The sequence below is a fragment of the Metopolophium dirhodum genome, chromosome 5 (genome assembly GCF_019925205.1).
Source record: "Metopolophium dirhodum isolate CAU chromosome 5, ASM1992520v1, whole genome shotgun sequence".
NCBI lineage: Eukaryota > Metazoa > Arthropoda > Insecta > Hemiptera > Aphididae > Metopolophium > Metopolophium dirhodum.
This window is the reverse complement of record NC_083564.1, coordinates 11,886,379-12,174,736: the sequence shown is the minus strand read 5'-3', so window position 1 is coordinate 12,174,736 and position 288,358 is coordinate 11,886,379. Positions and strand designations below refer to the sequence as shown.

At 30.7% G+C, this 288,358-nt stretch overlaps 3 protein-coding genes across 7 annotated transcripts; 2 read left to right on the top strand and 1 right to left on the bottom strand.

Annotated features, from left to right (window-relative positions):
- Positions 1-51,933: 51,933 nt before the first annotated feature.
- Positions 51,934-57,183, top strand: LOC132944821 (uncharacterized). Its single transcript, XM_061014334.1, has one exon. The coding sequence runs from the start codon at positions 51,934-51,936 to the stop codon at positions 57,181-57,183; it is 5,250 nt and encodes a 1,749-aa protein (XP_060870317.1).
- Positions 57,184-98,841: 41,658 nt separating this feature from the next.
- On the top strand, positions 98,842-118,339 carry LOC132944089 (cilia- and flagella-associated protein 161). 2 transcript variants are annotated; one of them, XM_061013260.1, is made up of 5 exons: positions 98,842-98,918; positions 100,542-100,620; positions 105,606-105,767; positions 106,998-107,087; positions 118,121-118,339. In XM_061013260.1, the coding sequence occupies exons 1-5, from the start codon at positions 98,863-98,865 to the stop codon at positions 118,265-118,267; spliced, it is 534 nt and encodes a 177-aa protein (XP_060869243.1). In that variant the 5' UTR covers positions 98,842-98,862; the 3' UTR covers positions 118,268-118,339. The 2 variants fall into 2 exon arrangements, 1 of the variants encoding a protein (XP_060869243.1); XR_009664414.1 differs by lacking the exons at positions 98,842-98,918; positions 100,542-100,620; positions 105,606-105,767 and adding an exon at positions 106,588-106,850 and having other exon boundaries at positions 118,121-118,170.
- LOC132944088 (band 4.1-like protein 4) lies at positions 118,263-280,422 on the bottom strand. Of its 4 annotated transcripts, none has more exons than XM_061013257.1 (22): positions 280,039-280,421; positions 276,873-277,132; positions 261,750-261,868; positions 210,300-210,404; positions 208,646-208,688; positions 205,628-205,706; positions 181,638-181,735; positions 157,191-157,311; positions 156,969-157,056; positions 144,931-145,019; positions 144,781-144,844; positions 143,734-143,879; positions 140,690-140,808; positions 136,180-136,300; positions 135,872-136,075; positions 132,824-133,150; positions 131,158-131,376; positions 129,362-129,493; positions 122,640-122,825; positions 121,471-121,569; positions 120,357-121,041; positions 118,263-119,929 (listed from the first exon to the last, which is right to left on the bottom strand). In XM_061013257.1, the coding sequence occupies exons 3-22, from the start codon at positions 261,831-261,833 to the stop codon at positions 119,771-119,773; spliced, it is 3,168 nt and encodes a 1,055-aa protein (XP_060869240.1). In that variant the 5' UTR covers positions 261,834-261,868; positions 276,873-277,132; positions 280,039-280,421; the 3' UTR covers positions 118,263-119,770. The 4 variants fall into 4 exon arrangements, with proteins under 4 accessions (XP_060869240.1, XP_060869241.1, XP_060869239.1 ...); XM_061013258.1 differs by lacking the exon at positions 276,873-277,132 and having other exon boundaries at positions 118,263-119,717; positions 119,842-119,929; XM_061013256.1 differs by lacking the exon at positions 276,873-277,132.
- Positions 280,423-288,358: the final 7,936 nt, after the last annotated feature.

Here is a 288,358-nt window from a genome sequence, read left to right as displayed (position 1 = left end):
TAAACTATAATTTATCAATCAGCTTTTCTTTACTTACTTTTTTTTTCTGAACCCTATGGGTTGGAGACAATTAATAATAACAAAAACGAGTCCAATGAGTTTGAAGACCATGACTGGTCACCGTAAACGGAAATCGCAACCACATCGCCACAAAAAAGTATACAAACTGAAGCGAAAAATTGAAATGCTACATTGGCTATTAAATATATAGAAAATTGATAATCAATGGTGGTATATCAAAAATCCGTCGTCTCTGGGGTCTGCATTGAAATCGCAAAAAAAAAACCGACCGATTCGCATGCTATCACCTCTTAAAAGGATTGATTTCTGAGAGTAAACCATGGACGCAGCGGATATCGGACGTATAGATTATTTTTTTACTCGATATATGAAGGGACTGGTCAAATGTGCATATTATTATTGTGACCTATCGTTGAATATTTGTGTTCATACCAATTCATGACCTAACTAAAAAATTTGACATATCCATATTATAATAATCAAATAGTTACCCGCTATAACATTAAATATTTGGTTACACAGCTAAAATAGCAAAATATAATAATATATTAAGTTATAACTCATCTTATATATTAACACGTTACCTGCAACAAGCCAATGGTTGAATTAATTAACAAGTAATACATTTATTTATTAGTTCGGTCGTTGTAAATTTATCAATGTGACACTGTAATGTACACGTATAAATAGGGCGTTCACCAACCATGTTTAACCCATTTAATCATAAATGTATTCAAATTTTTGGAATTATTAAAACGTATATACGTCTTGAAGACCATAATTTCGAATTTTCGATATATTTTATACTACTTATAAAGAATGTCATGTGGTGATACAATTAATATACATTTCTATTTTTCAAAATGAGAACCTTCCTTTATAACTGTAAATTATTTAGTGTATCATTTTTTTTTAAATATTGATGTAGGTAATTATGTAGAGTGTAACGCCTAGTTCGAAATTTAAACAAATAGGTAGTTGTTCTTTAATTTAAATATTTTTATTTAGGATAATTTATAGTCCTTAAAAATGGACTTAAAATAATATAAAATATTATATGTACCTAATATCGAGTTAGTATTTATTATACTTGGACCAGTTTCATACAATATAAATATTGATGGATTAATGTTAATTACTAAATTTTTCCAAATAATATAGCTCCGTATCTTCCAAGCCCCATTATAATGAACCTATTATTCTTAGTAGCTACATTAAGAAACATAACTCAAACACCACTCACTCAAATTTTGATTTTGATGCGTAAACATGTTCAGAAAGTTTATCAAACAAATAATTTGCAGTAAAAAGGAGATGTTATCATTTGAAAAATAGAAGTTTGTATCTCCATATGGCACTCTTTAAGTAATGCAAATAATCATTAAATATAGGTCAGAGTTTGAATAACTGCAGTTACGCATGCACTATCGAAGAACATAATTATGAAATAATTATTTTAGTAATGATTTGTAAATCAGAAACAATACTTTATGTGTTATTTTTTTTTATAATGATTGATACGTATATTTAATTTTATACTTTAAATGTCTGTATAATAATGTATATAATGTAATATAATAACTTGGAAAAAATTGGTGAATGGTGTTAGTTTGCTTATTGGGGCTGGAAGTAGCCAGTAGGTAAAATTTAAAGGTAGGTCACTTTTTGGACCAGCATCGAAATTATGTAATTTACTTCCTAAAATTGTATAGTATTAAGACAATTTTAAAATTTCTAAAATCAAAATCCTACATAAACGAATTTTATTTTAGTGAGACATAGTTGGATAGTTATAAAATATCTACCAAGTAAATACGTAAAATTAAATTTCTGTGGCGTGGTTTGGAAAATTTTTATTTTAATATGCACCAGTTTACTCTATCATAACAATAATACACAATGTAAAACCGTTGTTAACAAAGTAGAATAATTAAGATAACAGTACCGCTAAATTCACGTTGCTTATAATATTGTATAATCCAATTTTCTTTAAATATTTAAAATTATTGTAGTCGTTTCCGCAAACGAAAATACTCCCGTAAATATATTAATATTTAACGTTAACTCGCAGTTAACATTCGTGGCGTTTTAAGTAGAACTTTGTATAAAATTTAAATATAAAAAGATGTAAAAAAAAACTTTTTCCGGCGCGACGGGGAGTCTATTTGAATAATAAATTATGTGGCGTTTTTTTTCCCCTTCGCCTTACATTTCATTTGAGCGACGTCGATTTAATCGTAGGCGCGTTCTGTTTACACCGATGACGAACATTTATATTATATACAACCTAACCTGAGCGGTAGGTAGTTAAGGTACACGTAGAATTTTATTTAACCGTCTGGTAAACTCGTTCGGACGTCAGCAACGGCCATTTAATTTCATTGTTTTTACGTTGAACTGTCGCTTATTGAATTGTAATTATTATTTTATTATTGCTCTTTATCGACAATATAGCTCCCCCCAGTATCTACAATCCGGCGCTATGAGGTTAAACAATATAAAACGTCCGCGATTCATTGGGAATTCTAAAATAGTCTTTGGAATAATAATAACAATATTATGAGTGAAGTAAAACTGCGTCTGTTCGAACATTGCTAATTTTACTGCGTCTTGTAAAATCTGTAAGCGGAGGTGGTTGTCCGTTCTAGTTTTATATTTTACTGCGATGGATTTGACGTAGGTATACAACAATGATAATAATTACGTTATTATTGTTATTGCATGTGCTGCGCCAATTGAGCGTTCCACTCTCTCGAGTCCGCCGTGAACTAAAGGGATTGTTATTACGCGTACGAGAATTGATTCGGAAGAGTCGCGGAGTCAAGCTTACGTGGGTAGGTACTTGTGCGAATCCTTTTGGAGTTGGCAATGCACGTATGGCGATAAATTATTGTTTTAATAATACGAGTAAATAATAATGATGATCGACAGTGGTCATAACCGCACACTTTCAAAACCAAATCGTCGTCGTTCAAATCCGCACACGGCTAAAGTCGAATTTCGCTTATTTTTGATCGTCAGAGTGCACTCTGGATACAATAACGGTAATTGCAATAGTTCTGAGCAGTACATAAGACCTTATAACGGTGTGAAATACCATGACAGAATTTATATTTTGTTATTATAATATACACAAATCACAGATGCGTGTTTTATCATTCATTCATTCTGTAATATCGCGGAGTCCTGACATAATATTATATATGTTAACTATTTTGGTTAATCGACAAAATGTATGGTAATTAAATAATCGCTCAGTCTATACAATAAAACCTTATGTCGATGATAATAATATTATAGTTATCACGAGTGTCCTTAATCCTTATGACGCAAAAAAAGTTTTCGATTGCACTCGTACTGGCATGTGGCCATTCTCAAAATCTGTACGGAAAACCCGGAAACTCCACGTGACACATATAATATTAATAATAATACAACGCCCGTATAATAAGACGTTTATACACAATGCACTGTAGTTGTAGTTGTCACTTGTCGCGTATATATATTATATTATATTATTATCAGCAACTTTACTATTGCGGACGTCGGTGGCGGAGCTCGCAATCAGGAACAAACGTTTTCGAGATAAAATAATAAGAACGGAGGGCGGCGGCGGAAGAGTCGCATAGATAAGATATTTAATGATTTATATGCTTGCACCTATATAAACATATTACTATATGCAGATAACCGACGACACACGAACACGCAGGCGAACGTCACGACGTCTTAGAGGCCGAATAGATTTTACGACAGAGTGAGTTACACCCATTGCGCATTGTACGCGGTAATGATATTATTATATCGAACAAAACGTTTTGACATTTCGACACGACCAGTGGCAACAAAGAGGGGATTTAGAATCGCGATGCGACGTCGATAGAATAAAAACAAAAAAAGGGACACTTATATTATGCAAAACGTTCCCTGGAAGAAACAACATTTCGTTACTCACCGTCAACAACGAAAAAAATCGTGACTGAGATTGGAAACTTTTGCATTATAATATTATATGAGTTAATGTCTCTCTGTATGATACAATTTAAAATGCGAAGAATCGTAACAGACCTTGTTGGCCAAAATGACTTTTGTGTATAAATAAGAAAAGTATACAGATACATTTTGTCAACATAAAACTGCGTGAGCCAATATTCTCAAATTTAAACGGGGTCGCGTGAAGTTGAGGTTACAAGTTCTAAAAACTTGGTTACAAAAATTATTGTTACAAATTAATGGATTTAGGTTACAAGTTACAACCATTTTCAAAGCAGTGTTATGACGTGGGGGGGAGGGTTGAGTTCAGGCTGGCTTTCGTTATTTCCAAGAAAGCCTAATAGCCTAAAAGCCAAGAGTTAAATTCGTTGAAAGCGTAACTAAATAATTTGTAAGTAACATCATGACGTGGTCAGTAGCGTAAGTGGATATCTCTGATCACTGTATAATAAACAGCACCAGTATATAGAAGTGGGGATTTGTTATAAGGCCGGAAGTGAATCTCCTCAGTCTCGCCGCGGTATTAGCGTGACTCTGCAGAGATCGATTTAATAACAATATTGGCAATTGAAAAATTGCATTTGACGGCATTCGACGGCATTACATAATATTATATTATGATTATTGTCAACGATTGCGTAGTTTGTCTTGTTCCCGGAAATTGGCCGGTATTTCCGGACTCGCGGCGTCGGTGTTTCAACCCTGCATGATTAGCTCGACCGTCAGTTTAATAAGTTATTGGTGTAGTCATAGCAGAATCGACCGGAAACGCGTTGTATATGCACTACGCCGGAAAATTTGAATTTAAATTGCATCAGAGTGTCAGACAAGACGAGCCTGGAGTCTAACTTGACACCCAAAGCAACGAAATATTCTACTTAACTAAGTCGTATAGTCTCATCGCGCTAATCGATGTTATCTATAATATAAAAATGAATCGCTGAATGTGTTGCTAAGCGCAAATCTCGAGAGCAGCTGAACCGATTTCGATAATTATTTTTTCATAATATTCCTTAAAGTACGAGGATGGTTCTTAAGGAGAGAAAAATTTAAAATTTTTTAAAAAAAAGTCTAAAAAACTAAATACAAAAACGATAATATATAAGTAATTAACCAATAACTATATTATCATGAAGAAAAAAATATCTACGTCATAACAAATAACTATAGCATTAATAATAATAATCACTTATTTAATTTTACTCAAAAACAATGGTATGTTGTATAATATGGTCTATGGTAAAATGTAAAGACTATTATAGTATTAATATATTATATTATATTAAAATACAACAGTGGCGCAACACCGTATTATATATTGGTTGCTATTGGTTAATCGGGCGTGTTTGTTGATTTGTGTTATTATTTTTTGTAAATATATATAATATTATATATATATATATAAATGAATGTTTGTGTGTAAATTAGACCTCTAGGAAGAAGACATTCTAATTTAAAAATGGTTAAATTTGGTTTTTTTTATTCATCTGATATTAGTACGGTTAGTTTATGTTAGGATTTTGTATTAATTGATTATATTAATCCACCATAGATGGAATACGACAAACTTAGTATATAATTTTGATACTTTAGAGTTAAATCATACATTTACATACAAACAGCACGGGGTCCACGATCTACCGCAGATAGATTGCCTACCTGATAATATACTGCTTGGAATCAGAATTTTTATTCCAGGCAACGGAAAAGTTAAGATAAATTTTGAACACCATACACCAAATATTATATAACGAATCGAACAGAGTTTGAGTCATATATAGTTGGTACATTTAACGGGAAATGAAGTGCATGGGGATCAGCTTGTAATATTATAGTTATAATAAAAAATAAAAATATTAATATCGTTCCAAATTTTACGGAATTTTATGCACGTATTGCGCACTGTGAATATTTTGTTTAGGGTTGGCCGCAAAAACTAGAAAATGTAAACATTTTTTGATTTTGAAATTTATCAATAATAATTATATTTATTAAACCAACTTTCTATTTTCACACTAAACTTTGAACGCTTTTTGTCACAAGGGTGATTTTTATTATGTAATTTTTCAACTTTCTTTGAGCTACAGCCAAACCGATATTTTTACATTTAATTTTGTGAAGTAAAATATTGTGGTTATTTTGAAATGTTCAAACATTGATTACTAAACCAAATATTTTTATTATGTAACTGCTGCAGGAGTAGGATTATATTTCCTCTGATTTTTAGTGCACGAACTCAGCTTGTTCAAACTTGAAGTGATTACAAAACTAATTAACTATATATTATATAGGTTATTTACATATACATAAATATATTTCGATTTAGAGAAAATTGGGATTAAAAAAATCAAAACATCAAAGTAAAATGCCATCATGAATCATGATAGGTTAAAAAAACAATCGGTAAAACGTTGTTTTTAACATCGAAAAAATATATCCTCGACTTCTGTGGGCATAGGATTTTACAACAGATTGGTGCATGCACTGCAATAATGAATGAGAAAAGCTTTTGAAAATAAAGTGCATAGTAATAGGTAATAAACAAGTTCACCGTTTTCATGAACGAATACATCAAACCAAATTAGAGTTTAAGTATAATATACAACCGGCGATCGTATTTAATTTATTAACAAACGACCAACGGAAATATTAATAACATAATTACTATACGTTAAATTTGAAAAGGTGTAGCGGATTACTAATGTTTATAATTGCCTAGGTATTATAATATTGGTGCAAAGTAATAAGTTTGTAAGCTTAGCGGCGGATGTGTAGCAGATACCGTTTAAACTTATCCAACATATTTGATGGTACCATCATGTTTTGTATTTAGGTTTGTTAGAATATATCGTAGCAAATGCCTCACATAATTTTTGGAACTTGGTTTTTTTTTACACCAAAATTAAACACCTTTAATAAAAAAAAACTTACAAACTTACAAAAAATTGTATAAAAACCAAGTTCCAATATGATGGACTCTTTCAACAATGACCAATAAATTTAAACTTGTACAAATCGTTGGATACTTTACTTTTGTGCGGTCTTTTGAAATTGTGGCCGTCCACGTTTTTAAATAAGTTTTCTATCTTTTTAACGAGAGTCCTAAACCATGATATAATTTTAAATAAATGTGTGTTTGTTATTAATACATATTATGAGTGAGTTTGGGAGAGGGGGGTAAGTGGTCATTTTATACGTGTGGAGTAGATTGTCAGACTGCACTATATAATAATATCCTTACCACCTAAATGTTTGAATTCCACTCGGGTTGAAAACAAGTAATGTTCTCGAACATTGCACTCTATCCGATTATTCCATAAAACATATAAATATTCATTTTAGTTGACAATTTATTTCATTTTGTGCATTGCTTCCATTGATTTAAAACTAAAATGACATTATTATCCAGAACGCAACTAATTTAGAAATAAACTTAAATACATATTTTAATATTATTATTTATAAATTATAGCTGTATGTAAATATTATAATAAAAACAATAAAATAAATAAAAAAAACTATTTTACCATAATGAAAAATACAAATTATTCTTTCGGTCATCGACTGGTTAATAAATTTTACAGTAAATATACTTCACAACCTAACCTAACCTTTTGTTTTTTCATGGTATCGAGGACCGGAGAAGGAACCATGGTACTTCTCCTCCGGCCCCCATCGTTTATTGAATAAACAATTACAACCACAATTAATTAGCAGAGTTGGCCCAGTCTCCCACTCACTACTATTATAATGCAAAATTTACAATTATATATTATAACTTTACAAAAATGGAGACTCTACTCTTCAAAGTTTCCTTCGGCTACTATACAAAATTACTTAACCAAGTATTATTAATCTTCAGGTTCCAGGATCCGGCGGTCAGTCAGGTCAGTCAGGCTGGCTTCTGCGGCCTGCCGAGCTGTTTCTTCCTCTTCGTTGGCCGAGATAGGATGTTCTCCATCATCCCGTAGAACAGCCTGAAGACTTTCTCGGCATCCCTCAGCAACGTAGTCTTCTCATTGGGTTCCACAGGGAGTATCTCGAACGCTGGACCACAGATGATGTCTGGGAGATCAGTGGCACTCGGTCGACGTCGGGTGCTCAATGGTCTGCAGAATCCTTCCCAGTAGGCGCACACAAACAGAGTGTTCACAGCTTCACCTGAACACTGCCAGCAGCGAGGACTAGCGGCCCTGGACATCCAGTGCAGATACCACTAGAAGCATTCGTGGCCCGTCAGTGCCCGAGTCATATGGAACGTCAGAGGCACCCACGGGACGGTTCTCCCTAACCATCTTCCTACATCGGGGATGATGCGACGCCTCGCCTGTCAGCAGCACTCTGTCCGCGGAAAGCCAGGATCGAAGCGTGGCCGAAATTTTGTAATTTATTATTTTCACGTATTATTACACCAATTATTATGATACCAGACGCGAGCCGTGAGCTTAGCCCAGCTTCATCGACAATGTTATCGATTAATAAATTAGTTCCGGAGCAATAAAGTTCCGACGTTTTAAACATTTAAAATCGGGGGAAAGTATATAAGATAATAAATTAAGATACAATTCCAAAATGATTATAGAAATAATATCAGTGTTCGATCACTCATACTCTGTAGTATTCTTGACTTATAAACCATGCAGTATTTTTTTTTAATTCGTACCATATTTTAATTTTATTATTTTCATAACTATTATTATTAATATTATTATTATCATCATCATCATCATCATTATTATTATTATTATCAAACAGATTTATGAAATGTGACTATTTTATTCACTATGAAATCAAGTTTTTTTTTTGATATGTTATATTTTGAATTATCATAATTATTTAAGTAAATATGTTTGTATCATATAGCTTAAAATGGAAAATAGCAACGTTTCAGAGTTTTTTTATGCTCAATCGTGTAAGTTTTCTTTTGTATTCCGATTTTCTTTTGTACGCCGACAATTTGGCTCAATTGTGTCACGAAAAAAGGTGTTTTATGCTCATTCATGTCACAGCTGCTAAAAGGTAATTTTTATGAAAAATGTATAGGGTTCGCAGGGACCTTAATAACTATTTAGAATCAATGGTATTTGATTTTATTATTTTAGTCGCATGGTTTACAAAATAATAGCTTACTGCTTGCGATTTACAACTAGAACGTTTGTAGCAGTTTATATTTTTTGAAAGTTTTTGGCTTTTGAAGATACAATCCACAATCTTCGTGTTGCTAATAATTTAATAACTCGTTATATCAATCAAAATGTACCTACGATAAACTGAGCATTTTTTAATTCCAAATCAAAAACGGTTAAATATTGATTAAAATGCGACAATTTGCTAGCTTTAAGTTTTTCTGAAAAATGAAAACTTTTAATGCATTAACAAAATACACGAGATGATTTATCGTCGTCTCACAAAAGTACAAAACCCGCTTTTTTTTATATGGCTCGCGTAAAAGTCTTTTATAAAAATAAGTTTTTCATTCTGACTACAATATTAAGGAATTAGGACTTATCAATTGAGCTGTGCGATTAAAACCACGGCAAGTGGCTTAAAATAAAACTTGAAATTACAAAATGCAAAAATACTGATGTTACATCGATTGTTTTGTCATTTCCCTGCGTTATCCGAGATTATTGATTGTATCGATGATAACGAAATAATAATAATAATAATTGTAATTGACGGAAATAATTCCATTTACGGAAAAAAAAACATAGTTGGACAATAGTTAAAACTCAAAAGAAAGAATTATATTATCTACTTAAAATAATTGTATGTCACTTTTTTTTTGAACTTAAAATTGTTGTGCATTCAAAAATATGATCAGCTCGTAAAATGCCAAATATTGTTACGTACAATACGTTCTTTGAATAATTGTTGACACTTGATATTTGGCAGAATTGTAAAGAACATAGAGTTTCTTGATTGGATAAATAAAACCAATTTTGGAAAAAATGGATATATTATATTTGGCTTTTAAGCCATCGATATATTATTAGTTAAGCATTTAAGTACAGAATCAAAAAAAAAAATACTATTTTGTATTATATTATTATAATTGCATGATTTACAAATAAATATTAATCACTGCTTGCAATTTAATACAACAAGTCAACAACATTCGTAGTAATATTTAATTGTTGATAGTTTTTGATGTTCATTATTAGTCCAGTGCTCAGAACTTAATGTATTTTAATAGTAAAATAGTACTGTACATGCACATGTTTTGTGCGCTTAAAAAGTACAGATATTTATTATTTTAGATCATTTTTTTAACTCACAATTTTTATAAATATAAATATTTTTATATTTTATGATTATTTTGTTTGTTAATAAAAACGGGAAATTGTATGTCAAGTAGGGATTAGGAAAACTCAATACAATAAAACCTAGTGAAAATTCTCGAAATATTTGGGTACATTATAGTGTATTTATTTTTTTTATTGCCAAATTTCAATTTGTATTATGAACTTAATATCATTAATCATCAAACATGCTCTAAAAAATTGTAAAGTTAAGAAATATTTGCTCTTTGAACTATAAAATCACTTAGCATGCAAAAATATGCCCTATAAACATATACGCATACTATATGTTTCCAACTATAGACCCATTACCAACCTACCTTTCCTTGATAAGTTGTTAGAGTCCATCGTACTTAAACAAATTCAATATAATTTTTCATAAATTATAACGATTGACCAGCACAGGTTTGTTTCCGGTCGCTCGACTGCGACCAGTTGATTGTTGATTTTGTCCCTTTCCTACACAGAGCGTTTGAACTAGGTAATCAAGTTGATGTAATACCGACTTTTCCAAAGTATTCGACTCTATTGATCATCTTTATTATGTTCTTGACAGGCTGGGTGTTGGTGAGCCACTCTTATCATGGATTATAATATAGTTCCTATTTTAATGAGCAGCACCAATTTGCAAGTCTCTTAGTCAAGTCATCCGATATTTTTCGAACATCATTCGGAGTTCCACAAAGTAGCCACCTAGGAACCTTATTATTTAATATTTTTACTAACACCGCGTGCTTAGTCATTTCTTCTATAAGCCAATGATTCTAAGATTTTTCATATTATATCCTCGTACAATGATTGCCTCACTCTTTAAAGCACCCCTTATAATTTTGCCACCATGTGTAATACTTTTAATTTGTCTCCTAATATCGCCAAATGTAAAGTATTTTCATCGTTCTAGGTCATTAATACCTTTTGACTACAAACTAAGCCGACTACCTGTTCAATGCGTCAACCAAGTCCAGGACTTGGGCATAGTGTTTATGCATTCACTCAATTGTAGTCCTCATATCGATTTTATTATGACTGGCAAAGTTTTTCGCGTCTTGGGTTTTATAAGGAAACGCTCAGTTAATTTAAGTTCCCCTAATTGCCTACTGGCTCTCTATTATAATGCCTTAGTCCGTTCGGTTCTTGAATATGGATCCATACACCGCCACTGACATTCGCCGGGTTGATAGGGCGCAAAACTATTTTATGAGCTTTGCTGGTTGTTGTCTCAATAGTGTTCTTTTTATCACCTAACAATAATTCTAGCTTCGCCAGAAATGCTCCAATCTCAAAAATATGCGCAATGCGAACTTCCTTTAATACCTTAGTACGGAGGCACTCATTTTTGTTTGTTGATTGTTGTTTTTTTTTACATTCTCATCTTAATACGTTTCACATTATCAGGTTATTTTTATTATACTTGGTTACTTTAAGTTTAGTCGTATGTAAACAATATTGTTATTATGTTTATCATTGTATTTACATTAAATCTATTATGCTATTTTGTAAAACGCTGACAGGCGTTAATTCTAAAAAATAAATAAACTTTTAATATTATTTTCAGTGTCGAGAAAACAATATAAAACTTATTTAGAAATAAGCCTGATATAAAAAAAAACAAATGCAAATGCAACAACGTCCTAGCTCTACTGATTACAATACAGTCAAACTTGGTTAACTCAAACTGTATTAATTTTAAATCAGTGACACTTCAAACATTTTTCCCGGTTCCTATAGTTATTCCTATTCAGACATTGTAAAAAAAAAAATATTTCGAATAACGAACGACATGATGACGTGAGGCTACAGTTTTATTGAAATGAACTATGTATATGGGTTTAGGGCTAGATATATTAGAGATCTTAGTCAGGTATTATTGTAATATGGTATAAAAAAAAGTTATTAATGTTATTGTTAAAGTCTACAGATAAGTAATTTACCACTCATTAACAACTCGTTATCCACACACACACACATACACACACACACACACACACACACACACACACACACACACACACAAACACATATATATGTATAATATATGAGACTTAAGCGCTACGTATCGACGATTTGTGTGTATAAGATTTTATTTCCACGGGGTGCCTTTCCCCTCCCGTCAATCAAATCTTATTAAATTTACTTGTTATATAACATGTAAATACAGATTATAAATATATAAATTTTTGTTCAATCAAAAAAAAAAAGATTTTATTTTATTTTTTTGTCCTTTTGTGATATATGTTTCTAATTTTGACATTAAAACGCGTGCAATGTACTTAAACAACTCTGAATATCGGTGCACCGAACGACACACATATTATTTTTTTTTTGATATATAATAATTATTATTGACCATCATAATATTATACTTGTAAGCACTTAGCAGTTTGCTCCACTTCAACAATAACATTACAGGGAAATATATTCAAGTTCTTATTGCAACGAGAAACGATCTCAATTTTTTTTTCTGTTTGGTGTGACGTGAAGGATACAATTTTCCACTCGTGCGTTCGTTTAACAACCAATGACGTCAAACAAAGAACCTCTCGTCTGATCGAGAGCATATAACATTTATTTCGTTCAAACATGTGACGGCCGTGTTTATTTGCGCACACCTGCAAGTAAAATATTATAATAATATACTGGGCAATATTATTATTCGTTTAACAATGAAAACTCATAGTCTCGAAACATTTTTGGAATTATTTATTTTTATATAACTTAAATTCGCACTATGAGTAATGATTATAGGGCTAGGGACTTATAAGAGTTTGCATATTTTCTATTACTCATTTAAACATAGCTTACCCAATGATATAAAAATTTGCTCCAGTGTTTTATAGTACCCTGGACTTTGCAGTATTTTTTTTCACGCGTTAGTGAGTATTTCGGTATATTCTCATTTCAAGTGCATATTTTCGTTTATTTGTTAAATTAGAAATCAATTTTTCTTTAAATTGGTAAAAAAAATTTAATGTTAGTACCTATACCTAAAAGAATAATCAAAGAAATTAGTATGAGTTGCGTTTTCCTCGTCTGCGGCACGCTGTGGCATTTATTATTGAAAAAATGAACCACTGAAATGCTTTTAGGTAATAATTAATATTTATTAAATTAATTATAGAAAAATAAACAGAAAATTGATAAATGGAATTTTCGTTATTTTTTTAGACAAGTTTAAAATGACCAAAGTCTGAAAATATTATTACTGATTTACATAGATTTAATAAATTAATTTAATTTTTATACAATGTACATTTATGTATATTTTTTACAACATAAATTAATAATATTATTAAGTTTAAGTACCAATAAAAATATTTTTCTGATATTATAAAACGTAATCAAAACGTGTCAATATGTAAAGAGCACATTTAAGTGATTGAGCATATTTGAAGGGTATATTGAGTGATTTTTAGGGCATAATTAAATGCATATTCTAAGTTTTGAAGGGCATATAGTCTGTAGCCTTACTATAATGACAAATGTTTTACTATAAATTCTGAATCATAATAGGAATACATATTTTTAGTTTTATATTCAAAAGAAGAATACATTTTTGATGAATATTTCAATTTATGGAAATCAAATTTTAAACAAGTATTTAATATTTTGGTATGTTATAGTGTTATCCACTCTCCCGCAACTTTCTATGAGTTCATATGAAATCATTTTGTATTTCATTTATGAAATTTCAAGTTAAATATGTATGAAACCCTTCAAAACGTTAAAAAATAATTTAGCTGCCCAAAAAATAGTGAAAAATAAAAAATATTATTCAAACAATTGTTTAAAAAAAATCATAGATTACGAGTGATTGTACTGTCAAAAGACTCACCCTATGCAATATATGTATACACGTAGTCAGTTTTATGAAATAAAATACGCACAATCAATACACCGCTCACTACTTACACTAATGACAGTCCAAGCATTTCGAAAACAAATAAAATATGTTTTGTCGGCACTGATCATTAGACCGGCTTTCAAGTGGCGCGTATTTATTATCGTCCCGATAACAAGTAAATAAAAACACGGCATTTAAGCGATTGGAATTATTGTGTGTTTGTTTGAATAAAAAAAATATATTACGCATTAGTTACGCCACTCTCTGTATGACGTATTATTGTTACAATTTACCAGTAAATCGGTTTTGACGGACGTTTCGAGTTTATACATGCGTTCAGAAATTGTTTTGTTATTCGCCAAATTAAATAATATTGTTTAGGTAACATGATTTCACTATAGTCATTAATAATCACATTTAAATAATAACCACATGAACCATGGTGTAGTGGTTAAATATTTTCAAATATTTGGTATATTGTGGTAACGGGTTAACGCGGAAGATGGAGACAGTGTAATAGTACCTCAACCGTAAATAAATAGGTAGTAAAAATGTTCATATTTTGAGATTATTAGCTTAATGAAAAGCAAATCTATTTTATATTTTATGTATTATATCATGAGGTGACCCCACTTTTTAGCTGGTATACTGAAGTATCATAATTTTTAGTTCATAAGGGGATGAGCCAACTAATGCATCAATGCTAGTGACGGAAATTACGAATGTGGAGCCGTACTATTTTACGCATCAGGTTATCACTTATCAAATATAATATAATATTTATTATCAGTATATTATGATATTATAGTCTATACTGAATATAGATAAATGATAATTAAAAATTTCGTAAATTTTAAATATTTAAACGAAATATATAGAAGTTTAGGTACAAATGTATAAAAAAAAAAGTGGCCTGATCGATCTCAAGTAGATTTATTAACGAATTCAAATCAGTTTTCAGAAGTCTTATCGTGTTATCAGGTCCGTCGGTTTGATTGACAAAATATTGGTACATTTTGGTTGAAATAATAATTGTCCGTTGGCGATCCCCATAACTTATAAGTAGGATTCTCTACTTATCTGAATGCATTTCAAGTATATTGCGACAGAATCAAAGTTTTGCGTTTGTCGGATAAAAATTTTAATCCAAAAATGAAGAACGAACCTGTGATTACCTATTAAATTTTTTTTAAAAATAAAAATGGTTTCATAACTTTGAATAATAGTTATAAAACGAAATTTTGAGTTTTTGCCACACATATAATATGTATTGATTTATCGACTTCGCTGCCCATCTAAATTATCTGTTACCGATCGTCGGACTCGACGAATTTCAATCACTTTTATATTATCATCTCTCTCTCTATATATAATATTATGTATACGATATACCAACGTTCTGTGTTATAAAAAATGATCGGAATGCAATAATCGTACCGATTGTTGTAACAAGGAATGTTTCAAAGTAACGATTCGTGTTTTTTTCGTCTAAAACATATTCAAAATAGTTCGACTTTTTCAAAACGTCGGTTTTTTATCGAACCAACTGCGTGAATGTTACCGAAAAACTTTTTCGTGTTCATATTAATATTGCCGTTGATAAATTTTTATATATTTTTTTTGTTACTTTATAATATATTCGTTCGTTAAAATTTAATTAGGTTGTCTAAATCGTAATCAACATTTAAACAAACAGGTATTTAAACATTTTTTCGCTGACAGTTAAATTACATTTTTTTAATTTTTTTTTTTTTTTTTTTGATTGCATATTTGGTGCGAAATTAACGCACGTTATCCCTTTTTCATAGCATATTTAACGATATCGTCGCACATTTTGTTGTTATTGTTGCATATTATATAATTAAAAGGAAAATCCGGTGTTTTTAACGCATATTATATAAACGCACATATCACACTGTCCTCCGAGCCACGCTAACTTGTATAATAATAATATGATTATCGTATATTCACAATATGTTTACGATGTCGGCCACATCACATGAGCCACGCACTCCAATATTAAACTATTTATACAATTTTTGCTTGATTAAAAACAATTACGAAATGTTAAGTACATAATTTATGTATATTTTAGTCTTGAGATGAAACGAAACGATAAAAATACCGTTACTTTATTTAAATTAACAACTTTTAATTAATACGACTTATATAGTATATATATATTATTGTTATATATATAGATTTAAAGTTCGTTTGATTTATGAAAATATCATTTGTTTTGGGGCACTCGAACATTTTCCATACAATTTAATTCCGCTTAATAGTAGTGTAATAATTTATTTTTAACGTAATAAATTTTTCTAACGATTTGACGGATTTGAAAGGTAAAACATCAGTCATACACTGTAATTTCACTGTCGTTTTGATATTTCATTATAAATTGTTTTTATTGAAAAAATGTGTAAGAGATTTTTCGTTACCATTAATGATTTTAAAATACAGGCAATTTATCGTTTTAATTTTAATTATAATTTATATCATACTGTAAAAAATATATTAACTATTATTATTATACTGTAAAACCTCTATATGGCGGATAACATAGGGTAATTATAACATATTTGCTGTTATAAGGGATAAATTCACCCTATCACGATAAACAGAGCTTTGCACCCGAATCATTTATTTAGGTTACGAGTTTCTGGTGGTGGATGTGCAGGCTATAGGTATGTGTTTAGGGTGTTGGATTTTATATGGATTTAAAGGGGTGTAACGAGTTCCAGTTAACTTGGGTGCATTTCCCAGACGATGAACTAGTTAGAAATAATGTAAAATATTCATGTAAAAGTATTCAAATACATTTCTTAAGAACATTTTATACAAATATGTATTTAATGTAATGATTCCTCAAAGTATCTTGAACTATTTCAATTCAAATAATAATCATTTTCAAACATACTTTTCATTTTAGTTTATATATTTTATATTTTCAATTCAACCACGTAAAATAAAATAAAAAAATTAAAAACGGGAGCGTGCATTCGAAGCAGAAAATATAATATTATGTTACAAATTTGTCAGAAGTTTCATTTTTATTTATACATTGTAAATCAATTATAGTATGATTTTACAAAGCCCGTCGCTGGTCCTGCTGTTGAATATTATCACAGTCAACTGTAGTTATAATATAATATAATAATGATAATTTTAAACATTTAAATAGTATATATTTAAAAACAATTAAAAATGTATTTCTATATAAGCTATTAACGATAGTAATATACTCGTTTTGGTGTAAAATTCTGTAAATAACTAATTTAAAATAAAGAAATTCTTAAAAAAAAGATTCTGTTGATTTATAAAAAGGTAAAAAAATATCTTAACACTGACATTGACTTGGATGTATTTGAAATTATCTATAAATACTTTTTAAAGTATCTGCACTTTTACTCAAAGTGGCTTTTGCAATAATGTTTATTAGACTGTATAGAACATGAATGTATGTAATGACTGCAATACGTATCAATATGTTTATTGCAGGACATCTGATTTAAGCTGCAATGATATGGAAATCATAACATTAATAGGACATTTATAATCATATTGTCCTACCTAATTGAAAGTTGTACGCAAGACACTCGCGGTAAAAAGTGTTGAGTAAATTTTTAACAATAATTATTAAAGCTTCAAATGTATCCATTATTATTCTTTATACAAAAATTAAATAATATACTGATCCACGGGAATCGTTATGACTTTATTTTTTGGTTTCAGACAAACCACGTCGTATACCCCCCTTACACTCAGACATTTTGGTTTTAATTTAAATTTCAAGGTTTCAACGCTTAAGGTTTTTATTATCAACCAACAACTACTGCAGAACGTATAAATGAGTAAAACAATTTCGGTATACAAGTAATTTCAGTTTACAATTAAAATTTTAAAACGTATTAAGGAGACACGTGAGCTATGCAGTTAAAAGAGATAAAAGTAATTATTTTGGTGGCACGATCCTTCGTTGATCGTTTCTTTTATATAATTTCGAATTCTAATAATTTCATCACGTAACACAAAAATTAAACAAAAAACGAAATAAGAAATGCGTGGCCACCGTCGAATAGGCGTTAATATATTATTATTATAGAACGCGAAAACGCAGTCGTTAACGGCGGGACACTTCCTGAACACAATTTCGTGGAGTAGTTTGCGATTAGGTTGTAGTTTTTGCTGTCGTTGTTTATTTTTTTTTTAATAATCTCATCGACAAAAAAAGCTTTCGATAATTCACGTTTCCATCGCCTCACACCTGCACCGTCGCTAGTCGGATTACTATTTCGATCCCACCATTAATTACGAGTTGGGTTTTTTTTTTGTTCGTTTTCGAATCCAGATCCTCTTCAAACGCTGTTCGTACGATAACTACGTGGGTATATATTCTTTTACCATTGCGTTTACCATTTTTACGGTTACTGCACACTTGTACGTGGTCAAAATAATTTGATGTGCAGTGCAACGGCTTATTTTGAACCTTGAGAAAAAAATTCACGGGTAATTACAGTAAAATAAATTTAGTGATGACTTGACAGTTCCTCGAAAAAATCCGTAAAATATAAATTATTTTATGAATAAGCAACATGTTACGTTTCAATTCAAAACTCGTTTTTATTGTTTGAAATTAAAGTGAATAATTAGAATTAACGAATTTGCATACTTTATAATAATAAATGTTATAATTTTGTTTTAGATTCTGAGTGAAACGATGAATGTATTGATTTTACAATGATGTGTGTTTTTTTTTTTATTTTTTTTTTTTTATTTTTTTTTTTCATTTTTTTTTTTATTTTTTTATTTTTGTGTCTGTGTACACGATAAGTAGTCGAAATAATGCTTCGATTTTCGACTTCAGTATCTTGTTCGATGGGAAAGTGAATATCGTTGGTGCATTGGGGAGGTCAAAATTTTAATTTCCCAGTAGTTTTCAAAAGCGATGTGAAAAACAAAAGAAAAATTAAGGAAAAACGGGAATTTTTACGCAAAATCGATTTTTAACAAAATCGATTTTGGTTATTGGTGTAACTCTAAAACAAATGACCGTAGATGCATGAAATTTTCACTGGTTGTTTATATTTGCATTTTCTATACACAATACAATTTTGAAAATAATTTGACTTTTTTTGAACTGTTTACGGACATTGTCAGTTTTCAGTTTTTTTAAATTTTTTTTCTATAAATATCAATAAAATTTTATTTGTTGGGTAAAAAAGCTTGAAAATTTAATAGAAGGCTCCTAGGTTATTGTTTCAAAGGCAGATGAAAAAAATTAAAAATCCTTAGTCACAGTTTTTTTTTATACACGTTTAAAGTTCAAATTTTGACAAAATACGGAAAAATCACGAAAAATAGCAAATTATTTTGATGAGAATTCATAAAAATTTTTCTTTTTAAATCTAAGATTTGAAAATGTAATATAAGATTACTCATAAGTTTGTCTACCTTTATCAAAAAAAAAATGTCTAGAAGAAACTTAATTTAAATTTTTATGAGCGTCTGAAATTTATATTTTTACAACATTTGATATTTACTCGATTTCTCATGTAACTATTTTCTTATTTTATTGTAATTAAAAAACGAATGACTGTAGATATTTGAAAATTTCACTGAATGTTTATATTAGCATTTTCTATACACCATAAAATGTTGAAAATATTTTGACTCTTTTTGAGCTGTTTACGGACATTGTCAGTTTTCAATTTTTTTAGTTTTTTTTTCTATAAATATCAATAAATTTTTATTTGTTGGGTAAAAAAGCGTGAAAATTTGATATAAGGCTCCTGATATATCTTTCTAATAGCAGTTGAAAAATATTAAAAATACATAGGCACAATTTTTTTTTATAAGCATTTAAAGTTCAAATTTTGACAACATTTATCAAATTTATAATTTATTTATTATTTTGTGGTTAAAAATGTATAAAATGTTTAACTTTTATGGCTAAAGATTGAAAATTTAAAACAAGGCTCCGAGTAAATAGGTTATATATAAATTACTTTATTCACAATAATATCATCAAATATACTTGGTAAAATCATAGGCTGACTGACCGTTTTCGCTCAGAATCGTTTTTCTTATACAATGATATTATATCATTGAATTCAAATTTAACACCATCCATTACAGTGACCCACTTGTAACCTACTGTACAGCAGAGCGACATCCACTTATCCACCTTTTTGTTTTATTATATTAATGATACAAAATCAGTTCGTTGAATGGAATTAATATCTTTGAATGAGTATTGAGTATTTCAACGGAAGATAACCTAAAAACAAAAATCATTATGTGGAGGAGTTTTGTTGAACTGATATCTGTACACTGGTAACTGATCAATCGTTTAAGTCAATTAGTTGGTTGCATAAAATTGGTAGCAGTATACAAAATATAAGTGGTATACTTTAGGTTGATAGATCGCAGTCCCTTTTCAAATAAATGGTTTAAGAACGGAATGTACAAGTGTTAAATAATAAATCTTATTATAATATTATAAACAATATGTTGCGATTTAATTTAATACATGAACCTTTTATGAGTATTATTAAATGTCAGTGATAACTCATAATTAATAAATATAAATATTATATTCTCATAATCGACGACCGAACAAAAAAAACAACATAATTTCTTAGTAAATAGTAATTACTATATTTTTTAATAATGTCAAGCACCCACAGTGAAAACGGTCCATTAACCAATAACGTTCAAACATCTTACGAGCCGAAAACATGTATAAATAGTAAAGTTTGTTTTCAACAAAATTAAATGTATGTAATTTAAATTATATAGGATCAAATTTAAATAATAAATACCTAATAAAAACTTAAAGAAAAACGAAAAAATTGTTTATTTTTATATTAATTACAACTTAGATTATTACATGGCTATTATAGTAATAATTAATTAATGTTTATAATTTAAAATACAGATACAATTATTACTGCAGTTCATATTCATTATTATCAAAATAATGTTCGTTTCAAGAATTGGTTGTAATGGATATTATAAGTTATAAGTTTATAAATATTAACTAATAGTATTGTACTCATGTATTATTATAAATTTAATGTAATCATTAACCATCCGAAAATTTTTTTAAGACATAATATATAATATATTATTATTATTTTCATATATTAGAAGCTGTGTCTTATTAGTATGATTTTTATAATTTGCTTGAATAATATTTTCATTTTAATATGAATATAGTATAATATTTATAAAAATTCCATCATATTTATGAAGTTTATGCATTGTAATTGTAACTTTTTTTTATTATTTTAATATTTGAATTAATATTTAATTTAAAAAATGTATTACCTATTAATTTATTCTTACCAATTACAGGTTTCTGAAATTACATATACCTATTAAAAAATTAATTTGTATTTGTAATCCCAACGCGGACCAATACCATATCATTTTTAAGCAGACTTGCGATACCATATATTTGTTATTAAATTTTAAAATCATATCTGCATATTCGTTTATCTAAAAACTTCTATTTAAATATAAGTGCATATACATATTATTAAAATGAACGATATAGTATCTAGTATAATATTTTTAAAGTCAAACAATTTGTTCGAACATTTAATTTTTTTATATCGTAATATTTATTTTTATTTAATTTACGGTTTTTAACAATATAATAATAAAATATGTAATAATACAGGCAACATATTAATAGATGTATACCTATATGTATATATTATTGTCTTATGCACATTTTACAAAATGCAAAAACAAAACTTTGGTTATCGATACATATTCTTATACATTATTATGAAATGAATAAACTTTATTATTACAGTTTAATATTAATTATAGTTTGTAGAATGTAATGTTAATAATATAATTAATAATTATACCATTCAATTACAATAACCAACTTCAGTCTATATTATACTTGGTACACGCTGCTGATAGATAATACTTTTATATTCTTCGTAACAACGTAGGTTTTGTTCGTGAATTTCAAATATTACGCTGCAACAATAATATAATTATGGTGACACGGCGTCTTGGATATGCAATTTCGCTACACACATTTTGACACTGATTATAATATTAGTATATTACCAATCAGTTACGTCATCGTCACAGTCGTGCTGTTTTTTAAAACCCACCAGATGAGTACGACTCAAGTGAGGTGACATTTTATTAATGAGTAATAATAATAATAATAGGTACAGTCGTCTCTTTATAACTCGTATGCAGTAGCGAGGCGTGAGGTTTTTGGTTGGAGAGACACTGAAAAAAAAATGGCACTAATATGCCTAAACTCCCCCCCCCCCCCATTTTTATTTTATCTATATGATAAAAAATAAATGTTCAAAACCTAAAAAAGAACTGAAATATTATATTAAAAAAATTAAAAACGTTACAACTTCCTTAAAATGATAATTTAATATAATAACAAATCCAAATGTGCACATTTTTTTTCGTATATGAGTAGTTAATAACTCCATCGTTGGAAATGGCATTAATTAAATCGTCAGCACATGATGACCCATGATGGCCCATGATGGCCAATGATGACAAATTACAATATAAAACAATAAATATTAAGAAACACGTACGACGTACCTATCACGATAGCGTGACAATGCGACGGCGACATCGAGAATAAATATTGAGGACTGAGGTAATTACGAACAGCAAGACGTGTCTCGTAGCGTACATAGTAAACCCCACTCACATTAAAATTTCCCCTGTACCCACGTGCCCTTATTTGCGAGACATTGCGTCGCAACGTCTATTAAATTTAGATATAATACCATATTTGTAATGACCCGTACCGCACGGCCGTATCGCGCTTCTAATCTATTTTAAAAATTCTATAACTGTACAACATTAGATACAACGAAAAACCGGTTTTAACAAATACTGAAATATACATCATATATTTTATAATATAAAATAAAACTGACATTTTAAAATCTTTTATAAAACAAAATAATAATTATTTATTTGTGCCGTGTTCTAGTTTCTAAGTGGGGAGACGTTGTCCCTTTGTCTCCTATGATGCTTTGCTACTGATCGTATGTCAACGGGATTACAAATAAATTTGAATTATCGAGGTTTTTGAGTTATCAATGGGTTCAAATTTTCGATACTAGAAAGGTTTTAACGGACATTTACAATTGCAGGTTAATGGCAAGGACGAATCAATATATAGCAATATCATGATAATAATTATCGATGAGCCCTTAGCGACAACCGTTTTTATTATTTCTGCCAAAACAAGTCGGTGCTGGTTGTTTAACTTGTGGAATTTTATAGTGTGATAAATTTGAATAGATCGATTAGGCTGTAAGTATAGATATATTTTCCAAATTCCTCAGTTATCGCAAAAGATCGAATCACAGTGATGTGATGTCAACAATTTACCGGTTATAATTCTCTATGCTGATAGGCACATATAATTAGGTATCTATAATTATTTAACATTATACGTTTGCCGTAAAAAAGATTATTTTTAAGTGCATGGGTTAATCGATTCGCCTCATACGTACGCAGTTGCGGATTATATTATGGAATACCTCACTCTATGATGGTGTGTTTGTCGAGGAAATAAAATTTTGTTTTATAAAAAAAATCTAAAATCTTTAATATTATAGTGCACACATTATGTCATATTATAATATGTACGTAAAAAATTGTATATCCCCTCCCTCTTTTTCTCATGAAAAAAACCTAAATGTGAAAATGTAAGCACAGTACAGGTTGAACGGGAAAAAATAACGTTAAAAATAGTTCACGAAAATATGAAATAAAATAAAATAAATTTATATATTTATTGCTCGTTGTAAAGATTAAATCTTCCTCGTTCCGGTAAAATATATAAAATGTAATTTTTTTTTGTACCGTAAAAAATAAACTACAATAGATTGTAAAAAGTTGGAAAGAATTCGAGTAATAATAATAGTAGTAGTAATAATATATTATATTGAATGGAGGAATTTTTTCTTAAATTATGAATGATCACCGTATAATACATATGTTTTGAAATTGTTGAAAAGAAGGTACACAGGAAAATGTCATGACATCGAAGTAATTCCAAAATGAAATTCCTTTATGCGATATGGTCGAGCCGAAATCGGCAACCGCTGAAGTAAGTGGACGCGTACTGGGAAACGACGTTTTGGAAATAACATTGTTATTAAATATTATATTATCTCCCGTTACAATCTCATAACCTATTATTATGAAATATTTTGTATTCAATTTATTTTTCAGAATATTATATTATTATCTGTTAGAATAGGTTTAGCAATAAATCGACTCTATGATATAAAGCCACGTGGTTACCTTACTAAAAAATTATGGACAAAAACCTTCGGTTTCTTTGAACTGGAAAAATTCTAGAAAGCTTCACTCATTGATCAATATTATGCCTCAATCAGTGTCTGGGCCCTTTTTGAAATAAAATGAATAGCTTAGGAGATTTTGGAACGTACTTCACTTTTGGTTACTGTGGCCAATGTTAATGTAGGTACATATGAACATGACCTAACCTAACCTAACCTAACCTAACATAACCTACATATGAACACGATCGAGTAACGAAATTATATCACCACAAAAGTTATAATATATTGATAAACGTTGCTTCGATAAACGAAGTCAGACAATAAATTTATAGTGAAAATTATTCGACTCATGAAATCATTATAATCATACAATACGATATCGTATATACTTCAAAAAGTGATTACTCAGGCATGCTCACTCACATTGTTTCTTTTATTAATGAATGTATTAATTTGGTTCTGATTTTTAAAATTGTTGATGTATACTATGGGCACGTCTTAAAGACTATGTTTTCAAATACTTGGATTTACTATAGACCATTTAAGAAGTTTACTATGATTTATGGCGATACTAGATTCTTTATTAAAATGAGAATTTCTTTTTTTCTATAGATTGTTAACGAAAGAGTTATTTCATTGTGTACTAAATATATTATTATATGTCCATTATAATAAGTTTGGTATACATTTGAGATAATATAAGGTTATTGTTTGAAAATGTTCTTAGTATCGATCTGCTCATATTGTACAATATTTGTACAAATATCCCTAGTATAATAAGTACCTATTAAAATAAAATATTAAATTACATTTATTTTCAATTCTTTTTATTTGAAACCACTTTAAAGCATAATAATTCCTTAGTAAATAAAATGTAATAACTCAGAAGACATATAACCTAACCTAACCTAACCTAATATTACTCGTTACATTTGGTTTTAGATACAATAATATCATCATTCTAAAATAAAAATTTGTCTTAAAGGTACATGTACACTTTAATAAAAGGTTACTTTTCATTTGAAAAAAAAAATCTGAACGGTAACTATAAAAAAGTATAGTTTTGGAAATGTATTATTAAGTATTGTTAAAATTTCAAAAAACAGAATTTGAATACATAGATTATTAAAGGAAAAAATATGAACGACAGTGCCATAGGTGAATCACGTTGTATGTGACTCGGATACAATGGGTAGATCTCACGTGTATAATATTATACGAAGTCACGTGTGCTGAACAATATTATTTTGATTTTGCGTAAGTACTTTTGTGAGTACTAACATTTTTGTCTCAAAAGGATAAAGAATCTTGCATAGGTACATAATAGGTATTATTATACGAGTTGTACAAATATTGGTGTTGTCTATAACTGTTTATCGAACTACGATTTCATCGAGTTAAAAGCTATATACGGCCCGAAACCACTCAAAGGTCAAACCAGAAGGAATTCGAAAAGTAATGCAGTCTTATATTTATACATAATAAAAAGACGGTACGCGGTCTACGTTTGTCTGGAGACAGTATAAAATGTCTGTACAGTTTATTCTTAATGTTTAATGTACTTGTACAACACAACGGAATGTGATATTGTGTACAAGACCACAGCGGTCAAATCTTTACAAAGGCATTGATATCGATTTAAAAACTACGTACTCAAATTGGTTTACGATTTATTTCAATTTGTATTATTGTCATTATTGTCGCTTACTTTCGATATAAAAATAATAATGTAATATTTCGTCACGATTGCTAGAACAATAAATTATTATATGTATTCTAGACTTTTGATGTTCAATTCTATACACAGGTACCTAATAATTAGTTCGTAGTAGATTTTTGTATAATTTGAATACGATTAAGGTTATTTTTTTTCAAAACATATATTTTATTAAAAACTTAAATGTTGCCCAGTCCAGTTTGATTTTTTTTTTTTGGCCTTTTGTAACATTTGCGAGATAGGGAATTTCCGCATTTAGCCACCGATATTAATTCTTTACGTTTTGAAAAGCTATAGTTAGGTACGTCGCAATATTACGCATTGCTGGTGCGAGTTCATGCGGATCGGCGCTCGTCGTTAATTCGCAGAGAACTTAATTATTTTCAAACTTCCGATAAGTAATGGGCTTACTGGAAAATTGTATTATTTTGACTAATAACGTCAAAAGTTGAGAAACTGTCGCGGTGTAATAATGAGCCATAGCTTGAGTATTTTAAATTAATATATATACGTAATATAAAGTAATATTTTATTATTATAATAATATACACTCGACGAGATATCATATTACCTGTCTGAGGGTACGTCATCGATACAATATAAACATGCATATTATTATTATTATTATTAAAATAACAATGTGGCTATAGATGTCTTTCTTCCTTGACGTCTGCGCCGACGTTGGATTTACAACACGAAATTCATCATCTCGCAACAATGTAATACTATTGTACGTAAATAATATTAAATTACCATATTATTTTCACGCCTTACAACATAATCCACAAATCACATTCAGCATAAAAATGTACGTGCGTGCGTGTGTGTTCATTTTTAAATACGAATCGCTTATAATTTAGTAAGTTATCGTAATTGGTATGATTTTTTTGTGGTTTTCCCACCAACTTGTATGACAAAATAAAACTTGTATAGTTTATAATTATTATGCTTGCTGGTTAACAGTGTACCTATTTTAATTTCAATATTAATTTTGTAAGAATAATTCTTTCCCGAAAAATGTTTAATATGTATAAGATAATAACATATCGGGCTTAAGATTTAATTTGTTTATATCACGCTCAGGTGTGTATGTTATACACAATTCTATAATCATATAAGGTTTTAATTCAAGGAATAGACAACATTATATCTATTATGTCCTATATTATATCTTTTTTAATATTTACTAATTTTCATTTCAACGTGATAAACGAAAAATGACAACTGAAAACAACTCGGCACTCATAATTATACACCGTAAATCGTTGTTTATCATTACCTATAATATTAACGATTGAGCAATTTACATAAATTAAACATTCAAAACATTTCGAAAAAGAAAAATAATAACGATCATTGTAATGTTATCATTATGCACTACAAAAACGGATGAACACGAAAATAATTAAACGTTTTGTTACGCACAATAAATAATGATACAATTTGTAATATTGGGACATTAATAATGATACTGTAGTCATGCAAACGGCAAAACCCTAACCAAAGCACTGAAAATCTCGAATAAAAATTATTACCATCGCAGTTTATTGTTTTTAGTCCAATTTTTAATTGTGACTTTTAAAACATTATTCGGAAATATCTTATAATATTAAATTTACCATTAATAGTTTAAAAAAATATCCCAACAGAAATTGATATTAATATTATTAACAGCGGTCTTAACTTAAAACAACAATCGCCAGTGCATTTTTTTTATTGCATATTCGCATCGTTGTCGATACTATAATTATTATAGTGCCTCCTACATCACATCATATTATTATAAGTCAGTTCTGAAATTTCTTTTTAAATGATTGGAATTATCAAAGGTGCAAAATACAAATTAACACGTCGTATAATAATAATATAATGCACATAACTGCATTCAATTTATTATCACTATTATTATTAATTCCGACTACACTCCATGTAGTAACGCGTCGTACTTTCTTCTCGGTATAACGATTTATCACTGCTTTCTAATTTAATATCACAAGTCACCACACAACGCCACACTATCCCATCCGGTTTTTTAAGTCTACGAGTACGTATTGTATTTATATTACTCAAACGCTTCATAAAGGTTATTTATTTGTTTGTTTATATAAATGTCATTTTTTCGGAAATTCATATTTTATATTATATATAGTACACGCATTTGATGTAGCAAAAAAAAACAATTTTCAATTTTTTTTTTTTTTATTATTTATTTATCCATCTTGTTTAAACACATCTCGTGATGCAGATGGTGAGCTATACATTATTGTATACATATTTGCACGAATAAACGAATTGTTTATATAATACAACAGAGAAAATACAATGAAAGAGAAATAAAAATATAAAATATGGTTTTTTTTTGCACATTTAAGAACTAACAACGTTATAAAAGTGTATCATATTAAGACAAATTTAAACGTATATCGTAACTATAATAAGACTTACCGTATTTCATTTTATATTTTCTAATTTTTTTAGTTATTAAAAACTGTACTTATAGGTGCTTATATATTTTTTTTTTTTTAGTTTTCATAGGTACCTATATTATTTTAGATGTAATGAATATGATCAAGATTATCCAAACATATTTGACTAAATGGTAATAATATATTTCTATTTCTATTTCTATTCTACAAATATTATTTTTCATATCAAAATGTATTCCAATTTGATTAGATATAATTAAAAGATCTATATAAAATCTTTGGTATAAAATTGTCTTTTTATATAAAGTTACATGGTGATATTTAAAATTATCTCCCTTGTAATAACAGTATTTATTTAATTTATATTATTGTGATAATAATATAAATTATATGTATTAGGTTCCATATCTGAAAGCACTAAGCAGCATGGTATTTCTTTTCGCTAATTAAAAATAATTAATATAATAACACTAATACAAAGGGAAAAAACTGCAGTGATTATATCCCATATATTATACGTAAAATGATATTATAATATACATGTATTTTTATTATGTATATAATTTATTACATCTCTTTAACTCCAAAATATGTATTACATAATATTTATATAAAATATTAAAATCAATAATATTATAATATGTTATTATTATTTTCAATATTGTTTCTAATGTCATATTTCGTTATTCTATACGCGTTTGGTATGGATACACTTACTATATACATTATAGTTTTTAACCCATATGAGGGTGACTTAGATTTTTTCGTGACATACTTAAGATGTGATAACAGGAACCCTGAAACATACTGTATCTCAGCCCACAGAGATCGCCTGCGATAAGAGAGTCGCGAACCGCAAAATATAAGGACAAATAACCTTTGAAGAGCTGGAAAAGCAGTTATAGGTACCAATTAAAAATGGTAAGACGCAGGTACAAAGCAACCTCTACAATTTACTGTCATCATAGCCAGTAGTCATGAATATAATATGTTTATGCCACATAATATGCATAGTATAATATATTATTTTATTATTAACTATGTTAATTCGGATATTATGAACATGGTGTGTCGTGTTTACATAAACATATTATAATTATACAAGACGTGATGCTTAATATTATATATTGTATAATATTATAATAAGTCGATAAATAATTATAATTTGATATCGAGTTTAATCGGGGTGATATAACGTTTAATTAATACTGTTAAATATTTCATGTCAGACTCATAAATCACGTATAATAATAATAATAATAATACATAGTGGAAAGCATAGGCATCGTAGCATAGGTGGCCTTACTCGTTTATAATCTGTAAATACAGGGTGATTTTTTTAATGTAGGACACTCATGATTTTCAAATTAAGCGTGTCCGTTTTTTTATTCTGCTTCAGAATATGAAAAAAAAAAATGGAATTCCTAAGTGTTGTCTTTTGAAAAAGTAAAAAACATTCAAAGACGGTTTAAAAATGGTATAAAGTAGTAAAACAAAATTTGTATTCAGAAATCTTCTTTTGTACAGTAACTTTAAAAACGTGTGTGAAAAATAATCTGTTGATAGTTAATATTGTTTTTGAAATAACTACGTTGTGTCTCATATTATAAAATATATCACCCTGTATAGTATATAGTATATAATATTATAATACGCTATATAGGTACACGCATTAACATAACGCGTGTAATATATTATCGTATTATCATCGTGCTGTGTACTATGCATAATTACTAATGAGATATCGTGTGTTGTCGACTTTAATTAATATTCTAATACTTTTAAAGCTCGTAATATCGCACTTGTACTCGTAAGTATATAAGGTATAACATACGTCGATGAAACGTACTTTGAACCATATTGAACTAACAGTCTGTGTATTCTGGCATATCCGCCGAAGTCACTCCTATAGATTAACTTCGAAGTCTCTATAAAGAATTTTATACACATTTAGCAGATATTCAGCGTGATTTTAGGACTAGTTTTGAAAATTTGATTTGTGAAAAGTCAAAAGTCAAAAACCAGTACGCGAGGTAAAGCACAATACCAGCTAAATTAGTATGGACATTTGAAAAAGTATCATTTACGACTTGACGAGTGTAAAAATAGAAACTTTATAATATGTATTTATTATTATCATAATATATAGGTGGAAAAAGTGCTATTTTAAATTCATTTTTCAATTATATGGATTTTACATACATAAATACTATTAGTGTTATTTATATAAAATTCAATGAATCATATGTTATCTTACATACATAACTTATAGGTTATTTTCGTACAACACCGAACACCTATATTATATACCACTGCACCATACTGCAGCACATAACTAAATAACGGTATGTGTGAGCTAAGGTATGTCATGTGCATGGTGGACGGTTCAGTAAACATTTTAAATTTTAGAATTAACAAATTGGTCACGGGAAAATCCAGAAAAATGTTAAGAAATATTATTATATTATCGAATCCACGTCTATCGGACGGATGATATACTCGACCTCTGTGCTTTCGCGTCAAACGACAAACGAAATCGTTTTTCCGACCAAACCGACGACAAGGCTTCGTCGGTTTTAGATTATTTATAGTCCATAAAAATGCTATGACAATACACTTTTCATGCGTGGCGAATGACTGGATGAAGCGGGCAAGCGGCCGATGAAACCCTGCTCTGAGCGTGTGGGAATCGGTCATTTGGATTTTGTTTTTTACTCTCGTCGTATCGACGTATAATTTTATAATATTGTGTTATTGTTTTCATATATTATCATAATACTCAGGGGTGATGGTCGGTGGGATGAGCATAAATTATTTGCCGCCTCGTGTCATTACGAGTGTCCGAAACGGGTCGTACCGCAATGACGACCCTTTTAATTGTGACCGATGGCGAGCCGACCGATGATGATTCGAGTGTTGGAGGCGAGAATACCAAAAAAAAAAATATTAAAACAATAACTAATGGCGACTACACCCACATATTATAGTCCCCGGAACCGATGAGCTGCTCTCTACCTATCACACGACGCCAATAAAATATTAAAATAAAATATGACCGATTGCAGACACTGACCTCGCAAATCATTATACTAATATTGGTTAGGCATATTTTACGTCCTTCTCGTCGGTTTAAAACCATCTATAACATTGCCACACCAAGCGAACTGAAAAAAAAGTAAAAAACATCGTAATTATTCATAAGTTGTAGGCCAAAGTATAAACAATCGAAAATCGACAAAATAAATTATGTGTAGGTACCTACATGAAAATAAAACAAAATCTTTACGTTTTTATAGTAAATGTTATTTCATAGATTATTTTTGTTTTTATTTTTAATAGCTTTTAACAAGTTATTTATCCACTCCTGTATATTATATCGATGGCTCAGTTTATAAATGTGAGGAGTACAAAATCATTTAGTAAAAAAAGCTTGGAAATTTAATGCAAGCTTCCTTATAAGTTTATAATTAATGGGAATTAAATAATATTCAAAATACATAGCCACAATTATTTTTTATATGAATTTAAAGTCCAAATTTTGACAAGATTCTGAAAATGTTCAAACTATTTTGACTTAGAAATTCATAAGTTTAGTTGGATACCTTTTATCGACTCGTTAACCGCAGACGATTTATCCCATAATTACACAACTAATAGTCTATAAGTATAATACGCATAACAACTATAGGGCGTCCCATAAAGTGCGCAACTTTTAAATGTGCCACCATTTTTTAAATATTTTGATTGCAGCCCTGTTTTTATAATTACTTATCAACAACCATAGACCTATAAACTAATGGACAGCGCATACCACACTACCATGTCAACAGTTCATGAGGACGACATTATGGTTTTTTGCCATGTGTTTTACATGTATTCCATATCTATATCGTGGCTATAATATTGAAAATACGTATGGATGAAAAAACTTTATGTAAATGGTCCTCCATGATATTCACAAACGCATAGTTCTTTCTCTTTCGTATCTCGTCCACTGGTCTCTCTCTCTAAGCGCTGTCCATTAGTTAATATGTCTATATTTCAACAACTACTAATTAAATCGGAGTAATAGTAGATAATAGAAATTATAAAAACAGGACTGCCAACAAAATTTTAAAAAAATGGCGGCAGATTTGAAAGTTGGCACTTTATGGAACATCCTATATTTAAATATAGAAAAAATTATCTATGATAAAATTAACTTTAATAAGTTAAACAAATTAATCACGCGTATAAACTGAAATTGCATAATAACTGATAGTAACAATGTAAATTATAATCTAAATGTAATAACAACTTGCCTAAAAAACTCACTAAAAAAGTCTTTAATTATGAAACCATTAAAAAAACAATTCATGGAAACAACTAGGTATAATAAACACTTTATAAAAAAGAGATAACTTACACAAGTTATCTGTACAGGAACTGTTTACCCCTTTCACTGCTCCAGATATACTATTACAATCTTCTATTTTATAATATTATCATTTGACGGTACCCGTAAACCTTGGCTAACATTGTTTTAAACTTAAAGAATTAGATAATATTACAGATTTCAAAATTAAGAATTAAAAAAAAAAATTATTTTACGTATCACAAACAGGTTGCAGTGCATACATAGTGTAACAGTTAAAGGCTTAACAAATTATTAAAAAATACAGAAATTAACCGACTGAGATTATTGCAAAAGAAAAATACTGTTTTTTTTAACAAAGAAGATCATTTTGTTGTTCACTGAAAATTTTAATCATTTCTCAAAGAACGCCAAAAACCGGTACGTTACCAATTTTTTGTATCATTAATTTTTATATTGTTTTCTATATAACTTAGTTTTTTTCATACATAACACACTTATTTTTATTTAGATAAGAATTTTTGATCCATATTTACTGTAAGAATTGTTAAAATTTTAATATAAAATTCATGTTAACATTTTTTTTTGATGAAACACATTATGTATACGTATAACATTTTAAAGTAATATTATTCTAATAAATAAAAATAATTTTGTATAAGTAAATATTTATTTTTTTATTATTATTATATTTAAATAAAACGTTATAATATAATATGATTATAAATATTTACTTTATCATTTACAGTCAACTATAATATTATATAGGTACAATTTATAAAAAAATTGCGGTTTACGTGACGTATCATTGACGGGGTAGCCCCATAGATAATATAATAATGGATAAGAGTATAGGACATAAGAACTTATCACTAGAAAATTTAGTGATGCGTTTTTAATGTTATATGGGGCCAATATTGATATGATAATTGATAAATAACATTAATGATAAGTTAGTAATAATTAACGATCTATATTATTCTATATTATAATTACAATTAATTATGACGTATCCAAAGTTTAGAGTAATTTGAGTATTCCATTTTCCATTTTCAGGCATAACAATCAAAATACAAATTTGAAATTGACAAATATTGTAAACAGTTTTTGGACATAACCTTAAAAAAAACCCCATATCGTCTTTCTTTCTTTACGTTCTCTCATCCCCCAAAAAGCACACGGCCCCATATGAAACTGATATAGGCAAGTCCTATCCATTATTATATTATCTATGGGTAGCCCACAATGAAAATGGTGTTTGAGAGCTGAGAGCTTAAAGTTTGATCCATCGCGTTCACATCGATCGCCTGAGACAAAAAAAAAAAAATAATATACTAATCTATGAACGAGACCGTCTTTGGAATTACGAAACCTCAAAATGTCATAATTTCGAGTGTGTACAGACGTCGTCGTGGCCGACGATATATCATCATAATGAATATTATCATCATGGGCGTAAATACCTACGTCGAAACTCGCGAAAACGAAACCGCGACCGCCGCCGCCTCACATATTATCTGACTATGAAGACGACGTGTCAAATGACGTTGGCGTTTTAATTATTTCGTTTACGATGGCGTTCACCCGTCGTGTGCTGCAGCTGCAGTGGGTAGGTACATTACCGGCGGCGTCGCAATATATTATAATATTATATAGAGACGCGAAAAGTACCGTTAAATTCCCAGCGAAAGAATTCGTTTGTGAAACGTGATGCTCGCGATTTTGCCGCTGCCGCGTTCGCGCGTGTGTATACATATTATAATATTATTATTTTTTTTTTTTATCTCGTTTAATCGCACGCCCGTTATTTATTTGTTCGCTCCTCTCTTTTGCAGCGACAACGAAAAGTCGGCGGATAAAAAATATGTACGTTTTCACCTCGCCACCATGCCGTAGGTGTATGGTCGCATAGCAGTTTCGGGTCGTTAAAAGTAAAGTTGAAAACATCGCGCATTAGTTAGGCTAAAAGATTTTTCCCTCCGCGCGGGCGTCCTCGTCTCGTCATTCCGCACGGAGAACGAAAACGCTCGCACGCACACGCACACGCTGACTATATAAATGTGTGAAATTGCATTTCCAAAAGTACGCGTGTGTGTATAAGAGATTCGTTATAACATTATAGCCCCGTTTCGGAACAGAGTACGTGCGACTGTATATATAACTAAAATGTAAAGTTACTGACGGATATAGAGACAGCAACAAAAATCGATAGAAGTGTGATGTTGAATGATAAATAATATACTTGGGTTGTATGGTAATCAAATAATATTCTATTTTCCCCCAGGTATAACAATAATATTTTCATAATAATAATACTGAGTGTCTACAACTAACCAGTACTTATAATAACAATAATAATAAGTAAAAACAATCTAGACTACTGGTACAAAATAATGGAGAAGGATGGGTCTAAAGTACTGAATTTGACTTGAACTAACAATGTGTTGGTAGTGTTTAAGGTCAGATCATTGAAGTTGGATCCTAACAACTAGTTGGTGACTAAAATGGTTATAAATAAATGTACTGTGTATACCTATTAGCAGTACGTATTTACAAATATATCATTATGAGATTTTTGCAGATGCAGATAATTTTTAGCTGTGAACCACCATATCGAGATAAGTCAGAGTGAGTCATGTGCGAATATGAAAAATCGTCTAGGACTGCACAGAATTTCTCGTTGTGAGTTAATTATATGATATTATACAAAATATACATTGAGAACCTTATACTAGAATGATGTATGTCCATGCGATATAGCGTATTATACATTTATACATCTATACTATATAAATATACATCATAGAGAGTGATTTTATTTATAGTCAACATTAATTAATTTTTCTGATAAGTAGGTAGGTATTAATGTTTTTTTAAATATATTTTTTTTAGACATAACTTAAAGCAATTGTATTATAAACAAATTAATCGGATATAAATAATAATTTGTATATTGTTATATTCTTTCAATTTACAAAACTATGGACGTGATGAACTGCTGAATGTAGATTTTCCTAGTTGCACGCTTGTTCTATAACGAAGACGTCAAATTATGACGTTCTTAGATATAATATCGATAATAACGTGAACTGCTGGGCTGCAGGCGGAAGAAGCAAAGACGAAAAACGGGTATGTGTGTTCTAAATTTGTTTCTGGAATCCTTTTGGGACGCGTCGTCGAGAGAATACGAGACCGAAGTCTGTGCGAGCCAAAGCGAATGTGAATTCGCACGGTACACACGCCAGATCAAAGATGACTTACGGAGTAGGAAGAGGTGGAAATTGCGAGAAATGTTTTTCCTTAAAGGTACGTTATATACCTATACGTGCCAAATCTCAAGACAGGATTTAATATTTAATGATACCGCAACTATTTTTTTTATATTTTTTATCATCTTACAAATCAAATCTATACGAATCGGACTAATAAGCACTGCAGTCTTCTTGTTTGATTCTATATGCAGCATTTTTGTGAAATTGTTTCGTTTTCAATGAGCGTATTACGCGTTAAGTCAGGTCATGTGGCGTTTTAGTCTATTACATATTATCTCAAAGAACGCGTAATACACAATAATATCAAGGTAAATGAGAGGATATTTAGAAGGGTAAAACACCGTTTACGAGTTACGACTGTCAAAATCAAACTGAGGCCGTTTACCTGTACCGTACGTCCATACCTATTACCTACCTACCGATTATCTACCGAAAATTGATGATATTTTCTTTTGCGAACGTTTTGATGTGAACGCATTTAACAACACTATATAGAGAATAATAATATTATGATGGAGCATATTATTGTTATTATTATTTTAGTGATTTTAACGTTTCAATAAACATAAATTATTATTATTATGTCCAGACAATTTTTTTTTTTTAATAATTCGCATAAGTATCGAACACAATAACGGGCGTTTGCCGACAAAGACGTGCAAATAATATAGCATGCACATGTATAATAATAATATTAAACTCGTTACGCTTTTTGCAAAATACACGGTTTCCAAATAAAATAATAAAAAACATTTTTTTCTGTTCTTTTTTAATCCCTTTGGGTTTTAATTTTTTTCGGCGGCCGCCGTGTTGTGTACGCATATACTATATATAATAAGTACGACGCGCATGCAATATAATATATAACGTTATTATATGGTTTGTGTTTTGTTAAGTTCTCGGTAACCACAACCAACTACCACGTCATATTTTGTTTGTTTGCAAGAATCCAAATCATTCCCAACGACGTGCTTTTTGCAACAATATAACATATTCCGGCTATTTTCGACGCTTTAGTAAAATATTGTAAAAATATTGTGCGTGAAAGTTTATTAATGCTAGAAATATCATTATTTCGAGCTGTGTGTCTTATTTTCCAAAAAATCAAATTTATCGCGATTAGACGTATGATAAGTATACGTGTATAAGTATTATTTTCTTCTGTAAGACACACGTCAACTTACAACGTGGTTGGAAATACTTCAGTAGTAGGTATACAGTAAGAATGTATATGATTTCGTCGAGTAGAACATTTTAATTCTATTAATCTTTAAAATAATTTTTATTAGAGGAATTCATTCCAATTCAAGTACTTGCATTTGTAGCTGCATTGCCAGTGAACTGTGTATATAGTTATGGCAAGTGACTTAGAATTATATAAGAAATCACTCATATAAAATACTATAATGTTAGGCATTCATTAATACCTAGGACTCAACGGTAGGATCAAAATTACTAGTATTCATAAAAAGTTAAAATATGTTATAAATAATTAGTTATATACTTATATATCACCAGTAAAATAGGCATATTGTTCACCAACAGATATTGTCAGGAGAAAACTGCACACTGTCATTAAATAAAACTCTTTTTCAAATATATTATATTATAATCTTGCTTGGATTAGCTCAAACAACTGACTTTTTAAGTATAAAATAATTAACTAAATTTAATATACTAATTATAGCTACACATAATAGTAATAAACAATAATATCATATAATTATTGTTTATTACGGAAAACCTAAGTACCTATATATGCTTTAGATTTTTCAATTTACACTGTATTAATTTATATTTTATTAATTATCCCTATATTCGCTAGGTGCCGATACTAATACTATGGTATTAATTTCTGAAACACCCTGCCTGTTGTGTATCATACGATATTGTTGTTTTGCGTCGTTAAACAATTGTGATTTTGTCTTAATATTGTACACATTGTTATTAGAGACACTGTGGAGGTTAATAAATGAGAATTATGGCGTAGAAATCATTTATTACACTGACACACCGATGACACCTTTGATCGATTGTCTGGAAAACAGTCATCTACAAATTGAACTTTTTTTCGTAGCACTGCCACAGACGTCAGAAAAATTAATAAATAAGCGTTACGGGCGTTGTGCGCGTCTATGAAATTCGTATCATTGTCTTCAAATAGAAGACAACTGTAATGAACATTTTTATTTCGTAAGTATAATATAAAGTATACCCACTACGAAAATTAATTTGATCTGAGATAACTAGAAAATCCATAACAGCTGCAGTCCTTTGCAACGGCATCGTTTCATTTCAATATTATTATAACATTATAAAAATCTTTTAATAAGATACTTTTAATTTGAAAATAAATGGAGACACAAATTAATCAACTTAAAAAGTATTTAAAGAGTATTTCAAATAATTTTGTCAATACACGTGTATATGAACTAATAGGTAAGTATTTTAATGTGAGTGGGCATGGTTGGTGAATCAACCTGTGTTAAAGTAAATTTACATTTTATTATAATTAATACCATGTTTGGGTAAAAAAAATTTCCACGAAGGAGATAAATTTATACAATTTAAACGTTCGGTGACCATACGCATAGAAATAACATTTTATTAAACTCGGATTATTGAGATAATTTCATAATTTTTTTTTGTTTTCAGTATTATAATTTATTATTAGGTAAAAACGTATTTATAAAACGGCAAAATTGACCTTTTGTAAAGAATTAACTATAATACAATATCATATATATATTATTATATGAAAATATTTAAGCGACTACAATCGTCAGCGTTTCCCATATTTATTATTATATAATATTATTATTCTGTTCGAATCTAACGTACAATATTTAATATTGAACTCGTTCATACTTCATTGTACGAATTTTGGCTGTTTATAATTGTGAGAATAACATTTTTAAATTTCACATCAAACGTCGAAATTTACATATTATTTCCATATTACTGCTTTAATTTATAATTATATTATTATCATTAATATAATAATATGTACGTGCTATTATGTGTCATATTTACCATATTATAATTATCATGATATTATATCGTATATATTCGTATTCGTATATGTTGTATACATTATTTTATTAAAAAATAAAGATCATTAACTTTTATCATTTTATGTATCGTTTTATCGGCGAACGGCCGATCTTGAAATTGCACGTACATTATAGAACTCAGTGAGCGTGACTATTTCCGCTAAATCAAAATTCTTTCCATTTTTATCCGCATCATGTTTTGGATTGAATCATATCTATTTTCTTCCAAAATATATTAAAATTATATATTATGTACTTTTTTACATTCCGAACGGAGCGATGAATGTACTGATTTTACAATGATAGGTATTTATATTTTTTTTTTTTGTGTCTGTCATCATGGTTTGGGGCAGTAAAACTACTTTGATTTTCTTCAATGGTGTCTTGTTTGATGGGAAAGTGAATCTAGTTGGTGCATTCGGGAGGTCGAATTTTAAAATTCTCAATAGTCTTCAAAAGTGCCGAGAAAAACCACATAAAAATTAAGGAAAAACAGGAATTTTTACCCGAAATTGGTTTTAGTTTTTGGTGTAATTTTAAAACAAATGAACATTTTCAAAATATTTTGATTTGTTTTGAACTGTTTAGGAACATCTTCTTTTTCCAATTCGATTAGTCTTTTTTTCTATGGATGTCAATAAAACTTTATTTGTGTGGTAAAATACCTGAAAATAATATACAAGGCTCCTACTATATTGTTACAATGACTTTTGAAAAATATTAAAAATCCTTAGTCACAGTTTTTATTTATAAGCATTTAAAGTTCAAATATTGACAAAAAATGGGAAAAACTATGAAAATTAGCAAATTATTTTGAGATGAGAAAAATTCTTCTTTTTAAATTTAAGATTTCAAAATGTAATACAAGATTCCTCATAAGTTTGTCTACCTTTATCAAAAAAAAAAAAAATGTCTACAAGCAAATCAAATTAAATTTTTATGAGCGTTTGAAATTCATATTTTTACAATGTTAGATATTTACTCGATTTCTCATGTAGCACAATAAATTGTGAAATGACAGGTATTCATTATGTTCAATTATTTTCAAATACAAATTATTGAGAAGCAAATTTATGAATTAAATTGTTTTGCTTGTGCACAATTTCATTTGGCTACGCAAAATTTAACTTAATAAAAAAAGAATTAATTTTAGTACAATTCAATGGCCCAGCTGCCGAGACCTATTCTCAATAAAAATAAAAGTAAATTATTATTATCTGTTAATAGTGCCTACGAAATATATTTTCACGTAAATTTGGTTTACTACATACCCACATTAAAAATAATTAAATAAAGAGACCGATTTTCAACTGTATTTATCACACTTAGTTGCATATAAAATGAATTGCCGTAGAATGGACTAAATTTGTATAGCTATATTACAATATTATTGTCTAACCAGCGAATATGAGCTATGGTTCATAATATTATAATGTTGTATAGCAATTTTTTTTGTGACTGATTTCTTTGGCCAGACTAATATATTTTAACAATTGTAATATAACCATTAATAGTTATTATGGTCATTACTAATTCTATTATTATTATTACAATTATTACAAATTACAATACATATTGGCTATTTAAAATGCTAAAAGTTAAAATATAGTACATGATGTAAGTCGTTGACAATAACAAGGTGGTTGTAATTTATTTTTTTACCGCACTTTTTTCGTGAATTTTGGTGCCCGATGAAAGTTTGGGTTGATCATCCATCAATTGGAATATTGACCACCAGAAATTTCAACATTATAAACAAATAATCTAATTTAACCGTTACATTTTGATTTTATCAGTATTTAGTATAATTAGATAAATAATTGAAATTGCTCAGTTAGAATGGACTGGTAAAATAATATACATATATACATATGTATTTGGGTCACTTAATTTTTTACGCTGCATCTGGTATATACAGTTATTGAGTCAGCGCGTGTTAAATACGGTTTACAATGTTTTAGTTCAATATTTACGATATCATCTGGTTCACAATAAATAAGACTTACTCTGTACATCAAACATAAAGTGTCTATATACTAGTACCTATATGATTATACGAAAAGTATCTAGGTTCATACTGCAGGTATAAAATATAATTTAAAACTATATTTTTTTCGGACGTAGAGCCGATAATATCGCACATGCCTCTCCAGTCCGTACGACAAAATGCGTTAGGTAAAGTCTATGCTCCGGTCTACATAATATTATAATAATTCGTAAATGTATTATATTATATAATATTATGTACGCACACATACCGCTTACACGCAGAGCCGTGTCGTTAAGATTTGGCACCCAGGGCAAAATTAAAAATATTCGCCCACTATTTGATTTATCATTATTTCATTCCTATTTAATAGATTTTTTTTTACAACGTATTTTGAACATTTATTTGACAAAAAACTAAAGATGATTGTAATAGTAATTATAAAACAAAATAGTTAGGTATAAAATAATTAAAAATTAATACAAATCACAAATTATATTATATAATTTATTATAATTATATATTTAGAAACGTATCATATACCTACCTTTTCCCCCCCGACTGTTTTCGGTCTAGTAGGACATTTTCCTCCCATTTTATAATTAATATGAATTAATTAATATTATTAGTCAGTAATAAACTTATATATAATAATATTATTATTAATGAAATCCTAATAGAAGTAAAATCCTAATATTAATAAATTTCTAATATTAATAAAATCCTAATATTAGTAAATTCCTAATATTAATAAAATCCTAATATTAGTAAATTCCTAATATTAATAAATTCATAATATTAATAAATGCCTAATATTAATAAATTCCTAATATTAATAAAATCCTAATATTAGTAAATTCCTAATATTAATAAATTCCTAATATTAGTAAATTCCTAATATTAATAAAATCCTAATATTAATAAAATCCTAATATTAATAAATTCCTAATATTAATAAAATCCTAATATTAGTAAATTCCTAATATTATTAAATTCCTAATATTAATAAATTCCTAATATTAATAAAATCCTAATATTAGTAATATATTAATATTAATAAATTCCTAATATTAATAAAATCTTAATATTAATAAAATCCTAATATTAATGAAATCCTAATATTAATAAATCCTAATATTAGTAATATATTAATATTAATTAAATTTTTATATTAATAAATACAACTTTATTAATAATATATTTATACTTATATATGTTATTTGTAATTACTAAAACATTTAGATGTCTTACCACTCGTGTTAGGTATCTTCATATTTCTTTACGTATACCTACTTTAGTCAAATATATTTTCGATTATTTTTATTATGTATTAATACAAATAACTAAGTTTTAAAGATTTATTTTTTGTTTAAATGGTTTAAATTATAAATATAAATCGTATAAGCATTAATTATTAATTAGTAATTTTAGCTAACCTAACAATATTATAAGTAAACTGTTCACAAATTATTTGTTTTATAATTCATAATTAGGTAAAAAAAAAAAAATTAAGATTTTTTTTTAAGTAAATTCTTCAAAATCAATGTTTTTCGTTAAATACATAGGTACAATTTTTTATTTATAATTATTTATAGTTCGAATTTTGACAACATTTGTCAAATTTAAAATTTAATAATTATTTTGTAGTTAATAACTTATCAAATGTTCAACTTTTATAGCTAAAGATTGAAAATTTAAAACAAGGTTTTACGTAAATAGGACATTATATAAATTACTTAATACACAATAATATCATCAAATATACTTAGTAATATTATAGTCTGACTGATTGTTTTCGCTCAGAATCGTTTTTCTTACAAAATTATATTATATCATTGAATTCAAATTTAACGCCATCCATTACAGTTGCTTACATTACCCGCTTGTAACATACTGTGCAGCAGAGCGACATCCACTTACCCACTTTTTTAACATCAAAATAATTTATTTGATTTATACTCGTATAAATAATTATTATTCTATACATTTACAATAATTCCTGTATTATATTTTAATTTGAAGTTATTATTGTTCTAAAATCTAAATTATTATTTTACTATATTCCATAGAAATAATAATTATATTATGCCTGTGCTATATTCTATAAAATCGATTTTAAATTTAAAATAATGTATTTCTTATTTAATGTTTATCTATAGAATATAAAATAATGAACAATACATGCGTATCCAGAAAATGAAAAGTACACATAAATCGAAAATGTCAATCATACACACAATATCTTGAACTTCTCGAACATTATGTTCAGCCGTAGGGCTGTTCGATTATTTCGATTAATCGATTATTACAATGATTATTTTTTTTCATCAATTATTTTACAGTTTTTATAAAATGTGATTAATCGCTAAATAATCGAAATCCGATTAATCAATTAATTTTATTTTCAATTAATATCCGATTTATCAGATAATAATAATATAAATAGTAAGTATATTATATTTATATAATATAAAAGTGGACATCTATAATATCTACATGTCATCCTGCAAATCTTTTTTAAAATTGTGTAGAAGTTAAAGAATTAATTTACCCTTGGTAAAAAAAAATCGATTAATCGGTTATTCAGTCAGTAAAAAAATCGGTTATCGATTAATCGGTCGTTAAATAATCGATTTTCGGTTTGATTATTAACTTTCAATTAATCGAAATAATCGATTAAAACGTGAAATTAATAACAAGTGGTAAAAAAAATAATCGAACCACCCTATGTTCAGGTACTACACACACAGAGTTATTTTCAAAGTGGAATAATATTTTTTAAACATTTTGGGTTGGGGGCATATTGCTCCTGTGCAACCCCCCCCCCACCATCACCCTCAACATGAGCTATACCACCGTAACAATGTAACTCGTAATATGTAAATATAAAGTATAAATAATCGTATCGTCCAATGATATTCTGTTGTTGATGCCAGAAGTATTATGTAAATTATGGTTTACTAATTGCAGTACGGCAGTACGCTGTTTGATAATAATATATTATAGGTAGTAACTACGATATTTGTGTTCCTCGAGGCGAAACTCGCGTATAAACACACAACAATATTATTATGCGATAAAACCGTTTAATTTTTAACAATAACGTTTTAAATACGTGTGCGCATATACTACTCGCGTGTTATCGCGTACAAACATACGATTTTGAACAATATATTATAATATTATATTGTTATTAATGGCGAAAACTTAACATATTATACGACTTTATATCGTTTCGATAAGCACGCGTGCATATATCATACGTAATAATAATAATAATACATAATACCATGACTATACTATGCGTCCAAACGGTTTTTATTCCATAATCGAACGCCAAAAAGGGGGAAAAAAACAAAAACGAAACTTTTCTCTCGACTAGAATTTCTCACACGCGTTTATGTGTACGTGTCGTTAAGAGCGCTGCAACAAAATATAATATTGTTACTATCTTATCGCCACGCACATAACAACGCATAATACGCGACTCGGCGACTGTATAATATTATTATTATTGTTATTATATGTGTGTGCATGTGTGCATCGGTCGACAAACTTTGTGTCGCGTTATAAATATAAATTCGCATAACATTATCCGAGTTTCGGCGAAAGCAAGCATATCACACGACATCAGCTGCTCGGGGATATTATATTAGAATATAGTACGAGTCACGAGCGTACATTATTATCATTTCACTAGCTCGAAAATGGCATCTCAAGAGCACGTTGGGCTGCAGTAACAGTTATAATATATTATTATAATATTATATTATGTTATACTTAATAGTACATAATAGTATAATAATAATAAGTACACGACGGACCGTATCGGATTCGTTTACGACCGAGCGATATAATAATATACGAATTGGCCGCATTCGATTTTACGTCGTTACCGCCGTTAAGTATCTGGTACTCTTATTCTTATACATCTGGTATTCTGGTATATAACTGGTCATGTTATTATTCTACCAATGATCAAAAGTGCAGACGCGGCGGCGCGCACATAATGTCATGGAGTGTTGTAGTATGCCAGTCTATTCGTACTTGGCCGTCAAACATTTAAACTATCGTAACGAGAATATAATATACGACAACAGTACAACACCAATGCTCGAACGTTTATATATTGACAGATATCGCATAATAATTACTATCATAATATTATAATATGGTGGCTAAATTTGTCTCTGAAATTATCCATGCAAAAACAGTGCATCCGTCAAAGGGTTAAGTCGCAAGATATGCACACGGAAGTTTTGGAAAAAACTCGAATACAATATTAAATACACAATTGCGGCAAACGAACAATTGCCAATATCTAATACTATTTGTTTTTTACAACTACATATATAATATTCTAATATATTATTGTATAGTATTTTTTTTTGTATAAATAATTATTTTCGTTTGTAAATTCAAAGAATCTAGTGGAAGAACTACATACAGTTGAACACCTGTCTGCAACCACCGATCATCTCGAGCCACTACCGGTCTGTAAGATACCTTATCGAAATCACATTATAGCGGTAATATCATTATACATATATGTATTATTTATTTCGATCGAAACCTATAATGAAACTCGTAAATTCTGACTCTCATAATAAATCTATATTATTATTGTCCCGGCAGTGGCGAATGGCGATCTGTAACAACGCCTAACGAGTTTCCGATATATTTCCATACCATGTATATATAGGTATATTTTAATAATATACTAATAATATTCACTATTTTAAAGTGGCAGGAGCAGTAATGGAGATTCCATTACACAACCACTTTAATTTATTAAATCCTCGTGGGACGTCTTGTATTCCGAGTGCGTATAATGGCCGATATTATACATCGATTCGGCTGCACACCTGCAGGGCGACCATTATACTTTTGCCTCGCACAAGACGACAAGCTCTCGGAATTTTTCAAGATTTCCCTGTAACACAATGATATAAATAGATAATATGAATATAATATTCAGGTAAATTAGACACTCAACATCAGCTCCTCCGTTGCATCACATTTTTAAAGGTCCGTATTTTTTCTTCACCCAATAACATTATTATTTTTTTTCGTTCCAATATGCACCACAAACTATACATATTGCCAATATAGAACCATCTTTATCTTCACCTGGACCTACCACTTCGAATTTTTCCAATATTGTTTTTGTTAAATTTAACGTTACATAATACAATATTGAAATATATTATAAAGAAAATAATACAATATACTGAAGAAAATAATGGGAGTGCGCATGCTTAGTAAATTATCGAGTAGTCAGTACATAACGATATTTATCTAAAACAGTACGTTCGTGCGTGCGGGTGCAAGAGAGTTTATAAATGCACGAAAACTATTATAATAATAATGTAATAATATATTGAACTATTCGAACTCGTGTTTGGAATAAAAATATAAAGAAACGCGTTTAGTGTATAATTAAATTTCCTGAGGGTTCTATTAAATTTTCACCGGAATTGCGGTTGGCTCTTTTTCGTATTTAAACGTTTCGCGAAAATTAATTCACGCGCGGACGAGCGGATAACCACGAAACCGAGCGTCGTGTATAATACGTATATATTAAATACGCGAACGAACATCGAGCGAATATTATTATATATTATAATTGCAAATACCGTTGTTTTCCACCCTTGTCGCTGACAAATAAATAAACGCATTCAATCCAGACCGCGAAGATGTATAAGAAAGAATAGCTGGAAAAAACGAACGACCGAGCAATAGCGTCGTATAAATTATACACACATATCATAATAATATTATAATATTCTATATAAGTGTGTGTGTGTGTGTGTGTGTGTGTGTGTGTGCGCGTGCGTGTGTGTGTGTGTGTAGGTACAACCGTTATAATAAAATTGTATGATATTACGACCTAACCTTTTGTAGCAAAAACTTGGAATATTCCGACGTGTCCTCCCACGATATAGAGTATAGGTATATATTATTATATAACATATTTGCGGCAAAACCTCTGATCCATTACGCGATTAAAATCACCACCGCATTCACTGTAGATATTTTCTTTTTACTTCTATTTTACAAATGAAAATCATCCTACTATTTTATTCTTACAAATTGGAAGATAATTCGTTATAGACGTCCAATACGTTTGGTCGTTTCACGTATGATGGTTATATTATGCGGGGGTTTTATTTGAAAATTATAGTAATTTATATTGATCAATCAAAATTTTAGAATTTATAAAAAGTTCAAAAGTGCCCAAGTTTAGGTAACAATAATTAATACAATATCCAATATTATATTATATTATATTTAATATGTTAATACTAAATTTTATAATTTTATAAAACCATTTTTAGGGACTTTTATCCTTAGTACCTATATAATCATGGGTATAATCGTTGGTATTCTGATACTTGGATATACCTACATTAAAATATTAATAAAATCATAATTTTATATAAAAATCTCGTGTCACGTGTTTGTCCGGGATAAACTGCGAAACTACTGGACCGATCTTGATATGTGTAATTTGGTCCAACTTAAAAGATAGGCTAATTTAAAAAGGCAGAGGGCCAACCCCGGGAGGTGCTCAAACGGGAATTTTGAGATTTCAGATGGACATTTTTGTTTATAAATGGTTGCCATGAGTGACGTCGTATAAAATGATTCGTTTTAGAAATTTCAATCCAGAATTATAGTGAATCGTTTTAATTCGTTGCCACGAGAACAAACAAACCGTTTATTATATAGATCGACGATTTGTTATTGTACATATACATATTCAATCAATATTATTACTATGCGTCTATAAGTAATGATGGGTTTTTAAGCTATACAATAATAATAACAGTAAAAAAAAATCTATTTACTTTACTTTTTAAATATAAATTATAATATAATATCGAACTATAAAAATGTGAAATGAAAATCTCTGTACAGGCTAAACTCTGGAACTACTTATCAGATCTTGATTTTTTTTTTTAACGAAAGAATATTTTACGAAAAAGGCTTATATGAAAGAAAATTTTAGGAAAATCCACCGGTGTATAATATATTGGTTGCTATTGGTTAATCATGTTTATTGATTTGTATTATTATCTTTTGTCAATATACATATATATATATAATATATATACAAGAAGATCTGATAAGTAGTTCCAGAATTTAGTCTGTATAGTTATAGTCTGTGTATTTATATAGTTATATATATATATAAATTAATGTTTGTGGGTAGATTAGACCTCTGGGAAGAAGATAGGTTAATTTACAACGGGTTAAATTTGTTTTTTTTTTTAATCAAAGGATTTTAGTACGGTTCGGTTAAGATAGGTTTTGTTTGAATTGATTATATTAATCCACCGTAGGTGGAATAAACTAAAAACGACAAACTTGGTGTAACTTTGATACTTTGGAGTTAAATCATACACTTACGTACAAACAGCACGGGGTCCACGATCTACCGCAGGTTAGGTTATGTACTGCTGCGAATCAGAATTTTTATTCCAGGCAACGAAAAAGTTAAGATAAATTTTGAACACCATACATCGAATATTAAATAACAAATTGAACTAAGTTTGAGTCATAACGAGTTGGTATATTTAACGAGCAACGAAGTCCTCCTGAGGGATCAACGTAGCGCCCAAACCACAGGGCGGATTTGGTTGAAATTTTCAGGATGGATTAATATTATAATTTCACCGTGCTTTAAGAAAGGATTTTTGGAAATTAAACCACTAAAGGGGAAATTAAGTGGTCGTAAGTATACAACAGTGGCGCCATCATCTTTATTCTATATTTATGTATTTATATTATTAAATTATTACCATTACCATTACCAATTACCATTACCATTACCATTGCTACTACAATTACCAATAACCAATCACCAATTACCAATTGGCAGTTGCCGTGCTAGATGTACAGATAGACCTCGAACCAACAGCCAAGGAAGCTTAAAATAAAAAACCAAGAAAACCATTTTTCGGTCTGAAAATCAATTGCGCAAATGGAAAATCGTTAAATTAACTGGTCTTGCATATGATACTACAATTGATTATAAAAACTACATTGGTACTATGAACCAAAATTGTAATATATGATATAATTTTTTAAACAATCTTATTTAGATTATATTGAACTAGACAATATTTAATCTTACCAGAAAACAACTATACATAAACCTAGCAAAAGCTGGTAATTCAGCTAGTATTGTATAATATTACAATAATGCTGTTTACAATTTTGACTGATAAATTATTAATATTATAACAAAATACAAATTATAAAACAACAGTAAACTTAACTCCGTCACGGAAAATATAATACAATACCTACACTTCTGTACAGAGGTGGGCAAATTATTTTTCAGGGGGGGGGGGGATATTGCTGATTTTTTAATATGCACATTTGATTATTAAAAATATAATTTATGGTTATCACTTATCACTTATCAGATCTAAAACATCGAAAAGAAAGTGATGGAGGCGAGATATATCCTCATAATCATCACTCCCGTTTGACCACCACTGCAGGTGTTATACGACGATCTCTACCCCCAGAAACGTGCAGTTAACAAAAAATTATTATTATATATACATGAATGTATAAAGCAAACATAATTATAAATATAAAACCGTCGCGTTTACTTTTACCGTCAATATATAAACGAAATCTATGTATATTTTGTAAAACGAAATTTGGTCGCTGTAACTTATTATTAAAGTCTTCCTGACGGCGTTTTTCTCTGGTTCATGATGTTTTGTGGTTTCTACGTACTTACACCTACGAGTCTACGACGCATAATATTTGACAATAAATATGTACCGAGTGGTATACATCACAATATGATAAACTTACTCGACATATATAGTATAAAATATCTAAACAAACAAGAACAATAACAAAATTATCACTTATCCATAAACAAAAATCTACAACCCTCCGTCAATCGTATTTTCATTATTAGAAGTTTTCATAGCTAGTTAATTAAATAACATTCAGGACCTACAATAATACTTGTACGACATATTTATGTTTTTAATTGTTAGATACTTTCATAGTTTTAATGAGTGCACTAACTATGAAGTTTTTTTCTGATAAATATAATTGGTAATTTACAGTGACGGGTATCTATCCTAACAGCAGGCAATGAAAAAAAAATATTCTACTAGAATAACTTTTTCGTCATGTAAGGTAATAACTTAAAAGTTTATTTAAAAATAAAATTTAATTTAGTAATAATGTTGCCGCCGCAACAGTTTTATAGATTAGGTAATTAAGAAAAATCGGTCACGGGAGGAACAGCTGGTCTCACACATATTACTATTCGTATTGTTTATTTTTGTTTTAGTTATTATTGAATTTGTAGATGTATCGTGTGAGTTATATAATATGTAGATTACACCGTGTTATCGTACGCCGCCGCCGTGCGTCTGCTGGAATATATTAGCACGGCCGCCGATTATATTGTTGTTCTGTACCGTAAGCCGTAGAGTCAGGACCATTATTATTAATTATATTGAAGTATTAAACAGTTTTTTTGTATGTGATTATTACTTATTAGCAAAAAGTGCTTAAGTGTGAATTATATTTATTATTTGTGAGCCATAAGGGCTAAGTCTAATTTATTTTATTATTATATTGTTCTTTTTTACGTGTACCTAAAATCACATATATATATATTTTGCATATACATAATATATTATACTTTGCTGTGCAATACTCGCGGGTTATCAACCGTGTCACCGTGATATCCTTTTGTATTATATTTTATCGTTAATTATTATTACTAGATGTAGGACCAGCTGGCCAGTCTGAGCTCCACAAAACTGTGAGTTATTATTGTTATTTTTGTTATTATTTATTATTGAGCCAGAAGGGCTACATATTATATTTATTATTGTGCCAGAAGGGCCATACATTATTATTATATTTATTATTGTGCCAGAAGGGCCATACATTATTATTATATTTATTATTGTGCCAGAAGGGCCATACATTATTAATTATACTTTTGTTGGGCCAAAAGGGCCACACCCTAATATATTAATATTGTAATTTTATTCGTCTATAAGAGACGTACATATATATATTAATTAATATTGTTTATTCTGTTTGGTCATAAGGGCCGTGTTATTCATTATATTATATTTTATTACCATTCAAATCATTTTTGTTACCATTATTTCAACTTAGTTACCTTCTTGTGAGTTTTTAATTATTGTAAACACACCACATACAAATACACAAATACACATTTAACACAACACGCACTACATAGCTCAACAGTATTTGCCCGGCAATTCCGACCACTATTGTTTGAGCTATTACCCCATTACACACCCAGCTACTTCTCCACACTTTTAAGACCTAGGTGTTAGTGGGGCACAATATAAATTGGTGACCGGGCACGCGTATTATTACTATACGCTCCCGGCCCGTTCATTTTGGTGACCTCGACGTGATTTTTTGCTATTATTCTTGTTGTGTTTTATTATTTGTGAGTGTTAGAGTCGAACATGCACGAGTTTGTTTTAATTATTTTGTTTAGCTATCGGATCTACGTTACATCAGTTGCAATCGAATTTTATTATTATTATCAATTATACTTGTAATTTCTATAATAATAATTTAAAAAAAAAAAAAATAATCATTTATAATGGGGTTAGATGAAATTATGCAAGCTCAGGTTAAGGAGCTTAGGAAAAAGCGTGGTATTATTAAGGCGTCGCTAACGCGTATGAAAAACTTTCTTGAGGGATTCGATCTAACAACTGACGCTATATCGCTATTGGAATTCCGTCAAGAAGAGTTGCCACGACTAAATCAAAAGTTTGACGACATACAGACACAGTTGGAATTGATTGTTGTTGATGATTGCGAAAAGGAAGAAGAGGAGCGTAATAAGTTTGAATTTGACTATTTTAGTATCCGTTCTCGAATTCAGGAAATAGTGAATGCTAGGAAGATTAACAACAGCAGTTCTCACAACTCAACTTTCAATACGTCAGTAGGCCACAGTCGTGCTCAATTGCCTATCATTACGCTACCAGTATTTGCCGGTGATATCCAAGATTGGGAATCTTTTTTCGATTGTTTTCGTGCAATGATACACGATGATGGTGGATTTACACCAGCTCAAAAATTCTACTATTTACGGTCAAGTGTTAGTGGCCAGGCGTTAGACCTTATCAAGTCGGTTCCAATGACAGATACAAATTATGAGGTGGCAATAGAACGCCTGAAACAACGGTATGATAATCGCAGTCTTGTCATTCAGTCACATATTCGATCTCTCCTGGAATCTCCATATGTAGAACAGCCGAGGGCTAAAGACCTGCAAGCTCTACATGCCCATGTAAGCACCCATGTTGCAGCTTTAAAGGCGCTTGATCAGCCAACGGAGCACTGGGATGCGTGGCTAGTAACGATAATCGTCAGTCGTTTGGATTCTGCTACTAGTCATGGCTGGCAATTAAGACAACACAACACCCAACTTCCTAAGTATTGTGACCTTGAGCAATTTTTAGCCAGTCGATGTATAGCTTTCGAGTCTTCCGAAGCAACTTCTGGACCAATAAGAGACATCAGAACTACATTGGCCGGTGAAACAGCAAAAAAGAGCAATGCCAAAAATGTATTTCCTGAGACAAGGCGATCTTTAGTGGCATCATCCAATACAGTCTCCTGTCAATACTGCACTGATGCTCATAAATTGTATCACTGCGAGAAGTTCAAGGCCGCTACTATAAACACACGTCTCTCATTTGTTCAGGAAAAACGAATGTGTTTCAACTGTTTGACTCCTGGGCATATGGCAAATGTTTGCAGATCCACTTATAGTTGTCGGACGTGCAACCGCAAACATCATTCGTTATTACATCAAGAAAGGCAGCAACAAATACCAGAGAAGGAGCAGCTTGAAAATAAGCAACCTGATATAAGTCAGCAGCTATCTACCTCCGGAGTCGTAGTATCTGCACCAGTACCAGTGAATACCACCGCAGAAAATTCACACGTATTTCTTGCTACAGCATTAGTCATGGTTCAGGACAAAAATGGTGGACATCGACAGTGCAGAGCCATCTTGGATAGTGGCTCTCAAGTCAACTTTGTTTCAAAGAGATATGCAAACTTACTGCAGCTAGCATGTAAAACGTCTTCATTGCCAATAAGTGGTATTGGAGACAATCGTTTAAAGGCAAGGTCGTGCAGCGAGTTAAAAATCGAATCCAGAACTAGTGATTTTAGTATCAAGATTTCTTGTTATGTATTGCCTAATATCGTGGGGAATCTAGCGTCCTGTCCAGAGCCTGCAGATGGATGGAAAATACCAGGTACTGTGTCTTCAAACTTGGCTGATCTAGACTTTCACCGTCCTCAAAGTGTTGACCTACTTATTGGAGGTGGCTCGTTCTTCGACATTTTGGGAACAACAAAAATACCATTGAATATAGGTTCAGTCACGCTTTATGAGAGTAACTTTGGATGGCTTGTAACGGGAGAACTGCCTAAACGTCAAACACCAACACTTTTGTCAATTGGACAGACGATAGAGGAGGATTGGAAGGTTCTCGGAATCGTTGAGGATACAAGCTATGGTCGAACATCAAGGGCGAATAAGAGAAGTCAAGAAGAGCTAGAAACAGTGCAACATTTTAAGCAATACACAATACGTGATGAGGAAGGGCGTTTTGTTGTACGACTTCCCATCAAGGAGACAATCAGTGAAATAGGCGAAACCTTACCTATGGCGATCGCACGATTCTTAAATGTAGAGAAAAGATTGCAGCATGACGAACACCTGAAGAAAGAATACATACGATTTATGAATGAATATATTAAGATGGGGCATATGGTTGAAGTACTGGAAAATTCAGTTCAAACGCAGAAACACTTCTATCTGCCGCACCATTCAGTAATAAAGGCATCAAGTTTAACGACAAAGGTTCGAGTGGTTTTCGATGCTTCCGCCAAGAGCGCATCTGGTGTCTCTCTTAACGACGTTCTGAAATGCGGTCCTACTGTTCAGCAAGATTTATTTTCTATACTTGTTCGCTTCCGTAAGCATCAATTCGTCTTAACTTCCGATATAGAGAAAATGTTTCGGCAAATCAAAATCGCAAGAGAAGACTGGGACCTACAAAGAATTGTTTGGAGATCCAGTCCTAAGGAATTACTTCGTTTATATCAACTCACTACAGTAACATACGGAATGACTCCTGCTTCATTTCTATCTACCTATTGTCTAATAGAACTCGCGAAAAGTGCCGAAAAGCAATTCCCGTGCGCTTCAAAAGTGATTGCCGAAGATTTCTATATGGATGATTTAATGACGGGAGCCGACACCGAGGATGACTGCTGTCAATTACAAAGAGAAGTAAGCACAGTGCTAGATTCAGCAAAGCTACCGTTAAGGAAATGGTGTTCCAATTCCGAGTTTGTACTGCAAAACATGTCTAAGTGTGTTAACGATCCCTTGTTCGTGTTGGATATCGGAGACGATGACACTGTCAAGTCATTGGGACTGCAGTGGAAACCAATTGCCGACCTATTTCAATTTGAAATCGTATCAAGATCCATGGAAGGTACATTGACAAAAAGAGCTATACTCTCAGACCTAAACAGAATTTTTGATCCACTCGGTTTCCTGTCACCGGTTCTAGTGAAGGGAAAAATATTTCTACAACAGCTCTGGTCCATGAAGATAGATTGGGATGCAAGGCTTCCGTTAAATATACAGGAAAGATGGGGTAAATTTTACGAAGATCTGGAGCGACTGAAATATTTATCCATTCCCAGAAAGGCTATACCTGAACGAACTGATATCATAGATGTACACGGGTTTTGTGACGCATCCGAAGAAGCGTATGCGGCCTGTATCTACATTCGTTCTCAGAGCAGCGATGGAAAATGGCATTCCAGACTTCTTTGTGCAAAAACTCGAGTGGCCCCGTTAAAAGGAAATACAATACCCCGACTTGAATTGAATGGTGCCTTGTTATTAACTGAATTGGCTCAACGGGTCGCTGATTCATGGCAAATCAATATTCATCAGTTCAAACTATGGACGGATTCAACTATAGTTTTAGGGTGGTTGAATAGCCAAAGCAGCCGGCTAAAAATCTATGTTGCCAATCGAGTAGCTCAAATTATGGATATTACAGAGGTCAGCCAGTGGAACCATATAGGCACGCAGGAAAACCCAGCAGATATCCCTTCAAGAGGTTTAAGACCACGGGAACTGTTAGCGGCAAGATTGTGGTGGAACGGACCTACCTGGTTGGAAAGTGATGAGAAGGATTGGATCTTGAATCCGATAACCCATGATGATGAGCTACCCGAAGTACGCAAAGTGAAGCTAGTGCTATTAGTGATCAAACCGTTGAATAGTATATTAGAACACTACTCTGAATGGAATTGTATGCTACGAGGAGTTGCTTGGTTAACGGTCTATTCGAAGTACATGCGTAAGAAAATCAATGGGCCTCAATCCCTAACAATATCAGATTTGGACGAAGCGAGGAAATCAATTTTAAGAATGGTCCAAGCTGAGTGTTTCAGTAAAGAGATCTCGTCACTAGAAAGGGGACTAGAAGTACCAAGAAATAGCAAGTTGCGTAGTTTGAATCCCTTCCAACGCGATGGGTTAATACTTGTTGGTGGAAGACTCGAGAATTCAGACATAGCCGATGGACAAAAACACCCTATAGTATTGCCTGCTAGTCATAAAATAACCAGGCTAATATTTGAAGCATACCATCTCGAGCTACTTCATGGAGGACCTCAGCTCATGTTATCTGAAGTTAGACGTCTTTACTGGCCACTGCTAGGTCGAGTAACCGCGAGATCAGTGGTATGGCATTGTGTCAAATGTACAAAGGCACGTCCACGTTTCAATCATCCAATTATGGCACCACTCCCAAGAGACCGAGTTCAGTGTACTAGACCTTTCACTGTCACAGGTGTAGATTTTGCTGGACCCATATATATTCGCAGTGGTTTGAGGCGTGTAGCTGCTAAGAAGGCTTGGATTGCTATATTTGTTTGCTTCTCAACGAAGGCCATACATTTGGAGTTGGCTGACGATCTTTCAAGTAAGTCTTTCATGGCGACATTTCGTTGTTTTATGGCTAGAAGAGGAAAATGTGCTAAGGTTTTTAGTGACAATGGCACAAACTTTGTTGGGGCTCAAAAGGAGTTAATTTCAATGATGAAAAAAGCCAGTGTTGATCTTGAGAAAGAAGGTATTGAGTGGCATTTCAACCCGCCTTCTGCTCCACATTTTGGTGGTATATGGGAGAGTGCCGTGAAGAGTATGAAACACCACATGAAGAGAGTTATATCTGATCACAAGCTTACGAATACAGAAATGCGAACTCTCTTGTGCCAAATCGAGGCTTGTCTCAATTCCAGACCGATGACTCCACTAAATAGTGATCCTTCTGACTTGGCAGTCCTTACTCCATCTCACTTCTTGATTGGAGGAGCTATGTTGTTACCAGATGAACCAGACATATCTAAGGAAGAGCCCAATGGTCTACGTAGATGGCAACTAGTGCAAAATTTGATGCAGACCTTTTGGAAGCGGTGGTCGAGAGAGTATCTACCACAGACTCAAATTCGTGGCAAGTGGACAAGCAAGAGCGCACAGCTAGCAAAGAACGATGTCGTTATTATCAAAGATGATTGTATGCCTCCAGCCAGATGGAAGTTAGGATTGGTTATGGAATTGCATCCTGGCTCTGATGGTGTAGTCCGGGTTGTCACCATAAGAACAGCAAACGGAACGCTCATGCGTCGGCCAGTAATCAAATTATGTCGACTACCGACTGAAAAGGACAACAGCTCAGTTGAAAACCAGGATTTTCAACGGGGGGAGAATGTTGCCGCCGCAACAGTTTTATAGATTAGGTAATTAAGAAAAATCGGTCACGGGAGGAACAGCTGGTCTCACACATATCACTATTCGTATTGTTTATTTTTGTTTTAGTTATTATTGAATTTGTAGATGTATCGTGTGAGTTATATAATATGTAGATTACACCGTGTTATCGTACGCCGCCGCCGTGCGTCTGCTGGAATATATTAGCACGGCCGCCGATTATATTGTTGTTCTGTACCGTAAGCCGTAGAGTCAGGACCATTATTATTAATTATATTGAAGTATTAAACAGTTTTTTTGTATGTGATTATTACTTATTAGCAAAAAGTGCTTAAGTGTGAATTATATTTATTATTTGTGAGCCATAAGGGCTAAGTCTAATTTATTTTATTATTATATTGTTCTTTTTTACGTGTACCTAAAATCACATATATATATATTTTGCATATACATAATATATTATACTTTGCTGTGCAATACTCGCGGGTTATCAACCGTGTCACCGTGATATCCTTTTGTATTATATTTTATCGTTAATTATTATTACTAGATGTAGGACCAGCTGGCCAGTCTGAGCTCCACAAAACTGTGAGTTATTATTGTTATTTTTGTTATTATTTATTATTGAGCCAGAAGGGCTACATATTATATTTATTATTGTGCCAGAAGGGCCATACATTATTATTATATTTATTATTGTGCCAGAAGGGCCATACATTATTATTATATTTATTATTGTGCCAGAAGGGCCATACATTATTATTATATTTATTATTGTGCCAGAAGGGCCATACATTATTAATTATACTTTTGTTGGGCCAAAAGGGCCACACCCTAATATATTAATATTGTAATTTTATTCGTCTATAAGAGACGTACATATATATATTAATTAATATTGTTTATTCTGTTTGGTCATAAGGGCCGTGTTATTCATTATATTATATTTTATTACCATTCAAATCATTTTTGTTACCATTATTTCAACTTAGTTACCTTCTTGTGAGTTTTTAATTATTGTAAACACACCACATACAAATACACAAATACACATTTAACACAACACGCACTACATAGCTCAACAGTATTTGCCCGGCAATTCCGACCACTATTGTTTGAGCTATTACCCCATTACACACCCAGCTACTTCTCCACACTTTTAAGACCTAGGTGTTAGTGGGGCACAATATAAATTGGTGACCGGGCACGCGTATTATTACTATACGCTCCCGGCCCGTTCAAATAATAAATCTTCATAAATAAGAAATTGGTTTATTTTTCCTGCAGATAAAATACGATTTAAATTTAAAAAACAATTAATGAAGAATTATTATGAAAACAAAATATGTGGGTTTAGACGTGAATGAACTGAATATGATTGATGAACTATATATTTTTTTCATTAAAACTGGAAAATATTTTGTATAGTTAATAAGCAAATATTTGTTAAAAGAATACACAATAAGTGACCACACTTGAAAGAAGGGAACGTCCAGTTGGCAGCGAACCTACTTCAAAACTATAACTCAGCTAGGGTTGGATTTTAATTTTTTTTTCTTTAATTACGTATTGATTTTAACGGTAGAGTTTAACACATTTCTTTCAGGTAAACATAATATTGACCCAGGACATTTTACCATTGGGAGAGTTTGCTAGTTTTAAAAATCGGTAGAGTTTACCATACAATCGGAATAACTTACCACCGCTCGAGATCATGTGGCCTCACATATTTTATAGATTATAATAATTATGATATCTATTGTTCAGCATAAAAACAAGTACGTTTAAAATTTGTCATGAATTCTATTTATTTAATATGATATTTTATATTTTCTTAGGTTTTTATATTTTTAAGTTTGAATGAATATTTCTTATTCGTATTTTTTACAATATTTAAGACCGTTCAACTGTACAATTTCAAAAGTGACCATATTCTATACATAGATATGAATTTTATATAACGTATGATTGTATGAATTTTATTAAATTGTGTGACAATGGAAATATATTTAGATGTATTATAGTGTATACACTCTTATAAGAAAAAAATATGGTGTTTCATTAAATTTCGTTTTTAATTATTTCATAACTATAATAAGAACAACAATATCATTTAAATGACAACTTGAAACGTTATTTTTTTCCATTAATAAGGACAAAACAATAGGTGCACAATAACTTTCGTCAAAATCACAAACAATTTACTATTAATTATTATTAAGTTTATTATTGCACTGGAAAAACAGATTTTTTTTAAAATTAAAATTCTTGAAATAAAGAAAAATTACTTCTAGAATCCGTTCGAAATAATAGACGTAAATATTTCAAAAGAAAATTAAGTTGATTTAATTCTTAGCACAAAACATTTAGTGTTAAAAACATTTTAAAGTTATATAAAACAAATCTCCCGTCAAAAACAAGCTTATTAGTTACGAAACAGGGGCACAACATACACATCCTATACCTACCTATACTATCCGTATTGATTTAAATCCAATTAGTGTTTATTTAACGTATAAAAATAAAACCATTAACAATATTAGGTACCTACCAACGATACGAACGACTTATTTAATGGCTACCGTTCGAAAGCAACACGTTTTAAGTGCACTCGTCGTTTGGCGTTTCGCTACCGAGACAATAACGTAAAGTTTAGATGCTAAAAAAAAGAAAACGATTTCGAGATTAAATTTGTATACAATCAAAAACGACCGAATAGACTACATTGAGTTCGTAATAATACATACATATATTAAAATTATATAAAACAAAATTACGTAGGTAATTGCTGGTATTAGAATTTAAAAGTATTTCATTCGTATGTTTAATATGTGATAAGTGCATATCACAAAATAAACATTGAAGTTTTTGATTCAATTAAACAGCGAAATGGGGAGAGGGGAGAATAAGGTAACTGCTATAATATGGTGCTAAATGGTATACTATACAGTGTAGGTGTTGAGTATACCTCATCATTAAGTAAGTCACTGCAAATTATTATGAATTATAATACAAAATCAATAGTTTATATTTTCTATATAATAATATATATTATAGACTACTACAAAAAAAAAAAATCATTTTTATTATTTTAAATGTATAAGCAATTTATTCAAGAATTCCAATTCATCGATACGTCTTGTACCTTAGCTAATCATAATCAATCAAATATTTTTTCTCATTGTCATTAAGTATAAATAATATACTTTTCAAGACCGTATCCGAGGAAGACCCCCCCCCCCCCCCCGAAAAAAAAATACCTAACCAAATATCAAAACATAAATTCAATAAAATTACAATATACATGTTTTGATCCCCACCCCCCGAAAAAAATTTCTGGATACGGCCTTGATACTTTTAAGTTTTCACACTTCCACCAGGAACTTTATAAAACACTTACGAACAAAATAAGGTATAACGATACATTTGTAACATGTATATTTAGGCTAATCAATAATCATAGGCACTCAACGAATTAGGTATATGCATAAACACAAAAATAATTTTCTTTTACGTTATCCGGGACTTCTGAGGTTCCAAGAACACTTTTTGGTACCCTAAAACAGGTTTCGGTCCAATGTTTTCAATCATATTTGACATTACTTTAGAGTAAAAACTAAAACAAAAAATTAAAATTTAGAATGTCTGCACTTGAATAGTTCATAAATTTCAAACAAAGCCTCTTCTGCTGTCAAACAAGGAAAAATAAGATGGGTAAGTGGATGTCGTTCTGCTGTACAGTAGGTTACAAGTGGGTCACTGTAATGGGTGGTGTTAAATTTGAATTCAATGATATAATATCATTGCATAAGAAAAACGATTCTGAGCGAAAACGGTCAGTTAGCCTATGATATTACGAAGTATATTTGATGATATTATTGTGAATAAAGTAATTTATATATAACCTATTGAAGCCTTGTTTTAAATTTTCAATCGTAAGCTATAAAACTTGAACATTTTATAAATTTTTAACTACAAAATAATTAACATATTTTAAATTTGATAAATTTTGTCAAAATTTGAACTTTAAATGCTTATAAAAAAAAATTGTGCCTATGTATTTTTAATATTTTTCAACTGCTATCGTTATATGATATCAGGAGCCTTGCATTAAATTTTCACGCTTTTTTACCCAACAAATAAAATTTTATTGATATTTATAGAAAAAAAAAACTAAGAAAATTGAAAACTGACAATGTCCGTAAACAGCTCAAAACGAGTCAAATTATTTTCGAAATTTTATCGTGTATAGAAAATGCTAATATAAACATTCAGTGAAATTTTCAAGTATCTACAATCATACGTTTTTTAATTACAACAAAATAAGAAAATCAATATTCTCGAAAACAGATTTTGCGTAAAAATTCCCGTTTTTCCTTAATTTTTCTTTTGTTTTTCACGTCGCTTTTGAAAACTACTGGAAATTTTAAAATTTTACCTCCTGAATGCATCAACTAGATTCACTTTTCCATCGAACAAGATACCGTTGAAGAAAATCGAAGCAGTTTTACTGCCCCAAACCATGATGACAGACACAAAAAAAAAACACACATCATTATAAAATCAATAAATTCATCGCTTCGCTCAGAATCTAAAAAAATAACGTGTTTTGAAATATGAATATATATTTTATATATTTTTTTACATAATCTTAGAATTTATAAATCAATATTATTGAAAAAAAATATTATTTTTTAGCGTTAATATGTCAATTAAGTAGTTCATTTTTCAAGTCACCCCTGAGGCTCTGTGCCACTCTACCAGTCACTCATATAAACTTTAAATACTTTTAAACTAATTTAATACTCGTTCTAAATTCGATTTTTATAATATTATATAATATATATATTATATAATATTATATATTATATCCAGCGATATACTCCGAAAACTTTTTCAGAATATGCAGTTAAAAACGACGTGTCATTCAAACCCAGTATAGCACTTTAAAAAAATTGATACGATAGAAGACGGTTTAAAAATAAAATATTTTTTTTTTATAAATATAATATGAACTATAATAAAAAAAAAATACAAGAGTGGGTGTATGGGAATACGCGCAGATGAAGTGAAAAGGTCAAACCAAAAGCCAACCATTGAGGGGAGTGAGGTCATTTGCGATATGCTCAATCGATTTTGGCTTTAAAGAGGTGGGAGTAGCCAAAATCTGGTCGCTAAGATGCCAATATTTGTTAATATTGTTAGTATATTAATTTTATATTTAAAAATATAATTTACTGTTAGATATAACTGCATTCTTTAATTTAAACCTATTTATAGTCTTTATCGAACTATTTATCTACTGCTAGTTGTATAGTACATTAGGATTGGTACCATGACTTAAGATATTCATTTACTCTAAACTTATTCTCGTGTTATTTTTGTTTTTTAAATGTTTTCTGTAATTATTGAGGCATATTTTAAATTGGCCATAACTCATTACTCATCAGTTATATAACCAGTGTTCAATTGCTGATAAAAGTTTTATACCATGCGTATATAATACAATCCAAAAATAAAATACTGTATTTTAACAACTCATATTACATCATTAGGAGCCACCATTAAAATCACGCAAACTACCATAAATTCTTATATAGTTATTAAAATTTCAATAAAATGATATAAATTATATAACTATTATTATTTATTTGAGTCAGTCTTAGACTTAAACATTGTTAATGTATTATGTACCTAATTATTACGCTAATTGTGATAACCGAGTGACAAACAAGATTGTACAATTTATTAATAATATTATATGAAAAGTACAAGTATGAGTGTATGGCATTATCGTAAACGGTTCACACAATTTTCTGATATTTTCACAAAGAAGGTACTGATATTTTTCGATGATTATAGTTTGTTTGTTATAGAACTTACTGTGACGACTATTTGATAACAACTGAATGACCTTCACATAACCGTCGGTCTACAAAATAAAAAAAACAACAATGATTAATTTAGTAAAAATTACAAAAAAAAAGTCTTGATTACAAGTGCGTGTGGTGTAGTTGTGTTATCGTGACTGGTAAGTAGTACGCATTAATTAAAATATGTTTTATGATTAAATTCACGTTTTTATCCAAACTAATTAAACATATGTATTCTATTTGTGAACTGACATCTCATACTTTCTAAAACCGTATAAATTAATACCGACTCGATGGTATGCAATAATTATATTAAGTATAGTACCTATCTATTCTAAAAGATATTTTCCCGTCTCGACAGACATAAAAGCACATCAAACGATTTTAGAAGAAACCGTAAAAGTGTGTTAGGACGTTTAGGTACTTAGGTACGACTTTTGTTCATATTATAATGTACATATAATACATACAGACAATTGAGATAGAGTTATAAGCAAAGAGAGTGGAAATCAATTTTAAAAACCATTACGGTAAAACCAATTCGACTTGGTATTATCCTTAGTATATTATGCATTTTAATAACTTAGAAACTACGTTCGTTCGAATTTTGATACATAAAGACTTTCAAAAAATTGATCGGCTTAACAATTTACAATAAAAAAGGTTGGTTCTCGTTAGAATATAGAAACTTGTATCACCACAGGAAACTCCCTAAATGGTAAAATGAATAATGATCTCAATAATTGAAAATGTGGAATTAAAGTATACTTAAAAATTAAAAATTTATTTTAATTATTAACGGGAAAAAAGTGGAATAGCGTATCAATGGATCACCCTGTATCAAATATATTAACGAGTTCACAGATAAATCGATATTTCGACGGTTAGACTTTTACATAATTTAAACTGTTAATTTTTAAACTATAGAGTTATATTATAATATTGTTTGCACTGCCGGTGAGGGTAAATTAATTACCGTATAATGGAAATTAATTTCACAAACGGACAAAGAACGTTGTTAAATATTTGAGTTGTTCTGTATTCGGATGTACAGGGTGTTTCTGGGCTAAATACGGTCTCATGGGTACTAGCTGGTGCAGACGTGCAGTGCAATTCATTACTATATTATTATGACGTCCATAAATTGTTGTTCTAACAATAAATGGATTCATCTAACAGACTTTTTGACCTCCGAAAAACGGGGATTGCAGGGCGACAACAATTCTCGTGGTGTACCTACAAGTTACAACTAGTATTGCAATATTGAACGTTCAAAATTTACAAAAAGTATTAAATTAAAATATATCAACGGGCCTGTACCGTGTTTGCAAGACGTTTCAAAATAAGTTTTCACAACGACACGAGACCCGTTGTCAGAGCTCGTATGGATAACCACAAAATACCCTGTATACACACAATTTTAAACGTCATAAAATAGACAACGTGTCACTCTAACTGAAACATATCAATATACATATACGTTTGGCAATACCCATTAAATGCGTGTTTGTTTTATACATTGTGCATCGCCGTCGTGCGATTTAATTAACCGGATGGGGAGGATGTGTTTTTAAATTAATTTTATGTCGTAACGATCGTAAAAATAAATAAATAAAATAATCGTGATGCGCGGACACATAACAACCGATATGTACGAAGAGGCTGCCAAAGACGTTTCAATACAAATTCATTAGAAAACAATATAATATTTTAGGTAATCGAATAATATAATAAATCGCCTTATGAGTGGCAGTCAGGGGTTCCATTTTATGAGTGGGGATTGTTTCCTCGCACCTCAATGCAATTTGTATACATAATTTATACCTAAAATAGTTGGCCTAGGTGCTCATCGATACTTTGGCCACAGAATTCAGTTTTTTTTTTTTAATTTTTAAACATTGTGTGACCCCATTATAATATTTCCTAAGAATTTAGTTCAAGAAAATATTACAGTTATTATAATCGAAAATGACGACGTGTCTCCGTAGACTGGCCCGGTGAGTAATTACTGTAAGTATTGTCATTTGTCAGAATAAATAATTTGGTACTTCGAACTGTCATGGATGAATTTGAGTTTTGTGCTTCGATTTGTTTGTTTGAATTCTGCAAGCTGCAGCTATAACAATATACAAAATTGAGATTTACGTATTGTTTTTTTTTATCGCACGTAAAATGGTGTCGATTCACTATTAATATTTTGTAACTGCGATAGTTTATTCCAGGAATACGTTGCAATACATCAATTTACTATTACAGACCATGACCCAGATAAAATGTTTTTTGTTAAAATTTTAAGTTTGTTTGAATTTTTCTTTTTAAGTATAAACGAACATTATTAACAGAAATATTTTTATTTTATAACAACATACATTTTTTTTTCAATAAAAACAATGAATACAAATGAGAAAACGTTACGCATGACAGACTACGATTGTTATTATCCGAAACTTATTCATAAAATAAAGAAAATCCCAATAAAATATATTACATTACTTGCCTTTCAATATCACTCGTCCGCACGGTTTTATGGTGACAACTTATCCGTATTATACTGTCTTGTAAATTATATTGAAAACGAGCAAGTGTTGTAATAAAATACATTGATTGTAAAAACAACATGGAATTGTGTACGATATAAAAATACTTGTAATTTTCAAGTGATAAGTTTTAAAAATCCAAAATGATTTAAAGTAACTATAAATTCTCATGACATATTATAGTATAATTATTTTTATAATATAAGATATTCAATAAGTTTTAAGTTATTATATTTTATTATCATAACAAAAGGTAATATATTTAACGTAACAATTCAGTAAAAACTATTTACGTTTTGAAAATAATTTTTTTTTTAATAAATTAAGTCGTTAAAAAATAACATTATTTTTAAAATTATACTTTTTACTATTTCTCATTGTTACTCATTTTTAATTTCTTACTTTTTTATTGACAATAAGTATTTTTGATTCCTTACTCAAAAACTGATTGTTTTATGGATTATATTATACAATGAATACAATTTAAATTTTGGACGAGTAGTTCGTGAGTTTAGATGAGTACCTATACTTGAATGATACAGTAGTACTCCGCAAAATATTGGTTCACTTCTCAGCACAACCAAATTTTATATACCTTTAAACTTATGACGCACAACTAATAAACTACTTGTCCGAAATTTGATTTTTATAGATCCAAACAGTCCAAAAGTTAGCTTGCTTCAGAATGTAAAATATATGTTCAATATTCTTAGATTTAATCCACTGAGACGGAACTAAAAAACTAAATGTACTAATAATGAAAACTTTGAAAAAAATGCAAATAAACGTTTGTATTAAATATACATTTGGATCAATATTGATTTTAACGTAAAATGTTATAAAAGTATTTTTTTCTTGTAAAAATTACCAATTTTATTTGTTTTTGTTGTTTATTTTTCTCTGCTATTTTATTAATATTGACTTTAACAAACAGGTATAGAATACAATTAGCGTATTAATTACATAAAATTTATATGTGCTTGCAATTATGGTCTTTATTAACCAACTCACTATCTTTAACACAAGTTTTGCTCAAATGAGATAGATACATCAGAAAAAATATATATATAATATTAGTTTAATATATTATACTTTAATATATAAGGTACCTAAATATCCGATTTCCATGAAATTGCCTTTATATAATAAGTTGACTATAATTAGAGGAAGTTGTGAGCAAAATATTATTTAAAAATAAGATTTTATAAATAGTATCTGTATAATTATTATTTTTAGAAAATATTTCATAAAATACCCAAAAATCGTATATTTCTACGAAATTAATATTATTGTTTAATTTTGTTTGCCTTTAATAAAAATATTTTGGAAATACTAAAATATTTTGTTAAATATCCCAGGCTGTTTACAAGTATATAAGCATCCACAAAAAAACTCGGTATAATTTCACCTGAATATAGCCGAATGAGAGAATTGAAAATAATATTAGCCATTAGGTATGAAATAAAAAATCGTATGTACCATATATTGCATACCCGACACGCCGCGTAACAAAATTCGTCAAAAACAAAAATTTAATAAATTAATAATTATATTATGTATTACGTGGTTCACACTACTACGAGTATAATATCTCAACAGACGTACGAAATTATAATACTTATTGACTATTGTCTAACCTCTATATGTATACGAATCGTAATAATAAAAAGTATCAAGTATTATATAATTCAAATAATTTTGCATATTTATATTATTAAATATTAAAATTTTTATTTGTATGTGTCATTGTAAAAGAATATGTAAACCCTGTTTATTATTGTAACTATTGGAATAAAAAATTCCAATAATTAATAAATATTATATATTATAATGGATAATATAATTCATCTATACATAGTGTGGATTGGATGATTTTTTGTTTAAATCATTATATTTGACGATCGAAATCATGTAGATACGTAGAATGCATAATAGTATATATTTATAACAAACTCGTCGCATATCACCACTATATAAGTTCGATCATCACCCCCAAGTAAGTGTTAGATATATTAATATCTGCCGTGAATTGACGTGCTGAGGGCGTGATTAAAAAACGGTTTCAAAATAAATAGGACTACGGATATCGACGACTGTTGATTATAATATATACGGTCGTTTTCGTTTTTTTTATTACGAGTCAAAGATCAAAGAAAACGATATAATATTATCATCACGCACCGTGTCGTTGAGACGACTACATACTTGTCTAGTCTTTATAGAATATTATTTTTTATTAATTATACAAATTAAATTAAATTAAAATCTTTAGGAAAACCTCGTATAATTACTGTACCATAATATTCATAACGTAAAATAATTGTACATAGTGATTCACCAAGCATGCTCACCCCCCTGTTTCTTCAATAATACTTCAATAGTCTGATAATTGTAATTTTAAAATATACTTAGAGACTATATTTTCAAACTCTTAAAATGTTGTGTACTACTTAAGGAGTGTCCTATAGAGTTATACCTATACAAACTTCGTTTTTTTCAAATGAGGACCTTCCCCTCAACTTCTTTCTACAGTAAATTTTTTAGCAGGTAATTTTTCTGAAAATTACAACATTTCAAAATAAAAATTCGAACAAGTCGTTACTCGATTTTAAGTTGTTCAACTTTGAGTACTAAGAATAATAGTTCTATTATAATGGGTTAAAAGATATAAGGACTATTGTGAATTGCAAATTTGTATTATTAATTATTAATATAAATCTAACAGCAATTACATTTTTGTAATAATGGTCCATGAATGTAAAATATCCTGTAAAATATCTTTATTATAAAACATTTTAATCGCTGAGAAATTACTCATTAGACTTTTGAAATAGCTACATAAACATATCCACTTATTAATTTAAATTAATAAAAAGGGTTCTCATTCAAAAAATAGAATTTTGTATCCGACAGGAAATTTTTAAAGTTGAATTTTTCAATCTCGTGTATTTTAATCAATTTACTATAAAAGGAAAAAAAGTATGGGAGAGCATGCTAGAGAACCACTCTGTATAAAGTACAAATTTGTATCGCTAAATTATCAACGTTTTAAGTGTAATTAACATTACATTATAAGTTTTGTTGAAAAATCGATGTTTCGAACACGTTATCGAGTGTTTCTGTTTATTAAGAGTGGTCATGATTCTGCCGTTATTTTCTGAAATGTTCAACTTCCTGTGTGCGTAGACAAGATCTTCATAATGTATTAATGTACAATCGCGAAGGAGATTTATTTCAATTTTTTAAACATTTTTGAATATCCATACGTCAGTTACATAATAAATATGTAATGAGACCGTATAAATCTGAATCTCAGAAACGAAATTAAACTTTATGAAGACTTCATAATATTAGATGCTATACTCTGCTGAAATCTTCAGTGAACAATTTCGTTCCTGATTATCAAAACATAAAAATCACTTAATATCCGCTTTTGGCTCTGACTCTATTCCAGGAAATCCTTCGACGAGATTAACGAGAGTAAGTTGTGCAAATATTTAAATCTCAACCAACAAATGTTTTGTGATAAAAACTCTAGACGTCTTATCAGTTTATACGTGAGTGAATGTTTTTTTTATGTACATCAAGTCATACCACATTATCACTAGAAATTGAAGAGGTAGATATAATGTAATTGAAATAATACATTATGATTTATGAGATATTTTTATGCCTGTGATTTCGACCATTGAGGACCAATAGAGGAACTTCTATCATCTCGAGTGCAACACTGACTTGGATCAGGTCACTTGAGAGTTGAGACTTGACCTTCAAATATAGAAAACATGACGATTTTTTTAGACATTATTGTGCTATGTTTATTCTACTTATAATTTTATCTAATTTTGATTTTATTATAATTAAATATATAAATGTATATTGACTATGTTGTGGTATAGGTAATTTAATAATACATTTTTGTAAACCATTTTTAAAGACTATTATCCTTATTATATATGAATATAATATTCATAAATATTTATAACTATCTAAAATTACACGTTTGACTTAAATATAGAAGTAGGTAGTAACATTTTTCAAAAAAAACAACATTTGCTTAAAAATATACAGTAAAAAAACGTTTATCGTTTGAAAAAAAAAAATTTGTATTACTACAGAGTACTTTTTAAATTATATAACAAACGACATATTTTAAAATAAGACGCTTAAGCATACTTCATAAATCAAAATAACCAAACATGAATAAACTCTTTATAAAAAGCAAAATGATTGGTGAAATCACCCTTTACACATGTATAATGCACAAGTTGAAGTATTTGAAGTATTAGACTTAATAAATTCTGAAGACGTCAGTTTTTAATTTCATACTTACCTAATCTAATCGTATATTTTAAAATATGATTACGTAGGTACTAAATATCATATTTATCATATGCCAACAAACGATACACAAACGTGGAATTCCGCTAAATACGTGTGAATATAGTTTTGATATGTATACGGTAGTTTTTATGGTCGGCACCCTTACATAATTGTACTGTTAGAAAGACTTCGGCTTTTCTGAACAAAAGTAAACCGATTTCACAAACTTTTCATCCCTGGTGGACTTTTTTTTCTTATTTCGCTCGAGTGATGTCATCAGAAATGTAAACGATAAAATACAATTATATTTATATTTAATATAAATATATTACTATAATGTTTTAGTAGATTTGCACCCTCCACTCGGTGGCACGACCACATCGGGGGTATACACACATACACACACGTACACACACACACACACACACATATATATATACGATTATACCTGCGGCGTCCATAACTTCCACTCTTGCATTATACATTTACTGCGTGCCATTTGCGCGGGTCATTTCGGATTTCAGACGTCCTTCCTTCCATCGGCGTCGGTACTGAAACTTAACGATAAGTACTGTCATAACGTCCAACTTTACAAGTTTCCAGGAAACTGACGCCAGACAACAATAATTTCGCAACAATACTGGTATAAAATATTAAAACGCACAAATATTTTAATGATGGTAATACTAGGTATAGCGATAAGGATTGGTCTGCATTATTGTGAATAGATCTTCGCACGTACAGCACAACAATATAATATGACGATAATACGATCGTTGATGTCCAAAAATGTTATGATTGCGATGAATATGTTGAGACGAAGATTTTATTATGATGTAAGACTACGCGTTATGCTTAAAATGGCGAATCATTATTATAAAGTACAAGTATGGACAGGTAAGAGAACAAAAAAGAAAAGATCGTAAACAAAAAAATAAACATAGGTACGTCGTACTTGGATAAAATACTTTTGATATATTGTGATGAACGTTCGATTCATTAAAAAAAATGTTAAAATATATATTAAGTTAATTTAATATAAAATATGTAATATTTAGTCGTTGGTAAATTCTAATCGCATTATAATTTTAATTCAATAACGTTTTAATGTATTTATATAACACTATTATACCTATAGGTAGGTATTTAAAATGCAACTTTTATATCCTCATACCCATTTAAGTAATACTTATTCATGTAATTTATATGAAAACGAAACTACCAAAAATAAATTTTCCATAAATATATAATAGCTACTGGGTAATTTAAGTCTCAAAGTGTAATTTATTATTCTTCATTAATAATAATATAACTTAATGCGATTAAATTTAAATTGTTTATATTTTAAACTAAAAAATAAGGTTACCAAGCATGGCGAATTTTGTAATAAATGTGTCATTTAACTGCAATGGTAATACAATAATATTAATAATATATATTAGATATACAGAGTGATTCAACAAGCAAGCTCACCCGCCGCTCTCAATTGTTTTCTTTTATAATAATAGATTATTCATATTCTTATTTTTGGAATTTTTAAATATATTTAAGGACAATATTTTCAAACTCTTCAAATGTCTTTGTTTTACTTAAGGTGTGTCATGTGGTGACACTTCTGTTTTTCAGATGATAACTACTCTTTTTTACTGTGAATTATTTTGCGGCATATTTTATCAAAACTGTTGGTGTACCTAATTTGAAATTCAAATGTATAGCTTCTCTGTTGTTAAAATATTTATACTAAGGATAATAGTCCTTAAAAACGGTTTTACAAAAATATAGAGTAGATTTAATATTGGATCTAGTATTTATTATACTTGTTCCATATATTTACTAATAATTAATCTTGATGGTATATATATATATTAATATATATATTTATTAATATATTAATGACTAAAATATTCAAATCATCATAGCTCACATATTTTATGTACCCATTAATAATGGAGCTATTTCCTTCGTACACAAGGTTAAATAACTCAAAAACCTCTGATTAAAATTTTGATTCTGATACGTTAAAATGTTAAATGTTAAATAATTTAAAGTAAAAAAGGAGGGTTTTTATTTGAAAAACTGAAGTTTTTATCACCACAGGACACTCAACATAGTCCTAATAGAACCCTTAGGAAATATTTTCTTACTCTTAAGTTTAGTGCAGGTACATAACAAATTTTATAATTTTAAAGTATCTAATGGTATTTAATAATATTTAAATTTCCAAAAATCATAACTTAAATTACTTCACGATTGGAGAACAAAAATGGGGTTGGCATACTTGGTGAATCGCCCTGTATATTATGATAATGTTTCTAAGGGACGTTGTATTACATTTTCCAGCTTAAACTATAAAAATTTAAAATGTTATGAATTTTTAAGTGTTTGTTAAATTTGAACATCAAACACGTAAAAAAAGAATGTTGTGTTTATGTATTTTTTATATTTTAAATCTCTGTAAAGTGTAAATACAACTAACGTAAATCCTTGCGGTTTGTATTATATTTCCAAACTTTTTGACCTAATATATAACATTTTATCAAAAAAACTAAAAAAAAAACGTTAAAAATTACAAATGTATTCAATATAAAATTTAAAAGGTCAAAAAGAGCGCCTAAATATTTTTAAAATTTAACGCATGCAAGTTCAATTCTAATATAAATATTTGATAGAAATTTCAAGTATCTATAACTATTTGTTTTAAAAATATGTAAAACAAACAACACAATAGATGTTTTCGAAAAATTGTTGTTTTTTTTTAGTTTTTTGCTATTATTATTCTCGGTAAATTGTTTACTTTTTGACCACACAATTATAATTTTCTCTAAACTAAAGATCAAAGCCTTTTTTCTACTATAAAAGTGTCTTGGGGCAAGAAAAAAAATACATCACTGTAAAACCAAAACATTTATCTACTCAGAATCTTAAAGTATTGGGAACATTATCTGCAGAGTAGAGAATGTCTACATTATTTTATCGTACCGGAATGGATCGATAGCGCACTGAGGTCTCGGGAAATTAAATTAAGATATACTGTATGGCTTTGTTTATAACGCGTGCATTGTTTTCATCGACTATAATAATAATAATAAAAATAAAAATAATAGTAATAATATAAAGTCCGAGAAGAAAATTCTTATTTGTTCGTCGATACTTTAAACAAAATATTTTTATTTCAAATAACTATTTCGCTGTTTACCGAGTTTAAAATTTAACAAAATAACCGAACGACATGTTTACTTTTTTTATTTAACTTTGAACTACTGATGGTTAATGTTATATTATTCGATATTATGTATAAACATCATTACCTGCAGTTAAGCTTTTCATACAACATTGCACGTATATTATTACATATTTACTGTTTATAATATTTAATGGTCGAGGGATTATATTACACTTATTAAATAATAATCATCAAAAATATTATATAAATCTTTGTCGTTGGTTAGGAAAACACGAATTATTTTCCAACTCGTTCTTGTCGCTGCAGTCTGTGAAAAACGTGGCTTGAAAACATATAATAATATTTTCGTCTACATATGAGAACATTTTTAATCTTACAGAGAACGCGATGTCTGTTTGCCGAATGGCATCATCTTCCATCGAGTCATAAAATAATGATAATGATAATTGTTTGTGACGCAGAGATTATTTTTTCATAAGGCGCTGGACCTTATGTTCAAATTTTTAATACATTATTTGAATCTCGGTCGACCGTGCCAATTGTTGTTTTCAGTTTTTTTTTTTTTTCGAGACATTTCTATCGGTCTGCTAATATTTAATATTTCATGATTATTTGTGGCATCCGTTTTTCCGTAATAAACCTCATGTTGAATTCTATTGATACTCATATTAATCATTGCTTGTTGAGTTGTATAAAATAATAGCGTTCGTCACGATATTCACACTGGATTTGGTAAATTTTAGATTTGGCTGTCACGTTTCAATAAATAATTGTTGTGCATTCCTGCAGACATATTAAACTGTCCTCTCTTGAAGACACCATAATAGGCTGCTTATGAAGTATATGTACAATATTTTGTAATTTGTTCAAGACACATTTTAATTTATGGAAAATTATAAACGACGAGTCCTCGAAAGATAAATATACAATTCAACTCTGATCAAACAAATGAATTTGTATTAAACGAATAAGTCAAGATATGATATTATTTTTTTTTTTCAATATCATTGAAATACTACAAATCTCTAAGTAGGTACATACAATGATGTATAATATTTAGTTTTCCTAAATACATTAGAAATGTACAAGACTTTGAAATATATGAATAGGAAGTCCACCGATTCCACATCGGAGATTACCACAAATCCTCGCCGTGTTTTCTGTAAGGTTTCTCGAGGCGATCTCTACAACAAGTGGACTGTCGTAGTAGTAGAGTTTGTTGTGAAATATGTTGTACAACAGTATCGTGGTTTCGACAATTGGTTTGGGTCAGGATACAGTGAAAATGTTGTGACCGATGAAGACTTTGTTATGGTTTTCAGGGTCATTGGTTAGATCGATTGTATAGTTTTTTTTTTTATGCTAGAAGTGGTGTTTGCGCTGGCCCCACATGGCGATTCCAATGGTTCAAATAGGTTTTAATAAAATGTTTTGTATAGGGGAGAAGTTTACTATTTAATGACTGGTTCGAGTGAAGGAAAAGCTTTAGCATGTGAAGCCACGTATTGATTTTTTTTCAGTTTACCTCTAAAATACACCGATCAGGTAAGGGGCTTGTCAAAAATCAGACCTAAGTTCTAAATCTAGAGAATCGTTAACACTTAACATTTTTAGCGAAACTAGAGGACAGATTCAACGGGAAACGTTGAAAGTTATGCGACACTCATTAACTATTATTTTCCAACAGTTGAACCGATCCAAAAGTTAGTTACTGATTTTAGATATGTACACTCGCCTTAACCGGATCTGCGCCATATTTTTTCCAGGAGAACTACCTCATCTTTGTATATACTAATCGGAGTGTAAGGATAAATGACCATGTGGAAGTCACGAAATTTAGGAATGGTATAGTTCATTAATTAATTACGTTCGCTTTTAAGATGGCCGTGTTCCAGAATAAAAAAGTCGATTTTTTACCATAATTATCATAACGATTCAATAAATTAAAATACAATTTATTATACAAACAGTAATAGTGAAAACTATTAAGTATATTATAATTTATATTCAGCTGTACCAACAGCAGAGTGAAACATAACAAAGCATCAACCTAATAATTTAAATAAAAAAAAATTGAATTGAAATAAAATTCACGGTTGAAGTTAGATTGCGAGTTTTTGATGGATAGTTTTTGAATTTTTTGTTACTGCTTCTCAGATGAATGTTAGGTAATTAGAGCGGTGGGTGATGACATTTTATACGAACCGTGGGGAGCCAATTTTCGTGCGTTGTTTTAGTTGGAAATTCCACTGAAATATTTTACAACTCTATCGCCGGCAAAAACAGTAACAATAGTGTAGCTAAATATATTTAGCTATGATACTATATGCACAATCTCATAATGTTATAATTTTATTAAAATAATAATAATATCTTGACGATGAAAGTCGGTAGGTATTCGTATAAATACGTTCAACAATTTAGTAACTACACGGCATGTCAATATATTAAAATATTTATATTAATTAATCAACAACAACAAATTTAATATAATATCATATTATATGTTTTTAAGCAGTTGTTATTTTATGGTGTTTTCTCGTAACGTTTAACTCATATACAAATAATAAGTTCAAGTACATACTAACAGAAATTATTACAAACAAAATTACTTATGCAAAGTTGGTTAATTAATTTTGGTTAAAACGCCTCGTTATTAAAAACCATAATAATATTATAAAACTGTAGGAACTTATCCGGAAAAAACTTAGTACCTACTCACAGTTACTATATTTATTATAGTTAATATATTATAGTTTATTTAACAAAAAAAAAAAAAACTATTAAAAAAATCTTCACTGGCGATTATTATTAAACATTTGTATATTTTACATACTTTCTTGTATTATGAAAAATGATACGCACATTCTAATATTTTTTATGGTTGGAGTAAGTAGCAAAAATAGTTAATATTTTCAAGTGTTATCAATTTGGTCTTTAATTGTTAGTTATTATAAATAATCAATAAACTCTATTCAACGACTTAAATCAGTAATTTTATATGACATATAAAGACCGAGAACCAACAAATCATCAGAAGACTCCGGACCATATTGGATTTAACTAAACGGAAATTTTACGATTCAATTTTTTTAATTAACATAATATCTCATTAGTAATTTTATATTATTTTATAATATATCATATATCATCTAATAATCTTTATTATACTTTTTGTATATTTTTTGTACATTAATATTGTATTAATAAAATTATACTATATAATAGGTGTTCATAAATTATTTCATATTCATTTTTCTAAATTATGTGTATTGGTTTATAGCAGGGGCCGAAAACAAGCCCATGAAGAGGAAATAAAAATATTTTACTTAAAAACTGGTTTTTTTTTCATTATTTGTCTTTTTGTAGACCTAAAATAACTGGATGAATAAAAAATGGAATTTCACTGGATCTCGAATATTATTTTTCATAACAACCGGACTGCCTTCAAAACTAATTGTCAACCCCTGGTCCATACACTATAGAGTACCTATTTTAGGAAATAAATAAATGAAAAAAGAATATCAGAGGAAGCGTAGGTATATTCCATAAAGTACCCATGACCTAATCCAAATTAAAATGATGTAAGTAAAAAGTATGAATTAGGAACTAAAAAGTGGTTTTTAATGAAAGACAAAATCAGAAGGATTACGCGTTTGAAGTGAATGAAACACAAAATCAAAAAACTAAACTTTTTTGTATAATAAATGCATTAATTGTTTAAAGAACAAAATCAAATATCAAAAATAGTTTTATTAAGAGCATACAAAATGCGCCTAGAGACCGCGGACGTATCAACTATCGAGACCGTTCAACTACCGATTTCTAGACAATCAAACTTAACTTTCAAACATTCTCGCTTTCAAAACGAGACCGCCAAAGCGCCCATCGATATTAAAGAATGGATAGGCCATTTGTGTTTGTACGGGAATTAACATAAAAATATTTGGAGGTTATAGTGGTCTTAACACAAATAGGTTTATTTGATATAATTATTATGATAAGATCTCTGCCAGAATGAGTGGCAATGTAAAATTCAGTCTTTCTCTCTTCCCCATTCCGATCAGCACACTTATACATTCTTTAATACCTATCTGGTTATCTATGAAAGCGCCAAGCCTTATCACAAATAACTATCACCAAATTACAATCCTTATATTATTCTCCTCCTCTAACTTTTTAGTTTTTACCGACCTCGGACATACATGTGCCATTTATATAATTCCAACGACTCTGTCTTCGAAATCAGTACTCACGCTCAGCTAACACGGAATCTCTTAATCTAGTTGAAAGCTAGTTAAAATCATAAAATATTATGTTTAGTAAAATGTATGACCATTTTCAATTTAGTCGTTAAAATATGAATTATGTAATAAATCAAAAACAAATAATCTCATAAATATCATCCAAAATATTTAAAAAAAATAACTAATAACATCAATAATAATAATTTATATTTTTGAGGGAGACTACTTCTCTACACCAATGACTACGCCACATGACTTGAACAGAGTATAACTTTGTATAAATCACGACGGCTGCGGCCGTGTTAAATAATTATAATCACGTAACGGGTTGATAACGCGTCATGTATATTCGGTATATCTATATATTATATTATAAGTACCTACTTATATTATAATTTATAACTCACAAAAGAGACAAATTAATTACAAAACTAAAACAATATACAAATATGGATAATGTGCGTGCGACCAGCTACTAATATATTGCTTAATTGTAATTATTACATTTTTTTTTTTCGTAATTATTCCGTTGCGGTGGCAATTAAATTCTGTAAAAATTATTATAAGTGCACAGTGGTGTATCAAAAGTCCAATAAAATTTACAAACTGTAAGTTGTGATAAATAACCCTAATTATAAATATTTAAAAACATTGAAATATCATCACTAATACCATATAAAAGTTATATTAAATATATTTATTTTCTGTTAAACAAAAATGTATCAATAGTTATGTGTAGTCAAAAATGTAGAATCTTGATATTTGTCGAGCGATAAATACATAATGCTTCACAAAAAAAATACACCTGGAAAAATGCATAGAGCATAGTAGGTAGGTACTTGTACTACTTATATCGAAAATGAAATGAACAGAAAGTTTCTCTGAATTGTCATAATGTTCCACAGGACTAAAGTAACTCGTAGGACTGTCATTCATAGTCAATACTAATAAAGATCCCAATGATATGTTTTTTCACTGACTGTCATACGTGGCATAACTACATCAAATCCAACTATCATTATCTTCAAACACGTTAGTAAAAGTAATAACGAATTGAATTTGTTTACTCGAATACTCAATATAACAATATTATAGGAACAGCAATATTCAGCCTAGAAGTTTTCAATTAGGAACTGGTTAGTAATAAGTTGTACAGCAAATTTGTGTGAATGCAGACAAACTATTCTGCACTTGCACGTTATTTAAAGGATTAAAAACCCATGGAGGAAAAAAATACTTAAACAGTAAGTAAAATTGTGCTACTTCGGATGTAACTGAAATTAAATGTTTGTAATAATTAATACATTTTATTAGATATCATGCTTTCTTGGGGTTATATTTAAAAATGAAAACGGTTCAAATTAAATTATAAAAGATAAATAATAAAATAATATTGTAAAACCATATTAAATGATTATAAAAATGATATTATGAAATAGGGTTATAAAGTTAACTAAGTTAATTTGATATTTAATGCATCACTTGTATCACTTACCTTATAGAATCTGATATTACATTTATTTTTTTTGTGGGGGATTAGGTTAGGTTAGGTTACCTAATAAGAAGTGTTTTAGAAAATATAATATATTAAATTAATACTGTTTATATTCGAAAAGATTGTAGTGAGTGTCATTTATTTTATTTTTTGTCGTTTTATTTTTTTAATATCAGTCCTTGATATTTATATGCATATTCAGTACACGAGTTTACAATATTACCTACTTACACGAAACTTATATTGAGCAGACAAAAATAATAATACAAACCACGGAAGTATTAGTAAAAAAGATAGAGGGTATCACCAAGCTAGTATGTCGAATGAAATTATTGAACATAGATGGACAACCCTACTTTGTAGTGCGGTATGGATGATCAATGATTATGACCTACCGACGTCGTATTAGTCTTAAAGTTTTAGTCATTCTATGATTTGGCTTTGAATTTTAGTGTTTATATTTAAATGCAGTGGCGGATCTAGGATTTTTAGTATGGTAGATTCTATTTGATTGAAGCGACACGACACACGGCGTAGCTGTGAATTCGGCTTAAGTATATGTCTACATCTGTAGTATTCAATGAATACGTTAAAAGTTTAGTTCTACGTGATAAATAATATCTAAGTAATTTATAATAATACAAAAAAATGCAATATGCAGAACGCTGGATGCTTCAGCTCTCGAGCACCCATATTATAATATTATCGTGCAGAAATGTACAGCTGAAATGTGATCACGACGATAATCGCTGATATTGATCTAAAATCCGACGTACCTATAGTGGTTATAAATAAGAACGAATTCTAAACGATGATCGCCGAGGTGTCGTCTTGGAAATGTCATGCGTAATCCCGTTCCCGAGTCGTAGACGTGCACGACAACAGCGATCGAGTCGAGCGCGAACAATATATTATTAATAATTATTATAATACTTCAGCAGGGTTGTTTGAAAAGTCTTGACAGTTTCGTCTGACGAGCCCCTCGTCTCAGACCCGTCACGACTATACATGTAAACAATGTCAATCCATTGCTAACGGGATACGACAAATACGCACAATATTATTATAATATCATATTATACCTAATAATACCGGGTGATTCATTTATTGAGGAACACTCATTATTTCAAATTTTTTTTTGTTAATAATTTTTCATTTCATAATATTAGGTCGTAAAAAACCAAATTTTTGAAAAAATTAATTAACATAATATTCTACCATTTTTAAGCTTATTTTTTTTTTTAAAACAACATACATTTTTAATCTCATATTTCAAAGTAGAATATTTTACGCAGTCCCTACTTCGATACATACAAAATGAATTTAGGAAGATTATATCATGAGTTTTAAGGATTTAAAGTTTCAATGCTCGGAGGGATGTAGCAAAGAGATTAAAATTGTATGTTGTCATTCTAAAAAGTAAATTATAAGCAATGATTACAATAAAAAAAATTAATTTTTAATATTTTTAACTTGTGGTAACAACCACTGCAGATGTTGTGAAAAAACTATCAACTTTTTTGAAACGATGAGTGTTCTCACCAACGATGGTTTAATATTACTTATACAATGAATAAATACGCTTATATTATAATTGTCTACACTTGGACGAGTTAATTTTTACCACAAAATGTTATAATATCATTCTAACGAGCTTACCCCAAAAATAATAAACTGATGATTATACATACAAAATACTTTAATACAATATAAAGTCATACAATAATTTGCAATTTATTAATTCTTCGGTTGATAGCATTCGTCGTTGAGATATTATAATGCCTAAGATTTTTAAAAATACACGTGTACGTATAATATCTGTTGGACGGTATGATGTTATTTAAATATGCACGCGATACGACCTAAGTATAAAATACATTTTTGATTTAATACCTATAATATTGTTTTTAAAAATAGAGTTGATTTGATAAACAAAATAAATAAACTGTAATTATTTTGTCTTGTGAACGTTGGTGAAATTCACATAATATTATAATAAATAAGTGAAACAATTTTATACAGTACCTATACCTACCGTATAATATAAACTTAATATTATCATACCTATTGTAAATAAGTTATAATGTTTTAGGTCAAAATTCCAAACGTTAAATTTTGGTTTTCACCACATTCGTTGTATTGAGTACAAAGTTTCAAACATTTAACAGACATTAACCTTTTAGTCATTATAATATTACCTTTGTGTCAATATGACCATATATATGTATTTAGCCATACCTATTGTGTTTGAGACCTTTGTCGTAACATATTACGAACAAAGTAATTTGAATTACTATGGATAAATTATCATAATGATAATATTATATTCGTTGAAATTATAGTAAATCCATCGATTATTGTAATATATCGATCGAAATTAATATAATGTCGAAACGAAAAAAAAAGATATATATAACACAGTAAAATGACAATTTTTTTTCTCGTCAATCGAAACTTGTATTATAATATCTTTATGAATTATGTTAATTAAATATTTGAAATTTATAGACAAAAAAAGAACATTACAATGAAACGACATTTTTTTTTATATTGTATAACATTATTTATTTACAATTTCACATTGAATCGTCTATGGCGTGGCGTAATGAATACAATAACAGTTACCGACTGGTACTGGTTGAAACCACTCATCCGGTTACTACAATATTGTTTTCGGGTAGGTGAAAACCAGAGAATTATAGCTACGCCGCTCCGCTGATAACTATAATGAGCTTTTAAATTTACAAACTTCGAGGTAAATAATAAAAACAATTATGTTGAATATCACGTTTACAGCGGACTACATGAATGTCTGTATAATTTAAATAAAATAGTCACAGGTAAGCATTATAAATAATGAAGATTTAAGCGGTTTTTTTTATATATATAAGTACCGAGCAAAACGTAACACATGGCAGAGTTAAAATAAATCATTAGGTACTTATTATATAATAATAATTATTATTATTATTAAAGATCATAACTAGAATTTAGATTTTGTAAATATTTATTTGTTCCTTTTCTATGGGTTCAACATGGAGCCATAATTCGATATTCGATGCAATAAATACTACGTAGGTACATAGATCAAAATAAATTAAATTATATTTTTGATTTTTAGCTACATTTAATTTGTCATTTTGTTTTTTAAGGGTCGTTTGTCTTAAATAATGTCAGGGTATCAGCTTTTTTTACACAAAATATTATGTTATAAACCAATGATGCGTATTTGAAATATTTGAAAAATAGGTACATCATAATAATATAATGCGGACACCAACAATATATTATTATTTAATATTTTTCCATTTTTTACCGATATTTTTATTTATTATGCATAATTTAAATGTTATATAATTTAATATTTTTAACTAACAGTAAGTATATAACCCATTGGCTTCAATATAGTGATAAACCATATTTATATTTTACTGTAGAATAAAACAAAATTAAAAGGTATGTCTTAAAATTATTTATTTTTTTTTAAATTTATCTATACTTATTTTTCCTGCTTGTTTGTTTTTTTAAAAGTTCTTCTAGTATTGCATAGAGCTCTATCATAAGAAATAAATCTTATCTTATCTGGTATGAAATAAAAAACTAAAATCTACATAATGTTAGGTATGTACCTAAATTGCTCACAGGTCCCATGAGTTAAGAATAGAATTATTGAAACTTGGTTCTCTGTTCAATCGTCTGAAAAAAATTGTTCGCATTAATCGGCAGATAAATGAACATGCTGCAATTTCCACAGAAGTCTGTACATCATCACCAGCATCTTATTATATATTTTTGACTGGACTTTGTTCAAACAAACAAAACAACAATTAACCTAGGTATAACGGTTTTATTGAGACAGTAAGACGTTGACGAAACGTGTAATATTCTAATGTTATAATAACTATAAATGTATAATTATTACAATGTTATTATTGTAAGGTCTAACGTTCGTACTTTCCAGAAAGCGTCGACATTTTTAGTAATATATTTTCTCCTAATTTTGAGTAAGTAGGTAGATAGTAGATACCTAATTAGAAAAATATATTTACAATTTTTAACTTTTTGAATGACTGTATAACTGCTGTTCCTAATTTCAAATTTGAAGCAGAAAAATGCCCCTGCATTTCAAGCCAATACATTAAAATGTAATTTAGAACAAGTAGGTAGTTAATTAGTTGCAACTATTTAAAATGTACAAGGTATCAACATATTTGTGCCACACTGCAATCATCAAAACTATAAATACTTGTGTCTACTAATTGTTTATACATTTCAATTCTCAAAAAAATACTTTGCTGCTTCGAAATATAGAAAAAAAAATTTATTAGATTAAAAAAAAAATTAAAAAACCTAAACTTAGTTTTATAATGATTTAAAATTATGTAAAAAAAAAAAAATTTAAAAAATTTAAAGTTGTACTAGGTTATCCAGAAAACAAGTGTTTAATTTTGAAGCATTTTCTAATAATATAGGTACGTAACGAAAAGCCGCGGAGTCATTACCATAATAATAATATCTTTTGTTCCTCGGTAAATCGTTATTCGCGGATATATTATAATGTTATTAAGACGTGGTAATATAATATTATAAGATGGTTAAAAACGTTAATACCACAATATTATTTATCTCGAGTTTCACCGTCACAGGTCTGTACGGATAGTCTATACTCTATAATATAGAGTCTATAGCAACACTCGACACCTTTGCACAAATTGTCATCGTTGTTATAATAACAAAGCCAGTACCTACGCCATATTTCAATAATGCAACAAATACAAAAACCATTATTTTGGTTACGTTTTAAAATGTATGATATTCTTATATTTTTGTAAATAATTGAAAAATTGAGATAGAATGACCAAATTTCGTATGCATTGTTGACTTAATGTTCTGTATTTAATTCTACCTTGCTTTTTATTTTATTAAAAAAATAAGCTAAATTTAAGTAAATATTGCAGTTTTGAATTGAAATATCGCAAACATTTACATAATAACTATACTTAGTTCACTATTGAACTGATATATTCAAAGTAAGTACGCAACAAATATATCATAGTGGCTCGGCACGACGCAGTGGCTGAAATCTAGCACGCAACGTGATTGAGAGTAAGCAACAGTACTTGGCAAAGTAATTGAATAAAAAATGAAAATGCACATTATGTATCAGTGGATTAAAAAATAAATAATCAGAAATAAACACGAATAAAACTGAACTTGTTAAAACAAAAACTAAAAAATATTCATAATATACCTACCTAAGAAATATTATGTTCATTTTTTTTTTCATTTTTTTTTCCCATTAATACTATATAATTATAACTTATAACTTATAAGTAATATTGATGGAAAAGAACAAATTCAATAGAAAATATCCTACAAAAATCATTCGTTTGTATTCATAGTTCAAATTGCCCTTAACATAATATTTTAAAGTGTATATAGTATGCACCCACGACGTGAACGTGGAAATTATTACCTCATCCCAGACGTTTCTTTACAATACGAATAATACATATTATTATATTATAAATTATTATTATGTAGGTATTTATAATAATATATTGTGCGTATGTTTAATGTTATACCTTCGCGATAGTATAGTAATCTAGCTCCAATTATTTCTACTGCCACCGAAAGCATTCCATAAACCCAATCTCGAGTTTTCTATATACCTACCTTTGTGCTTTTCCGAGACTCGTCGACATAATATTATAATAATGTGTACATTGCTATAATATTATAATATAATACACGACGTGCGAAAATAGCGTTCGCCTTCTAATCGATAGTTGACGGATCGTTGCAAATATCACATACGATACTACCACGTATACTTTCGAGATCCGAATCTGTAGACCTATACTCAGATTATTTACGGATTTAAAAAATGCGGCATACGTCTGAAATTCTATCTGTAAACTTCAACTTCATTATTCTAGACTACATTTTGCAAAAGATACGATTTCGATAAAATATAATATTGTAATATTACAAGGTACGTGTCGTAAACGCAATAGATTTGTATTTCGACGGCCCCCCATTCATTACGTTGAAAATTGACAAAAATTGACACGCGACGGTGGCGTCAAAGAATAAATTACCATCGGAAATCGACAAACCACCGGGCAAAGCACGACGTTTAATATATATTTTACTATCGGTCCGCGACGCGTAATACACTTACAGTCCGAGAATGTGATAAACGAGCAAATTATATCACATATATAAATTCGGTGATCGCTGGAAAATGTGTGCGGCCGACATCCGACGACGTGTATACGACCACAGCGCCGCTCGGAGTGATAAAACTGTGGTAAATCAACACAATCGTGTCGTTTGTACGTTGAACGCCTGTCGTATTTTTTTTTTTATTTTTTTTTTTAGTTTTTTCGATCATCCCTTTTGCCCATACAGACAGCGGCAAGTGAGAGGGCGCGAGCGTGAGAGCGAGAGAGATATAGAATGAAAAGCAGAAGAAAAGCATTAAGAACTCGCGAAGGAAGGAGAAGGGAGCAGAAAAAATCAAAAACTATTTCGAAATTGAAAAGCTTTTGCGGCGTAAGCGTAGGTGGCGGTGGCGGTGATGGCGGTCGACGGTCGTGACGAACGACGAGGACTGGAATGACTCTAATAAATGATAAGAATCGCGTAACGCGCCAAACACGATTTATTCGATCCGACGAACGCGGGTCGGTCATCTGTTTTCCGGGGAAACGGTGTTTATTTTTTTTTTTTCATTCATATTATACGTTTGAGACGAAAAAAGAACTTCCCCCCCATATGCCCACCTATTATAAAATGGTACACCACACAGTAGTATTGTTATTGTATTGAATTCCTTTTCATTTAGTCGTGTTGTAGCCATAGGAGGCGTCAGAAGTTGTGTGTGCATAGTATACGCTAGTGTGTTCTTATAAGAGTATGTTGAATCTGAAAATAAAACTTCATATATTATTGGTTTAAGTTATATTGTCTGTTATTATAATCTCCAGAAACTTCAAATTTAAAAAACATCTTGAGCTTCTTGTAGGAAAATCTATAATTTATCTATTACCTGATAATAATACATAATAATTATAGGCCTGTGAAATGAATGCACTATATAAAAGTATAAACATAATATGGGTATTAAATTTAAAAATAATACAGTAAAATATTATACACTTAGAAATCTAATAGTTTGCTGAGATAACAAGCATTTAACATTTTTATAAACTAATTAAAAAATAAAAATGCAAAAAATCAAAAAAATCATATTTTTATACCAGCTTACTCATATTCAGTTTGAGAAAAATTTAGTTGGGCTTTGTGCCCATTATCCTTAATTTAAAGTTTTGCTCTTTTATTGGATATTAAGCCGTGCAGCAGCAGCATGCATGCCCCGTGACTCTGTCCATGAGTGTAGCCGGGCCCAAGTCGGCGAAATGGTATTGTCCACAGTGACATTATTATAATAATAATATCATGAACGAATTTCGAAAACCGTTTATCATTATGATGAACGCATTTGGACTTACCAACAGCGTGTTCGGGGTTTCGTGCGCCGTCGTGCTCCTCAACTATTAGTTATACTGAGGGTCTACGACGTCAACTGCGACATCGTCTGAAAACCGCTTATCGAATCCGTCCACCGACTACCGAAACGAAAAGCTCAGTGTTGTTACCTGCGTGTTCGAATTGCGTGAAATCGCTAACAGAAAACCGTGTACGACAACTAATATATTATTATTATTGCGATATTATCGTCGTCACGAGTGTTGAAACCGTAACGAAAGTTTAGGCGAGCAACCCGCGTGTATTATACGCAACGCGTCTCAATTTAATGACTATACGATAAAACATGTACAAGTACACGGCATACAAGGGGCGGCGTCCTAGTTCTTAAATGTTCATTTTTTTTTTAATAGTCTATTCGCCAGTTATAATTATTATTGTTATAGTCTTCGGGGAAGAGGATAATAATTTGCTAAGGTTTGATAGTGGTCGGCTGAAAAAAAAATTAATGTTTGACTGACAGGGTTAAGAGTAGAACCACTTTATAAAGCGGTATTTTTGTAGTTTTAAACAAATCATAAGATACACTATAATAATTACGTAAGAATGTATGAAAACATGGCATAACAAATATTATAAAAATGTGTACATTTCATGACATTTAAGATTATTTTTTAGTAAAACAAATTGATTATACCTAGCACACGTTTTTAATTTTGTGTCAATATTTATTTTATTTAACTAAAATCACGTAGCGCACGTTATTACAAAAGTTGAACGAAGCTATAGTAACCAAATTTAGGTATACGATTTCAGATAATAAATATTTTGTTCCAATTGTTCGCAATCATAATTTATTGCAATAAACGTGTCATAGCGATATCGGTATGTATAATGAATAAATGGAAATAAAGTTTCTAGCAAATTTGCATTATTTTAAATAGATATTAGATTGAGTTTTATGATTTATGTTTTTATGAACGTATTCTCGAACGTATCCATTGATATATATAATATATTTTTTTTAAATGATTAAATTTAAAATATTAAATATAAAAAAGAAGAAAAAACTATTTGATTTTAAATGCAGATACTTTGACAAAGTATTTTAAATACTTCGATCAAATACATTTTTCATTTTATTTTTGAATAAGTTAGATTTCAAAATATCATTGAATTTTTAATTTTTTTAAACATCCAAAAAATGTTTGTTATTATGCTGACACTGCTACATTCTGAGCATTGTAATTCGATTAATTTTTATGCTGGTGACTTTTTTCCAACTACCGTTTGGCATAACGTTTAGTAACGAGTTACTACAAAATATTTTCATCTTTACTTTGTTCTGTTTGACGGTGAAATGATAGCAAGCCACGAAAAGTATGGCAAAAGGTTTTAATTTTTTTTCTCACCCGACTATAATATACAACGTATAAAACAAAAATATTACACAAACACAAGACTGCGATGTAATTGAGCTCACTCTGCGAAAATCAGAAAACAGCTGCAGGGAAGCTGACCCTCGCCCTCTATTACCCGTCATGCGAATGGCTCTGTGGTTTGATCGAGTGGCAAAGCAATTTATTTTCGCCGACGACCCAAAAGTTTTAAGCGATCGATATCTGTTCGCTGCAAAACTACAATAATAATAATTATTATCATAATATATTATCGTTTTAATAAATATCATTACGTCCGATTGAATGGCACGACTGTAGGTACGTCGTCACGCGTATAACTTCATAGCAGACTATAATAATTTAAAATATTATACCTACAATATCGTAACGGTCACTTTCGCGTTCGTCCTCGCGACCTGCACGGGCGCACGGCAGACGAAAAACAAGTGTTTGCGGTTTTTTTCGTACGGTCACACAGACACATAAATGTTATTTAATAATATTTTATTAGCCTATTCCGACTGTCTTCGGCAGTGCCACGACACGGTTATATAAATAGCGAATAAAAAAATAAGAAAACGGACAAGCAAAAGATAACCGTTCTGCTCTAGATTACGCGATGTCTGTTGCACCTCAATATTGAGTAGATTGTTGTAAAGATAATATGTTGAATTTTAAATCAATGATAAATCATTGTATACATTAGGTATACGACGAGAAATGGTTCTAAAACTAAAACTAAAACTAAAAAAAAATCGAAAATGTAATATGTCTGCAGAACAGCACAAAAGAAACAAAATTCAAAATTATAATATGAATATTTAGTGAGCATAATAGTATTTGAGTATTTTTACACTGCGATGAATGCGTTTTCGGGTGATCAATAAAATACGTGCTTGAAATTCTCGGCTACGTCTGAGCTCGTTCGTCGTTATCATAATATTGTTATATATCCCCCCCCACCGCCGAAAAGCCGAAAACCTATGTTTTTCTCTGTAAATGTGCGTTTTTATGGAGGAAAACATAATCTGGTGAATTCGCCGTTCTCGGTCAGCGAGATGATCGAGTGAAAAATGCAAATGACGCGAGCGGTGCTGCAGATACGATCTTTGAAAATGTGCAAATCCTTCAGGTGTGGAATGTTTTAAAACGAAAACGGTTTTAAATTATACGAACCGCGAAGTGTGCCTATGAAAAACAGGAATCGCAACAATTACACGGAAAGCGGTGCAGTAGATAATATAATATACACAGAAACGTAGCCGAAATTCAATGTGTAAGAATGTGCACGAATTCGAGAAGCGGCCAAAATGGCACGTTGGTAATGCGAGAAGGGAATTTAATTAAAAACTTGTAATCACCGAGGGGCGGAAAGAGAGAAAAAAACGGAGAAGAAAAAAAGCCGTCAGACGATGATGAATCGAAAATATCCTACGGAAAATTCGTGTACGAGTGAGCTTCAAACCCACATCGTCCGCGAAACGATTTAATTCAATTTTGAATACGACGCTGGTAATATATTATACTGAAAAAAAAAATGAATTACTATACCTACAACTACTGTTATATTATTATGTGGAAAAAAATTGTTTATTGTAAATAAGGTAATTAGAATTTATAATTCACAAACAACACTTTGGTAATTATTTGAGAGAACTTTTTTACATTTTCACTTTTACCCATTCTGATTTCGTGAGCTCGTCTGTTTTATTGTCTGTTACTTGTTAGTTAATTACCGTTAATGATCCATTAATTTTACTTATAAAATGTTTATTTTTCATTGTTAAGTAACCTGAAAGTCCTAACTTCCAGTTAGAAAGTTAGCAATAGAGTTTTTAACAATACTATTTATTGGCTGATCCTGTTTGTACGTTTTAAACCGTTATAAGAAAATGTTTGCAATAAATATTTTTTTTAGATTCCGAGCTACTTGACAGGTTGATTTTCTTCTTTATGAGTTGTTCAAGTTTATATATTAATATTATACAAGAAGAGGATATTGTTCAATATTTAAGATTACCAACAACTGTTCGTTGTGGAACGCGACGACATAATAATATTAAACCTATTAGATAGTTGTATATTGTATTATATAATCGACCAAAAGGTCCATTTTTTGTTACCACTTTACACTTACCAGCCGTTATTGTGTAAGTACTAAATATACTAAAAATTATCACAAAATCTGAATATGAATTAATACCGTTGGTTATCGATTAATGATACCTAATGACATATCACTAACCTGTGTCAGGGTAGGTATGTGATACGACACAATAACCCTAGTCGTAGACCACAGTCAAAGCCAGTACCAGATCACTGCGGATTACCATCATAGATTCCAACTGTAAACATTAAATACACAATAAATGAAACACGAAAATGAATGATAAAAACATGGTGAAACCTTTGGAAATCCTACATGACAAAATCAATCTGAGGGGTATTAAAAAAAAAACAATAATAATATTGTCAAACCGGCTTATCCAAATAACTCAACTAGGAGACATCAGATAGTCATAATTAATGGTTCCAGAATAAGACAATGGGCATCTTATCCACTCATGTATAGGCCTGATCAGCAATAAACCCGGAACATCCCTTGTACTTGAAGATATAATTATTATTACATGATGTCCAAAATTTAACGAACACAACACAGAGAATATATTATTTAAGTTTTTTTTTTTAATATATAGACTGATAAAAAAAAGAAATATTTTTATATAATTCAAACCTTTTGTATAATGTATTACTGTATTAGCCTAACATTATATTTTGCTAAATAGTTAAATATAATATGATTAAGATAAAATTACGTTAAGTCGAACAAACCGAACACTTAACGTGTCAAAAACATACCATAAGTGCGCTCTTGTGGAATTCAGTGATACCATATAAATTTGCTATTCTATTCACTACAAACAGTATAAACTGGTGTCCAGTATATAACTTTTACTTATAAAATGATTTAATTAGTACTGTAAGTCTATCATATCTTTTTTCCAACTATTAAATATATTATTTACATTACTTGAATTAATCAAATTGTTATTTGAGAATTCCTGACGTATCCTGTCTAGTGGAGTATTTGGTTTATTCTGTTTTATTCGCAAGAATAAAGATCAGTTTAAAACTATTTTGTTTTTATTTCAATTTAGGTGTACTAGTATATAATTAACGATTGTTAATTTATCGTTATAAACATTATAATAAATTAATGTTTTTAAAATCTAAGTGATTCGTATTAAAAATTATTTTTAAGTTTGTTATATAATATATTGTAATATAATATTATTTATTTAACAAAAAAATAATAATTACACAGTTACCAATATATATATAATAATAGTATTATAATAATAACATGTTTGCAACTTCTCTTTAAGCATTAAAGAGGGGGTTATAATATTATTATGTTCCTGTTTAAAATCTGGTTTTTCCAAGTTTCCTGAAAAAATTTAATCTTTCTTATAGTGAAAACTGTAAGTATAATTTTTTTTAATCTTTAAGCTCTATACCTATGTAAGGTACCATTACGAGAACTTTTTTGTTTATTACATTTTATAGTCACATAAGAAATATGTGGTTTAATTAAAAAACTTTTTTATAGAAACAAAATTAAAATACTCACCTATATTAAACAACATCCTTATTAGTTTAAAATGAACCTAAAATTATGTTATTGGATTATTGGATTAATTGTCAAACTCGTATCTGTCCCACTACAAGTGTGTCTACACAGCTTACAACGAACATGTCCCCTGGTCCTTGAACGATATCCATCATGTACAAGTGTACAACTGCGATGAATATGCAATTCTTCGCGGACCAAGGAACAGTCCGGTAAGACATGGAAGACCTGAAGAACTATCACGTCCGATCATGCACGCAGACAGGATATACTCGGTATACTACCAAAATTAGGTTGTTCTGAAGGCACAGGTATTTTCGAATAGAATATGAAAATGCATGCTAATAAATGATAACATATTGTTGTCTCCATCGGAGGCGAGAACAACCGCACTGCAGTAATGTAGGTAACAATAAAAACGGATTAATTGTTTCGGGTAAGCTTTTAAAAGATTTTTCTGAGTTTTAATAGGTAATTACGTTTTAAGCTTATACAAGTTAAAAAATATAAAGGTACTCGGATAAAAATAAAACGGGTTTTCCAATTTTACCTATATTGTTATTCACTTATTCTTTTAGTGTTTTGAAGCTGAAAAGTTTCAAAAATGTTCAACTGAAACTTTTTGCTATTAAGAATTACATTTCAAAGACGATGAAAATTGATCAATATCATAATTATTATGGTCCGTGGTCCCTGGTGTCTTCTGTTATCGTAATACTTAATGAATATAATATTATAATATACTATAGTACTATAATAGCATAAGCCATAATTAATACTTTACAGTTTACTCTAAATTTACAAATGTTTTATTTGAGTTGTATATGCAATACTACTGACCAGTGACCATAATTTATGGTATTTTGGTACCAATTGAATATATAAATAATATATAAATAAAATATACCAATACAAATATCAATACAAATTGAGCATTTGATATAATATTATAGTAGACATCAGTTAAATAATTCAATAAATTGTATTATTTTAATAATATTAACATACATTGCACAATGATATTATAATAAGCAATTATTAAGTGTACGTAAACGATCATTGTTGCATTACTACAGAATATATATTAAACAAATAATATTATTAAAGAGCTAAATCAAAAGTTTTAACGGGTTGTCGAAAACCCGAGATTTTAAATTTCTACTTGTTCACATATTATTATGCGTAAATTTGACCTAAAACGAAGTGGTGACCATAATTAAAATACTCGGCCACACGTAGGTACAAACAAAAATTATAACTGTTCGTCGTCTGCGCGACGTATTCACCGGCAGTATAATTCAATATGAACGTCTGCAGCTGTGACGACCACAGAGAGTCATCGTATTGAATATTGACATTATATTATATTATTATATCATCGATCGTTCGCAGTCATAGGTACAGAGTGAGAAAATCTACATAGAACTACGCCGCGTTTTATATCAGCTACCTATATACCGCGGTAATTCATAATATTTTACCCGATATAAAATACAATAATATTATTCCTGCACCACATCTTCATCGTCGTCATCATCATGGACCACCGAAACGCGCAACTGTACAGCGTTAACGTTCGGATGGGCAATTGGTTGGAAGAGACTTGTTTGCAATCCGTGAGTCGTGCAGTGTAACAATATCGATTTCAGCAGCTACCTAAATAATATTATTATAAAAATAATAAAATAACAATACGTAATACTCCCTCTCCCGGAAGAAAACGTCCGAATGTGTAAAAACAATATTTATATAAAGTCTGGTCGTAAATTCATCAACCCTGCTATAACGCAATAACCCGGTGACGTGGCTCTCGGGGATTGAAAAGTCGATCCTCGCACGGGTTTGTTATACTGCGATGTTATTTTGTATTAAAATTTATTGAATTCGGTATCAAGTATACGTATACTCGAAACGCGAAAAATCCATATTTTGAAATCCGTACGAAATTCCACGCAGTCGTCCCCATTGTTATTATTATAATATCGCATTATATTATGCTATTATATTATATGATTGTGTAATCGCGATAAATTGTCATGCTTTTAGGAAAAAATCAAGTTGTTCCTGGCGAAAAGAGCCCGAGGGGAATTGCTCTCACAGAAATCTCAGAGAATGTACGCAAGCCTTTTGCGGCCGGTAAGTCTATAATGTTATAAGTGCGTTTTGAATATTATACCTCGTAATATGATTTATAGTATTCTCACGGGAGCACAACAATACGCAAATGGTTGTAAATAAATTGAAGAACATAATTTTTTTTATTTAGATAATTATATAATATAATCTGTGCGTAATATAATATGGTACAATAATCGTAAGGGAATACATGATATTGTGGCTTATAGACGTGTAGGGAAGAATCATCCAGTGATGGCACTTTGACAATTGTAGAACAAAATATTACAATATCCATTCCAAGGCTGTTTACAATGTTTACATTATATACAGTTTTGTATCCAAGTACGACGGATTTCTATCGACCAGAAACTAAAATTAAAAAATTAAACAGCATTATTGATTTAATTATGAGGATTTCGTACCTATTTTAAAGACTAAAGAGATATTATCGCCATAAAACAGTAATTAATTCGTTTCGATATATATTTTCCTGACATTTTATACTTGACGAATCGGTCGTTTCGTTTGGAATATTGTTTTCATTTATAAGTGCCGAGGACCTGAGAAAAAAACGCCACATTTTGTTAGCGTGTATCGTCTGATAATAACGAACCTGTCAAATATATTTCGAATTCTAAAGGAGGTACATAGTTTTATATTACATTCAGCCCCATGCAGAGGTAATCACTGATCACACTTCTAACTACATAGGATGTGCTGCAAAGTATTTACAAAGCTATCCGCAAGCGCTGGAAAACTAATCAGTCAAAAGTCAAAAGATCACATTCTTAATGGAAAAAACACATGGTTGTATCCTTTCTCGTCCTTTGTCTTTTTCCTTCGTCTCGTCCAGATTAAACCATATATTATAGTATGCCTTCGTTGCTTTTGACTCAAATAATATACAAACTGATTATAGTAGGTATCTAAATGTCTTTCAAGTCTTATCGCGTTAATTATTGATCTCTTCCTTGCCTCCTTACCATAGGCGGCACTTGGCTAATATTCTATAGATAAGAAGGAGGAGGAAATTAAATTTTTCAAAAATCATCAACTGGCATCGAAAAACGAATCGCATTCAAATACAGTGTATACAGTCACCAGCCATTTTTCTTTTGTCTTTTGCAACACGATCGGTTTACTAGTGTTGGGATGGACAAAAGTATCGTTTTGCCTCCTATAATAATATAAAAGGACAATTTCACAAGTTTTAATAAAGAAAATAAGACAAACTATATTAAATTTAAATTTAGGATATCTGGATTTCGTGTGTTAAACTTGTAAAACATTGAAAAGAATTCAAAGCTTGTAATAAACTCATTCGGTAAATTTGTCATTCCGAGTTGTTGACGTCACTGAAATTAAAACGAAAGTTAATTATTATGATTACCTATTTTAACAGTAATCACGTTGAACACGCATAGTTGCGAAACAATTTTTTTTTTTAACTCGTGAGCAATTGTAAGTATTTCCATTAGGAACTTCTTTTAAGAGTACTTAATTTTATTACTTACCTAGTAAAAATATTTTTGGGTCCCGCGAAATCATTATAATATACTCAATAACGTCATTTTGCTATGTCTCGGCTGCAGTACGGAATTAATGTCAAAGCATTTTGAACGTCACGTTGAATAAAGAGAAGTAATATTAGAGAAAAAAATTAATATAATGTTTTAAATCTATTTCTTAGCGCCATCTATCTCCAGTGGCGTAGTCAGCTCACTTTGTTCGGTGAATTTCGCTAGATAGCGTTCAAATATTCGACTTGAACACTATTCGACACATTTGAGGAAAATAAATTCTGATTTTTTTGTATTCAATTCGATTGTCATTTAAACGCGGTAGATTTTATTTTTGGCTTGAGATTTAACATTTTATCCAGAACTTGGGTTAATAAGCAATCAAATGATGTCACGAGATTGGATATTAAATTAACGTAAAATATAATTTTTTTGAAACCCGTCAGCGTAATAATGTTTTATAAAACCCGAATGTTTAATGGTCTCGCCAATAGACGATATTATGGTCCGACCACTCCGACGTCATGCTATTAAAATTTATTAAAGTTCGGTAAAAATTTTGCTCGTTGACATTTCAAAAACAAAACGCCTTGTCAGACTTTTCGGTACCGATGTTTATACCTAGTGTTTTCGTAGGCTCTTATAGATAAAACTACACCGAAAAAAAAAAACTATTTATTTGAACCAATATTCAGACTCATCATCCGATATTTAAAGATATTCTTGATAATAATTTGATCACATCTGTAACTATATTTGTTTGTTTTATTTTATTTTAATAACAACTTTTTGCGAAAGAGAAGTCTAAAACCGGTCGCTGCGGACAGGGAATGCGCATTATCGCGATTGCAAGCAACAACAATTTATTGCGTCTCCATCATTCGAGTGGTTCGCAAAATTTTCCAAATTTCAAACAGTAGGACTGCCTACCGATGAAGATTCGAGATTCCATGATATAAACCGTGATAAAGATTTCGACAATATTCTATCTTGACGTCGTCAATTTATTATCTAAACTATCCGCATAATGACGTCATAATAATATGTAAAATTATATGATTTATGTACCTGCCTATCTCGATTGTTCATTTATGATAAAAATAACGTTTGATGAATAATAATATTATTATCATTTTTGCATATTGTAATTAAAATTTAAAGAGTCGCTGCAGTGTTCTGGGGTACCTATTATAATAGGTGGTAACCCACCTGTTCGATAGGAATCACAAACTCGTTCCGTCGCGTCGTCACGGGCCGATAGCACACGACGGCGACGATGATGATGATGATGATGATGACCCGTGACCGGCCAAGCATATATTATTTTTACGGCTTCGGTCACTCCGAGTGCACTTAAACAGACGACCGCTGAAGATATCGTCGAGCTATGAAATTGCGTTAATTTAGGTTAGTTAAGGTTACACGCAATAAAAAAAAAAATAATAATATCTGACCGGACTTGTCTGCGACCACTGCGGTAATCCGACCTGTAGATACAATACTATAGTAACATAATATAGTAACTCCGGCGATGTCGTTTCGAATAAAAAAAATATTGAATTTAATGTTTGCACGCACGTTAATTTACAAGTATGATAATACTATGTGAAAACAATCTCAGTGCGCCCAAATTTCACGACCATTTTAAACAATATATTGTTTTGCACGTGGCTTTGGGACGATCGAATTTTTCAAGCATACTAAATATTTTAATGATACTACTAGAACAAATAAAAGACTTTGAAATATTAGAGATTCTGATAGATTTGACGAGAAACCTAATTATATGTCATTATACGACGACGCCATTGTACACTAATTTTTAGACGACAGACATATTACTATTTTTGCCAACTGCTTATTATAAATTGTGATTAGGTAAAAAATATGAACTCACGAAACTGAACTTTGCTGCGCTGAAGTGAATATATTTTATTTATTCGTTTCGGTTGATTTAACGAGTTCCAATTTGTTTTTAAAAACGATATAAAATTCCAAGTCCATACTTCAATCGTAAACGATCATACATAGATATATACACCTGTATATTAATATATTATACACAACTATGTAATAATCCAAGAACGTAAACACAGTCAGAATTTTAACTTTAAATTAATCGACACGCGAAATATTTTGTGTTATAATAATAATCAGGGCCTTGGACTCGAATGAACCAAAAATCATTCTGGTTAAGCCAAAACGGCGATACAATTTTTATTTTATAAAATTGTATGGGATAATATGTCATTTTTTATTTATTTTTGCGGTTAATTCTATTCTGTACCTAGTACATATCTTTGTAAATTAATTCATAATCGTTATTGACAGGAATAATTAAGCAATCAATTGATTTTATTTAGGTATAGTGTGTTTAGAAAGAAAAACTTCTAAATCATTTTTATGAAATTGTCTTGGAGAGTAATGTTTAGGTTTGAGTTCAAATATTTTACTCCTCGCACAACATATTTTAGTTTTATAAAAATTGTCATTAATAATGTTCGTATAATCGTGAGATGCACATTTGCATTCTAAAGCCATTTCTGTTAAAAAATAACTTTTGAAAAAAAGTGATTTAGAACCTTTTCATCTTGGACCCACAAATTAATTTAATTATTTATTTAAATTAATATTTCTCCTTATGCGTTATGATTCGCATTATGATTCTATTAATTCAGTAATATCGTCTACCAGTAAAATTTTATGAAATAAATTAATATTCTTAGGAATATCGAGTAGAATCTAAAAATTGTAATTGGTAAAATTCCTGCATAGTTTTTGAATCAAATTTTTTTTCCGAACTACTTACTACAGCATTCGTATCAAAATATATTAACGCGAATAATAACGGTTATGAGACCATAAATATTGGAAAGTATTTGAAACCCGAATAAATAATTTAGTTACAAAGCCCCGATAACGTACAACATAGGTTTTCTGAGTTTGGCCAGTTATCGCCCCAATATTACCCAGTCACCCCACGACTAGGTATACCTATAGTCAGTCATATCAGCGATATTTTCCGTTTTAAATAATTCTTCAAACGCCGTAATATCTCCAGTTGTCGTTTTATTAATGCGGACTAATTGAAGGAACTATTGATGCACCATGTTTGTTAGAACGACTTGACATTGGTGTTCCTGGTTGCACTAGGTTTAAGGGATTAGTTTACCTACCTGCTAGTAAATCGTACTAATTTTGTAAAAATCTTCCTTCTCCTCTAATTAGGATGATGTCGATAGCCGATCACTGCAATGTTTATTATTTACGTACCTTGGCCAAATGCTATATCTCATAATCTCATATTATAATTTTAAATATATGTTGGTATATATTCTATGTTCAACTGATTGTAATGTTAATTTTATTTTATCTTGTTTCTGTCATTTAATTTACAACTTGTCATACCTATAAGATCTGTTAATTTTGTATTGTTCTCAAAAGCCGCGTGGTTATGCATCTATTGGTCTATTCCAATAAATAAAATAAAAAATAAAATACATAATACATTATCATATTATATTGTTAAGTCGCGTTCACACTAGTTGTGCGTCACGTAAGATTTGGTGTGCGGCACGTACGCTATCCGTTAGCCTATGGATCGCTTGCACCGCAAGAACTATTTGCGGCGCAAATTTTTAAACAATGTCATTTTGCTCAAGTGTGGACCCAGCTTTATAATAATAAAACGTTTTTATAATACTCCACAGGTGGTTTTGGACTCGACCTCTGAGTTCCTGAGGTACGGCGAAGACGCACAGCTCGTGTGCCCGGACGTCCGTTTCCCGGGCTGGTGCGACGGTTCCGGCGGCGTGGCACTGTCGTGTTCGACCAGCGACCACCACTCGGAACTGGACGGGCTGGGACCAGGCTGCACCATGACCGCTTCCCCGTTGACCGAGAGCTGCGTCCGGAACTGCTTCAAGATTTGCGGGTAACTCGAATCGATGGCTATGCTATTGTAGACTGTTTTAGTCGTATGGGTGTCCTAGGTATACCCAAATTTTTTTTTTGGCGGATTTTGCGAAAATCACCCTCGAAAACCCCACTAGGAAAATATACCAATTTATTTTTTTTTTAATAATTCGTCTGTGGTAATGACATTCTATCATCTCAGATTTTGAAAACGGTTGTTTAACGATTTATTTGAGCGATTAGTTAGAAACGAAAATAACGAATAATTCTTCAACTTATTTATCTACAAACGATGACATTATACCGAACCGTACACAGGTATAAATTGTATTTAGACAGTTATAAATTCTTTAAACAAATCGGACAGAAATTCATTCGAACTCAAATTGTTGTGTGTGTTACTATACATAATATACAACTAGGGTGTTTCAATCAACAAGCTAACCATCCTTTAATAATGCATATTATATTTTATACAAATTCTGGATTTTGGAATTTTTAAATATACCAAAAGTCTAAAATATTTTAAAATATAATGTGATTAGATTTTTTATTCAAATTTTTTACTTATAGAAGACCATCCTATTTATTTCGTTAATTTTTAAACAGATGATTTATATTTTATACTCTAACATCGAAATTCGAATAAATAGTTTTTGAGTTATTGAGGAGAATAAAATTATAATTAATTCATATTATTTAGTATAATATTCAAATCGTCTTTGTCCCGATCTTAAATAATTACCTATTATCATAAACTACTATTAATCTTAGAACTTAAAGTTTAATAGATCATAAACTATTTTAAGGACTATTATCCCTAATATAATATTATACATTTTAATAATTCAGAATCTGTTCATTCTAATTGCAATGTGTATAATATTATACATAATAGCATATTTCCAACATCGACAGTTTAAAAAAAAATCAACTTTTTAACAATTTACAATAAAAATGTTTGGTGAGTCATACGTGATACGTCGTGTGTCATACCTAAAGATCCACCAGACATCGAGTCCCAACACACGAATCTCGACACGTCTTAGGTCAAAGAGTTTTTGTAAACGAGTTACTGACTACGACGACGAGCCTGTGACGCGGTGAAATGGAATACAAAGTGTTCTTTTACCGTTTTCCCAAACGGTCGGTCATCACTAGGATATGGGTATAATATAAAATCACCGAGGTGTTACGACCCGCCAGGAAAATTTACCGAGCCGTCCAATCTCAGCGATACAGACGAAATAGAACGATGGCGAGTCCATTATTTCGACAAGGAAAAATATTCAAGTGATATTATAATATTCAACTCGATTACTGCGTAAAAGTCTACGATTCGTACAATTTTCCGTATGGAAATGCGCTGAAAAACTACTCTCGTAGCGGATCGAAAAAACTTAAACCTAAAATATGTCTCACGCGCGGCCATCTGAAACCTGACTGTAGTTCTCATATTTTACTTATTTACATATTTAACTTAATATCATTATCATCATCGTTGTCGTCATCGTCATCATCATCAACGTCGTAGTCTGTAAGTCTCAAGTGTAATGTGTTTAACGTTTGATCTGCGGAGAAAAAAAGATTATTTTATTTCTACAGCCCTTAATCTAGCCGCCGTGTAATTCATTTGTTTTAGAATAGGAAGCAGCTGCGAAAAAGGCGAACCTTTGAAGTTTGGAGATACGTTTGCCATTAGTCCGTGCGTCTCTTCCAAGGTATATAAGTAATCTATTACGTAATAATAATAATAATAATGTCTTACTATACGAACGTATATAATAATATTATACAAACGAAATAGTTTTTGACTTAGTGAATTTGAGACTCGCTACTCTATAATTACGCAGTAGAACCGTAATAATAATAATAATAATAATAATAATATTATAACCTGAACATTAAGCCATCAAATATAATTCGGTGCAACGAGGTATAAACTCAAATAATATGACGCGACGACTTGTATAATTAACGTATCCAAGTAGATTCGCTGTTTGGTTTTAATTTTCTCCTGGAATAAAAAAAAGCTATTGTTAACGTAGATAGATAAATAAAAAAACAATATTTCAGGTAAAAATAAAATATTATGTGCTACTTATTTCAGATCATTTAGAACGAAATCAAATTCATCGTTGTTCGATTTTTAAACCTTAAGTAGGTACGCTACAGGCTCTAAATTTTACGATGTACCTACAACCTACCTACATTTACTTTTCACGCAGTTTAAACGTATTCGTTTATATCCATTTGTACTAGTATAATAGCTCGATGAATTTATCAATGATTATTATAAATTTTGATTTGTAAACATTCTTGTATTTTCTGACCTACATTTTTTATTTTTTCATAATTTATTATTCTAAGTTTTTAGACTGTGTTTTGTAGATTGTATTGGTAGGTAAAAACGAAGCCAAATATAAACTTACCTAACTGACCAGTGTCGGTTCGAAAGGAGTATAATATTTAAATCACATGAACCCCTATTGTTATATCAATATATCTGCATAGTAAAATAGTTGTTGACAGTTGGTTGATTATGATAATAAACAGTATAGTTATAGATGACTGTTGTAGACTACACTGAATAAAATATAATAATAGGTGATTAGTGAACAAATAATGATTAACATAAATTAGGCAAAAATTAGGCATGAATTAAGAACTCATTATCTAGATGAAAAATAACTTATCTTCTGTAAATTGCATTACTTTAATATTATTTTGGACCTAAATCTAATTAACTATTATGCCGTCTGTCTAGAGGGTCTGTCCCATGAATTTATAATGAATAAAATTATATTTAAAAAATTAAAGTATAAAATCTCATTTAAAAAACCCAATACCATTATACGGTTATCATATTTACTGTATTTTTCAATGTATTAAATAACAATACTGTTTCAATTTTCAAGCATCTTTAACAATTTTAACAACATAAAGCATGATGACAAATAATACAACTGATTTTAAAAAATGAGGAAAAGTATTTTAGTTTTAATCATACCTTCCACAATTACATAATATTATGATGTTATCAATTAAATATCTTATTATTTGAAATTTGAAATGACTTGCGAAATCATATAAAAATGTCTCCTTTTATTGGCTTGTTCTACAAAGAAACTCTTTGTTCCATTGTGGTATTAATTATTACGAATTTCGGCTTTGCAAAACAATTTACAAGTTTTCACCGATAAGTGAAGAAAAAAATGCTCTGGTGTGTGATATTATAACAATGTGAGGATCTATGCAAAAAATATCGACCCACCACTCACCAGTGACTTTATTCAACTCCATTTAAAGCTTATAGAATAACATAATATATCTGTGAAATTTAACGACCCGGACATACCATATTATATAAACTGTACTTACGTTTTCCGAATAATAGCAGGGTCGTACGCGTGCCCGTTGAAAACTTTCGTTAATAATCAAATTCTAGTTGTTAATGTGTACTTATAAAATAGCTAAACTCAAAACAGACGTGCAACCATTACACAAATTAACCGCGTACAAAATAACTTCATATTCAAATCGCCACCGAATATTCGAATACCTTTTCCTTTTGGTATTAATATTTTTTTTTTACATACATATATAATTTAGACAAAGTACGTCGTAAATTTGTGATGAACTTACTATTATACTAAATAAATATAGGTACTCCAGCAATATATATAAACTTAAAATACCCGTAATCAATGAAAATAAACTTAAAGTTGGCGCAATATTGTTGTTATAAACTCAAATACGGTTTTCGGTTTTGTTCATTGATATTTTTTTACATAAAAATTTAATAAAAAATATATGCTTATTCTGCCCTCCGCCATATGAAATTAAAATTATTAAAAATACATTATCTCACTAAGAAAAAATAATAGCAATAAAATATATGTTCATTTTTTATTAATTAAAGTTTCCGGTCATTTTTTTAAACGTAGTTAGACATTTTTGAAACTGTAGAGAACATTATGATTTATAACATATTATAATATATTATATAACATTGTATTCCAGCTTTTTTTTAAAAAAAAACTCACAAATATTAATCAAGTACCTACTTTAATTGGATTAATCTACGTGCAAGGGTTTTTTTTAAATTCTTAGTAAATATTTACTATAGTCTATAGTAATTTTATTTTCAACTATATATTTACCGTCGTTATATTGTGCAGGTTTTTTTTAGTGTATACCTCTGTCATGCCTACACAATATTATATTAATTTAACGTATCTTAACTCTCAAGGTAGAAAGCTTAAAGTGGAAAAAATAATTTTCATACGGATTGACATTATATAAATCCAATTTGTTATATTCTTTAAAGTATAATGTGTTATTTGAATACATGTAAGAATAAAATAAGGACAGTGGGTAACTATAAATATTGTAAAAGATATTCTTTTTTTTAGTTTTTTTTAAAAAAAAAATGCATACGTTTTTAAATATATCGAATATTTAGCTTAACTACTTCTCAGTGTTCTATATAATCTCATCTAATTACTATCGATAGGGTATCACTCGTTAATTCGTAACAAAAATAATGAAGTAAATATCGTATAACAACTGTTCAAAAATCACGATATATTAAATATTGTATATTTAAATTATTAAATTATTAATATTTGACTGAGAAAATCAAACGCATCTTCTCTAAAAATAAATAACAATGTTATATCTTTGACGAGTATATATTGTGAGAGTGATAGGGGAAGGGGGAGAGAGAAAACTTTCGAGATGATAATGATAACGAAAATTGTGCACCTATTGTACATATAGCTATTGACCGCCCCGCCGGGGCGTATGTGTGAATTATTAAATATAGTTTACAAGAATTCGATTAGGTACAACTCGACTGAACGAATATTAAATTAATACGCATCAGCGCTACGATATAGTATAATATTCATGCGTGTATAAATAAATGAATTTTTCTTGGAATCAAACCTTAAAACCAACCCTGCGGAGACGAAATGCAAAAATAAATACCTCGCATTACGAACTGCGCGTATTATTGGTGTTCTAAATTAGAAAACCGCCGAAACGATTCCGAACGGAATTTAACCATGGCTTAAATTTACACGAAATGGCAAAAGGAACAACTGTGATTTTTATTTTATTTTAAAAACACTTTCCGCGTGGAAGTATTGTTCCGTACCTATGAAAAAACATTATGTTGGGATTTAAGGAATGGGTTATTCATTAATTAGTTTTCCTCGCTTCGCTAGAAAACTAAAATGATTTCTATAATATCAGAAATATATTTATATATTATAAATTATCAACATACCTAATAGTTGCATTGGTTATATTATTTTCCATAGTACTTGATTGCACTGAACAGCTTAATATTAACGCTTAAACTAAAATATTATTTCACGGAGTGTTGCTCAACAGCTATAATTATTTATATATCAATATTTGTTTTTTATTAATTTAAAATATAAAAATAATAAATAATAAATACCCACTGATTAATCTAAAATTATAAGATAATATTATAGAAAATAAATAATTACATATTTTGAACGGAGGACAAATTACTCAGATTTGACTCTAAGACCTCGGTGTACCAGTGTAACTTTTCAAGATTAAGTTAAAGGGGACGCCTTTTAAACGTTGTCAGAGTCAAGGGGGGCATAGTCCCTTAGCATCACCGCCCACACTTTAACCCCTGCCAACGACCTGAGTTGGTATAACATGGTTGCCCATTGACCTACGGTGAGATCGTTGTAAATTACAGGCAGTCAAAATAAATCACCATAACAACAACTGGATGGGTCCTTGATTACTGAAGTACTTATGATAATGTGCGAGAGCACGATTTAAGCAATTTAAGATTCCCAAGAGATAATGTAAATAACACTTTTCGTAACAAACATCTGCAGCTTAGTAAAATCACATTTAGCTCGACCAGTCGACATTTTAGGTTCGGTAAGATCACTGAGATGTATGAAAATATAGATAACTATAATATAAAATATAGTATTTCCATGAGTTTGATAGGCATCGAAAAACTTAAAACGCCCGTAATCAATGAAAATAAACTTAAAGTTGGCGCAATATTGTTGTTATAAACTCAAATACGGTTTTCGGTTTTGTTTATTGATATTTTTTACATCAAAATTTAAAAAAAATATATATGCTTATTCTTTTTGATTTTACCTAGTATTTTAGTTCGGTGATATATAAGTATCTTAAATCGTGGGTACACCCGGTGATAATTATACACACTCGTGGTCACGGAGATTGTTGAACTCCGTGTTCATATGCACTAGAACGACCATTCCATAGAACTCATAAATATTAATAAATGTAAGTTGACAGTTGCACGTTGTGTATGTGCATCTCTATGTAGTATTACAAGAATGTTATTACTGCACTACTCAACCAATTTACAAACAAACGCAAATATGTATATACTTTTAAACTGTACCCATATAGCCTATATAATAATATTATGTAATTATTTTGATAAATACTTTTGAGTTTAAATATTAAAAATACGAATTATTCTTTGGACAGTCGACTGATTATCGTTAATAAATAGGGGGCTTATGCAATGATAGAAACTAGTGCAATTTTACCTTACTCGTGATCACACTTACAACACACTAAATCGATGAACCCACATCATTATTATCGGGACGATAAAAATAATGGATATTATTATCATGTTAATGTTTTGACGGTGTTTCCGCAGCCACTGTTCGTCGCTGCCGTCATGCCTCGTCTATACGCCGAACGAGGGGTGTCTGGTCACCCGGCGCTGAAGCTTGTCGACGCGCAGGACCCCTATTGCCGGTGGACGGTCGCCTACTGGCGTACGGCGATGCGCGAGGAAGCCGAAGGACTTCCGGTTCCGGTGAGAAAAACAACACCCTTTAAAAATACAAAATCCACGACCTTTCCACCCTCACATATCCCTTTCCTTTCCGCTCGTCTATAGGCCGCGCAACTATAAAGTGTTGTAAACAATAGGCCAACAATTATCCGGATAAGATAAAATTATAATTGTTAAGATATTTACCTAAAGATAATAATACATAAGTGATACCAAATAATTTATCTAGATAAAAAAAAATATTCATTATTTGTAGGTAAGTTAAAATGTTTACGTTTGTTTACGAATTTCCATCAATATTATTTTATAGAGAAAAAATAAAATACTATAAAATAACTACATTAATTGTACTTTAGTGTCCAACTAGCTAAGTTATTATACAAAATATAATGAAATTAACTGGAAGACTCTAATAGTGAGTTGATACAACGAAAACATTAACTAGTTAAGTCATCAAGATAATTATATATATAAACTATAACAAGTTAATAAGTTATAAACAAATTAATTTTTTAACTAGTTCATGCACACCTTTGATCAATATTATTACTATGATTTATCACCGTATCCATCCTTAACAATATACATATACTACAGCGGAAAGGAGGTCGTTTTAAAAGAGAGAAAAACATAAACAACATAAATATAATATTACACAGCCGGTTTCACCGTTATCCATGGGGCTGCTCCTCCAAAGTCGGACGTTAATTCCAAAACTGCGACGGGTTGTGTGCGTGTGTATGTGACCGGAACAGCAGAGCGGAAAGGATGCGCGTGGGAATACGTACACACAAACATGCACACACACACACACCACACAATAATATAATAATGCGATTGTTTCCTCCGACGTAATTACTATATATATATATAGCACGTTTGTCCTTGAGAGATTTCGACGCGCGCTACCCACCGCACGCTGCGAGAGAAACGAGTAAACTCGTAAACCCGCGGACGAGTCGCAGTCGACGACAAGACCAGTTGTGTTAGTGTTTCTCGACTCTCGAGTAGGTATTATACCTACGTATATAGCGTACGACTCCGCAGAACCGTTTTGACGACGCTTTATTATATTATATTATATTGTACTGTGTGTTATTTGTTGTAAGTCCGAGCAATCATTATTGATTGTTTATATGTTTATAATTTCCGCACGCAACCCGTGGGTGAATCGAAAACGCGCTAAAACCAAAAATACGACATTTCCTGATCCGGGATTAATTTTTTTTTACCCTTGTGTAACCGTTTCAGAACGGAGCCAGAGTGGTCCTGAAGCACAACGCGACGAATCTGAACGCCGCGGTGGAGACGGACTTTCGGATTGCGACGTTCTTCGGCGACGTAAGTTTATACATTTTTCATTAATTTATGTAAATCCGCATAATATTATAGGGCAATGTCCGAGTCAATTGGTCATAAAGTGGATTCCGCTTAATGTGGACACATTGCGGGATTTTACCCATATAAAGCGGTTGATCATATAAACCGAAATCAGTTAGTTAGTATACATTGAAATTGGGATCAGACCATATTAACAGGTGCCCACATTAGGTGGAATCCACTGTATTATCATGGTTTATTTGGGTCCCCACAAGAGTCTTCTCAATGGGGCCCAGTATTCATATATAAATAGGTGTGGTGTAGGTATTGTGTAGGTATATGAAATTAAATGAAATAAATATATAGAGAAAATCGTTAGGTCAAACGCTAATAATAATACGTTGTTACGTCTTGTTGATCTTGTAGTAAATAGTATATTTAAATATTTAATATAATATTTGGTACTGCAGGCGCATTAATAGTAATTCCTGACACTAATTTAACAACATTATTGATCACGATCGGCAAAGTTCTTATAAATATTGCTTTTCGTTCGCGACAATCTCGTTTCGACAATCTACGATTGTTTTCTTATGCGGTAGCTCGTAAAATGCATACGTAACGTGTGACAATATTCCTATAGTGTTTCGGACGAGTGATAAAAGACAATCGTATACCGTGGGATAAAATCGTATAAAATAATATAATAACAATAATATATACGACGTATGTACAGTCGGTATACGTCGCGGGTTAGCGTTGATCCCCGTTAAAGTCTCTCGCGTCGAGGTCAGCGCGAAGTTTATTATTATTATTATTATTATTGTAATATTAACATCATACGTGGAGATTCCATTAAAAAAACGACGACTATTGCATTATTATTACTCGAGTTATTTATTATTATTATTGATACGTCGAGAACGCAACGGCGACCGCGCTCGTTCCGATTGATATTACACGCATTTACTCGGCAGCTGCACGCGTGCGTTCTAAATCTATCATTAACGGAACTAGTTTCTATATTATACGCTACTCGTTGAGACTAGTAATAATTATATTTATATATTTATTTAATGTACCTGTACACCAGCTGTAAGTACTTGTATTATACCCCGAGTACCCGACGGTACGCGCGCTAAGGTCATCGGTACACGCGAGTCTGCCGCAAAATCTCGTCTGAATATTATTATAATTATTATCGCGTTCGCAGTAAAATCGGTGAAACTTTATCTCATCATTAATTAAATACCAATATAATATTGAAAGGCGCGGGCTTGTTTCGGTCGCGTCCGCTCGGTTCGTGCATTCGAACATAAAATATATTTACGAAAATAAAATGTTTTGAGGTTTTAACCGCGTATAACCTGCACGACCAAGATCAAGTTCAAAATTAATAACGTATGATATAATGTAATGTTATTATTGGTTTCAATGGCACCGTGCGTAGGACTACGTTACCTACAGTTACCTACGTTACCTAAAGTCGAGTGGAACTTTTTCAATCACGTCGACAGCCAAAGTTTATAGAAATATTCTGCTTATACATCGATCGAATACCAAGCCAACAACGTGTGTAGGTACCAGGTGGTTCATGTAACACGTAAAATACTCGTTATTTTAAATATTTTTTTTACATAATTTCAAGTTGTTACAAAACAACAATTTTAAAAGAAAATTTAATTTTTTACAATTTTTTATCGTTATTATTTCTTAAGTTTTTACTTTATTGAGTGAAAACATACATATTTGTTTCAAAGCAAAGTATTTTGAGATATTTGGGATTTCGGCCGAGTAGTTAAATACTTGTAAAGTATTCGTCCAAAATTCGATTTTTATATTCCATTGAAATACTCCGGTAATTATATAATACTCTGCTTCAGATTAAGGAATTAAAACAATTTTAAATGTGTGGACAATTTTAACTTCAAAAATATAATTTGTTTTCTATATTGCTGATTGCAATGATTCTAAATTCTGTAAAAAAATATTTTCAAAAAAGTTTATATTTTTTGAAATAATAAGTGTCTTCGATAAAATAATAACTCAATATTATACTGAATTTAGGCTGCATCTAACCCCTAGACTTCATATTTTTCATCGTCCATAGCAGCTATTGCAATCAAATTGTGTAGCCTTTAAAAAAATATGCAGATCAACGTTATTATAATATATTATTGTTAATTATCTTAAAAAAAAACTATGGGGCAGCACTATATGTTTATATCGTACCAGTATTATAATATTATTATGTTTACCGACGACAAACGAGATGGAAGAAAAACGTTGAGCTATATTGTATACTTACTACAAAATATTCTCAAAATAACATCATCATTCCGTTCATCATTGAATTTCTCCATCGTGCATAATACCTGATAATATTAATTGTATTATTACATAACATAAAATCTCGTCTACGTACATTTTTTTTTTTCACAAAGAATATTATATTGTTTTGCTTACGCGGTTCTCGGGGACAACAAAAATGTAACAAAAACCGCTACTCGGTTAGTATAAATTGGTAATGCGCACAATATATTTATTATAATAGGTACGTAACGACTTCCGATGAGATAAAAAAAAAGATGTTTAAAGTGCGCACAATTATTATTATTGTATGCCATAATGCGATACTGTCGTTGCGAATTTAGAGTGATTTGTGAAGGCAATCTGTTGTAGGTCGGTTCGCGCACGGAAACGACGGCGACGAGAATTTTATTATACTTATATTATAATTGTACGATTTGTACTTCATAATAATACGATATAATAATATGATATGCATGACTGGAGTACGTCATTAAAGTTACCTAATTTTTGTCGTTTCAAAAAATATTGTACATTTTACAAGATGATTCAGTTTCCTTTAATTCGTTCAAATTTTTGAAAATTGAAATTTTTCAATATACCTACCATGAGATCACATTTTCAGTTATTTAATTTCTAGTGTACTGTTATCTTAAATAAGTTTTATTTTTTGAAAATGTCGTTGAATGTAAATCAATATTCGAACTGGTATTTTCTGAGTTATTAAAATGTGATAAATGATAAGGATAATAGTAGGTAATTAAAAATGGTTTTACAAAACTATAAATTATAGATGTGGTATTGAATTTAATATTTGTTATATTCTGACAATTCTTACAAACAATACAATTTTGAATTTAGATAAACCAATATAAATTCAAATAATCATACCCCCCTCCCCCACCATATCTTCCAACCCTATTATCATGGCTATCATTCTTAGTACACCAAGTTTAATAAATTCAAAATTATCTACTCGTTTGAATTTACATTTACATAAATTCAAATTTTTTAAACAAAGTCATCTGTTTAAAGATTTACAGAAAAACAGGCGATTCTCTTGTTTGAAAAAAAGTTGTTTAGGCACACCTTCAAATTTAAACGGTATAAAAAATCTAAACAATTGAAAATATGGACCTTAAGTGTATACTTGAAAATTCCAAAGATCAGGATTCGAATAAATCTATTATATTATACGAAAAAATGGGGGTGAGCATGCTTGGTGAATGACCCTGTATAGAAACACGTACTCGGAGTGTTCGTGTTTTTATTTTATTTTCCGAGTATGAATTTTTTTTTTTTTTAATGATCACAAATTACGTTTACCGAGTGCGAGAGACGTTTTGCGCGCTGTAGCTATAATATGATGTAAGTAATAATTATTAACACCAAGGGGAACGGCCTCAGAATTTTTTCTCGCAGAGTGATGAGCGAATTTGTCGGGTGTAGGTGAGTGGTATATGTATATCGGTGGCCACGACATCGGGGCGTGGTGATCGGCGCGATTAAAAATTTTTTATCCTCGAAAACCTGACGCCGAGAAATTATAAAAAACAATTAACCGCGGCTGGCGGCAGTATAATATTATGTACAAAAACGTCGAATACGTGGGTACACGTCATATTATATTATTGTGTTATACCCATATAGGTGCGTTAATTATTTTATGCGTTTTTACAGGTGTAACAGAAAGGACTGCATACAAATGTAATTAACAAACTACATACATATATATATAATATGTACTACATTATGTAATCACTTTTGTTGTAATAATCGATATTTAAATTTGTTTTTTTCCTCTTTTGTTCAATCATCAATCGTTCTGGTAAAATAAAAAAAACGTTCGAACGCCCCTGGTCACAAGCCAAAGTCACTAATCGTTACACAATTATTTAATTATGCATTTGTATGCAGTCCTGTGCACACTTTAGTGATTTAATATGCGAAAACGATGGATGCAGCTGACACTGCTAGAAAATATATTTTAAATACGCATAAACAATATATAAACGGCTGATATTATTTGATTGGTATACAATTTTACTAAAGACTTGAGTCGAGTTAAATTTCGGTACAGACTGGCAATAATAATTTCTGCACTTAACTGACCATGATTCGATTAAGAGTGCCTAAATATAGAACTCCGTTGTAAAACAAACCGTCTGAATTATAATAGGTAACTACGTTATTATTAACTTATATCGGTTTTTAACTTTTTAAACAGCCGTTTTTACATAGGTGGGTCCCTGTAAGTTCATCAGTAGGTACGTACCTGCATGGTATCAACGGCTGTTTTTTAGCCGATTTACTTAAGTTTAAAACCGACATAGGTTAATAATAACGTAGGTATTATAATTCAGACGGTTTCAAGATTTCCAGAATATAATATTTTTTAATGTGTAACGGTATAACGGATTTGCATCTCTCTGATGAAATAATAAAACTAATAGGCAATGATTTTTCTGAGCCTGAATTCATCACGCGAATTAAATTATTTCAGAAAAAAATTCAGACTGCATTCACACACGTGGGCAACAGCAATAATAATGTTAACGTTCAAACATAATATTATTTGGGCGGGTCACTGTGGGTCTATATTATAATGTAAAGATAATAATGTGCTATCATATAATATATGATATGGGAAACGCAACAGCTAGTGTTCATAATATATAGGTGCTCATTGTAATTAATAGTAATTAGTAATTACTAATTTATATTATAGAATCCGATCAGCGAGTTATAGTCAACCGATCAGTGAGTAGTAAGAACTCAAGTCAAACGAGTATATTATATATAGTTACACACATTAAAATCTAGTATCTTATTACTTACGTTATACATTGGGTATAATGTAGGGCTGTGAATTGAATGCATTAAATACCTAACCTTGCCTAATCTAACCTTAAAAAAACTTCAAATCTCAACAAATGCATTATAAATCCCGAAAACTTATTAAAAACCCATACAAATGGGTTAAATTCTAAAAAATGCACTTTTAATGCACAACATATTTTATTTAAGTGCAAAATATTTTTAATTAAAAATACTATTAATCGAGTATGACTGTATGCCGTAACGTTATGACATGTAAAACATGTGTAAGACGAACATTAAACAATGATTCATAAAACGTGTGTAAAACATTTTATTCGACGAAAATTATAATTATAAAAAATATCAAAAATAATATTAAAAAAAAAACCATAAAAAATCCAAAATGTCAAATATTAGTGAGCTCTGCCCTCTTGCACCCACGACTACCACTAATACAAAGTCAATAGCATTATACTAGCATTACTATAAAAAATTCTATACTCAGCTAAAATTTTATGATTTTAAATATTTTCGTACATGGTGGACCTTTTAGAGGATTCTTGACATTTGACTGGACCTTTTTGTAGGCAAGTACCGAACAATCTATTATGGACATTTAAGTTGAATGTTATCTTTGCGTATTTTACCATTCGAAACCTTAAAATCAGCGACGTTTGTATCTAATAAAATATTACGTTAAAATAAGAAATTGTATAATTTATCGTATTATTATAAATTTATAATATATTTATTTGTATTATTATGTAGTATATTTATTTATTATCTATCAAAAACTTAAACTTTACCGCCGCTCAATCGGCCTTTAATATGCTTATGGACGTCGCTTCGTGGCAGGCGAGGGCCTCGTAGATCCTTTTATCCTGAATAATAATATTATCTGCTACGTTCGCGCGCTCCCTAAGTCCTACGCGACGACTGATTATATAATGTGTCAAATTGAAACCAAATATAAAGTGGCCGACGAATCAAAAAAAAAATAAAAAAAACAATAATATTCACTCGGACCGTTAAGGACTTGGGTTGTATACATATACCTAATCTGTGATTATTTTTTTTCTTCTCGACGATCCTGCGCCAGGACCGACGACTGTAGCGTATTCTTACGATCTGATTTCCCGAAAACGCATAAATCTCCGGGCCCGTCGTTTTCGCGTCCCCAGGCAGAGAGGCTATATTTTCTTTTATCGATCATCACCACCGACGACGACCATTATAATATATCGCGTCGATTAAATGCACGAGGCATCGAGTCGAAATAAATTACATTTCACAGCCATCCGCGCCGACAGGCCGCCGCCGCCGTAATAATACATTATCGTACACCATAATGTATAATACGCGTATATACTCGTGGACTTTTCTACCGCGCGATGAGAACCTCATCTTCTCGATTCATTATTTTGCCGAAAACATCGAACCATCCGTTGGCTAGTATGATACGTATGCAGTAAAATCTTCTGACAACGGAAACTAACAACAGTCCTGAGTATAACATATAACCGGTATATTTTAGTCTTCTTATAATGAACACTCTTTCGGAAAAATCATTTGGTAACGAGTGATTCCGTTATAAGGAGGTTTCACTGTACCTATATCGTTTGTTGAGAGACAGTATGAAACGAATTTCGAGGTGACGAACCCGCAGAGATAAGTATAATAATTCGGTACGTTGTTAGCGGGCTTTCTGTGACGAAACGTTGTAAATTAATAATTATACAATAAATTGCACAGTAAATGCACCTACAACTCTTTTTTGTTGTGTGTAACGTCACACAGTATAGAATGTTTTCATACAAATCTGGCAAAAATCAATATTTTTAAAATACATTCATCAAAACGACAGTCCATTAACGATATAAACATTAACTACTATTCTCACGCACAGCTACAAATAAGGTGGGCAGAATATACGAATCAAAATCAATCTAAACAAAAAGCCATTGGAAAATGTTTGGTGGAAAATGGTTTTTAGCACTTTGATGGAAGATAGAACACAACATGCACTAAAAGCCAAATATAAAAGTTTAGGCTTTTAAGAATTGATCATAAAAATAACAGTTTATGTTTATATATTTTATGTTTTAGTTAAAGCTGCATTTTAGGTTGGGAAATCTTATAACATTCCCAAAAATTAAATATTACATTGACCTATACATGTAATATTATATGCGGACCTCCGAGTAATGGATACCATTTTTTTTTATTTCTTACTAACATTTGTAAATAAAATACTAACAAATTAACAAAATACTTCCAATACATGGTTTGTGTCAGTATATTATTATTATAAATTCAAGACAAAAGAATATTTACATTATCAATATTAAATCATATACAGTAGATAGGTAAATAATCGATTTTGCAATAAGTTCTTCAGATGATATTATTTATTATTCACCGTATTGTACCTAATAACCTATATAATAACAATATGTCGATTTAAATGATTTTTTCTAAATGTTGTTTAGTTTTTAATGGAAATATAAAAAAAACAATCCATAGTCGTAGTTTTTAGTCATAGATATCGATTGAAAAGAGGTGGTATTGGCCACGTCTACAGTTCACACAGTGGCGTATATTATTGTGCTGAACGGATTTAAAACTTAATCCCCAAAGAAACACTCCATATAGGCACTTATACTGTAAAGGCACTTAGACACGTAAAGTGGATTTTGGAACGATGTCGGTATTATTAGACGGTACACCCTGTAAGAAAGCACAATGAGGCCTTAAACTATGTATATACATTATACAAGGTATGAATGTGTTTGCCGATCATTCTCATCACCATGATCGGTGTTCATAACGCATAACATATAAAATTCTGATTTTTGGCATTTTTAAACATATATTTCTCAAAGATACTTAATAGGAGTATCTCGCGACGGTAGAAATTACGAATTTTTTTTAAAATGAGAACCGTCACCTTTTACTACGACAGTTTTAATTAATAAATTGTTTAGCAGATGCAGTGTTACTGAAAATAACTAATATCTATAATAAATATCTATCTAACCGAACCGAAATTTGAACAAATTTTTTACAGAGTTATGAATCTTTGCAATAAGAATAATAGCCCTTGAGAATATTTTTACATATACCTAGTACAACAATATATATACCTACCTACATATACCAACCTAAGTGCAATATAAAATACATTTAATATTAGGTAATGAGTCACTAAAAAAAAAAAAAATTACAAAACTGTAATAATAAATGTATACTAATTCTTTAAGTATTCAAATTGTCGACGTTAATCGTTATACAATTTTAATGAATTAATATAAATTACTATCATGATTTCGTGGACTATTTTATCCTTATTTCTTATAGTACTTTGAGTTAAATAATTGAGGAATACTATTATGCTCGTCGAAATTTCGATTTATATATATCGACATTTTCTAAAAAATTACCCCTACCAACCTTTCACCAACCACTTGAATGACAAACGACAAGAGAGCGTGATGGATATTTAAAGAAAAAAAAATAGTTCATATCGCCGCAGGACGACACTCCTCAAACGGGTGTTAAAAGTCCGAGTATTTGAAAACACGTGGTCCTCATATACCCATCTACCTAATATAATATCATATCGTTGGTAACGCCTAATAAAAAAAGTTGAAAAAAATCAGAATTCGAATGATTTCATAGCCATCATGGTGGAAACGAATTGGGGCGAACGCGCCCTGCGAATCACCCTGTACAACTATGTCGTATGATGTTTAATGCTCGGCACAAAACTGCGGCTCGTTAGCGATCATAATAGTCGTCTATTATTATGACCGCGCCGACGCGTATTAGTCGGCTGCTCCCCATCGGCGCGACGGTCGTCCGACACAATGCGAGAGACCTTTTTAACCCCGCGAACCTACCCGTTTTGTTATAGCCCACGTACACACACACACGACTGCAACTCGTAGCTACTTTTTATGAAATATGACAGAATAGCAAGCGCGTCACACTACAAAATATAATATATTATTATATTCTATGTGTGTACGTGTTATAATATATTTGCTTCGCTCATTTAATAGCATTAATGTATGTAGTTGTTATTCGGTCGTAAAATCTGACAACAACGTGAAATATTGTGATTTACTATGCGGACAAAATATTATGTAATATACGATCGGGTCGGAGTGGTGGACAACGTCACAAAGACATCGACAAATCGATTTTCGGACACGCATCGATATCGAGAAATCGGTACGACCGTACGTCGATATCGTGGCAAACGTTCGACACCGATATCGTCTTGTCATTCGCGATATAGGTGAAATATAAAAATATAATATAGTCACCGCATTTGGACACTTTGGGACCAGATAATATTGGAGTCCACCAACCCAATGAGTCAATGTGAGTCGAAAGACTCTAGAACAAAAATGTATATGAAGAAATGTAATAATAATAAGATGTCCTAAAATCTCTAAAAATGTATGAAATATGCATAAAAAATATCAAAGTATGCCCTTAAAATAATTAAATACTATGACATAGAAAGCGACGTTATTCTTGGGTTTTGTCTGTAGCGAATCAATAATGAACACGTACTCGGTAATATATTATGAGATGAAAAAAAAAGATTTTTAAAAATGTTCTTTGAAATTTAAAAAGAAAATTAACTTACAAATGATAGTAAATAAAAATTCCTAAAAATTTTGTTTTAAATTACATTCTAAAAATACTTAAATATGAAAAATAATATATCTGATTTTTCGTCATACTAACTTGATTTATATTTTGGCCTGCAAAGTGTAAAAATAAAAGTCATAATAAATATCCTCACCTTACGTCTTAAGTATTATTCATTATATTCACTAAATTTTACATGATATGTATTTTTGAACCAGAGTTGAATCGATGGGAATATTACTATTATCCAAATAGATGGCTAATAACTTACTTACCCAATTTTGTATTTACCTCAGTAACCGGTGTATAGGTAATTTATTTCCATACCTACGTTGGTAGTTGGTACAATACGTGTTACATGTTAATCGGGGTCAGACTGTTTGAGTCCAATTATATACACGAAAATGAAAATATTCACTGTTTAACTGGAGTAACTGTATCGAAGCAGATCACTGTCGACGGTTTCCCAACGTTTGTTATCCAATAAGAACGTGCGAAATTTTAATTCGGATTTAATTTAAACTATACTCCAAACAAATCCATAGAACGGTGCGCAGGGACTTAAAAAAAATAATGACATAGGTCAAAGTATATTATCATAAATTGAACGGACAACAGACTTAGCTTTTAACGATATTTGGAATTATTTCGCGTTGGCCATCATTGCAGACACTCGGCTTAGTCGGAGGATGTATTTTGTGGTGCAATATTATCGATGAAAAAATAGTGTGTCGTGGTGGAACTTCTTTCAAAAAAATCAAATTGACAACAAAAAAATACGATACTTCAAATTTGAATAAGTACTCATAAAAGGCAGACGAAAATTATAAAAGTGTTATTCATCGTATAGTGAATAATAATAAAAATAATTAATATTGTCATTATTTCTTCTTAAATTAAGGCACAGAGTATAGGTATAGGTTGATTAAATGCAACCGGACAAAATTTCCTTTGATACCTGCATGGTAACATATTATAATATTACATTATTACATTTACCTTAAATTTTATTATTTTATGGGGCGAGAAACCTGACTAGGCGGTACATTTGGTATGGTCTACCCTCCGTAGTGTAGTTACACTTTGAAAAAATGAAATGTAGTGTAATATTGTAATGAAATCAAATTACTGAATCGTTTACAGTGATTAATATTGTGATATTACAACTGTTATTGTGACAATAGTTTGGTCTTTTTGAATTTCACGTTCTCAATTTTGAAAACGAGCTGAATTTTTAAACTTTATTTGTTGTCTTTTCGCAGGAATACGAAGTGAGCGCACACTCGATCAAGGACTCCGGAGGCCGCGAAAAGGCGCAGAATATTTGGGAGTTTATCACGTCCAGCAAACGTCTGGGATCCGACGATGCCGGGACGAACGAAGACACAAAAAACGAACAAATAATATAATATAATATTATTTTATTATATTTCCGTAGCATATCATATAATATAATACAATAATAATATGTCATTATCCAACTTATTTACGGATTTCACTGCAAACAGATAAAACAACACAACAAACGTTACGGTTAATACAAAAGTGCAAATATTTTTCTCTCCGCTATATTATAATATAGAGACCGCAAAAAAAGTGTTTTCATTTTAAACGGTATACATAAAACAAAAACAAACAAACAAATAAAAAAAAGTAGTATTTGATTATCAGTACAAATATTATAATTAGTTTTTTTGTAGAAAATAAAAACAATAAATAAAACGAGATAATTTCGACATCACGATCGGAAAAAAAAATAATTCGTTTGAATTTCGATTTAATTGTTGAGTGCCTGTATATATATTATATTATAATATTACCATTTGTTATTGGATAATCGTTTTTAATTTCGTAAACAAAATGTTGATGAACAAAAATAAATAGAGAGGTACCTACTGCCTCACGCGTGAAAACACACAGTTTATCAATATAATAATGTACAATATGATAGGTAATAATAATAATATTATGTAATATAAAAAAAAATAATGTACACATTGTCGTTAAATTATATTAAACGTACTTACAAGACACGCGTCTTACACAACTAATAATAGGTAGTAATAATAATTTATAATAATAATAATGTATATATAATAATATGCGCGGAACACATGTGTTGATCATAATATTGAGCTTTGGTATACTATACTTTTATTAACCCGACGAGCGCGACGGAGACACGATAAACGATTATAATAATAATAATAATAATAATAATATATATATATATTATATAATACGAGTGGGAAACGAGAGAAAACGACCAGAGTATCAAGAAAAGAAAAAGGGAAGGATAAGAAAATAGGGATCATAAAAAAAAAATAAAAATATTTAATAAAAACTCAGACTTATCGACGCCCTTTGACGCTTTCTCTCAAAAGTGAAAAGAATAAATAATAATAATAATAATAATAATAAAAACGGTGAAGAAGAAAACTCGCGCTCGTGTATACAGACATAATATTATATTCTCGAAAAGGTTTCCCTATAATATGTGTAGAATGTAGATTATATATGTATAATGTAAGTATATGCGTACGGTAGGTATATACGTAGTGATGAGATGAATCGTTTTCTTTTTACACTGTACACGTTCGTATAATATAAATGTAATATAATATGGCTTATGCGTGCGTGCGTGCGTGCGCGCTCGCGTCATATAAATGAAAAATTATGATAAATGATATATTATGTACACATAAAAAGTAGCCGGCGCGGCCTGTTTCGCTCGTCATCGTCCAAGTCACGGCCGTAATCATCGATTTCCTCTCGTCAATCGATCGCAATTCATATTACGATGGTAATATATAAATCGTATCGATGCACCGCCATATGGCTTAAGTCCCCGCAAGATTTCTGCCCAGAAACAAAAAAAAATCGTTCGATTATTATTACTGCTTTAGGTAATATTATATTATAAAATATAATATAATACTGTCTCGGTATTGCGTTTTTCGTATTCGCGTATAGTTATACTCACACGTGGTCAGTTTGCTCTGCAGGATCGGCGAAAGGATCTCCTCTAGGCTGGCCGACGACCTCAGTTCGGAGTTCGACAGTCTGTCCACCTAAAATCATATGGTTTCATATTATATAAAACGAATATATTATAACTGTACACTTAACAACAATTATTGGTGTAAAAAAGTTAATAGGAACTCTTGTAAAAAAAAAAGTTTGCATGATTATAATATATTATATTCATTGGAGGACAGTTTTCTAAATTCCGATATCGGTTATTGAAATGCCTGAAAATGCGTTCCCAAAGTACCTATACATAATATTGTAAATCATGATTTAAACGAATCCACGATTTCGTGATAAAAACTAAGTGAGCGTGCTCAAACCACTCTGTAAATTGTGTACCGTGTGTTTAAGGACAAAAGGTATTCTAAGCTGGGAAATTCCAAACGCCAATAAGTCAAAAAGATGAAGTTAAGTCTGAATGAAAAATTAATTCTGATTAATCGAGATTCGATTGCAGTTAACACTCACGTGGTTGTGTTGTGGCGAAAAGTACGTCGGACCACCCCTGGAAGAAGTGCGCACCCCCGAGGACCTGTTGCCCAGGTACAAGATATCACCACCACCGCCGCCGACCCCGTACGAGGACGACCCGTTGTGCTGCTGTTGTGTGTGATTCTGCTGCTGTTGGTGCTGCTGCTGTTGATGGAGGTGGTGCTGCTGCTGCTGATGGTGGAGGTGATGATGTGGCGACGACGATGACGACGTACCGTTATGGTGGTCCCACTGGTGCGACGGTCTGGGTTTTCCTCTGTCACCCGGCCACGGTATGACACCGTTGGGTGTGTTGGCGTGCTGCCCCAACACGCCGCTCTCGAAAGACTTGCTGGACTTGATCGACTGCCCTACCGCAGCCGAAGTGGCGGCTGTGGACTTGACGTCGTCGATTGTCGTCGTCATCGCGATCATCGCGCTGTTCCGATTTGTGTCGACCGAATCCGACGTCGCGCACGTTTCCGGATTGTTGTTGCTCCGGTTCTGGTACGCCGCCTGGTTGATATTTTTGGGTGGGCCGTAACCGCTAACCGGGTATACGCGGTCCGGGACGCACTGCCATGGAACGCCACCGCCACCCAGTGTGCCACGAATTTCTTGACTAGACCACGGCGGCGGTGTCGACTTTGCCGCGTTCGTAGAGGGTCGTTCGGCGCTGTTCCTATGGAAAATGGAAAAACACGATCAGACAGAGTTGGGCAAAAGTGTATAAACGTCGAAATTACGTTACGAAGCTTTCGTTTCGTTTTACTATCACTTAGTGAAGTGTCCGAGTGAAAAGGTAATGTATGTTGGATCGTTGGAATTATTAAAAAAATAAAAATCATAATGATGATAAACGATCATAAACATGCCCAACTTGTTAAGCGTCTTAATGACTTAACATCGATATATTTCAGTAGGTATTTTAATAATCGTTTTCAATTTTGTTGGCATCTTCAGTTACAGATTCATTCAGTATTATTTATTATCCACAATATAGTCATTGTTAAAGCAAAAAAATAAAAATGCAGGGACGTAGATGGATTACAGAGACTGCTAGCTGTATCATAATTATTAATAAAAAAAAAAAGAAAAAATATTAGCTCACCCATTTGCCGACGACCTGGCTGAATTGTAAGGGAAGTCTCGCATCATGTTTTCTGTCCTCCTGTTGTTCGCGTTGTCTTTCTGCTCGAGATCGTGTAACCTACAAGATACATCATTAAACAGCGTTTTTAAAAATGTTTATTCTAGTTTTTAACGTCATCTATTCTGCAAAACGTATCTCGATGTATGAATACAGACAGTTTTTAAAAATAATAACGTTCCCAAGTCTTGATTCGGTTGTACTACCCATATCTAAAAATTTACACGCGGCTCGGCGCGTAAATACTGAAAGAGGTTTGTTTGTGTTAAATAGTGAGTTAATAAGCAACCAACAATACTATTCCATAGACGGATTGTTTTGTCGTAAATATGAAAAATAAAAACCACTATTCGTTCTCGGAAATAGAAAAACTATTACTCATCGTTAGGGCGTATTTACCAAACAAGCTAAATAGCTATACTAATACCACTCTCAAAACGTTCTCATTTTCCTGTTTACCATACATTTTTTGAAATAGTTACTTTATTTAATTATCTTATTATTACATATTGTGTGAGGTATATTATTTTTTTAAGTAATAAAAGTTTTATTTGTCATAAAATAATCATCAAACACTAATGGATTTCGAAAGAATTGTGTTTTTAATGGTTTATTGTAAATAACTCATGTAGGTTAGGGTAGTAGGTACATTATAGGTTGTACAACAAGCGATGAGTGATTATAAAAACACCATCAAATCTATGGTCAGAATAATAAAAAAACGTAAAAAAACCATTTTAATCACATTAAAATTAGCTAATCATTTATAGTTTATAAATTTACTGCAATAATAGTGACCTAGGTATACCTAAGTACTGTTTAAAATATCTAAACAAAAAAATATGTTTTTAGTTTTTAAAAAATGAATCAATAATCACATTATCAATTGCCAACTGGGTATACCATTATTAAAAAAAAATTAAATCGAATGGACGAATAACACAATATAAAATACAGCTTATTTGAAGAGTTATCCACATAACTGTGAATGTTTTTCATAATTCCTTAACCCTAACTCCATATTGAAAGTACGATATTATTGTTTTTATTAATATTATTATTATTAAACTTATTATTATATTATTATATTATTAATATTATTATAATTATCATTATTATGTTGTACTCACCACCGGGAATGGTTCATAAGGTTCCGTTGGTCGTGACTAGAATGATGATAGCTGTTCGCTGAGCCCATAATATGCAACGCCGACGGGTTGGCGTACAGCGCGGAGCAAGTGGCCCTGTAATTTTGGTCAGCAGACGTCCTCGTCGTCGTCGTCGCCGTCGGTCCGCTTTGGTTGGGTTGCTGCGTCCTACGACCAAAAACAACGAGGTTAGTGACTGAAAAATTATTCACTGTCGTCGAGGCGACCCTAAACCAGCACGTCGTTTCCGTCTTACAAACGTACAACATTGCAAATTTGAAATTTGGTATCAGCCGAAACGACTTCGTGTCGTTATATTTAATATTGCACGAGTGACCAATTATCAGACTTACAATATTATTAGTGAGAACGTTATTTGTATTTATACGTAGGTTTTTACAATATAATATTTAAATTTCCAAGTTAGTCATGAATGTGTGCGTTATTGTAGTATTTTAAAAATGCTCGAAACTTACTTAATAAAAATTATTAAAATATCGCAAAAAACCAACGTGCAAATCATTTTACTCTAACGATAAGGCTCTCAACACGAAATCGGTTCTGTGAGACGAAAGTTTTCAACATTGTACGTTTGTAAGACGGAAATAATATAGATGGTCTTAGGTCTTAACAACAAATTTTCACGACAATTTTGTTTCAGGCGGACTCGACGGGAGAGCTGGAGAGCACGTGGCATGGCAGTAAAAAACGTACGAATACTACCTACGCCATAAATAATATTAAATTATTTATGTATATGATGATAGATTTACAATATTATTATAATCACTGGTGTACGGTTTTTTTTTTTTTTTTGAATGTCCTTGCAGACTCTTCCGCCTAATAAACTTACGCGGATCGTTTTGTGTTTTTATTTCCAACCCTTTTCGCCTTACCCGTTAATTCAGCAATCAGCCAAAGTGGTTAAGAAAACAAATTTTGGTTTTTTTTTAACCGAAAGCAATCTCGTGATAAACAACCTAAACTTCACCTTTAAGTGTAAGCTTACTGAAAATCATTCTGGAAAATCGTGAATAATCGTTGAAGCTACAACTTAGATATACCTGCAATCTATGAAATGTCTCAAATGTTTTATAAAAATCGCGAGAAAGTTATTGTTTTTATTTATTTTCCTAAAAAAAATGTAATATCGATATTTCAATTCCAAAATGTTGGAGCCAGTGGATTTAAAGAGAGTACGGTTATTCTAACTTCCTTCGAAAATTATCGTTTTTTCACTTATTTCAGCGATAACGGACCTGACAAGACACGCGTGAAAAATGTCTAATCGAAACTAATGCGATGTACCACGTACTGACCAATTTATTTTTTAATCAATTTCAAAAATAGAACAAATATTGATATTTTTTTGCAGACTGAGTATTTTGAAACTAAACCGTTTACTGATACTTTTCTCTATCATATGCACTTCAAATAAAATTGTCTGTCACACGCGTTGAATTTAAAACTCGGGAAGACATTTCGAGACTATAAAACCTTAAAATGAATTTAGCATTAATGTATGGACATTAATTATTACAATACATAATATTATATAGGCACAATATAATAAAGTATATAGACTGAATAAAAAGTCATCGTTATGATTGACGATTAACTGACTTCATAAGTTTCTGTCGAGCCATGAAAAAAAAATCAATACGATATTAAAAGTTTCTTTTAAGTATTTTTAGGGTGAGAAAGTATTTAAGCGTAAAAAATAAAACGTGTCTCGTCTTTACGAGAGGGTACTTAATAATGCACACAGAATACGTATTAATTATATTATACAAAAGAGGGATTTTATACCACCGCATATATTAATACAATATCGATACTGCCACAGAAGCCCCAATGATTAATTTTAAGTCCAAAAAAACAAACAAAACCTGACGGTTATATAAAGTGACAAGTTATATTATTTTAAACAGGGAAAAAAAGTTTCTCAAGTTTTAATGCTTCGCGTGCTGCTGTACGAAAAAGTTTGTTTTCTTGCCGTTTATATACTGTACGAAGAGAAAAAAAAACGTTAAAAGTTTATTTTCTACAAGTATAATCTATTGCAGTAATTAAAATTAAAAAAACGATTTGCATACTTAAGTCCTTAGTTGTAACCTTATAATCGATTGCTGTTTGCTATCGTTGACTTTATAAAACTTGAGAATTTTATCGTTTTTTTTTTAAAGCCAAAAAAATAATTTTTGTTCGTTTATCAGTTTTACTGTCGATAAAGTCCGATCAGTAATGAATATTCACAGCCTACAGGTAATAGGTATATATTATTTTAGGATACAGATAAACCGTTAGATTCTAGATAATTAAATTTTATAAGGTGCGTTCGTTGAATTTATCAATGCCCATACATTTTAAACATATTTTAAAATGTACGACTAAGTTAATAAATCACAAAAAATTATTGAATTTAACCTAGACCTTGTATTGAGAGATTAAAGTTTATGGAATTTAACTACATATTTACAGGTTAGGGTTTCATATCCAAATTGCATATGTGTTAGTAACACAATAAAGAATTATTTTAAATTTAATAAATATATTTTTATTGAAATCTGTAGATTTTAAATATTATAATATTTCCAGGCTTTAATTGCTAGTTAATCATAATATAGTTTATTTTTGTCCCACAATGGTCATAGGTAGGTTAGTCAGTAGTCCTAAACGGTTATCAGATAAACATATTATATATAAATATATAATAGGTATCTATATAAAATGCTACAAAATTACTGTATCACCCTATAATAGTACCAATTGCTGTGGAAAATCAATATATTTAAATGTAGTTTGATTAAATCAGAATAATTACAGTTACAAATTTATAGAATATATTTTTATTTAAAAATGTAAAAAAAATTGTTTGTGTAATTACATTTTCGAATTATTTTAAATGTGCCATTTATTCTTCTTATTTATTTCAAAACAAATAGTAAAAATGATTAATACAACTGAGTAAAAATTTACTAAAGTAGAGAAGATTGAATTTTTGATAATATATTAATAATAGGTGAAAATGAAAATAATATAGAATATATAATATTACCTAAATTATCCAAAAAATAGATCGCTTATTTTGTCTAAATCAATATTGATTGTATACAAATTGTTTTTATGATAATAAATTCTTAAAAATAGATATATCGCATATTGTTTAAGCTAAGGGTGATAGAAATACCCCTTTCAGTATAATGTACAGTATTAATTTACACGTTAAATGGCTAAGTAACGACTCAGACTTTGGTTGTTGTAAATAGATTTATCGATAAACTCGGAAACATGTTATATTTTCTAAGCTGTACGAGTGGCTCTAATAATTGAAAGAAATTTCACGATTTGGTGTCTGCCGCATCCCATTTTACTCTGGTGTCGTTTAAATCGATTAACGATTGTTACGCCACATGTAATTCAGAACTAGTAAATTAATAATCTGATGTACCTGACTTCCCAGGTCACCCAATCTTAGGCCATATGACTCCTACTTTTTGGAGATTCGTTGAATATACTGAAGATAATTATTATCATCAACGACAGAAGACCTAAGAAATTAGAGGAGTCAATTACGACGGATATGTGTGCGGAATGAATTTGGTGTCATCAAATAAATTTGAAATATTATCATTTATCAGTGTATTACATAATATTACTATAAATCTAAAACAAAAAATATAAAAGCATTTGAAATCTGATGAATTATTTTTAACAATCCTGCTGTAAATCTGTACTTACAATAATATTGAATTAACATGGTCGGATGTTTACGACGTGATAAAATACATGCCACGATGATTATTTCGCGCGAATAACGAAAAGCGCTCACCCATCGGGGCCGAAAAAGAAACCCAATTCTTCAAATAAAACATCGTTCACGTGCGGTAACCACGGTAACGAAAGTAGCGACGGACACTGCAGCAGCACAACGGGAAATATTATTCTGTTCTTGTGCTGTACAAGAAAATAATTATAATAATATGATGCGAAAACTTAAAACGAGATATAATAAGGCTCTCTCTGTTTGTTGTTATCGGTTTGTGTACCTACCTATCATTGGTTTATTAAAAAGAACGTTGCGGCGGAGGTAATTTAACAAACGAAAAATAATTTTTTATTTCGCAAAATCGTATAACTATACGTTGAGTTTTAACAATATCATAATACCGTAACAATATTATTATACTCTTGGGCGGCGCACAACCTCTCCCGTGCCGTCCACCGACCGAATACAATTGAAATGAAAAATTAAAATATTTGCGTCTTATATTATTTTGTAAGTAGGTACAATCTATAGAGGTATACTATCGCCGTAAGAATTGACTTCGGTGTTTGTACGCGGAACAGAACGATAATACAGAAGACGAAGGTACACATACAAGTCCAGAATAAAGTCGTGTGCAGTTAACCGCTCAAATTTGACGTTTTTAATTTAAGTTTTCTCAATACCTAATTAGAACGTCGTTTTGTGAGACGTATATAAGACCATAAATTGGTTATTTGTTTGTTCAGCCGGTTTCATCAAAATGAAAATATTCTCCAATATTATGCCAACCATAGCAATGTTGATGGAATTTATAAAGCTCACTAAATTATCGAGGGATGTATATCCAAAATTCTTATTGCTTAAATTCAAAAAACGAGTTGGACATCGATTTTTAATGAAAAACTAAGATAAATCGATTGGTATCGTAATATATAATGTTAAAAGTACTAGTCAAATCAGCATTTGAAATGGCTGATTAATGCAAAACGAATGTTTTCTATGCACAGAAATGGTATTTAAACAATCTAAAGGAAGGTTAATAAGTTCGGAGTTTTTCAGTTTTAGGCTAAAAGTACTATTGCCCATGTTAATACTAATTTATATGCACCAATCATTAACTACCTCCAGGGTATATCAAAACGAACTATTTCCATAAGTTGTTTCAAAACGTATACCTATTGTCTGTGTTGTAGGTATAGGAGAAATAAAACAGTCAATCCAAAACGTACAATCGTAATAAAATTAATAGAAATAGAACCTTTTGGATGAATACCATAAAAAATGGGTTTGAACTTACTTGAAAAATAAATTCATTTTTAATTTTAAATTACTTATAACTCATTGTAGAATACATTCGGTTTACTTATATTGGTATTAGAAAAGAATATACAGTAAATCGCTACCATCGAAAAACCAGTATTTCAGCAATAGTAGGTTATGGATTTCCACCCCTCAAATAAGCATGGTTAACCTCATTTGAAGAGGTAATTAAAAAAAGGGTGACTTACAAGTGCTTACAAATCGCACACATTTTGGCACAGCCAAGTGTCGACAACATTACAGGGAAATAACAAAACAGCCACCGACGGAGTTAGCCTTGTTATAAGCTTCTATAGATGTAAGTGAACTTAGAATTTTTCAATTTATGTCCATACAAACCAATGTTTTTTTTTGAAAAAAACAAACAAACAAATGACTTTTTAACTTTTCATGAAAACTCGAATAAAATACGAAGGCCTGCTACCAAAAACATGACGTATCAGCCGATAGAAATGCAATTTTTTAATAATATTTTCGATTTTTCTCGTTAATGTCGCATTTTTGTATTGTGTAAGATGTTATGGCGCCGATTATTGCAGTCTAAATCGCTAGACGGTTGGTCTGTTTCGACGGTCACAATTATTACAATTATTACAATTATTACAATCATTATACGTACTGGAAAGTCGATGTCTTCGAATCGAAACCTATGAGAATCTCATCAAATATAAAAACAAACCTAAAACCCGACTTTAATCGAAGTATTCGAGGGTGGTATAGTCGGGACCGGTCAACGAAGCGTTTTCGTAGATGTCTGTGGTTTTTATGTTATAAAATAAATTGAACGATTTCATATCGGGTCAGCGCAATCCTTTACGACTTGCAGCGACCAGACATAATGGCGTTTTTTTTTTCTTTCATTCTGTCAAAGATACTGTTTTTCCAAGAACATCGGACATTTTTATTTTCACATTATAAAACATTATGATCGCGTTCGAAGCAAAATAACTACATCGTGCATCGTGTCACAATAATTTTCAAGAGTCCTATAGGTACCACCCCCTCCCCCCCCCCCCCCGGGAATAAATTATAATATTATTCATTTTTTAATTGCATTTAAAATGCATTTCTCGTTTGCTCGCCATCTAGAAATTGATTTTTTTTTATACATAATATTAAACATAATAATACCTAATATATAATGTACAAAATTCAATTAACTTAACGATATTTTAATATCATTTAGTACAAAAAAATAAATTACGTGCTTTCATGTTCACCGAAGCTCTGTTAATTAAAATCATTGTGGACGTGTTGTAATTAACTAAAATATAATAATATCGTGTACCCTTATAATATATATTTTTGTATTTTATACAACTGCTACCGTATACCAATAACGACATAAACAATACAATAATACTGCCTTCGTGTCATTATCATACCGCTATCATTATCATTATTACTATTATTGGCACTTAAAATTATAATAATATTATTATGATAAAACCGTATAAATAATAATATAATATTTTGATAGATATTTTAAATGTACAAATTCGTCGTCGCGTTTGATGATATTTCAAAATATATAGGTATATATTTATTGTTATCGGCGCGTGGCGGTGTGCGCTAAATGAAAAATCCGTTCGTAAGAGGCTTTAGCTCTTCGTACCTTGGTAACTGATTTGCGCTTTTCGAACTGGGCATGGAGACGGCGGCGGAGCATTTATCGGCCGGGCCTTCGCTATACGGCGGCGGAGGACTGTCGCCGGCTTCCGGCACTGTCGAGTCTTTTAGCGAACAACTATATATCATAGGTATACGATAAATCGGCAGGCGACATGCAACAAACGACAAATAAAACAAACAAATAATAATAATGTGTCAACAATATACTACGATTTAATATAAGTACTAGTGGTAGGTGTTAATAAACTGTTAAATAATATTATGATAAGAGGTGAGATATAACGCGAGGAAGACGGTGTTGTTAGTTTTTTGATTGAGACGATTGAGTAGTAGGATATAATGCAATTATTATAGTTATTATTTGATTCGAGTAATCAGCAAACGAATGCCGAAAAAAAAGTCCCCGATAAGAAAAGTCACTCGGAGAAAAAGTAACCGGAAAATATTCAATAAAACCCTAATTAATTTAGTATATTGTAATAGGTACTGGATTCGCTAAAAAAATAATAATTTTACAAATATTTTGACTTACAACATATTTCAATCGGGGTACCACCATTGGGTGACTTCCCCCTCCCGCTAATCAACCCACATCCCATTTACTTATTGTACTACATGTAAATACAGATTGTTAATATAAATTTTTGTTCAATAAAAAAAAACCTATTTCATAATATTATTTTACTTATAATGATAAGCGATAGTGAATAAATTTAAAAAGATTTATTAATTATAAAACATCTATTTCTATGTTTGTGTTAAAAAGTTAGACATTTGTTTAGCATAATTTATATTATCAATTTTACCTCAAACAAAATTATTAGTCAATAGTAATTTGTCAGTGACTTTTTATCATTTAATTAAAAATATTTGTAAAATTATTATTATCATTTATTTTGGTTTAATTTTACGTATCAATATTAAAATACACTAAATTAATAATTAATAGTAATTTATCAGTGACTTTTTTATCGAGAACTTGTACAAAGTATTTCAAATAATTTCTAGTAAAAAAAAAAAATTAATAAACTGTATAAATAGTTACAGAGTTGTACAGTAATTATTTTACCAAGCGTCATATACAATAATATATATGCACAATGGTTGTGATAATTTTAAGTGAATCCAATTAATTTACACATTTTACATTATTGGCATTCGACAACGATCTTTTCATCGATAGTCAATTAGTTAACATAATGGAAATCATATTCTATTAATTTGTACTGGAATAAAAAAAAAAAAAAATCGGATCAATATAGTAGGCACTCGTGACTAAATAATCGTGTTTAAAAAACTACATTGTAAACTATATAAATTAAAATTGTTGGAAGCCGAGAGAGAGGTATTTAAATACCGGAACACCACTAGTTGGTGAAGACCCAGACCTGTATGGACATACCTACTTATAGCGTAATTATATAGTGAAAACATTTAAATTTTTTTCATCCCCATTTTCTTAGCTTAGTGCGGTGGGTGTATATTATATCGTGTCTTTAAATAACGTGCTCGACACCCCTGTCAACGTAATGAGTGTGCGTCGCCACTGAATGCCTTCGTTGTGTACGGCGGTTACCGTATAATATTATCGCGGTAAACGATCGCCGTGCACAATCAAGGACGAGACGAGTGTGCTAATAGTGTGCATAATATAGATAGGTGTATAGGGGAGGAAAACGAAAAACAAAGTCTACGGTGGATTTTTTTTCACTCCAACGATGCATAATACATTATGCGATGTTATATGTATACATGTAGGCACAGTTTTATAATACCGACCTTTTGGCTCTCCGAGACGAATAGGTTTTCCGTTTGGACGACAGGGGAGGCGACGAGTTATTGGTCTTCAGGGATGTCTTCACCGCCGTGTACGGTATTTCTCGCAGTTGTTCCTCGGTCATGCCGTCCGTTTCGACCAGTTCGAACTCCAAATGCTTTTTGAGCTCCTCCGGCAGACGCGTCTTGCTGCTGCTCTCTGACGGTGACCTGGACCGCGACCTGCACAAAATCGTCAATCGGTCAGCGCGTATTTATTTTTAAGTAATATTAAAACCAACGGCGCTATAAGGCGGGGTGTAGGTACCTATACATTATTATAATTGTGTTGAATTTTCCGAACAATTCCCGCCCAAAATGTTCTCCGAAAACGTAAATTTAGAAATGCAACATATATTTAAAATCACGGCCTGCTCGATTACCACCTACTATGATATTCAGAACCCTCCCGGAAAAATTGTTCTGGGTACATCCTTCATTGATCGTATAATAAATCTGATTGACTTTAAAATACAAAACGTATTAAATAAAATTAGGTATTAAATATTTAAAGCTCGTTACTTAGTTTGAGATGGTTTATTTTTTTATTATCACAACAGTCAATCTGATAACTGTATGCATATTTTTAGAACGTGGAATTTGTCTAGAAATTTGTTTGATGAAATTTTAATTCAAACGCCGCGGCCGGATCAAACGCTATACACGTTTTACGTGAAACTGCCAGTTTTGTACGACATCCCGTTCCGACTTGCGGTCGACCGCGCAGCTATATATAATCATCATATCCTAGTGCACGCGACTTCCGACGTCGTGGCAAGCAATCGAACGTTGAAGAGAGGTGAAGCCGCCGACCCGGAAACCGGAAGTTGAAGGAGAGTATATTATTATACCTACAATATATTTGGGATCCTACCACCGGCCATCAAGTCTAATGGTAAACACGATATCTATATATTATAAGGCCACGCGGAAAACACTTCCTTCGTTTTCATGATATTACGGTCAGGGCAGTGAATACAATGCAATAAAAAACTGTTTGATATATGTTTTCAAAAACCGCAAAATTTTCCACAACTAAAGTCTTGGGTATTTTTTTCAAATATGAAATATGTATTCATGTAATATATACATCGATTTTCCGGAAAATCTGGATATAATATAGCGATTAACTTCTCAGCTTTCTAATGAACACTGTTTCCAATCGACTCATTGAAGTAGGTAAAAATGTATTTATATCTTTATTGTTGTCAATATCGATTTTTGACGAATTCGATAAAAAATAATATGACGAACCTCTTTTCACTGTAATTTTAATAACACAGAATTACAATACCACAGAATACAAGTATCTAAATAAACATTTGTCTAATTAAGGTACGTTTTAAAATTCGGTGTTTTTATTTTTACCAACAACGATTATAGTGACAACAACAACCTAAAAATAGTAAAATGTTTTCAAATCCAAATAGGCTAATCAGCTATCACATTAATCGCCATATTTTCCAAAAAATAAACTAATATAATAAATATTATTTTAAAATTCAAAAATATGGAAAAAATAATGCGCAAAACAATAACACCCTAGTTAGTCATTTGTATTAAATTCCTATACGGTGCAACGAAAACGGAACATAATTATCAACATCGTTATCGTTATTAGTGTTATTACCTGTGTTTCCGGTGTTTCCGTCTCCGGTACGACGACGAATGGTGAGAAATCTCGCTCTCGGACTCCAGCCCGCTGTTAGCGTAACCCGACCGGGGCCGAACCACTGACGCTTTTTGTATAGCTGACCTGCCCTCGGCCTGTCTCCGCTGCACTTCCCGCCACTGTCCCTCCGACTCCACAAGCTGATACCTGTGACGCCTGTGCTCGTGGTCGTCGCCCTCCGACGACTTCCGGCTCCGGTGCCTGTGCTTCCGGTGCGATTTTCCCGACCGGCCCGACTGTTCGCTCTCGTTATCCGAGGACCGTCTATTGTTGCGATGTCTGTGCCTGAGTAACACCAATCGAACATACAGTTATTATTATTATTATTATTATTATAAATTATCATCATTATCGTAACGATCTTCTGATGTTGAATTTTCGTTAGAAAACCGTCATGAAACCATGAAAGTTTTCATCGAAATTATACATCAATATTAAAAAGCGGGTAACTGGATGTCGCTCTGCTGTACAGTAGGTTACAAGTGGCTTAAAGATTGAGAAGAAAAATAAAATTCATACGGTATATGATGTGTAAATTGACTTGTCAAAATGTTTGGCATACAAATTCGATTACCAGCTATAATAATATTTTTGCCACCCGAGTACAAATTATTGAAATGTAAGGTAAATTATTTTAATTGTTTAGGTACGTAATTCGTACGCGTAAATAAGTTACTTATCACTCACAATATTATTACGTAGGATACCGACTGTATACACGTGTCAAGATATACAATTTAGTTTGTACGATATTTAAAAAAATTTAAATTACAAAGTCAATGATTTGTACTCACACAATATAATATAATAATGATATATTATTATTATGAAATGGTATTCGAACGACTAAGTTATGCAAAATCTCGCAATGAATTTATTTACGAGCGGTCCATTTCCGTTAAGTCGATGTGTGCAGTTCCCATTAAAATAATACGTTTGTGCATTTTTGTGTTTACAAAATCTTAAGCGTGAACGTAATCTCTTTAGGATTCGAAATCCTTAGAAATCGTCTTATAAAAGGTGCTGTACGTTTGAGTAAATCATTAGAGTAATGGTATACCTAAAAATTAAAATAACGTAACGTATTATCAAACAGGGCGCCATTATAGGTCGAAGACGATTTACGAAATGCGCTCCTTCATTAATTTATCAAATATAATATTATAACTTGTTGTATAATATTGCGTTGGTGAACATCCGTATTATCCTTAAGAGAGATTATCAAACTTGTGTTTCAATCAATTACGCAAATAATATGTGTAATCTTGATAGCTAGACATAATATATTATATATTTATTTAATGATTTGATACATTAAGTTTAATCGAAAACGTTCAATTATTATTTATTTTATTTTTCGAACATAAAAATAAATTATAAGTTTGATTTTTTTTCTGACTATAAATAAATCAAAATTAAACGATGAGAAATAATGACAATTTTACCGATTTTTTAACGTTAAACATATCTTTAAGTCGTTTAACCTCGAAGGCCTTCAAAAATATTTTAGCGTGTTCGTCCAACATTTGTCATGAAATGTGTGTATAATATACATCATTAATTTCTATCATTTTTATAAATATCACTTTTTATGACTTGTCATAATACAAGCTCATTGGACTATGGCTGGTATTTTAAAACACACGCACGGCACATGCACAGTTATATTGAAATGATTAATCTTCGCATTATACCTAATACATTTGTCTAAATAAAATATTATATGCTTTAAATTATATTTCCGTCCTTACGATTAAAAATTACGCATTATAATAATATTATGAGTTGATTACATTATACGGGTAGCTAATATAATATGTAATTAGAGTTAATCGATTTTTTTTTAAATCGTAGATTGGATTTATTAATATTTCGAAGAACGGCTAGAAACCAGATGGTACAAAAATCAAAATTGAATTAAAAATCGCACAGGCATGTGTTACTGCGTGGTACGAACTACACTATTTTACGATCGATGCGCATAAACAACAATGAGGGTGGTTTTTAGTTTGGCGCGTTCGAGTGAAAAGCGAAACAACACTACAACGTATTAGAACGGTTCCGGTAGAATACTTTTCTTATCGAATACCTCAGTACACTGTGCGAAAACCGATGTGTCGGTATTAAGAGCGTACACGAAATACATAAACAATGCGTGCACACATACCCGGGTAGTGGTAACTGGTAACTGTGATGGTGATGGGAAGTGGGGGCGAGTTGTTTATATCAGTAGATAAATATATATACGCTGTCAGAGTGGCGAGTATTTTATTCGGTTTGGTCTGCTACTTTTATATATATAATTATATTATATTGATCACGACTGGTGCAAGTATCCCCCTCAGGTGAGGTGAGCTGCAGAGATGAGAGCGGAACCGGAAACAATGTGAATAAGGGTCGTCGTCATCGTAGTCGTCGAGGCCCTTTTTATATATATATATATATATGTACGAGCGGACGAGCGATTCACAAAGCCGGCAAATAAATGCACATAAATGCATTTTGTTTCGTGACGTATAATTAATAGAAAACTGTAGTTCGCAAGCGTTGACGACTGCAGCAGCGGTGGTATCAGCTTGATACTACGTCAGGATGGAACAGCTTGAAAACTATGATAACGGTCAATAAAATGATTTTGAAAAAATATCAAAAATCAAAATGTTATCGGTACCGTACTGAAAAATATCGAACTCGATAATAAATACTCAAACCGAAGCCTGGTGTGTCATAGTGGTTGGCCGCAGTCACTAATATGTGCTGCGGTCAAGCATCGACCGGCGTGTCTAGCTTCCGGATGCGGGATGGGTGACTACCTGGGGTTTTAGTGATGAATCCTCGCCCTCCCCCCCCAAAAAAAAAAAAGCTAATGGCCATATTATAGTTATCAATGCTTAAGATCAATTAAAAATAAAATAAAAACAAACTGTTACACACGTAATCAACGCAAAAATACTAATGTAAATATAGTTATAAAATAAATTTTATTGTATGGTATACAACACGTACTTGCGACACGATCTCGAGTCGTTGGAGCTCTGGCTGTCCACGCTGGATGACCGGCGAGCGTGGCGCATGATCTGATGCGGACCGGATCGGACGCTCCTCGGCGAGCTGCTCGAGTACAGGCCCCGGGTAGGAGCGCTCGACCACACGCCCCACGGTGCACTTCTGGTGCTCCTTGGCGAATCGCTCCGGTTCGGCACGTACATTCTGCATCGAGGAATCATACAGACATAAATAAATAAATAACGCATAGTGCACACTCAGGCGCGATCGCATAATGTAATTGTAATAATCGTTTTAAAGTCACGTACGTGTGGACGGGAAGTTGAGGGTTGGAACAGTTTTTCAGCTTGTCTTGCGGTTTCAACGACGACGAGGACGACAACAGCATCAGTTCGTCTCTGGTCTTGTACTCATCTCCGAAAGTTTGATCTGTGCGGAAAGTATAATATAAGAAGATGCGTTGAATCAAAAATGCGTCATGATAATTATTATGCAGGTACAGATCGGGACGTCCAAATAAAATAAAATAATATACATATATCGATAGGACATACATATACGGTTACCTAAACTACGGTACACTGTGATCTAAGAAGTATAATATTTTTACCATAATAGTTTTATTATGTGGTTGTGGGTATCGAAAATTATCGTTATTACTTATTTTGAAAATAGGTCTATACCTACATACCTATGCCAATATACCTACTGTTTTTAAAAGCATTAAGTCAGTTTTGCTGTAAACCCGGGACTAGCGGTGAGGATACCACAGCCTTAAAATTGCATGTAACCACTTTGGTAACTATTATGTTCTTCGTTCACACTCAAATACAATGCATATCTTGTCCATAAATAATGTATTATTATCCATGAGGCCACTGCGTAAATAATAAACGGCCGTCCACTCTGTACATTGCGGTATCCACAATCAAATAATAATAAGTAGATATGTACGTCATATTGCGTAGTAATTATGATAATTTTTAAGCGACGCAATGCGTTGTACATATTCTACTATTATAATAATATATTACACGGTCGTCTAGTACGAATTCCTAGGAGATTCGTTGCCAAACGGTCGTTTTTTTGTTTTGTTTTTATTTCCTTGACGAGCCATAACTCACCCCCACCAACCCCTTTGTTCACGTAAGGGCACTAAATAAACACTACAGGGTGACCTTAGTTTTTTTTTTCATTTTATAATTCTGATTTTTGGAATTCTTAAGTAGATTTAAAGAGCGTATTTTCAAATAGATATATTTATTTGAATATAGATATATAAACCATTTTTTACTTTAAATCGTTAAGAAGATAATTTTTTAAAAGTTATTGGTATAAATAAATAAAAATAGGTACTTAATGTATTAAGTATTATATCGTCGGGGATAATAGGTATTAAGATACGGGGTCTATGATTATATATATTTTATAGAAATCCACATATTATTAAAAATTGTCTGAGTGAATTATTAGTATTATAATTAATATAGGTACCTGACTAAATATTACATCTGTTAGGTATGCATTTTATGTAATACCATTGTTTAGAATTATTATTTATAGTACTCGTTTAAATTTCAATTTAGATGCATCAACATTTTCATATTCTGTTTACCAATTTCAAAAAAAAAAAGACGGTTTTCGTTTGAAAAACAACCAAATAAGCTTGTGTTTCCTTGAACGGTATAAAAATCCAAGTACCCAGAAACACGGTCTTTATAAATAGGTACCTACTACATAATATACAAGAACTTTCAAAAAATCAGAATCCGAATCACTGCACCGTTATTAAAAAACGAAAGGGGGGTGAGCGTGTTTGGCGAATTACCCTGTACTACAGTTATGACGAGATTTATAAACGAGTGAACGCAAACTCCTCGGGACGAACACGCGTTATATAAGTACAGCACTTTCAGGGCGATGCGTATTATTATTTCTCTCGACGACTAACGACGACGACCGTATAATATATCGCAGCTATTTTTTATACAGCTCGCGTGTCGTCTCTGCGGGCTCTTAAATTAGACATCGTCTCGTCGGCCAGACACGCACGCGAACCCAAAATAATTGGCCGCGTCTGCCGTATATACCGATTTACAGAGATTTTTATTCGAAATTTATCTAGCGCGACGAGAAGTCGAAAACAATAGATATTATTATTATTATTATATAAACGACTTTCGATCACTCACTCGCGTATATTTCGATATGGTGTTTTAAGTTTATCATTGAATTACGTGTCTTGTGCTGATCAGATCTTTGAGATGTGGAACGGACGAACGACATAAAAATATATAATAACGCGAAGGGAAAAAATATACCATCAGCTGGTCCGTCAGCTTCAAATTACGTAAACATTGACTTTGTGGAGGGTAAGACGCTTAGGTTACAAATATCCAATTGTTGGTTACAGTAGGTACCTAACTATTATCGAGTGGGTACTGATTTTCTAAAAACTATTGAGTTTAAAATTTTGAATCCGTGGTCCGGGAGAACGACGTCAGATCCAACTACCCCGATTATAAAAATATTCATTTCAGAGGCAAGTCTTGGGGATCAAATTTTGAACTATAAATTGTAACTTATTTTCATGACATCGATTCCTTTGTACTACGAATCGCGATGTCCCGGACTCTATGGATGTGGGTATTTTATTATATTAATTATTAAGTGTCGTCACATACCTACCTCTCTTACTTTTGACCATTCAAACTTGCGGATACTCAATTATTTTTTCCATAACAGTATCCCGCAAATTTGATACTATTTTGCACTTACCCAATTAAGATAACATATTTTCGAATCATTATCGAACGTCACGTATGAAAAATTGATAAATAAAAAAATTAATAACGCGTTTTATTATAATAATTATTGCCTAGGTATGTAGGTATATAAATATAATATAACTAAACTAAAATATAACCTAACTATAGAACGTAGTATCGATTTTTTCTGCACACACACACACACACACACACGACGTTTCCCGTTGGTTTTATCGAGTGCACATAATATACATTATTATAAACGTACTTGACACGGCGCAGTGCTGCAGAAATATATTATTATTATATCGATCGTTCGGAATCTCGGTAATTATTATTACACATTTGTGCAGGATAATTTGCCACGATATAATATAGAAAATACATAAAACTCGTATGAACGGCAATCGGTCTTATTAATATTGCCTGGGCCCATTATACAGTTATATTACAATATAATACAAGTACTCGAAAAGTCTTATAATAACATAGGTACCTACGTTGTTGAAATGCCGTTTAATGAACCGTAAATAGGTTGGTAGGTATCTAAAATATAACGACGACGACGACGACGACGATTTATAATAATAATAACACACAAAAATGGCTACAAACGCGTATACTATTATAATATTATTGTCGGAACTCCGTTTTTACGTACGTATCATTCGAAAGGACAATGGTAAACGCACGCGGGTATATATGCGACGATGATAATCGTTTTCGTAATTATTATATTAATTTGCGTGCCCGAGGAGTAAATAATAATAATAATACATTGTTATTAAAATATAAAACGTAACAGAAACCGAGCGCGAGCTTTTTACAATCGACGGCAAATCCGGTCGGGATATTAATATCAGCTATGCAGCCGGGTACACGATATTATTATATTATTAAATTATAATATTGTGTGCTATAAAGACATCTTGTTGACTTCTACTGCAGCTTGTTGAAGAGACCGAGCGGCGTTTTTACTATTATTATTATTACTTTTTTTTTAATTCTGAAAAGACCACAAAACGTCCAAGTCCGTGATATACCTACCTCCTAATGTTCATATTATAATAACATTATTATTATTATCCACCAACGGTGCGCGCGCGGCGTATTAAAACGAGCGGCACTACGCTCGCATTACATAATAACGTATTCCTTTTGCACGACGTCTTCAAGTATTTTCACGGTTCTTAAGAATATAATATGAAATTAACCGGTAGTTGGGTAATTGTGTACTCACCACACACGTATATAATATTATAGTAACGCGTGTATAACGCGGTGCAGCGGGTAAAATGTATGTGAAAGAAAAAATGTCTACGCTGTACGAGCATATTGTTATGGGTAGGATGGTAGATATATAATAATATTATTATTATTATTATTATTATTGTATACCTAGTTTTAGTATTTTATTTTAATTATACTACTTCAGACTCGACGTCTAGAGCTGTAGTGCTGTGTATTGTTTAGGTTAATTAAAAAGAAAAAAAATCCTAACGAATTCGAGATCGTAGCGGCTCTTTGAAAATTAGCTCGTTGGAAAATTTCAAATAGGTCTGCTGCTGCACGCCCATACTATAATATTATACATAGTCGTAGTATAATAATATAGAAAGTGGTTCACCAAGCGTGCCACCCCCCCCCCCCCTCCACCTATTCTATCCTTTACTAGTGCATTTTATTTTATTCTTAAATGTTTTAAATAAAAGATTATAGATGTTATATTATTATTTTCAATTACTCAGATTACTCATACCGAAAATATTATTAAAAAGTGTCCTGTGATAGTGCAAAATTAGTTTTCAAAATTATAACAACCCTTTTTTAACAGTAAATTATCTATAGGAATTTTTTTTAAATGTCGAGGTTCATAAACTGAAATTAGAACGAGTTTTTCAACATTATGCACCGATAATAATACACAAGAGTACAACAAGACCCTCTTTGAACGGTATAAAAATTCCAAAAACCATAATTTGCCTAATACTGTATAATCATATGGGGAAAGTTGGAGTTTGGAAAATCACCGTAAGTACGGTATACTCACTATCGTTGGATCCTTCGACGATCCTCCTCTGATAGCGGCGACTAGGTGTCCTCGTAAATGACGGTGGCGTTCTGTTGCTCATCTGCGAGCTCCTCACTGACGACTTATCCGCCCGGCCGCTAAACAGGAAAATAAAGCAAAACCTAAATTAATCACCGATATAATATAACGTAATGTATCGACATTTTATTGTAAAAACGTTCTATTCATTATTACACTTTTAAAATGTTTAGCATATTGATGCAGTGTTAATATTAAAATATAATAATTTGACTAGGTAATGTTTAATCGATATGTGTTTATAATTGTAGGAAAAAAACTCGAAGGAAGTTTGATTAGAAACTCAACTCTATCGTAATATTATCTTTCTCGATTAATATTTTTAGTAACAAAGGTTTTACATTTTAAATTGTTGATGTATAATATGTTAATGGGAGTAAATAATATTTTTTTTACAACGATGAGTATAAAATAAAAACGCTTACTATGGAAAATATTTTTCCAACAAACAAATGAAACGCTGTCAGAATATAATGTTAGAAATTTATTACAAATTTAGTCCCGTAATACAGCTTCTTCGTATCGATATAATATTATTACATACCATGATACCATGATAATATGATACTATACAAAAAATGTATTGCGCGCGTATGAACTCTTATTAAACGTTTAATGTTTTGTTCTCGTCGATAGTGATATTTATTTACGAATTCATATGTGTATAACTTTATCACACATTACGTCTGCTCTTTAAAACCAATGAATTATAATAATATATATAATATTATATATTTTTAATCACCAGTGAAAATTATTGACCGATTAATCAAACGTTCTAAAACAAGAGATCCTCCAATGCTTGCCACCTGGAGTACATAAATAATATCGAACTAAATAGGAATTAATCAAACGAATCCTCGAGGTGAGTTGTCGATATTATAATAACGATAAACGTGCACATACAATACAGCAAAATAATAAGTAGTAGGTACGACCCCCCACCCTCAAAAAAAAAAAAAACCAACAGGATTTATATAGAAATAATACTATTATTAGGGTTCGTATGTATTCGTGCACTTAAAATATGCCAAATTGGCTTGAAGGTGTTAGGGTTTAATATATTAAATTGTACATTGCATATAACTGCATTTGGCATAAGTATACGTTTTTTTTTTATTTAAAGAGCATTTTAATTTAACATAGAAATGTTTTTGGGCTAGGTACAATTTTTTTTCCAACCGATTGTTTTGCATAACGTTTTGTATATTGCCATAGAAATGCAAACCAATAATATATACATATAAATATATTAAAAATATATCTGTTATTTTTTGTTCATTAAATTTCAAACGAATTGTAGCATGCTACAATATATTTATTTTTTACACTGCACTTTACCAAAAAACATTTCTATGATGCCTCAATTTTCCTTGCAGGGGAAAAATATCTAGTAGCATGCTAAATTTCCACTTAAAAGTTTAAGATAATAGTTTTTAGCACCCATTAATAAATTTAGCTGGTTTTAATTTTCTGTAATGTAACAAAATTTAAAACAAAATTTGTTTAAAAACTTTAAAAATACCATCAGTCTAAATTTCAAAAATACTAATCAATTCGTAGTCGGTTATAAATTATTGTTAGGATTATGACGTTAAAAATAATGATTGACCCTCAAATCCAATAAAAACAATTATGAACGAACGCTTTCATTTGTTCAGATAAAAATCTAAAATCAAAAATATTAGGATGAGATTGAGATTTGTTTATTAATCAAAAAATTAATAAATGTCATAAATATTTATTTATGATTTTTTTTATTGCATGATTGTAAATTAAGTACAAAGTTGCTTACATATTATTCAAGCGTTTTTTTAGTGCACTCACTAACGAGCAGGTGACGGTTAAAAACTTTAAGTTTGGAATTGTTCAAAAACGTTTGTATCGATGAGTGTCTGAATCTCTAGAGTTATACTCCGACAGATTATACGTAGATACGTCGCACACGTACTTAATATTATTATACAACAGTGATAGACCGGAGTCCGGAGTACGGTCGATACCATTTTCGGAAAGCTATTTTGAATCACTGTATAATGTATAACCTCTTATCTAACATTAATTTATTATACGCGTAGCTTTCGAACGGCAATATTAATTACTGTGACGACTGTGGCGGGGTAGACAACAATAAACAATACGAACAGTATCGCATATTCTTCGCTCAATAATAGGAATAATGGTGTACAGTAGCAGCAATAATTATAATACATCATAAGAGAGTAGGTGGTAGTATATGTAATATATGTACGACGTATGGAGAGAGGGGAGGGGCGTAAATATTATGCATACACTATAATATGGCGCATCCCTATATTATGTACGTCAAAATATGGGGTGCACAAAATACCTATACACACAATTGTACGCGACTAGGGATTTGTTTCTTTAGAAATATCATCTTCTGGCGGGAAAAATCTGAACAATTATGATGGGGCATGAAAAACGAAAAACCACCGCAGCCGTCGTTTGTTCACCCAGCTCCCTGTACTCGGCTTTATGTACGCCGCGAGCTCTGACCGACTATACACAGCAGAATAACAGTATATTACTATGTATATTATAGTATTATACGCGTGTATATACATAACGCGCTAGAAAAATGTTTTTTTTTTTTTTTGTGAGACGGAAGAAAAAGAATTGCATACGATATCACGCGTATTACTATATAATATGACGTATAATATGAAAACGCGCTTATGATATTTAGTTTTCTCCCTCGTCATAATACAACACTACCCGTGTATGTATGTATACGTGTGAATGTCCTAGTAATATTATTTATAGGTGCGCGGTACATCATCGCGACGACTGCGACAAAACTATGTTATTATTATTATATATTATGCACATTGTAGGTACAACGTGTACACACACAATAATGATAAAATATCACGTATGTGTAATGTGTACCTACGGCGAGCGTAACGCAATTAATGTAATTGAATAATATATAATATTCTGTCGCGGCGCGCATATCAAACCTGCTAAATCGAGTGCTTATGACGTCCGGGGGGTTGGGTGACACTTGGACAAGTCTGAAGAATGAATGATGTTCCATGCTGCACTTGTACAGATGTTTACACGCCGGCCTCGAGGGCGTTTCAAACCCGTAAGTGTTCTCGTCGTTCTGAAAATATCGTCATTACCATTATTTTTACCATTATTACTATAGACCCGCGCCCCAATTAAAATATTATGCTAATCTGGAAGACGAAACGTTTCCTCGGTCCCGCCTGCAGACACTATATACGACGCGTAAAATAATATAAAATTTTACAATTTATAATTGTATAATTGTATTGTGACGTCGTGACCTGCTTCGGAAGTTGGGGCGCGAGTGTGTATGCGAGCGTCGACGTATGTCATTTTTGTGGTGGTGACAACAGAGGAATTTAGGAAGCATTTTCAATTATAGCCACGAGGGACCGGAAAGAAGTTTAGCAAGACGAGGTACCAACGTGCATGCAACCTCAGAAGAAGGCATCGCGACGAAGAGTGGATATTGACGTAATTATATTATTGCAATTTAATTGGTGTTAACTCGAGTTAAGTATTAGTTTACAAACTGAAAATTAGTGCTGTAGATAAAGGTAGTTCAATACATCACATAAAGTAACCCGTCTGATGATAAGGACATCGAGTCACCTCGTTAATAAAAATCGCACTATACTCAAACGCCAGCGCAAGACGTACGCGAGTGTTGGGAAATCATGCAGAGAGAGAGAGATGACGTTACAGTTGGTTGATGCCCTCGTCGCGCGAGTGTAGATTTTTATTAACGAGGCCTCGGAGAGTCAAAGGAATATAATATCGAACTACTTTTATTTAGAAAATATAATACAATATTCACTCTGTGTTGCGATGTCTATAGACTATAATACTTCTTATTAATATTAATGTGGTAATCTGGTCGAAACGATGCTTCAGTCCGACCAGACTACCATAATACACGTGTAATACTAATTCATTTATAATTAATATCATGGCGTTGTAAACGAGACGCAATAACGTTTAAAATGTGTGCTTACGTTTTTGTCGCACACTCTGAGCATGAAATATTTTCCTTTGCTGAAGATCTTGGTGATCCTGGGCCTGAAAACACGCGTCAGTAACGATTAAAACGATGACGAAATCGTAACGAAAAAATATTCTATACACCGCCGCGGCGGGACACTCACCAGTAATAGTTTGCGACAATGTTTTTGTTTCGAAGCACAATCACTCCGGTCGGCGTCAAACCCAAATAATATTCGACGTTGTCTTCACCCTGTGGAAATCAAACGCGAACAATATTATAATATTAATATCGATAATCGGTACAACTTAATATACCTCACAGAGGAATGTAAAAAAGGAATACCATTAATTATTATTTTTAAAAGTTGCGCATTTGATATTTTTTTTATTTATCGAATGGCAAGTATTATAAGTATAGTATTAGATAATATAAAAGTATGGTCTGAAACTCTTCCGAAAAAATAAGCGGACAAAACGATAATAATAATATATTATGTGTACCTACAAAATACAGCCAATTCGCGTACGTTTATATATTACATTATAACTCATTTATGTTTTGTATTTTCATTATTTATACGTCAATTGTGCATAATATAGTCAACTCTACTATAATATTATTTGCGTAACAGAAATGAACAAATTGCGTTTACTCGAACATCAAAAACGAACTTTGGAATACAAATAACGGTTCAATTTGTTCGCTTAAAAACTAAATTTCAATTTATTTATTTTTTTATGCAATATTTATAATAATGCTTACAATGTAATAATATGAGAAGGGTAAACATATAGATACACACTAGCACGACGGAAACTGCAGTGAGAAGCGACTACATAACTCGTTGCCATTTCCGTAACGAACGAGAATGGAAATTATTTTCCGCGAAAACGATCAATCGCCGTCCTACGCGATTGGTACATTTTTTAAAACGAAAATAAAAAAATCATATTATAATTAATAGTAGTCGCACGCAAAATTCGTATTTTAGATATTGTTATTAACTGCACGACGACTTAGTGCGCGTAAAGCCGTTTTATTACTAAATCGCTCCGTTTTCGTACGGAAAATCCAATCAAAATATTATAATAATTGCCGGTCACGATATATAATAATGGGTTTGTATATTACAAATAAAAAAAAAAAAACAAACGTAGGCAGAGTAGAGTAACTTTACTAAATTTGCGATACGACCTACAGACGTATTATTATTATTATCATTATTACGACGACCGTAATAATAATATCAAAGAGCGCGTTATTGCGACATCCAAATTCATTGACGAGACAAAGTGTTATAATATTGTAATAATCATAATCGTTATTGTTTATTACTATTAGCGTGGTATACATGCATATTATTATAAATAATAAAAATGTATCATAAACGGCGCTGCTGTACTTATAATATTGTAGATTGGAAACAGATAATACATTTTTCCAACCGTGGTAATATTTTATTAATATAATATGAACTAGACGGTAAAAAGTTTAGAATTTATTATTATTATAAAAATATTAACTACTCATACAATATTAATACATAATTATCATTTAAATACGATTTACATAACATTTATATAGATTATTATAATTGCAAAAGATCGTAAGCGTACCTGCCTATTATTTAGCCTATTATTGGTTATATTCTTGTAAAAAGTAGCTACTGAAGAAAAGAAAATTAGTTTTGTTAAATAAATTACTATTAAACGCGATGATTGATGTATATCAACTATATCGCGTCATATTGAAAAGATCAATTCAATTAAATTTGTTAAAACCAATTACAACAGTTATAGCTCTTATTTCGTATGGGTAATAAATTATTAATCAAACAGTTTAACTCTCTACGCGCATATTATTAAAATGTAAAACAAACAAAAAAGTTGGACTGTGTATGTTGTATGGTTGTATAAAATAATTTTTTAGTTTTATAATCGAAAATATTTTATCGTACAATAAACTTTCATTGAAAAAAATTGTATATCTTGTCCATTGAATTAAACATTTAGCATAATATTTCACTGTTGGTTGAATTTTTTCGTTAATTTCGTAGTTGAAACCCCGCAGGATTGCAGGAACGATTTTATTAATCCGGTATATTATACCGCTACATCATCAACGCTATACCTAGTATAATAATATTATAATCAGTATTGGACAAAAAAAAAAACTCCTCAATGATTAACCGAGAGCTGAATTTTACAAAAACATTACGTAATTTATAATTTATAAATTTCAATAAATAATATAGTTATTATACGTTCAACGGATGTGTCAAAATATAGTTACTAAATGATTAAAATGATTTATTTCTAATACACAGTTCGACAGTGGAAATAATTAGTTAGGTAGGTAGTGGAAATAACATACTCGATGTATAATCATTATATATGGTTAATTTTATTTAACTATATTTTTATTAATTATAAAATAAATCTTAAATTATAATTATAATTATATATATTGGGTCCTGTACGCACTAGTAGTACACATGTCATACCTATACATTGACCGACATAATTAATATTATTTATTGAATTTTTTATGAATTTTCAACTACCTATCTATGTATAATCCTCATAAACATTAGCCATCAACCACCGTAGAGTTTTTTAGCTATACATGGAACAAAATACTTGTCTAATGTAGGTATTAGGTGTTTCCCCAAGGGTGTACCTTGCTGGTAATAATAAATATGTCATGACAATTTTCAGTTTTTTACCCAGTAAAATAAAAAAATTACCAAAAAATATTATTTAAAATTAAATTTTTCATATAAATATTAATATTAGGTACTCGTGATTAAATATTGATAAAAAAATTATTGTGACAAAAAAATAAAATATTTGTATTTCAATATTTAAATGTGAATAGATTAATGTTAACTTGGTTTGCGCGGTGTTGTTCTGAGTCGGACCTAAAAGTAAATACCTACATATATTATTGTTACTGACTATAATAGTAAGTAAAGTATTATGAATATGAAAAGTGCGCCATAACTTTTATCTGCCTAAAAATTATGCAGCGAGAAAAAATAGTTAAGGAACCCCTAGTCTGATGAATAATTGCGTCTTTTGGATTCGTCTGAATCCATGTAGTGAATTCGTATACAAACTTATTTTCACCGGACACCTGTAATGTTATAGTACAATAGGTAGGTATACGTAATAAATTATGAGTATTTCATAAATTTGTATTCATAATTATTGTATTAAAAATGTCAAAATGGCAATTTCATTTTACAAGTATATATTCTATCAAATTCGTATTGCGTAGTATTTACAGTATAGGTACTCGTAAAATGTTAATAATATAACGTCACAAGAATTTATATTGCCGGGATGTATAGTTCATTTATGAAATACACGATTTTTCTAAAACGTCACGATTAAAATAATATATTATAATATTCTTAAGTTGTAAGTACTTATGTTATAATATATTATTTTTTAAATACGCGTATGATAAAATCCGGATCCCGGGTATATAAATTTGATGCGCCCACGGCTGCGGCATTGATAATAATACTACCTATAATATTATTATTATATTATGTGGGTTCACATTACATCGATGCGATTTTTACTTTTTACATTTACGGTGCATAACATACCTATATAAATAATATGATATCGTTACATCACACGTTGCGGGGGCACCGCTGACAGTATTTAGATTTTTAATATAGTTACGCGGGCTAAATCGTCGCATGCTGGCGCGATGTGAAAAAAATAACGACCACGTCGGTCGGCCCAAAACCACTTGTCAAGTCGTCCGTTTTTAAAACAGAATCGATTGATTAACGAGTAACTGCAACGCGTGACTCTAGTTAGAAAGCGAGTGGAGTTTTGGTGGTCTGTCCGCTGCACCGGTATATAGGTATTGCGAACACACGCAGACTCGGCCGCGGCACCACCGGTTGATTGATGAAGCCCATTATTATATTATGCACTTAGGTACCTAAAACAGCTGTACGATAATAATATTTAGCAAGTATTTTATATTTGTCGTTTTATGGTACGTTGGCAGAACAAAATACAATAATATTCGGATCGACGTCTAAAGTTTCTTTTGTCGTAACGCAGAGAGGATCTTTCCCAGAGAGAATACTCGAGTATTTTTAGGATGTCTGAAGACTGCTACAGCGGGGGCTGGTAACATTATTAAAAATCAAGTGTTTTATATGCATTGGTATAATGGTATCACGATATTATTTTCTCTTGTTATTATATTTGACCGAAATACGTTTGCCCCATAAATAATAATATAGTATATACCATATTATATAGGTATTACATAATATATATACCTCTTGTTCGGTAGGTAGTGAACTAATAACTAAAATTTCATATCAATGGATTAACATTAAAACAAAGCTATAATGTATTTAAACTTATAGGTATGTGGTGATACTTATATTTTACCAATAAAAATAAATTGTAAATGTTATGTAGCATCATTTTAATGTAAAATTGTTGACTGTTTCTAGTAGCACTATACATAGGTAATAATATATTCGTTTCTTTATAATATTCAATTTTAAGTTAGAAAATATAGATTTGGAAATTTTTTTTTTAGATGCGTATTATAACCATAATTAAATTTATTGTAAATATATTGTGTAAAAAACTCTCAAATTTCATTTAAAATTTCAAAAATTCAATCAATTTCAAATTTTTGGAAACACCATACTTTACGTAAATCTATCATTTTTTACACTGATTTCTTTTCTTAATTATTCCTTAAGAATATGTATACCACGTAAATATTATTTATTATTTTTAACAACCCCCTCCCCCCTACCTGAAATAAAATACTGGATACGCCCTTATCGTAACGTCTAAAAAAAATCGTTCTTTACAACTATACTACAATAATAATATTATGGTCCTACTACTCGTTAATATAATTTAATATCATAATAATATGTACAGCGAAACGAATTCGAACAAAGTTTACTTAGGGCTTACCATGCCCGTTTTGCGACCCGCGTGCATGTATTATATTACCCTAAATAGATTTTAATGCCATCGATCACTGTTACGCAATTCGATTTAAATCTCGTTAGCCGTTTGTAGGTCAATGCGTCTAATTCATTACGTTCGATTACGTTGTATTTTTTTTCTACGTCGATTTGAAGAATAATAATAATAATAATATCAAACAGCGTTCACGTGTGAGGGTATATAAAATCTTTAGGAAATAATGGAATAATATAAAACCACACGTCGTCGTCGAATGAAAGAAATTTGTCCTAGTACAAAATATTTTGAAACATTTAATACAAATAATTATAATTAATGATTCTCCCAACAACACCGTCTAATAATAATATGCAGATCACACGTTTAACAGTTGAATATATATTATTTTACAAAAATAGGTGGGCATTAAATAGTTACACATTTAATTTAATTTGAAAATTTTAAACTAATAAGTTAGTTTATTTTCTAATTAACTTAACAAATAACATCTTAATACTAGGTAGTTAAAAATATACACTGTAATAACTTAGCATTTTTAGTTAATTTGAAAATATTACGTTAAGTTAAAATCATGTTTATAATTATATGATGTCTATAAAATATGTAATTGAAACTAATTAATTAATTACCTAAATATTGTATTTAATAATTTAGTTGATACTAACGTGTAGGTAATTGAACAAACTACTACAACTCAAGTGTAATAAGTATAGGAATAGTAAGTTGCATGTTTAAAAAAAGTTTTCGTTATTATTTCAAAAAAAAAATATTAAAGTTGTACTACCACTATAAATTATAGTGGTACAGTCACTATGCCGTGTGACCCAGGTGATAATTAAAAAACTTCCGATTTCTTTTTAACTGAGTTATATTAATATTTTCCTCCATATTAGCTCTAAACTTTTTATGGTTAAACGCATTGTTTTTTGAACTGTTAACTTGATGAGAAAACACGAATCATCTATAAGTCATGAGCAATGAGCATAATATAATATTATTAAGGTTTCAAGACAGTTCATTAAACTTTCGTTCGGCGTAATGGTGTATTATTATTGTTTGTTCAGACGATATATGAAATAACGATCGAACCCAACCAACCGGCAGTGAGTTAAATTTGAAAACCAAAACGGATCGCAAACGAAACAATAAGGACGCAAACCCAGAGTAGAAAGTCAATCGGAAAATCGATGACGCGACAAAGATTACATTTTATTAGAATCCATCGCGACTTTACCTATATTATACAATAATATTATGTACTGTTAAATAAATCGATATTTGACCGAACGTCGAACATCGGTTGCCGATATATTACATACCTAAATTTATGTACCGAGAAAAGAAGATGAAAAGAAGATCACGTCGTTCAAAATCTCGAAGGAACAAATCGACGATATTATATGCAATATACATGGATGGTGGACAGTACTTAGGTACTATTCTAAATTATTTGTATCTTGTATGTTTTAATATATTTTTTTAATTGTCTGTGAGTCAGCCTGCACGTTCGATCGAACGGCCGAAACCGATTTAAACGCTGCCATTGCTGCAATTTTATTATAATATAGCTCATAAGTAGATACACCCACCGGACCTGTCGAGGCTCGAACATTGATATTTTGATATCTATAGTATATTGCAACAATTGTTATTATAATTATTCGCCGTGTTGTACAAAGATAACCAAACAATTAACTATAAAATATGACCACATCTATATAAAACAAATAATTTAAAACTTGCATTTGTGAAATAGCATTTTTTATACCAATGTAATAATATATACATATAAGTTTAAATGTTTACACTCGTGAATACGTGAGTTTTAATAAGCTTATACCCATATTGTATACAGTTTATAGAGAATGTACAATATACTACAAAATTACTTTAACTAAATACATAAAAGAACTAAATTAACATAACAAAATAAAATAGAATTGTATGGAAAAATAAAATTGAAAAACTTGTCACAAAAATTTATCTAGATCAGACTATAATTATATAATCTGATCTGATCTCAGATAACCATTTTATTTAAATAGACATGTTTTAATTATTTTTATTCAGATAAAGCACAACACTGAATTCATTACTACATGGTCAGATTTTATATTGTATATAATCATGTGCCACGACGAGAGGAGTACGGAAGGTGATATCGTTTTGTTTTAGTGTTTGTACCTATCGAGTGGGTTTCTAATGCAGCCCGCCTCCATATATATGATGCAGGTCACCACGGCAATATAAGTATTATAAATTATAATATTATTATTATTAGAGCATGGATTTAAATCCTAATTAAATTTTTTTCTACATTTCTTAAGACATAGCATTCTAAGTACAAAATTCGTTTGATACATCAAAAAAGTAAACGTGAAACTTTTATTTTCCATTTTTGTTTTAACTTTCTTATTTTTAGCGCATTTTTATGCTTTGAGTACTTATTTAGTTTATAAGAAATGATAACATTTGATAAGCATTTACCATATTATAAACTAAAAATAAAAAATAAGTAAATATTATGTATTTCACTTCGTATTATTTTTTACCTGTATATACCAGAAAAAGCAGGGATCTGACAAATGAAATTTCGTCACGTACAGGCAGAGAAGATGATACGTATATAATATTATAGTCACATATAGATAGGTCATATAATGTTGTATTATTTACATCTTGCATCGATCACGATGACGCCAAAATGCCAAATTACGCAAATTCAAATAAAACAAATAGATTTCTGTTTAATAATTTTTAATTTACACGTGAAAAGCTATTTTTAAGCTCATTTTCTGAATTCTTGTAATTACTATCAGTGCATTAAACCATATATTTTTTTAAAGGCATTTTTCTTTTATTTCGGGACATTTGAGGTCGCACCAAAATATTATAGTAGTTGTTGTAATATCGTATTCGGTCCGCGTAAAACACATAAGACGGCCGAAGGTTTACTAAAATTACACTGCGATGACGTGCAAAAAACTGCGCAGACGGAAACAATACGCGGCCGAGCTTTTATTTTTCGTCCGTTCGTCGCCTGTCTGAAAGCGAACAAGAACCGTCGCCGCAGACGTCGACCTTTGTCCCGATGAATAATAATAATAATAATAATAATAATATCACGCTTTTGAGCGTCGTTGTTGTAGGTATACGCCTCCACCTACAGCGCGACTCTCGCCGGATGATGATAATAATAATTCTCTCGGAATATATTATTAGTATACGGCATTAATATCCTCTTAATTCGATTCGATCGCGTCGTTAAAATAATATATATTATTATTATTGTTTACGCCGACTACGTTTTTAAAGTACCTACGCCGCGCACTGGTTGTCTATATCGTATTACCGTATACATAAATATCGGAAAACGACAGAGATTTATTTCGTCGGCCGCTGTCTGCAGGTTCGAAATTACCATCGCCGTTGCTTCTATTTCCTAAACAGACCGCGATCGGTACTTGAGCGTAATTTATGCAATTATATGCTGCTCGCGTATAATTACCCTTTGAAAGAGCAGAGAGGATATTATTATAGTATCGTCCGTTTCGTTCAAAACGCGCAGAGTCCGGATGACTTGAATAATAATATCGTAATAATATCTTAAAAACCGACTGCGCTATATTATACAGCATTTTGTGCACTGGAAAAAATAATTAATGCGTTTGAACGCGAAATAAATAATAATATACCGATGGCGATGACGAATCATCGTCAAATACATACGCCTACCGAGCTGCAACGGGTTGTATGATAATGAATGAGCTTTTCGTATAATATTAATATTATAACCGTCGCGATTTTGCGCTGCGGCAATAATAATAAAAACAATAATAATACTATACCCGAGGAGAACAACAACAACAATAATAATAATAATTCTGTTCGAGTCATTACAAGACCGTTATTATAGTACACGTGGAATTTAAATAAAAACGCGATAAATGTATAAACGGACTAATATTATGATAACGAGGAAAAATAAAATGCTTAAATAATAATAATAATGTTATAGAAACCAGATTTTTTTAAATTAAAATTTGCATTTAAAACAATATTTTATTACTACACACAGAAGCGGCTTCGGTGGCGTGTATACTACATATTATTATTATACTATTACAATATGTCGTATTATATATATAGCTTTCCTACGCACGCTCTATCGTACTCTCCATTGTTCCGGTTTCGTTTGAACGTTAACGATATTATAATATTTTTGATTTACTCATAGTCAAACGACTGTTGTAGATATACAGCAGGCGTATATAAAATTATTTATATGAGCAAAACTCTGGATTTGAACCAGCACAAAGCTGCCAAGTCGTGGCGTAGGTACATACCATGATAAAATATACGTTTATAATCGCCCGTGTATAATGTAACAATATACAGAGTGATCCATACCAAGCATCCTCACCCCTCCGTTCACCATATTTTCAGATATTAAGCTTTTGGTAACAATATAAAAACTCTCCCGTGTAAACACACGCAGCATATAACTTTTTTTTTAATTTTAAATGGGAACCAAACTTTTTAAGAACGCATTTTTATTTTTTAATCATATAATTTTTTTTGAAAATGTTGATGTATTTACGCAACAGTTCGAACGAATATTTTCTGGTTTAGTAGATAATGTATAATATACACTAATAAATAATAATAATAATAATAGTCCTTAAAAATGGTTTTAAGAAATCATAAAATTGATGTTAGATTGGATCAAATATTATACTCGCACAATTCTTACAAATTATAAAAATCAGACACATAAATATAATACATAACTCTAATTTTTAAATAATCATAGCCCTTAATCTACAAAACGTATTGTAACATATTGCAGGCAACTATTAATAAATTACCTTTAGTACCTATACAAAGTTAAATAACTTAAAAACTAATTGTTTGAAGTTTGCGGTTTGGATACAACAACATTTTTCTTTATAAAAAGTCTTGGTAGAAACGGGGTGATTATAATCGTTTAAAAAAAGAAATCGGTATCGCCTAGTACACAAGACAATCCTTAAATAGTATGAAAATTCTTAAAAATTCAAAATTTGAATAGATTATTAATATTATTACCATCAAAGGAAAACATTGGCCCTAGCATTGTTGCGGTGAATCACCCTGTATATTCACAATAGTGTATATCGGCAAGGACGGCGCGTGGGTCACTGCAGTGTTGTCGTGGACGTATTTAACGTGTAATATCGTAAAAGTCGGCGTGGAAACGGTTGTTATAATAATCGTAATAAAAAATACAAATAATAATACTGTAGTGATATAATTGTTGTTGTGTAAGCCGCGCACGGCCGTCCGGTATAGATTCGTGTGTACCTATACAGTTGTGACAAGAGCGAATTATTTATGTATTGTGCGCGATTGTTGATATAAATTAAACGGCCACTGAATGACAACCGCCATAAATATTATGCGCCGAAACGACTTTGTGTGCATGTGTGTGTGTACGCGCGTGGGAAGCATTTCAGTACCGAATAATAATTATAACAACGTCGTTACCGATACGATTTATTCGCGCACGCGCGACACACAAACGAAAAACCGAATTCATTTACTATAGCCAGATAGTACAAAACTAAATTAAATAAAAAAAAAAAAAACATGCAAACGGCATTTATTTCGATTACCTTTTTATGGGCGCGGGCCGGAGCTAAACGACGGCGGCGGTGGACGGTGGCGAGAGGAATGCGCGGATGAGGATCGATTTGCTGCAGCGGCGCAAGTTTAATTCTATAATTTGTTCGGGATTGGGGGAAAAAATAGGGTTGTTTAAGTTCAAAGGACTAAACACCACCGCGCGCGTATCTACTGTAAATAAAAAAAACACCCCCCCGTAAAAGCTCTCGCAGAAATAATTGAAACTTTATGGGCGGGCTGCATATATATAATATAATGTATAATGATTGAACCTGCTCCGAATATCGGTGCGCCCGCGGTGTCAGCACAGAATTATTTCTATAATAGCCGTTAGCCCGGGGGGGTCTAAAAGTCAACGCGATTTCGAGAGCATACAATTATTTAGAGCGGTTTGTGATAGTTATCGATTAAATTAAAAATTTTCATTTTCGACGTCTTAACTCATATTCTATACTCGCAGAGTTATTATTATTATACTCACATTGGCCATTCCATGAATACAAATTTACTATAAAATTTGAAACCATTGTAATGACGGAAACTACTTAAAGCTCGAATAAACAAATTTTATAAGACTTTGATGTATCCCTAAGTACATACTGCACCTATTTCCGTCGTTGGATTCATTTTGTGGACAATTTTTTTTTATCTATGGACTGTTATGATATCACTTAGTAAGACATCAACATAAAATGTACTCAATAACTAAGAACAACTCCTTCTTTTATAAAATGTATATATTGTATTCTGGTTTTCCATTTTTTTTTGTTTTTAAAACACTTATCGGCGATAGGTATAATATTATTATAACTATATCATGCGAAGGCTGTGAGACGTGGTTTTACGTTCGCAGGTCGGTTTAAATAATTTATTATAAATCATTCTCGCGTGGGCTGCTGTAGTAATTTATCATAAACTAAATACTAACTAACCTATACGACGATTCACATTCACGGGTGCATGCATTTAAGGATCTCTTTCGGTGATATTTTCGTCTCGTATTAATAAAACGAAAGAAACTCGTAGTTTTTTCGGTCGCTAGATTTTCTCTGTGCACGAGCATTCTCCTACGACGACGTTTACCCGTGATATATTATTACAATATAAATGTGTTAAACACAATCGCTTCGTATGATATTATTATAATTTATAATACATTTAGTTGTCCAAAATGTTTCGGATAAAATGGACAGGTACCACCATAGGTACGCGTGTTAAACGCAACAACGACTCGTAAACCACAATAATTATATAGCGTTTTGAGAGAACACATTATTATTATTATTATATAATATTACAACAATAACGTTGCGGCGGCGTTCGCCACTCGTGTGCCGGAGCAACGTGACGCACAATACGTCGGGTGTATAATACAACACATTTATGAATATCACGCATACACTATACTGCGGAGAGTCGTATGAAAAATAATTTTCTTTCCCGTCTTAAGTTACGCGTACCTATATACATTGTAGCGTTTTTGTTTCAATACTGCGTACCTACGCCTAACCCCATCGGAGGAAAATATATATTAAACTGCACTCACCAGTACTGGGTGAAGATCGACGCCGTACATGTCCAGCCACTTGACTTTATCCAAGAAATTCAGCTCGGCAACTGCAGGCACTTGACCCCTGCAAAATGGCTGTCGTTAAGTAATCATAAAAAAAAAATGAAAAACAAAATAGAAAACAAAAAAAGTAACGCAATAGGTAAGCGAGCTCGGCGAGGGCGAGGGAACGTTTATTATATGGCACGCAGCACTTACGTGAGTTCTTTGTGTATTTCTCCGATTCGGTTTTCGAGCTCTGCATTCTGATTGGACACGAACCGGAATTCAGACACGTACCCGAGGGTGTGTCGTCTAGGATCGAAATCTCCTAGCTCAGCTGTAACAAAATATCGTCATTATTAAAATCATCAGTATATATTATAATGTGTGATTACTCATTAGGTAAGAATTATTATTATACCGTGGCACTTGGCCATGAGAAAATTCTCAAGAATTTAATTTCGTGAAATTTCCTCGGGAAATTTACTGAAATACTACCAAGACCGCCAATTTGCATACACATATAATTCATATAATATTTTTCAAAATAAAACTTAAATTGTATTTAACTTATGTGCATCAATATTGTGGGAGAATACGTAGACTTTTGAAATAATATATATATATATTATTATAGGTAAAAGTCGAATTCAAGTTATTTTTAAATGACAGTCGTCAGTGTTGAGGAAATAAGATTTTAAGTTTATGTGAAATAAAATATACAGTTTCTCCAGATACTAAGTCCAGCAGCCGAATTCGTTTAAATTATTTTTCTTTATTTTGGAGAAATATTCCCAAGAGGTGAGTGAATATTTACTAATCGAGACAATCTTTGTTCCCGGTAACGTTTATCGAGAAATATTCCTAGTGGCACATCACAGTCTGTGACAGGGCCCAAATATACGCACGTCAATAATTTCGGCTGTATATTGTGCACACCCGGAGACTATAATATAAATAATATATATATTACGTTCTTATTGTGCACATCATCATCTTCACAACATTAAAATAATAAAACGACGACGTGTTTGTGTTTATATTGTAGGTATCTAACTGTATTCTGCAGTATATCATATTATATTGTGCTCACAACTTTATTTATAATCGCAGTCGTAATAAAAACGTGTACGAGACACGCGATAAAACCGTCTGCGGTGAAATTTATAGACGGCGGGTCCACAGCCTTTTATTCGGTTTTTCGGCGACATCGTATTATAATAATAATAATAAAATGGCGTTTCGGTCTGTTTGGACGTATATTAAAATAGTGCGCTGCAGACGGGACGAGAGAGCCGTTGTGGAGACGATACACCCCACCACCCAACTTATGAACATTACAGAAGCTGAGCTGGATACTAGAATGAGGATGAAATTTATCACTTTTCAACTATGGTCTGCGTAAGTAAATTATTCCCTGGTTTTGTAAATTCTTAAAAAGATGACCTACTAAAAACAAATCTCCATAAACGTCCGAAAAATCATATTAAACGACGTAACATCCCGAATTTTGGCCAAAACGTTTATTCACGTTTTTTTTTTTTTTTTGTGTGCTAAGTTAATTTTTTTTGTGAGCGTTTTTTAAATTTCAAAATTTTTATAATTTCTTATACAGCATCCGAAGTCGGTGAAGCCATATAGTTATTGAGGCGTGCTCTCGAAGTGGAAACGTTATCGCGTTTTACCCGTTTTGGATAAGTACTTCCGAGTAAGTCCGACTTACGACCCGCATTGAGTATTAAAAAGTTTATAATCTCTGTTGCTGCACTGACCTAAAAATATTCCTACAGTATGCAGCTGCCGTCAACTATATATAGTCAGAATTACAAGCAAAAGAATAATATGACTTCGTAGCAGTCCAATTGGAACATAATATACAGATCGGTTATATAAGCACACACAAACAGCACACGCCTTTTTATTAGTATATTATATAGATAATATATGGTTTTTACATCGTTATCGAAGATCGAGCGTTTCGCGTGTATTAAGACATATGTCAGACGACGTATATATAATAAAATAAATTATAATAATATATTGCGTTATATACGCACCGAATTACGTATATAACAGGACTTAACAGGAGACCAACGATTTTTATTATATTTTTTTCGTCTCGCAACAACGCGGAAGCGCCACGAAAAGTCGACCACGGCTGGGCGCAAAAGTCGTCCCCCCTCCCCCTTTCACGCGATAATATATTAGCGCGTCCGCTCTTCCCACTAATAATAAGCACCTCGATTTACACAATATTTATGGCCGAAATCGGGCGGTCTCGGGTCGATCTTTATTGCTTGCCATTTACATCGCGGGCGAGCGGCGGCGTGGAGGCGGTAAGGAGAAAAAAACCCGCCAAACAGAATAAACAACCCCCTTAACAAAATCATATATTTTATCTCGGCCGCTATATACGCGTACATTATATATGCTATACCATTACTTCTACTACGTCTTCTTACTATACAACTGTTGTACGGTATATATATACACGTCGTGGGATATAGTGTATACGCCATGTGATTTTTTTCTCTTAACGCGAGACACTTGTTTTTTCCGAGTTTTAGGTTCAAAATGTTTTCGTCGCTCGCGAAGTACGACCACGCCGTCACCACTGAAGTACCGATAGGTACATTATTATACGGCTGCGTTTATGGTCGTTTTTGGAGCTCGGAGACCTCAACAAGACGACGACGTGCGTACACCGAATTTTTAGTAGTGCCAACTCTAAGACATTAATATTTAATTTTTTTTATCCTACATTTAACGGTAAGTACTATAATACAAGACTTTATACCGTAAATAGTTTATTACGAATTTATCCGTCGCGATCGCATGATAATATATTTTAACGTTTGGTCCATGCGTATAAGAGCGGTATACCTATACCTACCGACTTAAACTCTTCCTGCGTGACACTCACATAAGACAACGCGGACGTCGGTGGCTATTTTCCGGATAAGTGTACTGAGAAAGGATTTTCAAAAATGTTGCATATTTGAAAGGGCCCACACATGGATTTGTTGGCTTGCAAAAAATGAATATTTTTTTGTTTATACAAAAGTTTACTATTGATTACTAAAAATATAAAAGTTATCAATTAGTTATCATGATTGGAAATAATTGTAGACCTGTATTTTATATTTGGTCAATCCCACCCAGATTATTATGTTTAAAATCTGCACTGTAGTTTACATGTAAGGGTAGATCCACGGGCATTGCCTATTTAATTTGTCACCGTGGGAATCGGCTAGAAATACATAGATACAACTAGGTGTATTATTTAATTAGGTACTTCGAATATTTTTTTTTACTTGAAATTATTTGGTTACCGTCAAAAAACACCGTCCGCAAAAAATGACACTCGAAATTAACTTCTCGCGCGCATGTAAACTCACCGTGCGTTCTGTATGATAATATATAATCATTATCGCATTGACATTACATGATAATATTATATCACGCGTGTGTACCTATACAGTGGTAGGGTGTAGCGGGTGGAGTAGTTTATGGTCGGTGGGTTGATGGTTCGGCCGAGGGTCCTTTTTCACTGATTACTCCCGTCGAGTAGGCGCATACGGTTGTGAAATTTGCCGGAAATCCGTGCTCGCGCGATTGGAACCGTTCATTTTGCCGAGACGGATTCGCGCATGCGCAGAAGGACCCGAAGTTATCGCAATGCTGCATTTTTTATTATAGAACTATTTTTTTTTACACGTCGCCCGGCTAACGCCATCGCCAGTTTTCGACCATCGGAATTGATATTTATTACCAGACCAACGTACGTGTGTGTGTGTGTGTGTGTGTGTGTGTAATTTTACCTACCGTTCACGCGGGCACACATACCTATATGTATATTATATGCGTGTTCGTCGCGCGTCCATTGAGATTAATTTACCCCCGCGGGCGCCGGAAGAGTCCCATTTAAACTTCATAATAATATAATATACCTACCGGATTTACGCGTCGGCTCTGCGTTTGGATAAATTTACGAGCGGAGAGTGAAAATTGTAATACGAATATGCGGCGAAAAACAAAACAGAACGACGAAAAAAAAAGTCCAGAAACCCGCTGCGCGAAGAAAACAAAGCGATTTTTGTTTTCATTTTTAGCGTTTCACCACCGACCGGAACAATGTACTGCAGAATTCCTCGCCGAGCGTCCGTTCTCGACCGTTTTGACGGGTTTTTGTGAATTTTTGACTAGACGACTTTCCCACCGAGCCGGGAAAATACGACTCGAAACTTCCGACTCTGCGAGTGCTGGAATTTGGATTCAAACCCAACCCTCTTCACCGCATAAACACGTCCTCGTACACAATTCCTATTTAAATGTGTACGTATTATGTTTGGATTGGAACAACAATTTTATTCACGTACGTTACTCTCGCCCAATCTGTGGAAAATTGAATTTTCCGGGTAAACCATTCAAATTGCGTGATAAATATTTGTATAGAAAATTTACGAAATTTAAAATCGGCGCGGGAGGCTGGGAATGTTTTTGTTCTTCTTTTTGTGTCTAATTAAAAAATTAATTTTTCATTCTCCGGTAAAGTTAATTACGAATATTGAATAGAATGCAGTGTAAAAAATGTATTTTCAAATACCAATTTTGCTGTATGAACAAATCAAATTACTGAAATTGTTTAGGTCCATTTGTTATATGGACCCGTAAACACGTGTAAATTATGTTGCAAAACGTTCAAACGGTTTGAATAGTAATTAATTATTCCTCTATAATAGTCGCTGTGCAGTTAATTCTTTGAAAAATAACTCACTATAGCGTATATAAACTAATTAAAAACTGTTTATATAGGCGAACCGACGACTTGCTAAAAGTAATGGCTACAATAATTATCCCAACGTATACGCCAATATTTCTTTGTACGTAAGCTCAAAAATTTCAAAATAAATTCAAGAATAATAAACACCGGAAAAGAAAATCAAATTAACGCAAACCCCCTCATCCGTCGCATCGCTTGTCTTCGTATATAGGTAGGTACCAAGTGTATACCATTATAATATTCGGTATAATCCGAGTATAACCATCACTATATATATCTCAAGTCCTGCAATGTTTTGGCGTTATAGGTACTCCCCATCACTAAAATTGGACCGCAAATATTATTATATTAACAACAACGCGTTAAAGCCGCCAACTCGGGAGGTTGCTCGCTTTGAACTACGTTTTCTATTATAACAATATAATCGCGTAATTATTAAACTTTTAATAGAATAATTTATTCAAACCCGGCTAAGCTCTCCCGGAACAACGCAATAAACACACATTGTGTTTCGTTCTTCTCCACCGCCGTTTATGGCTTAAACTTGGACAGTCACACACACTAAGTTATTAGACCGTGGTCCTACGTAAAGTGCGACAAATATATTGTTTTTGTATTATACACGCACATGTTGAGTGTTAAGGTATTTCAATATAAGTTTAAAAGAATGGTTATTTACCAGAAATATTCCGACAACCGCATTTACAGTCCCGGGAAAAGCTGATAAAATTATATTAGCAAGAGAGTAAAGAATAAGGATAATAATATCAAGGTAGATATATTTTCCAATTAATTTATATTTTACTCAAATTTTATTAAAATACGTCTTTACATCAATCAAGTATTTCGATACTGATTCGACATTTCAAAAGTATTTTTAGGTGTTATAACAAGTGTGTATGGTATTAATAATTATACAATACAATGACGTCTAACTTCGAGGTGTACGCTCGACGAGACACGAGAATAATAATACAGCAGACTGGTGCGTTATTGAATAATATTATCAATTAATTTATTGTTTTCGGGACCCGCACAAACAACAGTTGTATCGGAGGTGAAATAATAATCATTATAATATCGTCGTAAGACGCATCGTCGAAATTTATCGGAAGATAGGGGGATTTATTCATTGGTGTACAGCTGCGGAGAGACGAGGGGCACGCGAACCGATTAAATTCGCGCGCGCACACGGTCCAGCGATCCTAATCCCCGGCGCAGTTAAATTGCCTATGGTAAACGCCGGGTCGTTTCGATTGCCATATAATATTATTGTTGTTATTATTTATTATTAGGACTGTCAATTTGTAGATAAAAACATTATTTTTAACTTATCGTAAAACATAGCTCCCTTGACACAAAGTTTGAATTAGGTATCTACTCGAATGACTACAATTTTGAAACTTTTACTTGGCATTTGTTGAAATTTTTATTTTTAGGTTATTTTTATTTCAGTTTTGAAATTTCCGCTAATTAAACTATTTCACATATTTTATGAATTAATATTCAATTTTTGTATTAGTAATATTGTATAATATTATGCTCTGTACGCACGTCGTACTTCATTAACAATATATTTTATTTAAAATATAAAACACATAAGATAGAATTGTTTATATTTTTTAAAATATGATTCTTTAATATAGTTATAGTGCATTTTATACTGACTTTTTTAGATTTTAATAAATTTAAATGGTTTCTTTAGTGCATATTTTTTTGGTTTTCAGTGCATTTTATACTGCATTTTTCAAGACTTAAAATGCTTTTGCTAAGGTATTTTAATGCATTAAATTCATAGAACTACTTAATATTGTATTCCTTTCGTCGCAATACGCTTATTCACGACACTATATATTATATATTGCGCTCTCTGATGGCGTAATAATATTTACGCAATCCTCCTAATAACTACTATCGACCCTGCCAATTTTAAAATGATTATATTAGACAATAATATTATATTAAATATAAATAACAGCAATTTCATCTCACGATTCATTATAATGTTATGAATTTATATGCTCCCGTGTTTTGGCGGCGATTCAATATGATGTTGTTATTATTACCATCCTTATTATTAATATTATTACTATTACTATTATTATTATTATAGTTATTACTTCTTAGTTCTTACTATTGTTTTTGGTCACTTATACGTAAGGCTTGACAAAACTTTATTAAAATAATATAATATATATTAATATAACGTATCGAGCTCGATGAAAACGGTTTTTGCTGGCTTTCTCTGTCTCCGAAATTTTAATTATGAAACGACTTTTGAATAATCGATGTTGTCAAAACAGTATATACGCGTATTGGCGTCTGATGTAATGATAATCATTATCGAAACTATTGTACATTATTAATTTTAATAATATTATTATTTTGTCTTTAATAATAATGTCGCGTAAATCAATTTAGCAGTGAAACCCGATAAGATTATATTTTCCGACCTCTTCATAATAGAAGGTACCTACTCGAGTGTAAACTATCGATTTTATTCAGATTTCCACAAAACATTTTCGGCAACCCCAAAATATCATAATATATGTATTATGTTTACCGTAGAGTCCATTGTTTGTATGGGATAGTGTAAGGTTTTCGGAAAATCACCTATTTACCAAGGCACATGCAATTTTGAATAATAATATTCGAAATAAAAAAATTACACTTATGCATCTGAATCATAAAAGTAATTTATAATAATACATTTTGATATTGCTCCGCAATTACCGCGATAATCTACATACCCTTATTATTGTACCAAACTTAGAAGTTAGACTAAACTCTAAACAAAAAATTGTATATACGTACCTTGTATAATACCTTTAGTGTGGCATACATAAATCGTAATAATGTAACCAAAGTTTTAATACTAATGTGCAAAACAAAACCGTTAAATTATATTTTATACCTGCAATAATATTCATCATAAATCCTATTAAATATCGGTTATAAGATCCTATATAGAGCGTAAAATAATATTTTATCAATTAAAATAATTGAACAATAAATACAGTAAAATAGTAAATTTACTTTCAATTATTTTGTGTAGTTTATGATAAATTAATATTAAAAATAAAACACACATCATTGTAAAATCCACTCAGAATAAAAAGTGTCATATAATATCGAGTAGGTACATAGCATATCGCAGTTATCGAATACCTATTTAATTTATTTTTAACGATTTTTATGATTTATTATAGATCTTCTAGAATAGGCATAGAAATAATAATTGACTGTGATAAGTATACTATTAAAATTTAAAATTAAATAAACCACACTCATCGGTGTTCGTAACAACAAAAATAGTAAATAAGTAAATGTTATGTGGTTAAAAATAAAAACTGTACAAGAATGTAGTGGATAATATTTTTACGTTTTCATATTGTGTTTCATAAAAACTAAAAATTAGAAAAAATACTATTTTTATTGTATGTACTCTGCTAGACCTTATTTTATGTTTTAACCATTTTATTCGACAGTATAAAGTGATGAAATAAAATTAATTTAATTTCCCGAAGAGTCACTTGTTCGGCGGAATCCAATGTAAATAACTAACCGTTCTTTTGGCAACCGTAACGGATATTCTTACCGCCCACTTTTGGAGTGGTTCGGTCGAAAGGGGTTTTTATATTTATTTTTTTTCGTTCGCCATACTATTGTGTTGGAAAAAAACATTATTTACCATGTGAATAGAAGAACAATGTTGTATTTTTCCCGAGTGTGTCCGAGGATTTCCTCTTCTCGTCGAAAAAGGGGGATTGTTCGGGTCGGGGATAGGACGAGAAAGAGAGAGAAAAATAATACAAGACCGAATGCCGACGGTCTCTGCGGTTCAGATTGTTAATATTTTTTATTGAAAAATCAGAATGATAATAAAAATTCCATTTTCCCGCACTATATTTAATATTACATATATATCATATATATCTGTATACCAGTATATTTTTGTATCACCAGTGACCGGCCTCTTTTGTGTTCGCCTATAACAAAATTACGAACCCCTTGTATATACTTTCATGCTGGGATTTATCCAACGTCAACGTTTACAGTGGTGATGTGTGTGTATTAGACAGAGAGAGAGAGAGAGAGAGAGAGAGAGAGAGAGAGAGAAAGAGAGAGAGAGAGAGCATTTAATTGTCGCCCCTTTCGTCTTGGCATGACCATCATTGTGTGTTGATGATGGGAATATTAAAAAACTTTTTACACAAAAAATAGAATATATTCTTATATCGCTGCAGATGACTCTCGAGTCATAATAACATGAAGACAGTAAAAATGGCTAAAGTTAGATCAAGTATCTACTATATTACCCACGGGGAAAACGAACTAAAAAAAAAATGTTGACAAACTTTACATACCAAAAAACGTATTATTGTAAACAACACAGTTGGAATAATAGAGTGATAATAATAATAGTGGCGTTGAATAGAATCATTTGACCGCATTGATTCCGAAAGCAAGCTATAATATTAAATTATATTTGACTACATCTGCAACAGTGTCAATCAATGTTTGTGTAAAAAAATAAATAAAAAGTTCCACAATTTTTTCGAAAAATCGTCTAATCTAACCCGCTCAAAAAAAAATGTTGATTCTTGTAAGCACAACATATAAGTACCTAGGTATATAAATTATTTATTATAGACCTCAAACTTCATCACGATATTTGATCGATCATATTTTGAAATTATAGAAGAATAGTAGAATATATAAGTACGATCTACCTACATTTTATATAAATCATATTAATATATTATATAAAATAATTTATAATTGATCGTTGTTCAAGCGTTTAATAATCACGAGTTTAATTATTATAATATAGAAATAGTAGTAGAGGTATATAGTAAAAATACTGAATAAAAAAATATGCATGGTACTATAACTAAACAAATATAATGAAACGGACCTTGTTCGTGGAAAAACAAATGAAATGGATAACATAAAGTGACTATATATATATATACATAGATTTTACCTCGTTCTTTCTGTACAATGAAAAACACTATATCTCATATATAGGTTAAATTCGGAGAAAGAAATGTAAAAAGGAAAAAAAAAACTCCTTCTCGTTCCAGACGGAAATAAAAAGAAATGTTATTATTACTATTTGTTTGAATGTGCGATTTTACACCCATATTCACACTTGATGGCTTATGTCGTGGAAATTCATGAATTTCCACCGGTTTTACGACTGTACCTTGAGTTTTACGCGCGTCGACAACACCAAAAATGGCGTTTACTTCTCGTGCCCATAACAATATCCGTACGCAAACAATTTTTGTTCCCTTTCAGTTTCCGATAATCATCGCACAGCGCAGGTATCCAGACAATAAAATATAAGCTCGACGCGATTTTACTATGAAAGTCTATACCTACGGTATTTTTTAAACGGAAAAATTCTCGGTAATTCAGCAATATTCACCTCAGAATAAATATATTTTTTACTTAAGATATTATAGATGAATAATAATAATAAAAAAAAAAACAAGAATAACGTTTCGATACAACTACTGCAGCTGTTGTTAGATGTGAGCGTATATTGCATAGGTACCTATACTACAGGGAGACATTAAGTACCTAGGTACGTCATAATAATATTACATTATTTTACCTGACGCCGTCGTCATTCTACCTCTTAAAATCGACGAAACTGCAGTGGTTAATCTTAATCACAATCGTGTCTAAATACCACAGCACGCGGTGTCGGACGTGATCCTTTACATTTGGATGTATAACCGTAATAAAAAATAATGAAATGGGGGCCGGGAAAAAACTCATTTGTGGCGTAAATTCGGGAGATTTATCTTGAACATTCGTTTTTAATTTAGTTTCGTGGTGGGCCCGGTCGTGGTCTCTTATTGTGCATCATAATTAATGTGGTCTGAACAGGGGAGACCCCCCGCAGACGGCGTTATCACAGTTATGCGTTTCAGCTAGACATGCGATTTTCATATTTTACACCAAGTATATTATGCATATAAAATTAAATTATACCTAATATTACGTTGTATTATAACACAGTGTACGCGTATTAGTTTTAATTAATGCCCGAGCGGTGATAAAAAAAATAAACATGATTAACGATCAGTAATAGTTTTACAAATAAGTAAATAGTTTTAAATTTTAATATTTACTACGCCATAATTAATATATTATAGTAATATTGAGAAACATCCCTCCAGTTGGCGAAAATCGCGGGGGCTTGTCCCGCTCAAACGGCTTTTAACACCCCCCTCCCCTCCCCTATAAATAATTTAATATTAATAGTAATATTATTTTCCATTATAAATATTGTCAATAGAAAAGTTGTTTACAAATTATATTTTTAGTAGTAAATTGAAATATAATATTTTGACTGAAAAAAAATTCTTTACATTCCTTAATGTTTTTTATAAAAGACAACAAACTTTCGGGTTTTTAAACATAAATTATAAAAACCCGATAGATGGCTTTTGGTGCGTAATCAGTATGAATTCAATAAATCACTGTAGGTATACGACAAAAACAGTTCTGAGCGAAGAGGACGGACAATTTGAACTTAAAACGCAAATAAAATTGTTTATTACAATAAAATATAATAACATTTTCAAACCTGGGGTACCTATTTAAATTGAAAATAGAATGAAGTTTGAAATAGAAAATAATTTGTGAACTTTCAGGATTTGTATGAAAACAGTATCTATAGTGAAATTTTAATAACAGTAGTTCGAGGTAAGTAAGAATATTTTTACTGTTGAATTTTTAATAGTCATTAACCCTCTAAACAACAGTATCGGGTATTCATCGCATTCCACCATAAAAGAAATTCTTGATAATTGTTGTGGAGATATTTATTAGATAATAAATTAGAAAAATATTTGAATAAAAATTTTTAAGATTTTTTCGGCGACGACTCGGTTATTATTATTGTTAATAATTTCATTTATTGATCTCTAGTGACTATCACTTAAAACTATATTATGTTATCCGTGGGTGCCCAGTAGGTACTACGAAATGTTAGTAAATCATTTACGAAAAAATAATCGTTATGCGATATCAATGCCATTTAGTTTGCTTAGAAGCTATATTATGATATAAGCTCACGATATATGTTTGTGTATATTACATAGACTCGACGACAACAAGCGGGCACACGATTCGGGAAGCGTATTATCGTAATGTCGATTGCAATCCATATTAAATGTTACTCGCGGACTTGTGTGTGTATTTGCCATACTAAAAGGACGAGGCTAATCAAAAGCTCTCGGTATTAGTCACGCGCCCGCGTTAAACCGAGGAAACTATTTCGGAAAAAAGAAGATATTTTAGAAATACCGAACGACCGCGATGACGACGAAACGATAATAATAACAATGATAATATATCGCAAAGTTATATAACTATACTATTTTACGATGTCTGTCATTATCGCAGGGGGCTTTTAATCGACGCTGTATTATAGAGGATTCGCGAGGGCGCGCAATTAGGGTAATTGCGTCGGGTGGTCTGGATTTACGCGACGAATTTTTGAGGGAAAAAAAGCAGGGTAAACGACCGAGGTTCCGTAATCCGCGTACAGCACACATTATTATTGTTATTGTTATTATTATTTTTGTCATTGTTAGACCGCTGATCCGTGTATATATAATATTATCCGTTTAGTCGTTTAAAATACGTCCAAAACCTACGTCTTGCGTGTACAGCGATATCATCATAATAATTATTATAACAAACATTCCAGTTTGCTTTACAAATTCACATCACGATATATATTTTACCTTATTTTATTTTATTATACTACAATTCAGGCCGAGGCCCAAAATCATATTGTGAAAATATACATCTGACATTTACTAATATCTTAGTAATGAATAGAAGAAGAGTAAATAACAGTGTGGTAATAATTGACCCGTTTAGACAATAGTTTATGGATAGGTAATTAAAGGTGCAGGGGGTTCATACGCATAAGGTGATAGGGAGGCGAGCTTAGTACATTATTCGAAGAGGAAAAAAATGTAATAAAAAAGGGAAGAGTGTTGTTTCTAAAAAGATGAGGTGGAACCTTAAGATTGATTTGTTGAAGGAGCGTATAGGGCACAGACACAGTCACTTAGGTTAGATGAAAGCTTACTAATAAGTGATGTATTATTATAATTATTGTGTGAGAATTCTATGTACTAAATTAATTTTCCTGTATATACATCTAAGTTTTAAATTTTCTTTTACATGTATGTATTCTTAATTGTATTATGTAGGTAGCCTACATTTTTTATGTTATTTAAATGTCAAATTTACATCCAAGCGAATGCTTATTATAAGGGGCATGTTTATATATTTTGATAATTTTGTATTTATAACTATAAATTAATTTTTTAATATGTAGTTTGGGCTTTAGGGGGGGGGGGGGTAGCTTTGGGAAAAATTATAACCTAGGTATTAATCAGAATTACTAGACGTAGGTAATTAGAACACCGAGGATACTGTAGTCAACAAAAAGAAAGACATTTCAATAAATTTAAAAATATTAAGTGATACTCCCACGAATTTACCCCAATGTACCAATCGCTCTAAGTCAGATTGGAGAAGACGAGCATCTTTTTCATTACGAATATGATTAAAATGTGTTATGTTCTCAGGAAATATAAAAAGGAAGATTAATATTCAAAATATTTTCAATACAATAATATACATATAACAAGAAATATTTTTTCCACGTGTTATTGTGTATTGGTGCTTATAGTTATAATATGCACTCTACGATAATCAAGTCCATCGCATTAAGGGTAGTACGTGAGTCTTTCGTAATTTATCTGATAACCATCAAGTTTATGACATTTTCTGTTGTCCTTATTTATTTTTGCACCCTCACAACTGTCGGCGTGGAACAGGAGGCTATAATATTAACTTTTGATTTTTAAATGAGAACCTTTACATTATGTGTTTTTAATTTTATAATCTAAATGAACGTCGAATTTCCTGAGCTTTTGATTTATAAGCATATTTTAAATTTAGTTATAAGAGTATAATTGAAGTGGCGAGGTGCACACAGAAAAACGAGTGTACTCCGCACGTCCAAACTTTTAATACTTATTAATAAAAAAAAAAGAAACGAATCGTTCAGTATCCGATAATATTATATAATATAAAGTAGTAAGTATATAGGTTTCATCAACGTTTTTTGAAAAGAACGTATTTTTTTGAAAACTATGGATGAAATTTAAAACTCAAAAGTTGATAGTGGTTTGGCAATAAACTTGACGGTGAAATCTGAGATACTTATACAATATAACAGAATACACAGTGAAACCTTCAATTTTGTCCGCTATTAAGAGGTGTTCTCTGTGTAGAGATGTCTGTGGGGTAATTTTCACCATATAAAACGTTGAAATCGAATGTATCTTGTACATTTTTCGACGAGTAAATTCCGAAAATCCGACGTTTTTGAAACAATAATAAGTAATAACGAGTGTCGGCCGTCAAAATAAGTCGGTTTCATCTTACAGCCCCGAGGGTGTATACATATATAAGCTAAAACTGCCTCCCACACGCAAAAATAAGAAAAATAGCATTTTTCACCGAAAAAATATGTCGGGCAACACGACACTTCATCCGACCCTTTTTGCTCGACTAATACTCGTTATCTCGGGATTTCGGATGCGTTATTAAATATATATATTGCGTACGACGAGTTTTCAGTTTCCGTGCCGACAGCTCCTCGCTCGATTCTAACGACGACGTATTTTTTTAGATACGAACACCACAGAGGACGTCACACTCGTAGACCGTTGCGTCAAAAATTGATTTGAAACGTATTTAAAGACGCATAATAGAAATATATGACGGTGTTGTGTACATATGTAGTCAGGTAGATATATATATAATATGTTTAGGCATTTGCATATCACGCGTACTGCACACGATGTGGTTTATTTTTCGCTCTTTGTAATAGTTAACTACTATACGATCTACGGAGTCATCCATTTAACGTAAGACACAACTAAATTTATAAAACCCCAACGCTTTTCAAAATATTACTTTTACACAATTTTGTGATAAGTTTAAAAACAAAAAGTTCTTGAAAAAAATGTATATCTCTTACTATTTTTTTTTTGTTATCATTTTTTAGTTGTTTACTTTTTGAATGACAGCATACATTTTTAATTAGGTACATATACATATTCCAAAGAAGAATATTTTTCGCTCCGCTCATCTAAACTTTAAATGCTTATAAACTACTTGTCCAAAATTGATTTTATGTATTGAAGTACTCCATCCAATATTCTGTTTTAAAATAAGGTTCGCATAAAATAAAGACATGTTACCATAAGAAAAGAAAAAAAAAATCATAAACGTTTACAATTTTTAAAACAATGAGTGTCTTGCGTTAAATGGATCACCCGGTATATCGATCTAGTATAATATAGTCACATTGTATTCGACGTCAACCCATTTTTATTTTTACTTTCGAAATTCACCCGAAACGTCCGTTTTTACACCCCATCACCATCGGCGGTATTCTGCAGTCTGCTGTCGACCGATTGTCGCGGAAAACGTCGCGAGGATTATTGTTATCAAGTTTTTCTTCTCGGTTTGACTCACCCGGCGGTTGTCTCCGTGGTCGTGGCACTTACGAAAAACGACAAACGCTTATTATACAATTATTATTACATCGTACACGCAACACGCATAATATTATTATTAAAATCCATCACGATCATCAGTCTCATTAGTCGTCAAATAATAATTAGTAGCCGCCGCGTTTCTCGTCCTCGCCCACGCCATATTGCTATAATAATAAAATATTATTACCTAACATTATGCTCACCGTTTCTCACGGGCCATTATGTCCGCCTGATGGATTTATAAGTATTGGCATTGATTATAAATATCAAGGTAATATTTATAATCAATGGTATTAGGTACATATTGATCCGATATTAAATCATTCTTATAACCGTTTCGATCAAGTCTTTCGGCATAAACGGTCAACGTATTTTCCACATATTATTTTACGCTCCAAAGTTAGTCGACATTTCATCACTATAACGTATTTTCAGTAAGATAAATATAAAAAAATTATTAAACGCTGAAGAAAATTCGAATACTATATACAAGGTTTGAATATAATATATTATGATATAATATTATAAAAAATAAAACACTGTAGTGCTCTCAATCACATAGTATTTTTATTCAGATAAATATTAGACGAGTGTTAAGAACAATATCAGATGACGATTGACGGCTATATACTTGTATATTGACGGCTATATATGTGTTTGTTTTGCTGCAGCTATACTAAGTGTAATCTGATCAAGTTCGTTCTGTTTGTTGAACATTGTCATTTATGTATAATATATTTATATATAAGCCCGCCAAATTACATTTTACGTAATTGGCTATTCTCCAGTTGCGTTATTTATCTGTTTTCGATGTATAATATCGACTTTTTAATATAATAATACTATGTAAGTTTGGATGTATAAAATGTAATATATCAATATGAAATATCGAAACACTGGGTAGGTCGTACGTTTTTATCCCATTTCTATAGGTACCGAAAGATTTTCGACGAATGGATATTGGGTATTGAGCTTGAAATATTATTGCGAATGACAATAATATTGATGAGTGACCATTTGTATTACAATAATTTTAGTACGGTATGTAATTTTCAGCTAACGTCACACATATTATTATTAAAAACGGAATGGGTCATATAATATTAACATCTTATATTTTATACAGCGGAGTCAACGACCTGTTTTTCCGTCTAAATGTCAACTGTAAACTGTATTGAGCGAGGATGAACTATCACGATAAAATGTCACTCGGCGTAGTTGGCCAATAGAAAAAAAATATCAAATAAATTCTCGGCAAAAAAGGCACAGAAAACAAACATTTTTATATACAGAAACGGAGAACGAACGTGAAGAATTCAAAAAGATCGTAACTTGGCTTTTACTTATCGTCATCGTTATTCCTTTACATTTTAAAATAGTTGAACTTAAACGAAAATTAATTCTGTCTAACCTAACTATACCTTTAACATGTTTTTTTTTATTATATACCTATTCAAGTTCTTGTATTATTAGAACGATCTCTGCTGAAGAATTCGCATGTTCGTGTACATAAATTAAATTAATTTAACGATTCTTTGAATTTTGTGAGTTAAAGTTTTAATAGGGAATAACAAGATGATGACTAACAAATTCGATAGATTTACTACACTCCATAATATAATATATACACAGTGTTATTCACCTCACTCCCATTATTGCGTTTAATAAGGCATTTATAAAAATTCTGATTTTTAAAATTCTTAAATATATTTAAAGACTGTATTTAGGTGGGTTACCCTGGCACCCCTATGTTCGAATTTTTTATTTTTTTTTTTACCATTAATTGTACTACAATTTGTACCAATTTGTACCGTACATTTCAGAATTTGTACCAAAGTATTTTCCCCGGAAAAATTGATTTTCCGCCGGAGCGCCAGACGTTACACCAGCCCCCCCGTTGCTAAAAAATGGACTTTAAACAATTTTTTTTTTACCATTAATTGTACTATAATTTGTACCGATTTGTACTATAAGTTTCAGAATTTGTACCAAAGTATTTTCCCCGGAAAAATTGATTTTCCGCCGGAGCGCCAGACGTTACACCAGCCCCCCCGTTGCTAAAAAATGGACTTTTAACAATTTTTTTTTTACCATTAATTGTACTATAATTTGTACCGATTTGTACTATAAGTTTCAGAATTTGTACCAAAGTATTTTCCCCGGAAAAATTGATTTTCCGCCGGAGCGCCAGACGTTACACCAGCCCCCCCGTTGCTAAAAAATGGACTTTTAACAATTTTTTTTTTACCATTAATTGTACTATAATTTGTACCGATTTGTACTATAAGTTTCAGAATTTGTACCAAAGTATTTTCCCCGGAAAAATTGATTTTCCGCCGGAGCGCCAGACGTTACACCAGCCCCCCCGTTGCTAAAAAATGGACTTTTAACAATTTTTTTTTTACCATTAATTGTACTATAATTTGTACCGATTTGTACTATAAGTTTCAGAATTTGTACCAAAGTATTTTCCCCGGAAAAATTGATTTTCCGCCGGAGCGCCAGACGTTACACCAGCCCCCCCCGTTGCTAAAAAATGGACTTTAAACAATTTTTTTTTACTTATACAGGTGAATTTGTGCTTTTCATCTGTCGGGCTGAGTATTTAAATGCTGGGTACTGTATCATGAACAATATTTGTATTTTGTACCTAATTTTTCCTAGTACCATCCAGAAGTGAGAATAAGTTTGTGCAGTCAAAAAAAAATATTTAAAAAAATGTCTAATTCAATGTATTATTATACAAATTTTATATGGTATAAAATTAAAAATATTTTTTTACGTACACAAATTACTATTATAGTATTATCATATAGAAGATAAAAATTAGAACGAACCTAACCTAACCTACCGATTTAACACAACAAATTGTAACAATTTTTTTAAATATTAATTGTACTATAATTTGTAACGATATGTACCACTAACTTAGGAATTTGTATAAAGTTCCGCTCTGATCGCTCTTATATATATATAACTATAACAAAACCACAAAATGTATTATAATATAATTATTAATTATCATTTTGAAGATAAATACTATGACGAACAAAACTTACCGATTTAGCACAACATTTTTTTTTAATTTATTAATTGTTTTCGTTTTTATACAAATTATACTCCATTTTATAATACTCTAACAGAATAACATTATTCTATACAGCGTACATATTATTATGTAATACCATGCGTCACACAAAATTATATTAATACGTATTGGCGTATTTACAAATTCAAACACTAATAATAAGAACCGACGTTTATCTAAAATTAACTTTTGATATTATCCAATATTATTGACTTTTGATATGTCTATTATTAAATTAAATGTATATTATATTAAGCAAAGAAATGTTGTATTTTTATATTAATACGTTTATTTCATAATTTCATTTGCCTCTTGTCCTTCATGGAGTATGGGTGCTAAACGTGGTAGAATTCCGGCTGTTCCTAGCCATCTTATAGACGAGGAGCTGTTGAATAATAAAAATCAAATACGTGATGTTTTGAATTTTAATGAAGCAGAAGGCAAATGTAAGTAAAATATTATGTTTTAAGTCATGGACCTTTACCTATACATTAAGGTTAAGGTGTTCAACATACCAACATATTTTGTGTTATTCGTCCATCTGAAATAGTCTTTTTTATAAAATATATAATAACCAATAGCACCTAGGTGCTAAACTGAACTAGGGAGTCGTAATCATGGATATAAAATACATATATTATATATATATATATACAGCTAGAAAACTTTTTCTATATTATGCGTGAGATTAACAGAAAACAATGAATGTTGGTGTGGCCGCCTCTTAATTTGAGCATGGTGTTTATATTATACATTTTTAATTAGGTATATTACTATTCATACATAGTTGTTACTAAATTACTAGATAAATCATTAATATTTTGATCTATCATAGTAGGTACTTATTTAAAATATTAATAGTACATTAATGCCATTATTATTATATTTGTTTATTATGAATATGTATTGATGATAATATGCCTATAAAATATTATAGGCGTAATATCAACAATATAGACTCTACAGTAACTCGCTATACCTACCTACGGATATACGGAATACACTATAATCTATAGACTCTCTATTGTAAGTATTCTGTATTTTCATTTCAGAAGATATACTCGTAGATGCGCGTGTCGTAGTTTTGGGTGATGCGCATGATTATTCCGTGGATGTTCATGTTATACGTTTGCGTCTGTGTTACATGTTGACCATTGCATATTTTATATCACCCATGTATTCTTAGGTATGCATTTATCTTAATATGCATCTATCTTATGTATCTATGCACTCAACGCGCTCGCAACTCGTTAGTTAATTAGTTATTAAGGTGTTGACTGTTGGGAACGTACTAAACTACATAGTAGATAGTAGATACTATAGACTCTACGCGAATGTTCGCGGGTCACGTCGTATCAATGCACACGAACATTTTAGAACCGATATTGGTATATAACCAATATAGGTAATAAATAATAATATATATGGGATGACAACCCATACGCGGTTATTAGTTGTATAAACTGACCGAGTTTTGACGTGTAATTAATGAAAGTTTAACGTAGCTATTGTGTTTGTTTTTTTTTGCACTCCTATGTGTAGGGCCCATTAAAAAATTAAAAATTAATAATCAGGTATTCGGGGGTGGATCCATACCAATACAACGGGGGCGAGGGGGGTGTGTGTGGTTTTTTTGAATAACAAATTAATTTTGAAGTTTTTGATCACAACTTCCAAATGAAGTTAAAGTACCCTTTTTTGAAAGTATCATCAAATTAATTATGGAAAACACATCTTTTAAAGAATTAAAAGTGGGAAAATAGATGTTGCTCTGCTGTACCTACAGCACGTTACAAGTGGGTTACTATAATGGATGGTATTAAATTGTATACGAAAAATGATTTTGAGCGGAGACGGTTTGTCAGTCTGATACTAAAATAAAAGCGGGTAAGTGAATGTTGCTCTGCTGTACATTAGGGGGTGGGGTGGACCTCTGGCTAGGGTAGGTTGATTTTTGAATGCAATTATATAGGTATCATTGTATACGAAAAACGATTCTGAACGGAGATGATTTGTCATATATTATATTTAAATATTGTCATTCTATTTTGAAACAAATATTTTATTTTTTAATTAGGACGCATTTTGCATAAGGCATGGTTAATCAATTTTTCCAAAAACATTGCAAGTAGTTATCATAGTTCATAATACCTTATATTATCATAGAAATACCATATACATATACCTGTTTAGAGGATAAATCGTTATTGTTACGCGACTTCATAAAAATTTAAAACTGAAACGCTCAAGACATTTTTCCTATAATGACACTTCAAATTTTCTACATAGCTATTTGAAGCAAAACTTAGTGTTGAATTTTTTAACCTTAGATATAAATACAAACAATTTTATGAATTTTGAACTACAACATAATTTGCAAATATTCATGGTTTTGACGATTTTTTGTCAATATTTGAACTTCTAATGCTAATAAAAAAAAAATTGTGCTTAATATGTATTCTTATAATTTTTTAATCACTATAAGAATAACTTATGAGGAACTTTGTTGTACACAGACACAAAAAAAAACACATCATTGTAAAATCAATACATTCATCACTCCGTTCAGAATCTAAAACTGTGTTAGTATAATAATATATATTTTTAGTTACAGATTAAATTACTTATGTGCGACCTTGTCTTAAATTTTCAATCCTTAGCTATAAAAGTTGAACATTTTATAAATTGTTAATACATTTTTATCGATATTAATTGTATTTAATAAAAATAATCGAAAATTGATTGTGCATACAAATTCCCGTTTATTCATTAATTTTTAGTTTGTTTATCCCGATTATTAAGAAGACTTTTGAACCCCAAAAGTACCAACTACATTCATTCTCTGCAGATCGGATAAGGTACTGAAGTCGAAAATCGAAGCATTTTTACTGCCCCAAAACGTGATGACAAACACAAAAAAAAACACTTCATTATAAAATCAATACATTCATCGCTCCGCTCAGAATCTTAAAATTCCAAAAAAATGCTTGAGAGCTAAACTGAATTTACGACAACATTGAATATAATTCAACAATAACAATAAATAAGTATGATGATGTATGATACTGTAAGAAAAGTTACATTTAGTACGAAGACCCATATATTAATCGAACTCGTCTCTCTGCCTGAAGGTAAATCAATCTTTTTACGTTAATATAAAGCAAATTAATAAAATTGAATTGGATTTAAAAATAAAAATGTAATATATTGATTTTTTTTCAGAACTTGAAACATCTACAAGTGTTTGCAGTATTAACAAAATAGATCAAGTACATCAAAACTATGCCGGTGAAGTATTGTTGACCACAGACGAAATACCTAAGGTATTACATGTAAAAGGGATAACCTATTTCATTAGGGGTGCAGTCGTATATACAAGTGGAAATAGAACTGGACTAAGAGTAAAAAGTGGACATTATAAAGCATATTGCTTTAGGCCCAACGATCGCTGGGAAATCTATGATGACCTACAAGAAAAAATATTACCATCTAAAAACGAAAAAAATAATGTTGAATTGCTATTATATACAAAATAACAGAAAAATAAACTCTTTTTAATAAAATGTTTGATTTTAATTTAAATAATAAATTTGAAAAGTTATAACAATTTTTTTGTGGTTTTTTTATTGTTATGCATATTTAAGATCGATTAGAGCGGGAAAATATGTGTATAATTGAACTTTCTTGTGGAATTACTTTTTACAAAGTAAAAGTAATAGTAAAAGTAGTAAGTAAGTTTTTACACTTTTTAACACTTTTCTTAAGTTTGGTTTCATTATAGACATGATACCAATTCCTAAGTTGGTGATACAAATGGTAAAATATATAGTACAATTAATGGTAAAAAAAAAATTGTTAAAAGTCCATTTTTTAGCAACGGGGGGGCTGGTGTAACGTCTGGCGCTCCGGCGGAAAATCAATTTTTCCGGGGAAAATACTTTGGTACAAATTCTGAAACTTATAGTACAAATCGGTACAAATTATAGTACAATTAATGGTAAAAAAAAAATTGTTAAAAGTCCATTTTTTAGCAACGGGGGGGCTGGTGTAACGTCTGGCGCTCCGGCGGAAAATCAATTTTTCCGGGGAAAATACTTTGGTACAAATTCTGAAACTTATAGTACAAATCGGTACAAATTATAGTACAATTAATGGTATAAAAAAAATTGTTAAAAGTCCATTTTTTAGCAACGGGGGTGCTGGTGTAACGTTACCCTGGCACCCCAGCGGAAAATCGAAATTTCCGGGGGAAATTCTTTGGTACAAATTCTGAAATGTACGGTACAAATTGGTACAAATTGTAGTACAATTAATGGTAAAAAAAAAAATAAAAAATTCAAACATTGGGGTGCCAGGGTAACCCACCTCTGTATTTTCTGTATATATACTGCTATAATTACCTATTATCGTAGAAGACTTATAAAAAATTGAGAGAACGCTATTGAGAGAAATATATTCTATAATTTATAAGGTATCTATACAATTTTTCGACGAATAACCGATGAGAATATATCTATTATCCGTCGAATTAAATAATTAAATGAAATTGATGACATTTCGAAAAACGTTCTAGTTAAAACTCACGAAATTATTGTACTTGCAATCTAAATGTACCTACAATAAGTTCAGCAAATCATTTCGCAATGCACGATATATTTAAATAATTTTTAAATTAAATAATTTTTTTAAAAAAATGTAGTCTTGTAGTCTTGGGCTTGCAATGAGCGGCTTTGGTAAAAAAAAAAATAGCGCACACAAAGGGCTATTGTTTAAAACTGCAGTGGTCGACTTTGTTGGTTAGAGTGTTATTATTTTTTTTTTTTTTTGACTATACTACTGCGTGACGACGTCGTTGAGGACATGGTGAAACTCTGGTCGGAAGTCATGGCAGTGGTAATGAGGGGGCAATGGCAGGGGGTTAGAGGTGGTGGTGGTGGTGGAGGAGGCGGCGATGATTCAGTAAGGCGTGAAAAAGTTTTATGCAGAAAACGCGCAGCGAACTACACAAGTGGAAAAACAATTTTCGCAGTTTAACAACGGCCTCGGGATGATGTGCGCGTGGCGTGTAAAACGCACAGGATATTGTAGTATTTTCCTTGTTTTTAATTTCGGTTCTTGCGCGTCTTTTCGATTTTTGGTCGGGTGGTTTTGTACGAAAAAAAAGCTGTAGTAACGGAAACCTCAAAACGACTACTTTACTTATACACGCGTGTAGCGGTAAAATAGAAAACCTGCGGGCTAGGGAAAAAATCGTTTCATTAATACCGCGGTGCAAAATCGCGTGCACCTTCCAGAAAAACTCCGCGAAAACCTTGCGTTATTATTTGCGATCAAGCATGTGACATGTGTTTGTCAATATCAAACGTTTAAGCATACTGCGCGTGTGAAATAAATTTACATATACCTACACATGTATGGGGTGAACCTTTTAAGAAAATCATGATTCCAGAGAACCCTAACGTTTTTGAAAATATTATCTTTACAGAATTTGAAGTATTTACAAATCAAAATTTCTGGAAATTCAACATTTTTTACTTCTTTTTTATCGTTATCATTATTTTAAAGTTTTCTACTCTATTGAATAACAACATAATATTGTAATAGGTATTTGAATTTCATATTGCGAAGAAGAATATTATTCGGAGTGTTTAGGTCTATAAAAATCAAATTTCTGACAAGATTTATATTGATTTTCTCCGAAATTCAGTTCTGAAAATTCATGTTGTCGCTAAAAAAGTTAAAAACGATAACGATAACAATTAACGTGTTCTGGAAATATTCTAAATATCTATATTTTCGCATTTAATTCACTTCAATCTTTTAAACGTCACGTGTTTTCTATAGTCCTCTTTTACTTTAAAATATTGTTATTTACTACTCATTATTAATCAAATTATTCAAGTTGTATTCTATCACTATTAATTATTTATTATTCAAACCATTACTTTATTTTCATTCTATTTTCATATTATTGCTTTATTGTGTTGATTGTTATGATAATTACCTATTGTTTTGTACATTGGGCTAGACCAGAAATAAATAACGATGATAAAAATAGTAAATATAAATATTTTCAAAATGTTATAGTTTCTGAAATAATGAGTGTCTTACATAAAATATAGTCATATATATCATCCGGTACATCGTTATCGTCGTATAATATTATTTTGTATACTCACATTGCACGACGTACGCTCCTAGCTCGGCCATCAGTTCTTGGGTGACGGGTACGCGTCCTTGCAGTATGTCCTGTTTGAGCTGCAGGAAAAACTGATACCTGCAACACGTCGTTCGAAATAAATAAATGAATTATTGTATACAATACGTCATTATCGGCTACAAGTGTAAAAACTGCACTACAGAGCACGAGGTTATCAAATCGATCGTTGTCGCACTGTGCTGTAACACATCGCGTGTCTATAGTTTGTATACACACACGATAATATAATATAACATTATACAGTAAACACTCGTTATGTCAAATCTCTAGGGGAACAGAAAAAAGTTCGAGATATCGAGTCTTATATGCTGTAATGTATAGTTTCGAGGGAATTTAAAGGAATTTCAATTTAGTTCGAGACACTGACGTTCGACATAACGCGAATCTACTGTACTATATATGATATATACCTACATAATATTATTATTTTATTATTATTATTTTGAATATTTATCGGATTTCAAACTATCAAAGTGTGTTTTGTCACGATCCACGCTTCCGACGTGTACATCAACCTGAGTCAATATGTGGAAGAGTGATTCACGGTGTTCGTAACATTCTCATAAAAATACGTAAAAATATAACAGTTTCAGCAGTGAAATGGAAAAAGATAATAGTATAATACTTAGTTACCTATATATTATTATTATACTGGCCAATTCGAGCCTTAATAGCGTCGTATGGTTATCCCAGCCCGCCTCCTGCCTTACAACATATCTCGAATCGCATAGAATACTATATAATTATTCGAAATTCGACAAATTACAGTTTTCGTTTAATATGGACCAAAAAATACTATAATCATATAATAAAATACGCGTAACGGTCGCGATCCAATATTTTTATCATACCTAATCGTTAGGAATTTTCCCAATCATCAACTGCAGCCTACGTAGACAAAAAAGTAATAATATTTACAAACGCGCTCGGCATATATTATTATTTTTACTATAGTCATTATAATAGTATACCTAACTAGTATTACTAATATTTCGTTTTACGCAATCGTGCGCATTATGTATATAGGTAGTTATTATATTATTAATCATCTGCATATACGATATGATCACTACGTTATACATTAAATGGTCAATATGGTTTATTAAAATAATATAGGTAGGTACAAAGTACAAACGAAAAAGAATGTCGCCTTTTTCGGATACCCTCATATACTGAGTGATTCACGCCAAGCATGCTAAGTGATCTCCCCATTTTTTTTTATCGTCAATAATACAAAATCAGATTTTTGGAATTTTAAAATAGATATTAGAGACGCTCATAGCACTTAAAGAGTGTCCCGTGGAGATATATGCTTCTTTTTTTCAAACGAGAAGACGCTTTTCTACTGTAAATTATTTAGCGAACAATTTTTCTGAAATGTTTCTTAATAAACATTTTAATAATTGAAAAACGATTCGTTCGAATTTTGAATTAGGTACATCTACATATTGAAAAAATACCCTTAAATAATGTACAGTGAAAAAGGAGGTGCCCTAATTTGTGTCCAAATTTGAGGAGAAACGAAAGTTTGTATCGCCACAGGACTCTCCGCAAGAGTGAGCCGCACGCTTGACGAATCACCCTGTATACTTCCACAATATAGTATTATTACACATTTAAACATAGGTAGGTGCATAACATAACGCACTTGCGGTTCCGACAACGCGGACAACGACAGCGTTTTTCTACGCTAATATACGTGTATGATAATTTTACCGCCCGATTTCACGTGCGCACACAACAAAAATAATAATAATATATGTTCAGCACACATAACTCCGATACATTATATACACAATATTATAATACCTATGGAGTTGCGTTGGGTACCTACATGATAATAATAATATTATACGTACGCGAACGGGCGTTCGTGCGATAGAGTGCTACGGGCTATGCCGCACGACTCGGTCATTATAACCGGAGATCGATGTCGTGTTGTACGGCAAATAAACTGTAATAATTACCATCCGCGTCGAACACACGCGTGTGTATCGGACGCATAATAATATTATTTTAAACGCGTCGCGGGCACCGGCTATCTATAAATATTATATTATTATAATAGTATGGACGGGGTATGACGCGCGCAATCGTCTGGGAAAAAACAAATTACCGGTCTCCGCGGGGCGCGAACTCGATTATATTCGATTCTATTAGTTTTAGGGCATATAATAATAATAAGTAATAACGATTGAGTGTGTGTGTGTGTGTGTTTTGTTGTTTTTTTTTATTTTATCGTCGAGGGCGATTTGTATAACGCAAACGGAGGGCGGAGGACCCAAAAATCCCACGCTACCGAATTTCACAAGTTCACACACACAAATACACCTCATCGATTAACTGCACGACACTACGACGTATATAGTTGCGTTTAAACTACATTTTACTACAATAAACGGAACACGCTGATATTTACACCTGCAGTAGCGCTGGTCAGGTAAAACGTGATATTCTATATTATAATTAGGGCTTGGAAGTTTTGTAGGATCTAAAACAGACAAAATAATATGAAAACAATACATATTATAATAATATGCGAATAAAAATGTCAAATATATGCAATTAATTTATAGAAAATTTCAAAAAAATACATAAATTATTATTTATTAATAGAAAAAAAATGCAACTACTACCACTTCCAAGTCCTACTTATAAATTATAATGTTTTATCGTTGTCCACAAATAATTACACACACACACACACTTTATAATATATAGCACTCGAGTGGACCTAAAACATCGATTCTGTGGTATGTAAGATACGCACCGCAGTAGGCATCGTGTTTATTTTTGCAGGGAGGGTTTTCAGTCGACACGATTTTGCCTGTCGTTGATCATTGACAACATCTGTGATAGGCAGTTTAACGATATTATAATATAGATAATGCAATACCCGTCCAGGTATAACCACCTGACGTTAGGAGGAAGCGATGTAGAGACATACGGGATGATTAATTTAACGTAAAACACTCATTCTTCCAAAAAACACCAACGTTTTGAAAATATTTACTGTACATAGTTTTAGGTCATTATAAAACAATATTTTTATCTATTGAAAGAAAACATAAATTTTAATTTTATATTCCAAAGCAGAATATTAATTGGAGTATTTATATCGAACTATAAAAATAAAATTTTGGACAAATTGTTCATTAGTTATAAGTATTTAAAGTTTCGATGAGCGGAATAGTACACCAACAATTTTCGAGGACCAGCCCATCACCCATGTTCCACTCAACTCAGTTTATCTTAACTTTAAATACCTACTTTTAAGCATAACTCATAAACTAATCGTCTAAAATTCGACATTTATGATTTTTTAAGTACTCCGTAAAATTTAAAAATGGTAACAATAAGAAAATAGTAAAAATATTTTATTTAAAAATTGTTTTTTAACGTCTTAAAATTATATGAAAAAATATTTTTTAAAACATAATTTTTTTAAATAAAGAATGTCATGTTAATGGATCACCCGGTAGAGTCTCCTAGAAAAAGTTTTCTATTTGCGTGTATTATATTATTACGATGTACTAAACGCATATTATCACACGGTCTATACCACACATAATATAATAATAATATACACTTACGTACACGCGCGTTTAATATTTACTCAAAAAACTTTAAACATTAAACACCACGCCGCTATATACATGGTAGGTATTATATAATAATATATTATAGTTTCTCGGTTTGCAAATTACGGTCAGCGCAGCTATTAAAAAAAATATATATATAATATATTGTATTATTATAATATACGCGTTTCTGAGACGTTTTACGAGTAACGACCGAAGTTTTTTTTTTTTATTTTTATTATTATTATCATCATCATCGCCGTCACCGCCGCCGCCGCGGACATGAAGCTTTTAATTTCTCTGTTATTACGCGTGCGGCGTAACCGATTTCTATAAAAACCAGTGTGGATGTCACCTCCCTGTGCCGTCGTTTTTAATTAAGAACGACACGCAATATATTATTGTAAAATTCGCAAAAATATATATATGTATACGCTTTCGCAGTAGGTATGTACCTGCGTAATTTCGCCATTATATGCCGAAGTGTCAATAATGTATGGGTACACAGTATATAATATATATATATATGCACCTACTGTTTTAATGACAAAAGAATGCCCTATTCTTGTTGTTTGTCAACTAGTGTTAATATGCGCCTTTTTATATATCATACATATTTTATTATACAAACGTATACGTGCTAACCCAGTGACGAGCTATTTATCATTCAAAAAATCCAACACGAAACCCGATGCGCCTTATTGTAATTTCACGTGTTGTGTATAATGCGTATATTATTTTTTTTTAAAAAAACAGTAAGAGCGAAGTATCCCATTTGAAAATGAAAATTGTTTTACTACTACGACGAGTGATACATAAAAAATATATAGATGGTATACCTACATACCGAACCATTCATTTAACTCTATAATATTCCGTACTCCGTATGCAGTGATTTTTCGACTATAGATAGACCATGGAAACGGTGAAAATTTTAAAATGTTGTAAAATGCCACATTTATATACGTATCACGCTGTCGAAAATAAATTGCCAAGCGAATTATTAAGATATTATGAACGTTTTTCTAACGTTGTCGTCTCAAAACTCATACATATTAATGCGATTTTAGGTAAATTTACTTGGAAATGATAATTTTGCTAAACAGTTATAAACACCTGAATTTACAGATGATTTAAATATGAGATAGAACTATTGTTAGATGACACCATTTAACTATTGTTAAATACTGACCACAATAAATGATATTAGTCGACGAGACTGTCAATTTGCCTGATGAATATAAGGTACGACTAATCATATAAAATTGCGTTGCATAAATTATAACCTAATGTTTGATTTTATGTAGTGAAAGGCACAACATAATGTATTGATATAGGTATTCAATTCTTTATAAATTGTATAAATCAATATTTATCAAATTAAAAATGTATAAATATCAAGTATAATCTTACAATCGTGTTTTTATTAAAAAATATATTTTTATTTTTATTGTATTATTATTTAATATACAGTTCATGAAAAAAAAATATTGGTGTTATATTATAATATTATTATTTTATCGATTTATTTTAAATATTATGCTAAGTCTTAATTGTTATACTACTAATTAATGTAAAGACTTGTTTCGTATATACATATAAATATATAAAATTTATAATTAGGTACTCTACAATTATTGTTGTTTAATTACGGAGTTCTAATAAACTTTATACAACAATTAAACATGGTTGCATCCATCTATCACATTTTGCTTACTTTTATTTTACAATAAATCTATGTTTGAAACTTTATTTACAAAGAACACAAGAGTTTCATTTTATTCCCGTTATATAATTTGTTGTTGTATTTTGTATTAATACTTCTTATTTTATATGAAATACGCATATTACACTACTATAAACATCAAAAAAATTAAAACTTTATATAGGTACCTATCCTTTGAATTTTACCATAAATTGCGAAATAAGCTAAATATCTTAATATTTTCCCCCACACACTTGTTAAATAAAATATGTTTTAAATAATATAACATAAATTACGTTTCGAAAACATATTATTATCTATATATGACCCGTATTTAATATTTGCTGTACTTCCATATTATAATATTTTATCTACCTATAGACTTTTCAACTTTTGTAGAAATATTTAAGTGATTCAATTTGTATTTTCAGACGGTAATTTATAATATATATGTTTTTTAACGACGGATAAAAGTCATTGATTCTTAATATACGATAATGATACAAGATTACTGAAAGCAGTTGTATCATTAATTTATTTGTGGTAATTGGAATACAAAACTCGTTTCATTATTTAGTATTATTATTATTTTATAATGTAGGAAGGTATATATAATATTATGGTGTAGGTATAATCTCAAGGCGTTTTTGTTAAATGTGAGTGAAAATAATATATTCTAGGAGAGCATCTCATTTAAATAATCAAGTTTATTCTACAAATTGTATTTTTTTTTATTCATACTATAACAAACGACAAAAATGTAAAATATATTATGTAGCGCGGTGCTAATATTTATAAAAGCTATGATAAATGTACTTTTCGTTATGGCCGCTTGTCTTTTGAATACGAAAACTAACGTTTTACCTGCGGACAATGCTGAGATAGTAAACAGTGGGTACTCGATTAACCCTTTGCACGGAAATTTCCAGCAGTCGAGGGGAACCGAGTGCAGCTCCATTAAACCCGCTGCGAGGGAAATTCAGCGAGATAATATTATAGAGGAGCGAGACAAAATGGTGTGGTCACGACGACGATGACAGTGTAGATAATAATATAATAAAACCAGCTCACAACTGTATCATAACGTTTTTCGTGTCATTCGCCGGTCGGAAAAATAAACTGTGGTTATCTGTGCGGGGATTAAAATCATTATTTAGAAACGCCAATCTCTGAAGCAGGGCTTACCTATATTATGATGTAGGTATATTGACCGTGAAACGTACGAGTAAAAAATTAGTTGCGTGCAATATTTTTTTTATATTTTTACTTTCCAACCAGCGATTATGAAAATCATAAAAAAAAATGTATACGTAATCGCATTTTACTTGTAATAATTGTACACATGGTGTAGGTACAATACAAATTGAACACAATGATGTATAATTAATTGAACGATTTCGAATGATAATCTCGTTTATGTGAGAGAAAAATAAATCTCGTAAACGCATAATAAATTTATCATCTGATCACGATTTTATCGTTTGTTCGTATGTTCAACTTGGCGGCCATTATCCTCGTGGCTCGTACACACACACACACACACACTCACACTTAATGACTAAATTAATTTCTCCTGTCCGATTACACGTCCTCTGACGTATCGTATAATATAAGAATCTTAGGTACACGTCATATATTACGACTCTTAGGTAGGTAGGTAGGTAGATACGTAGATACGTATTATTATTATTATATTTTTGTGCTCTAGTTTTGTAATAACCGGCGAAGAATATTACTGCTGCAATGAGGCTGACGCAATCCACAAGAATATACTGACAAACTTACACACACACACACACATACACACACTGCACATGCACGCGATAAGTATACACTTAGGTACAACATGATGATATAATTCGCGGTAGCGATTTCTAAAAGGGGTAAGAGACAATAGTACATTTTATAAAATTTAAACGATTTCTGTAACCATTCGCCACAAATTATCTATGCCTACTACTCCATCGTACGCAGATTGGGCACACATATATAATATCTGTGACTCCAATAGTTTAACAAAAAGAGATAATAAAAACCTCCTATGCTATCCAAATACAAGATGTTCCGGTTTAGATGTCCCCGGGTACAGGAAAACATAAGATAACATTTGATAGTAATATCTCCTATGCACCAGAATTAATGAACAATTATTATAAATAAAACCTATTTGTTACTTACTATAAATCGTTTATAAAATGTCTTCTGTATGTGGTTAAACTTGTATAATATGCGACACCAAATATCATTCAAATAACTTCCAATATGGCAAAATATTGCCATTTTATATAATATTTCCACAAATATTAAATTTCGATTACAATATTGGTTTCAAAATAACACGGAAAAAAAATTACTATAATATTATAGTTAAACAAATTATAGTAAATATATAACTATTTAATAGGTAAAAATAACTAAAATGATTTACTTATTATTACTATATAAATATAGTTATTAGTTATTGTTAGGTTTACTATATTATATAGTTAATGCAGTTTTTAATGTTTAAATTAACTAAAAAGTAAAATAACATATTTCAGTTCGATAACTATAATAACTTGACTATAATATTTTAGTAAATCTGATTAATCTTATAGCTATTCCTATAGCAATTATAATGTAAAGTCAATCCTAATATTTTTATAGTACAAACAACTGTTTTGTTTTTTCCGTGAAGATTTGAAAAAGCTTTAAAATTGTTTTCTGTAGATCATCTACAACTTTTATTTTTTTTTTTTTTAAGATATTTTGTGTGCCCGGAAAAAGTAGGGTTTAAGCGTAATATGGGAGGTTTTTTCGTGTCAACGACAATTTCATATTACATTTGTCCCACCCTTTCGCTACACCTTTGATAATTTATAAAAAATGCACGTGTTTGGGGAGAATATGGTTTTCCGCTGCCACCGCCCAAAGCCACAGAGGTGACATTTTACTCGCCCCTAAAAATGTTCATTATACACGACGCCCACGCGAGTTCGTATCGCGACGTTACGAAACGGAGAAATAGAAAAGCGTATAAAATAGGAAATGGCGAATCGATCATAGCCGTCATGTATTTGTCGCGAAATTACAAGGTGGCGTGTCCAACGACGAGTGTTATCGCGCGGTCCGACCAAGAAAGTCCATTAATGCGGCGATGTCATTCATTTCCGGCACGTAAGAGTTATACATGAGTAGGTACACGCAATGAGTCCGCGCATCTATATACTATATTATATTATGTATATATGCTCAAAACCAGCAACAATTGTTATACCATGTGTCTAAGTACATATTATTTTACAGGGTGATTATTACATAGTGAACCGGACAATTAAATTGTACGTGTTAAAATGATAATATTTAAATATATAGGTACAGCAGTGGTGCGCCATTTGAGTTTTTTCATAGGGGTGTCAAAATTTAAGCGAGTCAATTTTTTTTATCGCCAACCACTCTTTTGTCATTATAGTAAATATATTATGTATTTTATGTATATGTATGACGTGTATGTTTGTGATTGAAAGGTACCCATACATATTTCAATAATTAAATTAATTAAAAGAAATTGGAAATAGCTTTTGTCATGCACAGGTATGACATACCAATAAATAATAATACCTATACATTTTTGATATTTCTACATTCTACATTGTACATTTGTACGCATTATGGTTTTCATATTATAATATATAATATACGGGCGTCGGCGCGTTGGAACAATTGCAAGCCAATAAAATGCACAAAAAGATAGGGTACCCAAAGAATATAATACCACCCCCCCCCCCCCCCAAATGGTACAACCACTTCTTTAAAAGGTGATCATCATTCGACTATCATTTTCTCAAAAAGCGTCATCACATCTGAGAATATTTTATTGCAACTTTTTATAAGTTTTTTACTCTTATTATGAATAAGAGCATGATTTTTAATTTTATATTTCTAAGCAGAATATTTTCATAAAAATTTCTATGCATATAAGCCAAATTTCAAACGAGTATAGGTAGATATGTTATAAGTTATGAGTGTATAAAAGTTCATAAAATGGCACCAGAGGACAAAAGTACCCAGATACATGAAATTGTTGGTCCACTATATTCCTAACGCATAATGTCCTTCAAAAGAGTAGAAAGCTTAAAATAAATATAATTTCTTTTCAAACATTTTGTTTTCTGATGACTTGAAATTATGTAAAAAAAAATTTTTTAAAAATAGATACTAATAATTTTTGAACAAAATAGTATTTATCTTTGAAAGAATTGCCTTGAATAAAGATTTTTTTTTAAAACGTTTGAGAACGTCCTATATGTATATGTTTCGCCCTATTTGCTTCAGTCATCAACATTTGTACAATTACCTAGGTATATGGATTTAAAAACATAATTGGCTAGATTCTCTGTGTTCCTTAAGATGTTTTCTTTGCAGTGTTTCCTAAGATATTGCTCAGAACACGCCCTGTACGTACCTATGACACAAACAGGCGACTAGCTTATACTGCTGCTACAGCAAGTCCCATTAACCGTATTTTCGCAGTTCTCACTACATATTATTGTAACGGATATGGCTCCGGGCGTCTGTCGAACGACTTTTACACGATATTATATTATATAAATGTATAAAATGTGAAGGGGGAGATTTCATTAGACGCTCTATGCGCTCAGCGTATATGTACATGTTACTACATAATATATATATATATATATATATATATATATTATATTGGCCCGCAAACGTGAACGATTATTGCTTGTTAAATCGGCGACGATGGCTAATTTTCCTCTGGCAAAATTGTTATTAACTTTTTGCTAAAACGAGTTCAGTATTAAATTTATATATAATATGGGAAACCGTGTAGCATTTTGTTATAAAAAATCAATTAATTGTACAAACACTAAGTGAATTATTCGAAACGTCCAATTTTATTTTTCTAATTTATAACTCGTTTTTCATTTTTTTTATTTCAAGGTAGTAATCGCCACTATGTCGAAGAAAATTAAATCAATTTAAATATGTTTTTAGTTAATAAAATAAGTGTAGATATAATACATATAGGTACCTACGTAGTAAATATTATAATATTATTTTTCAAAAAACTGTTGAATTTTCAATAAATCGAGTTTCATAGAAAATTAACTAATTTTCACACCAATATTGAATATGGAAATTATATTACACGTTCTAAAGTTTAAATTCGATCACCAAAAGTCATTTAAGATCACATAAAGAAAATACCATTAATCTCCATTCAATTACTAGACCATCAAGTTCAATATTTTATTTCATTAAAATAAACAAGGGTGGGATTTTGCATTGTTTCATACTTATTATATATAGTATTTCATAATTGAAGTGACATTTTAATAAACAACACTCCTGCAAACAACATAATGTATAATATTGTTTTATGAAAGTTTACCTCCCTCAAGCTAACACTTAATAATATCAACATAATAATAAAATATAATTAAAATATAATATAAGCTATGGATCACAATAGAAATTCAATTTATACGTTATGATGAATTTTAAAATATTAATTTTTGCAAACCAATTCAATTCATTACATGAAGAATCAAATTATATTTAATTAAATATTTAAGTCGTTTGTTATAAAATTACAAAACTTTTTCAATATTAAAAAATATACATAAAAGTTAATGCTTGATTAGTACTACAACGACGTTCTATATTGGCTAAACTACAAGAATTACGTTTATAAAAGGATGAACATTAAATAGATACCTGAAACTTAAAAGTATTCATCCTATATACTTGGGGAGGGTATAAATGTATAATAATAGGTACTAACGATTTTTTGAAACTCAACATTTTGTTTCGTCGAATTAAAGACCATTTGATATATTTTAACGTGCAAAGAAAATATTACAAGAGTTACCTAACAATGTACAATTAATAATTTATTTTAAAACGTTGCAAAAATATTTTACTTTATATTAAATTAACAACATTTTAGTTTGTTGTTTTGTAATGTAAATCACTCCTGTTCTGAATCGGACATGTTCAACATAAAAATACCATCGAATATTTGAAAAAAATATTAGGAATAAATAAAATTGATTACATTAGATTAAACGTTTTGAAGACATTTCACAATAATTATTTCAAATTAGTATGTCATAATTTGTGTAGCCTGTTTCAGAACCAATGCTTAACACCGTAATAGTATAATTCATATTTATTTTAATATAGGTAGTTGAAAATTGTATGTATTTAACATAAAACTCATCGGATTTCGCACGTTTTATTATTAATTTTTACGTTGAAAAACCAGATTGCATGTTTACCGTTATAATAGACATGTCCACTGATGAAACTAATGTGCCCTAACGTATAATATTATTATAATATTAATAATGGAATAATAATTATGTTAACAATTACCATCATAGTATAGCTGTTAATGTAAAGCTTTGGTATAAAATACACCAATTTAATATTATAATAACGAAATAAAAAAGCATAATTTATTTTTTAATTATTTCGTAATTTTACTACATCGAAATATCCGTGTAATAATGTTGTATACAACAAGAAATACAAGACTATTATCATTTGAATAACTTAAAGTTTGCAGGACGAAAATTAATTTATATTTTTGACAAAGAAAAAAATATTATAATACATTGAATACAACACAGCAGTAATATTTATAACGCAAAAGAACAACCGATGTCACATTACATGAATCATAAATATATCGCATGGGAAGTGTGCCAAGAAAACATTTTTTTTAAAAATATAAACAATTTGGAGACAATGCTTACTACACTCCAGTAAACGAATGGTAATTAATAATGCAATATATTATATTATTATACACAAATAACCCTTAACATAATAATTTACTCGAGAGACATGAAAGATGGCGTAATAGTAAACAGAATATAAATAGTAATAGAATCTCTCGAGTAGCATGACTCGATGAAACAATTACCTAAAACCGTATGCCAAACCTATGAAATCCCAACATTGTCATCATACAATATACTATTGTATGTGTAGTGTATTTAACTCTCAGTGTATTTTAACGCAAATAGTAAGCTCCCTTCTTTAGTCTAAATAATGGCAATATCTAATAATGGCTATCTGAAGGTACCTCCCATATACATTATACATATTAAACATGAAGTGGCATAAGTGGAGAAAAAACTTAGGGGAGGGTGAAAATAAGTTATTTGCCAAAATCGAACAGCAATCTAATTGTTTGTTTTTACACAAGTATTAAAACTCATTTAATGAATTTGAAACAAATCGTAGGTATCCAATATCATTAAATAATAATCAAGCTTATAAAAGTTCATTAAAAAAGGTGTCATAACTTGTTTAAAAAAAAAATAATATGATAATAATCCTGTAATCATGATTTATTCATGAAATAATAATATTGTGTTATTTTTGTAACCTAGATAATGCGATAACGTTGACAATACGTCAACATAATATATTATATTATATGACAGGGGAAACTTGAAAAATGTACTTAACGCAACAATATTTGAGGGAATAAATATTTTTATCTTATAATAAATTAATATATATATATATTAATAATGCATTCATTATTTATTTTAGATTTAAACATTGCCACTGTTGACATATCTTGGAGAGGGCAAAATGATACATTTTTCTGTCTCCCCTTGCGAACATTTCATGAAGGCAAGTTCCTCCCCCCCCCCCCCATTTACCCCAAAATTACACAAAAGGGGTCACGATTTATAATAATAATAATAACAATATAGGTAGATAGGTATGTATGTATACCCTGCAAACTTCGAGCAAGAGCAAAAGAGCTGAAGCTGTAGCTAGTATTATTATAATGACGCATTTATTTTCTTTGAAAAACGCTTTTTTAAAGTAGTTACGGTGTATTCCGTAAGTTTTATGTAACATGAATATTTCGATCAGAAGTTGAACGCGAACGGTCCTCCAGGTTTTTCAGTATAATATATTGTACTTACATGATATTACGTAAAAGTTGGAGAAACTCAAACGAGTCAAACGATTTTTGACAAAAAAAAAATCAACTGGAGTTATTTTAATTCCTTTATATACTTACACATTTTTGTGATGCTAAAAAAAAAATAGTAACTATAAAAGCTTATGTATTTTTAATTGAACATTCATTTTCATACATTAAACATTTTTTTAATCATTATAATATAATATTTATTATTAGATATAAATTAGAAATAATTACATTTTTAATACACTTACGCGCATAATTTTATCGTATACACAGCTCGGTGGAAACATTTTAACATCTCCACTATCTGAAAGAAATGTTGGCTTTTCTTTTTAAAATAAAATAATAACGATGGAGACTTATCTACAAATATATACTGCAGAGAGGGCTTGCACTGCGTTTTTCCAGTTTTCTTGTGTTGGCTTAGCATTCGGAGGAAATTATACATATCTTTTTTCCAGTCGAAATAAAATAAAACGACCTCTCGGCGAATCTTATTAGAAGATTGTATTAAAATAAAGTTCACATAACGTATGAAATAATTTCGTATTTTATGCAAATTAACAGCGAACTGCGCTAATCTATTTTTAATCGACTAATTAATTTAAATGTTAAAATATTTAAAACGAAACATCAGTGGTACCGCGAGTACGCGGCGTAATTTTACTGTTTTAAACCCAAGTTTTGTCCAATTAATAAGACTATTTTTTTCCAATTTTTGTCGTATATAACTAAGAGTTAAGTACGCGTTGGTAAGTACGTCGATATTTTATAACTATAATATTACATTTCAACCATCGACCAATTTTATTAATATCGTTTAGGCAACCGATTGTTTACGAATATTAACTATTTGTGTTTTCAAATAGTATTTTTATTAACGGCAGTCATTCATTTTCCCAACGTTTTCAAACAATTTTTTCTTGTATTTAAACCTTTAACAAAAATTAATTTTCAGGTCAAACAAAACTAACCAATTTTTTTCTATTATTTTATGTCACAACGATGTCTTAGATTAAGAGTTCTTTAAAGGGCAAACCTTATTCGAAATGTCATACACTGACAATATCGATATGTTTATTTGCTTTCTTGATTAAACGTGCTTCACTGAGCGGACTAGAAGCCAAAGTTTAAAAATTCCATGCTCAATTTTCAGTTTTTGAAGATTTAAATTTAAAATTATATGAGATAAAACCACTATCATCTATTCAACAATTATTAGTGGTAAGAAATTTGACAATTTTTTTTTTGCTTATGAAAAAACATATTTATTTGAAAATGAAAAACGATGCGTAAAAAATGGTATGAAATAGTTATAATATAAACGATAATAAATAATAATGTATAAGTATTGATTTGTCTGCGAACAGTACCTATTATTTGGTGTGTGATCACATGAATATTTAAATTGCTTATGCATTTGCCCGTTTTTCAAAAACGCGGACTTCAACTATTTACTGAGAAAATGAAAACGAACGTCTTACGCGTCAACAAGAAAAAAGTCATCTCGATCCTACGAATTATTACGACCCGCGGTATATAGTATATACTACCTATATATTTTAATAACTAAATAAAATATATAAGTCACGTATGGCGAGTCGTATAATAGGAACTTTGAGGGTGGGAGTGGATTATTCGGATAATATATTATTACATACTATATATGTTATTTTTGTATTATATAAACGAAAAAACGTCGTCGTCTCCGGTAGCCGTTTTTACGTTGGAAAAAGACATAAAATCGTATACGACGACAACGACGACATTCGTGTCATTCAAGTCACCCCGCAGTTACGACGGTACCTACACATTTTCAGTAACGCGTTTTGGACGAAAAAGGTTCAAGAGGTTGTCGGGGGTTAAAGGGGGGGGGGGGGAGTAGCATAGAGACGACGACGAGTACGACGTTTTCGAGGGGTTTTAGGTTGCGCTGCACGTTGAGATAATATTATTTAAGCGTGTACAATACCGATAGAACCTTTCACTATCTTTTACATATCGTAGGTACTATTATGTGTATATATATATATATGTATATATATCCATGTATTGTGATTATTATTTACACCGACCGCCCCGACGGTATCTCGAGCTATTGAGCTTATACGTATTCGTCGAATTGGGTTAATCTCTGTGCAACGAATCGTCTAGTATATAGCGCCTCATTCGAAAGTTTTCGACGATAAACTTTCAGCCCCCGTCGGCGGCGGTGGTCCCATTTCCGAATGAAAACAGACGACAAGTCATGCTGTTTATGTATCGTCCTCTTCTCTGTATCACACGCATCGTATATTGCGAATTGTGATAATATTATTACTATTATTATTAGATGGTTAGAAATTCGATACACCGCATATAATACTATAATATTATAACTTTTCGTGTACCTACGTCGAATACGTAGGTGCAGACTACGGTAAAAAAAATATTATTGGGCGTCGTAAAAAAATTCGTTTTCTTTTGGTTTATCACATTTTGTCGTGATCACGATTATATAGAAGAAAAGGGAAAAAGTTGATCACGCAGATTTCAGTATTTCACGCAGTGCCGTCGTGGTAATGAGCGAGTTATTATGATATATAAAGAGATAAATACTTCACACATATATACTTGTTTACCGACTCGCATATTATTATAATGTTTAATAATATAAAATATTATGTACGCGAAATTCGAATATTTTTTGTTAAAACGCCATTACGTTTTTCATAGTTAGAAAACTATTTTATCCGATTTCTGTATCCCCACGCATGATGCATATTATATCCATCGCACATTATTATTATGTCATAGTAATATTTTTCCAACTCGTTATAATACCTACCACGTTTTAAGTGTATATTTGCGATTTAGGTCCCCGAGTCAATAAGGCCATGCGAGAGCATGTCGCCATGTCGGTCGCATGTGTGACCACTCGAGTCACACCTACGACAAAATATAAACAATGTAAACGCATAAGTACCTAGGTATAGTGTATAATATGTATGTACAACAGGAATAGACTTTACGTAAATAATATTATTATTTTAACGGCGCCCTCAACTTGACGTTTATATTGTTAGTAAATTATCATCTCGGAGAGTGTGCGACTGCAGTTACAAATTATACAATGGATAGGGCACTTAATCCGTTATACACTCATTTGGAAACAGAAGTAGGAGCCTAATAAACATTAAACACGCTAATCGGATCGAAACGAACATCCGATCTGGTTGTTACTTGTTTATATAATACACCATTAATTATCGAGAGAAAAAACGTAATTAAGACAAAAATGCATTCACAATTATTATTCTGGTTACAATATTATAATATCGTGTAAAGAAACATATTATTATAATATTATTGTATAACAGTTATTTAAATTTTAATCCACATCATCGTATTCGACGACAGTAGTTTTTATTTGTTCATAAAAGAATCGATAACGAAATAAGACTTCATAATATTTTAATATATACCTAGCGATCTTAATTATTGACAACCACCTTAACCTTAAGCTGTAACTTTTTATGTAAACAATAATTATTCACGCCACGCGTATTCAAACACGTCGTAAATTTCAAAGTAGCATTCATTAGTACGCCGTTTGAAAAAAAAATATAAAAAATTATTAACAGAGGAATAATTATAAAGTGTTTATTTATTTATTTATTATATATCAACGGGCGGAGTCCTTTACAACAATTTAATATTTAAATTACAATAATTGATACAATATATCAAATAAATCTGTATAATAATTTGAAAGCAATAGAATAAATACAAAATACATCGCATTAGATGGATTAGTAAAATATTAAAATATAATAAAATATGAAAATAGCATAGCCTAGTAATACACTAATACCTAATTTAATCAGTATTGATGAGTGGTGCTCTCGTTACAGGCATTGTATTAAAATAGTATTGTTTGCGATAGTGTCGTACTTAAAGCCTTATAATCATAAACATTAATCATAATTAATAAAGTATATTATGAAAATTTATTGGTGCAAATAATTTATTACGAATTTTGTGTCTGGTTAAGGGACGACCTGCGCCTATCGTCTGCGATGCTAGTTCAAGAGTGAACGAATGTTCGATTGATATAAATAGTAATTATTATTATAATTAATGCATAAGTTGGTCTGAACTTTGTTGTTGCATTTGGCTACAGGTAAGTATTATTATTATTATTATTAAATACAGACATTACGGTAACGATCGATTATTCGACTATTCCTAGTTCAAATATAGTACAGAATAATTGATGTAAAAATTAAAACAAACCGATTAAATATAATATTGTTTTTCCTATATTATATTTATTTACATACTCGAGACCATAAATCAAATATAAATTACCAATCGACACAGACAAATATCGATTTATTATACGAGAGTTTTCGTATCAGTAAGTATTTCCTATTTTATATACACGTATACTATATTATCGTGTAGCGAAAGGCGTATAATATAGTATACATCATAATATTCTACACATAAACTCACATGTCGTAGGTACGGGTGCAATATTTTTCTTTTTGTCTTGGCGTCTCGTAGGAAATCGAAAACCTGGAGATTTATTTTTCACGCATTACTATTGCTGACGCGCGTGTGGGCTTTTTCAACGGCAGTGCCGGATTGTAGTGTAGGTACACTTATGTATAGGTACCTACGTGCTGTAATGGTTCGCCCACCGAACAACCACATAGGGTGTGCGTGATTTGTGTTCAACGAACTGAGAAAAATAATAATGAAATAAAAAGATACGACAGAACCGTCCTGACCGAGTTTAATGAGCTGGACACAAAAGCTCTTCTATTCTTCACACCCCCCCCCCCTCCCAACACTCTGTTTAGACCCTCGTAAACGCAGCGGCTATGTACACGGCGTCAGATGGCTAATTTCAAATCGCCGTCTATATGATATATGTGACTCCAATGCACCGTCGAAAGAACCATACCTACAGTGAAAGTAAAACAGTACAACTGATGTGGGTTGGTGTTCGATTTTTGTTTTTCCACTCGGAAATAATATGTTTTCGACTGGAACGCACGCGCAAAAACATAGAGAACAGAAAAAAAATAGTTGTGGTAACTATTTAAACAGTCCATAGGTATATAGCCCTAAATTTCAAGATGGCATATTGATAGCTATTCATTTAGTTGTTATTACCATTCAGGTTTAGTTGTATTTATTTAGTTGTACTAACTATAAATTGCGATTATTTCAACTAAAAGTATGAACAATAATTTTACTACAAATGATTCACCAAGCATGTTCACTTGAGTATAGGGTCCTCCGGTCCTGTGGCGACGCAAATCTTCTGTTTTTCAAATTAGATCCACCTATCCCCCTTTTTTACTGTCAATTATTTAAGGGATGATTTTTTTTCAAAATATTGATGTATTTAATTCAAAACTCGAACGAGTATAGTTTCTCAGTTATTAAAATGTCCATACTACTAAGGATAACAATTCTCAAACATTTTTGAACAAAAATATAAAATAAATGTAATATTGGAGCTAGTATTTATTTTACTTGAACCATTTTTACAAATTATTAATTGATCACTAAAATGTTAAAATTACCATTGTCCTTACACAAACTTAAATAACTTAAAAACTACTACCTAGTTCAAATGTTGGTTTTTATTCGTCAACATTTTCAGAAGAATTATCTGTCAAATAATTTACAGTAGAAAATGGTATTCTCATTTTGAAAACAGAAATTTGTATATCTACAATTAACCCCTTGAATAGTTAAAAAAATCTCAAGAATTTGAAAAAAGTATCTTTAAATATAGGTACCTATATAAAAATTCTAAAAAGCCGATTTTAAATAGTTGCATTGTTGAAGAAAAAAGATGTGATAATGCATGGTGTGAAAAAATATAGAAGAAATCAAATAGTAATAAATTGATTTTAATACTTCAAAAAGGTGCATTATATGTACCTACTGCGTGGATCATTAACGTATTGAAAAACAATCTATTCTAAAATTGTGATCGCCCGCCGCAAATGTATTCACAGCGAATTAAAATACCATGCCGTTTCATCGGCCCGCAGCAATATATCGTCAAACGTGTGACATATTATTTTAGAACTTTGTAAACTATAATAAATAACTATAAAGATAAAGTACGCCGTTTTGTGGGACTGGACCTAGTGCTTAACGATTCGTATATGAGACTGTTTGTATAATAAATGACCGTCGTCGGAGAGAAGTTTGTTCGCCTACGTAGGTCTAATAATTTTATGATGTGGCGGCTTCGACTAATATTTTATAAACTTATGTGCTCGGGTAAAATATGCACAAGTTCACATGGAATACGAAACGATTAAAATAAACATTCAAAAGAAGCGCTAACAGTGCGAATAATATGTAAATCATTGCCCATTCCGTTGTAATATTTTCAGGAACATTAGACTATACACAATATACATATTATTATGACAAAAAAATATTTTTCGCATTTCGCTTATATAATTCAGAAATATTCTAACTACGCTTCGCACGCATACGCCCGATTAATTTGTATATTATACTAATTAGTAATTACTAACAAGTCATTTGAAAAATAATTATTTCTTAACACTGTAGTCGGAAAATTTAAAATATTAAGCCCACAATGCCTTCCAAAAAAAGTATTAACATTTTTCTATGCTTAAAGTATGCAGCGAATAGTGTATAAAATACTTTCAGAATATTTAATTCGATGTATAGTTATCGAGTAGGTACAGTAAAATCAACATATATTATTAATATAAAAGATATTTTATTAAAATCTTATTACATAGATGCTTATATATTTTAATCTGCGATATTTATCGTAACGAAAATTTCACGAGATTCAAACATAATAATATTATACGATGACGATCAAGCACACGTGATAAATTCAAAAACAACTGATTAAACTGAACGATATAACAATCAAGAAAATAATAAATTATACATAAATATTATCATAATACGAGACTGCAGGTATCGAATGCAGGAAATTACCAACTACCGTGGTTGCGGTATATATATATTATATAGTTTGAATGAAGATTTCAATTAGTAACAATACAAACTTATATACAATAAGCAACCAATCGACTACATATATATATATATATATATATATATAATATTTATAGGCATAAATTTAATCTTCATTACCGTCTGCGAATCGAGCGCAAGTAAGTTTTCCCTCGTGATAAATTAATACAATACGCCTTACTTGGGACGGAAGTGGTAGATACCACTATACCAGTATTATACAAACAATATATTATATACGCTGAATATATAGAGTTGAAAACTTCCAAAGAAAAAAAATACAGAAAAAATGATGGTGTCGTTCATTGCGACTTATATGAGATCAGTTACTTGGCGCCAAAAAGTGTTAACTTCGCGCCGATAGATGTGTGATAAATGAGTTTTCACTGATATATATAAGAACAGTAAGTTAGTATATTATATAAGAATGCAAGGCGATAAAAAACCAAAAATGTTGATCGATCGCGAGTAAATATTATAACGCGAGCGTAAATATAAAATACAAGCAATCTATTTTAACTAAATAATATAAATGGCTTCGTAAGCACGCCGTCGAATTATCGTGGAACAGGTCGGATAGAGATTTTCAACTCGATGGAGCATATTACTAACTCCATTCTCAAGTACGGGTACACCGAAGTGTCTTGATTTATAGGTCACGTTACATACTGACGATAAGCCAAATGGTCTCATAATAACCTTATTTTTGTGTACTTAAAATGAAAGTGAAATATCAAAGATGATTTAAAGCAAATTATAACTGGCTATAAAATATAAACCTATAATAGTGGTTATTCGTTGGGTTTTAAGTGTTTGTTATATTGTGATTTATAACAGATTTAAAATTAAAATGAATTATAATTTAAGATATTAGTTTTCTTTTAATAGTTGGTATTTACGTATTACGCTATGAATTTTATTATAACACATTTTTTTATAGACGAGTTGATAAAAATCGATTTATATAATATAATATTATTGCTTTTAGAATTATGAAGTTTGGACTTTTGTTTGTAAATATTTAGTTATGGACTTAGCAATACACAAGCTATATTTATTCGATCAAAAGTAATATGTGAACTTTTCATTGAGTTTAGAAACTATATTCAAATATATAGAAAGAAAAAATCAAATAAATCAAAGTTTTATTGTTTTCCATAGACACAATAACATATTTAAAAAAAAAGTGGATAAGTGTATGTCGCTCTGCTGTACAGTAGGTTACAAGTGGGTCACTGTAATGGATGGTGTTAAATTTGAATTCAATGATGTAATATCATTGTATAAGAAAAACGATTCTGAGCGAAAACGGTCAGTCAGCTTATGATATTACCAAGTATATTTGATGATATTATTGTGAATAAAGTAATTTATATATAACCTATTTACGCGGAGCCTTGTTTTAAATTGTCATTCCTTAGCTATAAAAGTTGAACATTTTATAAATTTTTAACTATGTATATGTTCATTTATTATAGAACCGATTTTGCGTAAAAATTCTCGTTTTTCCTAAATTTTTTTGTTGTTTTTCCCGTCACTTTTAAAAACTATTGGGAAATTTGATCTCCCGAATGTACCAACTAGATTCACTTTCCCATCAAACAAGATACTGTTGAAAAAAATCGAACCAGTTTTGCTTCCCCAAACCATGATGACAGACACAAAAAAAAAACACACATCAATCTTTCCACTCAGAATCTAATACTAAACGAACAAACAAATTAAATCAAATTCTTATATAGTAAAAAAAAAATAATAAATTAGTTACACTGCAGTATATTGAAAATACGATTTGTGTAAGCGAATAATAGACCAAAAAAAGTGTGAGAAAAAAAAATCAATTAATTTATCCAAAAACAAAATATATAAGCCAAAGTGAAGGAAAAATCTACTAAAGCAATCTGAAAACAACGTTTTGATAAAAAAACGATACTTTTACATAAAAAAAGTCGGGTACACACTATATTTTTGCATTTTTTATTGTTTATAAATAAGAGTAAAATGAAATAAATGGAGTTTAATTTCAAACGAAATTTTATAAAAACAATATATAATAATATACGGGCAACTTTAATTAATTACCCTGTATACTTATAGGGATGGAAGTGGAAAAGAAAAAAATTGCGTCCCTACTCAATATTATATGTAGTTGGTTGGTTGGTATCTACGGTATAAATACATACGCAAACGGTGTAAAATAAAATTGCAGTGGTCTTGATATATACAATATTATAAAAATATTATAATCTACACTCCCGGGGAGTTTAAATGGATTGCGACACGCGGTTTTTTATTTTTAATAATATGCGCCTCGGAACGATAAAAATCTTTTATAATAATATTATATTAACCGCGAGCACTCCGCTGCAACAACCTCGAGGATCGAAATGTCGGTTTCCTCGTACAGTTTCCATAATAATTTATAATGTTATAATTTATGCGCCGCAAATTATTTTTACCAACGTTAAAAATATATCAATATATAATATTATAATATAGCGTCGCAGTGTGTTTGTTTTGATTATCTAATCGATCTAAAACCTGTGCTTGCGGTGCTGCTGCAGTGTGTCGGGAGAGAGCCGGAAAGGGGAATACGCCACGTTTTTCTATCGGATTTTGTGTTCGCGGCTCTAAAATAAATAACGAAAAACCCGACGACCGTACCCATACCGGCAAAATGTAACATCACAATAATATATTACCTATATTATAATATCGTACTATTTGCATAAACCGCGGCACAACAACTACAGCTGCCGCCCACGCGACAGCCGACCCGAACACATCATCCTCTGCTGCTACGTCGATAACCCGACCGCGAGTCGATCGACCGTAAACCCAACACACTCGTAGGTATTATTAAAACCGTCGTAAATCACCGGATCCAATAATTGGGAGTGCAAGTACTGAAGTACCTACTTCAGCCTGTCGATACGCGGTCGCTCGATGGACGTTTAACTGCAGCAGCCTTGGTAATTACAGACGAATTTAGTGCGCGCGCGCGCTAGTGTTTATTTTGTTATTATTTTCCTGTAAAAGTGGTTATATTTTGGTGTGTGACGATAATTTTTTTATTAGACATTTCGCAATGGCATGAAATTGTAATAACTATCCGTTCGTATAAGTATAAGTACCGCGCGTTGTATACAGAGCGATTTATCGAGCATATATGCTCAGCCAGGTTATATACAAAATCGTAATTTATTTGAAATATTAAATTCTTAAATCTTTAAGTATACTAATAAAAAATTCCAAAATTGTAATAATAATATTATTGAATGCGTCTTTAAATAATAAAAGATGAGTACGCACCCGAAGTTTTCTCTGTTCCACGAAATTGCTTCTAATTATGTTTAAAATAATATATTATATAAAAAAGATCTGCCTCAAAGTCGTTCGAGCGTTTGATTTCAAGATTATAGCTAATTACCGCGTAGGAACAATAGGTTAGTATTTTTTATGAGATGGAATTCGTTGATGAGTAATGAATTATACATATTATAGGTAATATTATACACTGCCATATTTCTGGTTTTGACTTGTTTATACAATCGCGGACAAACAGAAACTAAAATATTATCTTCAATGTTCAGATGAACGCATAACACCGTTTAGCCATTATAATAATATTATAAATTATATCTATAAAAATCGTCATAACTTACCTGGTGATTTCTTCAACCAGCTTACACGGATCGGCGGCGTAAAATTTCACACCGAAGTAAAAGGTGAAGTTCTCGTTACCTGAAACGTAAAAACGCCAAAATAAAAACCGTGACCAATCTATATAAGTATTTTATAGTATACATAACAAAATGTTTTTTTGCGTAGGTTTTGGTTTGTTTTCAAGACAAAACAATATTATTATATAATATGGTTTCTGTGTAGAAAACTAAAGAGACCAGTGAGATTAACTATACAATATGTATAATTCTGAGTACCTATATTATGTCGTGTTCGTGAGTCACACACGACACACATAAGGCACACGATATAATATAATGGAGGTACGTGGTATTATACGGAGGTATAGGTGTTATCCAACCACCACCACTCGGACATGGCGCCAAATGTACGTGGGGTAGGGAGGGACCAATTAGTCGACGTGTGTAGCATCAAGTTTTGTACCAACATCGTTGGCTTTCCCAACGGGAATAACTTTCAGACTGTACCTAATAATACTAAATTCATCATGTTAGGACTGAGTGTATAACTATAGTGGGTCGGTAAAAACCAAAAGAAAAATTTAAAAAATGATATCCTTCCAAGAATTCTTTAATAAAAGAAACGTTTGGCCACAAAATTGATCTTAAAAAGCGTTTGTGATTTATTTTACTTATTTTTTTCTTTACGAGCATAAAGACGTCGCTCCGTTTTTATATTGCCAATAAAACGAAATGCGATATTTACCTGGCCGACTACTCTCCGACGGATTTCCACTATATACATTATACACCCACCCACCCGCACACGCGCCAATATCCGGCGTAATTAATGTCGCGAAATTAATTACAAGCACGTTTTACAGCTACTTAAAATACAAGCAAAAGTAATGGACACCCAAATTAGTTTCCACCGGTACTCGTTATTAAAAACAATATTGATCTCTCCCTCTCTCTCTAGCACGGTTAATTTTCGTTCGGAGTTGTTCACGTACACTATTTTTGATTTAAGACAACCACCCTAAAATAATGTCGGTTTTTTCATTATTTTTTATATTTAAAACCGTCAGTAATCGTTAGTTTATGCAACGAGATTATTTAACGCGTACGTCGAGGTTCAATGCACGCGGACGGTCGCTGTGTAAGAAATCGACAAAGCCATGTATTTTAATTGTAACAAAAATAAAAAACAAACTGAAACAACCTGGATTATCTTACTTAGTTATATTGTAAATCAAATTAATTTTTTTCATGAATCCGTGTGATATTTAGAATGATTGAGTCACTACGAAATACAAGTCACCTCATGTCTATTATAAATTTTATAAAAGTATAGATATATAATCTTTAAAATACTGACTGTAAAGGTGTTAATATATGGGGCGAGTGTCTCACTGTAAAGTACTAAACTATAATGTGTATCCGCATGTTTCGACTCACGGTGTACAACAATCAATTTTAACGTTTTGGAAAAAGGTATAAATATATCGATTTTACTGTGAAGTATTATTATGGCGTTGTGTCATATTATTGCGCGTTTCGAAACAATTCCGGTATAAATATTATTATAATATAGGTCGTATACGACGAGGAAGGAGCCGCAGCCGATGCGCGCGTTATTGGGTCGTAAATCACGAGCGTTGGCGATTTTAATCGAAATGTTTTTTACTGCCATTAAAACCCCTGGGTCGAGAGAGCGGTGGCGTGTGTGTACCCGGTAGGTAATAACATGCACAGCAGTTACGATATTATTATTATTATTATTATTGCTATAATAGTGTTAGCGGGGGGTGTACTGCAAGTCTGCAAGGACTAGTCTAGCGCAATGTTAGAGATCTTGAAGGACATCGATCATAACATTATTAAATACTGCGGTATTAGGTTTATACGTGAATGGTGATTCACCAAGTATGCTCTTTAATAACAAATTTGCAACTCATAATTTAATTCAATAGTTGAATTCATAAGAATCATGATTTTTGGAATTTTCAAGTATATAATTACCCACTCAAATTATTCGGAAGATGAGTTTCGAAATTTAAATTCAAAACAATGACTATTCTAAGTTACCAAATTTTAAATACCAAGACCGTATATATAGTCCATAACAATATTATGGGTTGAGAACGTTTGGCGGCTGTGATGATTCCAAAAATATGTTAGTAATTTCTAATCAGTATATAAATGTATTAAAATATTATATAGACTGCTATATTTATGGTAAACCTATAATATTATTAAGTTTGATAACTCAGAAACTACTCGTTTAAAGTTTAATTTAGAAGCACTAAAATGTTGAAAAAAATTATCCATCCAACAGTTAAGAGAATTAAATAGTGGTTTTTATTTAAAAAAAAGTTGGTATCGTGTAACAAAACGGTTAAGACTTTAAGTGGTAAAAAAAAATCTATGTGTTTAATGAAAGTATTGTTTTTTGGCATTATTGAAGAGAAGTGAGCGTGCTTAGCGAATCACTCCGTATGGCCCCAATCGATTCGATTTCCGGGAAATTCGGCGATACGAATCTATAACGGTTCTGATTATGAAATGTATCCACATTCCACATACACGCTCGGGTGAGATGAAAAAAAATGGACCAAGTACACACGCGCCGTTGACAAGGGTTGTGGCCCAGGCTTATTTATATGCAACTATACAATTATTACGGTTTTAACGCGTATCCACCGCGCGAGTAACCCCATTAATAAGCCTCTGAGCGCCCTCCCCTCTCGCCGCTGGAACGTCGGGCGTGTATATAATATATACGTAGATATCCGATTTAATACGTTATGCGTGCCCCCCCCCCCCCCGTGGACGTAAATAGTGGTTAGCACCACCCGTAACGGCCGCGGCTGCCGGAAGGGCTAACCGAACCCGTGGTTGCGGTGACGACAATAACACACGCGGGGTTGCTGCGGGTCACCCGGGCGCGAACTTCGGCCAAGAGGTTTTTAACACGAAATCGCGAGCGCAATATAATATAACTTTGTATTTAAAATATATATATATGCGTGTACATACCCTTCATCTGTTTGTTCATTTTCTTGGACAGATCCAACCAGTGCTGAAACAAAAGCATACAAAATATAAACTATTATCGACCGCATATGGATACACACATATAATAATATTATAATAATAAATGCGCGTATGATGTATACAATAATTAACAATACTACTGCAACTGTGTTAATATCATAATAATTGAACATAATAACAACAGGACGGTCGCACACACAGTATTGTGTTATTATAAAATAATACTGCAAAAGTTGTGCGGCGTAAAACATTATTAACTGTGGAGTGCTAAACACAATTTCACAGGTAGGCATACCGTATGCGTATTATAAATCGAAACAGAGGTCATTTTCTCGGTTTTAAATTACAGAGAGAGGAAATACTTAAAAATCCCCTCAAAACCAAAATTATAAGTCTCTGCTTAAAACCATATCGATGTATGATATTTTTCAACTCTGGGACTCTAAAACTAAAAACTAACACAATTATTTCGATCGGAAATCCTTAGACCAATAAGTCATAATAGTCCTATAGGCTATAATCTATAACAAGTAATTTATGCTCCTCCATTATAGTAATTCAAATCATATCCTCCACGGCTCCGTTCCATGAGTTTGTTTACAAGTATGGTCGCTATATGACTCAATAAACTCAATAAAATTAACTAAACTAACTTTTGTAATTTTTCTTTTTCATTTTTTTGGTGGGGCGGGGGATAAACTGATATTATAATATAGGGACTTCCCAAAACATTGCTGTTGGTCAGATCTACAAGGCCACGTCTATACTTCACACGGATCTATATTCTTAAGTTCACCGAAATAACCAAACTTTGATACTCAACACGAATAAGCCGCCTTCAATATCATAACAATTCCCGCGTTCAAACCGTACTCTATATTCTATCTCTATCCCCGGAAATTCAAGCGTGGACAATGGTCCCGACGTCTTATTATTTAATAAATTAAACACACATAACCCCTTACTAAATACTCACGCCAAAGTGTCGTCAGTGTATGGTTCTCCCCCCCCCCCCCCCCCATCCACCCAAACGACAACAAGCCCTGAATTATTATATTATCCTTTAGGTACCTATGCGTTTTGTACTACACAAACATGGAGTTTTAATTTTCAAAATTTAAAAATAACAGAAAAAATGCCGTATTGAGAACTTACTTGCGATATTTAAATAGACGTCAATAGTTAAGTAAATCTGTTAGAATTTGAGATATTTGTACGTTCCTATAATTATGTGAATTATATAATATACTATATTATTATAAAATATTCTTTATGTACACTGTTTACCTATAGCAAACAATGGACCTAAATATTGTGTGTGTCGTTATGAATATTATTATTTATTATATAATATACTTTAAAGTATATTATTTATATACTTCTTTAAATAACCTACTTGTAGGTAGGTCATACAATAAATGTATTCTCTGATTTACCAGTTTTATTCACAACACAAAAATCTGTTTGTTTTACGCGTGACTATATTATTAGTATTATTATTTATTACTATCTTAATTATCCGATGTGAAGTAATAACTGTTATACCTAAGATCATTTAAATAAACAGCATTAATAAATGCGTTTACTTCACTTAATATAAGTAAATATTTTTTTCATAAATTGTAATTTAACTTACAGTTTGATTTTGAGAATCCAAATAACGAAGCCCAAAGTAAGCTGTTTCGAGAAGGCTTAAATGTCTTACAACCACATCGAAAACTTCTTGACCCAAACTCGAACCCTGAAAAATTAAAATATTAAATAAATTACTATTTTTTATCAATAATCTAAAACAATCTATTATAGCACTATTAAATGTATACCTTTTAGAATAACGGTCACGTAAAATAATTAAATAACGATTGTTTAAGTAAAGTATGTATAAAAATAATATGACAATGTGAATAATAAAGAATAAAAATATTATATTATGGTAGACAATTTAATTTTTAGATTCACAAAAAATATATATATATAATAATAATACAAAAGAAATTTTAACAGAATGCCAGGGTGGGGGATGACGGCACTTGTTCTCCTGACACCGTGACTTGTCCGAAGAAAAATGCCACCCATGGCCGAGGAATCGAACTCAGGTCGACTAGTCCGCTTGGCCACTCCGTCCCCCCAGAAATAATTTGCATAAATACGTTAAATATGAAATATATTATAAATGTAAACTCAAAACAATGTGTTTTGTATTTTTTAATACTAATTTGTAATATATTTTATACTTAACAAAGACATTATTTTGTATGTCAATCACGCTATAAGTAATCAAGCGTGGACTGGGAATACAATTTTGCCCCGGGGAAACCGAAAATCAGCACAATTTTTTGCTAATAATAAAGACGTATTTATAAATTATCGGCCCAAATTTATTCAACCAGCCCAAATTTTTGACATAACCAGGTGGGGGTTGCTCACCAGCCACCCTTGCCAGTTCGCCCCTGGCTATAATAGACTCAATAAACCACTCAAGTACCCACCAGTTAGGTAACATAATATTTGACTTTTAAACTGTAATTTCTCTTAAACTACAGTCAGCACAATTAATGATACCTATGAGGAGAATTATTTATAGTAGGTAAGATTAGTGTAGAGATGTTTATTTAGTAATCCTCTTCAAATAAGGAAACCCATAACTTTGTAAGTTGAGGTTAATTATATCTAAATATTCAAAGATATTGTATTATATATTTTATAATAATGCTTACAACTGACTTTCGTTTGGACAAATAAAACTATAATTCCGGTTTTAGAATGACAATAACAATTACATAATATTTTGAATAGCAAATTTTTTTACAACCACCGCACATTTCATATTTGATGTTCATTATTTATATTACAACTATTTATAATAAGCTTCTATTTTTAAAAATACCCAAGTATGTTTAGAATTTGAATTACGATCTAAATATATTTATTTCGTAAGAGGAATTCCATAATATTATACGTCTTACTAAAGTAAAAAATAAAATTCCGAAGTAACCTATAAGGTTGGTGATTTTTGAACAACATAAAATCACCGGTGTGGCTCACATAAAACTGTTCATCGGGTAGTTTCTCTTAATGGTGTGTAGTATAAAAAAAATGAGCTAGACGGTCATAAAAATACGATATGATCTCGGTAATAAAAGTTTCGAGTGCGAACTATAGTTCTCGGATAAAGATCCTCCGAGTAAGTGTTATTCATTTTTGTTCATTTTCACATTTTTCGAGTTCAAACACAAGTATCCGACTAATGATAAGACTACTCTATATTATTATGAATCACGAGTCAAGTCGTTCTAACATTTTAATTAAGTAATTATATAATAAACTTTATGTTTAAATTGTTCCACGCTCAAACAACAATATTTAATAATATTTTTCAAAAATATATATAACTATAAATTATTTAGTATTTACTTACAGACTTATTTGTATATAATTGCGTTATAAGGTACTACTTGTAACTTTATTATAATAATAATTATAATAGTTTTATCTTTAAAGTTTAAATAATTATCATTTAATATCAATGTACGTACTGATCATAAAATATAAATATTTAATTTAGTTTAATCAAAATGTAAAATATTAAAAATTGTTCACTTTATTGTGTAGTTATAAATATGTACGCGCTTTATGTTGTTATGTTATTAATTTTTAATTCTGTCGATGTATCTTCTTACAAACAAAATTATTTCGATATGTTATGATGTTTGTTAACTAATGTGAAGTTATCTCAACGTTAATATTATTATATATGTCATACAGTTATTTATTTATAGATTAAAGTATTTCATAAAAAAAATAAAACAATTTCGTTTAAAACATGGAAAACACACTTTTAATTTAAATATATTATTATTTATTATGCACTATGTTTTTTTTTCGTTTCTCAACATTTGTTTCGCAAAGGTAAACTGTGCAGATTTTCCCATCGTTTTTGGGCATCGAATCGATATTTATTATTTATATGCGAATAATAATGAGCCGAAAATGAATGAAAACAATTTTCATTCCTTCCCTTTCTGTTTTATTCTATTTTCGTTTCTTGCACATCCCACTCTCTTTTCTCCCCTTTCGTTCTCGCACACACGCACAACACACACTTTCAATATTTTATATACATTTAAGATAGTTACCGTTTTGAATGCTTATAGGTATAGTGTATACGCATAATATAGAAAACGAAATAACAACACGGCAGAATGGGTCCAATAGGGTTCTCGGGGAAAACAAAAAGAACGTCGTCGGGTAGTATCGAAGGGACGAGAGGGGTGAAAAGAAATTATACCACTCACATTTTTGCGCCCGGAAAATAGACCCCACACACATCAACACACACACACGTGCGCACATGTATAATTCATGAGACGCGAAAACCATCAATCAAACAAAGCCTCGTCTTGGTCAGCGCGACGTTGCAGTTTATATGTCTATATACTTACTCGAATATAAAAATAATAATAATAATATATAGATAGCTCTTCGCGTCTCTCCACCACCACCGCCGCCGCGCACTTAAGACGTTAACTGTTTCCATACAACGTGTACAGAGGGAATACAGTTAATATTATATAGAACGGCCGTGGAGATTTTATCCGTCCGCGGAGCGCACACGCACAACATATTATTATTATACGATACAGACACGGCCACGGGATCCTCATCGATTTATCAAAAACGATAAAAGGGTCGCCGGGCAGCAGTTTAATGGGCAATCTCAAACCGATATAATACTCTCGCATGTTAATATTATATACCGCACACGCGCGCCCCGCTCCGTCATTTCGGTTACTGCAGCGATGTTATAATAATATTTCTCCCATGTGTAGGCAATATTGAATTACTGCAGCAAAATGTTTCCGACACAATTATTATATTATTATTATTACACTTCCAGTCCCGAAACGAACGAATAATAATAACAGTTTTCCCGCGATTTCGTACGTTTTCTTTTCCGTGAGAAGCTTTTGCGGGTCAAAGAGCGTTCGAGATATTATACGGGTGCGCGTCAGTGGTATTATCGTCTCATTGTGAAATATGTATTAACGTACGTAGGTATTAAAGTAGATAAAGTACAATGCATATTCACCACCTCTTCTTCTTCTTTGTTCAAATTCTGATTTTTTGAATTTTCAAGTATACTAATTTAGGACCACATTTAGATTAGATACATACTTAATTTTTTTGTATAATATCAAAAGTGTTCTGGTGCGATAAAAACTTCTATTTTTCAAATGAGAACCTTACAAAATTTGATCGAAGTGATTCTGGGCTATTAAAATGTTTATACTTTAAATAATACTCCTAAAAAATGGTCATAAAAAAATATACAATAGGTGTAATATTTAATCTAGTACCGACTTACTGAACACAGGTCACAGGCAATTTTACAAATTATAAAATTCGTATTGTTTATAACTATATAACTATATAATATATAGTCATGTCATTAATGCCTCCATATTTAAATGTTCATTACCATGGACTACCTATTATCCTTTCACTTTTGTACATAATGTTTAATATATCGAAAACTACTCGTTCGAATTTCAAATAAGAAACATCAAATTCCCAAATAAATCATCAGTAAAAAAGGGTGGTACTCTATTGAAAAACAAAAATTTGTATTGCCAAATTACAGTCCTTAAATAGCATAAAAAATCTTGGTAATTCTAAATAAATGATAAGTATAGTAAAAAAATTCCAAAAATCGGAATAGGTGAATAAATTCATATTAAAAACAAAAGAGGGGGGAAGGGGTTGCTTGAAAAATCACTGTTCATAAAATATATTATATCCGTAAGCCACGGTTTTTTTTATTAGGCTTTAAACGAGCCAACGTCTCAACACGTGTAACGTAGTTTGAGAGGCAGCTAGGTAAGTATATTATACTATTATAGTTTCGTAACATAGTTTTGCTTATCGTGGACTAATTTTGGCAAGGACGCGGGAGTTGTTTCACTGTCAAAACGTGTGATACATGGTCGCGTGTACTTCCGCTTTGACTTCATCGCGTATGATTTATGACAATTATTATTACAGTTCACTTGTACTATAACGTGCACAGGGCCCTTTCAACGTAATGATGTAGTTGAAAACTATATGGACTGCCGACGTGGGCAGGATTTAATAATAATATCGCGTATGCCCATAACAGGGTATCTCGTTCAACCGTAAGAAAAGTGCGCAGTATAATAATACAGGAACGATTGATGCGAGGAGGGCGTACAAAACGACTAGCACAGCGATACGTATTATAAGTTATAATGTTATGACGGTTGATTTAATCGCGTGTCGTCGACTCCTCGTTATAATATAATATTATATTAAATTTTAGTTCGACTGACATATTTTTTAAGTTCGTTATTTTCTACGGCCACGATTGTGTCCTGGTTTTTAGGCCACCGAAACGACAGTTGAATCTTCACCGAATTCTGATATTACTACAATAATAATCATGTCGATTATTAATAACTTCTAAGACATCATTTTACTCTCGTCGAAACAATTACAACAGTGGCTTGAGACGAATGACGCATATGACGTGAAAAAAATATACATTGTATGTACACTATACGAGGTGATTGACCAAACGTGGCTCAATCCTATTTCGTCGTTTAATAATGAATAGTTATTTGTTCAAATGCCAAAAATCATATTTCGAATAACTATGAATTATTGCGGTGTGAATGAGGGATGTGCATGCGTACGGTGTGAATCAGCCTGTATATAATATAGGTAAGTACACCTAGCTAAAGTTTATAACACACCATAAGCTTGTGGAGAGTTAAATAATATTGTAGTAACGACTTATTTAATCTTCATGCCTACATCACATAAAATATATTTCCTCGAAATCGTGTTGTTTTATATAGTTTAATGTGCACACGAGATGTAAAGTTTTAACCTCTCGGAAATATTATTTGGCATCGTGCGTAAGACAAACATCATAATAATGGCAGACATTTACACCGCGTTTATGTAATTCGAAGACGCGCGATCGATTTTAATGCTAATTTTTCGAACGAACTCCGTGCGTACATTTGAACCGGAAACAAACGGCACAGTGTCTTATATTTTATCGCGGTGAATCGAATTAATGGCACGCATTCGTACTAATTATTATGCTCGGCAAAGATATTCCGCGAGTGCGGCGAAATGTGCTTGGCTCGCGGTAAATTATTTCCCAGCGGCATTGCGCCACCGAGTTTATAATATTAAATCCTGGCGCGCGCAAGAGAATAAAACTGCGCGCAAAAATATCCTCTGCTCCATAACGCGCACTGGTACACAACGTACGATAAGTAATAATAATTTAAAAACTATTTGGCATCTATTTGTTTATAGGTCCCACGGGTACCGTCGTAGGTACCCGTCGCGAATAGTAATGCACTCATTTGCATGAGCATAACAGGCGGTAAACAATACGCCGAATGATAATAACACACACGCAAAGCTTTTGAAATAATTTTCGTCAAACACGCATTGTTTTTAACAATATCGTTATCGGCAGCACGCCGATATCCGTAGTTAGACGGAGTATATTATAGTGATGAAATACAATTTTTTTTAAAATGTTCTCGTCCCGTCGAAAGCACCACATGTCACATACACAGTGACATATTCCGTCAGACAACGCTCATCGACCACCTAACCATACAACTCACCTTGGCCGCCGTAATCGGTTCTCGCTGTAGTGAGTGCCGTACCATTCGTTACATTCTATATAATAATATGAATTAGACACTGATGTTTGAATAAGCCAATGCTTAGGATATTGATGTACCTACATTAAATACTCCTTTCCTACAAGATTCAAACTATTATTAACTTTATTAAAATGACACACGCAGTACCGGATTTAGTGGGGGGTGCAATGCACCGAGGCCTCAAGGACGAGATGTCTTAGGGGCCTCAGGTCGATGTCATAGATTATCTAACTTTCTAACTTTATAAAGTGATTAACTATTGAGAATAATAATGAATAATGGTCAGTAAAAAAAGTATTGTAAAAATTACCCACACCAAGTCATTCTAGACTATTGTTGTCTGTTATGGTATCAGCAGTTTTGCCCCTGCACGTGACTCGGTTTAAAGGGACACAAATGAGCCATGCACGATGCTCCTAAATTAGGTAGTTGAAATTTTCTTTCTAACCTTGTCATCTTCACTTTTATCAAATAGCAAAAAGATTAGGTATAATTAATGCATCACAATATGACAATATTGCATTAACCATAATAACGTGTAAACCCGAAGAAATATTGAATAATTTATTAGTAAAATCCATCTTGAAATAGTACAGTAAAGTAAGTACTCATTAAAATAATTGTATTTAAATAATATTATTAGAGTTGTATAATTACCAAACGAGTCTTCGTATTGATAAAAACCTCTTGTAATATATACCGCGCTCAAACCCCCCATCTACGGAAACACTTATCCAGAAGGATTATAAATCCTTCCCAGGATAACTTATATTGTAATTACGACCCCCCCCCACACACACACACACACACACACCACCACCACCACACAACGTTACCTTACGCACGCGACGGCGGTGGTCTACACGACAGAGCTCATTACCGACACGACAAAACGAACCACCGTTACAAATAATAATTGCGTTGCAACCTACAGATCGTTTTAATTGTCTTTTTACGCGTTCTTTACCTAATACCAGAGCTATTATAGGTATTATAGTTACATATCCTATTTTATTATATACCTGTCGATATATAACCACGGCGAAACAGCAGCTGGTGTCGCGCTCCCGCTATGGTCGATACCACTTTTTTGTATTCCGCGCGTCGTCGAACATAAAATAGGTAATAATATTAATTTAAAATCATAATAATCTCTAGCCGTCGCTCGATGGGATGGAAATGCGTAAATCTCACGTATACATTAATCCTATTTTCGAATCAAACAAGTTTTTACAGTATTATACGCGCGTACAATGTCATAATAATAATATAATATTATGTATATTACGCAACAATATTATTACCCGACGCAATTAAATAAATCACCAAGAGTATAATATTAGGTACCTATACTTACACAGGTATGTAATATATAATATTATGTGTATTTTAACGAACTCAAAATTGTATCAACTGTATTATATATATATATATATATATATATATTATATATTGTGTATATTATACGTCCTACCTAACCTATTCCTTATAGGTATCATTTTTTGTACCGCTCTCGCGCTGTGTGTACCTACCTACATTATATTATATACATACCATATACGCGCACGCGTAAGTACATAAGCTCATTTGCCTTTCACGGGCACGTCCTATTATGTTATAGCAACTGTACGACGCACACACTGTGTATGCAGAATTTGCTCGCGTTCGCCAAATACTGTTGAAATATTATTATGTTTACCCTTTCGTCGTTAGAACGCAAACACATGATTCCCGGATATTGCCGACGTGTTTGATGTTCGTACGAGTGAAAATAATAGTATATAATATTCTTCGTTAAAAAGACAACGGTACATGTACAGGAATATATAATATAATATATTATATAGAGGTACTCGTACAATGACGATGACGGACGACGGTTTGTGCCAGCGCGAATTACTAATTCATCGAAGTACAAAATTTAAAAACACTTATCCCTTGATTCTTTTTCATTTTTTTAAAGATAATGATATTTTTAAATATTTTTCCATTCGTGCGCGGGGAAAATCGTAATGATAAACTTTTGAACAATTCGATTGTATGCAAATCAAAAAAAAAAAAACATTTTACTTTGAAAAAGAAAGTATGTAATCACTTATTTTAATTATGTGTTTCGTCTCAGTATGCAGCTATCAGTGTGATCGCTATAACCATATGTTATATAGTATTATACGTTTGTAGTTACAGCGTATATATATTTATATTAATATCGCGTAAGCTATTCATATTTCTTATAAAATACCTAAACAAAAAGCGAAACGAGAACAAAATGGAAAGTAAATAATTGTACCTAAAGTACACCTATTATAGAGGTATACCTACTAAACTTTGAACATTTTCAAGACACGAGTTGGAATAATAATAACACAGGTACCTACTTATTATCTGTGTATTTGTAGAAAAAAATGTATGAATGAACTTATTAAAATAGTATATTACAATGCTCGCGTAAACTCGACTTCAGGGACACTCAATACTATCAACCACAAACCAAAGGAAGCATGGCAGAAAATCGGAATAAAGAACCTACCGCTTACAAACAATATTTAAGAAATCTAAAATCTTTCCATTACAATATGGAAATTTTCACTAATTTTTTTTTAAAAAAAAGAGACGAAGTAATAGTCACCAGAGTCGGAATATGGCAAATCTTTGCCCAATCCTTCCTCGTCACCAAACAATTGGCCCCTAGATATGTGAGAATAAGTTAACGCTCTCCGTGTTTCACTGTCACACAAAATTATAGAATGACCTCCAGGCATAAGACATATACGTGTCAAAACAAAAACTCAACCAACGAAAATATATTTTTACCAACTTGCTATACTGTTCTACTAAATAAACGTTGTCCATATGTAGTACATTGTTGTACCACTGTACCAGTGACGGATAAATTCCAAAAAGAGGAAATACGAGATCCAGATAGCGTATTTTAGAATAAAATATAAATACCTCAGCAATGGTGGTTACAAATGATTTTTCCAAAACATACAAAATATACGTGTAATACTCGGGTATCGTCATTATTGTATCGTTATTATAGTGATATCTCGAAAACAAAACCCCTAGAGTCTCGAGAGCCGACAAATTCGTAATAACGCACGGTGCGTGGCGAATGGCGGACGTAATTTTAATCGTTTTGTCTTGTCTGTTTGTTTTCCCGCGTACGACGAAAAAGGACGGCCTACACCCGGAAAGCGATAAATTAAAACGCCTCCGGTTCGCCATTAATGTTGTTTTCATTCATTTTCCAGACCGCCAAACGTGTCATCTGTTTTGTTCAGAAATATTATCGCGGTCCCACCGTCGTCGCCGAACGAGGGCTTGGAAAGATTAAGAGACGGAAACTATTGTAGTTGTCAGGGAAAGGCGAGACACGGGAACGCTAACAACTTTTATACGCGTTGTCGTTGTCCATAACATGATAATTGATGACCCGCGGTCACGTGTCCTGTATATAATATAATACTATACAAGTTAAAACTTATCGTATGAACGTATTGAAATAGACAAAACAAAATAAAATAGCCTTTACGACCTACGACGATGTTTGGACGTTCCGAATGGATGACAATATTATTACCGTAATATTAGGTATGTTTTTGATAATTATGTATAGGTAATATTGTGTTATAATATTATTGTAATATTATCGTCGTATATTCATAAGCGCATATTATACCGACTATATAATTATATTATTATAGTTTAATATTCTGTGGAATTAATTCATCGATAAATGCACTGAACTGACAAATGGTATTTAATATATTTTACGTATAAGTATAATATTATAATAATAATAATGATAATTAATAGCTATACACGACGCGTATCGCGGTGTACGTCTATTGCTCCGATTTTTTTAGATCACGCCTAAACTATATAATATATAAATACTTTGCGTCAGTGGATTTATTACAAATCAAAAAAGGTATACGTTTTTTATACCGGTAAATTTATCAGAAATTAAATAAGTTTACATAAATGATCGATGCATTGGAAAAAAAAGAATAATACATTTGAGTAACAATATAATCAAATATAATATTATTATCTTATCTGCATTTTGTTGATGGATATTCTTTTTTTTATTAATTTATTATTTTGTGACATGTGAACTTTTTTAGAACTTTTTTAGAACAAAAACAAAAGTGACTACCTAATTTTTTTATATTTATTAATCATAGTACAAACATGTTGCAACTATTATGAAGGAGTGGAGAACCCCATGTATTCGTTTTAAATCTTTTTTTTACTCATAAACAAAAATGTTAGCATAGATAAAATGAAAAATAAATCGAAAATTTGTATACCTATTTATTGATACCTAATTTATCTAATTAATGATTTTTCTACCCCTATAATAGCTATTATCATTGAATATTATTCAAATTATATCCTTATAAGTTTTTTCATGTGGTGGAAAAGAAAAGGTATGCTTTTGCAGAGACCGGTAACTCCCGTATCGTATGCGTACTTATGAAATACAGTGAAACCTACCAATAGCGGACAACGTTTTAACGCCCAAGAGTGTCGGGTATTTAAAGATTTCACTTTTCATAGTATGATGGGTTTTCGAGTATAAGAATTAGCGCATTGATTATTCGATTAATATACCTATCATCTTTTATGCATAACAACGAATCGAATGGTTTTACGGTACCAGACTATTAATTTTTGATGTCTGGCTATGGATATATAAAATTGTTTTTCCGATCCATCGACAGACTGAAAAAAACGTGTGGTTTTCGTTGCGGTTTTATTCGGAATTCAAATTTAAACGTTCTGAGGTCAGAACGAGCCTAAAAACGTACACAATGTTATTATTATAGTCGCAGCGGTCCGACCAATTAAAATAACTATATGGCAGTAAATCGGATATCACAATAGAAATAACCAATCCCGACCGGGGTCTAAGACCTTTAAAGCGTATTATTCGAAATTGAAAATGCCGGAGGACAACTTCGTGACTTTCCGAGCACCGACAGCCGCCGCCCCGCGCCTGCACACTCATCCCATAAAACTAAATAACACGGAACACGTTGTAAGTTTGTACGATGTCAAAGCATATATTGCACGCGTGTTGTGAGAGGAGGGTAAGGGGGAGGGGACCTTTAATTCCGAGCTGTACGTTGTGTCGAGGGATTTGCACATTGGCGGCTATGGATTAACGCGGTCAGGTAAGTGTGTAACTTCTCATCACCACCACGCCACCATTCGCGTATATTAAGAAGAATTTTACCGGACTTTGTTTCGTTAAACGCAAACACGGTGTACAGAGCGGTCAAAATAAATGATAAACCCGCGTGAGCATAATATTTGGTTTATAATATACATAGGTAAATAGATAAGTAATTTAAATGCAAACGTATCGGTGACAATATGCTCAGCTAAATATTTCACTATATTTAAGCATACTTATCGGCTATCAGTTTAAATTTCAACACCATTAATAAAAATGTCAAAGTATATACGTTTAAGAAAAAATGATTGACTCGTCAGTGACGAGATCTTAACTAAACCACCTTAGCCACCCAAGATTTGAGCAGCGTCAATAAAAATACTAAAAATAGATTATTTTACTTGAATTAAAATGGTAGCCAATAAAAAATATGTTTATTTCAGGACTTTACATTTACAAAACAATAATATGGAAGGACGGTATTAGAATGCGACGAAAAAACATAGAAAATAATATGAGGCATATAATGAATAAACGATGTCTTAATAATTCCTACAATAATATAATAAGATTATAGTTGTATGGTGGGTCATATGTGCTAATGTGCCGCAAAGAGTTAAAGATTAAAATACCAGGGTCGCAGTAATTTCTTCGATAAAGATTAAAAAGACAAACCTATATAATATATCATGAATATTATAATGAAAAAACGTAAAAAATGAGTACGTCATGTTCATAAAATAGATCGATCGATGGAAATAATAACAAATTACAATAAATATGTGAGACGAATAGTAAAAAGTTGTAAAATCGAATATAATATGTAATATTAGAATCGTTAAAGCAGCATTACAGAACTGGGCCTGAGTGATGCTCAAGGCGTCAAACCTTGTAAATTGTTTATACATACAAGACATGATATATTATATAACAATTGTATTTGATTTTACAGATTGTAATTAATATTCATTTTTCTTAATAAAAAACATATAAATATCAGAACCTATTTTACGCCAATCCATGTATAATGGCACTATAGCAGCAGGTTAGGACTTCTAAGATTATGTTGTCGTCCTTTATGCACGAGCGAATCGCAAAATAATTCCGAACGACGTTTCGTCCACTCCGTATACACACAGGCCTCGAGCCGTATTAATTTCGGCGATGTCAACCGAACGTTCAAAAGTACTACCAGACATGCCACTCGCACGCCCACATTCACTACCTATATATTGTATACAGTTATACGTTCGCGGCGAAACGTGCCCGTACGCGGGTATTGCGTCAGCCACCTCCCCTTTTGGAGAATGTATTTTTGGCCGCGGCTTTTAGACGGGACGGGACGGGCAGGGTAGGCGTATTTTTGGAGGACCGAAAGTTCGGAGACAATTAAAACTAAATGTTACGCTCTTAATTATAAAGGCTAAGTTATATTTGCAGCCACTGCCCCTTCGTCTCCTCACGCTGTACCATTCTAATTACTATACGGCTTGTAATTTCAATCGTGTTTACCCGCCACCTCCTCATCCTTAGAGTGTATACACCCTGCTCAGTATACCTACTTACTTACTTACCTACATACCTACCTACCTACCAACATAACTATGGTGCAGTGATCGTGGCCGCCGCCAATAAGACATCTGTGCACGTTTCACGAATTAACTGCAGATTTCCACTCAAGATCCCTTTAGATAAATAACGCTGTATTCATAACAATTAAATTCACAAATCTAGAGGGTTAAAAAAATAATCCCCATAATAAACCTACCTACGTTGAATGGTTAAAGAAAAATTCTACTTAAAACTTTTATTCCGTGCACGGCCCTACGATATGCTACGGCCCTACTATAAGTTTTTTAATCGCGGCGTGGCGCGTGTATACGCTGTATAATAATATAGTTGTGCGATTTCCAAGCGTGTCAATTATAATATTATTTACGTCGTAATTTAAATTCAAGTTTGAACTTTTTTATTTCATTTATTACTATTACTTTTATACAGTGTGGTGTGTTTTTTACCTTTAAAAATAATATATACATTTTATGTAAACATCTATAGATTACGTACTATCTATATATATAAGTAGGTAAACGTATATGAGTATAACTATACTGTTATGATTTTCTCTGTCTTAAAGTTACTCGTATTTCCTAAAGTAAATATACATAAAAAATAAATAATAATAATAATATATAAATCAAAATATCATAGTACCCTTAATTCATTCGAAAAGTTTCACAAAATTCGACTACATTTACATAAATATCCGTTAAATTTATTGAGCTTAGATTAAACTGCAGTTTCAACAAAACGCAAACACAATACACAACTCCCAATATTATACTTAAATTGTTTATAATGTGTACTACATTAAAAACTTATAGGTGAACGTAAATAATTAAAATTAGTTTTATTATTTTATAGTTAGGTACCTAAGTATTAACTATTTTGTGATTTCATAACTTTTTTGCGTTTCTTTTTTCAATCTTCTACATGTATGTATTAATGTATTATATCCATAAAAGTAATAAATAATTATTTATTAATTTTATAAATTTAACTACTTAGACCCAATTTTCATAGTACCTTCTTGCATACTTTCACTGACATATAAATAAATAAATTGCAATTACTAATTAATTATTATAATTAATTTTTTTTATATATTATTATTATAAATGCATAGAATAAAGTAGGTACTAAAATAAAATAAAAATATGTATAGGTAGGTGCTCATTATTACATTAGCATGGAATTCTGATGTTTCAGTATAATACTAGGACGTGATAATATATTAAGACATTAATTCTAATGACATTTCACAATTTTAGAAAAAAACATCTATCCGTCTAAAAGCTTGTTCATCAAATAAGCATTTTATACACGTTAATTAACGTTTGCATATCTTGAAGACTAGCTAAAGGTTATGATTTCCCAAGAGGCATTCGTTTGAACATGCAATGACTATAACTACATCTAGGTATAGTGCACGTGTGCCTCCCACTCACAAAAGGTAAGCCATGATCAAAAACCCATAAAAAGGTACATAACACGCAACTTTTGGTTACATAAACATACCAACCTACTTTATTTTATTAGATTAAAAACGTGAATGATTAATATGTTTCGAAAATGAAAATGAAAATCTTGTTGAACGATTATTAAAAAGTTTAAAAACTCATCGATACAAATCCGTAATTCGTTCACGAGCCATTTGAACGAGTAGAACGACACACCATGTGTTTTTTCTTTCTTTTTTTTTATTGCCTCTCACTATGTAGAGATTTGTCTATTAAACGACACTTTGGATGTATTTTTATTGCCGTGAAGTATTTGGGTCGCAAAACTATCGTCCACAATGGAAATATCTACAAAACTCAACTGTACACCTGATGCTACGCAATAACGAGTAACTACATTGTAATTTCCAGGTCGTTGTTTTTAAAATGAAACTAATACCAATGTATATTATATTAAACATATTATTAAACATTGAAATACTTTTCAGTAACAGAAAAACAACATGATATAGGGTGACAATTAAGCAACTCGTTTTGTTTTAATATCATGTTTTAAAATATGCAGTCGGAAAAATATTTTAAACAAAATCTACTTTATAAGTTTATTAAATAAACAATAGTAGTAACCAGAAAGTCAACAACAAGAAACAAAGTTTATAGGTATTTGTTTTGTCTGTTGGTGTAAAACTTATTTAGAATTTATATTACTATATATAATATTGCGCCATCAACAGACAAAAAGAGAATTTAATTCAGAAATATTTTTGAAAATCAAACCAAAGCGAGCATCTCCATACAGTATATTATAATAGAAAATTCGAATTCAAAGATCAAGATTAAGGAAATGTTTTTAAAGGACGCTGGTTATCTTTTTAAAAACGGAAGAGTATACTTAATTCTAAAGAGCTCTAAAATAACTTTAAAAACTAATTTGGCTCTTTGTTTATTCGTTTGTAAAACTGTGAGAAATATTTGTGTTGGAACAAGGTCCTCTTATCTCGCAAACTTCTTTTCATCCAGTTGATTAATTTTTGAGTATTCAAAAATATGTTTATAACTTTTTTAATGGTGGAATTATTAATTAAAATATAAATCAGTTTGGTGTATTTTAAAACGCAATAACCAAAACGTATAATGTACACTTTTTTTTTTTTTGATAAAATATTTACCATTGAAAACCAAAAATAAATACACATTAGGAATAAAACCACACTAAATAACGAATGGTTAACAAAATAATAAAATACTGTAATCTATGATTTGTAAGTCTAAATTCTATTTGAATACGATAAAACATTATAAATGAATAACAACTTGACAATAATATCACATTATATCTGAACCTGTCGATGTTATCTAAAATATAATACTCCACTACATTGTCGTATAGTCCAATCGTCAATAAGCTAGTTCAAACTTCAAATAAATTTGGTAATTTACACGCACACACATCCGGTTTGCTTTAGGACAATATTGTTTTTATTGGCCCGATAAAAACGGATAAAATAATAGTCTCTTGTTGATTTAAAAAGAAAAATATGTATGACTTGTCAGATCGTATAACATGACATAATAATAAAAGTTACAATTAAATAAGAAGTGCTGACGCTACTACACAATAATAATCTGCCGATTAAATAAAACGATCAACTCAAAACAGAAACATATTACTGTTGTGTAAAATGTCGCACACGTGAATAATAAAGAAGAACAATGAAAACAAAGACATTTTTTTAACGAAACGCCATTGCCGAAAATACATAATACAATAGGATACGACTGGAAATTTCAATTATGTATGAATATTGTCAATACTATATTATTGTTATTATTATTATTATTATTATTATTATTATGAAACCGTCGTGGACTAACACGCGCCGGTCAACGTTTTCGATGAGTTGAATATTTTGAATGTTCAACGTATATTTTTCTTCCTTTGACTATTATCACAAACGACTAACTAACCAACTGATTGTCAAAACAACGCGCGTCGAACTGTCGAATAATAATAATAAATAAATAAATACTATTCCCATTAACATACACAATGCGCACGATATTATAATATGATGCTCATAATGTTTACATGAATAATACAATGTGATACGAGGGGGAAAAAAACATTAACGCATAATGAATACCTCCGCGCATACCATTAATAATTTAAAAACCATTTATAATAATAATATTAACAACAATATTAATAATATTCGTACTTGCACGAAACTTCGAAAATGTGCGCACTTATTCACTGCGTTTATCCTATACCTATATTATAATATTATATTATATTATTATACAGCACGTACCACAAACCTGCAACGGCCGCGGCGGTAGAATAATAATCGCGTGGGATCGGCAATACGACTGTGGCGTATCCTGAATGAGATATATCTGACCGTCGAACAAATCGTAAATAAACTGATTACTCAACCACCGCCGACGCCGCCGCTGCACGGGCGTAGTAAGTATTCGTTTTTAATTTCGAATATCGTATAGCGAGGTATAGTAATATTATCCCATTAGCCGCAAGAATGACGCTAGTGCGCGTGTGGTAGGTATTCCAAAGAATGTTATTATTTTCCTACACGGTCTTCCGACGATGGCCGTCCAAAATTTACGCTAAAATGTAATTTAAAATTAAAACTAAAATAGTAGGCGAAGACCGCAACGGCGCAACCACTAAATAATTTCGATATTTAGAAAAATGTAAACAATTTAATAATTTAATAATTTAAACAATTTTATGACGATAAAACGAATAAAAAAATGGGCACAAATACACGCACTGAAGTATTTACGCGAATATCATTATTACCATAGCTGTGCATCATCGGACATGTTTCCTTCGGCTATCGAATTTTTATAATTTTAGGTACAGCGCGAACACATTTTGTTTCATAAAATCGTTTAGAGGGGTACACATAATAATAATATTGGTCCGGTCATCGTGAATAATTAATGATGTCAGTTTTTTTTTCTACACCAACAATAATTATAGGTAGATATTATAATATATGAGTATATGACACGGGTTAATTATAGGCGTCTAACTGCATTACACGGTGTTATTATGAAGTATGATGGTTTAAACGATTTAACACGCGGTATATACAAACATGCATAATATTATATGATATAGGTTTATACCATAATATTATATACCTATGTGATGTTATGATGAAAATCTATATTATAATATTATTATTATTATTATTATTATTATTATTATTATTATTATTATTATTATTATTACATATACTCGTTGACATGACGGAATTCGAGTAAACCGTACATGGAATAATATTTTAACGAAACGCAAATAATTATTAGGATTAGCAAAATGGAAATACGAATTTCTGAAGGTGGTTATAAGGAGCTTCCACATTCCAACAGCTCGTCCGCCCGCCTACATAAGTACGTATACGAGATTTCAAAATGTAAATATTACCACGTACGTGGGCATCGTTTAATGCTTTACAGTGGTATTTTGATATACCACGCCACGTTGAGTTAAATATAATAATACCTCACATAGTCGTATAATACATTATTGTGAATGCTTAACTCAATTAAAATGAAAAACCAGAATTGTATTTCACGTGTATGCATATACTGTAGACCGCAGTCGATACCTACCACCAACCTATAACTCTATACGTCATATATTATATTACTTAGCAATTTTTCAAATCAGCTTTTTTACGTATTTACTACAGTGATAATGTCATTTTTACGATAATATATTTATTATCATAAATTATAATATATCCGCAGGGAGGTCACTTCATCCTAAAATATTATCCGCGATTGATTTATATGGTATACATATTGAAGATATTAATTTGTTGATAAGTAAAATTACATTTGTTTGAAAAAAATTAGAATACTCAATGACATTAAAATAATTCAAAAGATAAATTATATAAATATGCACATTTATTATAATTATTTGAATGTATTAATATAATAAAAACTACGGTACTATACGTGTCACCTATATAATATATATATATGTATAATGATATAATGTGTATTATAATATAATAGATATTTATATAATAATAAATCGAAACGATAATAATAATAAAATATCAATTAACTTATGAAAATTATCTTTGAATACTATTAAGCGCATAAATTATAGCAATGTCTTATATACGCTGCTACCCGTCAAAACTAACAATCCATATTCTTTTTATTTCCATCTTAAATCCTACTTGAGCTTCCATAAACCATAAACACTTAATTCTACTGTACACAGATGAATGTTCGGAGCACAGAGTATTGCTATTCAAATATAAATTATATCAAATGGATTTACGACATTCCTTCCTCTCATTGTTTTTGAAATTATACTGGTGAAAATACAATAAATAATGTAAAAAAATTCACCACAATAATGCGCATCCTCACTAAAAAAAGAAAACCAAGTAATACACTTATCAGTTAGCATTAACAATAGGTACCTGTTACATATTATATTTTAAAATACATTACAAGAATAGACATTAGTACATTATACATAGGTACGCGTGACACATCCTATGTGGAATATTTTGTGCCTTCTTTATTTCTAAACCCTTATAATATACAAGCCTCCAGAACAATTCATAAATTATCTATGAATATTGAATGCTTCAAAATGTTGCATGAACAATATGATATTTTATATTGTTCATTGATTCATAGGTACTATTATTTATAATCAACAGTAGCATGTTCTAAACAATTAATGTATCAATCGATTTCTATTGTTCAACATATAAGTATACTATTATAATCAGATGTTAAGCATAGTAGCTAGTCTTATACTCTATATTATAATATTGTATACGGATTGATACATTTAATTTTAAAACACTCATTATTACAGAAATCACTTAATATTTTGAAAATATATCTTTTGCAACATTTTAAGTAGCGAAAATCAACTGTTTTGGAAAAAATTGTTCATTATCATTAAAATTTTTTAAGTTTTTACACTTTTGAACGACAACACACATTTTTAACTTCATATTCCTAAGCAGAATATTATTCAGAGATTTTATATTTAAAAGAAAAATATTTGGACAAGTATTTTATTAATTATTAGTTGCAACTTATAAGTATTGTAAGTTTGTGCGAGCGGAGTGGTGGACCAACATTTTACGGGGTAGCCCGGTACCATTCCACTCTGCTATTTAAAACTTTAAATACTTCTCATAAACTAGGTACCTGGTACTTGTCCCAAAGTTAATTTTTATGCATCAATGTACTCCAAACCATATTCTACTTTCAAATAAGAAATTAAAAATGCACGTTTTCATTAAAAAAAATAAAAAATAATAACTATAAAAATTTTAAAAAATATATACCTATATTTTAGAAATTTGTTTTTTTTTTTAATGACTTCACAAAATGTCTAAAAAATATTTTCAAAAAAATTAATAGTTTTTGAAATAATGAGTGTCTTGCATTAAATAGATCACCGGCCGTTACGATGTGCTTAATACATCGACGAAGATAAGATGTGTAAATATTTGGTTTTCGCGTGCTATTAACTTTTTAGAGCAAACATAATGAAATATATTGCTGTCCGTGAGGTGCGGCTTCTACACCGAAATTTAAGTACTTGTACACACAAAACACTGTGTATTTCACCTGCACAGTATCCGTCCATATAGCTACCCCCGTCCCGTCCTCCTACAGTAGACACGTCTGGGCACGCAATGCGAACGAATTGTGACCAATTTTCTCCTAATTCGTGCGGATATAATAATATATATACATATAATATATTATACGCACACGCCCTTCGCGTCACACCACCCACATATAGCCCGGAGATATATTACGTCGCCCAGACAGCGTTAGTGCGCGTTTCCGACCGAACGGGGTGAATTGAATTTGTCGACGCGCTACAGAAATTGCTTTCATATTAATAATAATAATAATATATAGCACCTAGACACATACGCGTATGTAATAAATAATAATATTTTATATAACGCGAATTTACTTTTGTATAATACACTTAAATAAATAAATATTATAAGTGCGTATGAAGTGGTATATACGCACGACTGAAATGTATTTATTTGTTTATTTTTGTAGACATAATATTACGGTGGTGGGGTACATTGAACCCGAATTTTTACGAGAGAGTTTATATACGATGACGGTATTTTTGCGTATTTTTTCCTATGCTCTCTGCTGTGACGGGGCCGAATCGAAAACAAATTGTTTTCTTGGCCTACGACATTTCCCAGCGGCCAAACTGCGAGGGCGGGGAAGTGGTTTAGAAGATGAACAGGGGTTGTTGAGCGCTGGGAATTGGATTACATTGGTGGATCGGAAAGGGTGTCGCGCTGTGTGAATGTCAATTGCGAAAACAAGAAAGTCCGACAGACCCGAAGAGGCCCATTATTCATTTTTCTCGCAGTTTTTTTCCATTTTACGCCGTATAATACCTACGTCGAAGTTTCGACGGATGATAATACTATTCTGACGTCTTCTTTTATGTGTTTATTGTATATTTAAAAATTGACAAAGCATAAATAATTTTTTTTTGTTTTGTTCAACATCAAAAGTAATGATTAAACACTTGAACCCTGAAACTAATAACATTGCTAGGGATCAGAGTAAGTACACGTTTTTAAGTTCTCCTCTTTAAGAAGATATTAACACTTAGTAAGTTCTTGTACTACATTATACAAAAGTAAAACGTGTTTAATATAACGTGGTAAGTATTATGTCTTTACACGATACCGACATATTATTTATTAATTAGTTTTACTGTTTTACAAAATATAAATTATTTTATCTTAGTTTCATAAAAATGTTCATCGTAATATTATGAGATAATATTTTGTTACACATTAAACTACAACAGTTCAATAAATAGGTAATTATTTTCAAATATTTATCGAGTACCTACTCAATATTTCAATGCTGGAACATTGTAACAATAAAAAGATTAATTACAATTAATTTTTTTAACCAAACTAATATGGTACCTATAGAGTATACGATTAAAAATAATAAACTCACGTATAAAGAGAATCCAAAAGTTCAGATAAAATAAAATAGATGATAGAAAGTTATGTAAGTACTATTATGATAATATCTTAGTGAATTGTTTAACTTTTTGAAAATGTATCGACAAAAATATTATGTTAGTCGGTAGGTATTTGGAGATACAAATAATGTTATATACATAATACATATATACCAATTCTGTGTAAGTAACGGTTTATTAAATCCCAAGTCAACACTATAGAATAATTATTGAACTCACATAATAATGTTTGTATGTTTTTAGTTTTCTGACGCAATACAATAAAATATGAATAAAACCGTATAGTAAATAATTTCGTACTGAAGTAAATATTTAGATGGTTTTTTGTTAAAAAAAAAATCAAAATTATAATTTAAAAAAATAAAACTCACACGAAATTCCCACGTTTACGAACAATATACAAGTCTCCTGGTTTGTTTTTTGGTGTTGTTGTTGTTGTTGTTGTTGTTGTTATTAAATTAGTTTTTGCGTATGAAATAATAATAATTTTTTTGTTCTGCAGAAGCTTGTAATAAATATGTCGAGTTTAAAGGTTTAACAAAAGAACAAATAAACAATACCTAATGGTTTTTTTTTTGTATAACGGGAACTTCGCCCAACATGTCAAGTTAAAAAATGCCATTCTCACAGGGACTACGCCCAGACCTTATGCAGCCAATTAAGCCATTAAATCCAACTAATGGACAGATTAACGTGCAGCACGGTGGTAGTATACACCTTCAGCCTCGGGTCCGTCGTGGTCGTATCGATAACCGCTCATTGTACATTTTTCACCGACAAATGTGCCATTTGCACACATCCCAAGGGCGCCGTGGTTTGCTATCCAACATGCCCGAACCGTTCTTAACAGGCTTTGTCGGGATAATGAACTCAGATGAATTCCGTGAACAAAATATCAATCGTTCCCGAGAGTAAAATGTTCTCGTATACTGCACATGGTGCATTTGATTCGACCGTGTACACACTGTAATGAGCTAATTTTATATTAAACTACGTGATAATACAATCTAATATGCGATAGTCGATTTTTCATTATTTTTATTATTATTAACTACTGACTAGGTATACCCTTTAGAGTGTCTAGCTAGTCACTGCATAAATATTTAACTACTTTTTAACTGTTGCGACAGAGCTGTTGTTAATTTAAATTATTTAATTTAATAGCAATAAATGTATTCTACCTACCTATATTATATTTATAACAAAAAAATTGGGTCAATGTAAAATAAAATGATATAGGTCTTTACTTAATTTAGTTTTTAATTATTTAAAATAATATATAATATACCTATTAACGAAAGAAAAGAAAAATTATATTTATATTTTAAGTAGCGTGCTTTTTGTTAGACACAATATAGTCGGTATTTTTCAACCAATAGAATAACCACGTGACTTTAGAGTAATTTCTTAGTTGGTATTTTTTGCACGGTTGCTCAATTATACGGGCAGGGACTATTTAGACGTGGCACAGCATCCAAATAACACCATTAAAAACGTACAATTATTATTTCTAAACGGAGAGAAGATACAGCTTTTAGCTGTGTTTTGTTGTTTTTTCCTTTCTCCAGAAATTATATGCTATCCTTAATTACGACTCCTTGTTTTGAGCTTATATATATATGCGTTATGATGGCAACTACGAAAAGAAAAATCCATCGAGTTTTTTTATCTCGCACACTATTCCTAGTATGTTTTTTCGCTCTCCCTTTCAAGTATATTATGTCTGCCTAGTGCTTACCACGTTTCCTCCGACAAAAGTCATAGTATATAATATACAGAGTGATTCACCATATTGCATGCTCACCCCCATTGTTTCATGTAATAATACATTTATTCAGATTCTGATTTTTAGAATTTTTAAATATACTTAGGGCCGTATTCATAGTCGATGCTTAAGAATAAGATTTGCTTAAGCTAATTTTGATAATTTAAAAAAATAAAAAAATTGGGATGATAACTAAAAGCAATGTTAAAGGTAGGTGTCGCGGATCAACCTTAAATTTATTTAAGTAATACTTTTTCTTTTCTTAAGCATCAACTACGGCCCTTAAAGACCATATTTTAAAATTATTTAGATTTATTGTACTGTGGAAGGTTCTCATTTGAACAACATACGTTTGTAATTTGTATCTCTACAGAACAATCCTTAAATAGTACGAAAACGCTCAACAATTTTAAAATGTATGTCTTTAAGTATATTTGTAAATTCCAAATAATCAGATTTCGAACAACTGTATTGTATAGAAGAAGAAAAAGGGCTTACTCGGTGTTCGCCCTGTATAATATATAAAAATACCAAACCGTTGTAATATTATTATTATTATCATCATCGTATTCTGCGCGCGTAGTGTTAAATAGTTTTCTCTGTTGTACATCATAACATTCGGCCGGACGAGAAAATGAAACATGGCGTGGCAGTGCCTATAATACTCATCCGTGTCTAAGAGGGATGGTGTAAAAATGTAGAAGAAAAAATACATAATAATACAAACGTGAGTTGATAACGGATCCGTTTTTGCGGTTAATTTGCACAAAATTCGCTGCGGTGCCAATGGTTGTTTGTTGCTAAACGGTTTTCCGCCACGCACTTCCTGTCTATACCGCGTAAATAGCCATCGTGTGCGGTACTGCAGCCGCCGCGCCGCTCGTAATGATGCGCCGCCGGTACACGGATAATTTAGCCGACGAAATGAAAAGATACGGCGAATCTCAAGAATAACGTTTCTTTTCTGGCTTTATCGTAAAAACCCGTTTTCATATTTAAAAAAATAAAACCCGAGCGTATGAAATATTGAGCAAGACTATAAAAACAAATTGTAAACGTGCGTGGTATATTGTAGCGCTGTGTTAAGCAAACAAAATCAGAGAATATACATACAAATGATAATTTTATTCGTACAACGCTAAATATTGTAGGTAATTTAACTATTATTATTGTCAGTAGGGCATATTATATAATATATACATGTATATAATATAATATTATATTGATATGATTATTGTTGTGATAGCGTTCGTTGACAAATTGGTGTGAGGTGCGTACAAATATGAGTAGTGTAATTTATTTAAATTAGTTTCCAAAATAACTTTCAACAATCACCAATACCTATAATTCCAGTTTATCGGTCTTAATGAGCTAATGTAGAAGAAGAATAAACAATTCAACTACATACCTATTAATACCTATGCAGAATCTATATTTTTAAATTATTAAGATTTGTTGTACCACTTACTTAAAGAATGACCTGTAGCGATAAAAACTTATATTATTCAAATGAAACCTACTCCCCCTGTTTAACTGTATATTTTTTAGTAAATAACTTTTTTTTTAAATATTGATGTTTCTAATTCAAAATTTGAAATTTTTTTTTTAGTTATTAAAATTTTTAGTATATAGTCCTTAAAGATGGCTTTGCAAAAATGTTAAATAGATGTAATATCGGATCCTGGGTCCATTCACTTGGACCATTTTTTCTTGTTATAAATAATGATAGATGAATATATACAACCAAAACTTTCAAATCACCATGGCCTCCAAATTTTCCAAACCCATTATCATGGACCTATTAATTATTATCCTCAGTACACAAAGTTAAATAACTCAATACCTCATTTGAATTATGATTCTGATACCTACGTCAACATTTTCAGAAAAATGATCTACTTAATAATTTACTGTATAAAAGGGAGGATATCATTTGAAAAACAGAACTATGTATCTCCATTCTCCATCATAGGACACTCCTCAGGTAGTAGGTAAAAAAAATATCAATATTTTAAAACATGGTCTTTAAGTTTATTTAAAAATTCCAAAAACCAGATTTTTAATAACTGCAGTATTGAAGAAAAAATAGGTGGCATCCTAGGTGAAATAAATAAATATTATATAGGTACTTACATATTATTGTTATGATTATTGTTCCAAAATTGTTGGTTGACAAATTGGTGTGAGGTGCGTAGTGCGTATACAAACACGAGTAGTGTAATTTATTTAAATTAGTTTCCAAAATAACTTTCAACAATCATCAATTCTAGTTTATCGGTCTTAATGGGCTAATATAGGAAAAGAAAAAGAAGAAAAAACAATTTACCTACATATATCCATAATGCAATTACACCCAACAAAGTGTATGAATAATAGCGTTCTAACAAACTTACGTTCAGCACTACGCGTGTCGGGCTATCTAATTTGACAGCGTTATTCAAATAAGATTTACGAGCATTGGATACTTTTACTATTTTAGTGGTCATTTATACATTTGCATACTGCAGTTATTTGCCAGTAGGAATTAGTGAGCTGTCAAATCGAATTTTAAGACATCTACATTTATTGTGCAGCATAATTGTATGGCGTTGGTTTCTACACAGCGAATATTCATATTTGATTTTATTACAGTAAAAATATGCAAGTCCTTTATCATAGTTAGTGATTTACCGATCGTGTATATTAAAATATATTAATATTCAACGAAAATATACATTCTCAAATTGTATACCTTCGTATATTATTACACTTAATTACAATATAAAAATTAATTCAACTTGTTCTAAATTGACTTTCATCGTGCTAAAAATTAAAATTTTATTCACCAACAGTCTTTTAAAATACTTCATTGCAATCTAACACGAACAAAACAAAGTATCATAAAATAATAATATTTAATTAGCGAAATTTAATATTAGTGTTCTTAATTATTTTACGACGTATACAGAGTTATTTCATTAGCTTATATCATACAAGTTTCTCAGTCCTATAAACCAAAAACTACTCCAAACAACTCACATAAACTAATTTGAAAAGGAATTAATAATGTATTAGGTATACAACATAATGGTGATATATTAACTTAAATATTGGGAGAAAAAAATTCATCTCGAGTGATACAAATCAACAATAGAATAACGCCCATCTACGTGAAATCAACACGTCTTACTACAAAAAATCGATAACAAAGTATAGAAAACAAAAATCAACAGTCGTGGAATTTAAGCCTGCGATTGACATGATGCTTTCTGGCGCATATATTCTAAACCTGTAGCACAAACTGATGATTTTTTTCTGTTTTTGTTTATCGTCGGTATTGTGCACTGGCGCACGTGTACAACTACAACATGTAACGATAACCAACCCTTTGTCATAATAATATTATTAGCCAGCGAATATCGCAACAGATGACTGTCAAAGGGTTGTAGAACATAATATATATTATACGCTGAACAGACGATAAAATATAGATGTAAACACAATATCATCGTGTTGAATCCGAGGAAGCCGAGTTTTGTTTACTATAATCAAACAATTATTACAAGACGGGCGGCGCCAGACCGAGATAGAGGAAATTATAATATTATTATATAACTAACTACCCGGTTGGGTAATTTATTATTATCAAACCGACGCACGCGTGTTCGACGAGGGCCGACGTATAACGTCCCGCATATTGTATATACAGGGTAATCCATTTAACGCAAGATAATCATAATTTCAGAAAACACAAGTGTTTTAGAAACGTGTGTGAAGTTGGCACGCCGACTTTGTCGTATCGTCACTAAACTAGTTTTATAATTTTGCAAATTAAATGCAAATATAATGAATAAATATTTCTTTTACATAATTTTAAGTCGTTACAAGACAACCTTTTTGGGGACAAATTATATTTTTTTTACTATAATTTTTTAAGTTATTTTTTACTCTTTTGAATGAAAGTATAAATTTTTTTTAATTTCATATTCTAAAGCAGAATATTATTCTTAGAATTTTGAGCTATAAAATTAAATTTCGGACAAGTAGTTTATTAATAACATGTAGGTATTTAAAGTTTTTATACGTGTGTACCTAGTACTTACTAGTGGAGTAGTGGACAAACTTTTTGCGGAGTATACCCTTCTTTATACCACTCCACTCCGGTCATCTAAATTATATATATTTATATAACTCACCAAATTACTCGTTCAAAATTAAATTTATATAAATCAAAGTACTTCAAAAAATTAAAATTAAAAATTGATAACCATATAAAATATATTTTTTAGAAAAATTTGATTTTTTAACTATTTACAATTATGTAACACAAATATTTTTAAAAAAACGTAAATAGTTTTTGAAATAATGAGTTTCATTGCGACATTCAACGGATCACCCGGTATACGCGTATATAATACAGGCGTAGTACAGCGACAAAGCCCACTGCTGAGGTTAACCACGCGCTTCCGTTAATATCTTTGCTCGTCAAAAGAACCGACGACTACAACTATTATACACCGAGCCGTACACTTAGGGTGTGGGGATGTGCTTTTAGGGGGAGGGGGAGTTTTTGCCGGTGAAATCGCGTTCTAGAGTGTCAGATCGTTATTCACACACGCGGTGCGGAATCGTGTACGCGAGACTGCAAACGTCGACGGTTTCGTTTCGCATGCGTCACGATCGCTTGAAATTCCACGCGCGTATCAAAGGGGGGACGCGAATCGTTTTTCAAAGTTGTCTAACCATCGTCGCCCGCGCCCGAGTTCATTTTTCTCCGGTCGAAAAATAATATAAAAATCAGAAACGAATATAATATTATATTATATACCTATAAAGGTAAAAACGAAACACTCCACCCGCAACCGGCTGCAGATGGCGACGAAACGCATATATAGGGATTGGCGTGATTCGGACACGTTTTCCGGAGTGCTGTATACGCACGTCATACACACAATAATAATATTATATTATATAAATATTATAACGGCGGAGGATACGCATATAATATAATATGCGAGTGTGTGAATTGTGAAAAGGCTCGTGTTACTAGTAAATAAATGATACGGCGTGTTTGTCGGCCCCTTTACCCCCTAATCCCCTTTCTCACGCCTGAAAATATTATGCGTGTGTGTGCCTTGCATCCCCCGCAGTCGAAATTTCGTTTGACGTGCGACCCAATATCGTTTCGGATTATGTTTGTACATAATGTATCGCCGTAATATACGAAAGTTGGGACGCCGTCTGCACATTCGAACCGAAAACAAAACTGCAACGACCTATGCCGCGTGCCATTAATACGATTTGGTCTTGTACTGCGCTCGGCCGGTATATCGAAAATAAAAAAAGATATTCGATACCCGCCGTTGCACTTTTGCACGCCTTTTTACAAAATTGAAAATATATCCACCCTCGATACGAGTCCGTATCGCCACTGTATCGTCGCCACACCCGTGTAAATAATAACTCTGTCATGTATTTTATTTTTATTTTTTGTTTTTTTTTTCGGTAAAAACGACGAAAAATACTGTAATTTTCTACTTTGACGTTTACCGAAATTATGTACGAACGGTGCACTTTCCGGCCGGCTTTCAGTAGTTCAATTACTTACTTAGGTAAACACGCATTTCTTTTTTTGAAATATGACATTTATTGTTTCGTATCGTATTATTAGACATATCATATTTATATAAAATGTATATACCTATGGTTGCGGCCGCTTCCCGATTCTCATTGCATATATTTTATGTATATTATTTATATGTACGTATGTATGTAGTTGATATTAAAATAAATGTACATAACCTTTTGCGAATAAAAGTTGACACACCCGTTCATAAATATAATTAACTCGAAAGCATTTACTTTGGTCAAATATGAATAATATCCCAATGGACTATCCGACTATGATTATATTTTTACTATAATATATGGTATTATTTTGATTATGTAAATAAGTTTATTCTATTGTGCATTCGTTATGATAAATAACAAAATAATACAATTTCATTTTTCATTACTTAATTTAATTTTGCGAAAGTAAAAATATTTATTGGTCTAAACAAAATTACTTTGAACGATTTAAAATTAATTACTCTCAATAATGATTTTCTTGTTTAAAAATAATGTAAATAAATGTTTAGGCAAGTTAACATTATTTTAAAAAAATGATATTTTAGACAAAATTATGTAATACCATGATGATGTAGAATTAGAGCTGTTATTTTGCTTACAAATTAATAATAATAATGTTACAATAAGTTTTAATATTGTTGTGTTCACTGAATGAAGAAATTTGTCATCTTATTTTGGCATGTAGTTGATGATTAAATCAAAAAATATGGGAGTTTATTCTACCAAACTTTTTATTATTTTCCTTTATACCATCGTAACTCAGAACTTAGAAGAACTGTAGTTTTATGAACCCAAGAAATCCGATTATATATATAACTAAAGTATAGAATAAAAGTCATATTATTTATAGCTTATATATTGAGTATATATTCAATAGGTAATTTGAAATATATTAGAAGATTTTACCTCATAGGTAAGACTAGAGCAAGGATCTACGTCAACTCGATAATTTTTTTAATAAAAATTGTGGAACTTATTCAAAACCAATATATTTTTGTTTGAAGGTATAGGCACATAATATTATATTATGATTTTACTGGAAGGTCTAAATCGTAGAAAATGGATCACAGTCGTATACTATGTGGGTAGTGTGTACATATATTTTCTTGTTATAATCATTCACGGTGTTTGAATTGTTTACAGAAATATATTTTTATCCGATGGCTTTTGATGTGTGTAATGAATATTCACGATCAAGTTTATGGATATGGGTACGCAAGTACATTTCAACTCATGTGATACACTGATATGTAATATATGGTTTTCGATTTAAAGAGAATTCATTATGAATCATTAACGGAAGTTTTACCAGTACCTACCACATACATACTGGTTTGAGTACTTCTAAAAAGCCATCAAGCTTTGGTGCACAACAGAATCGTACACAAAGGAAACGGTGTCGATCGTAATCATTTTGTCAACGGACCGCGTTCGCGCCTACAAAGGCGATAATTTGTATTGGTATATGTGTTTCGGTTTATTTAATCGTTTCAGCAATAGCGCCGCCGCTGTTGAGTGGACCTTTGAAAGCTGCACGAAGCGGCGACAAAAAAAAAATGAAATGAAACGAAACCGCAAATCAAAAGCCGAACTATTTGATTGAAAAAAAATACTTGAAAACACACACGTTAAGAAGGGAAAAAACTCAAGTGTATAAAACACGTTTGCGAGAAAAATGAGGAAAATATTGTTAATGCTTTCTGCAATCAGTTGCTTTGAGTCAGTCAACCGTCCATCAGATTAATATATATCTTAATGCGAACCAAATGGAAAAACACTTCGCTCTTATAGAGTTCACACGTTTGATTAAACAGGCACATTTATTGTAATTTTCCAACAATATATAACTTTATAAAAATATAGTCTACGTATTCTGAAATCATAAATTATTTTTATACATATATAAAATATTTTATCTATGATGGTTAAAAATACAAATATAATTATTTTGAACTTCAAACGAATTAAATGATTAATACTTATACGTTTAGGTTAACCTACTATAACGTATACACTGTAATATTATGTGTTAATTAAAATATAATATAATATGTATATATATATATAACATAACCTATAGGTACTATGTGCATATTAATTAATGAGAATTATATAGGTAGGAAACCTTAAATCTGCATTATTCGATAGTTTATCTTGCTGCAATAGACATACACTTAAATAAGTAATGCTTTTAGTTTATTGATTACTAGTAATAAATATATTTCTTATTAGTGAATAAATCAAAAATAGCGGCAAATGCATTTTATATATTAACTTATAAACACTGAAATACTATAGTATAGAATAAACCTAGGTAGTAATACAGCATTTAGATACAGGTATTATTATTATTAACCGTCTAACCCAATCCTAGGCACTCATTAAGGAGGCGAGTCGCTATCCCAAGGACGCTATATGAGCTTAACCAATTATTAACTAGATTGTTCATCACAACTTCAGTCACAATCATATTATTCTACTCAAAATTATGGCGTTGGTGCTTATATATAGTTACTGTGGTTTTCTTATTTCTTTTTAAAAAAAAAAATGTAATCACTACGTTCAAGACTAGTCTTAGCGTTATTATATTTTTTTCTACGCATTTAAAACTAAACACAAAAATGACGTGTGACGTTCTTCATTGTAAACAAAATTATAGCTATACGGCACATGCGAACGTGAATTCCGTACACACTTTTAATTTACACTATTTTATAGTGATTGACTTTAATAAAAAAATTATCTGACCTAACACAGAATTTGTTCCAAATAATCCGAGTAGCGTACACCCGGTATTTCAAGCGTAATTCAGTACAATATTATTATAAATAGTCACATTAAACATACATTTATTATTTTATATTGAAAGGTCGATAACAATATGGGGCATACATCTATACTTTTGGAATTTCTAGTGATCACGTAATTTTTTTTTATCAAACTGTGCGAATAAAACGAAAGAGTTTTAGCCAAATCAATTTAATCCTGCCAGTTTAGTCAACAACTATAGATTTGGTATAGCTCCTTTTTGGGGAACGTTGGATTTTACGTGGTTTGTATGGTTCAACAGGTTTGAACGGATTTCCATATACTAGATCAAACTAGGTACGATTTTATTCACCGAAAATTCTTCAAGAATATCCAAGTATAGCTATGTGTAAAATATATCTAGCAACTGATGAAAAACTCAATAGAATTCAGAAACTAAACAAAACACGTAAAATAAATTATTTAAAATTGGATTGTTTTAATGTTCAATATTGTATATAGCTTATTTGTTTTCATAGAACTCAATAAATTATAATAGATTAATGTACTTTCAGATGAAATATTGATAATATAAAACATTTTTAATTATATTTTTAATCCATATTAATTTATATTAATATAATTTTCCAAAAATAACAGATTATTCTTATTACATTATTAATTGTATATTATTATGTACAATAAACTACTATTACTGACTACTGACTACTGACTACTGCCAATACTGCTGTCTGCTACGACCTACGAATTACGATACATTTTAGTTATTTCAATTGTTTAATTTCTATATAATAATTAGTATATGTGTAATTAGAAATAATTTAATTAAACAAAATATCAAAACATATAGTAAAGTTTATAAAAATTACAGATATGTTACACATTGTGCATTAATATCTCTGTAATAATCATCGAATTTATTTTAAAAAACATATCTGCAAAGCGAAACTCGTTTAAAAATACTTATCCTCGTTTACCTAGGCATTCATTAAAAATTTTAATGCATTACAATTTAAAAATAACACGTTTAACTTTAGAGTTATTTTTATTTTTTACTTCCTAAAAAGTAAAAACTAAATGTAGAAAAACGTATACATCACTGTTAAACGAATAGCTACCGCCTACCAAGCTGCTCTGGTTCGGAATAAAAACGACACTGAGCAATCGTTTATATATTATGTCTATTGTCTACGTTAGATAAACTTCAATCGTAAATTTAACGAATATAAATTGACCGTGAATGGCGTGAACGTAAATAGTCGCATTTAATAATGTTAAAGACCTCGGGCAGATATTTGGTCCATATTCGTTGTGATTTGCAAAAAGTACCTAAAAGGTAATATTGTGTCAAAAAAAAATTTAAAATGGTGAAGGATGGATTACGGGTATTTTATCTCTTGAAAATTAGATTATGTTTTACTTTCCCGCATATTTGTGTTGGTTCTATAGGCAGGTATTGAACTAATTAAAGTTAGTAACCACAAGTAAGTATAATACCTTAATACCCGTATAGCCGTCATTATTTCCGACACGATGTACCCTAACCAACAAATTTATCTAAAAACCATCTTCCAACGGAATACACTGTAACAGTGTACCACATATTACACTGATAGCTACGTATATACGTATATTATATTCCTTAAGGGCGTGGATATATGTTATAATAACTACTATGTGCCTCTAGTCGGGCCTAATAATTTTCATCGAATTTTATGAGCACGCGCTTTTGATACGAGTAAAAGATAAGACCATATTATTCCGTGTTGAGTGAGAAGAAATTATAGCGACAAAGGAGGGTAAAGAAATTTAATATAATATTGTTTTACGTATATTAAACAAAAGGAGATTAAAACCACACATGACGGAACAGAAAACTGTGTGTGGCTTACATAAATATAATCTCCATATAGGTATCACTATAGGCGCACCCTGATGAATTTTTACTATATATTATAATATATTTTCAATAAAAATCGTTTATAATGACACCGGTTATGGTGACATACCGGGCTTAATGACTAAATTTAAAGGTTCCGGAAAAACTCACATGTTTTATACTATGCACATTTTTATCGATTGTTATGATAAAAATTTATTTTTTGTGAGTTTAGAAAAATAGCGTTGTACTTATAATAACTACGAAATATAATATGGTTCATATTATGGACGATTTATGGAAATAATAAATTTCAAGATAAAGAAAAATATTTTAAAAAACCAGTGTCAAATTATATTAATAATATAAGATCAAAAAAAAAAATTGAAAAAGTAGAAACACATTATTTTTATAAAAAAAAGTCATGTTACGAACAAAAAAAATTGTTTTAATATTAATGAATGCACTATAGGTTCTACTTTTTAATAATAGGTATACCGTATACATAGTTAGAACTAAGAAGTACTTTTGTGATTTAAATATTATAATAATATAATGTATACATTATTGTAAAAAGTAATAACTTTTTTTTAATTTCAGTTGTTATAACTATCGCCTATCGGTAATTAAGACCTGATTATCTTGGTCCCTCTAACGTCCAAACGATTTCTACTGAGTATATTGTATAATTTGTTTGTAGTTTTGTATATATCATTACATAATATTATATCGTTTTTGTTTATAAATATATTATTCATTTTTCCTTATTTGTAATTTGAACTGTTATTTATGTATTAATTCTAATACTCATTATATTATATTCATTTTTAGGCTAAAATTACAACTTTTGTCAAAAGTCTGTGCATATTTTATTATTATAAAATATGTTTTGTAAAAGAGCAGATGCCCGTCGTTAATGCCTACTACAAAAAAAATAAATAATATAATGTAATATAATATATTATAATATTATACACACTCATAAACCGCATATTTTGTATAATAAAATAATATAAGACGTAAATAAATAACTTTATATAAATAATTTCTTGGTCGTTTTACCCATCACTGAAGTATCTTCATACACAGTGCTTACATCATATCACAATATAAGTAGTTTCTTCTATAAAAATTAAAAACGTATACTATATCACACGAACCGTATGATTAGCGAACGCCGCCACGTTGTAGTCAGAATATCGTGTGGTACGAGTGGTACGACCACATTCGGTACAGTCGGTATTGTGTGTGTACATGAATATAGCAATTAACTGGGTGTCTGCAAAGTGGGTGGGTACACTACGGCGGCGGCCGAGATATTGCCTTTGGCTCCGTACTCGTTTTTTCGAGATTCCCCGGCAGACGTTAAACGTCTAATATGTATTCAATATAAAATTTATAGTGCACCTCTTTTGTTTTCGGTTTTTTTCCACATTTTTTCTTTCAAATTTAAATTGGGTCTTTTCGTGGGGTGAAAAACTATATATACTTACGTATAATATGCGTAATATCAGACTCCGTTCTCGTTTACACATTACGACGTATAATAATAATAATAATATAACGTATGACGACGACGATGATAATAATAATAGTAATAATAATAATATGTACGAGACTTATACCTACGGGTACGTCTATACGACACAGCGCCGCGGCAGTCCGCGGTGTATGTTATTATATCACATAATATTATTATTATTATTATTATTGTTTTCCGTGACAGGAGGCAACCGTTCGAACGATACACTTATAATAATAATAATAATAAAAGAATACAATATTAAAATAATGCAGTACTCGCTCGACCGACGTACGTCTTTCATATTTCAGTCCGAACGAATTTATATTAGACATTCTGTCAGCTGATATCTGCAGGTAGCATGTCTGTACGTCGTAATAATAATATTCTACTATACAATATATTATTATTATATCCTTTAGGTACCGAAAATCTTCCGCGCGTATACCTCGTGAATTATTGTAATATTCTGGACAATACGCGCATTGTTATGTCACGGACGCGCGCGGTACCGCGATTTTGTTTGTTTTTCCCGCTACCCGCGGGCGTTTATTAAAAAACGTGATAAACGGCCGTGTAATAAATAAAAAGTTACTATTCTTTTTTTTTATCATTATGGTAAATAGGTGATACTGTTATGTTATGTTGTAGCAGCAACGATATAATAATAATAATAATAATAATAATAATAATAATAATAATAATAGTTTTGCGAGTTGGCTGCCACACTCGTCTGGTGCTTGATGTATGATAAAAAAAATAAAAAAAATACCACTCGACGCTCCACCAAGGGGTCACGGGTATCCGAAATCAATTGAAAACAATATCGCTAAGGGGGTGCAGCAGTTTAGAAAAAGCAATGTTTCGCAATTTTTAAAAACGTAGTTCGAAGCAACGATTTTTTTCCGTGAAAAGTGAAGACCTTTTTTGTCGTAATTAATTTCATTACTAAAACGCACAAGCCTCTTATCCATTTTTACTGCATTGGAAAAAAATTTCTCGGTTTATTAGACACGCAAATATTGGATTTTGAGTTTGAATTGTTACCTAAATTCTAATCATTTATTGAATTGCATATTATTGTTGTTAGGCGCACTAATTATAAATACAATATGTATGTTATGTAATTCTCATAAGTCATAACTCGTAATTAACGCTCTAAATACTCACATCGCATACCTATATACGCTACAAAATATGTTCTAAAAACACTTTCAAATAAAAAACAAAAGAGCAATGACCTTTTCAAATCTACTATGGCTAATATAATTGGGATTCATCCGTCGAAAACGTTCGTTTTAAACTTTTTAAAAGTGCTTTAAATAATTAGTGCTTACAAGAATAATTTGACAAAAGCTGTACGTTTGAATTTAAAAATAATTCCAATTACTGCCATCAAAAATACACTAAAAAATAATTTATGTTAATAGTGAAAAGTTTTTTAAATGATTTAATATGATTAAATATAATTTCTTTTGTACAAAAACACTTTGTTAATTATTAACTTTTAATTTTAAGTTAACATTTCTTACTAAATATTACTATTTACAATTATAATAGATTTGTTCTTCTAAATCACGTTTAAGACCTATGTAATTTAACAACTGGATGACTGTATTAGTTGGCCGTCTCTACACGAATTTTGGTAATGAAAAATTATATGGAATTTTTAATACAATAAGTACCAACATTTCTAATGAATCTTAAAATAAATCATACAGCATTTTCGAATAAAATATATACAATAATTTATTCCACCAGAAAGTCAAATGAAGGTTTTTTGGTGATATCGAAAAAAAATTACAAATAAATCTGACAGCTAATAAATCATTTTGAACTAGAGAATTTCATCTTTACAACGAATTGAGAACCACGGGATGCTAACAACAATAATATTATGTTAAATGTTGACCATGTCATCATCAATCGGAACACTTATACTTATGCATGGGTATAAGTAGATTTAATTTTGATCATTTATTATACAATTACTCGTATTATTATTGTTATTATTATTATTATTTAATTAGTTCATAATTTTTAAAACCTATGGGATTGACGATGATTTTTCAATAAACCACTATATTATATTTTCACAAATAATAAAATTCAATTTTTCAAACAATTATTTTTCTACAGACAGTTATTTATTAATTTGAGTTTTAGCTAATATTATAATATTAAATAGTTTGTCTTAAACTTTTAAAATTAGAAAAACCTACCTACTTTATCAGTTAAGTTACAGTTATACACTTATACATTCATAATATTTTAAAAATTTTAGTCGAAATATATTTAATAAATAGAGCATTTAAATTGTTTTTAAATATATTATTATTTAATAAAATATCATACTTGTTATTTTCTGATATTATTATACGTGTACGGTGTACCTATACTAAATTGTATATATACATTAAAATATTATTTTAATATATACTTTATGAAAATAACATGCTTAACACTAGCTTATTTCTTATATTATACAGCATCACAATTGATTATTATTATGTGTTATTCTAATATACAATATGATATTTAAACAGTTCCCATATTCTGCGTGTCTTTGTTAGAAGGATTACGCCCTCAGGACACGTCGCTCATTCTTATCCTGAGATTGGTTACCCATAATATGTATGAATGTTTTTATTAATTTCCGTGCATTCATTCCGTTTTTACCTGGCGATAGCCCGGGTGCTCTATGATAAGTTATATACATATTTATGGGTGTTCTTCCCGAGGGTATTAGAGGGAGCCCGAGAGTAATTTATTAGACGTTTACGTCGTTAGTACTTATGTGTGAGTGTGTAGGTGTGCATGTGTACGCTTGTGTGTATATATGTGGAACCCCTACTAAAGTCGACTCCGAAAATTGATGATCTTTGTGTTTTCTCTCACTCGCACTCGGTAACGCACGAACGGGTTATTACACAAAGCCCGAGGTGTAAATACCATTTTCGGGCCGACGATAAATCACTAATGGTGTCTATGGAATTCGCGTTTTTTCCTCGTTCCATCCTCCCCCACTGACATAATATTTCGAGATTATTGGGTTAATTTTCCGAAGCAATTGGCGGAAATTGCAATATGAACGATGAGTCGAGTAATCATTGAAAAACGTGAATGATCGCAGCACTTGCAGCAAGTACATAGTCAGGCCAGGCTGTGATCAAGCAGGAGGTAAATCAATTAATAATTATTAGTAATTGCATGTGGGACTTCGTTCAAATGTTAATGCAATATATTTTTTTCAAAATATGGGATATTCATTCTGGGAAAATTTGGAAAAAAAAAATATGCATTTACGATTTCATCAGGTGTTATACAAAATATTTAAATAGGTGCACACCGTTTATAATATACAACTTATTCAAACCATAGAATTGGTTATATTTAGTAAAATTCTACTATAAAAAATAAAATAAAATATTTTAATGCCTGCGTTATGAAATTACAACTTTAAAAATAATAATAATTTTACATTTAGATATAATCAGTATTATACCTACGTAAGAATGTTTTGTATAAAATTGAAGTAGTTTTATTAATTTTATTAATTAATTCAATGTACCTTATCTATAAAACAAATATTACATTTTGAAATTTCGGTATAATATTATTTCTAAACGTTCCTGAAATCATTCGTATTTAATCATTTAACAAAATCTCCTTTCAAATTATAATTTTAACCAAATATTGAATAAATATTTACGATTTGAAAGGTTATTAAAAGTTAATTAATATTAATTCTACATCATAATCATATTTAATTATCTTACCAAGATTTATTTTATATTAAAAATGTTAAATGTTTAAAAATTATTATTTAATGTAGGTATTGCTTTATGTAGGACTTTATAAGGTACTTAAATGTATGTATTAAGTATTAACAATTGTAATAGTTTCCGATTAAAGCTAATAAAAAAAAAAAAAAAAAAAAAAAAAAGTATTAACAATGAATGTTATTGTATACAACATGTGTACCAAAAATCAAATAAAAATAAACATAATAGAAATAGAAATTGTTTCAATCTCTAATCAAAATATTCTGTAAAGTGTATAACGAAATTAATATTTAACCTGCAACAACAAAGTACAAAGACCGTAGCCTATTGATTTACCACATCCGTTTTTTTCCTTTGAAATTTCTCAGTATCTGTGTTTTTTACCCTAACGGATCATTAATCTAAATAAATTATGTATAGGTAATGATAATTTTTTTGCTAATGCACACTTTTTTTTTTTATACTTTTCTGTCTTTAATATAATGTCCCGCTCTAGTGGATGACAATAAATTATAGACAAGCGACCGTGTCAAACGATTCTCCGATACGGAAGACCCTACGATTTTATTGCCGTAAGAAATCGGCTTAATATGTACATTATTCCGAGGGAATTTAAGGAAAACGTATTGAATTAATCTAAAACATAATAAACAATATTTGTTAATAAATGTGTACACTATGTTGAATATAAAATGTAACGACGGTTAAAAACAAAATTGATATTACTAATGCATCAAATTAAAACAACGTAAAATTACCTTTTTAAAACATTTCACCATGAACAGTGTACACATTGAATACTGAAATTAATTACAGTAATTGAAACATGAAGGGATTGCAAACTTTTCAAAAAGGGTTGTCAAAACAATTTTGATTTATTCGATACTTTCAAATACCTAATATTTAACGTTAAACACTTTAAAATACAGTATAATTCACCATAACTAAAATATATGAATGCAAAAATATATAGTTAAATTTCATCAAACAAATTATTTGAAACATATTATAATTATAGTCAAAGGAATCTAAATTGTATGGATCACAAGTTTTTTTGTTAATATGTTTTCTTTTAAATTTATTTTGTAGGTCGGTATATACACTTCTACAACTTCATCCCTTAAATTTAATGGTATTCAATCTGATAAAGTTACGGGTAATAAGAGCTTAGAAGAGATATTTCGTTAACTTGACTCCCATATAATTAAAACATTAACTTGTTAAGAGTTTGTTATTTATGTAATCATTTACATGTAATAATATAATTTTTCCAGTTGGATTATTTTACTTTCAGCGACGTGCACTCGTTGCCGCGGCCGTTTAGATCATCATCATTATAATCATAATAATCATCATCACTACCATCGATGACGTATTACCTACATAATATACCAAAACCAGTTCACCCAATCGACCGTTTTCGACAAACCACCTACTCCGATGCCTTGCTTCCAACTACTATCTACCAGCGTTTCCCACGAACCCATCCCGTATAATTATTATTATATTGTCGCTGTTATTATCATTATAATATTATTATTATGTGGTTTTCCGTCTACTCTTCTTATCCGCTACAGCACGCACACTCATGATACGTTTATACAAAAATAGTCAAAAAGGGTTTGCGTTTGCTTAGCTTTAGGTCATATTAGGGAGACGTAAAAAAAATTAGCAAACGAAACCGGCGTAACATTCCACAGTATAACCCCGCCTACCAATGTCCCAATCAGCGGCTGGCATTCGATTAATATTACGAACACTCGTTGTTTTCCTGTCGAAGGATTCTTTGTAGATAAATAACAGTTTATAAAAAAAAAACCGTCAAGAAATGTTTCATAAATTACTAGTCTGTGATGTAAAATACAAAAAATAAACACAGGTACAATTTAATTGCATTCAAAAAGAAAAAAATATGAGTTGGGTCACTATATGATAGTCACGCAATAATCTCTTGAATCTGAACTCTTCAAATATTAAGCTGACTACAAGTGTATACGCATTCCATCGTATACAATCATTATACGTTTCATAATAGTCAACATATACTCTAATAAATAGGTACTCTTTACCCTATAGCATTAGTGGTAATATTTAAACGTAAAAATATATGTATTTATTTATTACTATAAGTATCATTGCATTATATTATATTCTTTAATACCATAAACTAATTAAATTAGTTAAAAACAGGTTTTTAGAAGCCAAACAAATTATTGATTTATCCGCATCGGACGAGGGAGACTATCATAAGCTGCTACCGACATAATATATTTAGAATAAGATGGTATGTAAGTGGTGAACCAGTTATAATAATTGTGAGGTGTGGTGTAAGTATCCGCACAAGTAAAACATTTTTACAGTTCTCAATACCTAGTTTAAAATGTTCCGATTATACTCGATTGATTTGGCACTCGCTGTAGTTCCGTTCGATAAATCGAAAATATCCTCCAATCTGTCGCAAAAAACCACATCGGTTAAATAAACGATATAATATATAAGAACAGAATTGTTGACTATTTTCCAAAGACCATAATTTAGAGGGAAGTAAAATATTATCATAGAAGAAAAACGATGAGTATAAAAACACAAACCTGCGGAGTTTCCGCCATAAATGTATTTTAGACGAAATTAATTTCGACGAACGAAATGCAGTAATTTTGTTAAAACTATATTATATTATGTTTACTCACATTTCAAGAATAACACTCAAAGTTTTTAAATTAAACTGAACATTTAATTTCAAAAGATAAAATTAAAAACAAATCAAAATTTGAAACTTTTAATGACTGTAATTGAACACTGCCGCATTTGATTTTCTGTTTTATACTCACCGAATGTATTAATTCCACTCGAAAGTAAATTATTGCAACTACTAATCAGTATAATTAGGTAATTTTGGTATGAAAAAAAAAATAGAAAAATAAAATATTTAGCTATATTATAGTTATAGCTATATTATAGATATAACTGGAAACAAAGATGTCACGAGACTATTTGTCAAGTATTGAAAAAAGTAGATATTAAAGTTTAAAGTTGAATGTGCATTCAACTATAGATACCTACGTGATAAAATATTATGAAATACCTACTTTATTTAATACGCTCAAAAGTGAAAATCAATCGTATGCATAATATAATGTTGTATTATATAATATAGTGGTACGCTGAACCAATGGTGATAAGTGACTAGGTATATCAAGTATTGAGGGAATATTATTATGTGTGAACATTACGTTTTCCGATCACACACTTGCCCCTAAGTAAATAATACTTTACGTATGAATTTTACAGGTTTTCAAAATCATGCCAAATAACCGACTACCATAACGTACCACATTATTATTATTGTTATTGTGTTATACTATACGTCTATACCTTCACAATAACGATTTTGATATGCATTTAATATGGAAACGGAATATAGTATTATATCGTGCACGTCAAATCCAAACAACCGTCAAATCAACTTGAGATATCCATTAAGGAACTTCGTGCAACAAAATATCACACTTTGAAATTCGTTTTGGTTGGAATCAAGAAATGCAATGATTCACGTTTATTCTATATATTATGTTCTTTTCACAGATTAGGCATTTGTGTAAACACTTTTTTTTGTACTACATTGTACATTTAAGTTTCAGTATATATACAGCCATACAGGACACAGGTATATTATATTATGTTATTATTATTGCACACAGTACAATTTAGTATTTATCTCCATTCCTATAACAAGTATAATCATGCGCACCCTTTTGTCGGACATCAAAAACAGAGATTGTCCAGTAAGACTCTAGCAATGATACAAAAACTGAACAAACAATTGAATGTTGAATGCACTTTACAGTACAAACTTACAATCGTATTCAGAAGTTGTATACACTTTGTTTATTTACCATTTGGTAATTTATATACAAATTACAAAGTATAAGATTGAACAATAAATTAAAACCACGAGTTTCGAAATACCTATCTAATAATTAGTATAATATACATTTTGCCCGTCTGCTCAAAAAAATGTGTACTTAACTTTTATTCAAATTTAATTAATAACGTTAACGATCTAATATTTACTTTAATACACATATATACATATTAGTATATTACCAATGAAAAAAAGTCACAAACAAAACAATTATTACATTCATAATGAAATTATTTTCTGAATATTTTACTAAACCACATACGTAATACTTATTAGTATAGACTATAGCCTATAGGTACATATTATTGTTATATAATATAGTGTGCTATTATAAGTATACCATAAAACGTTTAAATTGAATAATTTTGTTCTGGCAATAGTAAATTATTCGAATCTAAACAAAATGTACAACGCGTACAATACTGCATCAGTGTAATTGGTATTTAAAAACGATAGAAATTTATTCAATTATAACGTATTATCGACACGTCTTGTTTAATCGTAAGTTTCATGGATTTGATTCCTCGAGAGTAATTTTTATTAAGGTAACTCAAACGTAATTAGACAAATTGATACATTTTCATTTTCATTTGAAATAAAATAAATAAATAAAAAGAATAAGGTTACTAAAAGCTAAGTTCGGTATAAGCCTTTTTAATATGTGCACTCTTCGAAGCATCTTTGTTGACTCATTATTTAAATGGAAAAGAATACAGCCTTACTCCCGCAGTTTCGATTCACTAGAAGAAAAAGTTTATCGTGCATTCTCGGGCTCTTTTCATTTTACATTTTCGTTACGTAGTTTTATTTGATTTTTTTCTCTCTTTCTGTTTTCCCCGTTTTATTATGATACCGTTTATATTGGTTACAATGAGATGGTTTTATAAGTTTCGAAGGCGTTGTCGTTGGAAGCGCAGATACGCTTGGTAGTTGATGTAAAAGAAATCTGACAGTGTGTTAAGCTATATTTATATATATATATATATATTTACTGGGTTCTCTTTTACTCCATAAATGAATTATTTTACATGCACTTTATTTGGTAGTTTTTTTTCATTCAATATATTTTAAATAAATTATTTTGTTATTTTAAATTTCTCGGGAGCAAATTAATTTTTTTTCATGTAAACACTTTTATAAAGAAAGAAAATCACAATAACAAAAATAAACCGGGTTTTTATATAAAAAAAAGTGCATTTGAAAACTTCATTGGTTTTACATTTGAATCTATTCATACTTCAAGCATTTATACGCCTAAGTATAATCGCGTTTGACGTCTATTCACTACACACAATTTATTGTGTTCGCCGACAAACCCGACTGTCGAATCGAGACAATTTAATATCGCATAAATAACTATAGCAGAGTATTGGTCAGTATGAATAGTTCACCTACAATAAACATGTCACATAAGGATTACACACGATACCCCAATATTCCAAGCTCAAAACCAAAAAAAAAAAAATAATACATACACCCGATTTGTATAACGAATAACAATAATGTGACCTTGCATACTCACAGTAGGTACCTACCATATCATGATGATTTATCTAACAAACAATATTATGTTAATAAGACATATTATTATATAGGTACCTACCATAAAAGACCTTTTATTGAAAATTTTATATTTCACTTTTAAAATAAATGTCACTATTCTTAAACCGAGAGATATTGTTAGACTTTATTCGAAACAACCCTTTCTTTAAATACAGTCTAACATCACAATCAGACCATTTTATCCCTTGCGCAGTTTTCTTTACTTCTTTTGTTATAATAAAAACATCAAAAAGTATCCAGAAAATTAAAGATTAACTCACGAATGGAGCCATGGAGGATTCAAGAAGAGTAGTGAAACTTTCTCGTGGTGACAGTTCAGACATTATAACCTTTATAATAATAATATTTCAAATTCACATAAGCCATTATTGTATATAAAAGCGTGTTTTTATGGTAAACTCCATTGGTATGTAATGTCCACCTAAGCACTACAAGATTGAGACATATTATAGTACACCCAGAAACCATAAAACTGTGGTTATCAACTGGCATAAATCGTTTCAGCTGGCTGACTCTCCCAACCTATAATATCAAAATAACACGTCCGTTTATCCAACTGGACGGCTATATCCTATAATACTATAGTGAATTTAATATAATAATACACGATCACTAAGACGACTTAACTATCTAGCATGATTTATGTGTACGTTTAATAGAACTTTAGCTCAATAATAATACACAACAAATAAATGAAGATGATATTATTTTTTATTCAAAAGAACCCACATGCAACAATTATTAAATAATAATTATCTTGAAACAATAAAATTACAAAGTTCATTATTATGTAAGTGAAAATAAAATAACACCAAACTATATTCTAAATTCTTAAACTCTATTCAATTATAAATAAACAAAAGAGAGGAATGCAGAGCGTTTATTGATAAATACATAAATACAATCAACATCGATCACGATTGTCCACAAAATTCATTTTTTATTTATCTATTGTTTTATTGTCTAAAATCCAAAATATATTATTTATTTTAAAACTATATTTGGTTTAAAATTATCAACCCATATTTTTTCTTTGCATTAAATAAATAATATGTCACTGTTAATTACTAAAATCAGTTTTACCACAATAAATTCGTATTTATTTTTACTTTTATACTTTACATACATTTTTAAATATTTTCTAATACATAATCAATCATTTAAAATATATTATATTATTGTACCTAACACCTAAACATTATAAAAAAAATAGTAAATATAAAATAATATAATATTTCAATTAGCTTTCAAAAACTAATATCATTACTTTTAACTTTTAAGCCAAATATCGTTTTATGTTACCTAATTGAAATGAAATTACCGCGATGATAGATTTAGATTAGTTATGCATTCTGACACAGTGACAATAATAATTACAACACCAAATTAATATATAGGTACCTACAGTAAAATAATCATAGTTTTCAGCTTATTCCTTTATAGTTAATTAAATTTATTACGTCCTGTGCTTTTATAATATTTTGTTCACTATCGTTATGGTGCGGTCTTATATAAATGTCCAGATATATTTATTATATTAATATCAAATATCCTGGCATTATTTACAGTGAACTATTATTACAGGAATACATATATAGATAATACGCATTTTTCATATAATCACCAAAAACTGTGCAGATGTAACTAATGTTTTATAAGTTATAATAACGTGAACCGTATTATTATTTTCAGATTACATCCAAAGATGTAGAGCCTATTAACTAATAGGTAATAACTAGTATTATAATATCAGTCTGAAAGAGTAATAAGTAATAACCATCAACCGTGGCATGGTTGGTACTATAGTCTATAGTTATAACTTATAAGTAACGAAATAAAAATTTTATGTCATTAGTAAATTAATATTATACATTTATACGTTTACAGCTTCGTATTAAATTTGATAATAAATTGATAGTCGTTATATTATCAAGACTTAATATAATAACAGTTCTAATATGTTATCTATAAAATATTTAATATCATCATGGTCTTAACTTTATGGACAATTTTGAATTAAATCTATGAAATTATATGTACAACCGAAAATTATAATAATTACTGTTTTAAAATAATTATTTCAGAAAAATATAGTCATGTTAATATGAAAACATAAAATAACATTTTTTTATAGGTATAGACATTGTTAAATTACACCTTGGTGATGTATTTTTAATTTTAATCAATTTAGATTAACGAGTAAGACGATATTTAGATTAGTTTTAAGTTATTTAAACTATTTATACGACATACTTATGCCACTGTTAGTCGGTATCGACTTATAAGTTGTAATAATTAATAACAGCTTGTAATATTAAAATAATAACTATAATATGACAAATATGATTTGTTTTTTGTAGATTTTTAAAATGTAAACATTAATAACTAACAGAAAGTTATAACATAATAAAATATTTAAAGCAATATAGGCTAACAGATGGCCTGCGCTTGAAATCGTTTCCGAATTCAATAAGTTTTCATTTAATTAAAATTTAACCCATCCATTAAAGTGTACTACTAAAATATTACGAAGTACACTCGAAACAAACAACACAGCAGATCGATTTTTTAATACTAAATCTGTTATGATATAAAATAATTAAGTCATTGAATATCATTATAAAAGATAATTAGTTCAACTTTAATACTTTATGTTATAGTATATAGTTTATATAAATTAATATAACTATAAAACTCCCTACCAATTATCAACATAACTGTTTAAAATAATCAATGATCATGAGTCGTGACCTAACCTGCAACAATGCATTAAACGACTGGCAATGCTAAAAACCAATAGTGATAAATTATAACTTAAACCGTATTGAAAACACGATAATCACTTACTGTAACGGATATCGATATTAAATTAATATACGGTCATGTAAATACCGTAGAACAGAGAAGTGGATGACACATCCGCGTTGTTTTGTCACTGTTGACCGTTTATCGTTTACCGTTTAATTGGACCGACCCATGCGACATAAAGACGGGCAAAACTTGGACCAAATTTGTTCCAAATACAATGAACATATTTTATAACGAACAAGATAGAAAATGAAACCCTGATGCTACGGAGATGTGCAATAGGGGATAATTATTGTTGAGTGGGAGTAGAAAGTGGCGTAAAGAAAGGCTGCATCAGCATTAGTACTGCGTGAAAAAAAGACAGAAGAAAAAAACATTCCAAAAGCATAATAATTTAATAATAATATATTATTATATCTCTATAGCGTATACAAGCAGTTGCTGCTGGCCAGTCGTGGTTTGCGATAAATATTTTCTTGCCGTCGTCGTCTTTATCTCGCAGAAGAACGAATTTCGGTGGCGCGTATAAAATGTGTTTTGGTCGCAGCCACCACTGTTGTCGTAAAATCTAATAGTTCGCTACTTTAATCAAAAACTCCCGCACTCATTCTTTCAAAAGACGAAAAACAAAAACGATATAATTTACATACACTACATATAATAACTAATAAGTAATAGCCCAGTCAAACACTAAAACACGTACGTCTAATATAATATTCTAAACGATTCACGATACGACCGCGACTGCGTTTAAAGTGAAAAAAATTTCTGTTTTGTTATTCATAATAATTGTTTTTATATTTATAAAACATGAAAGTTCATATTTTTGTTCACATAAAATAATACAGTAATAATTTGCTTGTGATAACATGATCATAATGTTTAATAAATTGTAAAGATATATTGAAAAAATTAAAAATAAATACTTTACTCGTTATGTCGTAACTATATAATAATAAACAGGGTGTAACAGAAACAACTGACTTTTGGAATAACTTTTGTTCTAGTCAATATTTTTACATTTTTTTGCTTATATAAAATTTTTAGCCACTTGCGCTACACGTGTAATAAAAAAAATTATTTTTATTTTTTGATACTAAAAATAAAAAATTTTAAATTTGATTTGAATTTTTCTAATAAATCCAAAATAGCCAATTTGTGAATCTGACTATAAGAACGATTTGAATGGTAAAAACATTTATCTAAGTCGAGTAGTTTATTTTTTAGAATTTTGTAAAATATCAATATTTTTTTGATTAAGTTAATTTAGAACGCAATAACTTTTTAAAAAATATTATTTTTGGAAATTTGGTAGCATGGGTATATTTCTTAAACTATTTACTAATCATATAATTTTATAAAATTCTTTCATACGTTTAAGAAGCATAAATAATAAGTATTTTTTATTTTTTTTTTGGTCAGTTCTTTCTGTTACACCCTATATAATACCAATATTATTTCTTCCAGCAGTAAAAGATGAATTGAAGTAAGTATCTATGTGTATAATCTACTATTATGATATTTATGCGAATTGTTCAATAATACCTAATTAAACGTTCTAGGTTAAATTAAATTCAAGAAAACTACATTTTATTAAGAAACACAACCTTATATATGTTAGTAGATAGTTAAAATATTATTTTGTTGTTTTTGAAGAGAATATTTTCAAGACATGTCGTACCTATTATTATTTTAATATATAGGTACCTCTATATCCTAAAACAATAAAGACCATTTCTATTATTTTGGTTACAATGATTACCATTCAACATAAAAATATGATATGCATTATTCAATTATAAATTCAACCATATTCAATAGATGCGTATACCTACACAATTATATGGTTTTAGGTTGAATAGACAATAAAAGAAACAACTGACATAACTAGTAACATGTAAGATGTAACACCATTTTAAAACAGACGTATGTATAGAAGAACGTATAGGTATCATTTCAACTGCAGTTTAATGGAAATAAACATCATATTGGACGAATTTAATTAACATATAATATGTTAAATAAAAATGTAGGTATACGATAGAGATTACACAAAGGGGGGATCCAAAAACAAAATTAAAAAGCGGTAGGAATAAGATAAAATGAATTTTATAGAGATTGTTTTAACGATTATGAAGTAATTTTTATTGCTGCTGCTCAATTATTACGGTACACGATTAACCCCATCTTCCATCTATATATCTATATATTGTATATATATATATGTCTATACCCGTTTCTATCCTTTCTACATTTAATTAAACCAGAAAGAACCGCTATGAACTGTTCGAAATGTACCATTTCAAACATATAAAATAAATTATGTCATAGGTACTTTAGAGTTAGATGTCACGTCAACAGACCTAGCCGTTTTATTAGATACGGAGGTACTATATACTTTATCATTATAGATCCAAATACATAAATAAAATTGTACGCTAATTTCCGGTTTTGTAATACTAAATTCCGGAGCCAGTTATTATATAGATTACTTCAATCGACACTCGAAGTGAGAAGAAAAAGGGGGAAACAGGATTGAGAAAATATAAGAGCATGACCTTCGCGTCCAAAAACTTGCATATATAGCTGCGAAAAAAAATCCCCAGGGAAATATAAACTTTCGTCAGTGTTCTTAATTAATCATTTACCGTTTCATTATAGGACAAAGCAAATTGCAAATTTGAACTTAATTAGATCATGGAGAAACGAGAGAAATATTATGAAGTTTGGTTTGGTTAAGCCGCATGCTGCTGACGTTGAATTGCCTTGTACATACTATACTACATAATATATTATAATATATTATTCTAGGGTGATTGGGAATCAAGCCAAAAATGTGTAGAACAAATTGACACTAACTGCAGAACCATTGTAGCATAGCAAGATATAATATATTAAATGGTTTGTGAACTTCAGAAGCTATAAACGTATAATAGGCTTAAGAACATTTTCATTCGACAATTTAAGTACAAGATTAACATAGAAATGTCGAAATATTTAATTATAATAGTTATTTGCTGATAATAATGACATCGAATAAATTCATGAAAAGGAAACTATAAAATTAATATTTTTTAAAACCATATAGTTACAATAATGAGCATGTTTTACTATTATTGATAATATACCTAGCATTAAATAAATTAGTTTCTTTAAAACGATTGTTGAATTATAACAATTCATTCAAGAAAGTAAAAAGAATGGTAATAAACATACAATACCTAATTATATTATTCGTGAAAGGTTTATTTATTTTTTTTTGGAATAAAAAGTTATTTTGATTTGAAAATTAAATTAAAAATGTATTATTGAAGAAGATAAATTAATTTGGAGTTTTTTCTCGATTCCTTTCACTGGCGGTGCTTATTTCTTATAAACACGCCTACTAATTTTATATTGCATGTCTATAAATTATGATATGAAAACGTTAGATTAGGCATGGTGGTGAACCCATTAATTATTTATTACTTATTTTTTCAACACTCTTTAAAAAAGTCATCGTACTAAAATTAGCTTTCAAATGTCAAATAATTAATATTGTATTTAAGTAGGACCTATGTAATTGTTGTTTCAGTATGACAGTATGATATTAACAAAAATAATTATGCCATACATTTTCTATAAAAAGTAAATAATATTTATATACATTTAAGATATTTTAGTTAACACAAAAACAATTTATGTTCGTTGATAAATTACCTTTCGTATTTAAAATGTTCAAGTCACTATAATAATACTACTCACTCAAATTAATGGTAATTTTGTTGCGTTTATTTTATTGTGAGTTGTAATACTTAGCTGGTAATAATAAGAAATTAAGAAACGCACATAGTCTTAGAATACTTTATTTTCATTATTCGTATAACTATAAAACCAATTACGACTTTAGTGACTTAAATTAAAATTATTTTTATCACTGGCAATTTATCACTGTCAGGAAAAATTTAAACCACTATTTTATCATATAATATTTTAAACTAAATGTAAGTTCGTACATACAATATTTGCATAGTTCTTAAACACACGATACACGATTTTCATTTGATTTTTTTACATTTTTAAAACAATAGATTTTACATATTTTAGTATAGTCATATATAGTAATTGCATTTACTCTTTTTTTCTTTATAGTATCAACTTTAAACTGATGTTTTAATAATATTCACGAACTATATTCCTAAGTAGAATGTATAAAACATACTTGAAAAATATCGATATTTATTGGAATCAACTGCCATAATATTATAATAAATTTCAAAGGGCATGATAACACTTTTAAAAACCTTTCAATAATTTATTATATATTTGAACGAATGATCATAATATAATATGATTCGTTAATTACAGTTGTAACACTTATTGTACCTAGCTACCGTTATCCAAATGTCCACATAACATTGTATATCATAATCTTATTATACTATAAATTGTATTAATAATAAATACCCGAAAACAGTATTTAATAAAATATATTTTTTCTTACCTGAACTTCGTGCACGAGTTCTTGATCGTCGAGGAATACGATTTTGCAGTGGTGTGTTCGGGCGCTGGTACAAAAACAGCCCATGTTGGATTCTTTTTATTAAATCTTGCCAAATAGATCTATAGGAAAAAAATAAAACTTTTAATACTTTATTACCTTTGAGTTAAAACGAAAGATAAGCTAATTCTAAAGTACATTTTAATAATAAAAAGCCGTAGAGATATTTACTATAAAATTGTATTATTTCAGTTGAAAAAAATAATCAGAAAAACTTTTCACAGACTATAAAAATCGTTTGTTATATTCGTATGTTGTCGTGTCCCTCGGGCGATTAATTTCTTTATTCACTGAACCTATAGAGGAATTTCAATTAGCCTTTTATGGATATTAAATACACCCATTATATAGGACATTTTTTGCCCTTAGCATTTTAGTTTGAGATAATTTTTGCGAGTATAATTCTACAATGTTACTTGTTTTGCATATTGTATACAATATTGTTTATTTTGCGATCAAATGCGTTTATTCGATGACTATTTTAATGGAACCATTTTTTTTTTTTTCATTCGCCTTCGATTAAACTGGATTTTTATGTTACCCACAACAATTTCCCATATGGTCAGTCAACTGGAATGGAATTCGGGATATTGTCCCCGGGGAATTGCCAAGGGAACACGCTAGTGGAGCGGGGAGCTTTACAACTTAACCCACGGGACGTTGTCCAAAACATTCGGTCGTAAATGCGATTTACGCGAAATACCCCAAACTTTTACGCACGATGGATAAGCAAGTAAAAATAATACGAATGGATAAGATAGTGGTGAGAAGGGACTAGGCAGTAGTAGGCCGAAGGACAAGTTCTGAAATAACACATCCTTCGGACACAGAAAAAAATTAACGGGATAACACTAACGTTTGGGAAACCGTGATTCCTTGGAGGCTTTCTACGCACAAAAAATAATAAATCTCCTCGTCAAATTGTAAAAATGAAATGGTAAATATGGAAGCAGACGCGTGACCAGGGATTTCCAAGGGGGAAACAATAAAGTTTTAATATTTAATCAGACAAATATCGTTACAAAAATATTATAATTGTATAACTAGAAGGACCGGATGGGAGATAGCTTTCAACAAATATTTATTTTCTCTTGTGCTTTGTCTTGGGCAAGAAACATAAAAACATGTTAAAAAGATAAATAATATGTATAGTTATTGAGTTGCAATTTATATTGCTATCGTTTTGTTCGACTGTTCATTTATAAAAGAATATGAAAGGATACGTTGAAAAAATAATATTTCAATGAATTTATAATACCTACAAATGTACATTTTGAATCAACAACTGCAATTCATTACAGAATTATAAGTTTTGTTAATTTTATAAACACTCGTGTTCTAATGTTATTTAATCATAATAATATATCAATTGCAAACTGATCAATATAACAAAACAAGCCAAGTTTATAAACTGGTATAATAAAATCTTTGAACTTGTTTTAAACAGTGAAAAACTAATTTGGCTTCGTTTTACAGATTTTATACCTACAGACACAATTGAAATAACATATGAAAGTGAATTTTGGTTGTTTAAACTTCTTACCTAGATACAATTTTAAAATTAGTTTTTATTTTAATCGTTTATTTCTGTCGTAAGTCACAGAGAATATTAACGTTAGTACATGTTATGCGTTAGTTAATATAAATACATTTTGACTTTGAAAAAAACTAATATCAAATGTTACCTATATTAATGTATTTTATAAAAAATTATTTTCGTTATATTTTAATTTAATTCGTTAACCTTATTTTAATACCATATAACATTTTTAAACTAACATATTATTTTTTGTTTTAAAATTGTTTATTTTGTATGAATAAAAGTATAAAACTAAATAACGTTTTTATTTTCCAAGTATACGTAAGATTCGTATATTATATAAATAAAATATCAATATTTAATACAAATATATTATACCTACAAAGTTTAAAGATAAATATAAACATTCAACGGATAAATTATTAATTGAGTCCAATTTTAATCACTACAGAACATAAAGTGTAAATATTTTATGTATAAATCATGTGTTCAAATAAAGATAACATGTAGCATTCCTTTTGGCTTTAGGTACCTAAGTATAGGTAACCCTAAAAAAAAATTGTCCATTTAACAGATCAATAGTGAATAAATCATACATTTTTGTAAGAACAGTACATTTCTAACTCGGAATCTAATATATGTACAATGTACATACAGATTGGCCATTATTTTCATTTTTTTGTAAGAAATGCATGGAAATCTGGAACGTGGGTAAACAATGTGGCTAAACAATATGCGTGCTCTGCAGTGCTCGTAACACACCAAAATATCCAAAAGTATAAAATTGTTTTTGTTACATAAACCTACATTTATTTGTATTACGTGATTGTAATTGAATATCAATTTCCAATATAGAATATAATATGACGGTATTCTATTATCTATTCAATTATGTCCGCTTTGCACTCGTATTGTTTACTATGCATTACAGAAAGGTAATACCCAGTTTTTAAAAATACCGACTGTGCAAGCATTATACATTTATACAAATTAAACGCTAGAAGGAGCATGTCAACGACAGGCAAAGGTTTAAATTTTTTAGTTTTTGGCAAAAACGTAATTCAGTGTATATAAAAACAATTGAAGGCAGGTTCATGTATTATCTAATATTAATATTGGGTTAAGGTTACCTTTTGCGCAACTTGGTCCATCAATTTTATAATTTTGATCCATACAATTATAATAATATATCAAAATTGGAATGATATTTGTCAATCACATTTCAAATTTATATATTGCATTAAAATTAAAATTTCTGTAGTCGTTGAATCCACATATTATAGTAGGTATTTAATAATACGAATTTGCATGTAGTTCTGAATTTCATAAATGTAATAATTTTAAATCCATATTTCAGATTACAATATCTGTAACTCTGATATGTTATTGAAATTAAATCATAGATATTAGTGCGTATGGGCGGGCCATGCTCCTACGTTCTTACCTAAAAATAGCAGGCCTGACATTAAACATTAATTTGGTCACGTTTCATGGAATACTAAGCAAAATTTGTAATAATTCACAAAAGGGTTGGTACTCCCGTTAATTCACGGAAACGATCCTGGAAAGAAACATTCCCGAGATCACCAAAATACTGTAAAATAATAAAGCGAAACTGAGAAAATAATTTTAAAATAGAGTTCGTTATCCAATCAAGTAATCAACTTGATTACCTATTTTATTTTTTTTTAAACAATAATATTGTTTTTCTACTAGGCGTCTTTAGTAAAAGACAACATTTCAACATAAATTATATATTGGCTATATTATTCTAAACTGGTACAATCCCGACAAACCAGAGACGTATGGTAACTCTATAGGGCATCCTCCCCATTCATTGTATCTACTCACTAGTTGCCATGGTCCATGGATGCCGACGTACAGTTAATAATTATACTTAAAGTATGAAGTAATATAGGTACCTGCGTATATTTTAGATACTATCCTTTACGTGTCTAAAATATGTATGACCATAATATATCAATTATATCAAACACAATAAATTCAAAAACTAAAAAACTTTAAAATTACTAGCGTTAAGTTTTTAATAATAAATAATACTATAAAGGGAGTAGGCTGTAGTAACCTAACCTAACCTAACCTAATGAGGCCAGTAGCCAATAGGTGATTCAATATCGCAATAATTTATAGCAGTTTCAAATAAACTGATATTGGTTTATAATATTTTGCTAAGGTCAATCCAAGAGGCAATAATATAGCCTTGTAAATTATAATTAAATAAAATATAGCAAGGAGAGTACAAAATCACGAACTATATGTATAGTAAAAAAAGTTTATAACATTATATAGAATTGATGACATTTTTAAGAGTAATAAATACTTGAACTAACATTTTCCCGACTTAGGTATATATAATATATTTTCAATTTTTAATTAAACATAATGATAAATGTCAGCAGTTTTAAGGAGTACCTATATTTTATGTGATATATTATAAATAAAATGTTATTTAAAGACTTAAAGTAAAACAATTTCTAAGACGTTTGTTTTTGTACCATATAGTTATTGTAACATCAAACCATTTTTTTATACCTGTACGATTTCGTATTTTACACTATACAGAATCTTTATGTTGACAATTTCTTATGCCTAGATTATGTTCACGAAAGAAGCTTAACGAGCATAAGAATTCCCCAGTTCATATTAAGAATGAATATTAGTATTAGGGGTAAAAGTTACATAGGTAGTTGATTTAATTTTTTTTATTTTCAAATATTTATTGCCACTTTATAAAATTATATAATATATAACAACTACCTATATTATAATATGTAGCTCACGCGCGGGAGTAATGAAATTTGTATTTACATTTATTTGGTCAATAATTAAAATTGATTGTGAAATGTATATAATTTTAATATTTTTTATTCATGTTCTTGAGCACTCAAACAAAAATAATTTGAATTAATTAATAAACATTTCCAAGTATTTATAGATCTACAATCTGCTGATTAAATCGAAAACTATATAATATACCTTATATATAAATGTGTTTCAGATTGCATACACATTCATCGTTATATCTGAACGCACTATTCTTTTAAGCTAAAACACGTTTTTATTAGAACTGTAAACGGAATGTAAAAGAACATCATAGATATACTAGGTAGTATAGGTATATTGGGAATCTTGAAATAATTTTTTTTTTTTAATTTTGTTTATTATCAATTTTTTACCAACCATCGCACCGCGTTTATCTATATGCCTATATAATATATGTATTATATTATTACTACAATAACTATTACATAGATAGTATAGTTTGGGTACCTACGTAATAGACGTGCGTCGTCTGCCGCATGGCAAATTAACGCGCTGCGGGACCCGTTCGCATACGTAATAAATAAAGGAATACATAAATATAATATAACAGCTACAGGTATAATATAGGACCAGTAAGAAAAATCGACGGCCGTTAAAATTCCGTAATAATAGTTATGATGATGATAATAATATATGCTAAACCATGGGCTGTTGAAACGGTACGTTATTGTTGTTTGCATTACAAATCGCCGCCAATACACGACGATACGCCACGGGATAAATATTTATCACACGCTCTAGTTGCGCTGACATAGTGTTTATATCTTCGTCGCCGCCCGCAGAGCTATATCTTCTATAAACGTTTGATATGCACGTCAAATGGTTCGTTAATACCGCTACGACGACGACGTAATAAGCCACCGTACAAGGGTTGTTCGGAAGATGTTTCGCGCAGTGTTACAAACGTCAGATCTCATCAATTTTGTTTATATTTTTTCGAACATTGAAAGAAATATTTATACGAACAATCGACGACCGTACATGCCCAATACGATTTTTAATGCCTAATATAATATTATTGTATATATTTCAATACAGTATCTGTATTCTGGGTATAATAGTTATACTTATGTAATTATTATGACGTATATCATATAATCATAGAAAGTGGGCAAGTTAACGAACATAGTTAAGTTCACTGAACACAATATCGTTAAGTTAGAAGTTAATAGTTAACAAGGATTAAATTTAACTCACAAAGGTATGTATTTGTCATAATTTATAATGTAGTTGTAAATAGAAACGCCGCGTTTTTTTTTCAAAAAAAATAAGTTACGATGAGTTTATTTATAGGTTATAAAAAAAATGTTACAATTATGTCAGGTACATGAAATAAATATAAAAATTAAATTATTATTCCAACGAAAAACGTTGATTATACAATCATATAAAAACAGTAGATTTGGTAATTTACGTGAAGAGCCACATGTATTCAAATTATTTTTCTATTAGATGTTGTTAAAATAAAAATCACTATGGTTTTATTTCTCACTTAGAATTTACATTGTTAAATAATATTATATCATGACTTATATATAAAGCGAAAAAGTTCATTGTTTTTCGTCCTAATTTATTAAAATAGTTTGAAAAAATATGTTATAAAGGGGAAAAATAACAACAGTTTTTTTACTTAGTGTGATTCTACAATGTAGAGAATATGCACCTGAGATGTCAAAAAGTTAATATTTATGTACTCGAATATTTAGAGAAAGTTTAAAAAGTAAAATAAATAAAAATAAATTGCCATATTTTATTTTTTTATAAGTAGGTGTATTAAATTATGAGTAAATATAAAATTATGGCTATGTACTTTCAACACATATTCGTTTTTATAACATTTAATGAAAACTAGAATTAAAATTTTTTTATGCATATTATAGGATACAAAATATTATACTCTAGGGCCTAGATACGTGTATAGTATAATATTTATACATAACATAACACACATATAATCACTCTTCATAATTTATTATTATAAGTATTTACTTTTTCTTAAAAACATAAGATAATTAAAAAAATAAAACCATTCAATCTCAATGTGAAATAATAGCACCTATTTAATATAAAAATAAGATAAGTATACAATGCTAAAAATACAAAGCTATATTTGTTGAAACTCCGGTAATGGTGTAGCATTTATCCGGTATAATAATATTATGGTAAATACGTATACACTATAGGTAAGTACCATAATACGAAAAAAATCGTTTTTTTTTTTATATAATATTATTGAGTTATATACATAGGTCTCTTACATGGACTATACATTTTATAAAAAAAAAAACCATTAGCATTACCATTGATCAACAATCGATAATGTTAAACTTTAGTCTCAGTTAGAATTATACGACTTTATATTCAACACCACCTTAAAGTTTACAGTAGCAAACTGCTGTCAGACAAATATATTTTCGCCATACATACTATCTATTAGGGGAGGTACCTTTGTCCTCAGCAGAAATTCAGGCCAGAGGGAATTATACTAAATTCAATAATATTCGTATACAGACAAACGATTAGATTCGTTATAAAATTAAACTTTAGAACTGTTAATGATACCCGTAATCGTAATAACAATTTAGTTAAATTGTCTGATAACGTCAGAGTTTTGATACAGTCATTGTTGACAGCGGTGGCGGTGGCGGCGGGATATCTGTCGTTGTTAACGCATAATATAGTACAATATATACGAGACACAACAAAGAGGGCAACCGCGGATCACACAATGGATATACCGGGGGACCCACGGGGGGACGTAAATTATCGATAACCAGATCATCTTTATAAAGAGCTTGAACTCGTCCGTTTTCGATTTCTATACAAACACCGCTGACTAACTGTATCCGTTTATATGGCGTGTTTTCAATCTTTTTAAATAAACTAGTCTAATACGCGATGGCAAGCACTATACGTATAGTGGCCGAGTATTTATAAAACGTTATTTTTCTTTCTCGCTTCTCTCTCTCAATCTCTCACTGTTTCACTACGCGCAGACACCGACAACATACAAACGTACACACATGACCACCGTAAGAGGTCGACAACCCGTTTTATATATACATATCATCCGCGAGAGAGGTCAAGACTATACGACGGCGGCGAAGTTAATTTTATTAATATAGTATCCAAAATCATCATCAAGTTGTTGGATTACTTAAACATTTTTTATCTTCCCTTATCACGGTGGATTTGTTAAATTAGTATAATATATCAGTATGTAATCACGATAATTATACAAACACGCGTATAATCAAACAATAAACAAAGTGTATACAGTACCGTGATGTATTGTTATTGTTGTAAATGAGCTTAATTCGATTGCACAAAGCGCACACATTATACGCTATATAATATACGTTAACAATAATCGGCGTTGTGGAGAGGGGATATTGTGTACACATATTATATACATTATACGACTATATAGTAGTCTGCAAATAGCAAACAAACGCACACGAACAAGGGGAGAACCGCATATTATACGGATCGACTGCAGACGGACGGCCGGCCGGTGCATAATTCCGAATTCGTAAATGTTCTTGTGCTCACGTACTATTGCCGATCAAATCCTATCATTATTGTTGATCCAATATGCAATCTAATAAATGGGGATTATCATTTTTCCACCAACCGATATAATATTTTTTTCAGCCCATAATATGTAAATGGCTCACCACGACCATGCTACTAAATGAATTACCAAAATGTACCTAGTATGCTGTTTAATATGTTCCTACTATATTTTATCGTCTCCATATTGCTTTTGCAGTATGTACCTAACAGATTGTGTAAGTAGATTTCCATTTGAATTATCTATTATACCCACTTATTTACAATTCATAATAATACTAAATATTTATTATACAAAAAAAGTTTAACGTGTTAAATATATAGGTTACCTCTTTTTAATAGTTTTAAAATTACTTGCTTAAAATTAAAACTAAGCAAGAAATATTATAATCTACCAATTTTAGTACTTATATTATATTTTGCAATGGGCATTAATAATTAATAACAAAACGAGTTTATGTAAAATATGTATTAATTTATTCTAATTTTAAAGAACTCCCTTATAAATTCGTAATATTATTACGCAAAAATAAAAATGAAAAGTTTTTTAAAAAATAATCACGTTTTCTGTACACGTATATCATAGACTTATTAGTTATAAGAGTCGACGTTTTTATGATCTAACGAAATTCTAATTATGCTGTATGTATTATATATATAAAGCAGCATTGTTGGTTTGATAATATCATTGTGCATTAGTTCATAAAAGTAAATGACCTTATAGTTTTTTCTTTTGTATTTTTATAGTACTTTTCATATTTTCCAACTCAGTGGTGGCATTAAAGCGTACTAGAACACAATCGTGAGAATATTATAAAATTTAAATGAGATTAATCCAGATCGCCTTTAACATCGGCCGGACGTAGTTTATAATTATAAATATTATTATACTGTTTTATGTTTCAATTACTCTCGGCACCATACTTCAATATTTAATACCTAGCTATTATTTCATCAAACACTAGCTGATGAAAAAAAAAATCATTATAAAAAAATTACATTCTAAATGCATAAATCTGCATAAAATACAAGTGATAATTACAACGCATGCAGAGTTAAAATCTGAAAGTTTTAAGAGTTTCCACGAATGTGTTACTAAAAACAAGTGTAGACATTCTGACTTTATAGGTCTTTAATTCGGACCAAACATGTTTAAGTTCTATTAAGTAAAGTAAATAAAAGCAAGTAAATCCAATGCACTAAATAAGCGTATAACATCAAAACTACAAATAACTAAATTGTTATTATTTGTTTAGTTCACACAGTTGTATCATATCAAAATAGGTAGGTATATAAGGTACTTATATTATATCGTATTATTTATAGTCGTATACTCGTATTCATAATATTATATAAGAAAGACTTCGGATTTTAGTGGACATAATATACATCCATTAAAATGTCCGCAATGACAAGACCCTTGTGTGAATATACATGCAATAAGTATCATTATGAACACGTCCCGAGCACAATAACATATTTATGTTAAACATTCAAGTAAGATTAACTAGACGTGAGCATAACATGTAAGTATATAATATTTTCTATTTCTTATATATTTGAAGGTAATATATTATATATATATCTAATATATTTTAAAGTACCTACCTATATTATAAGGTTATATTCTTCGTTGTTCGTCTAAAAATGTTAAAATGAAGAGTTTTAATGTCATTACCTACCTACTATACACAATACACATATTTGTTATTAACATTTAAAGACGATTATTGTATATAACATTACAATAACGACGATGAAAAAAAAACAATCGACCCAAACTTGGCTCATTGGGTATAATCGACAACAGTGGCGGATTAATATCCGACCGACGTGTTTGCATTGTGAGCCGGTCACGTATCTCAGAAACGTCACGATTTCCAAACCATCATATCACGCGCACGCTCGCTCTCAGAGAGCTCTTGACCTCCAATGGCTATTGTTCACGTATACACACACATAAACACATAAACACACACACACATACACACATATGTACATACGTAATAATACACTCGTATCTACCCTAGGTTTTTTCAAAAATATTATTAGGGTTACTACACACAATTCTAGCAACAGAACTACTTGTAAGTTGTAATATTGCAAAAAAAAAGCACACGGACATTTTATTATAACAATTTTGATAAAGATACGATATAAAAAATAGAATTTTGGCGGAAATAAATGTCCAAACGAGTTTCCTATTCCGGTGATAATAATTATTGTGAAGTACATGACGGACCGTGCGTAAAGAGGGAGAGAGAACACTGGCGTATGCCATCAGATAGACAGCAGGTGCCGTCAGTCTCCCAACAGACACCTGTTCTATACACGGCGTACAGGTTATAGCAACAAGACGATTACAATTATTTAGAATAAAAGAACCGCGTAAAAAACAATTTCTCCAATGACTTTCTACCTCAAGTATTATTTATAAAATGTAAATAAAAATCAAACACTATAATATTATATATTATAATCAACTAATTATATCGTTATTATTCTTCGTTCAGTAATGACATCTACTATCTAAATGTCATGTGTGTAAATATATTAAAATACCTAATACTATTTATGTGCATAGTAAGTAGGTACCTAGGAACCTAATAAGCGATGCGATGGTATGAAGGTAACTTCCGAGTTCAGACGCTATAGTCTATAAAGGTTTTTTAGGTTAATGTAATCTTTACGTAGCCATCCGATTCCTAGTGGAGCGCAACGTGCACACTGGCCGTATACGACGTTTTCATTTATGCTGCAATCGTGACAATACTTCTATAACTAGGTACTTTATTAAAAAAATTCTAACGAAAACTTACTATGCGTTATAAAAACTTTACCAAATAATAAGTACAACATTTTACAAATTCAATAAAAAAAAATTTAAAAAAACACTGTGTGCAGCAAATAGCAGTAGGCTATAGCAATAATCTCATAAACATAATATTATACGCTTAGACAATATATAGTGGCGTGATAGAAATGCCAACGAATTTCGAGTAAAATTTATTTTCAATTTAAATAAATGAATAATTTTTTCGCATGGAATAATTATTTATAATTGCGTGCTTAATGCCGTCATAACTAGAATAATGTGATGTAAACATTATTTATATATATTTCAACTTTAGGTGCCTACCTAATTAAAATTCCATTGTTAATAATAGTTTTTATTTCTTAAAACGTGAAATTCTACTGGCGTCAAAATGTTTGATTTATATATTTAATACATGTTTTGTTATATATATATTCTATACCAGTTAATATAATATATTAAGCAACATATGACGATGAAAATAAATAAATTTATTAACGCTGACATCTAGTCCAAAGAAACAGTGAACTATTGTGCACACCTTGAAAGAAGATAATGTAATATATTATATCCGATTCTACGATCCTTTCTCTAATTATCGTCTACCAACAATAGCATTGTAGTTACTGAATCGATATAGTGTCTATATACATGTGGTTATATTTCCGTTAGGTGGCATATATGAGTTTCAGTGGATTTACGATTTTCTATTGTCAGATTTTACGACTTACAATAACAATCCGATGCCTAGAGAAAAACACAATTTTCACGACTGTTATGAATCGTGTGAGTTATGAGTATATGCTCCAAATGGACTCCGGAGTGTTCTATTAATCACTGATATTTTATTTTACTAGTAAAGTGCAACTTGATGTCAATATACAAATAGAGAATGGACATTAAAAAAAGTTAACAGAATGTAGAGCTTAAACTGAAGAATCTTATATTAAAAATCAAACATTTAATAATATATTTAGTTAAGCTAATAAGCTCCTATATTTTAAAATAACCGTTAGATGTCTTATTGGATTTAGAATTCAATTTTGCGACTGGACCAAACTAACTCTCAGACTACCTACCCATTTTTAAGGTCGTTTACACGTCATACAACCTGTGTTCGAACTTAAATTGGTTATCCAACGTTATTTGTCTATACATTGTATATTTGAATTGTTTTTAGTGCTTTACCTAATCTATTCAATAATAAATGTTATGAAAAGATAATTATAATTTAAGAATGAAACTTGAAATAAAAATAGTTTATGAAAAATGCTACTATAATCATTATATAATATTGATGATGATGTAGAATGTCAGACAATAGTTTGAGTAAATAGAAAGGAAAACTAATAATAAAATTTATTTTTTTCTATTGCAATTTTATAGAAAAAGACTACATAGGCCTTAAACATTTTATACTTTAAAGACAAACAGTGCGATAAAAATCTATAACGGAAAAAATGTTTATTGTAACTATGAAATTCAATTAAAGACAAAGGGTTTAGCAATATTGATTTTATAGTTTATACTAATAAAAATATTATTATATACCTAAACGAAGACGAACAAATTTAGAATGTAATTTGACAATTTCGATACATTCCCATACATATTTTACTATTGCCATAATATTAATTCAAACCCTATACTTTATGTTTATTATCCCACATTTTGAACCCGTGCAAGCTCTATGATAATGTATTTAATTGCTTATTTTCAAAAAAAAATCAATCTTAATATTATTTAAATATAATATTACCTATCTATATTACGCCAATGGAGTTCGTGGAAATTTAACTTTAAGTTTAAAACTATATTCATAAACCTTATAATATTATTCATACGAATAACACTTATTATTTTTCCTAAGATCTTATATATTAATACAATTATTCTATAAGTTTCTCGTCAAACTAGAACAAACAGGTGATGACATTCAAAAAATGTATTAACAAGGGGAACGCATCACAAAGTTGTCTTTTTTGAGTTATCTGGTCAACCGGAAAGTCGTCAATGCCCCAGACATATTTATTGTTTGTTAGGTAACAACGCCATTTCCCGCTTCCCTCCACATAATAATTTATCTACCATTAACCGTTTAACCGTGTTTATTGTCAAAGAGTTTCCATATTGTCAATATCCTTTGTGCATGTGAACTATTTTTTTTCCAAGTGTATATTATTAACAGTTTACTCTGATAGATATAATCATTAATCAAAAAAAAAAAAAATTTTTCAATTTGTACAACCCTGTGTTCTTGTCGTTTATTGAACATCAAAGGAAATAGAAACATTGAAATGTAATTAATTTTTTTTTAATTTTCTAATTACATATGTTAAAAAACAATTAATTTAAAATTTATTATCTCTAGAATAATAACAACAATAATATCCGAAAATCTTTTACAAATTTATTACCATGAAAAGTAAAAATACACACAATTGTTCAACGAATATAATATACCATATACTATAAGTAACTTATAAGTAGGCGCGTACACAAATTTATGTACAAAGTTTTGTTACTAATGTGAACCCAAGTTGTTATTTTGAGTTTCAAATTTATTCTTGTGTTAAAGCTCAATACATACAATTTCGATTAACATCGATGATAACTTTAACAATTTTCTATATCTGTTTTAGTTCACTATTACTTGTGTATCGTAAAATGTAAATTACGGTTTATTGTATAAAATAAAACTTTTGTTGTTTTATTTTTATTTATTGTGTCACTCTTAATTTATATACAAATATAATTTCTACGGAAATATTTATCCATTTTGATATTAATTTAATAAAGTATTACGCACCAATTACGCATGTGTTGGATATGAGAAAATATTTTTGTGGAAATCAATAAATGGGTGCCTATTACAGATTATATTCCATCATAATTATGAAAACAGCTAGAATGGACGAATTTCACATAATACTAGCCTATACTGGTTAAATATTAGAATTCTGGTGAAATTAATAATAATTAACTTGTATTAATGATATGGATTATATAACACAACAATATGTCCCATAATATACGTAAGTTCCATGATTTGCAATAAATTTAAATATTTGAATTAAATGTTCGATAAACAAAAAAGTCCAACAACGTTATTGGTTCATATACCTTACTGTAATAATATTCCACGCGGATCCTGCACAATGTGACAAACGTACACGAGTAATATAATATGGGTACAATACAATATACGTCATGTCAAGTCAAAAGTGACTAGGTTAGTATCTAGTGTCAACGACGTCATCGTACGGGCCAACCAATATTTTAATAGATACTGCAGCAATGCAGCATGAATACAATAGGTAGATGATAGTTATAAATATAAAATTGAACCCCAACAATTTTAAAAATGTACATATAATAATTTATAAAGATTATTGATTCATAATGGTATACACCAATATTTATCGGAAAACATGTCTTTATTAAGACTTTAAGTGCAACTTAATTAAAAGTGACACATTTTGTAATTTAATAATTATACTATATATCCATGACATATATTAATACAAGTACCAGAGTACCTACGTGTACCCATACATACAAAAAAACACATTTTTAAAAAGTAGAAATGCCTACTTTGTATCTATTTAATAATGTTATTAAACATGAATTTGATAGACAAGTAGATAAATCCTTAATACTCGTTTAACTATTTAATTACATATATTTACAAGTTTTTACGTTAAAAGATTAAACTCAATTACACTATTACAGATAAAATAATACCAACAAAGAACAGATCGGGTAACTCAGTACAGTTATACATTTTGAAAATTTTCGAATATTTTTGATTATACATATATATTATAACATGAACTAAAGAAAGATAAATAAAACTATATGTTGAAAATGTTTTAGTGATTTGTATAATGTACTATTATAGTGTATAATATTATGTCATTCACACGTTCGATAATATTAGGCATTAAGACGATGTGCCATGTGCGATATTGGTAGGTATCTACAGACATATTAAACTTGGAAGACTAGTAAAAAAGAAAAAAAAAATCTTTTCAGAAATACAAAATCATTAGGAGCACAAAATACGGGGGGAAATGTCGTTGACTCAAATCTGCCAATTATTGAATACAATAGTTAAATTTAAAAAAAAAAACAGAAAATTTCGTTTTTGCCATCATATAATAATTGTTATAATCTGCATATAGTGGCACCACATAATATAATATTATTGTGCACTGGCCACTGATATGTATCAGAGATCACCGCCAATCGCCGAATTATAATAATTATTATTTTACCAACACCAGATACCTACCATAAAATCATACGCTGTGATTTAGACCAGGAATTTGGAAATGCCGGCGGCGCGGAGAACTGAGTACCTATTGGCGTCGCGCGACGACAGTGGCCTGCACCATAGGATATTATATGCTGCGCGCGTACGTCGCGTGTCCGTCACGTTTCCAAGTCTCCGTTTGCCTGTAAATTGGCCAACGTCGCCATCACGCGAACACCATGTAATATATTATTGTAATAATGTATTACTCGCCTCGCAACTATCTCGAGTTTCTGTGTCTGAAAATCGCCAAACAGCAAACACAATATTATCCTACTGACGATGAAAAATATTTTTCGGTTATATTTTTACCTATTCATTAATCATCGCTATAGCGCTTTGTACGGAAACGCCACACGCACGTCTACACATTTATTGTACGCACTGAAATGTGTACGTTAAATTTTAATAATAACGAAACCATTATCAAGGGTTGGATCTTGACGCCGACGAGTGGGTATGAGATGTGTGGAAAATATCCACTTTCAGTAAATATATAAAAAATAAAATTGAGAAAAAATCCTTGAGCTATAAATTATTGCTTTGATAATATATAGGAGCTGAATATATTGGTATAAATGTATAATGCATATATAGTGATAACGTTGTGTTAATGTATAGAGAAATTTACGAGGAAATTTACACTTGGGACTGTTATTGTAGACTTACATTTAAATTAGTCAAGTGGATGTAAAATTATTAGATTAAGAAAAGTATAAAACAATTGCACAACTATTATAATAAATTTGACTGGAAAATAATCAATAACCAATGGTAAATTTTAAATACATTATCTATCCAATTCTATTAATGATGTATTTTTGACAATATACGGTCTTTATTATAATATTACTCATATAATATATTATGTCTTATAAATTTAGTTATTCTTATTTTAAATTAATTCATTAAGGTCTAAAATGTGTAGGTGACCTACTCATTTTTGTAATTTTTTTTCGCGTACCTATGTTTAAATTATTATTTGTATACCTACTAAATATTTGATTATTAATGTATTATAATATAATATTATATTATTTTAAGTTAAATAAATATGTATTTTATTATATTATAATATATAATAAATATATTTTTAAATTATACATGCTATTAAGTAATAAGTAATTATATTTACTTTAATTAAAATGGATAATGAGCTAAAATAGTAAATACACATGTGTTCTGCATTAAAATCTACAACCTTGAAATCTTAATTATACTTATGCTCACTGGTTATAATAATAATCATATACATTCTAAAATAATCCCGCAAAGAAGTAAGAACCAAAGTCAAGGAGACTACACTAGTAAAAATTATATTCGGATAATATTATAATAACAAATAATATTACAATTTAAAACTATTATACTGCTAAACGCGTAATATATTTTATAACATTATTTTATTACCTACCTAATAGCAAATAGTGATACCTGATACACAAAAGTGAAAAATACTATTTTAACTCGAATATAACATAAATTAATTATGAATATCTAACTGTTATGTTTTTTAGATACTATTTTTAAAAATACTAATAAAAATAAAATTTTAAAAGTTGATAAATAAAATAAAAAATATACTTCTTTAATATTAATATATCATATTATTTAACCAAACATTTGTACAATTTATAAAAGAGAAGTCAATTTTATCTATAGTGATCAATGTACAATAAAAAAATAAATCTCGTTTTATTTATTACAATAACATATCCAAAAACTCATGTTATAGGAATAACTGTAAAATTACCTTTAATAATCGTCGTAAATATTTATACGATTACAGAACTAGAAATATTAAATAGTAATTATTTTAGTTAGAAAAGACAGAAAATCATAAAACAATTAAATTATGTCATAGTTATAAGCTCCCAATAATATAACAAAACTCTGTAAGATTATATTATATGATATCTATTTTTTAAATTATCATTCAAATATTCTTCCATGTCAATTGTATAAAAGTATTTTAATTCCTAAATATAATAACTATATTTTATTATTATATGACTCAAATTTGCCTTTAATACTGTTATGAAAAGAAATGTTATACTTATTGAAAAAAACTAATATAAAAGGCGTAAAAAAATTGTCCAACAAAACATTTTAATTTTCAACCAACAAAATGTTAAATGGTGCACGTTATCATAAATCACAACATGGTATTGATTTATTTTATAAGTTATATCTCTACTTAATTATGTTCGGAAAATATACATAAGGTTGGTAATGATTTTTATTTAATGGACCTATTGTTTTCGGTATCACTACAACTCCACAAGTATTGATATATTAATATAATACAAGTAGATATAACACATTATAAGAAGGTGAATTAAACTGAAACATAAAACCTATAACTAAAGTGACACTACCTATAAAGGTACTGATATTATTTTAATTTATTCTGTACACTTACGTTTATACGTTATTAATTTACATTCTGTACATCTAAAGACTTGTATTGCATTACTAAAGAATTTAACGTTCAATTCAGATATTCTGAAGTATAAATTATATTTTAAAAATGTTAAATTAAAATTAAACGTTTTAAAAAGTATAGGTGATTAGTGATTAGTGATTACTAATATTTCTCTACTTACTTCTAATATGTTAATAAATTTAAAACAATCTAAAAATTTCAATTTTTTTTATAAATATTAATAATTTTCATAAAAATATAATATTAAATTATTAAGAACAAACGTTATTTAAATATTTATAATAATTATAAATTATCTATATTGAATCTAGTTGATGTGTTATGTATTCAATAGGTAATGTAAATGAAATAGTAATAGACTGCATATATTATTGAACATGAATAAATCTATAATATAATAAATATTCATTTCTTTTAATATTAAGATAAATATTTAATGTAGAACAGTATTCTAGACTTATTTATAGGATAAATCCTAGGATAATCAAAATTAAGATTATCCATCAAACGTTTTTTTTTTCTAATTGCTTATATAATAATATGTAAGAGTACCTATATATACCGATAACCCAATATACTGACAATCACAGTATAATGCCTAATTATTATTTTAAATCATTTAATTACGTAAAAATTAGTTATCTTTGTCGATAACATAAAAAAAATACTGCTAATATTTTTATTTTTCAATGGACTAACCTCGATCACAACGACTGGGTCCACCACTTGAGTAACAAAGATGCGGATATTCTGCTGTACATCGGGTATTTCGTAATTTTTCTGTCCGTCAAATAAAAAAATAATAATAATTACTAATCACGTAAATATTTTAAACAAACACACACACACACACACACACTCACACACTCACGAGCACACACACATGTACACATATACACGCACGCCCGCACGCAGAAACGATTTACAAAAATAATGAACGCCAATACCGATAGAAAATTTAAAAAAAAAAATCAAAAAACTTAACTTAATAATAAGCCACTAAATAATAATAAAAATAAACGCGCCCGGCGTACAGTACGAGAGCATCCGAAGGACTACTCACATGGAGTGGCTCGGATGGCTGCTGGAACGGCCGCGCGGCGGGAACGACGCGGAGAACAGGTGAACTGGAGTGCCGCCGCCGCCGCCACCGCACGGCGCTGCCAACATTGTATATATTATCTATGTATTTCGTATGTTTAAACTATAATAATATATATATATAATATAATATATGTGTGTGTGTGTGTTGTAGTCACTATAATGTTCTCGGAATATATTACATAAGTCATTACTCATTAGTATTCCATTGGTCGTCGTGTCCGTCGGTCCGTGCAGACATTATAATCACAAACATTCGTAAATATTTTCACGATTATCCGAGGAGGACTCGCCGACATAATATAAAATAAATAAATACTACGTTTCGTCAAGTTATTATTATTTTAATATTTTTTATATTTATTCGTTTTGTACGGCAAACGTTTAGACTGTAGGGATTTAGAAAGGGGGATGACCGGATGACTTGATATTATCAACTACCCTAGTCGGGATTAACCTCGTCGTCGTTTTCGCATAGCTATCGATAAACACACTCAATTCACCCCCCGACGTGTCCGACTACGCTGAAAAATGCTCTAATTTATGACACGACTTCGGTAGTATAATCTACCGAGTAGATTTTTCCGTTATCTTTGTGGCAAACGTCAATGTGCGACACACTTAATGTAAAATAAATCAGACAAATTTCATGAATATAATATTATAATATTTAAATATGGGTAAGACGTACTCAAAGTTAATAATAAATATATTAAATCAGATACCAGTTCAACCGTGAGTCTGTATTTGACGCCAATAATGAAACAATATTTTTGTGGTTATTATCGTATAATAATAATTGTAAGTAAATTTACATATTGCATCAAACGTAAGTAGGAATATAAAACATATTTAAAATTAAAACCCAATAATTTTGTTAGAGTCCACATGTTATTTTATTGCATATATAATACATATGCATTTCCAACAGGTAATAGTAGCGGAAAGATAACAACTTAAAATATTTTATTCTACGGGAAAAATTAATTATTATTTAAATCTTAAAACAAAAATAATAACGTACAATGTACGGTTATTTAATAATTGTATACTAAAAAGTTTTACCAAAAATTAGGAAAAAGACCTATGATTAAAATATAATCTCTCTCACTATATACAAAACAACTATTTTCGTATTTTATAAAAATCAAAGAATTATAATTAATTTTGTATACAATTATGTTTATCTTCGCTATTTATAGTAATTTACTTTGCAATTACCTTAAGAATATCTTTGAAATGATTGAAAAATATTTATTAAAAGAATATAATGAGGTATTAGAAAATTGGATCCACGACTGTAGTGCACCAGAATAGCCTATTTATAACGCCGTGTGATCACAGCAATTTTGTTATTAAAATGCATTATAGAAATGCAAACATAAAAATACATAATTTTATTGAAACATTGATTTATTTAAGTTCATTAATTATAATAACCAGGGGTGCATGAAAAATTAGAAAATTATTGGTTTGGAACCGTATTATCGTGGAGAAATACCGCATTGGAAACTCATGTGGTTTGAACTGTATTTTTACTGACACGATTTAATTCACGTTATCGAGACTACTGCTGTATATTTATATTTTAATTTTCACAATTTACACACAATATATATAGTTTGTATAAGTATATAATATATTATGTTAGTTATGATAATAGTCAAAACATATGCATTTTTACAAATGCTGCAATCCAATAGCATAACTTTTGTAATTGATTATTGGGAGGGCTATATGTTTTGCGCAGTATAAACCTGAAGTCCATGTGTAGCTTCAACTAAAATTGTTACTCGAAAGTGGTGTAAACTATCTAACTTGGTTTTGAATTTCGCTCGGAAATCCTTCCACCACAAAATTCCAAAAAAGTATATTTTGTATTAAAAAAGCTATCAACAGGTACATCGCCAACACCTAAGTTTGAAAACGTAGCATTTTCCACATTTTTTTTTACTTACGTAAAAATCGCCATTTAAATATATATAGTATACCGCAGTTTGGGGCGTTAAAATAAGCTCCTTCCTTTCAAAAATCGAAGTAACATAAACATCGTTTTAAAAACTGTTTTCAATTTTTTTCCTAGTTAGAACAACATTTTTGACAATTTTTTTTCCCAAATTTACTACTTGAAGGTACCTTAAACTATCTAGCTTGATTTTGAATGTCGCTCGGAAATCCTTCCACCACAAAATTCCAAAAAAGTAAATTTTGTATTAAAAAAGCTATCAACAGGTATGTCGCCAACACTTAAGTTTGAAAAAAGTAAAATTTTTCTAATTTTTTCTCTATTAACGTAAAAATCACCATTTAAATATATATAGTATAGCGCAGTTTGAGGTGTCAAAATAAGATCCTTCCTTTTGAAAATCGAAGTAACATAAACGTCGTGTTAAAAACTGTTTTAAAATTTTTTCCTAGTTAGAACAAACATTTTTGACAATTTTTTTTGCCAAAATGGTTACTCGACAGTGGCGTAAACTATCTAACTTGGTTTTGTATTTCGCTCGGAAAACCTTCCACCACAAAGTTCTAAAAAAGTAAAATTTGTATTAAAAAAGCCATCAACAGGTATGTCGCCAACACCTAAGTTTGAAAAAAGTAACATTTTCTTAATTTTACAAACCCATACACTATACACAAATATTACCAATATTTAACCCAGCGTATGTCGTAGATCACATACTTACATAATACTATACCTTTACATGAACTAAACTGTAAATGTAATTACTTATTATTAATATTTATTTAATTAATTTTTTACATTTATGTAAAGCAGCGAAAATGGTTATAATATGGCAATATAATATTATCGTATTGAATAATAACATACCAGCCAACATGTAATATTAAATTATCGTATGGGATAAGACTAATATTGATGATTATTTTCAAGGTACCATATTCTTAAAAAACATATATTTACGTTTTTGGAAATGTTTATTTACATAATATATTGATGCATTACAAAATAACATTATTGAAAACAAAATACAAATAAATTATTATAATATTGATTATTTATATTAAGTTTTTACTGTTAGATTGTATACATCTTTAATTTCGGATTCCTGAACTGGTTTTTTATTGCACTTAGCCTGGGCGCACTGATTTAGCATGAAGTTGTACCAACGTCCAAAAACCATATAATCGACGATTGTCTCGTACAAATGTACAATGTTCATAAAAAACTAATCAAATAACTCAATGACTCTCAACAAAAAGGAAGTATGTACCTATTACTATGTATTTATATTATAATCAACCCGATAAATCGAACACTGAAGCTGCAATCACAATTATTTGTGCACTGTAATACGCTCCATTAAATTTCAGAAACAATATTATATTTCAACAATACAATATTATATCCATATAAGTAATTCGTATTTGTAATAAATAGAATAAATTATATTATAGTCAAATAATTTAACTCGTTCAAAATTCGAGTTGTGTAATATTTTGAAATTTATTCTTAGAAATACTATTCTTGGATAACCACGCGTCCAAAAACGTCGATAATATTATAGGTACTTAACATAAAAGAGTATTCACCTAAATTTAAAAAAAAAACTCGCATATATCATAAATTTATAAATTTATAAATGACGATTAATCGTCACGGCATGCTGCAGTCCGCAGTGGTAGGTGTAGTCGTGGAAACACGATGGTCTGACATAATATTAATATAATATTAAATATTGTTATTATATCGTAACATCGTTGTCGCGTTAGTCGTACTATCGTTACCCCACGATCGACAATAGTATATATAATAATAATATATTATTGTTATTGTTTCATCTTAGTCAAAGAAAACCACGTATACAACCACGCCATGTCGTGCAACCCATGCAAAGAAACGGTCGAATGCGAGGAAATCCCCGAGGAGGACGCTGAGTACCAGGCGCTGACGGAGCTGTACGACCGGATGTTCTGTTCACAGGGCGATGCCTGCTGTCCGGCCGACGTCGGCAGCGACGCGTTTGGGCCACTGCTGCAGAAAGACGCCGAGCGTGGTCACTGCCAGTGTCTGCTGACGTCGTCGCCGGTTGACGCGCCGCAGGAGACACCGGCCGCCGCCCACGACTACTGCGCCGACCCGGCGTCGATGTGCAACTCGCCGATAAAGCGCGCCGACCGACTGCTGACCGCCGCGATGCTCAGGCAGCGGAAGGACGGCGGCGGTGGCGCGGCGGCCGAGGGCGACGTCAAGCACCTGACGGACGCGGTGCCCGCGTTCAAGTCGTGCAAGGCCCGCAAGCCCGGCGCCATCAACTCCGCGCTGTTCGGCTTGGACCTGGAACACTGGATGTCCGCGGCCACGGCGGGCGATGGCCGTGACGAAGGTGCAAAGCGCGCCGCCTACGACCTGGCCGCGGCCGAGGCACACTGCAAGCACAGCGGTGCCGTCGAGGCCGCCGAATTGGCCGTGCACGTCGAGCCGGCCAGACACCTGGCCGAGGTGGCCGCCCGCTTCGGTGCCCAGACGTACAGCGGTGGCGTCGGTGGCGGCGGCGCGGACGACTGCTCCGGCGGCTCCGGCGGCGACAGTACGCCCGTGGTGGTCGTTGCGTACGTTGGCAACACCTTCCCGTCGCCGTCGGACGAATAAAAGACGTGCCCCACCCGGTGGCCGTGCCGATATCGCTGGAATGGCGGAAAATGAAATATGCCGTACCTACAAAATAATATTATTTTAACTTCGTCGTAACTTTGTAACGTTCATATTCCCCAAATAATATTGTGTTGTGTTTTTATAATAAAATCGTAATAACTCTATAATATGTAATATGTATAGCAAGTGCCCAAGTCAATTATTGTTTCAGAAAATAATTCCATACGGGCATTATTTATAGGTACCATCGGTCAATTTTTCCTTCGAAAACCTTAAATTATAGTTAGGTATAACCGAACGTAATAACAATAACAATATGCCCAATATGCAGTAATAATTAGTAATCACGGCTTTATCTTAACTCTTAAGGTTCTGAAATGTTAAATGTTTGGAACGAAATGATAGGCAAAGCCGCAACAAAGTGGTAGCTAAGAGATGCAATATAGCACCCTCGAATAACTTAATTAATTATACTAGTAACTAAATAATGTAATAATTTGAATAATTCAACGAATAAAAAAATGTACCTACATGGACAAACTATATTATTATATTATTATATAGCAATATAGCATAATACAAGAACGATTTTCAAATAGATAGATAACTTATGTAATAAAATTAAAAAAAATGTTAATATTTATGTAATTATTATTACAAGTACAAACTAAATTATTATATTACAATCGGTTAATTAATTCATTAATTACATTAAAATGCGTAAAACTCACTATATTATAAATACAGTCTATTTTAATATAATAATTTAGTTTGTACTTGTTCCTTAATAATAATGACATTAATATTAAATTTTTTTTTAATTTTATTACATTACTCAATCGTACACAACCTTAAATTGTAATTTGATATATATTTTTTGTGATAAGTTTTTATTGTCTGAGGATTATTTTCTATTTTTGTCGCAAACATTATTGTAGACACGTAAAACTCACTATATTATAGATACAGTCGATTTTAATATAATTTAATTTGTACTTGTAATAATAATAACATAAATATTACAATTTTTTCATGGGAAATATTTCAATTAGAGATATTTTAACCGGTCAGCAGTTTGACGACATCTTTTGCGTGTACAACTCGCGGTGAATAATATATTCCACGTGACACGTTTTCAGCGTAAACGAACTAAAAAATGAAACCATACTTTCCCATATACCGGGAAAGACAGTGTAATTTTTTGTGGACAATTCAAGCTTGACACTTATTTTTATAAATCCCTCGACGGTCACAACTTCAAAAATCCGAAAATATATATAATAACGCGTGTACCGCAGCTGTCTGATTTTCCTCCATTTCCCATATCTAGCCAATTATAGACGACCCTCATCTTTGAGCCAGCATCGATCGCACCCCGTGGTTAGGAACTGCAGTGCTCGTGCTTTTAGAAATAACTTAACGAAAAACGGTCAAAAATTAAATCTTCTATTGTTTTCAAGTTTGCCGCAACGCCCGCAACGGCTGACGATGATCAAAAGGGGAAAAAGAGGGCTCGACAGATTATTAATCATCATAATAATATTGTAATATATTGATTTACGAGCCAATATTGCATATAGCCACGCATATAAGTGTTTACGTGCGTCTATCAATGTCCAGACTTGCACATTTAAATACATTCAAAACTATTGTTCTTTAGAATTTCGGTATGTATTGGGTGAACTGATTTCATGTCAATTGGTCGCCTAATTAGTTACCTGGAATTGGTCGTCAAATAAAAAAAAGCAATAAAACGGAACTCTATAATATATGGTATTCGTATTTTATGTTTTCAAATTATTAAAAATGTTAATATTCATAATTATAACTATAATCGTTGTAAATTTAAAATTTGTCATAATTTTTCTTAAAAACTAGCAATTGCCCTATTTGACAAATATTCATCAAACTACCGTGTATCAGTGGCATAGCCAGGGGGCTAAGGGGGCTAGGTGGCTGTATTATGATGTCGCAATATAAAATAATGACTATTATGCAATATGCATGCAGTTATTAATCCAATTATTACGACGAATAAAGGTCAGTTACTTATCAACCTGAAGTAGACAACTAATAATTCGTACCGCGATACCGATCAATCAAACGACTAGTGGCGTATTTAGGAATTTTCCATGGAGGGGATCCAGCCAATTTCCCAAATACATCTAATTAGGGGTTTCGCTACAGAATATATTAGATGTTTCTATAGGTATTTATGGGGCCAATGTTGAGTCCAGACCCCATGGAACCCCTTTCCCATAAATACACAACTGCAAACGACCAGTTAACAACATGACCAAAAGAAACGACCAATTTATTGACGTAAACTATCATTGCACTTGACATCTGATGTTAGGTGACCAGATATTATTCAATAAATTAAATTAGGTAATAATTATTGGCTATTGCAGAATTCGCAGTGATGGCAACAAGCAATCAGATGCATAAATTTATATTGTAACATGTTAGGGTACCTGGCTATTCGATTTCGACCTGAATTATTAATATAAACAACAAAATTGACTTGAAATGTTACCGATTACCGGTTACTTATATGATTTATCGATTTCTATAATTATACTTAACATAAAATAAACATTATGACTTATGAGAATACATTTTAACTATGATTTTCGTTCTGATGAATCTATTGTTTGGCTTTTTCTAAAATCATAAATAATACAGTACCTATGTATTGCCAGGCTACGGCTACCTATCGAATTTCTAATTGTATATACCTTAGGGCTTTGACCTTAGTAGTTATAGTATTGTATTTTTGTATTCTATTCTATTCCGTATACTTCGTGTTTATATTATACTCCGGAACAATCAGTAAGTAGTCAACCTAATGCACAGGTTGTATACACTTGCCCGGTTTGTATGATTTATAATAGTACCTACCTATAGGTGGTATTACAGGTACTATTCGTAGGAATATTTTAATTGTATTTTCTTACACTATACTAGATGTAGTCCCCATACCTGAACGAGTAAAGAACTATATACTTTAATTAAACGAAAAATATACTAATTGGGTACTATGATTATTTTGAGTAAAATATATTACATTTATAATATATTTATCAACCGTACGATTTGAATATATAAAGTTAATCTCATACATTTCTACCAATATAAGAAATTCAATTTAATCATTACACATAATATGTATTTGTTTATAAACAAAAAACAACCGACTTATACATATAGGTATTCTATTTCACACATTAATCAAATTTCACAAAATTAACATCATTTTTAACCATACCTGTAAAATTTTTCGATACGGACAGTTATACT

Bases quoted from the DNA above. Each gene is read 5' to 3' on its own strand.
- LOC132944821 (XM_061014334.1), top strand. From the start codon at position 51,934: ATGGGGTTAGATGAAATTATGCAAGCTCAGGTTAAGGAGCTTAGGAAA.
- LOC132944089 (XM_061013260.1), top strand. From the start codon at position 98,863: ATGACCGCTTCCCCGTTGACCGAGAGCTGCGTCCGGAACTGCTTCAAG. The intron at 100,621-105,605 runs GTATATAAGTAA...GTGTTTCCGCAG, and splicing joins GTCCGTGCGTCTCTTCCAAG to CCACTGTTCGTCGCTGCCGT. The intron at 107,088-118,120 runs GTAAGTTTATAC...GTCTTTTCGCAG, and splicing joins TTGCGACGTTCTTCGGCGAC to GAATACGAAGTGAGCGCACA.
- LOC132944088 (XM_061013257.1), bottom strand. From the start codon at position 261,833: ATGGGCTGTTTTTGTACCAGCGCCCGAACACACCACTGCAAAATCGTA. The intron at 181,736-205,627 runs GTAAGTTATGAC...GACGTGTTGCAG, and splicing joins CTGGTTGAAGAAATCACCAG to GTATCAGTTTTTCCTGCAGC. The intron at 143,880-144,780 runs GTAAGCACACAT...CGATATTTTCAG, and splicing joins TCAGAGTGTGCGACAAAAAC to AACGACGAGAACACTTACGG.